General features: G+C 42.6%; 3 protein-coding genes across 4 annotated transcripts; 1 reads left to right on the forward strand and 2 right to left on the reverse strand.

The window, feature by feature from the left end:
- Positions 1-44,159: 44,159 nt before the first annotated feature.
- hectd2 (HECT domain containing 2) lies at positions 44,160-152,881 on the forward strand. 2 transcript variants are annotated; one of them, XM_075481278.1, is made up of 22 exons: positions 44,160-44,758; positions 57,263-57,404; positions 77,704-77,842; positions 77,916-78,018; positions 78,197-78,286; positions 80,246-80,310; positions 80,556-80,601; positions 85,108-85,217; positions 87,887-88,035; positions 88,137-88,260; positions 90,775-90,871; positions 90,965-91,072; positions 93,601-93,733; positions 103,682-103,770; positions 116,925-116,989; positions 119,874-119,967; positions 122,278-122,352; positions 126,836-126,923; positions 129,564-129,670; positions 135,488-135,603; positions 139,201-139,344; positions 146,237-152,881. In XM_075481278.1, exons 1-22 carry the CDS (start codon positions 44,639-44,641, stop codon positions 146,355-146,357), a joined length of 2,325 nt encoding a protein of 774 aa, XP_075337393.1. In that variant the 5' UTR covers positions 44,160-44,638; the 3' UTR covers positions 146,358-152,881. The 2 variants fall into 2 exon arrangements, with proteins under 2 accessions (XP_075337393.1, XP_075337402.1); XM_075481287.1 differs by having other exon boundaries at positions 44,160-44,722.
- A 3,191-nt stretch (positions 152,882-156,072) lies between these two features.
- LOC142387498 (uncharacterized) lies at positions 156,073-173,620 on the reverse strand. The gene is made up of 3 exons (XM_075472643.1): positions 173,566-173,620; positions 172,031-173,128; positions 156,073-156,593 (listed from the first exon to the last, which is right to left on the reverse strand). Exons 1-3 carry the CDS (start codon positions 173,618-173,620, stop codon positions 156,073-156,075), a joined length of 1,674 nt encoding a protein of 557 aa, XP_075328758.1.
- Positions 173,621-218,857: 45,237 nt separating this feature from the next.
- On the reverse strand, positions 218,858-222,169 carry ppp1r3cb (protein phosphatase 1, regulatory subunit 3Cb). Its single transcript, XM_075481299.1, has 2 exons — positions 221,990-222,169; positions 218,858-221,557 (listed from the first exon to the last, which is right to left on the reverse strand). The coding sequence occupies exons 1-2, from the start codon at positions 222,001-222,003 to the stop codon at positions 220,546-220,548; spliced, it is 1,026 nt and encodes a 341-aa protein (XP_075337414.1). The 5' UTR covers positions 222,004-222,169; the 3' UTR covers positions 218,858-220,545.
- Positions 222,170-260,118: the final 37,949 nt, after the last annotated feature.

Consider the following 260,118-nt stretch of genomic DNA (forward strand, 5'->3'; position numbering starts at 1 on the left):
AAACATTCTAAAAAACTGTTCTAAACAGCCCAAAGAACTGTCCTAAATATTCTAAAAAACTGTTCTAAACAGCCCAAAGAACTGTCCTAAACAGCCCAAAGAACTGTCCTAAACATTCTAAAAACTGTTCGAAACAGCCCAAAGAACTGTCCTAAATATTCTAAAAAACTGTTCTAAACAGCCCAAAGAACTGTCCTAAACAGGCTAAAAAACTGTTCTAAACAGCCCAAAGAACTGTCCTAAACAGCCCAAAGAACTGTCCTAAACAGGCTAAAAAACTGTTCTAAACAGCCCAAAGAACTGTCCTAAACAGCCCAAAGAACTGTCCTAAACATTCTAAAAAACTGTTCTAAACAGCCAAAGAACTGTCCTAAACAGGCTAAAAAACTGTTCTAAACAGCCCAAAGAACTGTCCTAAACAGCCCAAAGAACTGTCCTAAATATTCTAAAAAACTGTTCTAAACAGCCCAAAGAACTGTCCTAAACAGCCTAAAAAACTGTCCTAAACAGCCCAAAGAACTGTCCTAAACAGCCCAAAGAACTGTCCTAAACAGGCTAAAAAACTGTTCTAAACAGCCCAAAGAACTGCCCTAAACAGCCCAAAGAACTGTCCTAAACATTCTAAAAAACTGTTCTAAACAGCCCAAAGAACTGTCCTAAACATTCTAAAAAACTGTTCTAAACAGCCCAAAGAACTGTCCTAAACAGGCTAAAAAACTGTTCTAAACAGCCCAAAGAACTGTTCTAAACAGCCCAAAGAACTGTCCTAAACAGCCCAAAGAACTGTCCTAAATATTCTAAAAAACTGTTCTAAACAGCCCAAAGAACTGTCCTAAACATTCTAAAAAACTGTTCTAAACAGCCCAAAGAACTGTCCTAAACAGGCTAAAAAACTGTTCTAAACAGCCTAAAAAACTGTTCTAAACAGCCCAAAGAACTGTCCTAAACAGCCCAAAGAACTGTCCTAAACAGGCTAAAAAACTGTTCTAAACAGCCTAAAAAACTGTTCTAAACAGCCCAAAGAACTGTCCTAAACAGCCCAAAGAACTGTCCTAAATATTCTAAAAAACTGTTCTAAACAGCCCAAAGAACTGTCCTAAACAGGCTAAAAAACTGTTCTAAACAGCCCAAAGAACTGTCCTAAACATTCTAAAAAACTGTTCTAAACAGCCCAAAGAACTGTCCTAAACATTCTAAAAAACTGTTCTAAACAGCCCAAAGAACTGTCCTAAACATTCTAAAAAACTGTTCTAAACAGCCCAAAGAACTGTCCTAAACAGCCTAAAAAACTGTTCTCAACAGCCCAAAGAACTGTCCTAAACAGGCTAAAAAACTGTTCTAAACAGCCCAAAGAACTGTCCTAAACATTCTAAAAAAAACTGTTCTAAACAGCCCAAAGAACTGTCCTAAACAGGCTAAAAAACTGTTCTAAACAGCCCAAAGAACTGTCCTAAACATTCTAAAAAACTGTTCTAAACAGCCCAAAGAACTGTCCTAAACAGGCTAAAAAACTGTTCTAAACAGCCTAAAAAACTGTTCTAAACAGCCCAAAGAACTGTCCTAAACAGCCCAAAGAACTGTCCTAAATATTCTAAAAAACTGTTCTAAACAGCCCAAAGAACTGTCCTAAACAGGCTAAAAAACTGTTCTAAACAGCCCAAAGAACTGTCCTAAACATTCTAAAAAACTGTTCTAAACAGCCCAAAGAACTGTCCCAAACAGCCCAAAGAACTGTCCTAAATATTCTAAAAAACTGTTCTAAACAGCCCAAAGAACTGTCCTAAACATTCTAAAAAACTGTTCTAAACAGCCCAAAGAACTGTCCTAAACATTCTAAAAAACTGTTCTAAACAGCCCAAAGAACTGTCCTAAATATTCTAAAAAACTGTTCTAAACAGCCCAAAGAACTGTCCTAAATATTCTAAAAAACTGTTCTAAACAGCCCAAAGAACTGTCCTAAACAGCCCAAAGAACTGTCCTAAACAGGCTAAAAAACTGTTCTAAACAGCCCAAAGAACTGTCCTAAACATTCTAAAAAACTGTTCGAAACAGCCCAAAGAACTGTCCTATACATTCTAAAAAACTGTTCTAAACAGCCCAAAGAACTGTCCTAAACATTCTAAAAAACTGTTCTAAACAGCCCAAAGAACTGTCCTAAACAGCCTAAAAAACTGTTCTCAACAGCCCAAAGAACTGTCCTAAACAGGCTAAAAAACTGTTCTAAACAGCCCAAAGAACTGTCCTAAACAGGCTAAAAAACTGTTCTAAACAGCCCAAAGAACTGTCCTAAACAGGCTAAAAAACTGTTCTAAACAGCCCAAAGAACTGTCCTAAACAGGCTAAAAAACTGTTCTAAACAGCCCAAAGAACTGTCCTAAACATTCTAAAAAAACTGTTCTAAACAGCCCAAAGAACTGTCCTAAACAGGCTAAAAAACTGTTCTAAACAGCCCAAAGAACTGTCCTAAACATTCTAAAAACTGTTCTAAACAGCCCAAAGAACTGTTCTAAACAGCCCAAAGAACTGTCCTAAATATTCTAAAAAACTGTTCTAAACAGCCCAAAGAACTGTTCTAAACAGCCCAAAGAACTGTCCTAAACATTCTAAAAAACTGTTCTAAACAGCCCAAAGAACTGTCCTAAACAGCCCAAAGAACTGTCCTGAACAGGCTAAAAAACTGTTCTAAACAGCCCAAAGAACTGTCCTAAACATTCTAAAAAACTGTTCGAAAACAGCCCAAAGAACTGTCCTAAACATTCTAAAAAACTGTTCTAAACAGCCCAAAGAACTGTCCTAAACATTCTAAAAAACTGTTCTAAACAGCCCAAAGAACTGTCCTAAACAGCCTAAAAAACTGTTCTCAACAGCCCAAAGAACTGTCCTAAACAGGCTAAAAAACTGTTCTAAACAGCCCAAAGAACTGTCCTAAACAGGCTAAAAAACTGTTCTAAACAGCCCAAAGAACTGTCCTAAACAGGCTAAAAAACTGTTCTAAACAGCCCAAAGAACTGTCCTAAACAGGCTAAAAACTGTTCTAAACAGCCCAAAGAACTGTCCTAAACATTCTAAAAAAACTGTTCTAAACAGCCCAAAGAACTGTCCTAAACATTCTAAAAAACTGTTCTAAACAGCCCAAAGAACTGTTCTAAACAGCCCAAAGAACTGTCCTAAATATTCTAAAAAACTGTTCTAAACAGCCCAAAGAACTGTCCTAAACAGCCTAAAAAACTGTCCTAAACAGCCCAAAGAACTGTCCTAAACATTCTAAAAAACTGTTCTAAACAGCCCAAAGAACTGTCCTAAACAGCCCAAAGAACTGTCCTAAATATTCTAAAAAACTGTTCTAAACAGCCCAAAGAACTGTCCTAAACAGGCTAAAAAACTGTTCTAAACAGCCCAAAAAACTGTTCTAAACAGCCCAAAGAACTGTCCTAAACAGCCCAAAGAACTGTCCTAAACATTCTAAAAAACTGTTCTAAACAGCCCAAAGAACTGTCCTAAACAGGCTAAAAAACTGTTCTAAACAGGCCAAAGAACTGTCCTAAACATTCTAAAAAACTGTTCTAAACAGCCCAAAGAACTGTCCTAAACATTCTAAAAAACTGTTCTAAACAGCCCAAAGAACTGTCCTAAACATTCTAAAAAACTGTTCTAAACAGCCCAAAGAACTGTCCTAAATATTCTAAAAAAACTGTTCTAAACAGCCCAAAGAACTGTTCTAAACAGCCCAAAGAACTGTCCTAAACAGGCCAAAAAACTGTTCTAAACAGCCCAAAGAACTGTCCTAAACAGGCTAAAAAACTGTTCTAAACAGCCCAAAAAACTGTCCTAAACAGACCAAAAAATGTCGTAAACAGCCTATAAAACTGTCCTAGTACTGATTCCAGTAAAGATGAGAGTCTGTGGTGCAGCAGCTCAACATGGCCATGACCATCACACATCACATTCATAAAACTCCTCCTTCTTCTCCTTCTTTAGCTTGAATCCAGTCAGTTGTTCCCACTGTACGGATGCCTCTGAAATGCTGCTGTTTACATCAGACCTTAAAATAATCCCCTGAAATGTGACACATCCTGATATCTGCGGCGGTGCGTGTCACGGAGGCTTGATATGACCCCCCCCCCCCCCCCCCATGAGCTCATCCCAACACTGGTATCAATGCTCAGCGCAGAAATCAGTGCCTCAAAGGTTGTGCCAAGTGAAACAACAGATGGCGTGACGCGTCCTGCAGCCAGAAGAAGTAGAGCCGTCTTCTATCACCCGTTTTAATTCGCCTCTTTTTACCAACTGCTTGTACAAAACCCTCAAGTTCTTCTGGAAAATGCAAATGAAGTATTTAACTTGAGGTGTTAATACATGAATTCATGTCTTTGCAATCAATAAATATGTCTATAAAAATAGATAAAGCGTGCATTATTTGATTATTTGCAGTTTTTCAGTTTCATTATTTATAGATTAAACATATTTTAATGCCACATCATTTATTTCATGTCAATCTCTTGTATTAATATGAAGAACCCTGCTTATATAGATGCATAAATGTACTTACTGCACTGTGTCAGCATCTAAAACTGTGTTCCATATGTGAGAAACAAGGTGTTTTTACAGAGTAAAATGTGTTATTTTTCCTCCTCCAGATGAATCTGAAATCCAGGTGAGGAAAGGGTGTGAATGCATGTGGGTTTCATCAGACATGAAGCACACAGGACATGCATCCCTTTTCCTGTAAGGTGACATCAGATGTAAAAGCATCAACCAATCGGGTCTCGTTTGGTCTGAACGTGTCGGCCCAGATCTGTTAGAGACGACTAACTCACAGCAGAGCTGAATATCAATCCACAAATAAAGTGCCTCAGTGATGCTGCAGGGGTGATGTATGGGGTATTTATAGAAGCAGCATGTGAGTTATTTTTACACACGAGACGACATGTTCGGTATTCTTTTGCTCTACTACTTTTCTGAGGACCGATTCTATCTTCAGGGCATTTAATGGTGTCATGGTCAGTGGGTTCCCGGGAACCTTTTCACGTCTTTTTGGCTTTTTACTGGTTTTTAATCAGTTTTTTTTTTCAGTCAGGTTTCATTCTGATCTCCCAGTTTGTCTTTATTCTCCTGCAGAATGACTTGATTTATATTTATGCACTGGAAAAAAATCTAAATCTTACCAAGTATATTTGTCTCATTTCTAGTCAAGATATCTCATTACACTTAATATAAGACACAACTGCCTAACAAGCACCATTTCAGCCAGATATAGGGACTGGTTTTAATACAATACATCTGGAATATCTTGTTAAATGAAAAAGTTTTGAAAACAAATTGTTTTGAGTAATATTTCACATGAAACAAGCTTTTTTGACATTTGAAGAGGTTTTTAAGCTGATTTCAAGATCACTTTTATCTCAAAAGTCCTAAATATCACCTTTTATTTTTTAAAAATCTTGACAAGCCGATTTTCACTAGTTCCATTGGCAGATGTTTTTGCTTATTTCAAGCAAAAACGTCTTTTATTTGTTGTTTTTTTTTACTTATTTTGGAGAGGCATATTTATCCAGTGTGGCTTCTCTTATCGCCATGTCCTGTTTTATTTGACACACTTTTCTGAGTGTGTTCCTCTGGGGTTCAGTCCAGGTTTTCCTTCCTGTTCTTGCTGTTCACCTGGTCTGGAGTCCCAGGGCTGCAGCACACCTGCTTTGCAGCTGTTATTAGCCGTCCTCTGAATAAATCCTGCAGGTATTCCTTTGTACAGTTCCGGGTCCTCATCATCATTCTTGCTGTCGCTCCTCACTGTCAGCAGATCTTATTTTGATACTGAGGTCAGATATCTGTCTGCCTCCTGTCTGTTTAATCTTGTATGTGGATCCTCCGTCTCACTGTGACAAATGATGTGCACGTCTATAGCACCTTTTTCACTCATAGCTGCTATAAAGGGCTATGCAGCTTTCCTCTCCCTCTAATACTGACACAAAGACTTGTATAGCACTTTCTTCTAGGGCTGGGCGAGTTAACTCGTTATTATCGCGTTAACTCGTTGATTATTTAACGCCGATAAATATTTTATTGCACATTAACGCAGGTTTTATTTATTTAAAAAAAAATTTTAAAGGCTTTTGTGCCTTTAATGGATAGGAAAGTTCAGAGAGACAGGAAGCAGGGGGCAGAGAGAGGGGGAACAACACGCAGCACAGGGCCATCCAATGCGGGACTCGAACAGGGGCCAGCTGCAGCGAGGACTATAGCCTCTGTACATGGGGCGCCTGCTCAACCCACTACGCCACCGACCGCCCCTGTTTTATTATCTAATTTATTGTAGTAAAAGTCTGTTGCTCACAGGCTTTTATTCTGTAAAAGTCTGCTGCTGTCTGCTGCGGAACCGGAAAAGAAAGTAATCGGCGGATCCACCAAACATGGAGAAGCGTACGGAACTTTTACTCGGCCATTTTCATTTTAAAGTTCTTCCAGACGGCGGAGTCAACAGAACCAAAGTCATCTGTAAACACTGCCAAGTTGAATTGTCTTCTCACCATAGTAGTTCCAGTCTAAAATATCACTTAAAGGCAAAACACACAACTGATAGCAGCAAGTCATTCAAGGAAACAGACAGTGGAGCGAGGCTTCTACATAAAAACTACAGAAAGATGCTGATGTTAAAAGTGTGTTTGCACAACAAATGTTATGGCACTTTCATTCATATGGCAGCACATTTAAAATAAAACTAAATGCTAACAGCTATACACTACTTTTGGATTCATTTTGGGATTTTGCGTACAAATGCGATTAATCTTGATTAATCAGGGAAATCATGCGATTAATTAGATTAAAGATTTTAATCGTTGCCCAGCCCTGATTTATTTATCAAAACTAGTTAGAATTGCTCTCTATTGCAGGAGGCTGCTGTAACTTAGGTGCTGTTAGCATTGCCTTGTTTAGCAGGTGTCAACATATCTGCTTCTCATATGAAAATATTTGAATTATTTCGTCTTATTGACATGTGTTGAGTTAAAAACGTATTTTTCCTGCCTCTGACGGTAAGTGAGTCTGTGAGTGACGTAAATCAGCACATGGCTCGTCGTTGGCGGCCCATTTGCAGGAATGCGATGTTCCTGCGCTGAGCATCACTGCACTTGTATCTTGTGACCCATGAGAATGCCACAGCAGCGATAGCCTGAGTGCAGACAGGCTGCAGGTCGGAGGTCGTTCTGATTTAACAGGGCCTTTCCGTGCAGGGGTTGCGTTCCAATCGTTTTTTCATTGCGTCATGTGTGGCAGGAGTGAAACTTTGATTAAAATCAAAGCTTTGATACAGAGAATAATGTGTTACGTAAACAAATCCAACTGCAGCTTTCTTCATGACTCAATTTAACTCCCATAAATGTTAAAGTCTTTGGACAGCATGCACAGCGGGCGGTCCGTTATCCCCCCTACGCACATGCACATGCACATGCACACATACCTGACTGTCATCCTGGAAGGTAAATGGCGTCTGACTAGTGACGACTTGTTCCAGACGTTGCTGTAAGACGATCCAACCCTTTCCCTGCTGCTCCTACTGGGAGACCATAACCTGAAGGCTTCCTTGTACTCGGGTTCTAAAGTTACTTCCTGCTTTACATTTCTGCAATGCTTACATGCGGCCTTAGCTCCACCTCTGTCATGTAATTCCAATGCCGGGCTTCGTGTGAGGTCAGTTTTTACTGAGTTTGAACCGAATTCAGATGGTCGCTAAGTTTGCTGTCGTTCTTTATGATCCCCAGAAGTCACAGTGACGATATTATTATCTGTTCCTTTTACCAGTTAACAGGAGTTCCTCTCAAGAAGTCGTCGTAGACGCAAAAACTGAGCAAAGCGGAGCAGCTTCGGTCATAAATCAGAATGCTTTTCAGGTCAGCCTTTGATTAATGGTTCAAATCTCTTAGTCACGTTGCTTATCTTCGCTGCTGGTGCTCCTGTCTTTACTACACACTGACTGTGGATAAGTGCCTCATACGGGTAGATCTGGTTCTTCCTGGTCCTGGCTAGATTTATGCCCTGGGCGAACCATCCCTTGGTTAAAAAAAAAGGCTTACCCACCAACACAACAACATATTATATTATTTGTATTATTTTATTATAATTTAAAATACAAAAAGATACCACATGTAGCTTACAAAATGCCATGTCAATGTATATTAGAAGTTATTTAATTTAGCATATAGTTTATAACAATAAAACATAACAAATAAATAAAATAAATATAAAATAAATAATAAAATATAACAAACTGGACCAGGTTGCCTTTGGGTGAAATTAGCTGCATGACATGATGCCTCAATTCTAATTCTAGTTCAGCAAAACTAAAAATCAAATACAGTCGTGGCTAATAGCAACATGTTAGCAAGAGGCTAACAGATAGCCTATAGCCTACGTCACTCATAGAAATCTGCATCCCTTTATCTTTTGCCTGTTTCTCTTCTTCTTCTCTTCTTCTCTTTCTAAACTGGGCACCTGATGGCTTCTTTGGTCTTTCACCATGATGATGATCCATGGTGACTCGAAACTATTACCTTTGCTTTTCCCATTAACGCCATCCATTCACCCGTCAATCAACCGGAGTCACGTGACGTAAACAAATTCACTTTGATGACTGCACAGATTATTTTTTTTTACTCTTTTCACATAACCCAGTTAATTACATAAAGATATATGGGTCTATGTTAATTTTAGGAATGAAATACAGTTTATTTGGATTGGCAGCAGTTTGTGTTGTGTGGCCTGGGATCAGTCTACCCCCCCCCAGCCTGTATGACTCGCAGCAGCAAGTTGACGTGACAATGAGGCGCCCCAGCGCCCACTCCACTCACTTGACATGGAAATGAGCAGTAGTCTAGAAAACTGGCGATATTTTTTTTTTCCGTGTAAGGGTGCTCGTGTGTCCTCACATAGAGTGCGCCCTGGGCGGTCGCCCACATTGCCCATAGCAAAAACCGGCCCTGACAGTGATGGAAGCCAACAACAAGTCTCGACCCAAGGCGGTGGCATTACTGCAGTTCCTGTTTAAAGTTTTCAGTTTCACTCAGAAAAGCGCAGAAATTGAGTCAAACTGAGCAAATATACTGAGAAATAGGGCAACCGAACTACATTTGCATTCAAAACCACGATCTGTTGGGGAAAAGTTTTCCCCAAAAGTGGGTTTTCTAGGTCTTTGCACTGCTGCTTTGAATGGGATTTTTTTCTTAATCTTCTACTGAGTTTCCGACCATTACCACCCTCTCCTGCATATTCGTGGTTTATCCTTTGACCGTCTGCTCTTGCCCATAGAGTCTTCTACATTGTACCTTGTGTCCACCATGAAAAATCACTCGTTTATTTTCTATTGGTTTAATTTTCTTGCCAGAAATCGAAATGAATCATCTAACAAAGACTCATTCTCTGCACCTTGTTGGTGTAGATTCTCAGTCATCCAGGTCGTGGTAATCATAACAGTGAGTAAAGGTAACCAAACTTCTTCTCGGTTCTTAAAGATAGTTTCACTCTATTTCGAAAGGCCTCTTAAGTTCTAAACTTATCTGAGAGGCGTCGTTTTGGACTGCTTTGTGCACATTGAGAAGGACAGAAATGAGAACTCTGAGGTTTACAGGAAACCTACGTACACAGACCAGTAGCTGCTTTTTGACTCACTGAGTCGGTGTCATCAGAACACCGCACCATCGGGCTGAGAATGTCCCCACGAAGGCTGAGGGGAAAACAAAAGGGGGGAAACGGATCTCAGATGAACAGGGGAAAGAGTAATTAAGATAACCTGAGGAAAAGACTGAGAAAAAATAACAGGACATGAGACAAAACAGAGAAGATGGACATAGCAAAAACTAACTGACCATAACAGCAATTTTCACAAGAAAAGTTAGAGGACAACAAAAGGTTTTAGCTAGAGATCTGCTTTTTTCACCTCCGATTCCGATACTGATATTTGAGGTTTAGTATCGGCCGATAACGATCCGATACCGATATCTGAGGTTTAGTATCGGCGGATATGATCCGATACCGATATCTGAGGTTTAGTATCGGCGGATACGATCCGATATCTGGGGTTTAGTATCGGCCGACAACGATCCGATTCCGATATCTGAGGTTTAGTGTCGGCGGATACCGATCTGATATCTGGGGTTTAGTATCAGCCGATACCGATCCGATATCTGGGGTTTAGTATCGGCCGATACTGATCCGATATCTGGGGTTTAGTATTGGCCGATACCGATCCGATATCTGGGATTTAGTATCAGCCTATACCGATCCGATACCGATATCTGGAGTTTAGTGTCGGCCGATACCGATCCGATATCTGGAGTTTAGTGTCAGCCGATACCGATCCGATATCTGGGGTTTAGTATCGGCCGATACCGATCCGATCCGATACCAACCCGCTATCTGAGGTTTAGTATCGACCGATACCAATCTGATACCGATATTTGGAGTTTAGTGTCGGGCAATACCGATATCTGGAGATTAGTGTCGGCCGATACCGATCCGATACCGATCCCGATCCGATACCGATATCTGGAGTTTAGTGTCGGCCGATACCGGTCCGATATCTGGAGTTTAGTGTCGGCCGATACCAATCCGATCCGATACCAACCCGCTATCTGAGGTTTAGTATCGACCGATACTAATCTGATACCGATATTTGGAGTTTAGTGTCAGCCAATACCGATATCTGGAGTTTAGTGTCGGCCGATACCGATCCGATACCGATCCGATACCAATCCGATACCGATCAGCTATATGAGGTTTAGTATCGGCAAATACTGATCCGATATCTGAGGTTTAGTATCGGCCAATACCGATCCGTTACCGATATCTGGGGTTTAGTATCGGCCAATACTGATCCGATATCTGAGGTTTTGTATCGGCCAATACTGATCCGATATCTGGGGTTTAGTATCGGCCGATACCGATACAGAAAAACAGCGCGTAATTATGGTAACTGTGATGTATGTGGGTTGCATTATGTATGCCACCCCACGGGTGGGCGCTGTGCCATGGGGTAGTACCAATCACATAAGAGTGTATGCTATGAACTCGTCAAGCAGTAAACTAATGACCTGCACCTGCAACAGTTGTGGGTTCGTGTTTGTTCCTCCGTCTCAGATAAAATAACAAGAGTATACATCTAAAGTAGAAACCCATGGACATAACATTATTGGTGACGAGAATGACTTTGGATTTATCAGTGCCACCGCGGTATTGACTGCGAGTGGAGGAGGAAGGGAAACGCTTTGTTGTGGCGAGAAAGTTTGGCCAAGCTCAGCTCGCCAAGCGAAAGGGTGCTAAACGCTGGCTAATCGCACGCTATGGCTGGATTTATTGGACACATCAACCCATTTGACGAGTCAGTGGAGTAGTGGACAACCTACGTGGAAAGGTTTGAATACTTTATTGCGGCAAATGGAATTGAGGAGGCTAAGAAGTTAGCTGTTTTTCTGAGTGTAATTGGCGCGTCAACATATGGACTTTTACGTAGCCTGGTAGCCCCAGATAAGCCAGGGTCTGAGACATATGCTCAGCTTGTTGCCGTTTTGAAGGAACATTTCTCTCCCACGCCAACCGTGATCGCGGAAAGATTTCGCTTCCATAAACGGAACCAGCAAGAGGGAGAATCTGTGACGCAGTATATAGCAGTCATTAAAAGGCTTTCCGAACACTGCGAGTTTGGCACGCACTTGCAGGATGCATTGAGGGACAGGCTCGTTTGTGGGTTGAATACAGAGTCCATTCAGAAAAGATTGCTGACAGAGGCGAAGCTTACCTTTGTTAAAGCGGTGGAAGTGGCCGTCTCGATGGAGACAGTAGCACGAGAAACAAATCAGCTCAGTAACGCGCTGAAAGTGAATGTACTGTCACTAGAGAACAAACAACGCACGAAGTGCTCGCGGTGTGGGAAAACGAACCACCAAGAGAGCGAGTGTTTTTACAGGGAGCAAAAGTGCCACAATTGTGGAAAAAGAGGACACATCTCGAAAATGTGCAGAAACAAAGAGCCAGTAAGTACTGACAGGCCAACGAAATACAAATTTAAAAAGAAAAACAGAGTGCACCACATGGATGTAAATGAAATGTCTAGCAGTGATGATAGCACCACAGACTCTGAGTTAAGTTTGCATATGGTGTCGCAACAAGGAAATTTGGCACACATGAGTGTGAGACCAAAAATTGAAGGCAAAATGATTGAAATGGAGTTAGACACTGGTGCTGCTGTTTCTCTGATTTCAAAACAGCTGTATGATGCACACTTCAGTAACTTGCCCTTGCGCCAGACCCACATTATGCTGAAGACATACACTGGCGAGGTGATTCCAGCAGAGGGGGTCATCACTGTTTCAGTGAGAATGAACAAACAGAGGGCCAAGCTGCCACTGTATGTAGTCAGGGAAAGTGCACCCCCACTTTTTGGTCGAGAATGGCTGCGGAAGATTCAAATTGACTGGCGGGAGATAAAGACAGTCCGTGAGGAGACGCTTGAGGGTGTGCTACAGAGGCATGCAGAGGTCTTCAAGAAAGAGTTAGGCACTCTGAAAGGCATGGAAGTAGCCATAGCGCTGAAAACGGATCATGTGCCACGGTTTTGTCAAGCGAGAGTCGTTCCCTATGCCCTTAGACCAAAAGTGGAGGCTGAAATTGACCGGCTGTGTGTTAAATTCAGTGAGTGGGCAACGCCCATTGTGCCCGTTGTGAAAAAGAGCGGAGATGTACGCATATGTGGGGATTTTAAAGTCACAGTTAACCCTGCCCTGTGTGTGGAGAAATACCCAATTCCACGCATTGAAGATTTATTCGCATCACTGTCAGGAGGGCAACATTTTAGTAAACTGGACTTGCCTATTTGCAAATGGTGGTTGAGGAAAAATCCAGAAAATACCTCACAATAACCACAGCCAAGGGTCTGTTCTGTTACAACAGGTTGGCGTTTGGAATCACGTCAGCACCAGATATATTCCAACGTGCTATGGACCAAGTCCTCCAGGGTCTGCCGAACGTCCACTGCTATTTGGACGACATATTGGTCAGTGGACAGGACCGCGCCAAGCATCTAAAAAATCTGTATGCAGTCCTGGGGCGATTGGAAGAATTCGGCCTACGAGTGCAGAAAGAAAAATGTGAATTTTTCAAAGAGTCACTGGAATACTTGGGTCACGCCATCGATGCCCAGGGTCTACACAAGTCACCAGAAAAAGTCAGAGCAATCGTGGAGGCTCCGGCACCAACAGACGTGAGTCAGTTACGTTCTTTCTTGGGGCTAATCAATTATTACAGCAGATTTATCCCCAACTTGTCATCAATCCTAAGCCCACTGAATGCTCTGCTGTACAAAGCCAAACAATGGCAATGGACGTCTGAATGTGCAGCATCTTTCAAAGAGGCAAAAGAGCAGCTACTCTCCCAAAGCGTGTTAACCCATTATGACCCACAACTTCCCATTCGGCTTGCGTGTGACGCATCACCTTATGGTGTAGGCAGCGTCATCTCACACATCCTCCTGAATGGACAAGAGAGGCCCATAGCTTTTGCATCGAGGACTTTGAATAAGGCAGAACGCAATTATGCCCAAATTGAGCGCGAAGCTCTAGGTATCATCTTTGGAGTTCGTAAATTTCATCACTACCTGTACGGCAGGCAGTTTACACTCCTTACAGACCATCGCCCATTGACCACCATCCTGAGTCCGTGCAAAGCTACACCATCAATGGCTGCCGCCAGAATGCAGCGATGGGCTCTTTTGTTAGCTGCCCATAACTACACCATCCAGAACAGGGAGGCAGCTCGTCATGGCAATGCCGATGGGCTTTCACGTCTGCCACTACCAACATCACCGAGAGAGAAAAGTAGTGCTGTGGACAATTTGCATGTTAAACACCTGGAAGCCTTACCTGTGAACTGAACAATTGAACAAGTCTCAAAAACCTGCCAGTCCTGCCAACTCACACAGAAAGCACCGGGACCAGCACCACTCCATCCATGGACCTGGCCTGGATCTCCATGGCAGAGAATCCATGTTGACTTTGCCGGGCCGTTCCAGGGACAAATATTTATGGTAGTCGTGGATGCCCATTCAAAATGGCCGGAAGTGCACCTCATGAGTTCCACCACGACAGCCAAAACAATCCAGGTGCTCCGAGGGTTATTCAGTCGCCATGGGCTCCCTGAAGTGTTGGTGAGTGATAATGGTCCCCAGTTTACATCACACGAGTTTGACACCTTCATGAAAAGCAATGGAGTAAAGCACATCTGCTCTGCACCATTCCATCCATCCACAAATGGCCTTGCAGAACGTTTTGTACAGACATTCAAGCAGTCACTGAAGCGCTCCACTGGAACTGCTTCAATACAACACAGACTGGATGCCTTTTTACTCATGTATCGCAACACTCCACACTCCACAACAAAGGAGTCTCCAGCCATGCTTTTCGTGCATCGCAAGCTGCGATCTCGACTCGACCTGCTGAAGCCCAGTGTGACAGCGGAGGTAGAGAACGCACAAGAGGCACGGTGTGCTTATCGAGGAATGCATGCGAAAGCCAGGACATTCCAGGTCGGGGACCCAGTCCTCGTTCGGGATTACGGGAGAGGAGAGAGGAAGTGGACACCGGGAGTCGTTTCAGCCGGGACCGGTCCTGTATCCTACACCATCGACGTCGGCGCAGCACAACACTGGAGGCAGCACGCGGACCAGATGTTGGCGAGGTATGCTGAATTGGACACTCCTATAGACAACGGTGGAGCTGCATCGTCCTACATCCCAGCAGACCTGCCGGTGCTGGAAAACACCGTTCCTGAACCAGCTACTCCTCTAGTTCCTGTGAGGGACCCTACACCACCACCCCAGGTAACCTCAGAGGGAAACACCACACCACCTGCGGCAACTGGTTAGAGATATCCAACTCGTACTATTAAACCACCAGACCGGTATATCCCATGAACTTTGTTTAAGGAACACTAAGAAACACTATTGTGGACACTTTTGATTAAGAGACTCTTATGTGTTAGGTTAGAGAGTCATGTCTCACCAAAAGGGCAGAATACACCCTTGACTGACTCAGGGGTTTGGGACTACTCCCAGCCTCAAGGCTAGTGTGTGATGGGAAAACCTTGGGGGTGGGCACAATATTTAGTGGGGAGGAGATGTGATGTATGTGGGTTGCATTATGTATGCCACCCCACGGGTGGGCGCTGTGCCATGGGGTAGTACCAATCACATAAGAGTGTATGCTGTGAACTCGTCAAGCAGTAAACTAATGACCTGCACCTGCAACAGTTGTGGGTTCGTGTTTGTTCCTCCGTCTCAGATAAAATAACAAGAGTATACATCTAAAGTAGAAACCCATGGACATAACAGTAACAAACTGTTATTTTCATTGTGTGGAAAAGACTGGCATCATTATTTTGTGCACATCAACATCAGACTTGACTTGAAAACACATCTTACTTTCACTGATAAATCCCACTTTGAAGCCTAATCTTCTGTCCTCACTTTTATTTGCATTCCAGCTTTGCTTCATACAGTTTTCCAAGGTTAAAAATGAAGTATTTATCAGTGAATATCAAGAAACATGATTTCTATCCACATGATTTTTGTGTTAGGTCACAAGGATCCCTGTCAAGGTTCATGCTTTGCCATGATGAATACTTTGATACTCAGGAATGTCTGTTGACCTTCTTTAAAAGTATTAGATTTTTGTACTAAAATTCAAAGTCAGTAAAGTTTTCGTGAGCTCGATACACTTTCTCTCTTCGTCAGTTTAACGGCGGTCCCTCTAAAAATGTATCATGTAAATAAATATCAGGCTTCAGAGAGATGGAATCACACCGTGTACTTCACATGTGATCACTGCTCCTTCAGGCAGGGATAAAAAACCTATGACATCACTGTTGCCCCGCCAACCTCTACAACGCAGTCTGTGGTCGTGTTAGAAGCCATTTATCAAGCCTCGAACTATTTCAACCTGCTTATGAGTGGAATAATTTAGAAAATGTGCTTATTTTAAACTACTGATGTATGCAGAGAAAATGTACAGTCGGTACCGAAGCTTTTATCTGTGGATTTTCCATCTTTCATTTTTATTCTAAACACTCTGAAGGGAACATTTCACCGTTTGAATTTGGATGGTTTGCAACTATGAAGTGAAACAATGCCTCGTATTCTGGCATCAAACCTTGCTGACTTTTCGGCTGCAGGAATTTAAACTCGAACGGTTGTTGGTGTTTACTGTCTGACTGCAGTTCCTCTCTGGGAGTCCATACTAAATTATGCAGAGGTGCTTCTCCACATTAAGCCCAAACTTAATGGAAGCAGCTGCAGAATGATTTAAAGATGAATGAGATGAGTATAAAGGGTGGGATAAAGGCAGATTCTGTCAAAGAAGCTGTCGTTGCACAATGTAAAAGCGTCGGATCTCTGAACCTACTGTATAAATGACTTTGGAAACCCCTTCATCTGTGTATTAATGGAGCATATTTGTTATTCTGTATGAATGTACTTTATTTTCACACATTTACTTTGCTCCAGTCCAAAAGCACAGAAACTCTTCTTAAAGTCTTAAAGACCCACGGTGCATGATGTAATTCAGTAACTGTACATTTTTATATGGAACGATTCAGTTCGATTTGATGCAGTCAATGCTGCAAAATTAGCAGAAATATCTAGTAAAAGTTCACAGAATCACACCGCTTTTTGGTGTTCGATAACACAGAAAAAATGTAGAACTGGGCAACGTTTAAAATTTTTAATCTAATTAATCACATGATTTTCATGATTAATCGCATTTGTACGCAGAATCCAAAAATGAATCCAAAAGTAGTGTATAGCTTTTAGCATTCAACTTTATTTTAAATGTGCTGCCATATGAATGAAAGTGCCATAACATTTGTTGTGCAAACACACTTTTAACATCAGCATCTTTCTGTAGTTTTTATGTAGAAGCCTCGCTCCACTGTCTGTTTCCTTGAATGACTTGCTGCTATCAGTTGTGTGTTTTGCCTTTAAGTGATATTTTAGACTGGAACTACTACGCTGAGAAGACAATTCAACTTGGCAGTGTTTACAGATGACTTTGGTTCTGTCGACTCCGCCGTCTGGAAGAACTTTAACATGAAAACGGTCGAGTAAAAGTTCCGTACCCTTCTCCATGTTTGGTGGATCCGCCGATTACTTTCTTTTCTGGTTCCACAGCAGACAGCAGCAGACTTTTACAAAATAAAAGCCTGTGAGCAACAGACTTTACAATAATAAAATAAATAATAAGACAGGGGCGGTCGGTGGCGTAGTGGGTTAAGCAGCCGCCCCATGTACAGAGGCTATAGACCTTGCTGCAGCTGGCCCCGGTTTGAGTCCTGCATCGAATGGCCCTGTGCTGCGTGTCGTTCCCCCTCTCTCCGCCCCATGCTTCCTGTCTCTCTGAACTTTCCATTAAAGGCACAAAACACCCCCCAAAAATTTCTTTTTTAAAAATTATAATTTTTTTAAAAATAAAATAAATAAAACCTGCGTTAATGCGCGATAAAATATTTATTGGCGTTAAATAATTAACGAGTTAACGCGATAATACCGAGTTAACTTGCCCAGCCCTAAAAAAAAATGCATTTACCCTTTTTCATTACTTTGGAAAAAAACGGCCCTCATGTCTGTATAATGTCGCCACAGTCAGTTGACTTTTGACTGTGGAACTGGGTCAGTGTGCATGTCGATGTTATTACATCATTAACATTTAGATCATGTTGCGATTCGCATCGGCTAATCTTTACAGCCCTAATATAGATGCATTTAATTTAGAAGCTCCTGACAGGTTCGGAGCTGAAATGCATTCACATCCCTCAGTCTGCAGAATGTGGAGCTGCACCAATGTGTGTGAATGTGTGTGAGCCACAGGTGTTTTGCTGGAATAGAAAGATGACATCATGCTCTTACAGGCTGCCTGATGACACAGGCATCTGTGTGTGTGTGAATTGTGTGAAACGGCAGCGTTTGTGAGAAATGGTTTGGATACAAAGCGTGTGTGTGTGTGTTCTGAATGAGAGGTCTGTGCACGGTTAGCGTGTGGATGTGTTAGCGTGTGGATGTGTTGGCGTGTTTTATGGCAGCAGGTGTGTGACAGCATGTTGTGCATATGTGAAATATGCAGATGCTTCAAAACCCCATGTAACTTTGTCTGAGCGGGCTCCTGGATGTGTGTGTTCACCCCTTCCAGGATGACAGGCTGAAGATGTGATGCTGTTAATTGCAACATGATTTAATTTGTTTGCAATTTCAGTATCAAATGACGATGAGACGCAGCTTCGATGAGGGTTTAGTTGGATTCAGGCACAAACTAGGCTGAAACATTGCTTAGAGGAGGGGCCACTTTCGAATCTTGCTAGCTCTCTTGCTAGGTCTCTAGGATTACCTACCATAAGAACTAGGGCTGGGCGAGTTAACTCGTTAATTATTTAACGCCGATAAATATTTTATTTTATTTTTGGTACCTTTAATGGATAGGAAAGTTCAGAGAGACAGGAAGCAGGGGGCAGAGAGTGGGGGAACAACACGCAGCACAGGGCCATCCGGAATTCGATCCGGGGCCGGCTACAGCGAGGACTATAGCCTCTGTACATGGGGCGCCTGCTCAACCCACTACGCCACCGACCACCCCTGTTTTATTTTGTAAAAGTCTGTTGCTTACAGGCTTTTATTTTGTAAAAGTCTGTTGCTGTCTGCTGTGGAACAGGAAAAGAAAGTAATCGGTGGATCCACCAAACATGGAGAAGGGTACGGAACTTTTACTCGGCCATTTTCATTTTAAAGTTCTTCCAGGCGGCAGAGTCGACAGAACCAAAGTCATCTGTAAACACTGCCAAGTTGAATTGTCTTCTCACCGTAGTAGTTCCAGTCTAAAATATCACTTAAAGGCAAAACACACAACTGATAGCAGCAAGTCATTCAAGGAAACAGACAGTGGAGCGAGGCTTCTACATAAAAACTACAGAAAGACGCTGATGTTAAAAGTGTGTTTGCACAACAAATGTAATGGCACTTTCATTCATATGGGAGCACATTTAAAATAAAACTAAATGCTAAAAGCTATACACTACTTTTGGATTCATTTGGATTTTGCGTACAAATGCGATTAATCGTGATTAATCAGGGAAATCATGTGATTAATTAGATTCAAGATTTTAATCGTGGCCAAGCCCTAATAAGAAATTAATTTTCAAGTAAGAAATAAGAAAAAATGCGAATAATACACTTTGAAATGAATTAAGCATCCATCTAATGTGAGTTAAAGATAAATCTTTTACCAGGTTTTGTTTTAAATTAGAAAGTTTATTAAGGTTTACAGAAAATGGATTGGCATATATTAACCCAGAGGCTGATTTATCAAGTGAATATTAATGCACATGGATGCACACACTGTTCTCTTTTAATAGTTATTACCTCCAAACTGGCCGAGATAATCATAAAGGATGTGTTAATCTTCACGCGTATGCTGCTTTGAGTGTATACATTACGGTCCTGGTCAGATATTGAGCAGTTTGCCTTCCCAAGCGAGCGATGTGTTATCAGGTTTCAGCAGCAGAACTCCGTCTTTGATATCATCGAGTGTTACTGGGTCACTTTACAGCATCTGAACCTCTCGGCTGAACATGACTGTGCATGCCGCTCCGCTTGTGTCACCACGGAATTATCATCACTGTGAAACAAACCTGTGACCACAGCCCCACCGCTGCCTTCAGCCCTCAGGCTCTCAGACAATACAGCCTCTAAATAAGGCGTTATCTGTCTTTATTTCACCAACACTTTAAGACCAATGAATGAATGAACGCATACTATTGCACTGTTAGCTCAGAGCTGCCGTGTTGTTGTTATCAGGGGGCTTATAGGAAGCTTTATACACATGCATCTACTGGGATGATGTCATCATCGTGCGGCGCTGCAGCACAGCTCATTCACTCCGGTAAGGATGTCCATCATACTCAAAGTCGTCGTCCACGTCGTCCAAATCTGATAAATATCCTGCCATGTAGCACAAAACTGTCATGTCCATGGGGTTTTCCCCATGTTTTCAGTTCTTTTGTGTTTTATCACGTTTTAGTTTATGTCATGTCTCGGTTTTTAAGTTCATGTTTAGTTAAGTTTTGCCGTGTTTTAGTCTTACCATTGTTTTTCCCACAGTCCCCATGTTCAGATCATTAGTTCATTCACTTCACCTGTCCATCATTTCTCAGCTGCACTCATTCACCAATCACCCTGTTCAGTATTTAGTTTCCAGGTCTCCCCATTCAGTTTGTGAATTCCTTACTCCGTTTTCACCATTCACGCCAAGCTAAGCTAAGCTAAGCTAAGCTAAGATAAGCTAAGCTAAGCTAAGCTAAGTTCTTTTATGTATCACCAAGTCATGTTCTTTGTTTTGTTTTGTCTTAGCCATGTTTTCTTTTCCACAGTCTAGTTTTGTCTTCCGGCTCAGCCGTGCTTTATGTTAACCTTGTTTTTGGAAATAAACCAAGTTTGCTTTTACTTCTGAAGTCCGCATTCGTGTCCTGCCACCCCCTTACTGACAAAAACCAGCAGCAGCAAACTCTGTGTGAAGTTAACTGTCAAAGAGCACGGAGTGAATAAGCTGTGCTGCAGCGGCGCGCGTTGATGGCGTCATCAGTAGACGCATGAGTAGAAAGCTTCCTATAAGTCCCGGATAACAACAACACGGCAGCTCTGAGAGAACAGTGCAATAGTATGCGTTCATTCATTCATTGGTCTTAAAGTATTGGTGAAATAAAGACAGATAGCGCCTTATTTAGAGGCTGTATTGTCTCTGCCCTGTTCTCTCCCGTTATATGGATATACGCCGATCTCCAGTGATCTAAACTTTCACCAAACTGTTATCAGTGAGTAGATGAACGTATTTTATGCCAGAAATAAGGTCCAGGTTTATTAAAAAAAATAAATAACTTCCCCTTTAAGAGCTATTTATCTATTTACTTTTGTTCATATTATATATCAATGGCAAACGTGACAGGGGGAAGAAAGAAAGGGGCAAAGCAAAGAAAACAAAACAACCAGCTGCTACATCTGTAGAGGGACTAACCAGAAAACATACAACAGCCTCTGGGGAAAACCAGGCGGAAAACTCTCAGGCACACCTGCAAGAAGACACAGTGATAAAAACAGCAACAACAACACCAGCAGCAAGAACATGAAAACATAACTGATGATTAAAACCACAAGACAACACAGTGACTGTATAATAAGTGTGTGCATGCAAAATATATAGCAAAGGTGAATCGTTGTGCTCAATAATTGTTGCTGGGCAAATGTTGAGGGGCTTAATGGAGTTCACCTGCTGTGGAGACGCCATGGAATGACTTAACCTTATGTGTGTGAAGAGAAGCTTAAATGAGCAGTTTTATCATGATTTCAGTTTTAGGTTGGATGTTAAAAAACATCTAAACATCTGTAATTCTGCACACCTTGACATGTTGTTAGTCAGAAGCCCCCTTTTATGTACGACATGTGATTTATGTCAAGAAACGTCTCTGAAATGTCTCCGAAACGTCTCCGAAACGTCTCCAAAATGTCTCTGAAATGTCTCTGAAATGTCTCTGAAATGTCTCCGAAACGTCTCCAAATGTCTCCGAAATGTTCCGAAATGTTTCCGAAATGTTTCCGAAATGTCTACAAATGTCCCTGAAGTGTCACCAAAATGTCTCAGAAATGTCTCTGAAATTTCTCCAAAATTTCTCCAAAATGTCTCAGAAATGTCTCCAAAATGTTTCCGAAACGTCTCCAAATGGCTCCAAAGTGTCACCAAAATGTCTCCGAAATGTCTCAGAAATGTCTCAGAAATGTTTCCAAAACGTCTACAAATGTCTCTGAAGTGTCACCAAAATGTCTCAGAAATGTCTCCAAATGTCTCCAAAATGTTTCCGAAACGTCTCCAAATGTCACCAAAATGTCTCAGAAATGTCTCCAAAATGTTTCAGAAGTGTCTCTGAAATTTCTCCAAAATGTCTCAGAAATGTCTCCAAAATGTTTCCGAAACGTCTCCAAATGGCTCCAAAGTGTCACCAAAATGTCTCCGAAATGTCTCAGAAATGTCTCAGAAATGTTTCCAAAACGTCTACAAATGTCTCTGAAGTGTCACCAAAATGTTTCAGAAATGTCTCTGAAATTTCTCCAAAATGTCTCAGAAATGTCTCCAAATGTCTCCAAAATGTTTCCGAAACGTCTCCAAATGTCACCAAAATGTCTCAGAAATGTCTCAAATGTTTCAGAAGTGTCTGAAATGTCTCCAAAATGTTTCCGAAACGTCTCCAAATGTCACAAAAATGTCTCAGAAATGTCTCCGAAACGTCTCCAAATGTCTCCGAAATGTTTCCGAAACGTCTACAAATGTCTCTGAAGTGTCACCAAAATGTCTCAGAAATGTCTCCAAATGTCTCCAAAATGTTTCCGAAACGTCTCCAAATGTCTCAGAAATGTCTCAGAAATGTCTCAAAAATGTTTCCGAAACGTCTACAAATGTTTCTGAAGTGTCACCAAAATGTCTCAGAAATGTCTCTGAAATGTCTCCAAAATGTCTCCAAAATGTCTCCAAAATGTCTCAGAAATGTCTCCAAATGTCTCCAAATGTCTCCAAAATGTTTCCGAAACGTCTCCAAATGTCACCAAAAATGTCTCAGAAATGTCTCCGAAACGTCTCCAAAATGTCTCAGAAATGTCTCTGAAATGTGTCCAAAATGTCTCCGAAATGTCTCTGAAATGTCTCTAAAATGTCTCTAAAATGTTTCCGAAATGTCTACAAATGTCTCTGAAGTGTCACCAAAATGTCTCAGAACTGTCTCAGAAATGTCTCTGAAATGTCTCCAAAATGTTTCCAAAACGTCTCCAAATGTCTACGAAGTGTCACCAAAATGTCTCAGAAATGTCTCCAAAACGTTTCCGAAACGTCTCCAAATGTCCCTGAAGTGTCACCAAAATGTCTCAGAAATGTCTCTGAAATGTCTCCGAAGTGACATTTGAAACAGTTCGTCAGAGCGTGAGACGTGTTGCAGAGACATACAGACGACACGCAGTCACATGCTGACAGGATACGACATCAGAATGTGGGGCGAGACGTCTATAAACAGCACATATTACACAATGAATATACCTGGGAATAGCTTTACAGTTGGCAGCATGCGTTGTGTACATGTGAGGAACTTTAGAGGTCCAGGATCATGACATTTGAATTTTAACAGCAACAAAGAATTTGACACATAACTCACATACAAGGCAAATTATTTATGGCAGTAACTGACAAAGTGATTTATGTCAAGTTCCGCAGCGTTCGTTGAGCCTGCTTCAGATCTTCTCTTAGGCATTTTCCATTGTTTGGCCTTCTTACATAGACCTTCAGACGATAACATCTAATCTAGACGTGTGCTTTATCTGCTTTAGTGCACCATGTGTGGTTAGAGGATGTGGAGGAGGCAGATAGACGAGAAACAAAAGACTTCAATAAAGGAAAAGACACTAAAGCAGTGACAAGTGAAACAAGAAGACTTTTTTCTAAAGGGAAGGGAAGAACAACAAAGGACCAGGTAAACATCATGATTTAGAAGCTGGATGTACAGATTCAGAGGAGGGTGATAAGGTGAGTGGATGCAGGTGTGTTGATGAGGTGGTGACTGAGAAGCTGAAGACAAGATAAGGTAACTGGGGACCTCTGGTGGGTGGAACAGGTAAACTCCAGAAGAACCCGAGGAGGAACTTAAAGGGACAGCGAGCAACTAAAGTTGGATTTGGTGACATCTAGAGCTGAAGTTGCAGATTGCAACCCATCGCTTCACCTTCCCTTTATAAGCGTGTCGAACTGAAATAATAGAGATGCGCTGGAAATCATTTATTTTTATTTACCACTTGCTTAGAGAATTTCATGCCATCGGCAACTGTTCCGATGCTGCTTTGGAGCCAGAGTCTAAATCAAAACCAGTTCTTTCTGGTTGGACTGCCAAAGCTTTGAGTCCAACTCTGAATATCCAGAGCTACTCTACCACCAACTCTTTCATATCCAGGGCTGGGGGAGGCCTTATGGAGACAAATCAGGCAAACCATTTGAATGTTAGTGTTTGCAGCGACTTTTATGAACACTGTTGGTGTTCTGAGTAGATGAACTCCATCCCTGCCCTGTGGTCATCCACAGAAATGTAGAATACACTCGAGGGACGTTCAAACATTTCTTGGGGGAGACATTTAAGGACTCAGTATGCTTCTCCGTCGCTATCCGTCAATCCGTCTCTGTTACATTCCCCAGTGTGAATGTTGTTTGCATGATGTGAAGTAATGTCCTGCTTTGTTGTAGGCTCGACCTCCTCCAAGCCTGGCTGCTGCTTCCCCCCCAGAAGGCATCCAATTAGCAATCATCTGGCTGTTATTTAAGGCAAGGCAAGGCAAGGCAATTTTATTTATAGAGCACAATTCATACACAGGGCAATTCAAAGTGCTTTACAGCTACATAAAATCACAAGAAGGCCATAAAACCATTAAAAAGGAATAAAAAAATAAATTAATAAAAGAAAGAAATTAAAAAAGAAAAAATTAAAACCCATTAAAATAATCATTAAGTAATTAAAAAGTGAAGAGTGCAGATAAAATACTTTCAGGTGTCATATGCACAGCTAAATAGAACTGTTTTCAGCCTGGATTTAAACATTGTCAGAGTTGAGGCCTGTCTCACATCTTCTGGAAGACTGTTCCAGATTTTAGGGGCATAAAACTGAAACGCAGCCTCACCTTGTTTAGTCCTGACTCTGGGCACCAGCAGGAGACCCCTCCCTGAGGTTCTCAGAGCCCGAGTTGGTTCATATGGCTCTAACATGTCAGAGATGTACTTTGGCGCTTGACCATGAAGAGACTTGTACACAAGCAGAGCTGTTTTAAAGTCTATTCTCTGAGCGACAGGAAGCCAGTGCAGAGACCTGAGCACTGGACTAATGTGGTCGTATTTCCTGGTTCTAGTCAGGACTCGAGCAGCAGCGTTCTGGATGTACTGCAGCTGTCTTATAGCCCGTTTAGAGAGCCCAGTGAGCAGGCCGTTACAGTAGTCTAACCTGCTGGAGACAAACGCATGGATCAGTCTCTCTAAGTCTGGTTTAGACACTATTCCTTTGATTCTGGCAGTGTTTTTTTAGATGGTAAAAAGCTGCTGATGTTACAGATTTAATGTGGCTGTTAAAGTTCAGGTCTGAGTCCAATATTACCCCGAGATTTCTAACTTGATAGTTAGGTTTTAGAGAGAGAGTCTCAAGATGACTGATAACACTTTCTCTTTGTTTCTGTGGGCCACAGACAATGATTTCAGTTTTGTCTGAGTTTAGCTGGAGGAAATTGTTTTGCATCCACACACTGATCTGTTCGATGCAGCGACACAGTGTATCTACAGGCCCGTGTTCTCCTGCCGTCAGTGACACGTAGATCTGAGTGTCATCTGCATAATTGTGGTAGGACACATTATAGCTGCGTATTAGCTGGCCTAGTGGAAGCATGTACAGATTGAACAATACGGGTCCCAGGATTGACCCCTGGGGAACCCCACAGGTCATAGCCATTTGGTCTGAGACACAGTTACCAATTTCAACAAAATATTTCCTGTCCTCCAGATAGGACTTGAACCAGTTTAAAGCACGACCAGAGATTCCCACCCAGTCTTCTAACCTTTGTAATAAGATCGCATGGTCAACTGTGTCAAAGGCAGCACTCAGGTCCAGCAGAACCAAGACTGTGACTCTACTTTCATCTGTGTTCAGGCGGATGTCATTTGTCACCTTGATCAGAGCTGTCTCAGTGCTGTGGTGGGGCCTAAAGCCTGATTGGAAAGTATCAAAAGCATTGTTAGACAGGAGAAAGTCACTAAACTGTTGGTATACAATTTTTAATAGGACTTTGCCTAAGAATGGCAGGTTTGATATGGGCCGGTAGTTGTTCAGTACTGTGGCATCAAGATTGCTCTTCTTTGGAAAAGGCTTAATGACAGAGGTTTTTAAGGCCTTTGGAAATGTTCCAGTCTGGAGTGAGATGTTGACTAGATGAGCAAGTTGTGGTAACAAACTGCTCAGCACAGACTTTAGGAATCTAGTGGGTAACTCATCAAGGCAGCACGTTGATGAACTCAGACTGCAGATGGTCTCTTCGACTGTTTTGTCAGTAACAGGTGTGAAATGTGTCAGCTCTAGGTGTCTAGCTGGCTGCAGAGTAGTTATTTGTGTTGTGGAAATTATTGCATTTTTAATGCCTTGAACTTTGTCATTAAAGAATATTGCAAACTCATTACACTTGGATGTAGAAATGAGTTCTAAAGGCAGTGTGAGTTCTAAAGGCAGTGGCTGTGGAGCAGCATTCCAGTGCCTTTGGCCACTTGATTGTCATACACCTTGACTTGTTGTATATGTGAAACTTAGTCAGACTGTTTGGTAGGGGAGAGCTGCCTGTTTGTTTGATTCCAGTTTTCTCCTGTTTTGGTGTTTGTTAGGAAGGTTATTTTGTAGGATTGTGTATCTGTTCCTTTTGTCAGAGTTAGGTAAGTTTCTGTTATGTTTTATTGAGGGTGGCTTTGTTTGTTGTTTTGGCCTGAGCTCTCCCTGAAGTTTCAACAGTCTGAATTGTTGTGATTTTCAGAAATGTAAGCAATAAACGACTTGATTATTGCTTTGATCCGTCTTTTCCCTGTGACTCTTTATGTTAGTCCCTTATCCCCTGGACTACGCCAGTGGGACGTAACAGTCTCCATAGTCCGTCCTTTCGAAGTTCTCCGTCGCGATGTCGGATACCCAAGGCAGTTCACCTCCCGATCAGTAGCCGTCGCTACGTTCAACGACCCAATCTGGCGACGTCTATGGTGAAAGTGGTTGATTGATAATTCACCTTCCGGCTCCGTTCCACTCCTCACAGTGAACGATGGCGACCGAGAGAGAAAGACTGTTGTTGGAGCTAGTTGAAATTGAAATGCAAATAATTGACCAAATGTTGACCGGCAGACAGTAAACTCTTTCAAAAATGGCGGTGTTGTTGTTCTGAGAGTGTTTGGGTCTAAAAGTTAACCCAGCTGGAACACAGTTCACTCAAGACAACCCCAGTGATCAACAAAACACACAGTGCACAAGATTGTATTTTTACTTGCAAGGGGAGCCGAACGGAGTGACAGAACTTACTCCTTCACCCGTGCTCAAACGACTCCACCCGACTTTCCCCGTGTAGTTCTTTTTATTACACAGCTTATTTACAATCAGCATACGTAAAACAATCTTGTGAGCAAGATGCAACAAATGTTTCATTGGGACATCTAGTTCCTCACATGTTGAGTGGTTGCACATTCTCCTGCATGGGAAGACCAGAGCACCCTGTTTCTCACAGTTCCCTTTAATTACTTTGTATCACATTAAAGGCCCTGTCACACTGTTGCGTATGAGAGAAGCATATGAGTTGCGTATGAAAATGATCACTCATACGCTGGTATACGCTGACATACGCTAGGGGAACGTTAGGCATAGGTTGTATACGTTTCAAGTACGCTGGCATATGTTGAGGCAGAAATAAATTTTTGAACATGCTCAAAACTTTTGTGCGTATGGTTAATACCCTAAGCATACGCTAAGCATACGCTGAATACGCAAGAGGTACGATATAGGTACGTTACTGATAGGCCGAGAACGCTGGACATAAATTGCCATATGTTGGCATGAAGGTGTACCGTACAGCTAGCGTATTTATAGCCTCCGCCCGTCTGCTGCCTTCATCTCCGCCAGACGGGCGGAGATGAAGGCGGCAGGCAACCAACGATTCACGGGAGCGGTCATGAGGAGGAGTTGGGGATCTTTATCGCTCAGAAGCATGTAACTCATCAGCCGCAGGTGCATCAGGCATTTCAGCAGGTTTGGGTGAGAATGATTCTTGTGTTTTTTTGCCTTTTCCTCGACCTCGGCCTCGGCCCAGGGCCCGGGCAAACGAAGATTGCTTCTTGGGAGGCATGATCGAGATGAATGTCTCGAGAGATGTTGATAGCGCGTCGTCTCCTGCAATAATGGAGCAATGTGAAAAGGCTGCTGATATAGGCGCGTTGAAACGTACGCTGGGCATGCGCAGTTCATATGCTACTCATACGCTAGTCATTCTTTATTTTCAAGGACTTTTCGTGCATATGAAAATTATATTATTAATTTTCATACACAACTCATACGCTTCTCTCATACGCAACAGTGTGACAGGGCCTTAAGCAAAGTTCACACACTACATGTCTGTCTATAAAATGTTGTTTACTCAAAATGAAAATCTATATACATTTTTCCAACAGAGGAAGGAGCTAAACCGGAAAAGTGATTCCGGAAATGACGTTGTTAGCCGACCAATCACAACCCTTGTAGTCTCCGCGAATCTCCGTCTCCTCGACGGATAGATAGGAATGTTGGCCGACCCACGCAAGCGACGGAGACCGTTTCCGGGAGGGTCTCTGTAGCTCTCCGTAGGCGACCATAAATCAGCCTTTAACGTCTCTGGCTGTGGAAAACAAGGGTTCCATGAGTTCCCTGTACTCCAATGGCCTCAACAGTCACCAGATCTCAACCCAACAGAGCACCTTCGGGATGTGGTGCAACGGCAGATCGGCATCATAGATGTGCAGCCGACACATCTGCAGCAACTGCCTGATGCTGTCATGTCAATAAGGAGCTAAATCTCTGAGGAATGTTTCCAACACCTTGTTGAAAGGATGAAGAATGACGGCAGTTCGGAAGGCAAAAGGGGGTCCAACCTTTTACGATGAAGGTGTAGTTGATAAAGAGTCTGTGTTTGATGTGTCATTTATGGGCTGTCGTAGAAACATGGTGGAGTGCTTACACCATCTGTTTTCTTTAGGTTCTCACTCTAAAGCCAAAAACACAGAGGTTCCTATGTTCACAGGATTCTAAACTAATGAAAACATAAACAGGAATATATTTCATTCTAAATCCTACAGACTGGAAGCCCCCCCAAAAAAGAGAAAAAATGACCACCGTGAGCAGCCAAAGATAACGGTCTGTTCCATCTGTTTTAGCAGTGTCTTTGGATTGGTTTGTTTAAAAAAAAGTGTGTTTATTCCTTCTTCCTCCTGCAGGAAAACCTGCCTGTGGGGCCTCCGTCCCCTACAAACCATAACCCATGTAGACCTAACCTTTCAGGAGTGAGATTTAAAAGAAACGGACGTAAAGACAATTTGTCTTGTTGTTTTACTGATTTATGACAATGGAAACCAGTCATTGCTTTATTGAACCATACATCTAACCCACAGATGGCCCACCAGGTGTATTATGCACACTCGTACACACACCCCTGACTCCAATATTAGCGCAGTTTGATGTATGTGATTAATTAGATCATATTTCTTCAGCAGCAGGGGCTCAAGGCTGTAAATAGGTGGCAATGCGAAGCAGTAAATGTCTGAGTGGCACACGGGGACGCTTACAACAAACACACACTCATGAATGTTATATTTGTGAGGACACCACCAGCACTTATATGAGCCTGCTTCTAACCTCCACCAGAACAATGCATCGGCCTCTGTAAGAAGTGAGGACTCCAGGTCTTCTCTTAACAGATTCAACAAAGATAAAAGACCACACACAGATTATTCTTCAGATGGAAACATCTCCACATCGTCACCTGTCTGCATGCTTCTTGTTTGTTGCTTTCCCTGGGGACGGTCGCCATGACACAGTTTCACACCTAAAACTGCTGCGCTTGTGTAAAAGCAGCGCTGATAACACCTGATATTGTGATTTATGCAACACAGACCACCTGATTTACAAGCAGAAAACCACTGGAGGCTATGTCTCACTCCGAAATATCTCCAAAATGTCTCCAAAATGTCTCCAAAATGTCACCAAAATGTCTCCAGAATGTCATCAAAATGTCTCTAAAATGTTGTTGCTTGTTGCTTTCCCTGGGGACGGTCGCCATGACACAGTTTCACACCTAAAATGAGATTCTGTCTCATTGGTTTAGGATCCCTGACTGAAGATCCTAATTTTCCAAGCAGTGGTTGAGGCATTTAAACTTGATGACACATGTTGGCTTCCCCCCTGGATGTTGGAGTTGTGTTTTCTCTTGAAAATGACATTGAAGTGACCTCATTCTCGTGACACTTTTCACGTCTTCTCAGTTTTACTGCTGCGCTTGTGTAAAAGCAGCGCTGATAACACCTGATATTGTGATTTATACAACACAGACCAATTGATTTACAAGCAGAAGAGCCTATGTCTCACTCAAAAATGTACAACAGTAATGTTCCACATGTCCAAAACGTCTTTGAAAAGTCTCCGAGAACTCTCTGAAATCTCTCCAAAATGTCTCCGAAATATCTTCGAAATGTCTCCGAAACGTCTCAGAAATGTCTCCAAAATGTCTCCAAAATGTCTCCAAAAAGTCTCCAAAAAGTCTGCGAAATGTCTCAGAAAAGTCTCTGATATGTCTCTAAAATGTCTCCGAAATCTTTCTGAAATCTCTCCAAAACGTCTCCAAAATGTCGACAAAATCTCTCTAAAACATAAATGTCTCCAAAACATCTCCGAAATGTCTCCAAAATCTTTCCAAAATGTCATAAATGGTCAGAAACAGAGAGCAGCGTACATCAGGGTGTTCGTTCACATGATTTGACAGCACAACCAACCCATGATTAACTAAAATGATCAACCTAACGATGTTTTCCAACGATAATCACGTGTTTTTAACTCATTACCTCAAACATTCACCAGTATAAGCAGAGAGGAAAACATTGCATGAGATGGAAGTGAAACTGACTGAATGTCAAATGTCTTCTTGTAGCCAGACACCAAATGTGGTTATTGATCGTAATGAGAAGCTAATTGTCAACGACATCACGTATCAAACTGTAATGTCTGCAGGAAACAGGAGAACTGTAGGATTTATTAGCTGTGAAACTGGGCTGAACTTTGAACCAAAGTAGTTCTGTCATGAGATCCAGTTGACATAGTCCCATTGATGACTTTCACCCACAATATGTTCCTCTATGTAACTGTGTCAAAATTATGCAGGAAAATCCAAATAAAGTTGTTTTTCTGCACATTGTTCATGTTTGCAGGAAAAAATTCTAAATATCTTTAAGATTTTTACTATCGGAAGAAGAGGAAGAGTTAACGAACTGATTGAAGGTAATTATGAGTTAGTGCAAAGAACACAGGTGCAGCTGACGCTTATTGAATGGATAATGAAACAGGGCTGGAAGCTCTCCTCTTCCACAGCTCATGGCTGAAACACCAGCTGTGGAAGTAAAACCAGATTTTGGACAACTCGCTCGTGTTACTTAACATCTTGGAGGACTCAATACAAAATACTGTAAAGAAGAATCAGAATCGCCCCTAAGTTGTGAGAGAAAAGCGACTCAAAGTGCTGCAGTGGCTGAGCTGAATGCGGGGCACAGATTGGTAAACAGCACCCTCTGGTGTTGGAAGAAGACATGACAGGTGAGCGGCGTTAAATTGCACCATGGCATCATGTCTCAGTCTGACAAAAGCAGCAGAAAATTACACTTTTTTTCTCTTTAAACATGATATGATACAACTTTAGGCACTGAAAAACAAGAAATAAAAAAACAAAATATCTGAGGTGTTATCATTTATCTTCTTTTTTTCCCCCAGTTTTCAGTGCAGTGTTCAGGCCGGGTCCAGACGCACCATCATGTGCAGGAAATGTGCGCACCGATCACCCTCCTCCTCTTCCTCCTGTCTCTGGATCTCAGCTGAACGATAGTAACCTCTCTCCTGCTTGGTTTTTGAGGGAAGGCCTGTGTTTGTGTGTGTTGCTGCCAAACGGCCTGAAAAGGAGAATTCTGCCTCTCTCCCAGATGTTGGTTCTGCTCTCTCCCACAGTTTGAGGCGTTGCTATGCATCAAAACCAAATATTCCGCCTCTCCTCCCTTCCAGCTCCTCTGAGTCTTCCCATCAGCACAAACTGACAGAGGATGAGCAGCTCGGTGCATCGCACACCACGAGAAAGCCAACGTCTTTATTGGTGCGTCTGTTTTATTAAAACACAGCAAATGTGTCGTAAATCTCCTTTATTTGCTTGTGTTAACTGAATCGAACCGAGCTAAAGATGACCTCCCTATATTTATCTCCACATTTACAGAATCTTAAATCTCTCATGGGGCAGAAACATTTCCAGTTATATTACGCAACTAGAGGTGTGGTATGAAAGCAGAGAATTGCATCCATCCATCCATTTTCTGTAACCGCTTAATCCATTTCAGAGTTGCAGGAGGGCTGGAGCCTGTTACAGCTGTCACCCTGCACACTCTGGGACGATTTAGAGGCACTCAGTGGGGTCACATGGGACTGAAAGGATCAGATAATTGGCTAAATTACAATAAGAATGAGTTGAGCAAGGGTAATTATTAGGGCTGGGCAACGATTAAAATCTTTAATCTAATTAATCACAGACCTATTCACAGCATTTAAGAAGGGCCTACCTGTTCCAGGGTTCGAGAGTCTCTTTGTTTTCACAGCTTCCATGTACAGGAGAAGTGATGGCCAGACTGCCAGGGCTCTCTCCACAACCGGAAGGTTCTCTACCCAACGATGGGTACAGAAAGACAGGGGGAACACACTGGACTTGGTTACGGTGATGTAATCCTCTCTCCTGGCAGGCACATTGTGAAACAATGTGTGCATTGCTCTCAGCATCTTGTCCAGCTGCCATGCAGTGAACCCACACTTGAAAGCGTTGTGTAGTGTGTGTAGGCCACAGCTCCCCACACAAACGAGCTGAACACCTGAAAGTTTCATTGCAAACTTGATATTAGAAACCAAATTCTCTGTAGCACTTTGAAATTGTTTATTTAATGTAAAGTGTAGTACAAATAAAATACATTTCTATAATTACTAATGGATCACATACACACTCACTCACACACAGCACTAGCATTATAAACTACTCACCTCCGTACTGCGCAGCTTGATCTTTCTGGAAAAGGTCAAAGAGGTTCCAGTTCACATTGGGCCCATCCATTGAAATGGACACCAAGTCCCTCAGGTTCAGTTTGTCCATGCATTCCTGAAAAAAAGGGCTGCATTTGATTACTCAAGATAAGAGGACTAGATGAGCAGTACATATTGTTAGACACGCTCACACTATAATGCACGGTTGTGTACGTGGGTCAGTGATGTTTTAGAATTTCAAAAGAGTAACAAAAAAAGAAAATAAATCAATTCCAACATTTTTTGAGTAGCCTACATGACACATCTGTTCACCTATGCATCTGCGACATGAAAAATACCTTTCAGACGATCATTTAAGCAATGCATTCTACTTGTATTAACAACATTCTTTCCTTAAGTGATTAGAATTTTTATAGTGATTGTTTTTCATGTATGTTCTATGTTTATCGCTTTGGATAAAAGCATCTGACAAGTACAGTATATACATAAACATAAACACATAAACATAAAATATAAACATTGATAAGGTAGGTACCTAATTCATCATGTGTCATTGGTTTTACAGGGCGGTGTATGTCCAAAAAATGATATCAATTAATTGAGTAAAAAAGGTTATGCTTACTTTGAGATGTGACAGCAGGTCTTGGGCAGTGGAATGTCCCATAAACTGGGAGCCCAGATATCTGGACTGAACCCGTCCCTCGTCCCAGAAGCGGACATGCACATCCAGCTGTTTGTTTTTTGTGGTTTCGTTGAGGCTCTCATCGAACATAATAACGAACGGTGATTTGTTGACCTTGGACACAAGTTCATCTTTAATAAACACAGCTAAACCAAACTTGGCTATGTACGCCATTTTGTCGGGACCACAAGTAATTGTGGCAGCGATGTCGGAATCGGGGAACATGCATTTAAACAACTCTGAAATACCCTCGTTTCCATTATATGAATGGTGTTTGGCGATTGTGTTCAGAGTCCACAACACCTCTGCTTTCATGGTTGGTGTGGACCCAAAAGCTGTGCGCAGATCTACTCTGCTTGCGGTGACGGTCGGAACTGGAGGGGCTGTACTAGCAGTTGGCTGGTTAACGTCATCTGCTAGCTCAGATACATTTATAGCTAACTGGCTAGCGTTGGCCGGTTGAAACACCCCGGCGATGGAAGGAGTTTGATTCTTCGCTTTCATATTTTCAATGTGCTTGGAGGACTTGGCGTGAGACTCTAAAGCCTTCAAGCCCATGGTACCAAGCTGAATCCTCTTTTTGCACACTGTGCAAAAAGCCTCGAATACATTATTGTCCACTGGTTTTAACCAGTGACAAAATGATTCTTTGTGGCGCCACGCTTCATTAAATTCCCCATAATCCCAGCAAGAAATGGGAAGTAAGGAAACGCAAACAAATGTTAAAAAACAACATGACGGCGTAAGTTAAACTTTCTGGTTTTCTGCTGAGATTTGCCTTGATTTTTCACGCTTCTGCTTGGCTTGTTGCTGTGGTCTGTGTCAGTGCTGTAGCAATGTGATGTGCTTGGACCCAGGGCGGAGCGGTAGCGGCAGCGTTGCGTTCTCACACGTTCTCACACGCGTTTGATTCGCGAATTTAGTGTGTCCGGTTCCGTTTGATTGGTTCCACCACTCTTCATTTTAGGCTACGTTATTTAGGCTTTTCAAAATAATAGTAGCCTAGTTGACAAATGAAACGTTTGAGGAGAAGGCGATACGGAGAAGTTACTGCACAAATTTTAAGACCCAGATATCAAAATTCAAGACTTTTTCAAGTCTTTTTAAGGTATTATTTCCAAATTCATAAATTCAATGCTTTTAAGACTTTTTAAGACCCCGCGGGAACCCTGTGGAAACATGAGGAGCTACGCTACATGTAGCACCTGCTATTGGCTGAGACAGAAACAGGTCTGTTTCCTGACTTTGTTTTCACAGCAAGAACAAACTTTGCTGCTTGAATTGGTGTCTCATAAAGCAGAGCTTTCATGCTGTAAGTCACACAGGTGATGACTGAATGTGTTGCCTTTTCCATTCAGAGTTTTCTACAGGATCAGAGTACAAACCTGCTTCTTTTTTAGGCTTCGAGAAGCTGCCTGGATCAGCAGCTTTGACGCTTCTGTGGGTTAAAAATATTGCTCTGCTTCCTTTTTACCCACTTTTTACCGTGTATCCAGTCTGACTGATGCCAGAAAAAAAAATTCATTATTGCGTCAGTCAGTGGACGTTACCCCTCTAAACATCTACCAGTCCGATAAAAATCAGATGAACCACCTGATTTTTGTTCATTTGTTTGATCAACAGACACAAATCCAAAGAAAAGATTCTCCAATCAGCTGATGAACTGGTGTCAGGAATGGGTAGAACAGAAGCATCCACCGAAGCCTTTAACCACCCCACCAAGAACTTTGGTCCTCCGGCATCTACAGAGCAGAGTCTTGTGAAAAAGTGTGGGGAAATCTCAGCTTTTAAAGGGATAGTTCGCCTATTTTGACATGAAGCTATATGACATCCCATATTAGCAGTGATACGAAGGGAGAGAAAATAGGGCCAAGTGATTGTGAGGTCTGACCTTTTCCTGTAGAACGATTTTATGATGCAAATTTAATACTCTTTTGAACGCATATTGTTTTAAGAAGCAAAACGCTTTATTTTCTAAACCCCAGCCAACTAGCCGGACTACCTTCATCAACACCAAAACGAGGCTGGAACTCGCCTCACAGGACGCAGCAGGGGGTAAGAAAATGTTCATAAATGATAATATGGGATGTCATACAGCTTCATGTCAAAAGAGGCGAACTATCCCTTTAAATCAGCCATGTTACCCATCTTTACATTGAGTCCGGTGTGTTTTTATCCATCTATGGCTTCATCCGGTCGGTCTTTCAGAGCGAGGAGAGTTTCAGCCGCCGATAAAAGAGCTCCAGAATGATCCCGACTGACAAAAGAAGAGGTAATCAAACCTGTTCTGGAAACTTTAATACTGGGTGTGTATGAATATGTTTGTGCAACAGTATCAGACGGATACTCGTCGTGTAAAGTCCTTAAGGAAATTATTTTTTATTTTTACTAAAATACTAGAACACTCCCCTGGGATCTACAGACGGGATCTCAGTAGGTCTCTGTTACGCTCCCAGCTCAGAGCGGCAGCATTCAGCCTGCTCATCTTCATCTCCACCCCGCTTTAACCTTTAACTCATAATGTTGGTTACTGGGATGGAAGTAGGACATTCTGATTTCCCACTTGTCAGTGAATGCAACAGCGGAGAAGGCCAGTGGGTTTCAGAGCCGACATGTGACGCAGGAATCGATACCTGAGTTTTGACTGGAAGCATTAACCTGCTGGTCCTCACATTCTGTGGTCAGACCAGTTTGACACATGACTACAGGAGGAAATGTTCAGTATTTGATACTAAAACTGATAATTCAGGTCCTGCGTTGGACTGCTAACCTGTCCAGGTTAGGACTGTAGCGATACACTAATCTCACGATATGATACGATTCGATACGATACGATTCAATACCATGCCATGCGATGCGATACGATGCGATACGATACGATTCGATACGATTCGATATGATGCACGGTATTCAGCCAACGATACAATTCAATACGATACACGATATTCAGCCAACGATACGATACGATACGATACGATTTGATACAATTCGATACGATGTGATACGGTTCGATACGATTCAATATGATACAGTTCGATTCGATACGATACACAATATTCGGTCTACGATACGATTCTATGTGATACGGTTCGATACGATTCAATATGATACAGTTCGATACGATTCGATACGATTCGATACGATTCGATACGATTTTATGTGATACGGTTCGATACGATTCAATACGATTTTATGTGATACGGTTCGATACGATTCAATATGATACAGTTCGATACGATTTGATACAATTCGATACGATTCGATACGATATGGTATGGTATGATACGATTCGATACTATTCGATACGATACGGTATGGTATGATACGATACGGTTTGATTCAATACGATTCGATTCGATACTCGTTTAAGCAGGAACTGGAACTGGATTAAGCAGGAACTGGAACTGGATTAAGCAGGAACTGGAACCGGATTAAGCGGGAACTGGAACCGGATTAAGCGGGAACTGGAACTGGTTTAAGCAGGAACTGGAACTGGTTTAAGCAGGAACTGAAACTGGTTTAAGCAGGAACTGGAACTGGATTAAGCAGAAACTGGAACTGGTTTAAGAAGGAACTGGAGTAAGCAGGAACTGGAACTGGTTTAAGCAGGAACTGGAACTGGTTTAAGAAGGAACTGGATTAAGCTGGAACTGGAACCGGATTAAGCGGGAACTGGAACCGGATTAAGCGGGAACTGGAACCGGATTAAGCGGGAACTGGAACTGGTTTAAGCAGGAACTGGAACTGGATTAAGCAGAAACTGGAACTGGTTTAAGAAGGAACTGGATTAAGCAGGAACTGGAACTGGTTTAAGAAGGAACTGGATTAAGCTGGAACTGGAAATGGTTTAAGCGGGAACTGGAACCGGATTAAGCGGGAACTGGAACTGGAGTGATTTGTTAACGGACACAGATAAGAGTTACAGAAACTGCAGTTAATCTTGTCTGGGTTGGGTTTTATTGTGCTGAATATCTGCCTTTCCGAGGCCAAAACTGAACACACTGACACCTTTTATGTTCAGTCAGAGAGGTCAGAAGTCAACCACTTTGTTCCGGAGCATCTGGACAAGATAAGTTAGTAATCTTTGGGTTGGAAAATACGCCCACATGGTTGGAATGACCATAAGCTTTTGTCCCTCCCTTATTTATCCACATATTTATCTACCCGCCGCCTCCCTGATGGGCTCATTTTGCAGCTCTCGTGGCGTTTCCACGATGCTATTTGCAGCCCATAAATCCACCGCCACAGATCGTCTGCTCTTATATAACGCTGCTATGATGCAGAAGTACCTTAATTCTGCAGATGGAAACGATGAACTTGCAGGTTTGAGTCAAATCAAATCAACGGCTGCTGCACAGAGTTCTGTTATTTCCAGAACTTTCCAGCGTGGTTTTGAACGCTACGCTAAATCACAAACGAAGGCGCCTGGCAGGTTTCGTGTTGCTGTATCAGGTGGATGAAACTGCACTGAGGATGGAGCGAATGTTTTGAAGCCCAGAAGCCATAAAAGCTCGAGACAGATGTCAAACACATCTGGAGTTCCAGCAGCAGTGGGTGTCTGCTGCTGAATGGAGGGCCGAGCTCCAAAAACAAACACGGCTCAATCTGACCGCCCTGAGATTCTCAAAGCCCAACAAATGTAGGAAAGTTTTTTTGTTTCCACAGAAACCTTTTTCACGTGTTGCTTAGTTCCATCCTTCCATTTTCTATCCCCGCTTAAAGTGATAGTTCGGAGTAGATTCACCCTAGGGTCATTTGAACGGTGACATCCAGCCAAGTAGCCCACCCGAAGTTTTTTCGATCTTGGCTGAACATCAGCTGAGTTACAGAGTTATCCCGAATAGCTTAGTACAAGCGCTAACGGACCCTGGCAGTATCTCCAAAATTACCACACTAAAATCACATGCCATGACACCAAACTTCTACAGTAGTACAAATATGGTCTGTACTCACCAAACGATGCATTTGGAAGTTTGAAAATAGTCCAGGAGTTTATTATGATCAACACAAGCCTAATAGTTTCTCTGCTGCTAAAGCTGCGTCGACATCACTTCCTTGATCTGGGAGCTTCAAAGTAAGATGAGGGTTGATCTACTACTGTAGACAACAAAGCAAGGCTGCTCAATTTCTCCATTGATAAAATAAATTCACAACTCTACAACATAAAAATTCATAAAAAATCATGTAGAATATACTTTGTTGTCTACAGTAGTAGATCAACCCTCATCTTACATTGAAGCTCCCAGATCAAGGAAGTGACGTCGACGCAGTATTCAGCAACATTAACGCAGGTTTTATTTTTTTAATTGTTTTGGGGCTCTTGTGCCTTTAATGGATAGGAAAGTTTAGAGACACAGGAAGCAGGGGGCAGAGAGAGGGGGAACAACACGCAGCACAGGGCCGTCCGATGCGGGACTCGAACCGGGGACAGCTGCAGCGAGGACTATAGCCTCTGTACATGGGGCGGCTGCTCAACCCACTACGCCACCGACCACCCCTGTTTTATTATTTATTTTATTATTGTAAAAGTCTGTTGCTCACAGGCTTTTATTATTGTAAAAGTCTGTTGCTCACAGGCTTTTATTTTGTAAAAGTCTGTTGCTGTCTGCTGCGGAACCGGAAAAGAAAGTAATCGGCAGATCCACCAAACATGGAAAAGGGTACGGAACTTTTACTCGGAATTAATTTTTGGGTTTTGCGTACAAATGCGATTAATCGTGATTAATCAGGGAAATCATGTGATTAATTAGATTAAAAATTTTAATCGTTGCCCAGCCCTAAGAAAATTACTTTATTCATCCCCCAATGGGGGAAATTCAAATTAGTCAATTAGCTCAAAAAAATTATAAATATTTACAATGATTAGCAACAAAAATAATAGTACCAATTCTAATAAAAATACTACTACTAAAAATAATAATAAATGACTAAATAAATAATAATTAAAAGGAATGAAAATTGAAAATAAATAAAAAGAAAAGAAAAGAAATAAAATAAAAAATAAAAATAAATGAATAAAAAACGTCTCTTCTGAGTCAGCTTTGATTTCAGATTATTTTTATTTCTCAAACCAGCACCCCTCAGGAGCAGAACATTAAAGCCTGATTCTTACTCGGCGCAACCGCGCAACTCTTCTGGCTCGAGAACCATTAATGACGTCATCGAAAGCGCCAGCCCCTTCACAGTTCCTTCAGCTCATAAGCGCAGTTTGCGCCGAGTATGCGTCACATTTGCAGTTCTCTCCAGACCAGCGGGCGTCACTGTTGAGGAAACAAGCTGAAGAACCGGACGAAGAAAAGCATACGAAGAAAGCATACACAATGCCACCTGTGGTGTCACGTCAGCAGAGGCTGGCACATCTGATGCAGATGCGGAATGAATTTACTCTGGGTGTAGAACTGTATATGTATCTCAGAACTGACAACTGCCGTGTTGTCCCAGTGTAACTTCATAGACGTGTCGTACAGATGTTTGTAGAGGCGCATCCTCTCGGTCACCACGGTCTCTGCAGTGTTCATTTTTTCTTTTTCTTGGTCAGCTGTTTCCGGTTGAGCGCACACGAAGTCAGAAAAAAAGTTGTGTGCGCGACCTTGCGACGCGCAAGGATTTTCTAGCTTGCGACGGGGGGCGTGGCGGAATTTTGGGTCACATGACCGTTTGCGCCATTTGCGACCAGCTAGTAAGAGCGAGGTTGCGCCGAGTAAGAATCAGGCTTAACATGTACCCAGCGGTCATGGTGTTAGAGAGGGAGTGTGTGCCAGCGACTACTGTTTTACGCTGATAAATTACAGTTATCTACTGTTATTTCTCAACAGACTGTATATCTGTTAATCTGCATGCGAGGGCTGTCATTTTTACATCAGAATGTCAGAGAGCCCTTCCACTATAATTCAAAGGCACTGCGTTCATTAAGGCTGGACTAATGGCAAAGTTGTGATGCTATACTGGTTCGAGCTGCAACCTTTGAAACCGAAGGCCTCATATAAACAGAAATCAAACACACACCCTGTAATCAGCCATAGACTGAAGCCGTGGTCAGACTCAGGTCTTACATACACAGAGGAGTTGTTTCACTTCATATTGGTCTTTAAATTAAAGTGAATAAATGATCTTAAAAGGTGAAACACTGGAGCTGTTTCAGGAAGCCAGACGGAGAGTCCAGATGAGAAACCACACACACTCACAGCTGTAACATCAGGAGCGATTCAGTTTCTTTATGTTCAGGGAGAGTTGGCCCGCAGCCCGGATCCTGTTTCTCACTAATTATGGTTAGAAGTTCAATTGTAGCTGTGACGCAGAGTCTGCAGCTCCACAGCAAAGACGGGAGGAGTCCCGGCTCCTCACTTCCTGCCACAACTGTCAAAAGAAAGCTTCTTTTCAGAGAGAAACCCTTTACCTCGGCAGAAAGTGTCATTTCAGCGGGTTTTAAATGAAACCAAGGGATCAGAAAGAACAGTTCTGGTCTCATTCCTTCGTTCTTTATACGTTACATCACAAATGGTGAGCATGATCTGAAAAATAGTTGTTTAAAAATGTTCACTCTGAGAAATGAAAACTGTTTATTTATCCACATTCAGAGAAACTCACCAGACAGAAGCAAGCTGAAGTACCAGAGATACTAGGTTTGAGATACTTTATCTTAAAGTTTTTACATTAAACTATCTTTATAAATCATTTGTGAGTAACTTTATATTTACTGTTCTGTGCAAAATGCTTCATCCAGCTAGCCTGGGAATTCCCTTGCTGCTTTGCGCTCGATTTCATTCTCACTGCAAAGTCAGCCTGGAAACCACCGCCCTTATTTTTGCCAGAGTTTGGGAACCAATCACAGAACGGAGGGGGGGGGGCAGCAAGACGATGACGACGTCTATGCGCTACACCGAAGCTTGTAGAGCGTTAATCCAACATGACAGCGGACACAACGTTACCGTTCGACGCAGCCTTAGAAAGTGTTTCGGAGTAGATTCACCCTAGGGTCATTTGAACCGTGACATCCAGCCAAGTAGCCCACCCGCAGTTTTTTCGATATTGGCTGAACATCAGCTGAGTTACTGAGTTATCCCGAATAGCTTGTACAAGGGTTAATGGATCCTGGTCCGTATCTCCAAAATTACCACACTAAAATCACATGCCATGACACCAAACTTCTACAGTAGTACAAATATGGTCTGTACTCACCAAACGATGCATTTGGAAGTTTGAAAATAGTCCAGGAGTTTATTATTATCATCAACACAAGCCTGATAGCTTCTCTGCAGCTAAAGCTGCGTCGACGTCACTTCTGGGAGCTGGGAGCTTCAAAATAAGATGAGGGTTGATCTACTACTGTAGACAACAAAGCAAGGCTGCTCAATTTCTCCATTATGAAAATAAATTCACAACTCTACAACATAAAAATTCATGTAGAATATAGCATATAGGCCTACTTTGTTGTTAATTTAAGTAGCTTAGAGCGCAAGTTTACTTTTATTTTCCATTTTTTTCTTCTCCCTCGTCGAATTTCTGTCGTCATCTGGTATAAGTGATACAATTGGCTATGAATCGCGCGCAAAGCAGCATGGGAAGAACCTGACGTCATTTGATAGACATTCGTAGCGCCCAAATAAACGGCTCCAGGCATTCGTAAACCACGCCTCAAATACGAGAAAATGCACACCTAGTTCCCAGACCACCATCTAAACGAGATTGTGGACGTGTCACCCAGGCTATCATCCAGCCCTCATTTCTTCATATTTTCTTTCCAAGCAGCCAGACTTTTAAAGTGTCCTGATCAACAGTTCTCCAGCTTTCTGAAGCTCTTTTAGAGTTTTTCTTTGGACATTTTCTGCTTTTTTACTTATTTTCAGTCCAGTTTTTCTTTGTTAAGCCACTTAACTCTGAGCTATGACCCATTCAGGCAGGAAAAAGGCTCCTAACTCAAGGGATGAACCAGTGTTGTGTCCACACAGAACAGACAACTTAGCAAAGAAGCCATTTTAAACTGGATCTTTAGGCACTTTGTTCCCAGCAGCCTGTCACAGAGACACATCATTTGTTCCCATTTCTTTAGCTGCATGTGTGAAAAACAGCTTCATAGTTTCAACTTTTTTGTACATTTACGTTTAAAACTGCTTTCAGTTACCAAAAGAGACAAATTAATATATGAAATTCAGTTAAAAAAAAATCCTAATCCAAAAAATGAATGTTATCACGTCTAAAAGTAGAAAAGCAGGAAAACAAACAGACAATAAGAATTATATGTTATTCAACATCAAGAAAAACTAAAAAAGATTCAATTTAAAGCTTGAAAAAGGAATATAAGATATAATCTAATGACTAATTATGGAACAATTAATAAAAATGAAATGTTTAAACTGTTTTATGCCACCAGAAATGAATAATCTAGAAGCTCTTTGTGGGTTTTAGACTGGAATTAAGATTTGTTCCCATTTCTTTAGCTGCATCTGTGAAAAACAGCAAAGATAACACAGTCTGACAGACAGAAAACAGGATTTCTGCAGCAACAAGGTGATTCCCAAAGAGCTGTTAGCTGAAAACTTGGCATATCTCAGCATGGTGTGCAATGTGTCCTTAAAACATTTGAGAAAACTGGACAAGTGGAGGACAAAAGAAGAAGTGTCAGGCCTAAAGAACTACCTACAGCAGATGAACAGGATATGAAAGTGATGTCCTTAAGAAAGAGGAAAAAATCCAGCAAAGACCTGACACAGGAGCTGAGAGATGCATCTGGACCTTCAGCTGATCCATCTGCTGTTGGCCCAAGCCTCATCAGAAATGGGCTCCATGGAAGGGTGGCTGTCAGGAAGCCGTTCTTAAGGAAGGGAAACAGGGAGAAAAGGCTGAGCTGTGCCAAAGGACACAAGAAGTGGGCTGAAAATCAGTGGCAGCAGGTCTGATGGAGGGATGAATCCTCCCCAGAGCCCGGAGCTCAACATTACTGAAGCAGTGTGGGATCATGTTGGCAGAGAACGCAACAAAAGGCAGCCCACATCCAAAGAAGAGCTTTTAGGTTTCAGTTAATCTCTGCAGCTGCTTCCTGTTTTCCTTGAAATTTACAAAGAAATGAGGAGTGGCTCCAAACTTTTGCACAGTTCATTACATAATAGAAAGTAAATATTAAAAAAAGATTTTTAAATTAAAAACATGAGATAACCAATAAAAACATCAATATCTCTAACAAGAATATCATTCTTAATCATGCATTTATGACAATCATTATTTATATAATACCTGTCATGACTGAATTTGAGTCATTATTATTTTGTTGCTTATGAACAGGACATTTATTAGCCTCCATGTTGTGTTTAAGCTGCTCTTATTTGAATCCATGTTTACAGTTTTGTTGGTTTGGTTCCGCCACTTTAGATGCTTCAACATTTAAAATGAGATTTTTGTCTTTTTCCTCCAACTGATCCGTTTCACTCTTTTATTTTGAATCTGAAGCTCTCGTTTCCCGTTAACCCTCCCCCCCCCCTCTCTCTCTCTCTGTGCGCGTGCACGTGTGCGTGACGCTCCTGTCTCCCAACTCCGCTCTCCAGGCGCCTCCTTCTCCTCCTCCTCCTCCTCCTCCAAACATGGCGCCGGCCCGCAGCTGTGCTGCCTCCCCGACAGACGACGCAGAGAAGCAGAGAAACAGGCAGAGGAGAAGCGGGTAGAAAGCCGCCCTGAACGCGTTAAATCCGACACAACTCCGCGTTCTTCAGCGGGTTCCAGCGGAGACTTTACGCGCAGCCTTTTGGAGACGTTTTGCGCGTCAGGCTGCGTGCGTAACGGAGAACCCACCTGTCAGACGAAGGTAGATTTCACTCAATTTCGAGGATGTGAATCTCCCTGATTTATGCCAAACAACGGAGCAGAGCGAGCAGAAAGTCGGGTAACTGAGGGTCAGGATCTGGCGCGGGTGGAAACATGTGCAGCCCTCTGAGACGCAGACACGCACAGGCTGCAGAGGAGTGAGTCTTTCCGGGGAGAAAACAACTTTTCCACGCCGAGAGGATGGATGGAGAACATTCTGCACTGTCAGGAGTTGAGAGGGAAAGAGAGAGGCTTCCACCGATTTACAACAGCTCCCCTCCAGCTGTAAGCGAACCCGCTTTTCTCCTCATCCAGACCTGGGTGATCTTTCTCTCACCGACTCTGTTTATCTGTTTGATATCTCATGCAGTTTGTGAAAAATAACCTTGAATTAGCTGCGTTTTAAACCCTGTTGTAAAGGAGGCGGCTTACACTTTTACAACCTGGTTTCTAATTGGACCTTATTACTGTGTAATAACAAGCAGAAGCCGCAGCTCATTTAAAAACGATTGATTTGTGGAGAATAAATCCATCCATTCAGTGAATGTTAGTGTTGATTTAGTGTGTGAATGAGCCACATTATAAGCTATGTCCTGTTTGTTTCTGCAGCCAAAGTCTTTCAGCAACACGGTCTTATTAATTTATTCTTTCGTTTTCAGCCGTGCATCCATGCAGGATGATCAATAATGTTAAAAAAAAAAAGCATTGTGCAACACATACATCACACCGATAATCAACCACATGATTATCTGCTTGTGCATCTAATTTTGACACATGTTCCGTTTCCATTTAACCGGTTTGCCAGCTTTCAGACAGAAAACTCAAAGCTTCAGGAATACATTCTCTCCTGCAGCCAACTGGATTCTTACTCATTTGAGCCGGTTTTAACTCTTAGAAAGTCAAAGAGTTGAGTGTTGTTTGGAAAAAGCGATGCCCCTGCTTAATTACGTAACGTCTCCTGACATCACCTCTGCAGCAGTGTCCGATGATGTAATGCCGGAGCTGTAATGTTTCTGGTTCGGTTCTCGGTGTCACTTTGGTGGAGTGTGGTTGCAGGCTGGTGGGTTGATGTCATCTCCATTGTGTCAGGAGGCAGGAATGTGCACATCGGACGCTTTTCTGACCAATAAATAGTCTGTCGCTGCTCAGACTCACTCTGCTCGTGTCTGGAAATGCCATAAAGTGGCCGCATGCCTTCCCTTTCCGACCCTTCTGCAGAAGTCCTCCGGCTGCTGAAGAAGAGGGAGATCTGTGGAGGTTCAGGCTGGAAAGCTGGATGGAAATGTCTCTGAGACAGTAGGCTATCACTGTGTTACTGACTCAATAAAACTGGAGGAATTGAAGACAGCTGGGGCTCTCTGCAGAGGAACGTTAATGTTTTTTTACTTGAGCAAACCACTATCAGAGTCTCCTGGGAGGTTATAAATGACCTCACTCCCCCCTGAATTCACTCTTTGGACCTCCGAGGCTTTGATGGTCTGGTAGCAGATAAATTTTACTCTATGCTTCCAGCCTTAAAATGGAAGTTAACACGGCTTTTCTCTCTTTTATTCACTCTCATATTGAACATATTTCAGTTGGAAACTGCAACCATCTGCCCCAGTTTCCACCAGTTCTAATAGTTTGTAAGAGATCCCGTCAGCTCTATTATGTGAGTTCAGTTTATTTAAAAAGGACCAAAGGTGACCTCAGAGTCGCCTCGCTTCATAGAGAAAGTAAACAAGTTCCATCAAGTTGAACATCTTCCCTGTTGGCGCTTTTCTTCATTGGCTCACCGTACGTTTTAGGACTGATTTCAATGTTTTATGGCTGGCTTATAAGGCACTTTGACAGGCTGAGGTCTTTTTTAAGGTCACATGTGCCTTCTTGATCACTCAGATCTACTGACCGGGCCTTTGCTGCCCGAGCTCCAAAATGATGGAACTAATTGCCCCTGCATGTTCGGCAGGCTTCAACACTCCCTGTTTTTATGTCTTTTGGCTTTAATTCCTGAAGATTCTTTAGTTTTTATTACAGCTTATTTTTTCTGGGGGGGGGCTTTTTATGCCTTTATTAGATAGGACAGTGTAGAGAGACAGGAAGCAGGGGGCAGAGAGAGGGGGAACAACATGCAGCAAAGGGCCGTCCGATGCGGGACTCAAACCGGGGCCAGCTGCAGCGAGGACTGTAGCCTCTGTACATGGGGCGCCTGCTCAAAGCACTACGCCAAGGACCACCCCGATTACAGCTTTGTAAGCTGTACAGCTTTTAAAAAAAATTTATAACTGATTTTTTTATTTGACATATATGTTATTTCATCAGTTACTTTTTTTTTCTTCCACTGACTAGATCTTTGTAAATTTCAGTCAGTGTTTTGCACCTGTACGTCATATTTCTGCTAATCCAATCCTCTTCTTCGCTCTATATGCCCTAACAAGCATTCTGCGTTAATATGAGTACTTTATAGGTGAGAAAAACAACCATACAAAAAGAAAAAGAAAGAACCTACTCTCCTGTAATTAATGAAAAATAAGAAAAACAAGAATAAAGAGGTAACTAGAGTCCCGGCATTGCCTGTACTAATAATGACCATCTTTTATCAAACATGTCTGTTTTCAGCTGGAGTCTTGCTGTGATTTTTTTTCCATGATAAACACATTTTTTACCCCGTCTCTCCATTGCATTATGCTTGGAGGCTGTGGTTTCAACCAGGAAGCTGTTATAGTCTTCTTTGCTATCAGCAGCAGGATTCTCAGTACATATTTAGAGCTCTTATCTGTCACACTGTCAGGAATTATACCCAAAATGTAAAGTGCTGCTTCCAGATGGAGGTTAATGCCCATAATCTGTTTCATTTCCTTTTGAATATTCTTCCAAAAATCCTGTATTTTGAGTGGAGTCACCCACTGCTCCACACGCCCTCCAACATAAATCAGTTGTGTTGCTGTATTTCCATGTAATGAACGGAGTGTAAAAGTAACGCATTTTCACTTTCCAGTCGAATTCCCTCCATGTTGGACTATTAGTTAATTTATATCCCTCTTTAAATGTTTCCTCCCGCTCTTCTTCTGATATTATGATATTCACTTCCAGTTCCCATTTTTCTTTGATATCCAAGTTGTTATCATTGCATTCGTGTTGTAGTGCTTTATAGATTTTTGATATAATCCCTTTTTTTTTACTTGTCCTCTGAGAACAACCATAACACCTCCTCTAATTTGGATCTCCCATTCCTGATGTTTCTGTAGGCAATCTCTTAACTGTAAGGATTACAGCTTATTTTATAGAAAAAAATTAAATAAGATAAGTAAAATCTTCAGTTTTGACGTTGTCCCTCATGCTGGGGCATTTAAGGAGTGAAAGGCAACAGTGGAGAGGAAGAATTGGCCTTGACAGGACGGGGACACCAACAAACCCAAAAGACTAAGCTGAGGACGCCTGCTTCAGAAATGGGAGAAAACAAAGTTGATGACAGCAGCAGCATGTAGGTTCTCGGTCTTATATATTCACCAGTGTGTGATCTCTCCCGGTCGTTCCCCATCAGAACTCAGCTGCATCTGAATAGTAAGCAATAAGCATCCAGCCCAGAAGGTTCACATGCTCAGACCGTTTTTTTCTGCATTAGTCAAAGTCGGGATGTTCCAAACTTCAGGTGAAACTGTGGTCGGAGAAACTTGTTTTATGTGTGAGTTGATGGACGTATCCTGGTCACAAATAACTCAAAGGTTCCCCACAGCAGTGCTGGAGGCCAAGCGGGTGCCATCCAGAGTAACCGCATGCTTAGACTTGTGAGGTTTCTGAGGTGTTTCGTGTCCAAAGGCAACATCTCCAGTTTCGTCTGATTTTAGAAGCAGAATCGTTCAGCCTCTAATGTCCAAGTCCGAGAGACTCCTCTCTCTGGTTCTGCTCCTCTTTCCCTTGGTTCCAGTTTTCCCTGTGTCAGTCTTTTCTTACATTTTTCACATCCAGCCAGATGAAAGAACCAACCTTGGCCTGAATCTGTCACAACCGGCACCAGACTCATTTCAGACTTGTGGTGAATGAGTCAGGAGAATGAGCTCAGACCCACTTACACTTATTCGATGAGCCATTTCTGACCAAAACCTGTCCAATTTTCCTCAAACTGGAACTGATTTGACAGCCTAACACAACCCAAATCTGTAGAGCCAAACCCTGTTCTCCTAAGGCGTGAGCCAGAGTCGGCTCACATCTGCTCCTCCGGTGCCAGAACTCAACAAGACGTGGCAACGCTCAGCTGTACCGACTTAAACCTGATGAGCAACAGTGGCTGCAGATTTTACGCAAATCTCAACTATTTTTCTCTGTTCATGCAAAGCTCCACATCGGCTGCAGGTGTGTCCGCTGGACGATTCAACGGCAGCATTCAGGATTCCATCATCGGGCAACGTTTAGAAGCCTTTTTCCCCATCGCAGACATAACATGCAGAAAACTGGCCAAAGAAGATTGAATTTGCTTATCTGGAAAAGTCTTTCAGTGAAATCAGATGTCAGTGAAATGCGTGCATAAGAGAGAATGAAACAATCAGATGTCTGGCTTTTCTCTCCGTGGGATTTTTGTCTGGATGACAGAATTTCTCTCCGGACTGAATGACCGCTCAGAGCCGAACAGTTGTGACAATACGAAACCTAATGTGAGAAAAACACCCCCGAAACAGCTAATCGTTGTCAGATGTGAAGCAGGACACATAAAGCACAGAGAGAGATGAGTGTCGATGACCCGCCCGTCTGATTCTGATAAGACTGTCGCTGTTTTTTGTTGCATTTTAAGCTCCACATTTCTCACGGATCACCTGGTGTTCAGAGAAAGGATGTTATACAGTTTACACAAATCACCTCAGCAAGAAGTGTGCTCAGGGCTGTAGTGGTCAAATTAGAGGTGGGTAAACTATGAATTTTTTGATCAGACAGACCGTGACGCGACGCGACGCGACGCGACGCGACACAGCACAAAGCAACGCAAGGTGTCGCGAATCTGTATGGCTGTCCTGGCCATATTCCATGACGTTATCAGTTAAAGTCATATTAAATCAATGACAGTCAACAAATGTGTTTGTAGTTTGTAGTTTATTAAATTTCAAATTTCAACAGTAAAGAAAAGTATGTGTAGAGTAAGAACTATCTACAGTAGATATGGTGTGTGTGTGTGTGTGTGTGTGTGTGTGTGTGTGACTTTAGTTGCGGCCCATTCATTTGAGAGACACATTCCTGTTTCTTTAAACACTCCAAGGCCTTTCACCTTTTTGCAGATTTTGCATCCAAGATATTCACCATTGACAATAAGCCAAGGGTTATCTTTTTTGAACCGTATGTGTTGTTTTTCTGTCCAGATACTGGGATGGCATCTGCTCTCTCTTTCTCCTCTCACTGTGTCTTCATTCTCAGATTCTGCATCTCCCTCTACTTCAGACTCTCCACTCTCCATCTCTCCTGTCCCTGTTTCTTCTCTTACTCCTCTCGCACGACCTGTTTCTTCATCTCCTATTTCATCTTTCTCTGTTTCCTCATTCTCTGTTGGTCCTCTTTCATTTCCTCCTCTTTCCTCTTCTATCTCTATCTGATCTCCTGGTGTTTCTCCTCTCCCTGTGATCTCTGCCTCATTGCCTGTACCATCACTGCCTGAAAAAAGTAGAATTTAAGAGTTGTGGGGCTGAGAACACCAGTTAAGCAGCCTGCCAATTACACTGACAACATAAGTTAAAGGATCACTCATGTAGGCTATAACTACCTATGTCAGCATAAATAGTCTATACAGCATGTTTTTTTTGTTATATTGTTTTATATTTAGAAAATATAAGATTGCTATTTTTGTTTTATACGTGCCAATTCAATGGCTGTTTAAAAAAAAAAAAAATCATCAAAAAAAAAATCATATATAAGCCATCATATAAATCGTATTTTTGCGGTACTTAGAATGACAATGATCTTTTATTTGAATTGCTATTCTCATTTCACCTTGAAGCACGAGAACGTCTCATGCTGTAAAATTATTGTTGTAAAATTACACTGGTGGCATTGCTAGCTTTCGTGATGTAGAATGACTAGCGGTGACGAGTGCAATACAAGGATAGCATGACTACGCATTAGCTAATCTGAAAGCTCGTTCTGTCATTGCCATAATTCGTCAAGTCAAACTTATTTATAAAGCACATTTAACGACTCATGTAAATTGATCTCTGTCAGTCTTACTTTGTACTTGAGGCCTTTTGCTGGCATCTGCGGAAGTGGAAGCACTGGATGGTCTCTTCAAATATCTCCTAATATCCATGATGATTAACTTTGAACAGGTAGGCAGGCAGGCAACTACACAACGTGTATGTGTTTACATATTCCCTGGATCCTGATTGGTGTCGCCGCCGCAGCCGAAAGGCACTGATTGGAAGGTCACATACCCGAATACAGAGCAGATGAAAATGATTCCTACTAAAGCGTTAAGTATGTTCAACAATATTTTTTAAATGACACCAAATTTATTTTGGATTATTCCAACGGCAGATCACAAGGCGCAGGGAACTTTGACGTGCGTAATTGCCATTAAGAGCTGCGTAAACGCTATTTAGAGGTGGGTTTTCCTAAATTCCAGAGGTGCGTAAACGACGTTTACGTGCGTTTACCCTCCACTACAGCCCTGGGTGTGCTGGTTTGTGAGGGTACAGCACCTAACTATGTAGCGCTAAATGCTAAATGTAAGAATGGCAGCTAGTTGACATTTAGCATCCCAATTTAGCATGTTAGCATGCTAGATTGTCTCCAGCCATTATAATTCCCCTAAGAACTATATCTGTGTTCTTCAAAATTGTATATTTCAGTTATTGTCTTGTGAAAAAAAAACACACTTAAAGGGATAGTTCGCCTCTTTTGACATGAAGCTGTATGACATCCCATATTAGCAATATCATTTATGAACATTTTCGTACCCCCTGCTGCGTCCTGTGAGCCGAGTTCCAGCCTCGTTTTGGCGTTGACGAAGGTAGTCCGGCTAGTTGGCTAGGGTCCCGAAAATAAAGCGTTTTGCTTCTCAAAACAATATGCGTTAAAAAGAGTAATACATTTGCATCACAAAATCGTTCTCCAGGAAAAAGTCAGACCTCACAATCGCTTGGCGCTATTTTTGCCTCTCTTCATATCAGTGCGTTCAGCCACCTAGCGATAGCCGCACCTGTTACGGTGTTTACTGCTCGGTCTGCACGGTTTACATTGCCCGTAGTGATACGAAGGGAGAGAAAATAGGGCCAAGCGATTGCGAGGTCTGACCTTTTCCTGGAGAACCATTTTGTGATGCAAATGTATTACTCTTTTGAACGCATATTGTTTTGAGAAGCAAGACGCTTTATTTTTTAAACCACAGCCAACTAGCCGGACTACCTTCATCAACACCGAAACGAGGCTGGAACTCGGCTCACAGGATGCAACAGGCGCTAAGTCAATGTTCATAAATGATATTGCTAATATGGGATGTCATACAGGTTCATGTCAAAAGAGGCGAACTATCCCTTTAACAGGATCTTAAAGGGATATGCCACCCCCAGGCCAAATTAAGTGTATCCCCGCATTCCCGAGACATAAATAAGTGTGTGGGAGCGTTTTCCTGGCGATCCAGGCATTGTCCGAATCTCACAGCACTGACCACTGCTTGGATGCACGTAATACATACATGCTAGCGTTGCCAGCGTCGCCACTCAAAATATTTCGCCCAAGGTGAATTAATTTACTTGATTTACCTTCTAATTACTGTGTGAGTGGTGTACTTTCACATCGAGTGCAAATGACTGTGTAAATCAACACAGAAGGCTTGTTTTGCTCATGTCGGTTTGGGAACTAGTTTCTAGTGCGGAAAAACACAGCCGAAGCACACTCCCCGCTACGTCTTTGAGAATCCCCACCCCCGCTTTCCTCAAACAAACCAGCGTGAAGCAGCCAGGGGCAGTCACACACAAACTGAAATGAACTAAACCGCCTTGGGAGTTCACGAGTTTGAATTTTAAACTAAATTAACAGTCAAATAAAGTTCATGTTCATTTTTCTTGTTTTTTCAAATGAGCTGTGAACGGTTTCTTTTTCAGGAAAACCTCATCCTGCTATGAGGGCTGCCATCTTATAATGAATGACTCTCATGGGTATAATTTCAGTACAGGGAACAAGACTTGGAAAGATAAATCACTGAAAATTGATTTGAAATAATTAGTTAAACAAACGTCCATCATTATTACATCACCAAACTTTTTAGATTAAGTCAAGAAGCAGCTTCTTAGACGACATTAGTAGAGTTACCATTAAAACCTGAAATCCTTGAAGAACAGTGAATATTTGATCCATGAGTGAAGAAAATTACAAGTACTGTGGAAGAAAGACTATTTCATATGACAACAATCGTGATCAAGAAATATGTGTGAAAGATTCGACTGTCCATGCAGCCCGCAGTCATCTCTACTTCAAACAGGGAATAAATTACTGTAACTACAGGCAAAGATTACATTTTAAAGCCAAGAGAAATAATGTATATTTTCCAACTTCAACAATGTGTCATAAAACAGAAGAATACAAAATGGATCGGTTTAAAAATGTCATTCAGCCTGATTGGGACGTTGCTGCTGTTGGCCCTTGAGTTCTTGGTGGGATTTCCCAATCTTGAGGGAAACATTGATAATCAAATATCATGGCAGCCCATCTAATAGCTGTTTAAATTTAAATTAAAAAGATGTCAAAAACAATTATCAGCCAAAATAACTAGGGATGTCATTCGATTGCGTGGAATTGTTGATCCGCCTGCCTAACGATCCCGTTCATAGGTTCTGCTAACGTCTGACGTATTTGCGCGATGACGTCATGTGTTTTGTAGTTTTATGATGTTGCGTGACTATCAGCCGGCACGCCGATTTTTCCCAGTGGCCACTCGTGGTATTGTAACAAAAAAAAATCCCCTGTGGCCCAAAAAGCATTTTTCCCATAGACCGCAATAGTAAAAGAGATGCCTGTCAATCTGTTCACAGGACGCCTCCAGCTGTAACCGCTGTTATTTACTTATTTACTTTATGTTATTTACTTTACTAATCTTTGTATTCTATGTTTTTAAGTTATGGACTACGCCGAAAAAGTTTCTGACTTTCGGGTTTACTTTCACGTTATGCGGCCCATAGAGCATGCGCAGTAGAGTCGCCCCCCATGATGCTTTGGGGCCTCCCATCATGTAAATGTAAATGTATTTTATTTATATAGCCATTTACAAACAATCATTACGATGTACCAAAGTGCTTTACAGTAGGTAATGAATAAAGAGAAGAATAAGTAAAAACAAATAAAAACAATAAAAGAACAGTGAAAAGCAATAAACTACAAAAAAATCGAATAAGATAAAAGTGTCATCATCATGCCCCGTGGCTATGAGGACATGCACATACGTACACATCACAGTGCACGTACACAGCTGTGAGGTAACACTGGGAAAAGAGACTTTTCTGGGGGTTTTCTGGCCGTTAGAAAACATTTTGATGGATAAAAAGTCCATGACTTAAAAATATAGAATACAAAGATTAGTAAATAACAGCGCTTACAGCTGGAGGCGTCCTGTGAACAGTTTTACAGACATCTCTTTTAATATTGTGGTCTATGGGAAAATGCTTTTTTGGACACAGGGGATTTTTTGTTGCAATACCACGAGTGGCCACTGGGAAAAAGATCGGCGTTCCGGCTGAGAGGCGGCGCCGTAGCTGTGGAAGTTTTTCTGTGCCATCAGAGTTTGAATACGAATTTCTAATATTGAATTTTTACAGCAGATCAGCCATGTCCACCAATGCAGGTGATGAGTTTACTTTATTTGCCATTTGTGTTAGTAAAATTGAGTAATAGATATTACTAATATCTATTGAGCTGATCTGTCCAATGGAGCGTAACTTGATTGGCTGCCGTTGGATGAATTGAGACAGGGATCGATTGCTTCTCCCTGTTTACCCGGATGTTGAGTCTGGTTCTTTTTCCATTTAATTTTTTAGATGTTGAATTTTTTTAATAATGATTTTTGTTTTTAGAAATTGATTTTTTTTTTACACTGTTGGTTTTTCAAATTCAAAGTCTGATTTTGATGCTGTAAAAATTCAATATTAGAAATTCGTATTCAAACTCTGATGGCACAGAAAAACTTCCGAACATATCCACTGTAATACATCCATGGAGCAACTCCATTGAAATCAACGGCTGCCATTTTGCAGTCCGTTATCCAGTTAATATAATACATCTATGATTGTGGGTCTCCGTGGTAAATAACACGCACGGAGGCGAAGCTGTAACTTCTTTAGCTGTTTTAGCAGCCGCCTACATGAGTAATCAATCACCGAACACCTGGAGAGTCTCAGTCATAAACAGGTTGGCTCAGAATGTTTCCAAAATTGCGTCGCGGCAGAAGCGCTCCAAAGTTTGGTTATATTTCACCAAAAAGGACAACACTATGGCCAGCTGCAACGCGTACAGAGCTGTGATCATATCAAAGGGAGAAATACCTCAAAAAATGCTGTGGCGCAGCGTCTTCCGTCTCTAAAGTCCCAGGTAACGCAAAACTTCCAGGTTCTGTTGACTGTAATAATGTTAGCGATATGAATAATTTCCATCTGATATTAACATTTAGTTGACGAGGACTGCAGGAGTGAGGCAGGAGAAAATAGATAAAATGTTGCCATTTATACTAAATATAACCGGATGAGAACCGATAAGAGAACCGGAAATGTTAAATTCCCTAAACCTGACCACGTTGTCTCATGTGTTTCTGATGAGAACTTCTCACTAATTCCAAGTCTTTTTCAGCTGTGCAACACACACAATGCTCATCTTAAATAACTGCTAATAGGACTTGTTTTTTGTATTTATTTAAACTTTGAAACTTCAAACAAATGAATCCCTCTTTGGGATGAATAAACCTGCCTGAATGTGAGTCTGATGGTAATAATCTTCTTTCTAAAAGTCTGTCATTCCTTTATTTTAAGCTGTGCAACACACATGATGCTCATCTTAAATAACTGCTAATAGGACTTGTTTTTTTGTATTTATTTAAACTTGAAGCTACGAATGTTTCTGCGCAATCTGTTGGTTTCCTTAGCTTGGAAATAGTTTTTGAATTGGTTCTATATGAATGAATTGGATTATTTTGAAAATAATTATGATTACAATGATTAAATTCCAATTGGCTTGAATTGGAATTCATTCATTTATCATTTTAGTGCCTTGATCAAATCACACTAATTATTTAAGTGCCTTGAGATGACATTTGTTGTATTTGGAGCTAAATAAATAAAACTGAATTGAATTGAATCCCTCTTTGGGATGAATAAACCTGAGTCTGGTGGTAATAATCATATTTCTAATAATCCAGGTTAAAAACATTTCTTTTCTCATCTGTCTATGCATGAAATCTGCACGATATCTTTGAACTTATCTGGACTGTTGCTTGTTTTTAAATTCATTTAAATGATTTTATTTGTTTCTCTTTATGTTCTTTTATGTATTTTAATGCTTCTTCCACTCCCTGCTGCAATGCTTTTATTTTATGTGAAGCACTTTGAACTGTTTTGTACATGAAATGTGCTACAGATAAATTTGATTTGATTTGATTTCTTTAGGTCATTATAACCAAAGAGATTCACCGTGATTTCTATTCAAATGAACGGCTCTTTAGGTTTAGGCTCTTGTGGAATGACGGCCTCCAGATGAATTGTGGGTAAACTGATTTTATGGAAATGAGTCTGGCGGCTGCTTTTATATTCACGTGTTTACTCTGCATGCGGATCTCTTTCCCTGCTCCCACCGTCGGTTTGATGTGATCTGAATGAAGTCACGTCTCATTATCACTTTGGTCCAGACGCGACCAGGTGAGAGTGCACGTGTGCAGAAGCGGCGCCTCTTTGTTTTACTCGCCGTGTCTCTGAGCTGCAGAGCGAAGAAGAGGAAATGATTTAATGACACGGAGGGTGTGTGTGTGGTTTGAAAATGAGATGCAATTAAACTTCCTTTGAGTCTGATCCGGTTTGAACAGCAGATTATTCGTGGTGTCGCTCCTGTTTTGCTGCGGGTTTGTGTTTCCGTGCACACGGGAGTGTTTGTGGCTGTTAGGAACAGCCGCTGTGCATCCTTTGGCCTCTTTGCCTCCTTTTCCTGCCACTTCTCGGCCCTATTTTTCTTTTTCTTCTCACGACTCGTACTTTAGTTTTTCCCACATCTTATCTGTTTTACTCTCCTTTGTCTCATATCCCTCTCTTCCTGGACTCCTCCCTTCTTTTATCCTTATTTCCTTCATCTCATCCTCCTGCCATTTTTCTTTCTTTGCCCTTCATTCCTTTTTTCCTCCTTTTTTCCTCCTTTCGGTTGGATCTGTGACTCCTCTGTTGCTCAGTGAGACCTGAAACTCCTCTGAAATAAAGAAGCAGTGGGTGATTTATTGCAGCAGATTTACTAAATGTTGTGCTCGACTGTTTAGATTCGGTTATGCTGTCACTGTCTGTTCATGCAGCAGAGTCTGGATTTGTTTAAGAAGTTCCCGATCTGGTGAAAAACCTCAATATCTGAGAATGCGGACGGTCGGTTCAGTTTGAGGATTAGTTCATCCTGGAACTGGGAGATGGTGGCTTTTCATTTATCTGCTTAAACGTTTTAAGTTTACTTTGTCTGGATTTGAATCAGATGTGAAACATGAATAATCCTGATCAGATATAGGAGTGAAAGAATGGTTTTTAAAAGGTTTAAAAGTTGCATTTTCAGATTTTCTCATTTCATTTTTCTTTTATCAAAGTTGTTTTCTGTAATAAAAGACTGATAGGTCTAAGCAGAAACTGATATTTCTGGCAGGTTTTGGGGCGAGGGGCCAAGCAGCCATTTCCATCTCTGGGCACCTTCATCTCCACGCTGAGCCAGAGGAGGGAAGCAGGGGGGCGGGGCTTCGCTGGCGGCATCACGGGCACCTTAACCGGCACCGTGGGGCTCCGGCACGGTGAGTTTACAGCCTCTGTGGCCACGCACGGGACGTTACTGTGTGACAAATGTTTGCATCATTCAGCAGAGATTTCCTTATTGTGTAATTAAGCAACAAGAGGCTTGAATTTTAAACCCATTTTACATAATTTCTACACATTTTTTTCGGCTTTAACTTTAATCAATGAGGCATTTGTTTTTTATTTTATTTCCAAAAGCTACAATACAATACTTTCAGTTTCAGACATACAATTTGCCTTTGATTTTCTTTTTAACGCACACATATGTAATCGATTACATATGTAAAACAAAACAAAACAAAACAAAAACACTCTGATTAAAAATGTAGAGGAAAATAATTAAATTAATTCACAGAGTGCCACGTAATAAACAGTGAACAACCCCCCCCCCCACCCCCCCCACATACTGCTGGTTATTTATGCACTATGAAAGGTAGAACAGTAACAGGCACACATTCAATCAGGTAGTACCTCTAAATTAGTCAAACAGGAAGTAAAGGGTTGCCATTTGTGAAAAAAATTTGACTGTACATCCTCTCAGCGTATATTTAATTTATTTATTTTAATTTATTTATTTATTTAGTTTTATTTAATCTAAAGTTTAAAAAAAAAAACAAACATGACATCTTTAAGCCACCGGGAAACAGAAGGATATTTAGCAAACTTCCAATGCAACAATAATAAACGTCTCGCTAGTACGGAAGTGAATGCTATAATATCCTTTTGTGTAGAGTTAAATGTAAGTGAGGGCTCAGGAATCCCAAAATATGGCAATCAGAGGGCACGGTTGAATATTTACCCCAAGAACAGTGGACATGATAGAAAAATAACCCGAAAAAAGGAACCTTGTTTCTTAACCAAAGAACCAAAGAGTGGTTCAGTGTTGGTCTGAGGTGAATCTTGAGTTTTTTGCCTCCTTCATCTTTGCAGTGAATCTGACACTTCTGCTGTCATGGAAACAGAAATAATCAATAATCAGCAAACAGCTAAATGGATGATGAAGCAAACAGATTATGGACAGATTCTGTGTGGTTGTGACATCTTTTATTCCTCAATCTTACTGGGGGGAAAAAGCACAAATGGTCAGCAGAACTCGTCCTATCCCTGTTATTGACTTCAGGACACTGACCAATCAGCACTCAGTGTGGTCACATGGCACTGAAAGGATCAGATTATTGGCTAAATTACAATAAGATTGAGCTGAGCGAGGATAATTCTCCTTGGATATATGGCGTTGAATGAATGGGATCATTGGCACAAAGCGTGTCATACCCCGGTATGATAGGTGGCGCTGTACCCATTCCAACTATTGCTAATAGAGCCACTTCCTGTTGACCTCTTCACCACCAACAACAACAACAACAAACTCAGGCATTGGAGAAACATGGAGAACGCAGAGCAAGATGAAGCTACATTCCTCTACATTTGGTCTGTGATGAGCTGCTTGTTGCACAAACTTGATGCCCAACGGAGCATTCTCCATCGTGTTGTTTGTTTCTTTCTGATGGCGGCAAAAACAGGAATATCGTCTCCTTTGACTTCCGGGTCACGACCCCGGGAAAACATCTGGAGGATGCGCAGAACGCAAAGTCTAATTCACCACGGGCTTCAGCGTCTACAAGCAGGTTTAGAGTGACTTTCAGCCCAGTTATCTCGGGGTCTTAATCCGATCCGATCCAATTCTTAGTCAGATTAAGGCGTCTACATGCACTTAATAACTCAGTCTAGGGGGGTAGACTGACCCCAGGCCACACAACACAAACTGCTGCCAATCCAAATAAACTGTATTTCATTCCTAAAATGAACATAGACCCATATATCTTCATGTAACTAACTGGGTTATGTGAAAAATGTTAAATAAATAAACAAATCTTTGCAGCCATCAACGTGAATGTGTTTACGTCACGTGACTCCGTTTGATTGACGGGTGAACGGACGGCGTTAATGGGAAAAGCAAAGGTAATAGTTTCGAGTCACCATGGATCATCATCATGGTGAAAGACCAAAGAAGCCATCAGGTGCCCAGTTTAGAAAGAGAAGAAGAAGAAGAGAAGAAACGGGCAAAAGATAAAGGGATGCAGATTTCTATAAGTGACCTGAGTGACGTAGGATATAGGCTTTCTGTTAGCCTCTTGCTAACATGTTGCTATTAGCCACGACTGTATTTGATTTTTAGTTTTGCTGAACTAGAATTAGAATTGAGGCATCATGTCATGCAGCTAATCTCACCTAAAGGCAACCTGGTCCAGTTTGTTATATTTTATTATTTATTCTATATTTATTTTATTTATTTGTTATGTTTTATTGTTATGAGATTTATGCTAAATTAAATAACTTCTAATATACATTGACATGGCATTTTGTAAGCTACATGTGGTATCTTTTTGTACTTTTTTCATTTTTAATATATATATACTGTATATATTATATAATATAATATGTTGTTGTGTTGGTGGCGGGGTAAGTCTTAAGCTGTGAGTGACAGCGATGCAACGCGCCGCTCCGGTGGGACGTTTTACAGTGAAGGAAGTAGAGGAAAAGAAGCTTTTTAAGGAAGAAAACACTTGTAATTAAATAGTTAAATGCATTTTTATTTAGGCCTCGGCTGACTTGCAGCTTTAAGCCATCTGTTACTTTGATTCCAGAGCAAACATTGTTTCACAAATGTTGTTTTTTTTTGCTCCCTTCATCTGTCTGCAGCACAAAGATCTTGTTGATGCTGCTTATTCTCTTCCAGTGTTTTTGACCTGAAGGGAAATGCTGTTTCTGGTAAGAGGCGAGGTTATTTCTGCCATGAGAACAGAAACCTAGTGGAGCGCTCACCAGCCCGCTTTGTCACCACGGCTACTGATGCCAGAATAATTATGCAAACCTCCAGCCCAAATGAGAACCATATGAAAGTGGAAACACTCACACACACATACGGGACGCTCCAGCCTTCCCCCAGCCTTCCCCCAGCCTTCCTCCAGCCTTCCCCCAGCCTTCCTGCATCCTTCCTCCAGCCTTCCTCCAGCCTTCCCCCAGCCTTCCTCCAGCCTTCCTCCAGCCTTCCTCCAGCCTTCCCCCAGCCTTCCTGCAGCCTTCCTCCAGCCTTCCTCCAGCCTTCCCCCAGCCTTCCTGCAGCCTTCCTCCAGCCTTCCCCCAGCCTTCCTCCAGCCTTCCTCCAGCCTTCCTGCAGCCTTCCTGCAGCCTTCCTCCAGCCTTCCCCCAGCCTTCCCCCAGCCTTCCTCCAGCCTTCCTGCATCCTTCCCCCAGCCTTCCTCCAGCCTTCCCCCAGCCTTCCTCCAGCCTTCCCCCAGCCTTCCCCCAGCCTTCCTGCAGCCTTCCTCCAGCCTTCCTGCATCCTTCCCCCAGCCTTCCTCCAGCCTTCCCCCAGCCTTCCTCCAGCCTTCCTCCAGCCTTCCTCCGGCCTTCCTCCAGCCTTCCTCCAGCCTTCCCCCAGCCTTCCTGCATCCTTCCCCCAGCCTTCCCCCAGCCTTCCTCCAGCCTTCCCCCAGCCTTCCTGCATCCTTCCCCCAGCCTTCCTGCAGCCTTCCTCCAGCCTTCCTGCATCCTTCCCCCAGCCTTCCTGCATCCTTCCCCCAGCCTTCCTGCATCCTTCCCCCAGCCTTCCTGCATCCTTCCCCCAGCCTTCCCCCAGCCTTCCTCCAGCCTTCCCCCAGCCTTCCTGCATCCTTCCCCCAGCCTTCCTGCATCCTTCCCCCAGCCTTCCTGCATCCTTCCCCCAGCCTTCCCGCAGCCTTCCTGCAGCCTTCCTCCAGCCTTCCTGCATCCTTCCCCCAGCCTTCCCCCAGCCTTCCTCCAGCCTTCCCCCAGCCTTCCTGCATCCTTCCCCCAGCCTTCCTGCATCCTTCCCCCAGCCTTCCCGCAGCCTTCCTGCAGCCTTCCTCCAGCCTTCCCCCAGCCTTCCTCCAGCCTTCCTCCAGCCTTCCTCCAGCCTTCCTGCAGCCTTCCCGCAGCCTTCCTCCAGCCTTCCTCCAGCCTTCCTCCAGCCTTCCTCCAGCCTTCCTCCAGCCTTCCCGCAGCCTTCCTCCAGCCTTCCTCCAGCCTTCCTCCAGCCTTCCTCCAGCCTTCCTCCAGCCTTCCTCCAGCCTTCCCGCAGCCTTCCTCCAGCCTTCCTCCAGCCTTCCTCCAGCCTTCCTCCAGCCTTCCTCCAGCCTTCCCGCAGCCTTCCTCCAGCCTTCCTCCAGCCTTCCTCCAGCCTTCCTCCAGCCTTCCCGCAGCCTTCCTCCAGCCTTCCTCCAGCCTTCCTCCAGCCTTCCTCCAGCCTTCCTCCAGCCTTCCCGCAGCCTTCCTCCAGCCTTCCTCCAGCCTTCCCGCAGCCTTCCTCCAGCCTTCCTCCAGCCTTCCTCCAGCCTTCCTCCAGCCTTCCTCCAGCCTTCCTCCAGCCTTCCCGCAGCCTTCCTCCAGCCTTCCTCCAGCCTTCCTCCAGCCTTCCTCCAGCCTTCCCGCAGCCTTCCTCCAGCCTTCCCCCAGCCTTCCTGCAGCCTTCCCCCAGCCTTCCTCCAGCCTTCCTCCAGCCTTCCTCCAGCCTTCCTCCAGCCTTCCCGCAGCCTTCCCCCAGCCTTCCCGCAGCCTTCCCCAGCCTTCCTCCAGCCTTCCTGCAGCCTTCCCCCAGCCTTCCTCCAGCCTTCCTCCAGCCTTCCTGCAGCCTTCCTGCAGCCTTCCTCCAGCCTTCCCCCAGCCTTCCCCCAGCCTTCCCCCAGCCTTCCCCCAGCCTTCCCCCAGCCTTCCTCCAGCCTTCCTGCATCCTTCCCCCAGCCTTCCTCCAGCCTTCCCCCAGCCTTCCTCCAGCCTTCCCCCAGCCTTCCCCCAGCCTTTCTGCAGCCTTCCTCCAGCCTTCCTGCATCCTTCCCCCAGCCTTCCCGCAGCCTTCCCCCAGCCTTCCTCCAGCCTTCCTCCAGCCTTCCTCCGGCCTTCCTCCAGCCTTCCTCCAGCCTTCCCCCAGCCTTCCTGCATCCTTCCTGCATCCTTCCCCCAGCCTTCCTCCAGCCTTCCCCCAGCCTTCCTGCATCCTTCCCCCAGCCTTCCTCCAGCCTTCCCCCAGCCTTCCTCCAGCCTTCCTCCAGCCTTCCTCCAGCCTTCCTCCAGCCTTCCCCCAGCCTTCCTCCAGCCTTCCCCCAGCCTTCCTCCAGCCTTCCCCCAGCCTTCCTCCAGCCTTCCCGCAGCCTTCCTCCAGCCTTCCTCCAGCCTTCCCCCAGCCTTCCCCCAGCCTTCCTCCAGCCTTCCCCCAGCCTTCCTCCAGCCTTCCCGCAGCCTTCCCCCAGCCTTCCTCCAGCCTCCCCCCAGCCTTCCTCCAGCCTTCCCCCAGCCTTCCTCCAGCCTTCCCGCAGCCTTCCCCCAGCCTTCCCGCAGCCTTCCCCCAGCCTTCCTCCAGCCTTCCTCCAGCCTTCCCCCACCCTTCCTCCAGCCTTCCCGCAGCCTTCCCCCAGCCTTCCTCCAGCCTTCCTCCAGCCTTCCCCCAGCCTTCCTCCAGCCTTCCTCCAGCCTTCCCGCAGCCTTCCCCCAGCCTTCCCCCAGCCTTCCTCCAGCCTTCCTCCAGCCTTCCTCCAGCCTTCCTCCAGCCTTCCCGCAGCCTTCCCCCAGCCTTCCTCCAGCCTTCCTCCAGCCTTCCCGCAGCCTTCCTCCAGCCTTCCTCCAGCCTTCCCCCAGCCTTCCTCCAGCCTTCCTCCAGCCTTCCCGCAGCCTTCCCCCAGCCTTCCCCCAGCCTTCCTCCAGCCTTCCTCCAGCCTTCCCGCAGCCTTCCTCCAGCCTTCCCCCAGCCTTCCTCCAGCCTTCCCCCAGCCTTCCTCCAGCCTTCCCCCAGCCTTCCTCCAGCCTTCCCCCAGCCTTCCCCCAGCCTTCCCGCAGCCTTCCTCCAGCCTTCCTCCAGCCTTCCCCCAGCCTTCCTCCTGCCTTCCCCCAGCCTTCCTCCAGCCTTCCTGCAGCCTTCCCCCAGCCTTCCTCCAGCCTTCCCGCAGCCTTCCCCCAGCCTTCCTCCAGCCTTCCCGCAGCCTTCCTCCAGCCTTCCCGCAGCCTTCCCCCAGCCTTCCTCCAGCCTTCCCCCAGCCTTCCTCCAGCCTTCCTCCAGCCTTCCCGCAGCCTTCCCCCAGCCTTCCTCCAGCCTTCCTCCAGCCTTCCCCCAGCCTTCCTCCAGCCTTCCCCCAGCCTTCCTCCAGCCTTCCCGCAGCCTTCCCCCAGCCTTCCTCCAGCCTTCCTCCAGCCTTCCCGCAGCCTTCCCCCAGCCTTCCTCCAGCCTTCCCCTAGCCTTCCTCCAGCCTTCCCCCAGCCTTCCTCCAGCCTTCCCCCAGCCTTCCCCCAGCCTTCCCGCAGCCTTCCCCCAGCCTTCCTCCAGCCTTCCCGCAGCCTTCCTCCAGCCTTCCTGCATCCTTCCCCCAGCCTTCCCCCAGCCTTCCCGCAGCCTTCCCCCAGCCTTCCTCCAGCCTTCCCGCAGCCTTCCCCCAGCCTTCCTCCAGCCTTCCCCCAGCCTTCCCGCAGCCTTCCCGCAGCCTTCCCCCAGCCTTCCCCCAGCCTTCCTCCAGCCTTCCCCCAGCCTTCCTCCAGCCTTCCTGCAGCCTTCCTGCAGCCTTCCTCCAGCCTTCCCCCAGCCTTCCCCCAGCCTTCCCCCAGCCTTCCCGCAGCCTTCCCCCAGCCTTCCCCCAGCCTTCCTCCAGCCTTCCCGCAGCCTTCCTCCAGCCTTCCTGCATCCTTCCCCCAGCCTTCCTCCAGCCTTCCTCCAGCCTTCCTGCATCCTTCCTCCAGCCTTCCTCCAGCCTTCCTCCAGCCTTCCCGCAGCCTTCCTCCAGCCTTCCTGCATCCTTCCCCCAGCCTTCCCCCAGCCTTCCTCCAGCCTTCCCCCAGCCTTCCTCCAGCCTTCCTCCAGCCTTCCTCCAGCCTTCCCGCAGCCTTCCCCCAGCCTTCCTCCAGCCTTCCCCCAGCCTTCCCGCAGCCTTCCCCCAGCCTTCCTCCAGCCTTCCCCCAGCCTTCCCCCAGCCTTCCTCCAGCCTTCCCCCAGCCTTCCTCCAGCCTTCCTGCAGCCTTCCCCCAGCCTTCCCCCAGCCTTCCCCCAGCCTTCCCCCAGCCTTCCTCCAGCCTTCCTCCAGCCTTCCTCCAGCCTTCCCGCAGCCTTCCCCCAGACTTCCCCCAGCCTTCCCCCGGCCTTCCTCCAGCCTTCCTCCAGCCTTCCCCCAGCCTTCCCCCAGCCTTCCCGCAGCCTTCCCCCAGCCTTCCTCCAGCCTCCCCCCAGCCTTCCTCCAGCCTTCCCCCAGCCTTCCTCCAGCCTTCCCCCACCCTTCCTCCAGCCTTCCCGCAGCCTTCCCCCAGCCTTCCTCCAGCCTTCCTCTAGCCTTCCCCCAGCCTTCCTCCAGCCTTCCTCCAGCCTTCCCGCAGCCTTCCCCCAGCCTTCCCCCAGCCTTCCTCCAGCCTTCCTCCAGCCTTCCCGCAGCCTTCCCCCAGCCTTCCTCCAGCCTTCCTCCAGCCTTCCCCCAGCCTTCCTCCAGCCTTCCCGCAGCCTTCCCCCAGCCTTCCTCCAGCCTTCCCGCAGCCTTCCCCCAGCCTTCCTCCAGCCTTCCCCCAGCCTTCCTCCAGCCTTCCCCCAGCCTTCCTCCAGCCTTCCCCCAGCCTTCCCCCAGCCTTCCTCCAGCCTTCCTGCAGCCTTCCCCCAGCCTTCCTCCAGCCTTCCTCCAGCCTTCCCCCAGCCTTCCTCCAGCCTTCCCGCAGCCTTCCTCCAGCCTTCCTCCAGCCTTCCCGCAGCCTTCCCCCAGCCTTCCTCTAGCCTTCCCGCAGCCTTCCCGCAGCCTTCCTCCAGCCTTCCCCCAGCCTTCCTCCAGCCTTCCCCCAGCCTTCCTCCAGCCTTCCCCCAGCCTTCCCCCAGCCTTCCTCCAGCCTTCCTGCAGCCTTCCCCCAGCCTTCCTCCAGCCTTCCCCCAGCCTTCCTCCAGCCTTCCCGCAGCCTTCCTCCAGCCTTCCCGCAACCTTCCCCCAGCCTTCCCCCAGCCTTCCTCCAGCCTTCCCCCAGCCTTCCCCCAGCCTTCCCCCAGCCTTCCTCCAGCCTTCCTCCAGCCTTCCCGCAGCCTTCCCCCAGCCTTCCTCCAGCCTTCCTCCAGCCTTCCCCCAGCCTTCCTCCAGCCTTCCCCCAGCCTTCCTCCAGCCTTCCCGCAGCCTTCCCCCAGCCTTCCTCCAGCCTTCCCGCAGCCTTCCCCCAGCCTTCCTCCAGCCTTCCCCCAGCCTTCCTCCAGCCTTCCCCCAGCCTTCCTCCAGCCTTCCCCCAGCCTTCCCCCAGCCTTCCTCCAGCCTTCCCGCAGCCTTCCCCCAGCCTTCCTCCAGCCTTCCTCCAGCCTTCCCCCAGCCTTCCTCCAGCCTTCCCCCAGCCTTCCTCCAGCCTTCCCCCAGCCTTCCCCCAGCCTTCCTCCAGCCTTCCCGCAGCCTTCCCCCAGCCTTCCTCCAGCCTTCCCCCAGCCTTCCTCCAGCCTTCCTCCAGCCTTCCCCCAGCCTTCCTCCAGCCTTCCCCCAGCCTTCCTCCAGCCTTCCTCCAGCCTTCCTGCATCCTTCCCCCAGCCTTCCTCCAGCCTTCCCGCAGCCTTCCCCCAGCCTTCCTCCAGCCTTCCCGCAGCCTTCCTCCAGCCTTCCCCCAGCCTTCCCCCAGCCTTCCCGCAGCCTTCTCCCAGCCTTCCTCCAGCCTTCCCGCAGCCTTCCCCCAGCCTTCCTCCAGCCTTCCCCCAGCCTTCCCGCAGCCTTCCCGCAGCCTTCCCCCAGCCTTCCCCCAGCCTTCCTCCAGCCTTCCCCCAGCCTTCCTCCAGCCTTCCTGCAGCCTTCCCCCAGCCTTCCCCCAGCCTTCCTCCAGCCTTCCCCCAGCCTTCCTCCAGCCTTCCCGCAGCCTTCCTCCAGCCTTCCCGCAACCTTCCCCCAGCCTTCCCCCAGCCTTCCTCCAGCCTTCCCCCAGCCTTCCCCCAGCCTTCCCCCAGCCTTCCTCCAGCCTTCCTCCAGCCTTCCCGCAGCCTTCCCCCAGCCTTCCTCCAGCCTTCCTCCAGCCTTCCCCCAGCCTTCCTCCAGCCTTCCCGCAGCCTTCCCCCAGCCTTCCTCCAGCCTTCCCCCAGCCTTCCTCCAGCCTTCCCCCAGCCTTCCTCCAGCCTTCCCCCAGCCTTCCCCCAGCCTTCCTCCAGCCTTCCCGCAGCCTTCCCCCAGCCTTCCTCCAGCCTTCCTCCAGCCTTCCCCCAGCCTTCCTCCAGCCTTCCCCCAGCCTTCCTCCAGCCTTCCCCCAGCCTTCCCCCAGCCTTCCTCCAGCCTTCCCGCAGCCTTCCCCCAGCCTTCCTCCAGCCTTCCCCCAGCCTTCCTCCAGCCTTCCTCCAGCCTTCCCCCAGCCTTCCTCCAGCCTTCCCCCAGCCTTCCTCCAGCCTTCCTCCAGCCTTCCTGCATCCTTCCCCCAGCCTTCCTCCAGCCTTCCCGCAGCCTTCCCCCAGCCTTCCTCCAGCCTTCCCGCAGCCTTCCTCCAGCCTTCCCCCAGCCTTCCCCCAGCCTTCCCGCAGCCTTCCCCCAGCCTTCCTCCAGCCTTCCCGCAGCCTTCCCCCAGCCTTCCTCCAGCCTTCCCCCAGCCTTCCCGCAGCCTTCCCGCAGCCTTCCCCCAGCCTTCCCCCAGCCTTCCTCCAGCCTTCCCCCAGCCTTCCTCCAGCCTTCCTGCAGCCTTCCCCCAGCCTTCCCCCAGCCTTCCCGCAGCCTTCCCGCAGCCTTCCCCCAGCCTTCCCCCAGCCTTCCTCCAGCCTTCCCCCAGCCTTCCTCCAGCCTTCCTGCAGCCTTCCCCCAGCCTTCCCCCAGCCTTCCTCCAGCCTTCCCGCAGCCTTCCCCCAGCCTTCCTCCAGCCTTCCCGCAGCCTTCCTCCAGCCTTCCCCCAGCCTTCCCCCAGCCTTCCCGCAGCCTTCCCCCAGCCTTCCTCCAGCCTTCCCGCAGCCTTCCCCCAGCCTTCCTCCAGCCTTCCCCCAGCCTTCCCGCAGCCTTCCCGCAGCCTTCCCCCAGCCTTCCCCCAGCCTTCCTCCAGCCTTCCCCCAGCCTTCCTCCAGCCTTCCTGCAGCCTTCCCCCAGCCTTCCCCCAGCCTTCCCGCAGCCTTCCCGCAGCCTTCCCCCAGCCTTCCCCCAGCCTTCCTCCAGCCTTCCCCCAGCCTTCCTCCAGCCTTCCTGCAGCCTTCCCCCAGCCTTCCCCCAGCCTTCCTCCAGCCTTCCCCCAGCCTTCCTCCAGCCTTCCTCCAGCCTTCCCGCAGCCTTCCCCCAGCCTTCCCCCAGCCTTCCCGCAGCCTTCCCCCAGCCTTCCCCCAGCCTTCCTCCAGCCTTCCCGCAGCCTTCCTCCATCCTTCCTCCAGCCTTCCCGCAGCCTTCCTCCAGCCTTCCTGCATCCTTCCCCCAGCCTTCCTCCAGCCTTCCTCCAGCCTTCCTCCAGCCTTCCTGCAGCCTTCCCCCAGCCTTCCTCCAGCCTTCCCCCAGCCTTCCTCCAGCCTTCCTGCAGCCTTCCTGCAGCCTTCCCCCAGCCTTCCTCCAGCCTTCCCCCAGCCTTCCTCCAGCCTTCCTGCAGCCTTCCTGCAGCCTTCCTCCAGCCTTCCTCCAGCCTTCCTCCAGCCTTCCCGCAGCCTTCCTCCAGCCTTCCTCCAGCCTTCCTCCAGCCTTCCTGCAGCCTTCCCCCAGCCTTCCTCCAGCCTTCCTCCAGCCTTCCCCCAGCCTTCCTCCAGCCTTCCCGCAGCCTTCCCGCAGCCTTCCTCCAGCCTTCCCCCAGCCTTCCTCCAGCCTTCCCGCAGCCGTCCTGCAGCCTTCCTCCAGCCTTCCTCCAGCCTTCCTCCAGCCTTCCTGCAGCCTTCCCCCAGCCTTCCTCCAGCCTTCCCGCAGCCTTCCCCCAGCCTTCCTCCAGCCTTCCCGCAGCCTTCCCGCAGCCTTCCCCCAGCCTTCCCCCAGCCTTCCCGCAGCCTTCCCGCAGCCTTCCTCCAGCCTTCCCGCAGCCTTCCCCCAGCCTTCCTCCAGCCTTCCCCCAGCCTTCCCGCAGCCTTCCCGCAGCCTTCCCCCAGCCTTCCCCCAGCCTTCCTCCAGCCTTCCTCCAGCCTTCCTGCAGCCTTCCCGCAGCCTTCCCCCAGCCTTCCCCCAGCCTTCCTCCAGCCTTCCCCCAGCCTTCCTCCAGCCTTCCTCCAGCCTTCCCCCAGCCTTCCTCCAGCCTTCCCGCAGCCTTCCCCCAGCCTTCCTCCAGCCTTCCCGCAGCCTTCCCGCAGCCTTCCTCCAGCCTTCCCCCAGCCTTCCTCCAGCCTTCCCGCAGCCTTCCTCCAGCCTTCCCCCAGCCTTCCTCCAGCCTTCCCGCAGCCTTCCTGCAGCCTTCCCCCAGCCTTCCTCCAGCCTTCCCGCAGCCTTCCTGCAGCCTTCCTCCAGCCTTCCTCCAGCCTTCCTCCAGCCTTCCTGCAGCCTTCCCCCAGCCTTCCTCCAGCCTTCCCGCAGCCTTCCCCCAGCCTTCCTCCAGCCTTCCCGCAGCCTTCCCGCAGCCTTCCCGCAGCCTTCCCCCAGCCTTCCCCCAGCCTGCTGGATAATCACCACAATTTGCTTTTTCATCTGTAAAGTATTACAGGAGGTTTGTGTTTCCTTTTTAATTTAGTCAAATATGGTTTGGAGTTCTGAGGCTGAGCCGTGCACAGATTTGTCTTCAATTTCAATTCTGGATCATAAAGTTTTTATTTTATTTTTTATTTAGAGGAAGTGCCATGAAAGAGCAGCTTGTTGTGGAAAAAGATTGAAAAATTTATCGATCTCAGCAGAGACGCTGCAGTGCAGACATCATTTGTTTGTCCTTCGCTTTGTTGGAAGTTTCATTCCTCATCATATCGGTTTGCTTTCCCAAAAACATCCTTATATTTTAAAGGGATAGTTCGCCTCTTTTCTAAAATCAAATCAAATCAAATTTATTTGTAGCGCATTTCATGTACAGAACAATTCAAAGTGCTTTACATAAAATAAAAGCATTGCAGCATGGAGTGGAAGAAGCATTAAAAATACATAAAATAATATAAAGAGAAACAACTAAAATAATTCAAATAAATTTAAAAACAAGCAACAGTCCAGATGAGTTCAAAGATACCGTGCAGATTTCATGCATAGACACATGAGAACAGAAATGTCTTTAACCTGGATTTAAAAATGTCTCCATTTGGTGAAAGTTTAATCTCCACTGGCAGTTTGTTCCACTTGTTTGCAGCATAACAGCTAAATGCTGCTTCTCCATGTTTAGTCTGGACTCTGGACTGGACCAGCCGACCTGAGTCCTTGGATCTAAGAGCTCTGCTGGCTTTATATTCTCTGAACAGATCACAGATGTAAACCATCAGCAGGCTTTTAAAATCTATTCTGTGACTGACTGGAAGCCAGAGTAAAGATTTTAAAGCTGCTGTGATGTGTTCAGATCTCTTAGTCCGGGTTAAAACTCCAGCAGCGGCGTTCTGGATGAGCTGCAGATGTTTAATGCTCTTTTTGGGAAGTCCAGTTAAAAGAGCGTTACAGTTATGGAGTCTACTGGAGATGAATGCATGGATGAGTTTCTCCTTGTCTTTTTGGGAGAGGAAACCTTTGCTGCTCGGAAGCAGGGGACTGCTCGGTCTGCTCTTCGGTCTGCACGGTCTACACAGCACGCAGTCATACGAAGGGAGAGAAAATAGGGCCAAGCGATTGTGAGGTCTGACTTTTTCCTGGAGAACGATTTTGTGATGCAAATGTATTACTCTTTTGAACGCTTTATTTTTTAAACCCCAGCCAACTAGCCGGACTACTTTCGTCAACGCCAAAACGAGGCTGGAACTCTGCTCACAGGACGCAGCAGGGGGTAAGAAAATGTTCATAAATGATGTTGCTGATATGGGATGTCATACAGCTTCATGTCAAAAGTGGCGAACTATCCCTTTAAAATATAAGGATGTTTTTGGGAAAGCAAACCAATACGATAAGTTTAGAGAGTGAGGTTGACTCGCCATCCTGAAGCCGGGTTGTTGTTAAAAACATCAAATCCAGTTCATGTGAGATGAAGGAATCATGTGGCTAAATAGTTGTGTTTGCTAATGATCTGCAGCCAAGAGAAGAATTATCTCCTTGTGGCTTGGTGTGGAGGCTTCCTGTGGTGTCTTCATTTCGGGCTGCTTGTGTCTGGGAGGACGAGTCTCTCTCCGTCATCTGTAGCGCTTTCCTCTGAACAAAACTGACCGAATCATACTTAGTGCTCCTTTTTTTGCTGTTGTGGGATCATCAGAGAGCTGTGCAGAAACCAATGCTCAGCGGCTTATTAGCAGACTTTAGCTGCCTGTCATGTTCCATTGTGTTCATGCTTTTCCACCACTGAGAGAATAGTTTACCACGAGGGCTTTTAATCTAATTAATCACATGATTTCCCTGATTAATCACGATTAATCGCATTTGTACGCAAAATCCAAAAATGAATCCAAAAGTAGTGTATAGCTTTTAGCATTTAGTTTTATTTTAAATGTGCTGCCATATGAATGAAAGTGCCATAACATTTGTTGTGCAAACACACTTTTAACATCAGCATCTTTCTGTAGTTTTTATGTAGAAGCCTCGCTCCACTGTCTGTTTCCTTGAATGACTTGCTGCTATCAGTTGTGTGTTTTGCCTTTAAGTGATATTTTAGACTGGAACTACTACGCTGAGAAGACAATTCAGCTTGGCAGTGTTTACAGATGACTTTGGTTCTGTCGACTCCGCCGTCTGGAAGAACTTTAAAATGAAAATAGGATGAGTTTAAGAGGAGATGTCAAGGATGCAGAGCAGGAAGAAAATGGAGAGAAAGAAGGAGGAGGTTTAAACAATATCTGCTCTTGATCCTCGTGGGAAATGTGAGATCGCCGGTGCATAAAATGTCCAGATGAGAACGAAACAGGAAATATTATTTGTTTTCACGGACACGTGGCTGCAGGAACAACTCTAAACATCTCTTTACTCGGTTTGAAGACTGTTTGGGTGGACAAACAGGTAAAAGTGAAGGATTACAGAGCTTATACAGACGGTTTAATCCTGGACATACTCAGAGGTTTCACACGTGTTACCTGCTGATTCTGTGTGAGAACTCATCAATAAGCTGTTGCCAAGCTACAAAAACAACACGTCCGTCCATTCAGAGCGCTCTCTGAGGATTTCTGCTCATCTTCTCAATGCTTGTCAGCTGATTTTCATTTTACACACCGAGTTATCCATCTGTAACAGTAGCATATCTTCATTAATAACTTTTCTTTCAGGCTCATTTAAGTAGTATTGAACTGAATTAAAACAATTTAAATGAATCCCGGGTCCTTTTTGGCCCTGGAAGACATTTTCAGCAGTAACCGTCAGCACGTGCACGTGTTGTTTCCATGCAGCATGTTCTGTGACGATGGTTTTCTCATTTTCTGATCAGTCCTCACCACCTTGCATGCAAATACTTGAGCTGCGCACACAGGTGACATCAGTCGAGTGCGAGCGTTCAGTGATCATGCAGCAGGGTGGAGTTCGGGCCACCGCTGCTTTGTCAGCTCATGCATCATCCACTTAAGCCCCGACAGCAACAGTCCTTGGTTGTCATGACACCTTTTAATCAAAAAGTTGTCCTCGAGGACACTTCTTGCTGCTTCTCTTTTTTCCACCACAATTCATTTCAGCGATGGCTTTGATGCTTTCTGATGAAGATGAAGAGGACAACTCTGTTATTCTCCTCATTAATTCCTGCTTTAGTTCCGGCTGAGCTTTAATGAACGCAGCTGAAGAACTAACTGTTGAGTAGCATTAATTATTAATGTAAACAGGGCAAACACTTATCTTTTACCAGCCTTATTCACATTAGTGACTGAATAACTGCTTTTATTTTGTGCACTTATGATTTAAAAAAAACACGTGTGTGGTAAATAGGGCTGGGCGAGTTAACTCATTATTATCGCGTTGACTCGTTAATTATTTAACGGCGACAAATATTTTATCGCGCATTAGCGCAGGTTTTATTATTTATTTTATTATTGTAAAAGTCTACTGCTCACAGGCTTTTATTATTGTAAAAGTCTACTGCTCACAGGCTTTTATTATTGTAAAAGTTTGTCGCTCGCATGCTTTTATTTTGTAAAAGTCTGTCACTCGCAGGCTTTTATTTTGTAAAAGTCTGTTGCTCGCATGTTTTTATTATTGTAAAAGTCTGTCGCTCACAGGCTTTTATTATTTTAAAAGTCTGTTGCTCACAGGCTTTTATTTTGTAAAAGTCTGTTGCTGTCTGCTGCGGAACCGGAAAAGAAAGTAATCGGCCGATCCACCAAACATGGAGAAGGGTACGGAGTTCCAATGCCATGAAAGTTTCACCATCAAAGTCCTTTGATTAAACGAGGCAAACAGAAAAGTCTTGTTCCACATCAATGGAAAACATCTCCGTGTTCAGCTCTAACTCCGGGGATAGAAGGCAAACCCGTTGCTGAAGATCTGAGGAGTCACGAAGGTTTATATAACGTACCAGAAGATCTGAGGCTCCAGATCATTGAAAGCTTTATAAAGCAGCAGCTGCATTTAAAATCATCTCTGGAGCAGCAGCGTTCTGAATCAGCTGCAGCTGTCTGATCCATCTTTACAGCAGACCAGGAAACTGTTACAGCGATCAAGTCTGCTGAAGATGAATGCATGGAGCAGCTTTTCTGAGACACTTTAATCCTTTAAAACCTCTTCAGGCGACAACTGACTGCCTACAAGGAAGCAGATGTGATCCAATCACATCCAATCATTCCCACTTCCCTCTGCATTACCTGTTTTTTCCCTTTTTATTAATGTTTTTATGGCAGGTTAAAGAAAAATCATAGAATTTAACGTGATTTAGTAGAAAACATAGAAGATGCAAACATACAGGCTGTGTTCGAAACCGCATACTACATACTATATACTACATACATACCGGCTATTTACAATTTTGTTCCCAGGAATTCGGCGCTACTAAAGCTAGCCGCAGTGAGCAACGCACTTCTGGTTATTTTCACAAAATAAAACATTTCGGAGAATCTAGTATGCATCCGGAAACTTCTCGCTTACTCAAACTCACATACTAACTCAAAAAGTTAGTAGGAGCAGTGGGAGAAGTATGCGGTTTCAAACACAGCCACAGACTCAGTCAGGAAATCCAGCTTCTTCTGACCCATTTAAATTTGGGCTGTGCTCGAAACCGCATACTACTCCTACTACTCATTCTGACTTTTTTTCCCGGATACATACTAGATTCTCCGAAATGTTGGGTATGCATCATGAGGTTACTACTCATACTCAAGCTACAAAACGGCAGTTTCAAGTTAGCTACAACGAGGGTAGGTTCACTTCCTGTTTTCAAAACAAAAGCACCAATTGTATGGTAATGGCTTTCCCTATGATAAAAGGCAACGGGTATTTCATTTTGTGAAAATAACCGGAAGTGCGTTGCTCACTACGGCTAGCTTTAGTAGCGCCGAATTCGTGGGAACAAAATTGTAAATAGCCGGTATTTTGTCAGGTTTTCAACACGTTGGGGATCTAAACGACTACTTTCTCGCCTGAAAATGTTTCAAATGTTGCTAAAGTTTACAGAGTTTAGAGCTTAAGTGAAATCAGCTTCAGGCCGGCTGATTTCGGCTCGGGCAGGAGCGAAATGCATTGTGGGTAAACACTCTGCATACTGTCTGATCGATCAGTATGTAGTATGTGGTATGCGGTTTTGAACACAACCTTGGTCTTTAAAGGAGGTTTTCTCACAGAATCATGTTGTTATTTTTTGGTTTTGTTTCGTGAACACCACATGATGAACGATCGGCAAAAAGCGCGCCCCGATATTCATGTTTTGGGGTTTTTCTTAAAGCTGCAGGACGAGTTATACTAAAAGATCTGAGCATTACCCACAGTGAGACCACTATTTTCCCCTTTAAACAAAGAGGAATGGATTCTGATAACATTCTCTGAAATATGATGATCCCACCTGCTCAGACAATCTGTCCAAGCCTGCAGAATCTGTACCCACAATGCACCTGGACAGACCCTGCTCGTGACTATTGTTGCTGTGGCGACAGTGGGAGGCCAATTATAAAGACAAAGGATGAAAGGCCAGAAGTGTGGGAGGACGGATGAATGGCTCTGCATTGTGAGGTGTGCTGTTGTGCAGCCTGGTGGCTGAGATTACACCCTGATCGCAGCTAACAGCCGTCGCCTGATGCTTCAGCAGCTATTCCACGGATATTTCTTCATCTGGCTGATTTCATGTCTGCAGAACAGAAGCAGTAAAACGCAGCGGCTGCATGTTTTTGTCATTTTTCTCTCCACGTGGTTTTTAAAGCTCTTTTGAGATGCAGATCTACAACTTTATTTGATCGTTTGATTTATTAGTGAATCCATCTGCGGCCAAGAGAGCTGAAAGCGCCACCACTTAGAAAACATGGAAGTAGACGTCTGCTGCAAATAAGAAAACATTATCAAATTGACAACACATGTGCTGCAGATGAACGGCGACTGTACAAATCACAGCAAACACAAAGACTGTACGATGCAAGAGGCCCGATCCGGCCCTTTTTTCTTACATTTTCCTTCCAAGCAGCCAGATTGTCTTCAGCAACAGTTCTCCAGCTTCCTGAAGCTCTTTCAGAGTTTTTCTTTGAACATTTTTCTGCTTCTTCACTCATTTTCAGTCCAGATTTTCTTTGTTAAGCCACTCTGAACTATGAACCTGAACTATGAGGCAGGAAAAAGGCTCCTAACTCAAGGGATGAACCAGTGTTGTGTCCACACAGAACAGACAACTTAGCAAAGAAGTCGTTTTAAACTGGATCTTTAGGAACTTTGTTCCCAGCAGCCTGTCACACATTCACCTCCAGTGAAATTGAAAAACAGGACTTTATATCACCAAACAGGAAAAAAATTCCCTCAGATTTGTAGTCAGACGAGCAACAAAAAAAATTTGATTTTTTTCTTCTTTTTTTTTACATTAATTCATTCAAATAGTGGCTTAAAATGAACAGAAACAGTCATTTAATTATAATTTCTTGTATAACAATTAATTTTCAACTACATTTGAATGATTTTGACAGCCATATTAAGTATTTTATGTGGTTTTTTTAAAGCATTTTGGTCATGAGACACTTATTTCTTTATATTTTGCATCCAAGCAGCTTAAGTGATCTTCAGCAATAGTTTCAACACTTTAAGGTCTTTCAATGTTTTTCTTTGGACATTTTCTGCTTTTTCACTCATTTTCAGTCCAGTTTTTCTTTGTTAAGCCACTTAACTCTGAGCTATGAACCATTCAGGCAGGAAAAAGGCTCCTAACTCAAGGGATGAACCAGTGTTGTGTCCACACAGAACAGACAACTTAGCAGAGAAGCCATTTTAAACTGGATCTTTAGGCACTTTGTTCCCAGCAGCCTGTCACAGAGACACATCATTTGTTCCCATTTCTTTAGCTGTATCTGTGAAAAACAGCAAAGATAACACAGTCTGGCAGACAGAAAACAGGATTTCTGCAGCAACAAGGTGATTCCCAAAGAGATGTTAGCTGAAAACTTGGCATATCTCAGCATGGTGTGCAGTGTGTCCTTAAAACATTTGAGGAAACTGGACAAGTGGAGGACAAAAGAAGAAGTGTCAGGCCTAAAGAACTATCTCCAGCAGAGGAACAGGATCTGAAAGTGATGTCCTTAAGAAAGAGGAAAAAATCCAGCAAAGACCTGACACAGGAGCTGAGAGATGCATCTGGACCTTCAGCTGATCCATCTGCTGTTGGCCCAAGCCTCATCAGAAATGGGCTCCATGGAAGGGTGGCTGTCAAGAAGCCGTTCTTAAGGAAGGGAAACAGGGAGAAAAGGCTGAGCTGTGCCAAAGGACACAAGAAGTGGACACACCAATCATATTTACTTTCAGGCTTGTTAGAATTGTACAGGCTTATATATTTAATACATTGTTGTACCCATCTCCTGTTTCCCTGACAATGAATTTAATGTTTAAATATTTGTTTGTTTGTTCAACCCTGGGGTGAGCGAGCCTTTTCCCAAAGCTGCCCCCAGGCTCTGGAATAAGCTCCCCGTCCAGCTGCGTCTTATTTCTGACCTGGGCCTCTTCAGATCTAGGCTAAAAACCTACTTATTTAGGATGGCTTTAATACCCAGTAGTATGATGACACTTTTATCCAGAGATGGGACCAAGTCACACATGTGCAAGTCTCAAGTAAGTCTCAAGTCTTAGCTTTCAAGTTCCAAGTAATTTTTTCTTGGTCAAGTCAAGTCACCTTATTATTGCAATTTTACCTGCAGAATCTGATCTTAATAAAGTAAAAAGACAAGATATAAGTAACTGTCAGTAAACATCATTGGCCAATGTGTCCAACCTGTCCACCCCGTATCATATCAAGCTAACGTTAGCTAACTACCGACTAGGCTAACAGGATAATATTAGCTAATTTGACAAGCACTTACTGGTTAGAATGAATCTTCAAATGATGAACAAAGTTGGAAGTTGTCGTCTGGCTGTCTGAGATGTTGATGCCGCATGTCTTGCACTGTGCTGTTCGTCTTTTGCCGTCAAAATGGTAATTACGAAACCCTCCCACTGACATGTTGATGCATATCTGATATGAGTTTATTCTCTCTAATAAACACTAAGGTATGTAGAGAGGGCATGACTGATTGACAGGGTAGGGATCCAATCATGACGCCATTCTCAGTCTGCGCTCCTACCGGGTAATCCATATTATTTTTTTAATTAATTTATTAATTTGATATTCAAACTGAAAACATGAACTGAATAACACTCAAGTCATTCAAGTCATCGTGTCTCAAGTCAAGTCAAGTGCCGAGTCTTTATCTTCCAAGTCCGAGTCGAGTCTCAAGTCTTTTATTTTTTGTCAAGTCACAAGTCATCAAAACAGCGACTCGAGTCCCCATCTCTGCTTTTATCTTATTTTATCTTAATCGATTTTGTTGTGTTTTATTGCTTTCACTGTTCTTTTATTGGTTTTACTTCTTCTTCTCTTTATCTATTACCTGCTGTAAAGCACTTTGGTACACCGTAAGGATTGTCTGTAAAGGGCTGTAGAAATAAAGTACATTTACATAAAGAAAGAAATTAGGCTGTTTCAGATGACACAGACGACAGCAGAAGTGTACATGAGGAGCAAACATCTCAGATCTGGTTCTTCTCTGGAACCTGAAACTTCCTCCTCTCCACCTGGTGGAAGCTGGTTTTATTGGGAGGATGTGGAAGTCCTTTTTTCCCGTGCAGATGGCTTCAGTCGGTCTGTAAATCTGTCCCGTCGGCAGCTGATGGAGACTTGATTTCCTTTGTGTGCCACCAGGGAGAGGGCTGCCTCCCATCTGCAGCAACGTCCGTCAGAAGCAGCGGCTTTCCATCGACACGCTGCCGCCAGAAGTCAAAGCCCCGTTCCCCCGCGACCCCGTCATCCCCCTCCGGTCCAAGACCAGCAAGGAGTTTCAGTGAGTGTCCCGTCACAGAGTTAAAGCTTTTAACAGTCTGCACCTGAAAACCAGGCTTTTTACTGTGTGTCAGGGAGGACATGGAGCACGCTATCCAATCGGGCGACTGGAGGGAGGTCAGAGAGTTTTACCTGACTACCTTCGACTCTTTCATAGAAATCAACGCAGCCTTCAAGGTAAAATAAAACAGTCAGAATCTGGCTGCCTCTTTTCAGAGTGGTAGGATCTCCCCGACTGTTTTACGATGGGAAAACGCTTCTCCCTCGTTGTCTCTCATGCTCTCTTCTTGTGTTTCTTTCATTTTTTTTTCCCACAACATATTTCCAACAACACTTTTCCGTCCGTCCGTCCCAGCGAGAGGCGAATGGATTGTTTAACACGATAGAGGACTCGGGAGTCAACGCCAAGTTTGTCAACGCTGTTTACGACGCTCTGCTCAGCACGGTAAGAGAGGCCGCGAGCACGCGCTCCAATCCCATCCTTAAACTGTTGGTACAAACCGTTGTTGGTCATCAGCTGAGCTGCCGCGGTCCTTAAGAAACGAATCATGGAAAGGAAAAAGGAAAATCACCTTTTTTGTGCTTGAGAGTAAATGTTTGGGTAACTTTGGTTGGACTGAACTAATTATTTAGGTCTCATTCAGTCAGCTGTTCAGATCTGCAGACCCCCGCCCCCCCCCCCCGGCCATCTTTAGCTCTACCATAACTTCACATCATGCTGCATTCACTGTACCTCAGAATTGGGAAGTTGGAATTTTTACTCATCAGCAGTTGAATAGTTCATTTTAAAAAAGAAGCAAGCTTACAGTGTTTGATTTGATATTAAAGGGATAGTTCGCCTCTTTTGACATGAAGCTGTATGACATCCCATATCAGCAACATTATTTATGAACATTTTCTTACCCCCAGCTGCGTCCTGTGAGCCGAGTTCCAGCCTCGTTGTGGTGTTGATGAAGGTAGTCCGGCTAGTTGACTGGGGTTTAAAAAATAAAGCGTTCAAAAGAGTAATACATTTGCATCACAAAATCGTTCTCCAGGAAAAAGTCAGACCTCACAATCGCTTGGCCCTATTTTCTCTCCCTTCATATCACTGCCTGCTGCCGCCTGCCAACAGTTTGCTGTCTGCCGACAGTTTCTGACAGTTTCTGACAGTTTGCTGCCTGCCGACAGTTTCTGACAGTTTGCTGCCTGCAGACAGTTTCTGACAGTTTGCTGCCTGCCGACAGTTTCTGACAGTTTCTGACAGTTTCCGACAGTTTCTGACAGTTTCCGACAGTTTCTGACAGTTTCTGACAGTTTCTGACAGTTTACGACAGTTTACGACAGTTTCTGACAGTTTCCGACAGTTTGCTGCCTGCCGACAGTTTCTGACAGTTTCTGACAGTTTCTGACAGTTTGCTGCCTGCCGACAGTTTCTGACAGTTTCTGACAGTTTCTGACAGTTTACGACAGTTTCTGACAGTTTCCGACAGTTTGCTGCCTGCCGACAGTTTCTGACAGTTTCTGACAGTTTCTGACAGTTTCTGACAGTTTCTGACAGTTTGCTGCTTGCCGACAGTTTCTGACAGTTTCTGACAGTTTGCTGCCTGCAGACAGTTTCTGACAGTTTCTGACAGTTTGCTGCCTGCCGACAGTTTCTGACAGTTTCTGACAGTTTGCTGCCTGCCGACAGTTTCTGACAGTTTCTTACAGTTTCTGACAGTTTACGACAGTTTCTGACAGTTTCCGACAGTTTGCTGCCTGCCGACAGTTTCTGACAGTTTCTGACAGTTTCCAACAGTTTCCGACAGTTTGCTGTCTGCAGACAGTTTCTGACAGTTTCTGACAGTTTGCTGCCTGCCGACAGTTTACTGCCTGCCGACAGTTTCTGACAGTTTCCGACAGTTTGCCGCCTGCCAACAGTTTCTGACAGTTTCTAACAGTTTCCAACAGTTTGCCGCCTGCCAGTTTGCTGCCTGCCGACAGTTTGCGACAGTTTCCGACAGTTTGCCGCCTGTGTTAACTTTCCGAGCAGCAAACACCGTAACAGGTGCGGCTGTCGGCAGGCGGCAGCGCACAGTGATACGAAGGGAGAGAAAATAGCACCAAGCGATTGTGAGGTCTGACTTTTTCCTGGAGAACGATTTTGTGATGCAAATGTATTACTCTTTTGAAAGCTTTATTTTTTAAACCACAGCCCACTAGCCGGACCACCTTCATCAACACCAAATCGTGGCTGGAACTCGGCTCACAGGACGCAGCAGGGGGTAAGAAAATGTTCATAAATTATATTGCTAATATGGGATGTCATACAGCTTAATGTCAAAAGAGGCGAACTATCCCTTTAAGTTGGATAAATATGGTGTTTTTTTTTTATTTCTTCTCCTGTTTTGGGCACTGATGATGTTTTTGGTCGTGTGTTTAGCCTCAGGACATCCAAAAGTCGGTCCTGAAAGGGATCATCAACAGCCTGCTGAGGGAGTGGAAAGGGTGAGACGACCTCTGTGACCTCTTTATCAAAAGCTATTTGAATTGTGTTATTTTCTTAACCATCGATATATTTTAATGGTGCATGCCTGTTCATACTGTGCAGCTGCTGGATCTATTTGCTTTAGCTTTGCACAGAGACGGATCTCCTTGCTCAGTTACATCGTGTTTGTTGGCAGTATTTCACCAAGTTGCTGTGACTTAAATTTATGTGTTTAATGACTTGTTTGTGTGTGTTTTGTTATCAGGCCTCGGACAAAAGACGACCTGCGGGCATATTTCATCCTGATTCAGGTGAGACGGTTTGAAGCCACAGTGAAGCTCACAGCCTTTCATCAGGATGGGACCCTTACAGCCTCTGAGCTTCTTCTCAGTGATCAGGGCTGCAGCTGGTGGTTTCTTTTTGCCAACATTAAAAAGGGTTGGTTTGATGGCTCTCACGGGACAGAGAACATCAGATTTCTGAAAGTGGGGAATGTTTTTTAGAGCCATTTCTAAACTGCTCTATATTTCAAGATGACCATTTCAAAACATTTGCATGTGAGCACGAGTTACTGGGAGGAGCAGCTGGAAGAAAACTCAGCAAAACTGATGTAATAATGAGAAGCCTTTTGTATAATTCGTGCCCATGATGATTGTCTGTAAACCTTTGAACAACAACATGCAAACAGGCTGGACTGTCTTTATTCCCTTGATCCTCTGCAGTGAGACTAGTAACACAGGCAGTCGTGCTGTTTTCTGTGTGTTGCGTAGCTTTACCTTTGCCTGGACTTCAGTGTTGCCACGGAGTGTAAGTGTAGCTCTTTCTGTGTTTGGAATGGAAGCATAGGCTGTAGCTCCAAGGTCTTCAATTTGGGGTTCTCTATGACCAACAGATTTGGTGATTCTTTCGTCTAAAGCCTCGTTTCCACTATGCAGTCCGGTTCGGGTCAGTTTGGAACGGTACAGGTCGGGTCGGTTCAGATCGGTACGGGTCGGGTCTCTTTGGGGTCAGCTTGCGTTCCCACTGTACAAAGGGGACCCTCAGGGGTGGGTGGAGTGCGTGCCGAAGCGTAAATGGCAAATAACAGCAAATAACAACTAACATCCATAATCTGGAACCACCTCCAAGCTTCTTCAGCTTAATGCCACACTGGCTCGCGGCCCGGTTGAAACCACTCTGAAACCAAATTTTTGCAGCAATCAGCTGGAAAACTTTTTGGTTTGGCACAGCGCTATCGAGCTCCCGCTGCACAGCCTCCTCACCAACAACGGAGAGCAGAGCCTGGAACCGGTCCTGTGTGCTCGGTACCCCAAGCAGAAGGGGTACAGACATGGGAACGGGTTCCATGGGACCGGTAGGCTTTGGTGGTAGTGGAAACACTGAAATAAGAGAACCGTTCCGACCCGACCCGTACCGGACTGCATAGAGGAAACGCGCCATATGAGTTAGAGGGAATGTTGACAGCACCCTGTAGGTTGATTAATCTGTCTGTCTGTGTTCCTAGATGTTAGTTCAGGATAGAAACTGCAGACACGGGTCATTATCTTGCCAAAGTGCTCTGTTTTTACAAAGTTTACTCACGGTGTGCGTCTCATTGAGTTTGTTCTTTCTAGTAAGATCATAAAATCCAGAATGTGCTCACATGTCTGCTCTCAAAACAGTTGCTGTTTTTATTAATCACTGGCTGCTGATTTAACCTTCCTCCATCATGTCACATCAGCGCCACGGTAACCTTGCTCAGCGGAACAAACCCCGTTCACCCATTCACATGTTGATGAGCTCATCGGCATCATATTGGCATCATGACTGCATCTTAAAGGGATAGTTTGCCTCTTTTGACATGACGCTGTATGACATCCCATATCAGCAACATCATTTATGAACATTTTCTTACCCCCTGCTGCGTCCTGTGAGCCGAGTTCCAGCCTCGTTTTGGTGTTGATGAAGGTAGTCCGGCTAGTTGACTGGGGTTTAAAAAAATAAATCGTTTTGCTTCTCAAAACAATATGCGTTCAAAAGAGTAATACATTTACAAAATAGTTCTCCAGGAAAAAGTCAGACCTCACAATCGCTTGGCCCTATTTTCTCTCCGTTCGTATCGGTCTGAACGGTCTACACAGCACGCAGTGATACGAAGGGAGAGAAAATAGCACCAAGCGAACGCCAAAACGAGGCTGGAACACAGCTGAGCTCAGAACTTATCCAGGAGGAAGAACGTATCCTGGGTTAGCAGAGCACTTGAAAGCTTGTTGATACATGCCGTCAGTAAATCATTTAATGAATCGAAACCTCTGTTACTTTCCAGCTGTGCGTCACCAGTCGTTAGTTGGTCTGTCCTTATTCTACAGATCTGCTTCTTCTTTGTTTTTCCTCTTTTTTTCATCTAATCAGTACTTTCTCCTCTACCCCTGTCTCTTTTTCATTCTACCCTTCATTTAAGCCTTTTCTGTTTTGTTTTTGTTACTCGGATCCAATGTGATCCTTTATTATTTCTCCCTCCATCACTACAGTCTGACTGCCATATATGGTTTAGGGAATAGAATCGGATAAAGACAGGAATCTACAGTCTGTGGTTCTGTGCTCCATCAATGCAAGCCAAATTTCTCATTTTTGTCCCATTTAACCCTGAGGACTTGCTTCATCTTCCAACTCCCTTGAGAACACAACTGCGCACACACACACACACATGCACAGATTGGGCCGGGATGAAGTCATGTCAGTTGAAGACTGCTGGTTTCCTGTCTGATGACGGCTCTCCCTCTTTTATAGGCTCTGTTAGCTACAGATTCTTCCCCCTTTCTCCCTCTCTGTCTTACATCCATGCACAGACTTTGTGGAGCTTTTCAGGATTATCTCATTCATGTCATTTTTAAAAATGGCTTTCACTGCAGCCAAGCATGTGTTTGTCAGGTGTAAATTGGTTTTGCCTGATAATAAATAAATCAATAACAAACATTTGAAACCAGCTTTAACCTTTAGCCAGACTTAAGTGTGTCTCACTTTCTAATGATACGTACCTCTGGTTTATTAGAATGTTTTTGTCTTGTTCTCATTAGCCGAGCAGGTGGTTGGCAGACATGGCACAAACGTTCCTGGTTCGACTCTCGATTCGGGCCTTTTTGTGGGGAGTTGTGTGCATAGTATGGGTATTCTTCCAGACCAAAAACATACATGTTAGGGTAATTGGTGATTCGAAATCAATGGTTGGGGCAGATGTAAGCATGCATACTCGTTTGTCTCTGTGTTGGCCTTGTAATGGACCGGCAGTTTGCCTCTCGGCCAATGACAGCTGGGTCGCCCCCAGTTGGATTAAGTGGGTATAGAAAATGGATGGGTACCCTGCCTCTCCCCCAGTGGTGGAATGGGTTTCAGGTGTAGAAAATGGATGGATGGATGGATGGATGGATGGATGGATGGATGGATGGATGGATGGATGGGTACCCTGTCTCTCGCCCAGTGGTGGAATAAGTTTCAGGTGTAGAAAATGGGTGGATGGATGGGTACCCTGCCTCTCGTCCAGTGTTGGAAGGGGTTTCGGGTGTAGAAATAGGATGGATGGATGGGTACCCTGTCTCTCGCCCAGTGGTGGAATAAGTTTCAGGTGTAGAAAATGGATGGATGGATGGGTACCCTGCCTCTCATCCAGTGTTGGAATGGGTTTCAGGTGTAGAAAATAGATGGATGGATGGGTACCCTGCCTCTCGTCCAGTGTTGGAATGGGTTTTGGGTGTAGAAATAGGATGGATGGATGGGTACCCTGCCTCTCCCCCAGTGTTGGAATGGGTTTCGAGTGTAGAAATAGGATGGATGGATGGGTACCCTGCCTCTCGTCCAGTGTTGGAATGGGTTTCGAGTGTAGAAATAGGATGGATGGATGGGTACCCTGCCTCTCCCCCAGTGTTGGAATGGATTTTGAGTGTAGAAATAGGATGGGTGGATGGGTACCCTGCCTCTCGTCCAGTGTTGGAATGGGTTTCGGGTATAGAAATAGGATGGATGGATGGGTACCCTGCCTCTCCCCCAGTGTTGGAATGGGTTTCGAGTGTAGAAATAGGATGGATGGATGGGTACCCTGCCTCTTGTCCGGTGTTGGAATGGGTTTCGGGGGTAGAAATAGGATGGATGGAAGGGTACCCTGCCTCTCGCCCAGTGGTGGAATGGGTTTCGGGTGTAGAAATAGGATGGATGGATGGGTACCCTGCCTCTCGCCCAGTGGTGAAATGGGTTTCAGGTGTAGAAAATGGATGGATGGATGGATGGATGGATGGATGGGTAACCCGTCTCTTCCCCAGTGTTGGAATGGGTTTCAGGTGTAGAAAATGGATGGTTGGATGGGTACCCTGCCTCTACGACAGTGGTGGAATGGGTTTCGGGTGTAGAAAATGGATGGATGGATGGATGGATGGATGGATGGATGGATGGATGGATGGATGGATGGATGGATGGATGGATGGATGGATGGGTACCCTGCGTCTCACCCAGTGTTGGAATGGGTTTCAGGTGTAGAAAATGAATGGATGGGTACCCTGTCTCTCGCCCAGTGTTGGAATGGGTTTCAGGTGTAGAAAATGGATGGATGGGTACCCTGTCTCTCGCCCAGTGTTGGAATGGGTTTCAGGTGTAGAAAATAGATGGATGGATGGGTAGCCTGCCTCTTCCCCAGTGGTGTAATGGGTTTCAGGTGTAGAAAATGGATGGGATGTCACGATAAGCGTATATCTGTCATAGATGAATGTTGTGGAGGAACCGAATGCATTTGCCCCAGATGTACAAGATGTTGTAAATGTGACAGTATGATTCTGTTTGTGTGTGCGTAGAACCCGCAGTATTCAAGTACCAGCACCTATGTGATCTACGCTCACCTGCTGAGGCAGATTGCAGCTTTGTCTGAGGCTGACCACCACTTCCTGGTTCACTGGCTCAAGAGGTGAGTTTAAAAATGGTGTTCGTGTGTGTGTGTGTGTGTGTCATCTTTATGTTTGTTTGCACCCACGTGGCCATTACAACCGAGAGCAAGGTTTTGATTAACTGAAAAGCAACAAGCAAACTTTCCTTTTCTTTGCATTAGTGATCTTGTTTGCTTGTTTTCTGAATCTGGATGTTTCTAAGGAGATCATTTATTGTGCTTTCCAGATTGAAAAGCCTTCAGTGGACAAAATGTGATATGCAGCTCTTTAGGAAACTAGAATATGTGGGTGGATTAGGTCTTGTCTTCTTGTCCTTGCAACAGGACGAGCAGGTGATTGATTGTGAGATAGGAGAATGAATTTAAAGTGTTTCCATGGTTTCCTGGTTGACTTTTTCCAAGCAAACTTTACAGAGTCATTTTGATTCATCTCTCTTGTCATTAGATAAAACCCTAATGACTGATAAAAATGAAGCAACTGCATTCTTATTTTATATCCTTTTCCCTCTTGACATTTAACTTTTATTGATCTTTTTTGTTCTATTTCCCTGCAAATTTTCCAGTAAGACCATTTTTTTAGCATCTAAAATAAAACAGGCATCGGGATTAGCGTAACAGAATCCAGCTGTTATGCAGCTCTGCAGTTCAAAGGCTGACCTGCTGAGGATTCAGCCCAGATATTGGTGCAGAATGAGCACATCAACTAGGGAGGAAGAGACTCAGTCTGGCTGTTGCAGTGGTCTTGAGTAAAAGTTTGTAAAACAACCAGGTGGCAGATGTGAACGGTGATCATTGGCTCTCTTTCACTGTCACGCTGCACATAACCAGTCCGCTGAGCATCTTCTGACCATCGCTGCTCTTCTGACTTTGGTTTTCAGAGTAGGTAAACGGCACCTTGACCTCCACGGTGCACCGTTGCCTTCTCACAAAATGAATCCACTCCAGTTCATACACAGAGTACTGTAACAACTGCAGTACCCGGTGGTTAACTTGGCCCTTCAATCCACCTAGCATACGTCTGATTATCTGAGCTGGTGTGTTGCCAGATCTGTTGTTATGCCACATTTAAGCTTCACTCTTTACAAAAACTAACTCAGGCTGTGTTGGAAACCGCATACTTCTCCTACTTCTCCTACTAACTTTTTGAGTTAGTATGCGAGTTTGAGTAAGCGAGAAGTTCCCGGATGCATACTAGATTCTCCGAAATGTTGGGTATGCATCATGAGGTTACTACTCATACTCAAACTACCCAAGATGCAACGTAACGTGACGTCGCCGATTGTCATTTCCTGTCAAAACGGCAGTTTCAAGCTAGCTACAACGAGGGTGGGTTCACTTCCTGTTTTCAAAACAAAAGCACCAATTGTGTCATAATGGCTTTCCCTATGATAAAAGGCAACGGGTATTTTATTTTGTGAAAATAACCGGAAGTGCGTTGCTCACTGCGGCTAGCTTTAGTAGCGCCGAATTCGCGGGAACAAAATTGTAAATAGCCGGTATTTTGTCAGGTTTTCAACACGTTGGGAATCTAAACGACTACTTTCTCACCTGAAAATGTTTCAAATGTTGCTAAAGTTTACAGAGTTTAGAGCTTAAGCAAAATCAGCTTCAGGCCAGCCGATTTCGGCTCGGGCAGGAGCGAGATGCATTGTGGGTAAACGCTCTGCATACTGTCTGATCGATGAGTATGCAGTATGGAAGTATGTAGTATGTAGTATGCGGTTTCGAACACAGCCTCAGTTTTTACTTGTTCTTGCCATTTAAGTAGACAGCCTAAGTTTTGCAAAGTGTCACATTCCTGTGATGAAGGTGAAACTCAACCAAACTGTCAGGTGGTACTCGACCAGATTGCATGATTGGCTAATTTGGGGCTAATTCATTCCTGTAGGCCCATTTATAGCGTTAAAGTGTAGCATCGGGGCTCTCATTTTAGACCTAAACAGTCCAAATCCACAGTTCAGTACAGCATAGTTCTCAGTCTTTTAACACGTTTTAAATAACTGTTATTCAACACATGTAACATGTTTCCATACAAATCTCTAAAAAGTGCTTCACTCGCTTTGATTAATGAACAAATGCTTCCCAGATCAACAGTCAGTAGCATCCAGGGAGACACTTATGAGTCATTTCTGACCCTCGACAGTCTGCAGCATCCATGGCTATGACGGATGCTCCTTTTTCACCCAGTCCTGGGTAACTTGGCTCTGTTAAAAAATGACTCAAACAAATTAACAAATTACAGAATTAAGTTTTTTTATATTTTCATTTTACAAAACTTTTTTTATATAAATTTGGGTTTGTATAAGAGAAAAAAGGCTTCTCTTCAAACATCTCTCTGTTGATTTCTGACATTATGTCTTATGTTCCTTAAACAAGCAGTTTAAACAAAGCTTTTAAGCTGGAAGCACAGCCTGCGAGTCCAAATGTCAGCCAGCTTCTGTATGCCTCTCTCTCTGCATGAGTAAGGAGAATTTGAAAACATGTTCTTTGTGGTGGTGATTTACTAGCAAGCTGCTTTAAATTAGAGGTTCTGTTGAGTCCTTCTCAGATCCAGAAAGCCAATTTTCCAGCCGATGCTCCCTTTTTTTCCCCTCTCATTCACTTAAGTTTGTCTATTTCTGTCCATATATATATGTTTTGGGGCATGTTCACTTTGTTCAGGTCCAGTTTTAACTTTGTGCTTCGGTCAGGCTGTCGGCGAGGCGCTTCCGGCAGCTTGTAGAGCGCCTCCTGCAGTTCATATCGACGCGCCTGTTTCCTGCAGAACCAGACGAACTTCCTCCTTTAGCCAAGTGCTCGTGGTGGATTCCCTCTGCTACCAAAGTGCTCAGCTTGTTCAGTGAGCCTCACACACACAAACACACCCGTATCCATTAAATAACCTGCATTTTTGCAGAGAATTCGGTCACAATCGGCTCTTTCTCTCTGTTTTCCTTTCAGATGCGGCCAACAGCGTCTCCTCTCCTCCCATCATGTCCTTCACAGACTTCTACAACATCACTCTGGAACACATAGACTTCATGGAGGAGTATAGGACCTGGCAGAACTACGGCAACTCAAATAGGTCAGATATCTGTCGTGGGATTGTTTGACTTTTAGCAGATTAGCATTCCTGCGTGATGCAAACTCCACAGGCAGGAGAAATGTTTTCATACCGCTCATGTTATTCGAGCATCGGCCCCTAATCCAAATGATATCCAGTCTTACCAACTGCTGCCCATAACCGATGGTTGTGTTAGCTCCTCGTGAACATTCCAGGAAGTCAGATTGAGTATCTCCTCCTGAGCAGAGATGAAGAAACATTCCCACAGCTGTAGTTTATCCAGAACCGTGAAAACGCTTGCGGAAGCCATGTAGGCTGTTTCTCACTGTGTCACGGCTCGTTAACGTCTGATGAAGGAAACGGATCCAGATCCAGAGGCTGCAGATTGTGCAGTTTAAACTCTGAAAGTCCCCTGGCTGCTGTGATGAGGGATTCAGTTCGTTTGGGCCTTAGAAATGGTCAGGAACTGAGTACTTCTGCCCATGTTGGCTTTGAAAAATCAGAACTGTAATCCTGAAAAGAGTGGGAAGATGTGTAACGTGTAAATAAAAACAACATTTTTTCAGTTAACTCAAAATCTCAAAAGACATTTCATTCAGATGAGAAACAGGAAAACTTTTTCATGAAAAAATGTTGGCTTATCTTCAGTATGACGGCAAAAAGAGGTGGGACAGTTCCATGTTTCCCACTGTGTAGCACATCTGTAAACATCTGGAACTGAGGAGACCAGCTGCTGAAGGATGAATTTTGTCCCATTCCAATCTGATGGAGGATTCCTGGCTCTTCTTTGGTGTATTTTAGATGTTTACAGGCGGTGAAACGTCTGGACTGCAGGCGGGTCGGTCAAGATGTTTTCAGGCGGTGAAACGTCTGGACTGCAGGCGGGTCGGTCCAGATGTTTTCAGGCGGTGAAACGTCTGGACTGCAGGCGGGTCGGTCCAGATGTTTTCAGGTGGTGAAACGTCTGGACTGCAGGCGGGTCGATCCAGATGTTTTCAGGCGGTGAAACATCTGGACTGCAGACGGGTCGGTCCAGATGTTTTCAGGCGGTGAAACGTCTGGACTGCAGGCAGGTCGGTCCAGATGTTTTCAGGCGGTGCAACATCTGGACTGCAGGCAGGTTGGTCCAGATGTTTTCAGGCGGTGAAACATCTGGACTGCAGGCGGGTTGGTCCAGATGCTTTCAGATGGTGAAACATCTGGACTGCAGGCTGGTCGGTCCAGATGTTTTCAGGCGTTGGGTTGGTCCAGATGTTTTCAGGCGGTGAAACATCTGGACTGTAGGCAGGTCCGTCCAGATGTTTTCAGGCGGTGCAACATCTGGACTGCAGGCAGGTCTGTCCAGATGTTTTCAGGCGGCGAAACATCTGGACTGCAGGCGGGTTGGTCCAGATGCTTTCAGGTGGTGAAACATCTGGAGTGCAGGCAGGTAACTCCAGATGTTTTTAGGTGGTGAAACATCTGGAACTGAGGAGACCAGCTGCTGGACCTCCGGGAGAGGAATGTTGTCCCAATCCTTTCTGATGGAGGATTCCTGGCTCTTCTTTGGTGTATTTTAGATGTTTTCAGGCGGTGAAACATCTGGACTGCAGGCGGGTTGGTCCAGATGTTTTCAGGTGGTGAAACATCTGGGCTGCAGGCGGGTCGGTCCAGATGTTTTCAGGCGTTGGGTTGGTCCAGATGTTTTCAGGCGGTGAAACATCTGGACTGTAGACGGGTCGGTCCAGATGTTTTCAGGCGGTGCAACATCTGGACTGCAGGCAGGTCAGTCCAGATGTTTTTAGGTGGTGAAACATCTGGAACTGAGGAGACCAGCTGCTGGACCTCCGGGAGAGGAATGTTGTCCCAATCCTTTCTGATGGAAGATTCCTGGCTCTTCTTTGGTGTATTTTAGATGTTTTCAGGCGGTGAAACATCTGGACTGCAGGCGGGTCGGTCCAGATGTTTTCAGGCGGCGAAACATCTGGACTGCAGGCGGGTTGGTCCAGATGCTTTCAGGCAGTGAAACATCTGAACTGCAGGCGGGTCGGTCCAGATGTTTTCAGGTGGTGAAACATCTGGATTGCAGGCAGGTCGGTCCAGATGCTTTCAGGCGGTGAAACGTGGACTGCAGGCAGGTCGGTCCAGATGTTTAACTTTGTCTTGCTGAAACATGCAAGGCCTTCCCTGAAGAAGGGAACAGATGTTGCTCTAAAACCTGTTTATACCTCTCAGCACTTATGGAGCCTCTCCAGATGTGCAGGTTTCCAGTTCCATAGGCGCTCAGGCCTTCCTTCAGCCCTGTTAGATTTGTTGATGCCATCAAATTCAAGCTGAACTTTTAACATTTGATGTTTTCTAAGTTCTTTTATTAGGTTCTTAAAATGTTGTTTTATGGGATTCTCAAATCGCTGCATTTTATTTATTTTTTTACATTTTATGCAACATTCCAACTTTCTTGGAATTGAGGTTGTGTGTGTTTGTCTCCAGTGGTGCCAAAACAAATGATAAAATACCCTTTTGGGACTGTAACTCGTATTTTTTCTCCCCTCTCAGGTTCTCTTTCTGTCAGTTTCCCTTCATCCTGTCGACGATGGTGAAGAAAGCCATCATTCAGAAAGACTCTGAGCAGCAGATGATCAGTCAGGCCAGGGTGAGACCCACATAACCTTAAAAAACATCTCATTTTAGCTTTGGATAGAGTGCTTTAAGGACGTGCTTTTCTAACAAATGTGTGTGTTCACAGCAAAGCCTGGTCAGTAAAGTTTCTCGCAGGCAGAGAGTGGACATGAACCTTCTGTTTCTCAACATTAAAGTACGACGAGCACAACTCCTCAGCGACTCACTGGATGAGGTCAGCACTCAAACACAGAGCAGATGCTCTCTGCTGCAAATGCATGACAATATCTACTGCTGGGCAGTAAATATAAAGTGATACAATGCCCTTTTTACAGATGTAGTCCAAGGTTTTTCTTCTATGAAGCCAGTGTTTATATGTCCCTCTAATAATCCCCAAAATGAAACGCAGACGCTGTTTGTGTTGGTCTGCTCTCACACTAAGTCACAGTTCAGAAATCACTGACACTAATGGGCCGTATTTCAGTTGCCGTGTGTTTCGTTTTTACATTTGGAAGTTGAGCTTTTGAAACGGTTGATGGAAAAAGGAAAATTTAGGAAAAGAAAATCCATTTCTAGGCTCGCTCGGTTGGACGTAGGTTTTCCTTTTTCCACAATGAAAAAGAGTGGATGCACATAAATGATAAAGGAAACGGCTTTAAAAATGTCTGATCACATGACTGATTATAAGCTTGGCTACTTTTCTATCATCTTTGGCCAATGCCTCTGTTTTTGTGTCTGGTTAGCGACGACAGCTCAGCTGTGTAGAAGGATACAATGATTAGTTTATTCACTGCAAAACAGGTGAAGTGCATTTTTACACTGGCACACTCATTAGGTTGGGAGAATGCCCCCAATCATGCAATTTTACTGTGATTATGTTTTGCTGTAACTGAAGGCATCTATGTGCACACCATTTTAATCCTAGGTAAATTTCCCTATGAGGACAATAAAAAATATGTATCATAATGTATCGTATTGTTTCGTATCGTATTTTTTCGTATCGTATTGTTTCGTATTATTTCGTATTATTTATTTTCGTTTCGTATCGTATTGTTTCGTATTGTTTAGTTTCGTATGGTATCGTTTCTTATGGTATCGTTTCATTTCGTATTGTTTTGTATCGTATTGTTTTGTATCATACTGTTTCGTATCGTATTGTTTCCTATCGTATTGTTTCGTATCGTATTGTATTGTTTCGTATGGTATCGTTTCGTATCGTATTGTTTCGTATCGTATTGTATAGTATCGTTTCGAATGGTATCGTTTCTTATGGTATCGTTTCCTATCGTATTGTTTCGTATTGTATCGTATTGTTTCATATTGTATCGTATTGTTTCATATTGTTTCGTATTGTATTGTTTCGTTCCGTATGGTATTGTTTCGTATTGTATTGTTTTGTATCGTTTCGTATGGTATTGTTTCGTATCGTTTCGTATTGTATTGTTTCGTATTGTTTTGTATCGTATCGTTTCGTATCGTATTGTTTTGTATCGTACTGCTTCGTATCGTATTGTTTCCTATGGTATTGTTTCCTATGGTATTGTTTCGTATTGTATTGTTTCATATTGTATTGTTTCATATCGTATTGTAATATTTCGTATCGTATTGTTTTGTATCGTATTGTTTTGTATCGTATTATTTCCTATCTTATTGTTTCATATCGTATTGTTTCGGATTGTATTATTTCGTATCATATCGTTTCGTATGGTATTGTTTCGGATCGTATTGGTTCATATTGTATTGTTTCATATCGTATTGTTACGTTTCATATTGTTTCGTTTCATATCGTATTGTTTCGTATCATATTGTTTCGTTTCGCATTGTTTAGTTTCGTATTGCTTCGTATTGTTTTGTATCGCATTGTTTCGTATCGTATTGTTTCATATCGTATTGTTTCCTATCGTATCGTTTCCTATCGTATCTTTTCGTGTGATATCGTTTCCTATCGTATTGTTTCGTATCGTATTGTTTCGTTTTGTATTGTTTCATATCGTATTGTTTCGCATTGTATTGTTTCGTATCGTATTGTTTTGTTTCGTATTGTTTAGTATCGTATCGTTTCCTATCGTAGTGTTTCCTATCCTATTGTTTCATATCGTATCGTTTCGCCGACAGGCTCAAATTTAATTCGCAGCATGCAGTTTTGGATATATTTGCCTGTCGAAACTATGTTTTCATTCATTTTCCACCGAAGTAAAGAGCATAGATGGAGACAAAGGAAGAAGTTGATCTCACACATGCACATGATTGTTCTGGGTGTAAACTGGAATTCAAGGCTGCTCGAGGGTGTGATGACAAGCAAAAAAAATGGGCTTTTAATGGCATTTAAGTGAGGGAAAAAAGGCTAATTTGTGGTTCAGGAATACTGGGAGGGAGAGGCCGGTGTCTATACAGACTCTCTCATGAGGGTTAGCAAGAATGTCTTTAATCTTGTGCATTCATGTGTCAACCTCCAGCACTGTCCACCCTTAACCTAATCATAAATCTGAAGTAAGCCCGAAAATCTAAGGCCGAATTAAGTGTTTAGTCCCTCACGCTGTGAGGCTCAGAAGAACCCACTAAGTGTATTCAAGTTCTTGAAGTTTTCCACAACTATTCTTGTGGCGATATTTGTTTTGAAAGCATCTCAGTAAATTATATGACAACGTTTCTTTCTAAGATCCCACGAGACAAAAATGTTGTTTCTGTCCCGTTCGTAGTAAAAACAAAAAAACTGCTCGATTCGGTTGACTTTTTGCTGTCGTTCCCCCACTTCTTCCTTAGCTGACGAGGAAGCGGTGTGACCTGAAGAAGAAGCTGCGGGTGACATTTGTCGGGGAGGCGGGTCTCGACATGGGCGGGCTGACGAAGGAGTGGTTCCTGCTGCTGGTCCGACAGATCTTCCACACGGACTACGGTGAGGCTTTGATTCCCTAGAGGTCAGCGACCGGCACGTCACTGAGTGCCATCAGCATGCCAGCGGTGTAGCGCAGAAGGAACCTTTGCCAGGAATTGGTTTTATCGGGATTGCCTATGAGCTTTTTCCATGAAAGAGCCGTTATCAGGAAATGGGAAAAGTTGTTCTTCCAATTGGTCTTCAGAGAGCAACGGAGAATAACACAGTGTTGAGAGTCTGGATGGTAAATCCCGCTTGATGCAAAGTCAACGGAAAGTGAAGCCTTTCTTTATTGAAAACAAGCGAAAAGAAAGTCATATTTTTATTGGATAAAAATGGAAAGTACATTTTTATGAGGTGGAGGCCTCAGTGGAAGTGCACTGAGAGTTTTCAGGTCAGTGGAACTGCAGCAGGAGTAAGATGGCAGAGAAAAGTGGAGTCATTTAAGGCCCATTCAGCTCTTATTATGACTTTCTTCTTCCTTTTTCACCAACTGCCTGACTCTGAATTATTGTTCCTGTCACTTTTTCTGCACTTAAATCTTTTTATCTTTGTTTGTTTCTCACTCATCCACTTAAAGAAGACATATTACCAAAAAAGAATAACTTTCTCTGTGCCTGAGAGCATATACACAGGTGTCTAAAGTGTTGAATGACTGAAAAACATCGAACCCTGTCACTGTGTCTGAGAATATATCATTCAGTGAGCTATTAAATAATGTTAACTGCTCAAAGTCGAATGAATCGGCCTCATTTTTATCTCCACCCACAGCTTCTCATCGTGTTGCATTCACTGTACTGCAGACGTGGGAAATCAAGCCATCAGCAGTTATATTGTTTAGTTATTAGGTAAAAAGTGAGCTAATATCGCTCTACCAATACCTCCTCCAGTCTTTTGTTGGATAAAGTATAAAAAATGAAAGATTTAGTTTACTTTCTGTTTGGTGAATTATTAAATCTGGAAGCTGGGGTTAATAAAACTTACTTTATCACATCGGCACTTCTTAACATTTGCCTCAAAAACTTAGACAAAGAGGAATAAAGTGATATATATATATATATATATGTTAGGGCTGGGCGAGTTAACTCGTTATTATCGCGTTAACTTGTTAATTATTTAGCGCCGATAAATATTTTATCGCGCATTAACGCAGGTTTTATTATTGCAAAAGTCTGTTGCTTTCTGCTGCGGAACCACCAAACATGGAGAAGGGTACGGAACTTTTACTTGGCCATTTTCATTTTAAAGTTGGACATCACCAACTTACAGGTGCTTCTCGGTCTCGGTGTGAAGCTCACGGAGCTAACCGGTGCTACTTCCTGTTTTACTTGTTTCAACATAAAAGCACGTATTTCAAAATAAATTTAAATTAAACTCCTGCATTTACAGCCAAGTTGAATTGTCTTCTCACCGTAGTAGTTCCAGTCTAAAATATCACTTAAAGGCAAAACACACAACTGATAGCAGCAAGTCATTCAAGGAAACAGACAGTGGAGCGAGGCTTCTACATAAAAACTACTGAAAGATGCTGATGTTAAAAGTGTGTTTGCACAACAAATGTTATGGCACTTTCATTCATATGGCAGCACATTTAAAATAAAACTAAATGCTAAAAGCTATACACTACTTTTGGATTCATTTTTGGATTTTTGCGATTAATCGTGATTAATCAGGGAAATCATGTGATTAATTAGATTAAACATGTTAATCGTTGCCCAGCCCTAATATATAATAAAGTTTTTTGCTGTATTTCTGTATCGGTTTGGTGTGTGGCAGTGTGAGCTCAGTTTACCGTTATATCTTTTCGACTCGGCGCTGTTTCGAGTCTTTAAATCCTGATGATTTGTAGAAATGTGGCTGCAAAGATGATTTATAAATTCAGTTAGAAACAGGCGGCGTTCACGAATGCAATTTTATAATGTAAACAGCATAAAAATGAGGAGCACTGACCTCATGTTCTTACTCTGCTGCTTTGCAGTAAAGAGTTTTACTTGGATGGGGAAAAGTTTCCGGGTCGGGAATGAGATCCTTCCCCAAGTGGCGGGGTTCAAGTATCTCGGGGTCTTGTTCACGAGTGAGGGACGAATGGAGCGGGAGATTGACAGGCGGATCGGTGCGGCGTCTGCAGTGATGCGGGCTCTGCACCGGCCCGTCGTGGTGAAGAAGGAGCTGAGCCAGAAGGCGAAGCTCTCGATTTACCGCTCAATCTATGTTCCTATCCTCACCTATGGTCACGAGCTGTGGGTAGGGACCGAAAGAACGAGATCGTGAATACAAGTGGCCGAAATGAGTTTCCTCCGCAGGGCATCTGGTTAGGATGCCTCCTGGACGCCTCCCTGGTGAGGTGTTCCGGGCCCGTCCCACTGGGAGGAGGCCCCGGGGAAGACCCAGGACACGTTGGAGAGACTGTGTTTCTCGGCTGGCCTGGGAACGCCTTGGGATCCCTCCGGAAGAGCTGGAGGAAGTGGCCGGGGACAGGAACGTCTGGGTTTCGCTGCTCAGGCTGCTGCCCCCGCGACCCGATCCCCGGAGAAGAGGAAGATAATGGATGGATGGATGGATGGATGGATAGATGGATGGATGGATGGGGAAAAGTTTGTCTCTTTATTGAGCTTTATTGGTGATAGAGGCTCCTGTGTGTGCTATTGTGAGCTCTCAGGCTTGGTATTCCATGCTCTCATACAATAATAATGTGCTCAAGTCATTAAATGTAATCTGTGTCTAAATATCCGTTGTTTGCATGATACCTCATTGCAGTGGTTCTTAAAGGGATATGCCACCCCCAGGCCAAATTAAGTGTATCCCCGCATTCCCGAGACATAAATAAGTGTGTGGGAGCGTTTTCCTGGCGACCCAGGCATTGTCCGAATCTCACAGCACTGACCACTGCTTGGTTGCGCGTAATACATACATGCTAGCGTCGCCAATCGAAATATTTCGTGAATTAATTTACTTGATTTACCTTCTAATTACTGTGTGAGTGGTGTACTTTCACATCGAGTGCAAATGACTGTGTAAATCTACACGGAAGGTTTGGTTTGCTCACGTCGGTTTGGGAACTAGTTTCCGGTGCGGAAAACACAGCCGAAGCACACTCCCCGCTACGTCATTGGGAATCCCCACCCCCTGGCTGCTTCACGCTGGTTTGTTTGAGGAAGTTGGCCTGGGGGTGGCATATCCCTTTAACCTTTTTTCCCTAATGCACCCCTTAGCTGTGCATAAGACAAGCCGCGCACCCCCCAGCACCCCGCCCAATGAAAATCCTACCCCCATAGGCCAACGCCCTAAAATAATTAAAACAATAATGACAAACACTTATTGGCAAAAAAAAAAAAACCCTTCCTTTAATAAAGTGTATAACACACATACACATGTAATATGTATTTTCTTCTGGCTCACCAGGTCTATAAAATATCCAGAAATGATAACAGTAAGGACATGTAACAGTGTCCCCTTTTCATTAAGGCTAAACATTAAATGCAGAAAACCAAGGTCTCCTTCAGACAGTTAACAAGAGTCTGATGATATAATGCTAATATAATTAAAATAATAGGTCTATCAACAAATAGAATGCTGATGAAATTGAAAAAAGAATTAACATTGATAATTATTGACCATAAAAAATAGTATTATTATCTTTTTAACACTTTCTTCAGTCATAAACTAATGACCACCTTGTGCTTGCATATCTCTGGACAGGGATGTGATGTCAGGTGTAATAGTTGTGACAGCCAATCTAAAGTCCTGGTGGACATCGATTCTGTTTCTGGCTTTTGTTTTTATTGTCACAAGGGCACTGAATGCTGTCTCAGACAAGTATGTGGTGCTAAATGGGAGAATAACCCTTCTTAGTGCATGTTTAGCTAATCTGGGAGCAACAGACTGTCCTTCGACAATCCAAAACTTTTTGTACCCCATCTCACGTAGATATTTTTGGGACACAGAATCAGCTTGAAGGTCACAAAGCTCATCCTCACAGCCGAGGTATTCCACATCTCCGAGGCATTCCACATCTCCGAGGCTTGAATTGTAAGGGTCCAGCACCCACGATTCCTTTGTTAAGTATTCACTGACGTCTGTGAAGCGGCTATTAATCATCTCTCGGAGCATGGCCATGTGCCTGGTGAACTCGGTGCATAAAGACGCACGCACAGTCCCAGCAGACTGCTTCTGCAACAGTGGGAAGTGCTGTAATTCCCCATTTGACATTTTTTCCACTCTGTAATTCAGTTTGCGCACATAAGCATCCAGGGCGTCTTTGCAATGCACAATGTTTGATTCAGGCCTTTGCATCCGCTTGTTCGTCTCGTTGTAAAGCGAGAACATGTCCGCCAGGTATGCCGTTTTGATCCAAAACTCCTCAGTCAACTGTTCACACAGTCGGCGATTGTGATCTTTCAGGAATTCCTTTATTTTTTCTTGCAGCTCCATAAAACGCACAAGCACCTTTCCACGCGATAGCCGCCGCACCTCTGTATGTAGCAGCAGTGTTTGATGCGCTTCATCCTCGCACAGCTGAGAGAAGAGTCGCTTGTTGCCAGGACGAGCTTTGATAAAGTTAACAACGCTAACAACAGTTGACAGGGTGTCGCTGAGATCTTCGGGGAGTTTTTTACTCGCCAGTGCTTGGCGATTTAGCATGCAATGGAAAATTAAGCAATATGGCGCTTTTTCTTTCAGGCGGCTGTTAAATCCCTTGTTTTTACCCATCATAGCCGCAGCCCCGTCAGAGCAGCATGCCACCAGCTTTTCATAGGGCAGATTGTTGGATGTGAGGTATGAGTCCACAGCCATAAATATATCCTTGCCAGTTGTTGTTGTCTCAAGATTTTTAGACATAAGAATGTCTTGTTTCAAGTCCTCGCCATCAACATATTCCACATATACTATGAGGACAGACTCGCCTGCCACTGTTGTGGTCTCATCCAGCTGTATCGCAAAATCAACATCTCTCAACTTATCATGCAGCTGGTTTTGACAGTCCACAGCCATTTTGTCAATCCTGTCTTTGACTCTGCTGTCCGAGAGGGGGAGAGTTTTCACTTTATCAACAGCGTGAGCCCCAAATAACCTCTGCACAATTTTCAGACATGACGGTTTGATTAGCTGCTCTCAGATATTGTGCGGCTTTTTAGTCTGTGCGATTAGCAGCGAACAGTCAAATGACGCCTCAGTGACTCTGAGTAAATCACTACCTGCTCTTTTGAAACTTTTTCTGATGTCCTGGGACCTTTTTGAGAGTGCCACCTGTTTCTTCCTCTCGAAATATTCTCGACTTTCCCCAATGCTATGGCTGTGCCTGGTCTCCTGGTGTCTCTTTAGTCTACTCGGCTTCATGCTATCGTTGGCAAGTTTCTCTCCACAAAATACACATTCTGGCCGAGAACCGTCCTGGCCTTCGATAAAGCCATATTCAAGGTAACCGTCGTGGTATTGTCGTGTTTTCTTCTTAACAGATGAATCATCATCTGCAGAACTTTTACGCTTCTCAGACATTTTAGCCACAAAACAACAGGCGAAACACTGCCAACTGCCTACTTAATAATCGTCATGGCAACAATTCACTTCACGCATGTCTACAACTGTCTCTTCATCGAAACACAGGCCTACTTTAATGAAATTACATGATGGGGACATAACTTGTTTTCAATATATTTTTAAATGTTTTAATTTTACTGATACCGTTTGGATGTGTTGTTAGGATTTTGTAGTTATTGAATGTAACTTAACAAATACAACTTTGGTAACGTGACGTCACAACCTCACCGCAGACAAAATTCTGTGCACCCCTTGCGATCTCCAGCGCACCCCCAGGGGGTGCGCGCACCCCAGGTTAAGAACCAGTCTCATTGGACCAATGTCAAATAGTAGGAATGCATGTGATGTCATCAGCAGGGCTGCAGCGATACACTAATGTCACGATGCGATACACGATATTCAGCCAACGATTCGATACACTTACATCATTTTCTGAAAAAAAAAAGGAACAGTGTGATTTGACATGAATTGTATTATATTAATGTTCTGTGTTTTCACTGATTGTAACGTCTGACTTTTCAATAAAGTTTGCTTTAAAAAATAAAATATGAAAAAAATCAATGCTTTATCGGGAAACAAAAAAAAAATCGACATATATCGCTGTATCGATCAAATTGCTCAGCCCTCGTCAGACATGCAACCGTTGGCACCACTGACTGTAATCTTAATGTCCTGGTTCACAAGTCAAATGTTTTCCAGATGTTATAAATCAATCGTGCAAAAAGAAAGACTTAGAAATGTTCCTGGAACCAGAGTTGAAGCTCAAAGAGGAGTCGATTATTATGCCGAGAGTCCCAATGTTGGACCGTGCAGCTGAACAAGTGAGCGACTGATTTTAGGATCTAATTCAGGAGGAGCTTTAATGGTGTCCACTGCCAGAATATCCAAACGCGGAGGCCTAAAAGATGGACACAGCCAAGTATCATCTGCATAGAAGTGATGAATGTCAGAGAAGAAGAGAGGGATTAATGTTGGAAGAAAATAATAATGGCCTCAGGACTGAACCACAGGTTTAAGAGATGGTTATCTCTGGGTTTCAGGTGGTTATCTCTGGGGGTCAGGTGGTTATCTCTGGGTTTCAGGTGGTTATCTCTGGGTTTCAGATGGTTATCTCTGGGTTTCAGGTGATTATCTCTGGGTTTCAGGTGGTTATATCTGGGTTTCAGGTGGTTATCTCTGGGTTTCAGGTGGTTATCTCTGGGTTTCAGGTGGTTATCTCTGGGTTTCAGATGGTTATCTCTGGGTTTCAGGTGGTTATCTCTGGGTTTCAGGTGGTTATCTCTGGGTTTCAGGTGGTTATCTCTGGGTTTCAGGTGGTTATCTCTGGGTTTCAGGCGGTTATCTCTTGGTTTCAGGCGGTTATCTCTGGGTTTCAGGCGGTTATCTCTGGGTTTCGGGTGGTTATCTCTGGGTTTCAGGTGGTTATCTCTGGGTTTCAGGCGGTTATCTCTGGGTTTCGGGTGGTTATCTCTGGGTTTCAGGTGGTTATCTCTGGGTTTCAGGTGGTTATCTCTGGAATTCAGGCGGTTATCTCTGGGTTTCAGGCGGTTATCTCTGGGTTTCAGGCGGTTATCTCTGGGTTTCAGGCGGTTATCTCTGGGCACACAAAGACACACAAAGCCTGTCCGTATACAACCAGAACATTGATTAAGTTCTTTGCCGCCTTAATTTAGCTGAGAAGTCCCTCTTTGGAGTCCGACCAGAGAGCCAGACCTTTATACGCTTTCAGCCTTTGTGTCGTGAACTTTCAAAATGATGTGCGAACATCAGGGAAACAGATTTCTGGACAGATGTTAATCTTTGGAAGGCCATAAAGATCCCAGCTGAGACCAACAGACTTTAATTTAAGAGGATATTTATCTGTTGTTCCCACAGTTGTACAAGTAGTGGCGGCAGCCAAGTTGGATGTTTTGCCACTCGGGGGCCATCAGTTTAAGAGGGTTTGGCCGTCTTTAAGGGACGGGCTTCCGACGATGGGGCTGGAGCTGCTGAAACTGGCTGCAGAGACGTGTGTGAGGAGGGGGGATTTTGACCAAAGCGTGTCTCAGACGTTTCATTAAAACCTCAGGAAAAACATCTTTCACCCTGGTTGACATGATTCACCACAAACATAACACTCCTTGTTGGAGGGACTCACACTCATTACTGAGGACTCATTCTTAGAGGTGAAGACTTCATCTGCGTTTAACGGTCTTCCACTTGGCTAAAAGTCGAAGAATATACACGAATAAACTCTGTGTTTTTGTTTTATATCTGGCAGCAGGACGTGATGTGGGCGTCTGTTTAGGTTGCGGTGTATGTAAAACAGATTGTCTCCATGAATGATTTGTCTGGGTGAAAATCTTTGGATGTAGCTTCTGTTCAGTCTTCTCTGGATCTCTCTGGAATTGGAAGCGAGCGAACGTCTGTCTGTGCATCTGTGTCCCGGACTCCCTTCATTTATGTCTCTTTCTCTTCCCTCTGGTCAAGTTGTTCTTTCCATCGTCGTTCCATCTTTCCGCGGTCGTCTGTGTTTTTGGGGCCAAAGGGACGCCGGCCCGAAGCAACACACTCAATGAGGACTGTGTTCCCCTCATTAGCAGTGCAGGGAAAGCCCCGACGCTGCCTCCCACACACACTGAGCTGCACATGGGCAGGTGTACACAACACACACACAAACGCACACAAACACACACAAACACAGACTCTTTTATGCGTGGAGGGGTGTCGGGTTCTGCTGTTCGGAGATGTGAGCCGTCCAGATGTGCGTCTCCGCTCGGAACAGACTGCTGCTGTTTCTCTCAGTCGGAGCTGGAAAAGCTTCCACAATCTGATTATTCTACTTTTTTTTTTTCCTCGCTCTGGCAAATGTCAACAAGTTAACACAGTTTTGATGGAAATCCGGCCGATACAGGATGGTTCTACCTGCAAGGTGCTGCTTTTTTTTTTAGATTTTTATCCCATAATTCCATCGTTCCACTTTTATTTAGTCACTTTATCTACTTATTCTCTTTCCTTTACCCATTTTCTTTTTCAGGAACAGTTCTCCAGGCTTCTTGAAGGACATCCCAAAGCTCTTCTTTGGATGTGGGCTGCCTTTTGTTCCGTTCTCTGCCAACATGATCCCACACTGCTTCAGTAATGTTGAGCTCCGGGCTCTGGTGGGGATTCATCCCTCCATCAAACCTGCTGCCACTGATTTTCAGTCCACTTCTTGTGTCCTTTGGCACAGCTCAGCCTTTTCTCCCTGTTTCCCTTCCTTAAGAACGGCTTCTTGACAGCCACCCTTCCATGGAGCCCATTTCTGATGAGGCTTGGGCCAACAGCAGATGGATCAGCTGAAGGACCAGATGCATCTCTCAGCTACTGTGTCAGGTCTTTGCTGGATTTTTTCGTCTTTCTTAAGGACATCACTTTCAGATCCTGTTCATCTGCTGGAGATAGTTCTTTAGGCCTGACACTTCTTCTTTTGTCCTCCACTTGTCCAGTTTCCTCAAATGTTTTAAGGACACACTGCACACCATGCTGAGATATGCCAAGTTTTCAGCTAACAGCTCTTTGGGAATCACCTTGTTGCTGCAGAAATCCTGTTTTCTGTCTGTCAGACTGTGTTATCTTTGCTGTTTTTCACACATGCAGCTAAAGAAATGGGAACAAATCTTAGTTCCAGTCTAAAACCCACAAAGAGCTTCTAGATTATTCATTCCTGGTGGCATACAACAGTTTAATCTTTTAATTTATATGAATTGTTCCATTATTAGTCATTAGATTATATCTTATATTCCTTTTTCAAGCTTTAAATTGAATCTTATTTACTTTTTCTTGATGTTGAATAACATATAATTCTTATTGTCTGTTTTTTTTCCTGCTTTTCTACTTTTAGACGTGATAACATTCAATTTTTTGGGATTAGGATTTTTTTTAAACTGAATTTCTTATATTAATTTGACTCTTTTGGTAACTGAAAGCAGTTTTAAATGTAAATGTACAAAAAAGTTGAAACTATGAAGCTGTTTTTCACAGATGCAGCTAAAGAAATGGGAACAAATGATGTGTCTCTGTGACAGGCTGCTGGGAACAAAGTGCCTAAAGATCCAGTTTAAAATGGCTTCTTTGCTAAATTGTCTGTTCTGTGTGGACACAACACTGGTTCATCCCTTGAGTTAGGAGCCTTTTTCCTGCCTGAGTGGTTCATAGCTCAGAGTTAAGTGGCTTAACAAAGAAAAAACTGGACTAAAAATGAGGGAAAAAGCAGAAAAATGTCCAAAGAAAAAACTCTAAAAGAGCTTCAGGAAGCTGGAGAACTGCTGCCCAACACCACTTAAAAAAATTACAAGAAAGTCTGACTGCTTGGAAGGAAAACCTAAAGAAATGAGGGCTAAATCATGAATTCTGCACAGTACTTTACTTGTGTGCTCAAATAATCTAATAATCTAACACTTTATTTTACAGGAATGTTCACCTACATGAAGGACTCTCGCTGCCATTGGTTCAGCAGTTGGAAGTGCGACAACTATTCTGAGTTCCAGTTGGTCGGGACTGTATCCTTCATTTAAAAGAACAAGGTTTGAACACACATAGTTTTTTTGTCAGCTGCACAGACCAACTTAACTGAAGCATCGACTTGTTGCTGTTGTTCTTCTGCACAAAAAGCTTGAAATGCATGTTGTATAACTGGTATGATGCTGTAAGACCTTCGTGTTTTAAACTTCAGAGGAGAAAGGGTCCCCATACTGTGTGTTTTTAGGTTTATTTTAAACTTTTTTAGTTCAGGTGGACACTTCTTTGACCTCCAAGTGTCTGTGTGAGTCCCGTCCTGACATCCTGAGGCTGCATGAATGTGTACGTGCGCTCAGTTTGGCATCTGTCGTTGGTTCAGCGTTCACTAACGAAGCTCGTCTGAAGCTATATTTTAAAAAAGCCACCAAATCAAATGCGAATCAGACATGTTTCCATGGATGATTTGAAGTGAATAAACGAGGCTGTGTACAGCCATCAGAGGGCAGTGATGCAGGCTACATGCTGTTATATGCTGGCCACACATACTCGTTACACTCTTAATTTATATTTCTATTAATATCCCTTATATATACTATAGTGCCCTTATGGCTTCTCTCTCAGTTCCTACTTGCTTTACTGTATTTTGCTGCTGTATCAGTGTGAATTTCCCCGCCGTGGAACTAATAAAGATTCAGCTTATCTTATTCTCGTGGTTGTAATTCAGTAGAAGAAGTAGTTGTTTAAACAGGAAACAAACCTTGAGGAGGAAAAAAAACAACTGGTGGTGGACATTAGGGCTGCCAAAAACGTTTTTTTTTGATAGTCAACTAATCTGATCATACGTAAAATGAATGTAAAACTTACAGCTCTTATATAACCAGCATTCGCTTTCAGCTTTGAGTGTTGAAGCTATATGCTAACAAAAAATAAAGTTAAAAATTTAGATGATAGTTCATTAAACCTTTCATGAAATACACGTGCTAAGGCTAATGAATCAAATCGCCATTGCTAATGTTAACGTTTACAGCTATCGATATGAGTAAGTAGAAAGTTAGCTCTCTGTTTACGCTAATGTTAGCAGCTAACTAGCAAGCTAACTTACCGAGACGACGGCCCCTCTTCATCATTGTAACAATCGGTTACAACGTGCTTCCTTTTCAGGTGCTCGTGCATCGCAGTTGTGCTGCCCTGCAGACATTGCATTGCACACTTTTCTCTTTTGTTTTCTTAATATGATCCCACACTTTTGAGCTCCGTTGCCAGGTAGCCGTGATACCAGAGCCCGTCTGGTTTGACTTCCAGTGACATCACGGCTGACCCCGATTACAACTACTGCTCAGAAAGAAGGACGCGGCAGTTTTGAGAGAAAACAAAGTCGACTATTAAATTAGTCGACATAAGCCGCATTCCCACTGTATCAGACATATCCCAAGTCTCCCGGAAGTTCCGGGAGTCTCCCTGATATTGATAGTTAATCACGGATGCCCGCGAGTCGGATAAAATATCCCGGATTTTAGATTATGCAAGGGAGTGTTTTTTTTTTTCAATGCAAGTGAGAGCGTGCAGGCAACACAATAACTCGTGCACCATGCGCGTTTCGACTGCGCAGGCACGAGAGAGGGGGGGGGTGTGTGTGTGTGTGTGTGTGTGTGAAACCTGTGCGTGTCTGTCCAAAGCGATGCTCTGTTCAACGAGCGTTCAGGGCGACTGCTGGTCAGAAGGCGCGCCGATTGGTTTAGTCAGCAAAATAAGCCAATAACGTTCGGTGTGGGAGGGCTTCGATTAACTCTCCGACAGTCACCTAAGTTACGACTCAAAACTGTGCATCCTGCCAAATGGCAGAGGGTGAATCCTCGAGTAAAAAACGAAAATATTAGACTCATTTTACAGCAGAACATACTAAAGTGTATCCATGTCTAGTGAAGGTGAAGAATGATGACACCGTGGCGAGGTGCACTGTATGCAATAGTGACTTCAGTATTGCCCACGGCGGACTGAAATTAGTTTTTGGAACTTGGGATGTCTGCTGTAGGAACCTTCTGCAGTTCCTTTAACCTTTTCAGGAATGGGGCCGTTTTTTCCCTCATTCGCACATACAGGAACTCGGGACCACGGTCCTCAGTTCCTTGAACCATTTCAGCTCCTCCTCCTCAGCTGGGTCTGTTCTGGGTTCTATAGGAACACATCTGACGGAGGTGTTTGGTGGCTGGTAGCTCCGCCCCTTGGTAGTTGGTAGCTCCGCCCCTTGTCATGTTGTCACAGCTGAAATGTTTCCTCATACGACACGGATACAACCGGCGTGTGTTTAACCCTAATCCCTGATAGGGGACATTTTTGTCCACTTGGGGTGTACTTTCTCCTCTAATTTCACACTGTAGATAGTGATACTCATCATATTTGGTCCAGTTGTGCATATTTGACTAATTTTTCAAATTTCAAACACACATCATATACAATGCAATTTTTCATTGTGTAAAAAAAAAAAACTCCTTCATTTCTGAAAAGGGACATTTTGTCCCCTTTTAAAACGACCTAAAAACATCATATATTAATATTTTTTTCCACTTTTGTTTTCATAAATCTTTAATTCCACTTCAGTTCTGATCGTAACTACCAAGTTTTCAATTATTTTCAAAAGAATTAACCCTTTAGATGCCAATTTGAACTTTTTAGCCCAAATTTTAAGCCTTTAGGTGCCAGTATTTTCAAAATATGGAATGCAAAATGGAATTATTGAGTAGGGATAATTATGGTCTGGGATATGTCAATGATTAGCAACAACAATGATTTTTAGGGATTTTTTATTTTTTTGTTATGCCTGATTTAAAAAAAAAAAAATAAAATTAAATCTTAATTTCTTAAAAAGGGACATTTTTGTCCCCTTCTAAAATGATCCCCAAAATACCATATGTAAATATTTTTTTCCACTTTTTTCCCCATTAATCTTTTCTTCCACTTCAGTTCTGATCATAACCACCAAGTTTTCAATTATTTTCAAAAAATTAACCCTTTAAATACTAGTAGGTAAACACCAATTTCTGTTTTAAAAAAAACACACAAAAACTGCTGTATTTTCAATGGGGGATTATTAGGTCTGGGATATGTCATTGATGAGCTACAACGTCAGTTTTTACAGCTTTTTAGTTTTTCTGCAATGGCAGATTACAGAAACGGCTCCCATAGACATCCATTATAATGAATACAGCATTAGACTATGGCACACACACATGATTAATATCACCATCATGCAGACCATGAACACGGTGGCCTCCCCGCTCTCCATGTTAGCTTCTTGGTGGTGTTTTTTTCTTCTTTCCTTACTTTTACCGGGTTTTGTTCTGTTGTTGAATGTGGCGCTAAAGTAACACGTCGCTGTCGCAGACGGCTGCGTCGCATCAGTCCCTATCAGGTCCCGACTCATGTGGGAATGCAAACTGAAACAGTTCCCCAGGAGAAAGGCGGCTACTAGAACAGAATGCGAGGAGGACCATTCTTAGAACTGTGTTCTAAGTCATTCTTGAGTTTGTTCTCCGGCTCGGACCGAAAACAGCTGGTGAGAAGCGTCGTTTCCGTTCCCTCTAATGCACGTTCAGCCCTCTTCAAAACTAAAAGTTTAATCAAAGTTTTACACCAACGGCTCTTTGGGAATTACCTCCAGCAAGCGTACAAACGATTTAACACATTAGTGAAAGTCTTTCTAAATCAGGAATTAAAAATGCTGATGGAAAGCTGACTTGTATCTTGCAAGAAGGGTTGATTTAAGTGCTTCTTAGGGATCGGCCACCCTACGATTTTATGCTTTATAATGTCCTACAAATGTCCCAAGATTTAAAAAGTAAATATTCTAAAGTGAATTATTTATGATCAAGTAAAGTGTGCATATATCTTTGGATATATCTTTGATCAAATTAATTATTTAACAACTTCAAACGAGCTCACCTTGTTACAGTATCTCATGCTTTTCTATGTGATGAGATGTGTGAAGAAGAGTAAAAAATGACCGACTTATCGTCCTCTTTTGTTCCTGCAGTCACTTAAAACGTTTTATTTTTTACTTTAAGATTTGGAGAAGACTTTAACTTGTTTTTGGAGACGATATAAAAGTTTTTTTTATGAACACACGGCTCGATATTTAACTTATGTTAGAAGAAAAAGAAAAAGTTTCTGTCAGAAAAATCCCAAATCTGTGAACCTTTCATATATGAGTTTCAGTTTTCAGCAGCTCTGCTGTTGTTTCTGCTGTCCATACATGTGCGTGCGTGTGCACACGCATGTGTGTATGTAAATAGAGAATGATCCAGAACTTCAGGCTTATTTACTAGCCAGCTGGGAACTGTCAGAAGGTTATATAACCTAATAGCTGCCTGTTCCTGGCCAGGTTGGTGTGTGTGTGTGTGTGTGTGTGTGTGTGTGTGTGTGTGTGTGTGTGTGTGTGTGTGTTTGTTCTTGCACTTGCTGTTGAGTGAGGACCAGGTCAAGATTTTAACCAACAGAGTGAGGTAATTTGTACATAGTGAGGTCATTTTGGCCGGTCCTCACTTTGTTTCCCTCTAGATGACCTCCTTAAGTTATATAGATGTTATCCTCTAATTTTCTCAGTAGGAATCTCAGAATGTCCTGAGTGTCAATTTTTCACCCCTAAACTTTAACACAGATTAAAATCTTTTTTTGAATCTTTTGTGGTTCTCAAAATCTGAAGCAGTGCATTGGATCACTATGCCACCTAGTGTCTGGAATGACACTTTGTTTGTTTCTAAGTGAACTAGAAATACTGGTCCTCACTTTGTGATTGGTTTTACTCGGTACTTACTCAGCACTAAGTGCGAGAATGTGTGTGTGTGTGTGAATTACCAATGGTTGCAGACATAGACATAGGCTTAAACCTCCTTTAAAGCTTTGTTACATGAACCTTTCAGCTTTAAGATGAAGACTTGGACTCAGGTTCAGGTTTGGGTTTGGTTTGTGGTGAAGAACAAATAAGTAAAAGTCAGCGTAATGTCCCCTGAAGTGATGGAAACAGTAATATATGTGTGTGTGTGTGTGTGTGTGTGTGTGTTTTGGTTTAGGGCAGAACCAGCGAGTGTGCATGGAAAAAAAAAGAGAAGGAGAAGAGCGGGAAGTGTGCGTTTGCTCCTGGGTGTTCCGTATATGTTCCACATGTGTGCTTGTTCTGAGAGCTAATTTATCAGTCTGTGTTCCTATGCTGTCGTCATGGCAGCGCTGCATTACCGCTGAGCTTGGGCGGTGGAGAGGGGAGAGAGAAAATATAGGGAAGAAGAAAGTGCGCCCTCTTTCAGCTCTAAGGTTTTGTAGATCGGGTTGTAAAAAGAGAAATAATCTGGTCTGTACCCGCTGTTAAAGTGAGGCGAATACTACCTGACGGACAACAACACGTTAAACTGAGTCATCATTTCCTGAAGAAACACTGAGACAAAACACAGGAGCAGTGTGTGAGAAACTATGGCTGTGTTCAAAACCACATACTTCTCCTACTCCTCCTACTTCTCCTACTTCTCCTACTAACTTTCTGAGTTAGTATGTGAGTTTGAGTAAGCGAGAAGTTCCCGGATGCATACTAGATTCTCCGAAATGTTGGGTATGCATCATGAGGTTACTACTTATACTCAAACTACCCAAGATGCAACATAACGTCGCCGATCGTTCCTGTCAAAACGGCAGTTTCAAGCTAGCTACAACGAGGGTAGGTTCACTTCCTGTTTTCAAAACAAAAGCACTAATTGTATCGTAATGGCTTTCCCTATGATAAAAGGCAACGGGTATTTTATTTTGTGAAAATAACCGGAAGTGCGTTGCTCACTACGGCTAGCTGTAGTAGCGCCGAATTCGTCGGGAACAAAATTGTAAATAGCCGGTATTTTGTCAGGTTTTCAACACATTGGGGATCTAAACGACTACTTTCTCGCCTGAAAATGTTTCAAATGTTGCTAAAGTTTACAGAGTTTAGAGCTTAAGAGAAATCAGCTTCAGGCCGGCTGATTTAGGCTCAGGTAGGAGCAACGCTCTGCATACTGTCTGATCGATGAGTATGCAGTATGTAACGCTTAGTTGGCTAGACACGTTACTGCGGTAAATGCTAGAATAAAGCAATCAGAAGTAGGTTCGACTACGGAGCCAGTGTGTGTCAATAAATCACTCAGAGACTGAAAATACCTTTTAGTATTTGTATTAAAATAATCAGGATCCAAATATCATTTGTATATGTGCTAGAAAGATATGTAATAATAACAGTTGGATAAACATATGAGAAATAAATAATTATAACAGAAAAAAAACCTCAGACGACACCCAAGAGTTTCACTTGGTCCAATTGTAGACGAAATGAATTAATAGTTCATCAATCAGTCAATAATCCAAGGCAATAAATCCAATAGTTCAAAGGCAATAGGTCCATAGAAGGAACTTGGTGTCTGATAGTTCCTACCACACTGTTGCGGTGATCTAATAGCTCGCCATCCTGGGTGGGTCGGAACTCGACATACAAGTACAAAAACCTGACCTAAGCCAGGTCCAAACAAAAGGACAATTAGCATTAAATAGTTTGACTGCTCAAACAATTAATCATAAATAAAGTAATCATGGTTATGTTTCAATTCTTTTCAACAAAAAGCTTATCACCATGATAATCGTTTCAGTTTATTCCAATAAGGCTATCAAAATTAGTAAAATTAATCCAGTTAAGTGCACTTCCAAGTCTTTATGATATACATTTAAAGGATAAGACCGGTTTTTTGACATTGGGCCCTTGATTTCACATTATAACATGATGTTCTACTCATCCCTGCTTGTTGTTGGTCATTTGGAGCTGTTCCGAAGATATTCGAGAGGCGTCTGGCTGCTCTCTTGCGATATTCGGCCATGAAACGGTTTCCTATGGGCAAGCTTATACAGGCACAAACTATGCTGTTTATAATTTATTAATTACTGTTCACTAGCACTGATAACGTGGAGGTGCGTCGCTTACTTAAAAAAATCTGGGTTACTAATTTTGAATTTTAGCCGAATGAATAAATAGGCAGCAGGTCTGTGGGCTGTCTGTGGCAGTAGCACGACCAGGACGTCAGTAACACCCACTTTACGACAAAAAAATCAAAATTACAGTAACCCGGATTTTTTTAAGTAAGCGACGCACCTCCACGTTATCAGTGCTAATGTACAGTAATTAATAAATTATAAACAGCATAGTTTGTGCCTGTATAAGCTTGCCCATAGGAAACCGTTTCATGGCCGAATATCTCAGGAGAGCAGCCAGACGCCTCTCGAATATCTTCGGAACAGCTCCAAATGTTCAACAACAAGCAGGGGTGAGTAGAACATCATGTTATAATGTGAAATCAAGGGCCCAATGTCAAAAAAACGGTCTTATCCTTTAATGACTACGGTCAGTAAATGCATATCAACAAAATGTTCCATAAACAATCAATTTCATTTCCTTATGATACAACATTAAATGAATTTCAAACAAGTCCCCACAAACATAACATCACGCTAGCAATGCTAATTAGCATCCAGTCACCGGAATGTTGCATGGGCGTTCAATACGATAACTATTTAAAGCAAACAATTGTAACAGATGACTCACCGTCAAGTGGTTATCAGGCAAAATAAAATAAAACACCGTCGGCTGAGTTGTTTTCAGCTGATTTGTGAATATAACAGCAGTGATTTAAGGAAACGCCAACACTTGTCACAGAGACAGCAGTGACAGCAACAGCTGTGGAACAAGCAATCAGCTCACCTCCGACCCGGCATTTAAAGGCGCGCACCCTCAGTCCGACCCGCCACAATAAAACATGACAAGTTAGTTACTATGGGTTACAAGTAGGTAGTATGCGGTTTCGAACACAGCCCATGTCTTTTGAAACTTCAAAGGAGTTTAAAATGAATGTTGTAGTAAAAGGTACAGAATTCAGATGACTAAAGCCTGGTTTATAGTCGGTAACGCAACACGCAACGCAAGACGCAAGCCGCAACGCAAGCCCTTGCGCGGTTGCAAGCCCCCCCTTGCGTGCTTGCGTGTGTCACCTCAATTTTGTAAACTTCACGCAAGACGCAAGCGCAACCCACTGGCTGTGGTCGAAAACACAGTGCACATCACTCCTGCCCGAGCCGAAATCAGCCGGCCTGAAAAGTTGATTTCCCTTAAGCTATAGGTTAAACTCTGTAAATATATAACTTTAGCAACATTTGAAACATTTTCAGGCGAGAAAGTAGTTGTTTAGACCCCCAAAGTGTTGAAAATCTGACAAAATACCGGCTATTTACAAGAAAAAGAAGAAGAAGCATGAATTTATGGAAGAGAGACTTGCCAAAGAGCTCCTGGCGGTGAATTTGCTTTCATTGTAGTAGGCTTGTCATTGAAAAAACCCGCTACTCCACCTACTGTCCTGGCGGTGGATCGCCACGCAGCACACGTAACCGCCAACAAAGCAAAATGAAGTATAAACGTCTCGAGCCATTAACATACGCGCAAGACGCAAGCGCAAGGGCAGTTAAAAGAAGTATGACTCAGCCTTAAGAAGTGAATGGAAGGTATATCCCTGCTAAAACCAGCTGCTGATTCAGCCAATGATGAGCAGGCTTCACTGCTTTTGCATCCAAGTCGTGCAAACGTCAGCTTTTCGTCGACTTTTCGTCAACTTTTCAGGCCCTGCAGCCTCTTTGTTTTGGCAACCGTCTGATTCAGTTTCAGAAATCTTTATTGATCCTGGGAAAGAGGATTCATCTGCCACAATTTGGTCCACACACTCATAGTTAGCCACAGGTTAGAGACCTGTGACCAACTCAGCTAAAAGAGCAACAAGGTCTAAAAGCTGTCAGCAGAAGGACGAAAGATTTCGAATTCTTACAAAGAGACGACAAGCTCCAAGGTTTGGCTCCAATAACCTCGGTGCAGACTTTTACGATGCTGTTAAGACAAAGGAAAAAGCTAAACGGCTTTTGATAAAAGTAGCTTGAAAAGAAAGACATTGACATAAAATTAGTTGAGTCATTAGTGTTAACCGTGCAGTCCACCTTAACAAGTAAAAAAAACTAAACACATTGTTTTTCAATCATGAAGCAGAGTCTGTGCAACCATTTTAACTGATTCACACGGAGGTAATTATTAATGTTTTGGTCTTATTATGGCTCAGATGAGTAGCTGGCTATAGATATAGCTTCTCAGTCGTCTGAATTTTGTCCCTTTTACTGCACCGTATAGCCTGGGCGAAAGCTGACTGTTGACTCTGTCAAACAGTCTGGGAAAACCCAAGAGGAATCCGTTTCCATGGAGGGCGGGACCTTACCCAGCAACTTAAATTCATTGGAGTAACGGAGTTCCCTTAACCAATCATAATGTTTAGAAATGACGTTGGTTATGCGCCGAGGTTCATGCTTACTCTCGCGAGGCTCTAGCTAGCGAATCACGCTTCCCACATCCGCTTTCATTATACCGGTACCATTTGATAAATAAAACTTTTCCCAAAGCCAGTTGGAAGGAGAGCTACGACATCCTTGCCACTAACAAAATTGAAGAGGCATTCCTCTTGCTCTTGTTTTAATTGTGTAATGCTCTCCAGAGTTGAGACAACTTCATGGATAGCTTCTAGCGTTCTTCCGTCGCCATGTTTATTTCCGCTGCGGTTGAACTACAATTATATGGACTACAATGGACTCCGCGCGCAGCCCCGGCGCCACGGGGGGGCACTCGCGGGCATTGCCCCCCCATCCACACCGGTGTGCCCCCCCTGGGTTCACTTTGACGTTTGACCGGTCACCGGAGATTGCCTCAAACACTGAGGGGACACGATCTAAAAGTTTTAAATAAAAAATACGTTTTTTTAAGGTCTTAAAATGTCTTAAATTTCTCTGATTTTCGAAGAGTGGCATTAAATTTCATCTGGGCGGAATGAAAGAAAGATATGTCTGGAGAGAGCTTTTGTGTGTGCGCCAGTACTTCCGGTGAAAACTTCCGGTGATTTGACAGCCAAGCTAACGCGTCAGGTTAAGGCCAGTGGCCGTAAACAAAGGCTATAGCCGAGAAGAAAGATAATAATATAACGTAGCCAAAAAGACTAGCTTTCTTCAGTAGCCTAATGCTTACCAATTTAGCAAGCCTAGCAGCCTCGTTGCTAATGCTAGCCGCAGTAACGTTACCAACCATACCCGACGTCAAGGAGTTGGCTGAGCAGGGGCAACAGTATGGGGCTGGCAGAGTTAACTTTATAATGGGTGAGTGCAGGTTTCATTCACTTGTTTTCATTCTTTCACAGGATTGATTCACTTCATTGGTTTATCCGATTGCTGGCCGCCGAGCCATTATGTCTGGGTTTGTGTAGGTTACTGATCATGGTTGTTAGCAGTCGATAGTCAGGTTGTGTGACGTGTGTGTATTTTTTCTATGGGTACATGCCATTGACTGAGCGGTTTGTGCTCGTTTTTTATTTTTATTTAATTAGATTGGAGATACTAATTAATACTGAGGGGAGGGGGGGGCTGGTCCCGGGGAAAATTGCCAGGGCCGATTTTTTTTTTTTCCCAGTCCGACCCTGAACTACATGTTCAAATGCGTTTTGATCAACGCCACTCTGAATTCACTGTGGCCGTGCGTGGGCGTTGCTGTTGTTGTTGCGCTCCTGTTTGCTCGTTGTGTGTTATTAGTATTAATGGCGACTAGATAGGGGCAAACGTGATCTGGGCTTTGCGTTCAATTTATGCACCGATGATTATACAGAGTGGATTAAACTGTGCAGGCTATTCGAGATGTCTCCGAATGCCTACTTTAAAGGAAGCGTGATGTGTTTGCCAGGGCTGCCTAAACGAGTTGCCAACCGTCCCTTGAAATAATGGAATCGTCACGTATTTAGTAACAAAAGGACAGTTCCTTATTGGGCTGAAACGGGGCCCACAATTCGGTTAAAATGCAGGAAATTGCATCTAAGAAATACAAAATTTTCTGGGGGAGGACCCCCAGACCCCCCGCTAGGGGGCCCCCCCTACTCATTTAAATGCCCGTCCAATAGCTTGTCTCTGCCGCCGGGTCTGTCCGCGCGTGAGTTCTGCGTCACCACTCGCAACTGTTTGCTGATTGGCAAAACACTGAGCGAACCGAGGTAGGGGGATTTGGCCAGACTATGTGCGGAGCCAAAATCTTTGGGCGGAAGTACGTAGGATGGCGTCGCCAGGCTATGCACCGTAGCCCATTTTGGGCCTTTTCTGTGTGACTTGTGTTGATTTAGTTGATCATTCAGTCAAAGGGCTGACTTGTCTCCAAAGTTAATGTTATCACATGTCTTTAAATTAAGTTTGTTTAATCTTGTCATCCCATTATTGATCCATTGAGGAGCCAGATGCCGTAATGAGACCAAAATCCCCTCCTTTGTGCGCTCAATCTATACTTTCTATCAAATTATGACGGAGACTTAGAAATTAGTCATAAGTTAAGGTTTTCTGACACTGGCGCACAGTTTCTGGTATTTTTAAATGATCGTGCAGGACACTACATTTTTGTACAATCTCTTAGGGCGCTACGTGTTTCAAATGTTGCTAACTATTTGAATGACATACCCCAGGGATGTCCAAAGTCGGTCCTCGAGGGCCGCTGTCCTGCAGGTTTTAGATGTTTCCCTGCTTCAGCACAGCTGCTTCAGATCAATGCATCATCAGCAGGCTCGTGCAGAACTCTGGATCAGGTGTGTACATGAGATTGGGTCACACAAACTGATCTACTGGCATTCCTTGACGTTGAAAATATTTTATTTTATCTCACATAGCCTGTAGGATACAGTCTAAAACCTAAATTCCCTGTTGTATTTGTAACTCGTAGTTACTGGATATGACTCGGCTCCTGTGAGTGAATGCAAACCCTCCGTGCATTCGATATTTCCCTCAGTGGGAAAGGCTTTCTTCATCTTGCATTAGCATGTTACACATTTGGTAATAAAGTACATGTGATGCAGATGGAATGAGAGTCGGATGCATTTGATGTGAAATCAAAGTATTTGGCAGTTTGGAACATTAAAATATTTTTCAGTCTGGATGAAAATGTTGGAATAACTGCCTAACATACACATGTTTTTAAATCGCATGAGCTGTGTTAGCTGTAGTATAACTGAAAACTGTGGAAAAAATGAGTGGAAAATATGGATATATATGGAATGATATAAATGCCATGAAAAAAAATCTGTGAATGAATAAAACAACTACAGAAAATTAAAAGATGTTGTAAAAAACAAAAGAAAATGTAGATTTTAGCTAAAAGAAGTATGGAAAATGAACGCACCGCGTTACTCGCGCGAGTGTTGCCGCGGGTGTAATTGAATTTACTCGCGCTATTCGCGCGAGTAAAAAACGAGCAAATAGCTCAAGGGGCTATCTATTTCATTCTCTCATCAACCATGGCTGATATAAGTACCAGCGCCTGTAGTTGAGCGCCTGCCGAGAGATCACGGCACCGATCCTCCCGAGCAGGTCATCAAACTGGGTCCTGGTGAGCCTGAAATACCGCTGGAAGCGGCCGTCATCTAGTATTTAACATTAAGCATTTATTCTGCTTTTTTGTGTTGTTGGGGCTCAGAAACTTTAAGAACCTGGAAGTAGGTGGAAAACGCAGGGAAATAATGTGAAACAGAGCGGGTGCTGGTAGAGAGAGGTAGATTAAGAGATAAAAAGAAGGAGAGAGAGGGACAGCTTTATTTATGCCTGTCCCATAAAGTGAAGATATATGAACGAGGTCCTCTAAGGGCTTTCAGCCACACACTCTTTGATCTATACGTAAAGCGTTTGGGACTTCTGAATTACCTTAAAGGTTGAGGTAATGTTCTTAATGTTGGTGCCTGTAGGCGTGTGTGTTCATAAGGGGATTTATTTATTTATTTTGTGTGTGTTTGCCACCTATCTGGAATCAGTGGCGTTCAAACATACAACGATGCCACACATGGTCACCACATGTGGCAGCTGTGAAGCTCAGTGTGTGTCTTTTGGGGCCAACTCCCCATAAATGTAAAAGAAGAAAAAAACTGCAGGTGGATGTGCTCCACCCTCCTCAAACCCAGTTACTGACATCATTTAGTCAACTTGCGGCTACCTGCTCTACAACCGTGTGCATTAGTCACATTTTCACTATGGAATTATATTGTTTATTTGATGTGTGCACATGTGGTTTCTGTGTTTTGTCCTTAACCTGTTGTGTCATCAGCTGATGGGCTTAGCAGTTTACAACAGCATCGCTCTGGACATCCACTTCCCTCTCTACTGTTACAGGTAGGAGTGTTTTCACCTGCTGGACCATCACAGTGTTTCTGCACCCACTTTGAAATCCTTTATTTGATGAAAATGGCCCAATGTTCCATTCCAGCTTCATAAAAAGGCCCAGCTCCAGCAGCCTAAAGTTAAATTATTTTATTTCATCTTCAGGCTTTTTCTAATCGGTGTATGTTTGTTTTGAAAGTTTCATTGGGTTCAGGCTGGGGCTGCAGCGATGCACTAATCTGACGATACAATACACAATATTCAGCCAACGATTCGATTTGATACGATACGATACGATACGATTCGATATGATACGATTCGATTTGATTCGATACGATACGATTCACAGTGTTTCTGCACCCACTTTGAAATCCTTTATTTGATGAAAATGGCCCAATGTTGCAGTCCAGCTTCGTAAAAAGGCCCAGCTCCAGCAGCCTAAAGTTAAATTATTTTATTCCATCTTCAGGCCTTTTCTAATCGGTGTATGTTTGTTTTGAAAGTTTCATTGGGTTCAGGCTGGGGCTGCAGCGATGCATTAATCTGACGATACAATACACGATATTCAGCCAACGATTCGATACGATGCGATTCGATACGATGCGATTCGATACGATTCGATACGATTCGATACGATTCGATTTCATACGATACAATTCGATTTGATTTGATACGATTCGATTCGATACGATTTTATTAGATAAAATTTGATTGGATACGATACGATTCGATTTGATTCAATACACTGACATAATTTTCTGAATAAAGGGACGGTGTTATTTGACATGAAACGTCGCTGATTGGACTGGTGGTCCAACCTTTGATCCGTAAGGACAACACAGCCAGACAAACAGACACAAACGAACATTTTATGCACTTTATACAACATTTTTATTCACTAATTTATCACTCAGTGGGGTCACATGGCACTGAAAGGATCGGATTATTGGCTAAATTATAATAAGAATGAGTTGAGCAAGGGTAATTCTCCTTGGATATATGGCGGTGAATGAATGGGATCAGAGGCACAAAGCGTGTCATACCCCGGTATGATAGGTGGCGCTGTACCCATTCCAACTATTGCTAATAGAGCCACTTCCTGTTGACCTCTTCACCACCAACAACAACAACAAACTCAGGCATTGGAGAAAGATGGAGAACGCAGAGCAAGATGAAGCTACGTCCCTCTACATTTGGTCTGTGATGAGCTGCTTGTTGCACAAACTCGATGCCCAACGGAGCATTCTCCATCGCGTTGTTTGTTTCTTTCTGACGGCGACAACAACAGTAATATCGTCTCCTTTGACTTCTGGGTCACGACCCCGGGAAAACATCTGGAGCATGCGCAGAACGCAAAGTCTAATTCACCACGTGCTTCAGCGTCTACAATGAGGTTTAGTGTGACTTTCAACCCAGTTATCTCGGGGTCTTAATCCGATCCGATCCCATTCTTAGTCAGATTAAGGTGTCTACATGCACTTAATAACTCAGTCTGATTGGAATTTAGCCAATAATCCGATCCTTTCAGTGCCATGTGACCCTACTGAGTGTTTTCTATAATGTGACCCCCTGGCATTGTATTGTATGATATTAATGTTTTTGTGCTTTCACTAATTGTAACGTCTGACTTTTCAATAAAGTTTGCTTTAAAAAAAATAAAAAATAAAAATTGATACTTTTTCTGGGAAAAAAATATCAATATATATCGCAGTATCGATAAAATTGCTCAGCCCTAGTACAGACAGAAGGTATCATTCCTAGTTACCTCTGTTTAACCAAAGGTGATCCCCTGGGATCGTTTACCTGTCAGTAATCTTCATAAAGATGTGACAGTATCGTCTTGTGCATGCTGCATTTAATCAGAAGATACCAAATCTTAATTCTGTGCAGCATGACCGATGCAACTCATAAATTAACTCCTGATGTAAAAGCTGCTGGTTGGGCTTTAAAGCTCAGAAATTAATTTTCCAGCTTAAATGAACTAAAACTGGCCAAAGAAAGGGTCCGCTCCATCCCGCTGGCTGCATCACAGCAGTCCTGTTGGGTCATCACTGATCCTGGCATGAAGACGTTGGCTGTGTTCGAAACTACATACTACATACTGCATACTACATACTGCATACTGCATACTTCCATAGTACATACTCATCGATCAGACAGTATGCAGAGCGTTTACCCACAATGCATTTCGCTCCTGCCCGAGCCGAAATCAGCCGGCCTGAAGCTGATTTCCCTTAAGCTCTAAACTCTGTAAACTTTAGCAACATTTGAAACATTTTCAGGCGAGAGAGTAGTCGTTTAGATCCCCAACGTGTTGAAAACCTGACAAAATACCGGCTAGTAACAATTTTGTTCCCACGAATTCGGCGCTACTAAAGCTAGCCGCAGTGAGCAACGCACTTTCGGTTATTTTCACAAAATGAAATACCCGTTGCCTTTTACCATAGGGGAAGCCATTACGATACAATTGGTGCTTTTGTTTTGAAAACAGGAAGTGAACCTACCCTCGTTGTAGCTAGCTTGAAACTGCTGTTTTGACAGGAAATGACGATCGCCGACGTCACATTACGTTGCATCTTGGGTAGTTTGAGTATGAGTAGTAACCTCATGATGCATACCCAACATTTCGGAGAATCTAGTATGCATCCGGGAACTTCTTGCTTACTCAAACTCGCTTACTAACTCCAAAGGTTAGTATGAGTAGTAGGATTAGTAGGAGTATGCGGTTTCGAACACAGCCTGTGTCAGATCTCCCGTTTGTTTCTCCGCATGAGGAACAGCAGGATATCACATCAGCACCAACCTCTCCCTGCTGCCTCAGATGTGCTGAGCCAAACACAGGTTTTCAAGAAAATGAATGCAACCTGTCATGTTATTGTCTGCTCTGTGCTTACAGGAAGCTCCTCACTCCGCCTACTGTTCCATGTGACCAAAACGCCCTGGTTGGCATGACAACTGCCACCTTGGACGACCTGCAGCAGGTCATGCCAGTAAGTGTCTCTGACTCCAAGATTAGATATCATGGATAACATATTCCAACATGAACATAAACCCAGAATCTGAGGCAGAACCAGAGTTAGTTCAGTTCTGAGCAGCTTTAAAGTGAATATCTGCTCTGAGCTCCTTTCTCCTCCAACACAGCCTGAACCCTCTCAGACGAGCTTTCTGTCCTTTCTTTAAGGAGTCTTCAGGAACAGTTCTCCAGGCTTCTTGAAGGACATCCCAAAGCTCTTTTTGGATGTGGGCTGCCTTTTGTTGCGTTCTCTGCCAACATGATCCCACACTGCTTCAGTAATGTTGAGCTCCGGGCTCTGGGGAGGATTCATCCCTCCATCAGACCTGCTGCCACTGATTTTCAGTCCACTTCTTGTGTCCTTTGGCACAGCTCAGCCTTTTCTCCCTGTTTCCCTTCCTTAAGAACGGCTTCTTGACAGCCACCCTTCCATGGAGCCCATTTCTGATGAGGCTTGGGCCAACAGCAGATGGATCAGCTGAAGGTCCAGATGCATCTCTCAGCTCCTGTGTCAGGTCTTTGCTGGATTTTTTCCTCTTTCTTAAGGACATCACTTTCAGATCCTGTTCATCTGCTGTAGATAGTTCTTTAGGCCTGACACTTCTTCTTTCTTATATTAATTTGACTCTTTTGGTAGTTTTAAACATAAATGTACAAAAAAGTTGAAAACGTGAAGCTGTTTTTCAGAGATGCAGCTAAAGAAATGGGAACAAATGATGTGTCTCTGTGACAGGCTGCTGGGAACAAAGTGCCTAAAGATATAGTTTAAAATGGCTTCTTTGCTAAGTTGTCTGTTCTGTGTGGACACAACACTGGTTCATCCCTTGAGTTAGGAGCCTTTTTCCTGCCTGAATGGTTCATAGCTCAGAGTTAAGTGGCTTAACAAAGAAAAACTGGACTGAAGATGAGTGAAAAAGCAGAAAATGTCCAAAGAGCTGGAGAACAGTTGATCAGGACACTTTAAAAGATCAGAATAAAGTCTGACTGCTTTGGAAGGAAACAGGAAGAAATTAGGACTTTTGCATCATATTGTACAACTCAAAACCAACATATATATTTAACGTCCGTCATTCTGACAGCTTGCTTCTTTCTTTTTTCTGCCACTTGAGGGCGCCAGAGTTAAACTTTTGGTGTTGTTCTTCTGAAGTGTTGCAACTTAAAACTGCAGCCAAGAGAAATGGAGCCACAGCTTCAGCAACTTATTACTACGGTTCTGATAGTTTGACGTGCCGCAGCCGGTATGCTGATAAACAGAGTTTTGAGTTACATTTTATGACAGAAATATACTCGATGCTCTTGCTGAGTGTAAAACAAAGCTCTCAGTCCAGCTCTACACACTCGATCCACTTCGCTGTTTCAGCTGTGAAACATCTTGGGTTTGATTTCTTTGCTGTCTCTAACAGAGCTGAGCATCTATAAATAGATTTAAAAACTACTGTATAGGAGCATACCAGACCCAAAACCAAGGAGAACCAATTAGATTTAGCTCACCGGTGTTTGCCAGTAGCTGTAACTGTCGACATAGTCATAAAATTCTGGTTTTCACAGGTTATTTTACAGGTTTTACACCTGATCTGTGTCCCATCACGATTCATAATGTGAAGGTTTGTACTTTAAATGAAATAACTAAAAACTAAATTAAGGAAACGATATGCCATGAGACCAGTAAATCATTAGACAGATATCTGCTGCATGCAAAACACGTCCAAGCTCGTCCTTTTCGTGATGCAGCTCGTTGCAGAAGACTCGGGTGACTTTGAGCAGGACGCAGAGTGTGTCTGATGTAACAAATCTCCAGTCACTCAGTTACCTGATCCAAGAACTGTGTCCCATCCAAAATGTTTCTGACTGTGAAGGTTAGACACTCTTACTGCACACCCACACAGGGGTGCTAAAACCGGCCTTGCAGTTGTGTAACCGGAGGAACTCTGACATGAGGCCTGCAACCGGTGTGCAGTGAGTCTGCAAACATTTAGGATTTAGCCGTTTTTATTCAGGAAACTTTTAAATCTGTCAAATAAATTGCAAGAATTGCATCGGTTGCTACACGTTCACATCAGATCTGCAGCATAAAACTTCGAGGCCTCGAGGGTGCACTTTTAAAAACGGTTACATAACATGTGAAAGTCATCAGAGCGCAGGCCAGAAGCGACGCTGTCGCTTGTTCTGCAAAAGGTTAAAAAAAGAACCTTGCTTGTGCCTGAAGCATTAAGTCGGGAGGGTAAGAGGGTTTCCCAGAGACGAAGCAAAGATGAAAGGTTTCCAAATGAGCTGTGTCTGTGTGCAGGATCTGGCTCACGGCTTAGGAGAGCTGCTGAGCTATGAGGGAAACGTGGAGGAGGACTTCTACCTCACCTTCCAGGTAAGAAGCTTCGTTAGAAAAGAATTAGCTTCATCTTTGTTTCGACTAGATAAAGCTAAAGGGTCGCTTCCAGCTGTTAACGGCTTCAGAAAGAGATGAATACATCTAAAAACATCCAGAGACTTCAGGGTGGAAGCTTGCAGTGACGCTCACAAACATACGAGACTGTTTTCATTGCTGTGTGATTTCAATCAAGTTAATATTAGATCTCAGGGCCATCTGGATCGTCTCCACTGATGTCATCCAACAGATTAGTCAAATGTCATCAGATTCGAATGAGCATTTATTCAATCAGCCGTCTGATGGGCATGCAGTTAAATAAGTCCCACTAACCATATCTGGGCACTGGTGTCCTGTTAGATACGGCATCAGCTGCAGAAAGTGGTCTGAAAGCTGACTCTGAATGTTTAGTCTGATAGGGTAAGGTTAGGGTTAGGGTTAGGGTTAGGGTTAGGTCTAGGTTTAGGTTAAGGGTAGGATTAGGGTTAGGTTTAGGGTAAGGGTAGGATTAGGGTTAGGTTAGGGTAAGGTTAGGATTAGGGTAGGTTAGGGTAAGATCAGGGTAGGTAAGGGTTAGGGTAAGGGTAGGATTAGGGTTAGGTTAGGGTAGGGTTAGGGTAAGATTATGTTAGGGTAAGGGTAGGATTAGGGTAAGGTTAGGATTAGGTTAGGTCAGGATAAGTTCAGGCTAGGTTAGAGTAAGGGTTAGGGTAAGATTATGTTAGGGTAAGGGTAGGATTAGGGTTAGGTTAGGGTAAGATTAGGGTAAGATTATGTTAGGGTAAGGGTAGGATTAGGGTAAGGTTAGGGTAAGGTTAGGATTAGGTTAGGTTAGGGTAAGATCAGGGTAGGTAAGGGTTAGGGTAAGGGTAGGATTAGGGTAGGGTTAGGGTAAGATTATGTTAGGGTAAGGGTAAGGTTAGGATTAAGTTAGGTTAAGGTAAAATCAGGGTAGGTTAGGGTAAGGGTTAGGGTAAGATTATGTTAGGGTAAGGGTAGGATTAGGGTTAGGGTAGGATTAGGGTTAGGTTAGGGTTAGGGTAAGATTATGTTAGGGTAACGGTAGGATTAGGGTAAGGTTAGGGTAAGGTTAGGATTAGGTTTGGTTAGGGTAAGATCAGGGTAGGTAAGGGTTAGGGTAAGATTATGTTAGGGTAAGGGTAGGATTAGGGTAAGGTTAGGATTAGGTTAGGTCAGGATAAGTTCAGGCTAGGTTAGAGTAAGGGTTAGGGTAAGATTATGTTAGGGTAAGGGTAGGATTAGGGTTAGGTTAGGGTAAGATTAGGGTAAGATTATGTTAGGGTAAGGGTAGGATTAGGGTAAGGTTAGGGTAAGGTTAGGATTAGGTTAGGTTAGGGTAAGATCAGGGTAGGTAAGGGTTAGGGTAAGGGTAGGATTAGGGTAGGGTTAGGGTAAGATTATGTTAGGGTAAGGGTAAGGTTAGGATTAAGTTAGGTTAAGGTAAAATCAGGGTAGGTTAGGGTAAGGGTTAGGGTAAGATTATGTTAGGGTAAGGGTAGGATTAGGGTTAGGGTAGGATTAGGGTTAGGTTAGGGTTAGGGTAAGATTATGTTAGGGTAACGGTAGGATTAGGGTAAGGTTAGGGTAAGGTTAGGATTAGGTTTGGTTAGGGTAAGATCAGGGTAGGTAAGGGTTAGGGTAAGATTATGTTAGGGTAAGGGTAGGATTAGGGTTAGGGTAAGATCAGGGTAGGTTAGGGTAAGATTAGGTTAGGGTAAGGGTAGGATTAGGGTATGGGTAGGGTTAGGTTAGGGTAAGGGTAGGATTAGGGTAAGGTTAGGATTAGGTTAGGGTAAGGGTAGGATTAGGGTAAGGTTATGGTAGGATTAGGGTAAGATTAGGTTAGGGTTAGGGTAAGAGTAGGGTTAGGGTAGGATTAGGGTATTGGTAGGGTTTTGGTAGAGTTAGGGTAAAATTAGGGTGGGATTAGGGTAAGGTTGGGATTAGGTTAGGGTAAGGGTAGGATTAGGGTAAGGTTAGGGTAAGATTAAGTTAGGATTAGGGTAAGAGTAGGGTTAGGGTAAAATTAGGGTAGGATTGGGGTATGGGTAGAATTAAATTAGGGTAAGATTAGGGTAGGGTTAGGGTTAGGGTTAGCTGAGATTGATGAAAACTTCCTCTGTGTTGCACAAAGAAACAGTTCAAAGCTCTTTGAAGAGGGTTTGCGCTTCGTGGGAAAAGAGTAGATCAGAGCAGACACGAACACCTGATGCTTCAGAATCACAGTAAACATGTTACTCCCATGCTTTGGCTTCAGGTTAGCGACTGCTTTGCTGCTTGTTCCAGCCGGCTGATGAGACCCTGAAGCCGACTTTATTCGCTCCAAACCAGATTAATAAATCAAGCCTGATGAGGCGACATTTAAAAAGTTTATCTTTAATTTGATGGAAACAAAGTTAATGACGGATATGAAATATTAGCTGATTTCTCACAGGATCTGCTGCAGTTGTTTTAGTTCAGTTTGCAACGTAGCTGAATTCCTTTCTGCACAGAAACACCACAGCTCTCCTGACCTCCTGCAGGAAGGCTGTAAGAACACATTTACTCAGGAGTTGGGCCAAAAGTTTGGATCGTTTGTTTGCATGCATGTGATGTCTGCCTGAAGTCCTCGGAAAGTAACGCTAAAGGTGCCCGTTTGGGGGTTTGAGTTCTCTGGCGTGTAGTAAAACTCGTGCCTTTTGAGGGTTGTATTATTCATTTTCTGACCTTTTGGATGTCATCCTCATGTGATTTTCTTGTATTTAGAAGAGGGAGAAGAAAGCGTATCTTTAAAAGTGTTGCTCGACTTAGTTTTCCCATAAAAGCAGCCACTGTTGGGAGCTCACTCACTCCAGTAAACTGTATTTTTATACTCCAGCGCTTACGTGGCTGGCAGTGGATGCCGACCATAAAGTCAGCTGCAGGCAAGTCGCCCTCAAATTATGTAACTAGTGATTATTCAGGCCCACAGACTGAACATTACTGCTTAGAAAATACTAACCTGACCTATTGCAGATGTTTAGTTTGTAGAGTTAGAAGTGTCAACTTCTTTTATCTTCCTCAAATTTAGAATAAGTCATTTAATTTTGGCTCAAGGAAGAGAGTGCATTTCCTGCAAAGATGCACTGAATGCGTGACAGAAAACACCAACTTCCTGGTCAGATGTCTGCACTTATTATCAGCTTCTAACGCAGGAATGTGCACCAGCTCCCTGCCGAATGTAAAAGTTTTCTTCCTGAGAAAATAAATGCATTAAAGGTGATCTGTGTGCCCTATTATCATTACATATTCACCATTTTAACAACGGTATCTGCTGCTCTGCCTCAGTTACTTTAAACCTTTAGAACATCCCCACATTCTTCAAACTGAACTCGGATTACATAACCAGGCTGGCAAACCTGCCACATAACCAGATATAGTGGAGTCATTCATGTTGCAGGGGGGGTTATATATGGAGCACATGTGGGAAGAGACTTTATGAAAAAGTCTGAGGGCAGGTGTTATTTTTAACCCACAGTGTGAGCTCCAGGCCGGTTACAGTCACATCTCTGTGGCGCAGATTCCACCGACCCGCACCTACACGACACCGGCTCCGTCTGTGGAACTTTTAGTTCTGACTCGCAGTTTTACATTTATTATGTGTGGCTACAGTGAAGAAAAAGGAAAAAAAAGGGAATTAAGTGCAGCCTTTTATTGAAGGCTACGGCCATCTTAACCAAAGAGAAAATATAAAAGTAAATCGAGAAACTCTTTTACTGCATGCAGTAGAATTCATGCATCAAAGCGTCAGGTTGTGTAACAGTTTCATTAACTTCTATGAGAGGGGAGAGATTGTATCCATCCATCAAAATAACAGATATTTATTTACTTTTTCTGTTGCTCTATGTGTGATTGACACTCCGGTTTGACAGACACGCTGAAACAATTAACGGCTGTTTTTATCGTCTGTTATCGTCTTATTCTTCATATTAGCTTTCCCACAAGTAGCTCTGAAGGTTCTCTCCCCAGCTATAACCTTAGCAATGCGCTAGCTAATGCTGCTTATACGACTCGGTGCAGAATAATCCATCAAAGACCAGACAAAACAGTTGGGAAAGGGGTTGCATTGGTGTAAATTACAAATACATAAAGCTAAATATGTGCAATGTTGTCATTTATTAAGCCAATTGAGGGCTTTCAGATTTTTCCTCAACCTAAAAGTTCTAAAAACCTAAAAATCAAATAATCCTTCAATATGATTTTATATAATCTTTTCCTGGTGTCAGGGCAAATCTTTCAATCAATAACTCACCAAGTGACTTAGAAAAGCAGGTATCTCTGACATAAATAGCTCACAGAACTGGACCGGTGACTTCTGTCATGCTTGATGAAATTAGATTGCTCATTTCATAGTGTAATATGCACTTATTTGGGACCTGGGAACCATGTATTCAGACTTCTGCATAGTTTAGTCTTGACGCCCTGACCATGTTTTGTGTTGCAGGTGTTCCAGGAGGAGTTGGGTGTTGTCAGGTCCTACAACCTGAAGCCTGGAGGAGACAAAATTCCCATCACCAAACAGAACAGGAAGGGTGAGTCCACACTTAAAGGCACAGCAGGAAGACTCATAGTTATCAGCTCCGAGCTATCTACCACTTTACAGTCAAACAATGTGCATGGACCACCTTTTTACTGCAAGAACATGTAATGGGTGATCACACTGCAATGATCCCCTTGGTTTTAAGGTCAAATTAACTACAAAGCTGTGTATTTCTTATATTTTAATCCTAATAGAGATGTAAATGTAAATGTAATTGTAAATGTACTTTATTTATACAGCCCTTTTCAGACAATCCTTACGATGTACCAAAGTGCTTTACAGCAGGTAATAAATAAAGAGAAGAAGAAGTAAAAACAATAAAAGAACAGTGAAAGCAATGAAATACAACACAATCGATTAAGATAAAATAAGATATGATATAAGAGATGTACTCACAAACAGGTGCTGTTGTTTGCTGCTGTTTGCTGTTGTTAGCTGCTGTTAGCTGTTGTTAGCTGCTGTTAGCTGCTGTTAGCTGTTGTGAGCTGCTGTGAGCTGTTGTTAGCAGTTGTGAGCTGCTGTTTGCTGCTGTTTGCAGCTGTTAGCTGCTGTTAGCTGCTGTTTGCTGCTGTTTGCAGCTGTTAGCTGCTGTTTGCTGCTGTTTGCAGCTGTTAGCTGCTGTTTGCTGCTGTTAGCTGCTGTTTGCTGCTGTTTGCAGCTGTTAGCTGCTGTTTGCTGCGGTCCACGTGCGCTGCTGGGTCAGTTTACCACCATCATAAATGCTGTTTAATGCTCTGCACCAAGTTTCTCCAGGATCACTTTTGTTAATTGTTTCAGCGTGTCTGTTGACGGGAACTAATAATCTCTGCCATCATTTTCCTTGTGGTTGCCGTGGAAAATCACCTGCAACCTATTAGCGTTGGTGGAAACACCTTTACGCTTTTACAGCCAGCAATGTGAAGAATTCAAGGACAAAACCAGACTTCTTTTTGCCAAGTTTAAGGAAAAATGCAACAGTTTACTGCTCAGGCTCTCTTTAAAGAGTCGACTCATTTCTCATGTAGCCCACTGTGTAGGGAGTCAGTTATTTTGTCAAGTTTAATTTCTTCTTGTCAGATAATGATAATGATAAAGATAAAGATATAGCTGCAGCTGCAGTAAGAGCTTCTGTAGGGAAGCTCAACTGAAACGTTATGGGTGCTCACAGATTATCACCTGTTTTATACCAGAGTTGTGGAGGAAGATGTTAACTCCAACATGTTCTCAACTGGAAACATCATGTCAGGTTTGGAGTGTAGCCATCCTGCCGGTAACTGTTTATACAACAGGTTATACAGCTCCTATGATTATTAATGCATCAGCACCGCTGTCCTCTGCTGAGTCATTCATAGAGCAAACACTAATAAATGAGTAAGTGTGATCTGAACACAGCCTTAAGCTCGTAGTTTCAGAGTGACAGCCAGTACATGCAAATATTTTTTTTAACTCCGTAAAGGTAAAATAATTAAGGTAGGACGGATCAGATCTTTTTTTCTTTCCCAGCCTGCATGAGGCAGTAAATACTGTAAGCCAAAATAAAGTCTGCTGAGGCTCCATACTCATAGCAGGAGGTTCTGCCCCTCCTCCCATGACCAGCTCCAGTATTTGAGCACCTGGTGTGACAGCTGGATGCTAACTCATGCATCTAATGCAGCTACTGATTTCATCACCTATTTTCTTGGCTGCACGTTAGCATAAAGGCTAATAACTAGCAGGTCTAAACTGATGACCCTCCAGATTAGATCCTCCTGAGTCTGGCATCAGGTGCGGCTGACGGATTACTGAACTGTTTGCTAACAAGGTCGAGCTAACTGCATTAGCTGCTGATATATCTCATCCTCTTTTCTGCGTGGTGTGATATGTGATCTGCCTCCTGCCCTTAACGACAGTCTGTGGCTTCTACCATGAATCAGAAATCATGTGCAAAAGATATATTAGATCTCATGGAACTTTCTAGAGTAAGAATAAAACTAAATGAATAGTTGCTCGTTCTCATTGTTTGGATCAGATCGATAGCCTCCTGCTACAGGTGTATCTAACTTCTATCAGTTTTGGTCCTTTTATTGCATAAGATGATGTGCAGCTTGCTGTTAGCTGCTGTTAGCCGCTGTTAGCCGCTGTTTGCCGCTGTTAGCCGCTGTTTGCCGCTGTTTGCCGCTGTTAGCCGCTGTTTGCCGCTGTTAGCCGCTGTTAGCTGCTGTTTGCCGCTGTTAGCCGCTGTTAGCTGCTGTTTTCTGCTGTTAACATGAATAAAACAAAATGAATAGTGCTGGCTTCTCATTGGTTGGATCAGGATGATAGCCTCCTGCTTCAGGTGTATCTAACCTCCTTCAGTTTTGGTCCTTTTTTTGCAGAAGATGATGTGCAGCTTGCACATTCAGCCATCAGCATCTCAAACCTCGGCTGTAAACAGTGAAATGGCTGTCAGACAATGATAAAAAACAGCTTGTTCCTCATGTTTCACCATCGAACGCTGCTCCTGCACAGCTTCGACAGTTTAAAGTTTCCTACCTGGTGTTTTTGTTTACAGCTGGACTGAATTTGACTTGTTACTGCTGGTTTTCACGTGCTAGCATCCCTGTTTCCTTCTGCCAATGGGTGAAAGTTTGTAATGGAACAAGGAGAGTCACTCTGCTTTTTTCTCTTTCCACAGAGTACGTCCAGCTCTACGTGGACTTCCTGCTGAATAAATCCATTTATAAGCAGTTTGCTGCCTTCTACCACGGCTTCCACAGTGTGTGCGCCTCCGACGCCCTCATGGTGAGTCTACAGTGTTTAAGTGGAACAGTTGTTCCATGAAGCAGTTGTTCCATGATGTCATTTGTCCTGTTAAAAATGGAACAAACTAAATAAACGTGGAAATAAGAACTTAAACGAAGCTCAAACTATTGTTTGGCCCTCGCAGCATTTTAACAGCAATTTTACAAGTTCTTTCTCAATCTTTTCTTGGCTATCAGCCCTCGGGGGGCCACGCTTCTGCTTATGATCCAGGCCATACTTTCCTTATGAACTTCCCTGTGCAGTGCAGGTCCTTGGGGCTCTGTTCTCAGCCCACTGATATTTAATAGACATTAATCTAATAAACATCTTTCAAAGCCTTTCCAATTACTTTTAGGTGAGCTAAAGCGGAAAAGATACCAAGTCCAATAAAGCTGTTTGACTGTTTCAAGGACGTGAAATTGTGCTGCTTTGAATTCTTCTCATGTGGTTAAAGAGTTCTGAGGAGGAGTTGCTTAGGGGGAGGGGTGTTCCCTCGACAACCGTCACCTCAAATAGTTTAGCCTGCAAACACGCAGCCTGCCAAAGTGAGTAAAAACATGCACGGTCCCACTAATCCTGAAAAATCGCATGATCAAATATATTAACAGCTCTAAGTCTTTACTTTTCAGTGATCATTTACAAAATGAGACTTAATGTTCTGAGCAGTCTTAAGGACATATATCCAAACCAGGTCTGGGCAACGATTAAAATGTTTAATCTAATTAATCACATGATTTCCCTGATTAATCACGATTAATCGCATTTGTACGCAGAATCCAAAAATGAATCCAAAAGTAGTGTATAGCTTTTAGCATTTAGCTTTATTTTAAATGTGCTGCCATATGAATGAAAGTGCCATAACATTTGTTGTGCAAACACACTTTTAACATCAGCATCTTTATGTAGTTTTTATGTAGAAGCCTCGCTCCACTGTCTGTTTCCTTGAATGACTTGCTGCTATCAGTTGTGTGTTTTGCCTTTAAGTGATATTTTAGACTGGAACTACTACGGTGAGAAGACAATTCAACTTGGCAGTGTTTACAGATGACTTTGGTTCTGTCGACTCCGCCGTCTGGAAGAACTTTAAAATGAAAATGGCCGAGTAAAAGTTCTGTACCCTTCTCCATGTTTGGTGGATCCGCTGATTACTTTCTTTTCCGGTTCCACAGCAGATGGCCTGTGAGCAACAGACTTTTACAGAATAAAAGCCTGTGAGCAACAGACTTTTACAAAATAAAATAAATAATAAAATCTGCCTTAATGCGCGATAAAATATTTATCGTCGTTCAATAAATAACGAGTTAACTCGCCCAGCACTAATCCAAACTTTTGAATTTAGCTACATGTATTATTCCAGGAACTATTACTTTAATCTTGAACTATATTCCTGAAACCTGACATAAAGCTGTCAGTTAAGGGTTGGTTTATTTACAAAAACAACAAAAGTCAAAACAAAGGAAACAACTGTGGAAACAAAACACGAGTATCACTGTGACAAAAAAACAAATGACTTGAAATGACATGAATGCACTTAGCTTGGATAGATGTGGCATGAAAGGTAAAAGGTGAAAACAGCGTTATGAATTCACAACTGAATGGGGAAACCTGGAAACTAAATACTAAACTGGGTGATTAGTAAATGAGCTGAGGAGAAAACTACAGGTGAAGTGAATGAAGGTGGATGAGCAAACAGAAACTGTGGGGAAGACGATGGCAAAACTAAATTCAAGACCTGGGCTGTGTTCCAAACCGCATACTTCTCCTACTACTCCTACTAACTTTAACTTTTTTTAAGTTCCCGGATGCATACTAGATTCTCCGAAATGTTCGGTATGCATCATGAGGTTACTACTCATACTCAAACTACCCAAGATGCAACTTAACGTGACGCCGCCGAGCGTCATTTCCTGTCAAAACAGCAGTTTCAAGCTAGCTACAACGAGGGTAGGTTCACTTCCTGTTTTCAAAACAAAAGCACCAATTGTATCGTAATGGCTTTCCCTATGATAAAAGGCAACGGGTATTTTATTTTGTGAAAATAACCGGAAGTGCGTTGCTCACTGCGGCTAGCTTTAGTAGCGCCGAATTCGTGGGAACAAAATTGTAAACAGCCGGTATTTTGTCAGGTTTTCAACACGTTGGGGATCTAAACGACTACTTTCTCGCCTGAAAATGTTTCAAATGTTGCTAAAGTTTACAGAGTTTAGAGCTTAAGTGAAATCAGCTTCAGGCCGGCTGATTTCGGCTCGGGCAGGAGCGAAATGCATTGTGGGTAAACACTCTGCATACTGTCTGATCGATTAGTATGCAGAATGGAAGTATGTAGTAGGCGGTTTCGAACACAGCCCTGGACTGGAAAACTAAGGCATGAAGGAAAACTAAAACTAAACATGAGCTTAAAAACTGAGACTTGACATAAAGTAACACATGATAAAACACAAAAGAACTAAAAACATGGACGTGACATAAAGCTTTACGCCATTGAGCAGAGGGTGATAATATTAAAAACATACCATAATATAGAGTCAGAAATAATATCATCAACATCAAGAGGATGTGCACAAATGGTGAAAGATTTAATTCCCTTTTCTGTGGATAGATGCTGACCTCCTGACCTCTTTCAGCTTCTGTTATAGATGCATAAGAACATGTCCCGGAGGTCTCCTCCACATTACAGCACTGCTTTTACAATAGAATCTAAATGGTTTGTGTTTTAAAGTCTCGAACCAAACGTTTCGCTTTGTGCTGAGCTAAAAACTGCCAGAGGAGCTCCAGTTCTTATGGGATGAATCTGATGCGACACACTTGTTCTAGCAGCCTCTCTTGGGTTGTTTCCTGATAAAACTGTGTGAACATTTCCTGTTCCACCATATCAGTCCTGTCAGAGGAGCACAAGTTATCGTTTCCTGTGCAGCAACTGTTACAGACAGGGGGAAAACTGATATGTTGAGCCACTGTTTGTCTCAGAAGGAGGACAAAACGTCTGTTTTTTTAATTCAGCCTTGATCTTCAGCTGGAAAAAGATTAAATTCTCTTCCTCCTCAGTCAAAGCTGTTTTTTCTTAAACTTTGGGGTCCACGAAGCCCCAAAAGCTCCCGAAGAACGCGTATTCATCAAATCTTTCTTTTTGTTACATAAAATCACGTCTTATTAGTGTACTGTAAGTCAAATGAAATCTGTGAAAGGTTCCGCTGACAGTGTGAGGAGATGCTGATCATTGATGTTCGACCACAGAGCTCTTTGATATCCGACCCCGTCGTGTTTACGCGAGGCTACGTGCCTCTGTGGAAGAATATATTTAGGAGTCGCACCTCAGCTCTGCTCAGCAGCACAATGAACCCACTGAGTCTGCCCGGTGATAAGATGCACAGTTTGACTATCAGCTGAGAGGCCGAATGTGGGTCAGAGGAGGGACGGGTCGATCCGACTGGAAACACCGAAACCAGGACGACGAGTCTCTGCTCTGCTGATAAAAACCAACTCGTTTGGAAAAACAACTCACTTTGTGTCTTTCTGGGCAGATTTTCATTTCATATATTAAAAACTCTTGGTGATCTGACCCTCAGCAACTTAATAAAGTGGGAAACAGACAGACTCCAGTTGTTATAACTGACTCACGACATTATGTAAGGACGGCTGCAAAGACCTGTATTATTATTATATTTAATACTTCAATAATATATTTAATATAATATATTTAATTATTCAATAATATATTTAATAATATATGTAATACACATTTAATAAAATTTAATAATAATAAGATTATTAATTAATTTATATGATTATTAATTAATATTATTATATAATATTTAATTATATTATTGTATAATTATTCATGAATAATAAGACCTTTAATAATATTATTATTATTTATTATTATTGTTTACCTCTTCTAGTCTCAGGTCATCTTATTTAGTCATTTGTGAAGATGAGGCATTTTATGAGAGGTTTTCTAAAGAATAATCGATTCTAATCAAATGTTTTTCTTTCTATAAATAGGAACTGCCGGCTTTGGATTTATTTCCATTCGATCAAGCGTCTCTGTTTGGTATCCAGAACACATTCCCAGAATCCCTCAATAAAAATCAACCATTGATCTGTGCCTATTGATTGGTCCTGTGTGTCTCTTTTCTGAAAGTAGGCCAAAAGTCTGTCAGCGGTATTAAAAGAGAACGGAAGCATAAAAAGAATGAAACGACTGAAAGGAAACGGATCGGGTACCAAACTGTTTGGCATCCCGACTGAAACCAGATGAGGGTGGAGCCACACTAACAGACTAACTGAAATGCACAAAGGAATAACTGTTGGACAATAAAACAGGAGTAAAAGAGACCCAGAATAAAGTAAACCCACAGAACATGACCCCGCTAATGTGCCATCAACAATACTTGGAAGTGTGGAAGAAGTGGAAGTTTTATCCTTCCGGTCGCACCGGATCAGGGTCGAGGAGATGCCGGCTGCTTGTATTCTCTTTCTTTGCAAAATTATAATGATAAAAACATCTTGCGTTGGACCAAAGCACTGAAAATCACCAAGTATCCCATCATATTTACAAGAATATGAAAGAATTCAATTACATTTTGTGTTAAAAATCCCAGCAGATGTTTCTGAAGACTCTTTATTAACACATCCATGAGATAACATGGACGTTAGCTGTGCTTACTCCACCTCTCTCAGACTTATTGAGTGGGTTAGGGTCAGTGTGTCTGACTCCCCTCTGGAGTCAGACTTTGTTCTGTCGCTCCGCCTGCAGTCGGTCCTTCAGTCACGTCCTCTTCGCCTGTCGTCACAGGATACGATGAGACTGGTGATGAAGCTGGCTTGCGGTTAGTTTGTGGGCGTTTGATCTACAGGAACAACCAAAACATTTTAGTCATTTTCAGGTTTGCATGGTAAAAAGAAACTCCCTAAGTTCATGTGAAGGTGACTTTCTGGTTAACAAATCTTCTCTTGTCAGCTGGTGAGCTGAGACGTAGCATCACTTCCTGTTTCTCCTCGCTTGCATCATTCGATCGGCAGGATTTCCGAACCAGCTGTTGGATAAACTGCTTCCTCATCACCGCTTTTGTTCAGTGGCTTGAGTAAAGTCTGGGTTGTAAAACCAGCAGGCTTAAGGGGGTATTTCTTTATTTTTAAGAGGAGTTGTGTGTAGTTCTTATGAGTAGTCAGTATAGTAGTGGTACCAGCATTCAGAGCGCTCTCACTTTGGAGAAGTAGAGGGTTTCCTGAGGGGTGAGCTGAAGCTAAAGGCTGCTCAGAGGAGCACATTTCACCATCTAAAACAACTCAAACATTTCAAAGCTGTTTGATTGAGAGCCATGTTGTGGGTTTTACCTCTTTTGTTGGCCTTGTTCTGAGTAGCTTTTAGCTTTAGCCTGCTGTCTCCTGGAGGTAAGACACTCGCTGCTCATTCGTAACTCACACAAAACCCACTTCAAAGACACCAAAAATGTCCCTTCAAGCGATATTCCTTTAAAATTCCACCATAAACTGAATTTTTAGCAACGCAAAACCATTGAGCACCGCTTCAAAGCTCCCCATACTTCCGTATAAAGGCGGGAATCTCCATAGCAACCAGTGTTTTTTTATGGCTGCCCTTGGGCCCCGTTTAATGTCATGTCTAATCATTAAGAGATTCAGCAGAATTCAGCATTCAGTGTCCCAAATCACTCGAAGGACGAACAGGATTCATTCAGGAATCAGCTGCAATGATTATCTGTTTCTTTGAAATGCATAAATGCTTAAAAATGGAAAAGATTGAGTTTCTGTTCACCACCTGTATGCCACACATATGTCTTTGGCTCGTCTTTGTAGTTGCTGCGGCCGGAGGAGGTGGAGATGTTGGTGTGCGGGAGTCCAGAGCTGGACATGAGCGCGCTGCAGAAAGCGGCGCAGTACGAAGGATACGGCAAGATGGACGCCACCGTGCGGTGAGACACCTCCACCTCAGACACTCTGACTTTAACGGGCCGACCCCACCTTCCCTGAGCGGGCTCATATTTAAGAAGTGTTTGCTCTGTTGAATGGGGGGACCACAGAGAAGCTAACACCTTAGTTATTGATTAGTTCTGTTCTGTTCACTCATTAAAATGTCAGCGATGCTCGGCTGCTTTCACTGGAGTTGTTGCTTTAGACTGGAAGTTGACCTAAACAAAGAGAGTTTGCCCACTAAGTAAGAGACAAAATATTTAAGCTGCTAATTTTCACATGGAATTAGTTTAATAGCAGGTCGTAGCACTCCTCTCTGCCTCCCACATGCAGTTATATCAGGGGTCTCAAACTGATCCGTGAGCCGGTGAGGCTGCAGGTTTTTGTTCCAACCCTGCAGCAGCACAGACTTGTTTCATTCAGATGGAATGTTTCGTGCAGACGGTTCAATTCAACTGAACCGTCTGCACTGAAGGGATGTGTTTTTTGAGTTAGTATGCGAGTTTGAGTAAGTGAGAAGTTCCCGGATGCATACTAGATTCTCCGAAATGTTGGGTATGCATCATGAGGTTACTACTCATACTCAAACTACCCAAGATGCAACGTAAAGTGACGTCGCCGATCGTCATTTCCTGTCAAAACGGCAGTTTCAAGCTAGCTACAACGAGGGTAGGTTCACTTCCTGTTTTCAAAACAAAAGCAACAATTGTATCGTAATGGCTTTCCCTGTGATAAAAGGCAACGGGTATTTCATTTTGTGAAAATAACCGGAAGTGCGTTGCTCACTGCGGCTAGCTTTAGTAGCGCCGAATTCGTGGGAAAAGAATTGTAAATAGCCGGTATTTTGTCAGGTTTTCAACACGTTGGGGATCTAAACGACTACTTTCTCGCCTGAAAATGTTTCAAATGTTGCTAAAGTTTACAGAGTTTAGACCTTAAGCGAAATCTGCTTCAGGCCGGCTGATTTCGGCTCGGGCAGGAGCGAAATGCATTGTGGGTAAACGCTCTGCATACTGTCTGATCGATGAGTATGCAGTATGGAAGTATGGAAGTATGTAGTATGCGGTTTCGAACACAGCCAAGGTCTTAACCAGTTCAGTTGATTGAATGAAACCAGTCGGCTGTGCTGCTGCAGGGTTGGAACAAAAACCTGCAGCCACACCGGCCCTTTAACGGATTGGTTTGAGATCCCTGAGTTATATGGTTTCAGCCATCGGAGGGGAAAACGAGCCACAGATAATGTTACTCAGCAGGGCGCTGACTGCTGACAACAAACAGCTGCTGGCCTGTTGCACAACTTAAATGCTGTCTGTCTGAACGGCTGCCGGCTTTATGTGTGTCAGTGCAGCATCGATCTGTTCAGATTCATACTTTCTCCACGATATTCTCCCATCTTTTAAAGCTCTAAGATTCTAAGATTAAGAATGCTGATTAAACTGAGGAAAAGAGAGTTTAAAGGTCCTTTCTTTCTGTTCCACACGTGCAAAATCTGTGCAAACAAAGAAAAGTGAGAGGGAGATTTATAGTATTTGAGCCCTTAAAGCCTGTTGGCTCACCGGCTGTGAGCTGTTTTCCACACAGCTTTGTTGAATTAAAGTGTTGGAAAGCTAAGATTCTTTAGATTCAGTACGTACGGTCAACACAAGCAACGATCACAGCAAAACCCGGCAGGCAGCTCGCATGGAATGCCGCCTGTTAATCCACCAACAAAATGGTCTTTTTCTCATGGACAAAAGTCCTGACGAGCCGGTCGAGTGAAGCTCTGAAACCAGAAATATTGATTATTCAGCATATTCCACCACACAGACTGCCGTTGCATCATTTCCACTGAAGCAAGGCTGAAACTGATCTGTCAGATGTTCTCACTTAGGAATCCAGTTTGCTTGTAAGCGGTCTTTGATATGCATCCATGGTTTTTGATTGACACTGGAACCGGGACGATAGGAGCTTCCGTGTTGTGTCCACAGGCTGCAGAAGTCCATCGTTTTTTTAGGGCCTGGACTTCCTTTAGGGAAGTCTGTGCAAAGCATTCATGTTCTGAGCTGTGGAGAAGGTGAAAGAACAAAAGAACAGGCTCTTCTCTGCTTGTGTTGCAGCTAATCAGTCCCAGCTGCAGGAAGTCAGATCTTTCTTATCGTGTGTTGACATATTTAGAGCACTCTGAATTGTGAAGGATGAAACTTCTCTTTAACCTCCATACATCGACTTGAGCCTCGTTTCCACTACGCAGTCCGGTATGGGTCGGTTCAGAACGGTTAGCTTTTTTCAGTGTTTCCACTACCACCAAAGCGTACCGGTCCCATGGAACAGGTTACCATGTCTGTAACCCTTCTCCTTGGGGTACCGAGCACCAGAGATGGGGACTCCAGTCACTGTGACTTGGACTCGAGTCGACTCGAGTCGCTGTTTTGATGACTTATGACTTGACTTGACAAAAAATAAAAGACCTGAGACTCGACTCGGACTTGGAAGTTAAAGACTCAGGACTTTACTTGACTTGAGACACAATGACTTGAATGACTTGAGTGTTATTCAGTTCATGTTTTCTGTTTGAATATAAAATTAATAAATTAATTAAAAAAATAATATCGATTACCCGGTAGGAGCGCAGGCTGAGAATGGCGTCATGATTGGATCCCTACCCTGTCAATCAGTCATGCCCTCTCTACATACCTTAAGTGTTTATTGGAGAGAATAAAGTCATATCAGATATGCATCAACATGTCAGCGGAAGGGTTTCGTAATTACTATTTTGACGGCAAAAGACGAACAGCACAGTGCAAGACATGCGGCATCAACATCTCAGACAGCCAGACGACAACTTCCAACTTTGTTCATCATTTGAAGATCCATTCTGACCAGTAAGTGCTTGTGAAATTAGCTAATATTATCCTGTTAGCCCAGTCGGTAGTTAGCTACCGATCTGAACCGACCCGTACCGGACCATTCTGAACCGACCCGACCTGTACCGTTCTGAACCGACCCGTACCGTACCGATATGAACCGACCCGTACCAGACCGTTCTGAACCGACCCGTACCGTACCGATCTGAACCGACCCGTACCGTACCGATATGAAACGACCCGTACCAGACCGTTCTGAACCGACCCGTACCGTACCGATATGAACCGACCCGTACCAGACCGTTCTGAACCGACCCGTACCGTACCGATCTGAACCGACCCGTACCGTACCATTCTGAACCGAACCGACCTGTACCGTACCGATATGAACCGACCTGTACCGTACCGATATGAACCGACCCGTACCAGACCGTTCTGAACCGACCCGTACCGTACCGTACCGATCTGAACCGACCCGTACCGTACCATTCTGAACCGAACCGACCTGTACCGTACCGATATGAACCGACCCGTACCGTACCGTACCGTTCTGAACCGACCCGTACCGTACCGTTCTGAACCAACCCGTACCGTACCGATATGAACCGACCCGTACCGTACCGTTCTGAACCGACCTGTAGTCCATAGTGGAAACGAGGCTTTTGAGCGCTGATTTTAGAGGCTTGAGTTCCTGTCCTGGGCCTCAGGATCTGCGTGCGACCGGGGTTCTAAGGCAGCGTCTCTGTGCCGTTCCAGGTGTTTCTGGGACGTGGTGCTGGCCTTCCCTCTGGAGCTGCAGAAGAAGCTGCTCCACTTTGCCACAGGAAGTGACCGCGTTCCAGTCGGAGGAATGGCCGACCTCAACTTCAAGATATCCAAGATCGATGTTCCCACTGACTGGTAGGTTCTGCACAGTGAGCAAAGTACTGCCCAACCTTTAAATGTGCATTAGAAATAACCTGTGGGTGACATCCTGTCTTTGCCTCTGACAGCCTTCCTGCTCTGTGCTTGATAACTTCTGACATCTTAAACATGCAGAAATGCGACAGAAGCCTTTCACTGCTGCTTTCTGAGCTCTGAAGGGTTTGAGTTGGACACAAAAAGCGCTCCCTCTGACTTCTCTGTGGGTTTCACTGCTGTGGAATCAGAGTTTGGTGGGAACAGAGCTGCAGGAGGACGACACACATAGTTGAACTTTAACAAACCCTGAAACTGGGTCGGGGGGGATAAACAAACTGCCCCAGTGCTGCTCTGTTACACCCAGGAAAGCTTCTGTTTTAGGTCATTTTTCTTTTATTCATTCCCTTTTCTTCTGTTTTAGGCCATTTTGCTTTTATTCATTCCTTTTTCTGTTTTAGCTCAAATCGTAAAATAATGAAAAGGAATACAGAGCACAAAATCTGAGGGAAACCCTTCCGAACCAAAAGAGATCTGATTTTAAAAACTGCTGCAATACTTTAACAGTAATTATCTTTCTCTATTCATTTATATTTCTATTATTTCCCGCAGCCAATCCAGCATGTTGAATCGGCGTTGGGTCTGTCAGTGAAAGAAATCATTCTCTTTTGCCTCCTAACATGCTCCTGCCACAAAGTTCTGGCCCTCGAACTGCACACTGTCAGGCCTAGACTTTAAAGAGGACTCAGATGCAGAGGGTCCAATAAGGCAGACTTTATTTATATTTCCAACACTGAGTGATAAAATAACAAGCTATGAAAATGATTTTCTATATATTCTATAAAACTTGATAAAGAAAAAATAATCTCATAAACAAAAACCTCTGAATAAAGGAGGAAATAACCCTCAAATAAAAGAGGAAAAAAACAACAGACACTCACTCTGCTAAGAAGAGGGCTTATAACTATGAACTATAAACTCAAAATCACTCCCTGAGGAGGAAAACCAACTCAGTACTAGAAACAAAACAAACTAAATGCACTCCTGAAAACTGGAGGCGCTACAAACTCTGTGAAACGTTATCTATAACAAAAAATCACTCCAAAAGGAGGCTATCAAAAAGGCTATGAAACCTGAGACTAATTTATGAACATTACAAACAGAAAATCGATCAGACAGTATGCAGAGCGTTTACCCACAATGCATTTCGCTCCTGCTCGAGCCGAAATCAGCCGGCCTGAAGCTGATTTCGCTTAAGCTCTAAACTCTGTAAACTTTAGCAATATTTGAAACATTTTCAGGCGAGAAAATAGTCGTTTAGATCCCCAACGTGTTGAAAACCTGACAAAATACCGGCTATTTACAATTTTGTTCCCGACGAATTCGGCGCTACTAAAGCTAGCCGCAGTGAGCAACGCACTTCCGGTTATTTTCACAAAATAAAATACCCGTTGCATTTTATCATAGGGAAAGCCATTACGATACAATTGGTGCTTTTGTTTTGAAAACAGGAAGTGAACCTACCCTCGTTGTGGCTAGCTTGAAAATGACGATCGGCCACGTTACGTTGCATCTTGGGTAGTTTGAGTATGAGTAGTAACCTCATGATGCATACCCAACATTTCGGAGAATCTAGTATGCATCCAGGAACTTCTCGCTTACTCAAACTCGCATACTAAAGGCCTCAGTATGCTTCTCCGTCGCTATCCGTCAAACCGTAACCGAGAGGCTCTCATCCTTTCGAAGTTGTCCGTCGGGATGTCGGATACTCAAGGCAGTTCACCTCCCAATCAGTACGTTAAACGACCCAATCTCGCAACGTCTATCGTGAAAGTCGTTGATTGATTGTTCACCTTCCGGCTCCGGGAGGGTCTCCGTAGGGGACCATAAATCAGTCTTAACTCAAAAAATTAGTATTAGTAGTATGAGTATTAGGGGAAGTATGCGGTTTCGAACACAGCCTAACTCTTCAAAATAAAACAGGAAATGATGAGACATGGAGACGGGACAAAAACCCAACTTGACACACAAACACACACCATGTCGAACGAACGACAGCGAGCAAACCCTGCTTTGCGTTTATTCTCCAACTTCTAAATGAAGGATGAAAACAGACGCCTGGCCTCCTGAGCAGCTGCTTCAGTTAATATGGAGCCTCATGGGGTATTTTGAGCCTCCTTTTTTTCCCGGATTGATTTTGGGTCTTGCCCTCAGGCTCGACTCGAGTTTCTTTATTGGTTTGATGGTGTCCTGCGTTGTAAAGGCTGCTTTAGCCCCATTTGTTTCACAAACTGAGCTGAATAAATGTGAATATTCAGGGCCTGTGTGCTGGTTTGTGAAGTAAGTAGAGTCCATAAAAGCTTGAAACCTCAGCGCTCATTAGTTGACATGGTCCAACCTGTTCTCTCAGAGACACTCAGCAGCTCCTCTTTTTGTTTTTAACACACAACAGACGGTGCTGTTAATGGTTCATGAACAATCCTCCATAGTCCCGGGTGGAGTTTATTAGCTTAAAGTGTGTTTTTCTTATGGATGAAGAAAGCTTCCCAGGGAAAGGTGAAAGCGATCCTCTTATTGTCACGACACCCACACATGAAGGAGCTCAGCTCTCATTGGCTGATACATGCCATGAACCCAGGCTTTGGGTTCATGGCATGTAGGGGCAGTGGAGTATGTTGGAGTAGGGGTGGGGTGGGGTGATTGTGGGAAATCTATAGGCGCACAATGGCCAGTATATGCAGCCTCGAACTCATCGACCCTAGTGCTACCCCCCCCACCCATGTTGTTGTAGAGTTTCGGCTCTGGTTCCTTCCTGCTCTTCACTTTCAGATCCTCTGGTTTGTCCTCAGATTAGGAGTTGTTGTTGATTACAGGCCCTGTTGGGTTAAAGTGAAGGTCTCTGAAGTAAGCAATAAATAAATAAAAGCAAACTGCTCATCAGGCTCCTGGGGACCCTCAGCAGCCTTTCTCTAAGATTAAATCCCTGTTTCTGGTTAATTGTCCTGGAGGAATGATTGTATGAACACATCTGAAGCAGCATCATGTATATCAGCCAACATTTGCTCTGTTTGTTCATCATGTTTGTTCATCTGTAGATGGATAAATAAAGCTTTAAACGGAGCAAAGCAATCCTCTTACCATCACAACCCCCACTCATGTGTGAGCTCAACTCTCATTGGCTCCCACATGACTTAAGCCAAGGCGCTGAAGGGCAGTGGGGTATGTTGTGATAGGGGGCCGGTGGGGGATGGGCAGGGGCCATTGTGTTGAATGTAAAGGGAAATGGATTCAACCCATTGGCCGCTATAAGCAGCCTTGAACTCGTTCACCTCGTTGCTGCCACATACGCCACCTCTTCAGCTGGAGTTTCAGCTCCGGTTCCTTCGTGCTCTTTTTCACACATTTGTCTTCATTAATTCAGATTTCAGAGTCAATCATATTTATTGAGATGCTGAAACGTTTTCATGCCAAAGTTTTACAGTTTAAAAAACGTATTTCCTCATACTGATTAAATGTAAATGTATATTATGTTCACAAACTCTTCCTTTGGCGCCCTTTATTTGAGATTCTCGTCCTCTGTCTTTTTGATGTTGCCGTCCCTTAAGCTGGATTTACAGTTCAATTCAGTTTTATTTATAAAGCGCCAAATACAACAAATGTCATCTCAAGGCACTTAAATAATAAAGTCCAATTCAAGCCAATTGGATTCAATTCATTGTAATCATAATTATTTTCAAAATAATCCAATTAATTCATATAGAGCCAATTCAAAAACAATTTCCTAGCTAAGGAAACCAACAGATTGCACCGAAACTTGTCTTCAGTCCAATCTCCCGGCCTGAGCGTGCCTGAGGCGACTGTGGAGAGAAACGACTCCCTTTGAACAGGAAGAAAGCTCTGGCAGAACCAGACTCAGGAAGGGTGGCCATCAGAACCAGAACCAGGAAGGGTGGCCATCCGCCTCGACCAGCTGGGGTTTGAGAGGACAGAAAAGAGGGGAAAAAAACACTGTAACACCATTCAAAGGATACCTGTTGGAACAGGGAAACACGAGTTAATGACCACAATAATGTCACATGTACATAATATAATTTGAGAAATTAAACGGGGGAAAAAGAGAGTAAAGTGAGAAAATGTGTGACAGATGAGGCCCCCCAGCAGGCTGGGCCTATAGCAGCTTAACTATGGGATGTTTCAGGATCACCTGAGCCATCCCTAACTAAAAGCTTTATCAGAAAGGAAAGTTTTAAGCCTGGTCTTAAAAGTGGAAAGGGTGTCTGCTTCCCGGAGATTTACTTGCAGCTTATTTCACAAGAGAGGGGCCTAATAACTGAAGGCTCTGCCTCCCAAACTGGCAGCTTATTCCACAAGAGAGGGGCCTGATAACTGAAGGGTCTGCCTCCCAAACTGGCAGCTGGTTCCACAGAGAGGGGCCTGTAAACTGAAGGCTCTGCCTCCCAAACTGGCAGCTGGTTCCACAGAGAGGGGCCTGATAACTGAAGGCTCTGCCTCCCAAACTGGCAGCTGGTTCCACAGAGAGGGGCCTGTAAACTGAAGGCTCTGCCTCCCAAACTGGCAGCTGGTTCCCCAGAGAGGGGCCTGATAACTGAAGGCTCTGCCTCCCAAACTGGCAGCTAGTTCCCCAGAAAGGGGCCTGATAACTGAAGGCTCTGCCTCCCAAACTGGCAGCTGGTTCCACAGAGAGGGGCCTGTAAACTGAAGGCTCTTCCTCCCAAACTGGCAGCTGGTTCCACAGAGAGGGGCCTGATAACTGAAGGCTCTGCCTCCCAAACTGGCAGCTGGTTCCACAAGAGAGGGGCCTGATAACTGAAGGCTCTGCCTCCCAAACTGGCAGCTGGTTCCACAGAGAGGGGCCTGATAACTGAAGGCTCTGCCTCCCAAACTGGCTGCTGGTTCCACAGAGAGGGGCCTGATAACTGACGGCTCTGCCTCCCAAACTGGCTGCTGGTTCCACAGAGAGGGGCCTGATAACTGAAGGCTCTGCCTCCCAAACTGGCAGCTGGTTCCACAGAGAGGGGCCTGATAACTGACGGCTCTGCCTCCCAAACTGGCTGCTGGTTCCACAGAGAGGGGCCTGATAACTGAAGGCTCTGCCTCCCAAACTGGCAGCTGGTTCCACAGAGAGGGGCCTGATAACTGACGGCTCTGCCTCCCAAACTGGCAGCTGGTTCCACAGAGAGGGGCCTGATAACCGAAGGCTCTGCCTCCCATTCTACTTTTTGAAACTCTGGGAACATCAAGTAAACCTGCAGTTTGGGAACAAAGTGCTCTGTTAGGAAAATATCTTATAATTAGATCTTTAAGATATGATGGAGCTCGGTCTTTAAGAGCTTTATATGTAAGGAGAAGAATCTTGAATTCTATTCTGAATTTAACAGGGAGCCAATGAAGAGAAGGACAAATATTGGATCAATATGAGACCAGGCTCTGTCAGGAGGTGCGTTTGTACAGGCACCTGTACGACACTGCAGTGAAACAGCACAGGGACCAACGTAAACTCCCAAAACTGGTGGACAGAGATTGGCGAACTTTGGGGAAAGAGGGAGAGTTCTGTAAGAATGTGAGGAAGAAGCTACGGGACAGATACATGAAGACAAAGAAGAGGGCAGAGACTCTGTTGATGCCGGGGGCTTCAAACCTTCACCTCTATTAACTGAATCGTGGGGCTCCCGTTCACGAAGCATTTCATCTCCCAGATACTGCAGCAGTATCATTGATGTCAGTGTTCCTGCTCTTCATTGTTTTCTTCTCCACTTCCCTGGTTGTAGAGTAGCGGTAACCTTCACGTAGCAGCGCCACCTCTGTGATGGAGAAAATTGCAACTACTGGCGCATCGACTCGCGCCACCGTATATAGCCGGTATATAGATTGTATATAGGGAGGCCTCAGGTCGGCCTCAGGTCGGCCTCAGGTAGGCCTCACCTGCCTGGGTCTTGTCTGGTGTGGCAGTCTCCAGTCTTTATTGCTCTGTTTTCGAGCTGCCAGGATTAATACCTCTCAGACACTGACAGGACTTTGATATCAGCCCCTTCTTCCTCCTCTTGGTGGTGAATGTCGTGCAGACGCTTATCCTTCCGTGATGAATCTTCCTCTTCCTCTTGCCCTTTCACTGAGTTTCAGCTGACTGAGACGCTCTCTCAGCTGTTTATCACTGGGGGCCATCTTCCTGATGGCTCTGACACCCCACCAGCCCCCAGCTCCCTCCTTCAGCTCACTGCTCAGTCTCAGGGTGCTGGGCTTGGGGTGAAACCTTGATATCCAAGTGTTTTCTCTTCTTCTTAACAAACGTCTTGACGCTCTTCGGGTACTTGGTGCTTACCATTTGCCTGCTTTCTGGTGCTTTCTGTTAGTTCAACCCCTTCAGTTGTTGACCATCCTGCCTCTCTTTTCTGGAATTCAGTCACAGTTATCTCGACCGATGTCCTTGCTGTATATCCTAGTGAGGTGGACCTATCTTGCTCAGTCCTGGGACACAGCTTGATGTCATCCATGTGGCCTCTGCAGAGCAACAGAGCGTCTCCTCGGTAGATGACACACTTCATGGTAACTTGACTTGGAACTTCCCCTTAAAGCCTGATTTATGGTCGTCCAGGAAAGGCCACGGAGACGTTCCCGGAGACGGAAAATTCATTTTCCATTTAGACAAACGAGGCACCATTTAATTCCCCCCGTTATTTTAAACTAATAATAATCTGTTAGCTCCATGTCCCAACCAGATGCCCATTTCCATCCATCTTTTTGTCTTTGCCTTTATTTTCCTGTTGCAGTTTCATCTTGTTTTCATGCATTTAAAGTGAATAAATTCTGCCCTGCCTGATTTATCTCTGTGTAACTCTGAGTTTTCCTTTCTTTGTGTCTTCTCTCGTCTCCGCAGGCTGCCGATCTCTCACACTTGCTTTAATCAGATCTGTCTGCCTCCGTATCGAACCAGGAAGGAGCTCAAACACAAACTCACCATCGCCATCTCCAACGCTGAAGGCTTCGGCCTCGAGTAAACTGGTCTGCGCACGCTAAAGACGAGCCCAGACTCAACCAGAACGCACCACGTGGATCTCTGTGGTTCTGAATCTGACTGTTGCTCAACAAGCTTCTCTCGGTGTCTAACAATGATCTGAGGCAGGGCTCCTCAGTTTTAACTTCTTAAATCTGGAGCAGATGGATGGGAGCGTTGTCCTGACGACGGCTGCAGAGGAACTCCAGAAATTGTCTCATTTGCACACGGACTTATGATTCTGCTTTAGCACGACTATGACTGAAGGACACTAAATGAATACATCTCCATTTGTACAGCACTGTGCAAAGGCTTTAAGCAGTTCAGATGACCAACAGCAGTTAAGAATAGAAACAGAAACAGCTGAAGGTGTTTGCTGCTGTTTCAAAGGTAAATAGTGCTTAAAAGTCCCCTCATTTCTTAATGCATTGCCAGGAAAATAAAGAATGCTGCAGCAACTAACTTAAAAATGTCCAAAAACAGACAGAAACCCAGAATCTGAGGCAGAACCAGAGTTTGTTCAGTTCTGAGCAGCTTTAAAGTGAATATCTGCTTTATCTCTTAGCTTTCCCAAGTATTCACAGTTTTATATGTTGAATTTAAAATATATCTGGTCACATTTATTGAAAACAAATCATCCAAGAAACCTCAAGTTCTTACATTCAAGGGAAAAGTTCCATTGTTTTTCTCAGGTAATTACTCCAATCAGCACGAAACAGGTGATCTTTGCCTTCTTTTCAGCCACGATAAGCTGCCTCAGGCCGTATTCAGCCAGCAGCTCTACGTCCTTTCAGTGGAAAAGAAACCTAAAGGAGTCCTTTAAGCTAATGCTGTGGGGTGTGTGGCTTTAAAACTCCCCACAAACTGTCGATCCAAACTTCAGTCACTTTGGGAGAATGTGTTTTATTTCTTTTTGCTTCGTTTGCAGCACACTGTCGTTATATTCCGCTTTGCTGGGAGAAGAATGCTTTCTGTCCCCAAAGGTGTCCAATGTTTGCTGACATTGCAGCCTTCTGTTAGCCTTCTGTTAGCCTTCTGTTAGCAAGGCCTTCTGTTAGCTTTCTGTTAGCCTTCTGTTAGAATTCTGTTAGCCTTCTGTTAGCCTTCTATTAGCCTTCTGGTAGCATTCTGGTAGCAAGGCCTTCTGTTAGCCTTCTGTTAGCATTCTATTAGCCTTCTATTAGCAAGGCCTTCTGTTAGCATTCTGTTAGCCTTCTGTTAGCATTCTGTTATCCTTCTGTTAGGCTTCTGTTAGCATTATGTTAGCCTTCTGTAATCCTTCTGTTAGCCTTCTGTTAGCATTCTGTTAGCCATTTGGTAGCAAGGCCTTCTGTTAGCCTTCTGTTAGCCATTTGGTAGCAAGGCCTTCTGTTAGCCATCTGTTAACAAGGCCTTCAGCATGAGATCTTCTGTTTTGGTGAAACGTTGAAGCGGAGCGTTGATGCAGTTGGTTGAGGAAGACACGGGATGGCAGAGGAAGCCGTCTCCGGGTTGTTCTTCTGGAGATGTTTTAACGGTTGTGTGTGAAGTCCTTTTAAATTATTACCGCCTTTTGGCAGCTTCACATGCTGGTGTTTCTGTCGGGGTCCTGAGACGACATAAATCCCTGCAGAGAGAGACGCATAAGTTCACGGTTCGATGCAGAGTTTAACTGTATTTCTGCAACATTATTCAACAGTTCCGGTGTTGTGCATCAGGACATTTCGAGCAAACCTTTTCCTAAATGTAACCAAGTGACCGGCTGCTCATGGAGAAGCTTGCTGCTCGTTCATCTGTGATCATTTCAGATCGATGTGGACCTGTTTGCTGCAGGTTACCTAACCTGTTAGCTTTTAAAAAGCTGCAGCCCAGATGCTGTAAGAAGGACCTGAGTCTGGATTATTCTGCTCAGAAACGTTTTGGACCAGTCTTCAGACCTCCAAAATATCACATTTCCTCTTCTTCTTTGAAGCCCCTCTTTCATTTCTGCAAAAGTGGTTAGAAATTATGTTGCAACAATATTTCTCAATGAATTATTTGAAATTCCAGCAAGCCGTAAAATGTTAAAAAAAAAAATTGGAAAAGAATATTCGCACATTTCCAAAGTAGAACATCTGACTCTTAGACCTAGTTTCCATTAAGGTTAGGTTTAGGTTTAAAATGTTAGGTTTAGGCGTTATGTCGTGCAGACGCTTATCCTTCCGTGATGAATCTTCCTCTTCCTCTTGCCCTTTCACTGAGACGCCTTTTCTCCACTGACGCCTAAACCTAAACACAGATGTTTAGGTTTAGGCGTCAGTGGCATCGGCAACGAGCTCACACAACATTTGATTTTCTTTTATTCTTTTTAATAGCAGCTGTTTTCAGTAAAAAAAAAAAAAAAAAAGACTCTTTTCTGCAGGAAGATTTCTTAAAGTTCATCCTCCTTCCTGTTGGCTCACCTTCAGAAACCAGAAGCAGGAGCAGAAATCTCCTCTCCAGGAAGTTGTTTTGTTTCAGTCGGAGCAGTAAGAATTTGGCTTTTATCTGATCAGACCTAAAAGTAATCCAATTAAGCCATCATGCCACATCAATTTTTATCACGAGTGCCATGCCTTTCGGACCGGGCGTTCTTTCTTTTCTCAAACTCAAATTTCCCTCACGTTGCACTTTGACCTCCCGGCTTTGTCTCATCGCAGGTGTTATCGTATGAAATAAAGTTGCCTTTTCGCCCAACCTTGAAACTCTGGGGCAGAACAAAGCGTAACCTGTCAGCTCTGATCTGCTACAGAAACCTTCCATTGCAGCATTGTGAAACTTTTCTGGCTTTGGAGGCAGAAAACCAAACCAAGTAACCAAGCAACGGCCCAGCAGCTTCTTTGGCAGCGGCGTCTAAATTTACTCGGGTCTAATCTGGGGCACTCTTTCAGTCGGCCTCAGTGACCGTCTATATGGTCTGGAGCAGCTCTTCGCCCAACAATGGAGCCTTTCTGGCGTTTTTACGAGCAGCCCAGCAGGGCAGCGGCAGGAACCAGAACCAGCTCTTTTCTGCACGTCTTTCCACCGCAGTCATTGCATCATGGAAGCTGCTTTTTTCATGCTGCGTCAGAGAAACAGCCCGACCAGTCAGCTGATTTAACTGCTCCCAAAAAAAGAAACAACTGGCCTCCAAACTGTCTGCTTCTGGCGCAGCTTTATGTAACTTTTGTACCTTCCTATCTCTGCCATCTCTTCCCATCTGAGCCATGTGGGTTCCTCAACACCGTCCAATAAGGGGTTGCCATGGCAAAATGCCTCAAGCCCTAAAGCGCAAATTCAAGTAACCAAGCAACAGTCTTTGGCAGCGCTGTCCAAATTTACATCGGTCTAATCTGGGGCTCCCGTTCACTCAGCCTCAGTGAGCGTACATGTGGTCTGGAGCTGCTCCTTGCTCGATAATGGAGCCTTTATGCCGTGTGGTGAGCGGTCAGCAGGAAGCAGAGGCAGCTTCTGTCCATCGTCCACATGCATTTCAGACCGGAGTTAGAGTGAAACTGAGCTGCCGACGCCGGGGAATAAAAGCAGCATCTTCAGATTAACACATTTCACACTGAAACGGTGAGACAGGAACTCCGGGATCAAATCAAATCAGATTTATTTGTTGCACATTTCATGTACAAGACAGAAGATCCAGTTTAAAATGGCTTCTTTGCTAAGTTGTCTGTTCTGTGTGGACACAACACTGGTTCATCCCTTGAGTTAGGAGCCTTTTTCCTGCTTGAATGTTTTACAGCTCAGAGTTAAGTGGCTTAACAGAGAAAAAACACATTAATCTGAACTGAAAATGGATGAAAAAGGCAGAAAATGTCCAAATAAAAGCTATTGATCGAGACCACTGTAAAATATTTGATCTGGATCAGGACTTCTGCTCCATCTTTTGTTTCCATGACTTTAAATTTATTTACTTTATCTGTCCCATCTAACAGATTTGACTCACTTCCTTCATGTTGTTGCAAAACAACGACTTTTAGTCATAATTGACCCTTTTTTTCAGTATAAAAGCATTAACTTTCCTCACTTTTGTCCTGTGGGAGTATTTGAATCTTAACTAACTGAACATCAGTGTTTTAATCTTGAACTCTGGTTCATCCCTTGAGTTAGGAACCTTTTTCCTGCCTGAATGGCTCATAGGTCAGAGTTAAGTGGCTTAACAAAGAAAAACTGGACTGAAGATGAGGGAAAAAGCAGAAAATGTCCAAAGAAAAACTCTGAAAGAGCTTCAAATCAAATTTATTTATCTGTAGCACATTTCATGTACAAAACAGTTCGAAGTGCTTTACATAAAATAATTGCAGCAGGGAGTGGAAGAAGCATTAAAAATACATAAAAGAATGTAAAGAGAAACAAATAAAATAATTTAAATGAATTTAAAAACAAGCAACAGTCCAGATAAGTTCAAAGATATGGTGCAGATTTCATGCATAGACACATGAGAACAGAAATGTTTTTAACCTGGATTTAAAAATGTCTCCATTTGGTGAAAGTTTAATCTCCACTGGCAGTTTGTTCCACTTGTTTGCAGCATAACAGCTAAATGCTGCTTCTCCATGTTTAGTCTGGACTCTGGACTGGACCAGCTGACCTGAGTCCTTGGACCTAAGAGCTCTGCTGGCTTTATATTCTCTGAACAGATCACAGATGTAAACCATCAGCAGGCTTTTAAAATGTATTCTGTGACTGACTGGAAGCCAGAGTAAAGATTTTAAAGCTGCTGTGATGTGTTCAGATCTCTTAGTCCGGGTTAAAACTCCAGCAGCAGCGTTCTGGATTATTGCAGATGTTTAATGCTCTTTTTGGGAAGTCCAGTTAAAAGAGCGTTACAGTGATGGAGTCTACTGGAGATGAATGCATGGATGAGTTTCTCCTGGTCTTTTTGCGAGAGGAAACCTTTAATTCTGTAAAGTCGGCTGTGTTGTGTGTGAAGAAGACCAAACTGTGTCAGGTTATACAGTGGAAGAGCAAAGACCTTGTTGAAAATCCATTTGAAAATAGTTCGGATGGATTCAAAGGAATTGTAAGATGTAATTATTTGTCCCACTTTGTGTTTGTACTAACCGAAGAGTCCAAACCATCAGGTTCATCCGCGTCGGTCACACCTGGTGCACATTTAACATGTTTAAATGTAAGCTGGCCGTGCCTGAGCCAGTCTCTAAACCCCCCCGCCCGTGCTTTTCTTCTTTCCACATCCTTCCTAATGTACTGGTGTGACTCCACGAGTGTTTGCAGTAAAAGCTGGTGAGGGGTTATGCCTTACCAGGAAAAAAAAGCCGATTTCTTGTATTTATTTGTTGACTTATTAACAGAAAACATCACCTTGATGCACAGATGATGAACTGGGACCAAGTTGTTCATGACTGACGCAGAGGACCAGGAAACATGTCAAATCAGCTGTAACCAGAGATGGGGACTCAAGTCACTGTGACTTGGACTCGAGTCGACTCGAGTCACTGTTTTGATGACTTGTGACTTGACTTGACAAAAAATAAAAGACTTGAGACTCGACTTGGACTTGGAAGTTAAAGACTCGGGACTTGACTTGAGACACGATGACTTGAATGACTTGAGTGTTAAGCATCTAGCATAACTTTGAACTTTGTTCGTCATTTGAAGATCCATTCTGACCAGTAAGTGCTTGTCAAATTAGCTAATATTATCCTGTTAGCCTAGTCAGTAGTTAGCTAACGTTAGCTTGATATGATACTGGGTGGACAGGTTGGACACATTGGCCAATGATGTTTACTGACAGTTACTTATATCTTGTCTTTTCACTTTATTAAGATCAGATTCTGCAGGTAAAATTGCAATAATAAGGTGACTTGACTTTGACTTGACTTGACCTATCACAGGACTTGACTTGACTTGACTTATTACAGGACTTGACTTGACTTGACTTGACCTATTACATGACTTGACTTGACTTTGACTTGACTTGACCTATCACAGGACTTGACTTGACTTGACTTATTACAGGACTTGACTTGACTTTGACTTGACTTGACCTATTACATGACTTGACTTGACTTTGACTTGACTTGACCTATCACAGGACTTGACTTGACTTGACCTATTACAGAACTTGACTTGACTTGACTTGCCCAAGAAAAAATTACTTGAGACTTGAAAGCTAAGACTTGAGACTTGCACATGTGTGACTTGGTCCCATCTCTGGCTGTAACTGTCACACGTTTTGTGCTTGTTCGACACCATCTCAGAGATATTTCTGTGAAAATCTCCATATTTTCGTGCATGAAACACGAAACGCTCTCGAGGCCTTTGATGAAATGAGCAGAAAAGGAGGGATTTTTATGCTCACCAGGCTGAAACGTTGGGTTGGTGGTGGAGCGTCTCCTCTTTATGGAAATGGTGAAACTTTAAATGCCAGTTGTGGGGTATAAAATGGTGCCTCTCATCACTAATAAAGTTGTGTGAATTTAAGCTTGATGCTCACCTTTGCTCCCTTAAAACAAAGTTCAGTCCTGTCTGTTTTTTTCTGTTATCTGTGGACACTAATTAAAGCTCAACAAGGCCTTTCAACAGTGTTTTTTCTGTCTGTCTCTCTCTGTGGTGGCGGTGTGCCCTACATTCATGCCTGTGGATCTTATCGTTCAACAAACAGAAAAATGTTGGCCAAGGCCAGCTCGGCTTTGTCAATCAATAACCACCAAACAGTCCTGCATTATCTTTCTAATAGGAGTCCAGACTGGCTGACTCAGCCTATTCATCTTCAAAAATAATCACACAACACTTGCCAAATGTTTGTCGGTGACCTTATGCTGGCCCGGTTTTAATTGTTAGCTCTGTTTTTTTTCACTGTTTAACACAAAGTGCTCTCATGAAATCAAAAGTTCTGCGCCTTATTGATCCGGTGTTATCACTTCAGACAATTCAGGGGGCGCCTGATGGTGATGGGGTGGTGGGTTTTTGTGTTGGGGTTTTCCAAAAGGATTTCCCCATCTTGTTTCTTCCTGTCCGCTCCCGTTTATGTCCTGTTACAACTGAGGAGGCTGCAGCTCACACCTTCCTGTTTATTAAGAAGTTACTGAATTAGAAAAAAATCCCCAAACTGTGTCTGAGCCACACAGACGCAGACTCTAAATAACTTGATTACACATATACTGGCGCTGGGATGGCCCGGCCCGACAGCTGGATAGAAAATGGATGGATGACACTTCTTGTCTCTATTATCATCAATGTGGTTATATGACACAAGTACAACTTAAAGGGATAGTTCGCCTCTTTTGACATGAAGCTGTATGACATCCCATATTAGCAACATCATTTATGAACATTTTCTTACCCCCTGCTGCGTCCTGTGAGCCGAGTTCCAGCCTCGTTTTGGTGTTGATGAAGGTAGTCCGGCTAGTTGGCTGGGGTTTAAAAAATAAAGCGTTTTGCTTCTCAAAACAATATGCGTTCAAAAGAGTAATACATTTGCATCACAAAATCGTTCTCCAGGAAAAATCAGACCTCACAATCGCTTGGCCCTATTCTCTCTCCCTTCATATCACTGCCTGCTGTGAAGACCGAAGTGCAGACCGAAGTGCAGACCGAGCAGCAAACACCGTAACAGGCGCGGCTGTCGGCAGGCGGCAGCATGACTACCTTCATCAACACCAAAACTCAGCTGGAACTCGGCCCACAGGACGCAGCAGGGGGTAAGAAAATGTTCATAAATGATGTTGCTAAAATGGGATGTTGTACAGCTTCATGTCAAAAGAGGCGAACTATCCCTTTAAGATAAGTCAGTCAGCAGGATGCTGGAGGATGTTCAGCTATGAATTTACTTTCATTTTCAGTGGCTGATTGGTTAGGTTTAGGAATTGAAAAGTACTTAGTGCTTCGGGTTAGTAAAACATTGTGGCTTGTTTTAAAATCCCCTCAAGTTTTTAACAGTAGTAACGTCTCTGTTAACATGTCTGAATGGGTTTGTGTGTTGTTTTGTGCTTTACAAAGTGTGTCTTAAACAAAATCAGCCATCAATTGGTTGATGATTTCTATTTATCTCCAGAGCAGCACCTGCATCCTCAGAAAGGTGAGGACAGACGGCCGGTATGATCACAGATTATTTTCAGGGAGCAATCCTGACTGCTTGTGTCTGTAAAGTTTGTTGTTCAGGCTCCACTTCCACCAGTTTGTCACCTTCTTTGTTTTCCCATCTGTCGAAGTGCAGCTTGTAATAAAAAGAAACAATAATAAATACTTCAAGGGCGGAAAAATCTAGTGAGAAGTTTCCCTTCGTGCCAAGTCAAGATCTACGGGCCTGCAGGACCGGACATAAGGAAATCTGCATGAGCAACCATCAGCGGGGTCATAGACTCCCCTCTTTCATGGCAGTAATGAAGATTAATGCCCCTCCAAAAATATGTTAAAAAACAACAAATACGAGACGTTTTTGCTTGAAATAAGCAAACAAATCTGCCAATGGAACTAGTGAAAATGGGCTTGTCAAGATTTCTTGAAATAAAATGTGATATTTAGGACTTTTGAGATAAAAGTGATCTTGAAATTAGCTTAAAAACCTCTTCAAATGAAAAAAAAAGCTTGTTTCATGTGAAATATGACTGAAAACAAGATGTTTTCAAGACTTTTTCACTTAACAAGATATTCCAGATGTAGTGTATTAAAACAAGCCCCTATATCTGGCTGAAATAGTACTTGTTAGGCAGATGTGTCTGATATCAAGTGTAATGAGATATTTTGACTAGAAATTAGACAAATATACTTGGTAAGACTTAGATTTTTTCCAGTGTAAAAGTTGAGTTAAATCCCAGAAACCTGTGCGTTGATGGTACAGCTTGCGCGATGTTTAATGAGTTTTAATTGAAGGTGTAATCAGAGGATAACCAGTTATGTAACAACAAGCATTTTCTGCATCATGCTGCAGCATCTGAGTCCGAAGGGACGGAAGTTACATAAAGTTTTGTTTGCAGTGAGAAATCCCACCACCGTGGAACCTACCACTCATATAACAAGTCGATGAAGGTCAGTCCCATTATGTAACATAAACATTATACATTTATACGTCCATATATCCTTTGTTTTAAGGACCCCCACCCAGATAAGTAAAGAGAAGATCTTTAGCTGAAATGTTCTGGCGGGTCGGATAAAACGATGAAATGTTCCACAGACGTAAGTGATCCCAACCGGAGAAAAAACAGCTTCCATGAACTTTAATACACTTTGTCCCCTCATGAATTTAGGTCAACGTTTGTGGAAACTCACAGAGAACTGGAACAAATTTATTAGCCTTTAACGAGGAGACGGGCCGCACACAGCGAGAGGGTTGCTGGTTCGAATCCCGACTGAGGCCTTTCTGTGTGGAGTTTGCATGGTTGTTTGTCTCTATGATGGACCTCACAGGGCCACACAAACCCTGTGTTTGTACCTCTTGCCTTATGGCACCTGGAATGGGCTCTAGCTTCCCCTTCTTCCTGGAAATTGATTTAAGTGGGTGTAGAAAATGCTCAGACAGTTTTCCCATTATTTATTTGGACATATTTCAGAAAATAGAATGTAATTAAGTTTTGTCATGCTTAAACTGAAGAAATATGGAGCCAATAAAAAAAGTTTGTGGCTAACTGCTTGTCTCTCATTAGCTTCAGCAGGGGAAGGGGTTTTCCAGAAGCATTTTACAGTCCCGGCTGACTCAGATTCTAACATAACGGCACAAAATGAGGCAGAAAAGATGTTTTATTTGCATTGTTTGAGCTCTCAGGTGCTGATCACCACATTACTGACACCAGGTGAGACACCAGGGGAAGCGCCAGGTGAGCCACCAGGTGAGGCACCAGGTGAGACACCAGGGGAAGCGCCAGGTGAGCCGCCAGGTGAGCCACCAGGTGAGACACCAGGTGAGATGCCAGGTGAGACACCAGGTGAGATGCCAGGTGAGCCACCAGGTGAGACACCAGGTGAGATGCCAGGTGAGACACCAGGTGAGATGCCAGGTGAGCCGCCAGGTGAGACACCAGGTGAGACACCAGGTGAGATGCCAGGTGAGACACCAGGTGAGATGCCAGGTGAGCCACCAGGTGAGACGCCAGGTGAGATGCCAGGTGAGACACCAGGTGAGATGCCAGGTGAGCCACCAGGTGAGACGCCAGGTGAGATGCCAGGTGAGACACCAGGTGAGATGCCAGGTGTGACGCCAGGTGAGCCACCAGGTGAGCCACTAGGTGAGGCGCCAGGTGAGACGCCAGGTGAGACGCCAGGTGAGACGCCAGGTGAGCCACCAGGTGAGCCACTAGGTGAGGCGCCAGGTGAGACGCCAGGTGAGGTGCCAGGTGAGACGGCAGGTGAGACACCAGGTGAGATGCCAGGTGAGATGCCAGGTGAGACGCCAGGTGAGGCGCCAGGTGAGACGCCAGGTGAGACGCCAGGTGAGACGCCAGGTGAGGTGCCAGGTGAGACGCCAGGTGAGGCGCCAGTTGAGATGCCAGGTGAGACGCCAGGTGAGACGCCAGGTGAGACGCCAGGTGAGACGCCAGGTGAGACGCCAGGTGAGCCACCAGGTGAAGCTAACTTTGAGTCATTTCTCGGTCCAGTTAGATTCAGGCAGAGCAGGCTGACATCACGTCGGCCTTCCCTACAGTGGGAAACCGAAATAGGGAGTTCTGATAAAGGAAAACAAGCCAAGGCAATAACAGATTAAAATTTAATGAGCAGTAGGCAGAAAATATGCGGTGAGTTCATCTCGATTGTATCGGAGGAATGCTCACTGCAGCGCCTGAGAAACGCCTCAGTGACAAAGCAACTTTATTTAATGAAAGGCTTTACATGCAAACCAGCTGCGGGACATTTTTCATTCTCAGAACCTCAGATTCGTCAGTTTTAGGAATAAAAGGGATTACCTTAACATTTCACCTGTTTCACAGCAACTTTACACGTAATAATCTCAGTGAACTTCTCTCTTCAGATCTTCTCTGTTGTACAAATACAAGTTCAACTCAGGATAAACAGACAGAAACACTTCTCCTCCGTTTTTCTGTCTGCACGTTGGCAGCAGTAAGACGTAGATCTAAAGTGAATGTTCACAGTTTAGCAACGCATGACTCTACGTTAACATCTCAAGTTTTCCTCAAAAGTAGGTCACCGATGTTGTGAGGTGATCGAGCCTTTTCTGTGGCAGCAAACTGTGGAACGATCTGCCTCTCCACGTCAGACAGGCTTCCTCTCTGTCTGTTTTTAAATCCTATCTTAAAACACATCTCTTCTCCTTGGCTTTCGACACAATGTGAGATGTTGAATGTATAATTTTTAAAAAAATCTTTTTTCATTATTTTTATTATTATTTTCATTTATTTATCTTTATTTATTTTAGCATTATTATTGTTTAAATAATGTAGCTGTTTTATGTATTTTAATTCATTCTTGTATTTTATTCTTTTAATTGTGAGATGTGAGATGTTGAATAATAATTATTTTTGTAATTGTTATTTATTATCATAATTTTTTATTATTATTATTTATTTATTTTTACTTAATTTAGTATTAGTATTGTTTTAAATTATATAGCTGTTTTATGTATTTTAATTTATTCTTGTATTTTATTATTTTAATAGTGAGATGTTGAATGTATAATTATTTCCATCCATTATCTATAATGTATAATTATTTAAAAAAATAATAATAATTTAAATTATTATTTTTATTTTATTTTTTAAATTTATTTTTAGTATATTATTGTTTTAAATTATATAGCTATTTTTGTATTTTATTCTTTTATTTATTTATTTATTTTATTTTTTCATCTTTTCTGTAAAGCACTTTGGTCAAACTGAGGTTGTTGTAAAGTGCTTTATAAATAAAATTGGATCGGAAATTAGATGTTGATTCAAAATGGAATAAAAACTAAATAAAGGTTTGTCAAAGTGAGACAGATATGAGCCCAAAGCTGCATCAGCTGTTCTGGTGTGATGTGATGAGATTATGCGTTTCGACATCTTTCCTGTGCAGAAATGCATCTTAACTTCTACCAGCTGAGGACCGCAGCCTGTTTTACGATGATTAATCATCATAAATGATTGTGTTCAACCACTGAAAGCGGTTAAAGCGCAGCAGGCGGATTCCCTCTCAGGAATCAGACGTGGTCGAGTTACAGTTGATGCCAGTCACGTTCCCGTATGTGTGACGGGTGCAAACAGGCGGCGGCGTGCTCCAGAGTCAGAGTTTCTCACAGGTCTTTGAGTTCACGCTTTGATTATTCCTGCAAAGATCTTAAACTCAACTGATTTAGCTGTAAATAGATCACATCTTCATGCTGAATTTATCGATGGGCTCCTTTCCTGCAGAATTAAATGAGCACTTTATCTGTTTAAAGTTGCACAACGAGTCAGTGGCTATCGCCTAAAAATGAAGCACTTTTCCAACCAAATGCCATAAAAAACTCTGCAAACACTTATGTGATCTGCTGTAAGTGCGCAGTAAATTTCCTCCTGCGGTTAAATCCTTCTGCAGGCTGCCGTCCTCAGCTGAACCCCGAGGCTGCTCTCCTCTGTCTTCATGACAAGTATGAACAGCTGGGATGTGTTGCAGCAACTTTCATAATGCACAAACACACAGGGATGAGCTACACAAATGTACAGAAACCAGAAACCAGAAGGAAAAGAGGAAAGCTTGGGACATTTGCATCAAATTGTTTCAGGACTGTAATTTGTGAGAAAACTCCTCATCGTGATCACACTGGAAAAAATGCCCCTCCAAAAATAAGTAAGAAAAACAACCAATACGAGACGTTTTTGCTTGAAATAAGCAAATAAATCTGCCAATGGAACTAGTGAAAATCATTTTATTTCTTGAAATAAAATGTGATATTTAGGACTTTTGAGTTAAAAGTGATCTTGAAATTAGCTTAAAAACCTCTTCAAATGTCAAAAAAAGCTTGTTTCATGTGAAATATAACTCAAAACAAGATGTTTTGGAGACTTTTTCATTTAACAAGATATTCAAGATGTATTGTCTTCAAACAAGTCCCTATATCTGGCTGAAATGGTACTTGTTAGGCAGTTGTGTCTTATATCAAGTGTAATGAAATACTCAATAAGACAAATATACTTGGTAAGATTTAGATTTTTCCAGTGCAAGACTGTTTGATCTTCTTAAACAGCCAAATGTGCCATTTGAACAATATTTATTCTAAAAAAGTAGGGTCCCGATCATCCTGAAAGCAGGAGTTCCTTCATGTGTTGTCCCGCCGTCCTTCTCTGAGTCACACTAAAACCTTTCCAGCACACGGCTCCCAGAGACCCACAAACTCTCATTTCTGCTCCAGATGTGAATAAGCAGCCTTTGTGTGGAGCAGAGGCACTGCCCCTCTGCAGCTTGGAGCAGTTTCAGGAGTTTGACTCGACAGATTTGCACACTTTAACAATCTGGTTTGGTGGGGAGAAAAGAAGAAGAAAAAAAGACTTGGCGGCCAGAGAGGACTGTTACACAAGCTGCCATTTAGCTTCGCCACTTCCTCGTTGCACTGACGGGAGAACAATGCAAATTCAACAGCAACAGCATGAATAAAATGGTTAAAATGCCACAGTCATCACTATTCAATTCAATTCAATTCATTTTTATTTATATAGCACCAAATACAACAAATGTCTTCTCAAGGCACTTAAATAATAAAGTCGAATTCAAGCAGATTGGAATTCAATTCATTGTAATCATAATTGTTTATAAAATAATCCAATTCATTCATAACGAGATGTGCGCACGTTGGGCATGCGATGGACGTCGTAGTCGCGCAGCTCTGCCCACACGCACGATACCCTCTGCGTACGTACGAGCACATAATAACCCCGATGTGGAGGGGTTTTTGAATGTTTCTAGGGGGCGCCACTGAGCCATTTTGCTCCGATCACACACACGATACCCTTTACATACGTACGAGGTCGTCAAGGTGGACGTGTGTACCAAGTTTCATGACTTTGCGATGATGATAAGGCTTTCAAATCACAAACGCCATCACACGATTTTCACCGCCTGGCCACGCCCTTTGAGGTTTGAAAAGGTTTCTCCATGATTTTTTCCCCCCATGTCTTAAGAGTAACCTGGCCAAGTTTGAAGTCTGTAGCATTAAATCTGTAGGAGGAGATCGATCATATGCAAGGTGTGGAATCGGTCAAAAATGGCACGAAAACTCACTTTCCATCCAAAATGGCCGCCTTCCTGTGGACGTGGGACCATGGCGGCAGAAACTTTTTTGTGCGTCTGGGCATGATGAATGAGTGTACTGAATTTCGTTGTCCCACGCGAAACTAACCTCAGTGCGGGGACCATTTTTAAGCATCGTAGGGGGCGCTAGAGAGTCAATGAGCGACTGCCAAAAATATAAAATTTAGATTCTTTCATGGCGTCGACTGAGCACGTTTTGCAAAGAATAAGAAAGAAAGAAAGAAAGAAGAAGAAGAATCCTTACAGATACAATAGGGTCCTTGCAGTTTCACTGCTCGGCCCCTGATAATCCAATTCATCCATTCACTATGGGCACCAGCTCCTCTTACACAGAGCACCTGTGCAGGGATGGCTTCTATCAGCTCTTACGATCAACATTTTAACACTTGTTCAGACGTGTAAGCCACAAAGTCCTCGCCGTTCATTATCGGGCCCCACCTCAGTTTCTGCTCCTCCAGCTATCATCATTTCATTTCTCCTTCTTCTTCCAGTGGTTTGCATCCTGTGACATGTCAGACGTTGTTGTTATAAAGGGGAACAGAACCGTGTAATCGCTTTAATCGTTGAAGATGAAAGTTTGTTTCGAAGCTTTCAGAAACCGAAACTAAACGAGTTTGGCATGAATTTAGTCGGCGTTACTGTATCATCCCACGTTTCAGGAATCAGGAATCTGTTGGTCTCCTTTTTAATTGGCTTTGTATGAGTTCTAATGAAACTGATTTGATTGGATCATGATTGTGTTACAACATTGTTCGAATTGGACGATCTTTGAAGTGCCTTAAAGGGGAAGTTCGTCTTTTTTTTAAACCTGGCATGAAATACGTTCATCTGCTCACCGATAACAGTTTGGTGAAAGTCGGCGTCCTTCGGAAGATATTTAGATCACTGGAGATCGGCGTATATCCATATAACGGGAGAGAACAGGGCAGAGACAATACAGCCTCTAAATAAGCATTATCTGTCTTTATTTCACCAATACTTTAAGACCAATGAATGAATGAACGCGTACTATTGCACTGTTAGCTCAGAGCTGCCGTGTTGTTGTTATCGGGGGCTATCGCACTGGAAAAAATGCCCCTCCAAAAATAAGTAAAAAAACCACAAATACAAGACGTTTTTGCTTGAAATAAGCAAACAGAATCTGCCAATGGAACTAGTGAAAATCGGATTGTCAAGATTTCTTGAAATAAAATGTGATATTTAGGGCATTTGAGATAAAAGTGATCTTGAAATTAGCTTAAAAACCTCTTCAACGTAAAAAAGAAAAGCTTGTTTCATGTGATATGTGACTCAAAACAATTTGTTTTCAAGACTTTTTCATTTAACAAGATATTCCAGATGTATTGTCTTCAAACAAGTCCCTATATCTGGCTGAAATGGTACTTGTTAGGCAGTTGTGTCTTATATTAACTCATTGGCTGCCAGCCATTTTCAGTTCAGAGCCACCCATACTGCCAAGTGTTTTACAGTATTTTGACTGATTTTCCAAGACCCACAGAAAATTGTGTCTTATGACTATGTACACACCGAAATTACCAAAAGAAAGAGTAGACGCTCTTCTTTCATGAGGAAAACAAGTTTGTTTCTACCATTTTCAGTCTTTTAGTAATAGACAGTAGAACATAGGTTGGTTTCACCAAAAACAGCTGTTTGACCAAAAAATGGAGAAAACGAGCTCTTTTTTTTGTTGTGCATAGTGGCACTGCTGCCACCTAGCGGGTAATTTTGCCAGTATATTCTCTGTTTACTGTTTACAAGCCTAAGATTTATTGACGAACTCCGCTAGATTGTCCCCCAGCCCGCTCCGTTAAAAAACGCAATTGACGTCTATAGGCGTCTTTGGCACGGAAAGAGTTAAGTGTAATGAGATATTTTGACTAGAAATGCGACAAATATACTTGGTAAGACATAGATTTTTTCCAGTGCGGGGGGCTTATAGGAAGCTTTCTACACGTGCGTCTACTGGGATGACGTCATTGACGCGCCGCACAGCTCATTCACTCCGGTAAGGTCGTCCATCGTAATCAAGTCGTCGTCCACGTCATCAAAATCTGATAAACATCCTGCCATGTTGCACAGAACTAGCAGCAGCAAACTCTGTGTGAAGTTAGACGACCGTCACAGACCACGGGGTGAATGACCTGTGCTGCAGTGGCGCATGTTGATGACATCATCCCAGTAGATGCATGCGTAGAAAGCCCCTAATAAGCCCCCCGATAAGCCCCCCAATAGCCCCCGATGACAACAGCACGGCAGCTCTGAGCTAACAGTGCAACAGTACGCGTTCATTCATTCATTGGTCTTAAAGTATTGGTGAAATAAAGACAGATAATGCCTTATTTAGAGGCTGTATTGTCTCTGCCCTGTTCTCTCCTGTTATATGGATATACGCCGATCTCCAGTGATCTAAATATCTTCCGAAGGACGCCGACTTTCACCAAACTGTTATCGGTGAGCAGATGAACGTATTTTATGCCAGAAAGAAGGTCCAGGTTTAAAAACGTGTTGAACGGCTGCTACAGCTTCAGTTTTTTATTGTTCAGGACATCAACATCCTACGTTTGGATACTTTTTGACATCCAGTTTCAACATGCTGCTGATGTTTTCGTGCCCACAAACACTGCATCCTTTGACCTTTGTTAACCAGTTAACCAGTGACCTCATCGTGCTACAGATAGTTATTTCTCCACTTGTCTTGCACAGAGTTTTCAGCAGTCATTGTATTGCTTCCCTCCTTTTCCAATGCACTCTCACCCGGGAATTGTTAGGGTTAAGTGTTAAAACGAGCCGGTTAGTGTTGAAACGAATGTGCATGTTGGGGCTACATGATACAAAATACATGTACGACACTCACAGAAATCTTTATGGTTGCTGTTTACACAGTTTCATGGTCATGCTTCATGATTCCTGTCATATCACGTGATGATAAACCATCCTACAACTTGCAAGCATGGATTGAGATGCTATGTTTAGGACAAGTGGACTTACTTAAAGGGCATTGTTAAAGTAAATCTGCTGAGCCGTTGCAACGCTACAAATTCTAACTGATGCATAAGGCGAGCATGCCAGCCTCTTTTTAAACCCTCTACTAATCAGGCAGTTAATATTATGTGGCATCGTCAGCTCTTCAGCTCAGTCTGTTCAACATCTCCTCATCCAGTTAGTTCAGCTCATTTTCTGCTATAATCCAGAACGCTGCTGCTAGAGTTTTAACCCGGACTAAGAGATCTGAACACATCACACCAGTTTTAAAGTCTTTACTCTGGCTTCCAGTCAGTTACAGAATAGATTTTAAAAGCCTGTTGATGGTTTACAATCTGTGATATGTTCAGAGAATATAAACCCAGCAGAGCTCTTAGATCCAAGTACTCAGGTCAGCTGGTCCAGTCAAGAGTCCAGACTAAACATGGAGAAGCAGCATTTAGCTGTTATGCTGCAAACAAGTGGAACAAACTGCCAGTGGAGATTAAACTTTCACCAAATGGAGACATTTTTAAATCCAGGTTAAAAACATTTCTTTTCTCATGTGTCTATGCATGAAATCTGCACGGTATCTTTGAACTTATCTGGACTGTTGCTTGTTTTTAAATTCATTTAAATTATTTTAATTGTTTCTCTTTATATTCTTTTATGTATTTTTAATGCTTCTTCCACTCCCTGCTGCAATGCTTTTATTTTATGTAAAGCACTTTGAATTGTTCTGTACATAAAATGTGCTACAGATAAATTTGACTTTGACTTTGATAATAGACAAGAATACACCGAATGTCTATGTTGTAGGCAGCCGACCCAGTTAAAACATGAAAAAATAACATAACTTCATATTCATGCTGATGAAAAAATTAATTTGTTGTACAAACTTATTTCAGTTGTACGTATGGTTCATGTGTTCTGCAGAGTGGGCGGGGCTTAGCAGCCAGCGATCTTACCTTTTAAAAGAAAAAAGAAAAGCGCTCTGTGAACATCTGCTTAGAGAGAAAGACGACACTGCATGTGACACTCAGCGCTCAAAGTTCCCACCCCGTCTGAGGCTTTGAAGTTTGACCCCATCTGTTTTTTTTATCTTAAACTGATTAAACAGTGACGAGACGAATACAAATCAAGTAGTCCAATCAGAGGGCAGAGGGTTTGGGATCTGCAGCAGATCATGTGAATACTACTGCGCCTCACTAACAAGATGTCCGACTTCACTGGCATCAGGGACAGAAGGCCGGACGTTCATACTGGCTAAACCAAGTGCACCGATGGGAGATAAATATAAAATAAACCAGGAAATAAATAATCCAGATAGCTGAGGTGGTGTCGGATGTCCATCTCTTCAACAAGGTCCCAAGTCTGTGGCTGTGTTTGAAACCGCATACTACATACTACATACTACATACTACATACTACACACTACACACTACATACTACATACTACATACTGCATACTCATCGATCAGACAATATGCAGAGCGTTTACCCACAATGCATTTCGCTCCTGCCCGAGCCGAAATCAGCCGGCCTGAAGCTGACTTTGCTTAAAGGGATAGTTTGCCTCTTTTGACATGAAGCTGTATGACATCCCATATCAGCAACATCATTTATGAACATTTTCTTACCCTCTGCTGCGTCCTGTGAGCCGAGTTCCAGCCTCGTTTTGGCGTTGATGAAGGTAGTCCGGCTAGTTGGCTGGGGTTTAAAAAATAAAGCGTTTTGCTTCTCAAAACAATATGCGTTCAAAAGAGTAATACATTTGCATCACAAAATCGTCGATCTAGAAAAAGTCAGACCTCACATCGCTTGGCGCTATTCTTGCCTCCCTTCGTATCACTGCGTGTTGTGTAGACCGTGCAGACCGAAGTGCAGACCGAGCAGCAAACACCGTAACAGGTGCGGCTATCGCTAGGTGGCTGAACGCATTGATATGAAGGGAGGCACAAATAGCGCGAAGCGATTGTGAGGTCTGACTTTTTCCTGGAGAACTCATGATGCTCATGATGCATACCCAACATTTCGGAGAATCTAGTATGCATCCGGGAACTTCTCGCACACTTCTAACACAGCCAATCTCTGGAAAGCTTCAAACTTCCCAAGAGAACCTTTCATTTCTCAGCATAGAAACATGAATAAAATCAGAATTTAAGGAGAAGTTTGTCTAAAATTCTGATGCAATACTCATGTCTCTACAGAGTTAGGGTTGAGCATGTTACATCAGGTCTGAATGGGTCGATCTTAGTACTCTGATTTATTGTTGTGATGCAGACGGCGGCTTTAAAAAAGTTGCATTCTACAGTAATCTGAGATCAGCTGTCAGGGAAGCATCAAAGTCTGGGGTAGATCATAAGTCCTTCCAAAATTAGCAGCAGTGCTCGGTCCTCTGCCCAGACTCCTCCTGAGGCCCCAAGATTCCTTTCCTGGTCGTTAGACCTCCTCCACACTGTCCAAGTGTGTGAAACTAATGCCAGGTCAAAGTAAGCCTATCAGCCATGTGAACATCATCATTAGCATCAAACAGAAGCCAAATGTTCAGCAGTAAACATTACTGTGACCACTGAGTCGATGCAGGAAAGCACCTTTCTGGGTTCTGCTTCTGAGACAGACACAAACCTTATGCTTCTCCTGTCCTTCTTTTCATAAATCAACCACAAAATGCCACCAATTTAAACTATTCGTGAGCATAAAGATGCAGAATGGCAGAGTGGGAACTTGAATCATCATAGCTCGGTTTCTTCCACATCCTAAAACAGAAATGGTTTGACTTCTTTTCGAACAACTGTACCGTCAGTCCGTGTAATAATTGAGTTTAATAAAGGGCTGGGCAACGATTAACATTTTTAATTAAATTAATCACATTATTTCCCTGATTAATCACGATTAATCGCATTTGTACGCAAAATCCAAAAATGAATCCAAAAGTAGTGTATAGCTTTTAGCATTTAGTTTTGTTTTAAATGTGCTGCCATATGAATGAAAGTGCCATAACATTTGTTGTGCAAACACACTTCTAACATCAGCATCTTTCTGTAGTTTTTATGTAGAAGCCTCGCTCCACTGTCTGTTTCCTTGAATGACTTGCTGCTATCAGTTGTGTGTTTTGCCTTTAAGTGATATTTTAGACTGGAACTACTACGCTGAGAAGACAATTCAACTTGGTATCAGTTGTGTGTTTTGCCTAGTTTTGCCACTTGATTTATTTATTAAGAGATTATTATTGTTACTTTTGGAAAACTGTTTTCTTGTAGTGTCTTTATGTTACTCCCCCTTTTCCCCAAGTGAGCTGGGGTTACACCACCTCCCACTAAACCTTTCTCAGACTGAGCTTCTGGCCAACCGGGCCAAGCACTGAATGGAACAAAATATCATCAACATAAAGTTGCTTATTCTACAATCTCTCTAAAAGACTAAAAGAACCCAAAGGGCCGTGATTGGTGACCACTTCACCTTCTCTGGCCATGTTGCATCCATCTCCTGCTCATTTCCCTTTGCACTTTACAACATCAGAAAATTCAGGCTGTAGCTGACTCAGTACACCTCCCAATGCCCCCTGCCAACATGTAACTGCAGATTTTAAACTCTCTCAGTGGGGTTACATGGCACTGAAAGGATCGGATTATTGGCTAAATTACAATCAGACTGAGTTATTAAGTGCATGTAGACGCCTTAATCTGACTAAGAATGGGATCGGATCGGATTAAGACCCCGAGATAACTGGGTTGAAAGTCACTCTAAACCTGCTTGTAGACGCTGAAGCACGTGGTGAATCAGACTTTGCGTTCTGCGCATGCTCCAGATGTTTTCCCGGGGTCGTGACCCGGAAGTCAAAGGGGACGATATTACTGTTGTTGTCGCCGTCAGAAAGAAACAAACAACGCGATGGAGAATGCTCCGTTGGGCATCGAGTTTGTGCAACAAGCAGCTCATCACAGACCAAATGTAGAGGGACGTAGCTTCATCTTGCTCTGCGTTCTCCATCTTTCTCCAATGCCTGAGTTTGTTGTTGTTGTTGGTGGTGAAGAGGTCAACAGGAAGTGGCTCTATTAGCAATAGTTGGAATGGGTACAGCGCCACCTATCATACCGGGGTATGACACGCTTTGTGCCTATGATGCAGAGATGGGACTAAGTCACACATGTGCAAGTCTCAAGTAATTTTTTCTTGGGCAAGTCAAGTCAAAGTCAGGTCCCCTTATTATTGCAATTTTACCTGCAGAATCTGATCTTAATAAAGTGAAAAGACAAGATATAAGTAACTGTCAGTAAACATCATTGGCCAATGTGTCCAATCTGTCCACCTGTCCATATCAAGCTAACGTTAGCTAACTACCAACTAGGCTAACAGGATCATATTAGCTAATTTGACAAGCACTTACTGGTCAGAATGAATCTTCAAATGACAAACAAAGTTGGAAGTTGTCGTCTGGCTGTCTGAGATGTTGATGCCGCATGTCTTGCACTGTGCTGTTCGTCTTTTGCCGTCAAAATGGTAATTATGAAAGCCGAAGACAACGACTCTCGGTCCCCCTCCTGCCGACATGTTGATGCATATCTGATATGAGTTTATTCTCTCCAATAAACACTAAGGTATGTATAGAGGGCATGACTGATTGGCAGGGTAGGGATTCAATCATGACGCCATTCTCAGCCTGCGCTCCTACCGGGTAAACGATAATTATTTTGTTTAATTAATTTATTAATTTTATTTTCAAACTGAAAACCTGTATTTATTTTGCTTGAGAAAACAACAGAACAAAACTTTACCAAACTTTACCAGTGTTATATTTTGCATGTCCTACTAATGATCGCAAGAAAAATGATTACAATGCGTTGGATGCAGCCTGAGCCTCCTACGGTGGCTCCATGGAGACAGAGGTGTAATCAAGTCCAAGTGATGGAAAATATGACTGCCATCCTATAGTTAAAATTACCCCTATTCTTTAGGAGATGGACACCTGTCATTCTTCATATGGGTTAAGCATATAATTGTACAAGACGAATGTAACATAAGCTCGCAATCAAGGTGAACCTTTTTATTTTTTTCTGTATTTTTATTTTATTTTTCATTTTATTTGTATATGTGTGTTTTATGTATAATATTGTTATTATTATTATTATTTGTTTGTTTCTGTGTGGTGTGCTTCTTTGTATTGCCTATACGTTATTGGCAATAAAGTTAAAAAAAAAAAACTGAAAACATGAACTGAATAACTCTCAAGTCATTCAAGTCATCGTGTCTCAAGTCAAGTCAAGTCCCGAGTCTTTAACTTCCAAGTCCGAGTCGAGTCTCAATTCTTTTATTTTTTATCAAGTCAAGTCACAAGTCATCAAAACAGCAACTCGAGTCAACTCGAGTCCAAGTCACAGTGACTTGAGTTCCCATCTCTGCTATGATCCGATTCATTCACCGCCATATATCCAAGGATGATTACCCTTGCTCAAATAAGGAGCATAACCCAACTATAGCTGTAGACCCACTGAGTCATTCAGGCTGGCGCTCTTCCTGGACCACTGTGTTCTACTCAGGATGGCTTCCCCCGTTCACAATGCAGGCTCAGTCCAGGCTGTTCTCATTGGGGCTTCCACGATGGTGGAGCTAGCTAACAAAATGCTATCAGAGCAGATGTGGATCTCTACCTTTGCAAGACTACACTTTGTCTTCTAACATCTCTAACATGCTTAAAGCTATGGTAGGTAATCCTAGAGAGCTAGCAAGAGAGCTAGCAAGATTCGAAGGTGTCCACTCCTCTAAGCTCCACCCCCCCCTCCCCATTCCGTCAGTGCTTCATCCAAAGCTGGTGGAACCGCATGCGCACATGGAGCAGGGAGCCGGCAGAGGGGGGCGTAGGCAGAAAGCAGAGGCATCTGATTGGTTTTTTGTAGGCGACCAATCCGAGATCAGCGGGACGCTGATCTCGGATTGGTCAGCTTTTTCTCAGTCCTGCAGCTGCCACAGAGGTCTGATTATTTTCGTCCCTTTTTCTAAATACATCTTGTATAGATTTCTCTCAGGATAGACGGACCATTTCACCCAGTATTACAAAATGTGTTTCTGAACAGGATTACCAACCATGTCTTTAACCTTAGTACTTAAAGTATAGAGCAGGGTGTCTTACTGCCCAGGGACTGCAGATGAAGATAAGCTATTTGGGACGTATATCAGTTTCAAAACAGTTCCTAAAACCGTCACAAACCATAGCCTGTTGATTCATTTACGGCCTTAAATGTGTTAGAATAACAACCAAAAACACTTTGAATTTGTGCGATGACGTGTTTTCAAAACAATTGAAAAATGTAGGCTTGCTGTACCAGAAATGTACTAGACCGTGACCCCATTACCGAGCAAACACAGAACTGTGATAATCGTGGATCTTTATACCCCTAATATCAGCCAATGTCACCAAATGTTCCGATGAGGTGAAAGCAAAGCAGACATCAGAGTTCAATCTGCAGGAAATAGCGATTAAATGACCCAATCAGATGGCAGCTCACACACTGTGACTGGTGTACATTTACAGGGTCAGACACTCGGATCAAACTGAGACTTTGTTCCTGCACAGGGACTCAGTGTTCACCGTTGATATGCAGCTTGTGTTTATGTATTTTTTTCTTCAGCAGAAAGACGACCGGTAATAGCACAATAAAATATTAAATGTTGAAAAGTATAATCTCCCCACACATGACTTTTTCAAAGACTTCATAAACAAGGGAACTACTCTCAAAATTGATGCCACTACATCTGCAGTTGAACAATTACTCCTCCTTGGCCCTGCTAAAAAATCCATTACTCGCTTTTACAATATCTGAAGCCAGACTGATGTGATAAATGTACTGGATGTTATGCAGACGTGGCAAAGTGAACTTGGTATAGATATAGACGGGGATAAATGGACTAAGATATGGACTCAAACAAAGAAAATATCTGTGTGTAACCGTGCCAGATTGCTGCAATTCATAAACTGCAGCCTTTGCTTGACTGATAAACTTTCCCAGTAAATAAGTGTAATTCTGACCCTGATTATACTTTGTGCGTCTTACAGTTGTTCATTTATGAAAAAATTTGAAATAAAATCTTATGTCTTTCTTATGCGTGTATATCTTTAATCTCTTTTTGTTGCATAACATTAGCCTCCCTTCAGCAGCTTCCTGTCTGTTTCAGCCATAATATTTTAAAGATTTTCTTGCATGTTTTAAAGGCTCTAAATGTGGCAGCATGTCAGAGATCAGAGATCATAATCAGTGATTGAGTCAGATCTGCTAATCTTTTCATAGTTTCTGATTGCGTCTTAGCTGCTTCTTCAGTATGTTGTAAATTGTTTATCGTGTTTTGTGGTAAAGAACTTTGGTTCAACACCCTTTTTCTAAATGAGCTCTGTAAAGAAAGCTAGTTTAGCAATAATGATTGATTGATTTCCACGCCTTTGTTTTGTTCTCGGGGAAGAAATGCGACTGTGAAGACTCCATGTTTGCATCACAACATTTTAAAGTTGCACCACTTCCCTTAAGATCTTTGTCTCACTTAAGAGAAATAAAAAAATTGCACATCCTCTCAACTTCCTGAGATATTTTGTAATTAAGATGCTGTGAACTCATAAGACAGTTTGAAGTATTAGATTAAATTACATTGTCTTTTATTTGTTACTTACAATCACTGTCTAACTGGAGTTCACAATGAAATTACATGTATTATAGAGTATATTTAAATATTGACCAAAGTGCTTTACGATCAAAACAATAAGGTAACAGTGTATATTATAAGTAAAAAAATAAAAAAACGAATGAACAAGCCATAAAATAACTTCAACTCGACACAAATTATCTGAATAATCTACTCAAATCTACAGGAATAAGTGAGTTTTACGTAAGAACTTTGGTCAAAGTCTTCCTGTGAATTCAAAAAGCATTTCTGCTTTCGTCCTCTGACTCAACCAGATGAGACGTCTGGGTTCAGTGTGCATAAGGCTAAAGAATGCGGTGCATATAGACTCATCGATTAGTCAGATGACATCTGTCAACATCTGTCAACATCTTGACCTCTACCTTTCATAGACAACTGCGTAAACCTGCTGGGAGCTGAAATAGCCCACCATCCCCACACTTACCCAGTGCAACCAAATGTATATAGTGTGTCATCAGACAATAATGAGCCACGATCTTCATAGTTTAGCTCCTCAAGAGAACTGTAAGGACTTATTATACATGGTTATGGGGACTAAAAAGGAGATTTGTGCCAGATTTTGACTGCAAATACAAACAAATACTCTGGAACAATCAGGATTTTAAAAGGTGAATATAATGCTGTTTTATAGTTATGTTTTATATGTTTCCTGGTTGACTTAATTAAAGTTACTATTTCATTCAGAGATGTATTTGGACAAAAAAAAAGACCCGTGTACTGCCACTTTGGGCTATTACCTGGTTTCTATCATAGACAAATTAAGTAATACCTGGTTTCTATCATAGACAAATTAAGTAATGGACAAACTCTCCATGATGTTGGCTGCTGTAGAAGCACCTGAAGAAGAACCTGTAGAAGCACCTGAAGAAACACCTGAAGAAGCACCTGTAGAAGCACCCGAAGAAGAACCTATAGAAGCACCTGAAGAAGCACCTGTAGAAGCACCCGAAGAAGAACCTATAGAAACACCTGAAGAAGAACCTGTAGAAGCACCTGAAGAAACACCTGAAGAAGCACCTGTAGAAGCACTCGAAGAAGAACCTATTGAAGCACCTGAAGAAACACCTGAAGAAGCACCTGTAGAAGCACCTATAGAAGCACCTGTAGAAGCACTTGTAGAAGCACCTGTAGAAGCACCTGTAGAAGCACCTGAAGAAGTACCTGAAGAAGCACCTGAAGAAGCAGCTGTAGAAGCACCTGAAGAAGCACCTGAAGAAGCAGCTGTAGAAGCACCTGAAGAAGAACCTGTAGATACACCTGAAGAAACACCTGAAGAAGCACCTGTAGAAGCACCCGAAGAAGAACCTATAGAAGCACCTGTAGAAGCACCCGAAGAAGAACCTGTAGAAGTACCTGTAGAAGTACCTGTAGAAGCACCTGAAGAAGCACCTGAAGAAGAATCTATAAAAGCACCCGAAGCACCTGTAGAAGCACCTGAAGAAGCAGCTGTAGAAGCACCCGTAGAAGCACCTGTAGAAGCACCTGTAGAAGTACCTGAAGAAGCACCTGTAGAAGCACCTGAAGCAGCACCTGTAGAAGCACCTGTAGAAGCACCCGAAGAAGAACCTGTAGAAGTACCTGTAGAAGTACCTGTAGAAGCACCTGAAGAAGCACCTGAAGAAGAATCTATAAAAGCACCCGAAGCACCTGTAGAAGCACCTGAAGAAGCAGCTGTAGAAGCACCCGAAGAAGAACCTGTAGAAGCACCTGTAGAAGTACCTGAAGAAGCACCTGTAGAAGCACCTGAAGCAGCACCTGTAGAAGCACCTGTAGAAGCACCTGAAGCAGCACCTGTAGAAGCACCTGTAGAAGCACCTGTAGAAGCACCTGTAGAAGCACCTGTAGAAGCCCCTGAAGAATCACCTGTAGAAGCACCTGTAGAAGCACCTGAAGAAGCACCTGTAGAAGCACCTGAAGAAGCACCTGAAGAAGCACCCGTAGAAGCACCAGAAGAAGAATCTATAAAAGCACCCGAAGCACACGTAGAAGCACCTGAAAAAGCCCGGGTACTTCACATTAATAGTATTAAAAGGTAATTTATCTAATGTTTCAACTGATTACGTGTAATTATTCTTTTTCAGTCAACAGATGTATCCTAATTCTAAGCTACGGAAGTCATAAATATGATGATTCACAGTTTTTTTCATTCAACTTCAGTGTTAGCTCGCTGGAAAATAGTGAAATGGAGGCAGTTATGCAACAATCAAAAGTCACGGTGCATTTAAGGTCACCCTGCAGCACAGCTGTTTGGTTTTGGCGTGTCATAACAGAGTGAGGCTCTGGAGACGCCTACTGCAGCAGCAACGACCTGTAAAAACGCTGCTGCGGTATGTTGCTGGATTCAGAGTTACGACCGTGTTGGACACAGTCAGGAAACTGTGAAGGTGTGGTCTGACCCATATTTAAGTCTTTCACCTCGCAGGCTGGCCTCCGGTTCCTCTTATCTGTCATTTAAACATTAGCAAGCACAAGAGTTGTTGCTTCGTCCATTTTGGAGTCTCAATAGAAAGAATCCTTTGTCACTTTAAAGTCACTCTGATCTTTTGAGCAAACACCTGCTGTCACCACCTATTCTCAACGCATGTTCGACATTTCAACATTCAGACTTGTGCAATTCTTGCTTTATTTCCACAGAGTGGATAAAGGTTGTGTGAGAACCGTGATACAGATGGAGTTACCACACACAGAAGCAGCTTCAGGTGGTGCCCACGTTTAAATATCCAACCTATTTTCTTAAAAAAATTCATCAATTCCACATTTAAGGTCCACAAAATGTGAACGAGTGAACATTTTTTACGCTGCTGCTCTAAATCCAGAGCTGCAGACTTGTAGCATCTGTGTTGTTTGACCTGAATACTTGTTGCATATTAGAGGAGCAGCTGCTGCTCTTTGGTTATCACCCAAATATTCTTTATCATCATCATCGGTTCAATCACAGTACAAAGAGGTTTGATGGTGTCTCTTGTGTTGCTTTGCTTAAAGTTTTAAAAGTCCTCTTTTCCCACACAAGTCTTCTGGTGTTACTGACACTTTGTGGTCTTTGGGAGATGTACTTGTGTAGTCCCAGGATGAAGATTTAACTTCTACAGAAGCTGGGAAGAAGAGGTACGTACCCTTAATGCTAGGGCCGAGCAATTTTATCGATACTGCGATATATATTAATATACAAATAAATAATAAAACCTGCGCTAGTGCACGATAAAATATTTATCGGCGTTAAATAATTAAAGAGTTAACGCGATAATAACGAGTTAACTCGCCCAGCCCTAATATATAGATATTTTTGTTTCCCAATAAAGTATCGATTTTATTTCATTTTTTATTTTTTATTATTATTATTATTATTGTTTTTATTTATTGATAAATTATTTTTATTTATTTATTTATTTATTTTTTCTAAAGCAAACTTTATTAAAAAGTGAGACGTTACAATTAATGAAAACACAGAACATTAATATAATACAATATAAAGCCAGGGGGTCACATTATAGAAAACAGTGATAAATTAGTTTATATAAATGTTGTATAAAGTGCACAGCTCTCACATTTGTGACATGTTCGTCTGTTTCTGTTTGTCTGGCTGTGTCCAATCAGCGACGATTCATGTCAAATCACACTGTCCCTTTTTTTCAGAAAATGATGTAAGTGTATCGAATCGTTGGCTGAATATCGTGCATCGTATCGTGAGACTAGAGTATTGCTACAGCCCTACTAAACGCCTCCCCTCAACATCACACAGAAAAGACATACAGCTTTATAAAATACCACTTTGTGCACCATTATACTTTAACTTAAAGAGGCTCGTTACTGTAGTTTTAACGTATTTGGACATAATTTTCTCTCTCCTTTGTGTTTTTCCAACATCCATTTAATTTTACATGAATAAGTAATGCCTAAACCTAAACTAAAGTGGATTCTGTTAAAGATTCTGGAATAAAACAAGTTGATTTAAGTTCAGGATCTGGGTCTTATAACCACCGCACCAAGCCTCTCCTTTTCAAGTCACAGTTCTACAGCCTCATTACGAGTGATTTTTGGTTTGTAAATTTCATAGTTTAGTTTCTTAATTCAAGAAAAAATCAAAGTCTTACCAAGTATAATTGTCTCATTTCTAGTCAAAATATCTCATTACACTTAATATAAGACACAACTGCCTAACAAGTACTATTTCAGTCAGATATAGGGACTTGTTTGAAGACAATTCATCTTAAATATCTTGTTAAGTGAAAAAGTCTTGAAAACAAAATTGTTTTAAGTCACATATCATATGAAACAAGCTTTTTTTGACATTTGGTTTTTAAGCTAATTTCAAGATCATTATCTCAAAAGTCCTAAATATCACATCTTATTTCAAGAAATCTTGACAAGCCAATTTTCACTAGTTCCATTGGCAGATGTTTTTGCTTATTTCAAGCAAAGAAGTCTTGTATTTGTTGTTTTTTTAATCTTTTTTGGAGGGGCATTTTTTCCAGTGTGCCCTCCCGCCAACTCTGCATCTGATTCCCCTCTTATGTCCAAGCCTGGCACAGCCTGCAAAAACAGACTCATCTGGCCTGTTAAAGCTAATTCATTACAGTTTAAATACTGGGAGATAATGCTGGATGAACGCATACCCAACAACAAGGATTGACTGAAAGCGTCCTTCCACAGGCAGCTAGATAAAAAAATGTTGAGTTTGACTGATTGTTTACACAGTGAAACACTGACATGTTGGAGTGAATATCACTTCGGTGGCGTGTTATCAGTGATGACTGTGGCGTGACTTTGGGGATCTGGGAAGTGAGTAAACTGGAGTCACTCCCCATTCCCATCAGTCAGGTGATCAGTGTGGCCACCTGGGAAGGTGTGTGCACGTCTGTGTTGTGCAACTTTGGACAAACTGGCTGCCTTACAAAAGTCTAACGATGTTGCGTCAGCCAGAATTCTGCGTTCAGTCACAGCACATTCAGAGATTTTGTAAATGTTGGAGGGTTCGATCACAGGCGAGCGACGGGAAAATTTTATTCCCATACGTTCTGTTAGTGATCGTCTAAATCGGGCCGATAAAGGTCGGCAGCAGCAGACCTTGACCCACATGCTGCAGCAGCTGTGCTGCAGCCTGTGCAAAGCTAACTGGCAGCTCTGAGCACCTTTAATGAGAACACATCCATCACCGGGTGTGCGGCATCATTACTGACTGAGAGGCTTGGCACGTCACACAGGAATATCTGTTTGCATAACAAACACTGTGGGAACCCTGCCCTGCAGATAACTCTGCATTTTTATTGTGTCACATAAGCTCATTTGAACTGCAGGACATGTCGTCCATTGTTGCCCATCTGCACCCCGAACGCTTTTTAAAAAGGCCCAAATCAAAGAATACGGAGTGTCGGAGGCTCCTCTTTTTATTCAGGCTTGGATCATTTCATACTTTTCTTTTTGTTAAACTAGGGCTGGACAACGATTAAAATTTTTAATCTACTCAATCACATGATTTCCCTGATTAATCACGATTAATCGCATTTGTACGCAAACTCCAAAAATTCTGTCTCTCTGAACTTTCCTATCCATTAAAGGCACAAAAGCCCCCCCCCCCCCAAAAAATTTTTTTAAAACATTTTTTTTCAAATTTAAAAAAAATGTTTAAAAAAAATAAAACATGCATTAATGCACGATAAAATATTTATCAGCGTTAAATAATTAACTAGTTAACGCGATAATAATGAGTTAACTCGCCCAGACCTAGTTTTGAGAAGCAAAACGCTTTATATTTTAAACCTCAGTCAACTAGCCGGACTACCTTCATCAACACCAAAACGAGGCTGGAACTCGGCTCACAGGACGCAGCAGGGGGTAAGAAAATGTTCATAAATGATGTTGCTGATATGGGATGTCATACAGCTTCATGTCAAAAGAGACGAACTATCCCTTTAAGATCCAAGATTACGGGGTTATGGTTGTAGAAATATGTATGTCTAGGACAGCCTGACTGGTTTGGCTTTACGGTGCCTGGGTGGTGCATGATCACTGGAGGTTTTATTCTCCACGTTCAGCAGGTGCAGCGTCAGACTGGATTTACTAAATCGTGCTGGAAGTCACACAAACAAATTGCAGACCTACGTTTTCAGGACAAACTGTAACAGCAGCTACATATAGCAGCAACGGCAGCTCAGAGACACTTCACCAATCCCTTCAGTTTGTAGAAATGAGGCATGAACAATGCTTTCTACCTCCTCCCCAACATTCACGATGAATTCCACCCTGATGGGCTCGGTTTGCTATTTCAAGACCCTGAAATAGAGTTATCACGTTTCAAAAGTTCTTTTTGACATTTTTATGGGCCAACGTGATGGGTAAGAGTGAAGCGGTACATGAACTTCGCCTCACAAGACTTGTTCCACGTCTTCAAGTAAGACGAGAGAAATGCACGTGGCAGCATGCTGATATTAAATATCCATGAACACGTGGCCCTGAACTCCGTTACCGATGAGAGGTGATAAATTAGCCAAAGTTTCAGAGCTCAGACACGTGGACAGAACACGGACGGACATTCTGAACACGTGAGAAGGACTGAAGAGGGTGAGGTGAAGGTCAGGTCTGTATTTAACGCTGCAGAGAGGGAAAGGATGCGTTCGGTGAAAGAGGACGGGGGTCAAAGGGCGGATGGGAGGATGAGAACCTCACAGAGATGTAACAGATGAAACAAGTGTTAGATAATCAGCAGACAGATGTGTCAGAGGATGAAACTGTGGGAAAAGGAGCCATCAGGATCACCCTTCCTGGTTCTGGTTCTGTTTCTGCCAGAGCTTTCTTCCTGTTCAAAGGGAGTCGTTCCTCTCCACAGTCGCCTCAGGCACGCTGCTCAGGCCGGGAGATTGGACTGAAGACAAGTTTCACTGCAATCTGTTGGTTTCCTTAGCGAGGAAACTGTTTTTGAATTGGCTCTATATGAATGAATTGGATTATTTTATAAATAATTATGATTACAATGAATTGAATTCCAATTGGCTTGAATTGGACTTTATTATTTACACTGGAAAAAATCAAAGTCTTATCAAGTATATTTGTCTCATTTCTAGTCAAAATACCTCATTACACTTGATATAAGACACAACTGCCTAACAAGTACCATTTCAGCCAGATATAGGGACTTGTTTGAAGACAATACATCTGGAATATCTTGTTAAATGAAAAAGTCTTGAAAACAAATCGTTTTGAGTCACATATCATATTTTTTTACATTTGAAGATGTTTTAAGCTAATATCAAGATCACTTTTATCTCAAAAGTCCTAAATATCACATCTTATTTCAAGAAATCTTGACAAGCCGATTTTCATTAGTTCCATTGGCAGATTTTTTTGCTTATTTCAGGCAAAAACGTCTTGTATTTGCTGTTTTTTACTTATTTTTGGAGGGGCAAAATAAATAAAAATGAATGGAATTGAATTGAATCAGGAGGGGCCAGATGCATGAGCGATGCATTCAAACACAAACCGTGTGTGAGTTCTTCAGACCACGTGCATGTTCATGAAGCAATTTGAGTCTGACTGTAATTACGTGGAAGCTCAACAGACCATTTCACCGATTTTGCACAATGGGATGATCATTTTTATTTTTTATTTGAGAAACTAAAAGCCCGACTGAGACTCAACGTAAGAAGACATCAATGAACTGGCAAAGGAAGACCAGCAGAATATATGTAGGGAGCAGGATGAGGGGCAACAGGTGGAGCAATTAGCAACAGAGGTGCAGGTGTAAAGGCCTCGGTATGCTTCTCCGTTGCTATCTGCCAATCCGACTCCGTGGTCACGCAGAGGCTTTAAATCTTTCGAAGTTCTCCGTCGGGATGTCGGATACCCAAAGCAGTTCACCTCCCGATCAGTAGGCGTCGCTACGTTAGACGACCCAATCTGGCGACGTCTATGGTGAAAGTGTTTGATTGATTGTTTACCTTCCGGCTCCGTTCCACTCCTCACAGTGAACAATGGCGACCGAGAGAGAAAGACTGTTGTTGGAGTTGGAGCTTGTTGATGTTGAAATGCAAATAATTTTGACCAAATGTTGACCGGCACACAGTAAACTCTTTCAGAAATGGCGGTGCTGTTGTTCTGAGAGGAAGGAGCTAAAAAAGTGATTCTGGAAATGATGTTGTTAGCCGACCAATCACAACCCTTGGTGTCTCTGAGTCTCCGTCTCCTCGATGGATAGATAGGAATGTTGGCCGACGCACGACCATAAATCAGGCTTAACAAAGGGAGCAAACTCTACAAAGTCAAACAGGAAGGAGAGAAAATAAAGTGCAAAAAGTTAAACCAAGAAACCCAACATGTCTGCCAAAGTACAAAGAATTACAGCAAGTGGGAAGCGATCTATAATTTCCTTGAGAAAAATTGTATTGAAGTAGATGGCTGGAACTCGGCTCACAGGACGCAGCAGGGGGTAAGAGAATGTTCATAAATGATGTTGCTAATATGGGATGTGATACAGCTTCATGTCATAAGAGGCGAACTATCCCTTTAATGTAAGCAAAAAGCATTTTAAAAGCGTTCTTTGAATGTAAGCATTATCTCTTTAATTCCAGGATATTTTATGAGGCCGTCGCCGATTCTTTTCGTGAAGTAGGGCTGATAATCTATTGTGCCGTGGATGGATGAACAGTTCCTCCGATAACTCAAAGAGACATTAAAGTATCGTGGAGCTGCTGAAGAAAGAAAGCAGCACTGCAGTCCAAACATTTAAAAAGGCCTCGCAGCAGCAGCCTCATTAAACCTCCAGCTTCCTGCCCTTATTTTGCCTGGTGAGACTTGATACTTGAGCTCTGTAATTTGTTTATGTTACGCTTGGAGATAACTGAGCTTCAGAGATAAGGGTCATATATGTTACTTTTGTCAAGTGGAGGTGGCATGAATTTGCTCAAAGCATATCAGCTAAACAGGAACTCAGTCAGGACACCATAAAGTCTGGTCAATGTTCAAGCTACAACAGATCACATCTCACCAGACTACATAAAGGGCCCGGTGCATAAAGTCTGTGCTCCCACACCACACTGACTGCTGGAAGTACTCAATAATAAGACTTAATTTCTGGCTCCAGACCGGCTCATGCACCGCTTTAGACTTTCAAAAGATGGTTAAAAAAAATAGTAATTCCACATTCCCTCTGTTAGGCTATAGCGGTATCTCCCATCTCATAGCTCCACACATAACTGATCACTGCACTGACTCTGCTTCCATCCTTTGGGGATAAGGCAGAAGTTACCCGTGTTTCCGCCTGGAGCTCTGATGCTGTTGGTGTTTGAGCTGATTGACGTTTCAGCCTCGTGTTTGTAATCCAACCATGTTTTAAACCTGTTTTTAATCTTTTTTTAACTATGTTTTTAAAGCTGCAGTCTGCAACTCTTTTTCAAGCATAATGCCTGGAACTGTCCAGGGATTCTGAAAGTAGTACATTAAATACCCCAATACAAAAAAAAAGAGTTCTCTCGGTCCCCTATATGTCCCGCTAGGTCCCTCCAAAGCCAGCAGGTTTGTTTACAAAATTGCAGACCGGACCGGTAAAAGGTAACCAATCAGGTTACGAGCTGGGCTCTGTTGCCTGTCAATCACCGATTGTGCACGCGCGATACAAGGTAGGCTCGTCCCCACGCTTATTTATCTGGACTATTGAACTTCATTACGGGCTAGTCTACTTACTGTGTCTTCCATGATCGCAAATGACAGGTGAGTTGATGAATGAGGAGTCGTGTAGGCGCATCTGGCGTGCACGTAGACGTGCACGAGTTCTCATGTGTTTTGAAGGGGCGGGACAGGAAGTTGAATAACTTTTTATTTTTCGGTTAAAAAATAAGCATTTCTTGCATTTTGCGACTACGGAGGTCACCGTTTTCAACTTCAAGCGTTCTGATAGATCATGTAAACTCTTAAAATGCCAAAAAGTAGGACTTTACATATGACAACAACAAATCCTACAGACTGCAGCTTTAACCATGTTTTTACCATTTTTTAACCAAGTTTTTAACCTTTTTTTTAACGATGTTTTTAACCATGTTTTTAACCATGTTTTTAACATTTTTTTAACCATGTTTTTAACCTTTTTCAACGTTTTTAACCTTTTTTCAACAATGTTTTAACCACGTTTTTAACCTTTTTTTAAACCATGTTTTTTAACCTTTGCACAGGTCCCAGAGAGCTGTTAGTCTCATGACTCTATTCTATTGTGATGGTAGGAGGATTCATCCCTCCATCAGACTTGTTGCCACTGATTTTCAGATGATTTTCCAGCGTTATTATTCTGAACAGGTAGATCTCGTCACAAAGACGAATCACTTTCAACTCAAAACACATGTCGGAATTTGGTTCATTTGACATTTGATAGGCCATTCAGAGAGAGAGTCTCTTTATTAAATAAACAGATAAGTAGCAGCAGTGTTAAACCTTTCCTCCTCCTTGGTTTCACCTGTGATAACTAGCTGCAGCACGAACAAATATCTGAGCTGAATAAACACAAGAAAAGTCTATATGTCAATATGTTCAACTCCACCACATTTCAGTTTAAGGGTGAGACGCGTGATGAGAAAACGGTAACGCCAGCAGGATTTTGTGTTGTGATACAACTTCTCTTCCCACCAGCAGCAGCTGTGGTGTGGAAAAGGTGTCCTTAGGTGGAGCAAAAGTCATGCTTTTCACAAGAAGACATACACATTGTTGCTGTGGTGCAGTTCAACCCTCTCAGTGCAACACGGACCATAAACACCGACTGTGAAGTGATATTTTATCCTCCACAGCCACTGCATCCTCGAGCTCTTTTTATTCACTAACAGCTGTGGTGATGGGACACATTGTCAGAAGACTTTATAAAGACTATTAGATTTAATCACACGTACATTTGAAATAATGTGCGCATGCATTAACTAAGCGTGTGGAAACTGAACAGAACAGTGGCCGGAGGGTGAACGACTGAACGCCGTTACTCTGAGTGACAGAGTGGAGACGTCAGTGTCATCCGTCTTGTGTGAAAAGGCCTCGGAGGACTGAAACCTTGTTGATACAAGCACACAGAACAGTGTTGGCAAGCAGGAAAGCCTCCATGCCAGGGAGCCGGCCTCCTCTGAACGCACAAATCATCACCTGCTCACCTGTCATTTCGACTTTGAGACTTTGAGGCATTAATAATGTCGAATGTCAGCGGGATCTCATGAGAATGTGGCACACCAGTAGGTTTTTATGTCCTTGGATACTCTTCTGCACACTTGTAGAACACAAATGCTTGCTGTGCACGTTCATATCACATGCACACGTCTGGTTTTCCTGTAATAAATGAATCAATCTAATCGGATAACTGATCACCCGGCATGTGGCTGAATGGCTGCCTGATAAGTTTAGCAGCGTGTGCGTGTGCAGAGGTATTTCTGAGCGGTGTGTTTTGTGTGTCGGTGGTCTGATGAGGCTTCTGGAGCATGCTGGCTCTCATTGTCTCCTCTCTGTCCGCTCAGAAAGACTCTCTGTGCTGTTCAGCCTCACGTGGATTCACAACAAGGCCTCATTAACTTCTCTCTTTCTGAAAAACTCTTTCATGTGGAGCGTTTTCCCTTCTCTGAGGTTTTTAGATTGGTAGAAATGTCAAAGAATAGTGAGAAGCTGTTCATTTAGGTTCAAATTAATATAATTTTTATTATATTATCTATTATAATTATCATAATTATTATATAATAATTATTATATAGAATAATTATATAATAATTATCATATAATTATTATTTATCTGAGCTTTTAACAGTCCTGGTAGAGCTCTGATGTCAACAGATCAGTTTCTGCTGGAAGTGCCCAGGTGCCATCTTCAAATCTAGGCTAAAAACCTACTTATTTAGGATTGCTTTTAATATCCAGTATGATGATGACACTTTTATCTTATTTTATCTTAATCAATTTTGTTGTATTCTATTGCTTTCACTGTTCTTTTATTGTTTTTACTAGGGCTGGGCGAGTTATTATCTCGTTAACTCGTTAATTATTTAACGCTGCTAAATATTTTATCGCACATTAACGCAGGTTTTATTTTTTTATTTGTTTTGGGCTTTTGGGCCTTTAATGGATAGGAAAGTTCAGAGAGACAGGAAGCAGGGGACAGAGAGAGGGGGAACAACACGCAGCACAGGCCCGTCCCATGTGGGACTCAAACCGTGGCCAGCTGCAGCGAGGACTATAGCCTCTGTACATGGGGCGCCTGCTCAACCCACTACGCCACCGACCACCCCTGTTTTATTACTTATTTTATTTTTGTAAAACTCAGTTGCTCACAGACTTTTATTATTGTAAAAGTCTGTTGCTCACAGGCTTTTATTCTGTAAAAGTCTGCTGCTGTCTGCTGTGGAACCGGAAAAGAAAGCAATCGGCGGATCCACCAAACATGGAGAAGGGTACGGAACTTTTACTCGGCCATTTTCATTTTAAAGTTCTTCCAGACGGCGGAGTCGACAAAACCAAAGTCATCTGTAAACACTGCCAAGTTGAATTGTCTTCTCACTGTAGTAGTTCCAGTCTAAAATATCACTTAAAGGCAAAACACACAACTGATAGCAGCAAGTCATTCAAGGAAACAGACAGTGGAGCGAGGCTTCTACATAAAAACTACAGAAAGATGCTGATGTTAAAAGTGTGTTTGCACAACAAATGTTATGGCACTTTCATTCATATGGCAGCACATTTAAAATAAAACTAAATGCTAAAGGCTATACACTACTTTTGAATTAATTTTTGGATTTTGCGTACAAATGCGATTAATCGTGATTAATCAGGGAAATCGTGAGATTAATTAGATTAAACATTTTAATCGTTGCCCAGCCCTAGTTTTTACTTCTTCTTCTCTTTATTTATTACCTGCTGTAAAGCACTTTGGTACACCATAAGGATTGTCTGTAAAGGGCTGTATAAATAAAGTGCATTTACACTATATACTCACACAAGGTTTTCCTTTTCCTTTCCAAAGCAGCTTGTATTCGGTGGCTTGTCCAGCCGGTTGCTGCTCAAATGAATCCTTCTCTGGCAGGATTTTTCACTTCAGGCTGAAGGAATTTAGGCCGAACCTTCTCGGGGTCCTGCTGACCCTCAGGCATCCAGTCGGTCAGCACTTTTGCTCGAGAAACGTAGAAATAGACCTCACTCCGTGACCACATGACCCGATAATTGCTGGCACAGACATTGAGGAAGCAAAACTTTTCCCTTTCCCCAAAAAACTGCATCAACCCTCAAGCAGGTGTGTGCAGGACCGGTTTGTACCGGGTTGGCTTTCATGGAGAGCCTGAAGAAAGAAAGCTGTTCACCTCAAGAGTTTGGAGATGTTCAGTCATCAGAAACATAAAAACTGATGGTAGATCATCTAGATTGTCTTTAAATGATAGTTTAAAATGTGTCACTGTGTGTTATGTAAATTATAGTTGCAACTATTGAGGATTATAAAGTGATTTACGTCCAAAAATAAATTGTTTCACTCGATATTCAAAGGCAAAGTGCTGTTCTTTATTCAGCTAGAAATGGTAAATAAAAGAAAAACTGTTCTTTAATTTATTTCGATCAGTTTTATCATTCATTTGCATCTGATTTTGACTCTTTGACAGATTTACTTGACAAATGTTGTGAAAATAAATACATTTTACATAAAAATAAGATGTAGAAGATAAAAGATATAAAGATGCAAAAACTACATATCTAATAAATAAAAGATAAATTAACAATCAGCAAATCCTTCATTGATATTTTACATGTTTCCTTTATGTTTCCACGTGTAAATATTAACTGTTAATTTCTCTTTATAATCAATAGTATTTCTTTTATCTTCTTTGATTTAAATTTTTATTCACTTCACTGTTGACACGTGCGTTCCCAAAAGGAATTGATGAGTTTCTCTGTGAAGTGATTTGGTTGTAATTCTGTGCAATAAAGTGTTTTTTCTTTGTTAAGCCACTTAACTCTGAGCTATGAACCATTCAGGCAGGAAAAAGGCTCCTAACTCAAGGGATGAACCAGTGTTGTGTCCACACAGAACAGACAACTTAGCAGAGAAGCCATTTTAAACTGGATCTTTAGGCACTTTGTTCCCAGCAGCCTGTCACAGAGACACATCATTTGTTCCCATTTCTTTAGTTGCATCTGTGAAAAACAGCAAAGATAACACAGTCTGACAGACAGAAAACAGGATTTCTGCAGCAACAAGGTGATTCCCAAAGAGCTGTTAGCTGAAAACTTGGCATATCTCAGCATGGTGTGCAGTGTGTCCTTAAAACATTTGAGGAAACTGGACGAGTGGAGGACAAAAGAAGAAGTGTCAGGCCTAAAGAACTATCTACAGCAGATGAACAGGATCTGAAAGTGATGTCCTTAAGAAAGAGGAAAAAATCCAGCAAAGACCTGACACAGGAGCTGAGAGATGCATCTGGACCTTCAGCTGATCCATCTGCTGTTGGCCCAAGCCTCATCAGAAATGGGCTCCATGGAAGGGTGGCTGTCAAGAAGCCGTTCTTAAGGAAGGGAAACAGGGAGAAAAGGCTGAGCTGTGCCAAAGGACCAACCAAGTCTCACAGAAAAAACGTGTGATACCTACGTTGGTCCACAAGGGAAAACGTGGTGTTGTCACAATTTGGCCCCTAAAATTGTGACAATACCACGTTTTATTTGGCCTATTCATTTACATTGCTTCGCAACCAGGTCACTTAAAAGTTCTTGTTTTTACTTTGGTGCTGATGTAAATGTCCATTTTGCGTGGCAGGAATATTTCACAAAAAGGGATTCATGAGATTCAAAAAGTTTCCCTCAGCTAAAAAAAGAAAATGGCCGTCTGTTGACTTTTTTTTCTGTGAAAAACAACATCTTAAGAAAGCATCTGCATTTGTATGCATTTTGATGGCATTTCTAGATCTATGCATAATATTTTCATAAGAATGTAGACGATCTTTTGTTTATTAGTTTCGCCAAAGATTTTAGTATCTCCTTGAAAAAACAATAAAACGTTTTGTACCGTTGTTAAGGTGGTTGCTATGGAGCAATGTAAATGAATAGGCCAAATAAAACGTTGTATTGTCACAATTTTGGGGGCCAAATTGTGACAATACCACGTTTTCCCTTGCAGACCAACGTAGCTATCACACGTTTTGCTGTGAGACTGAGTTGAAATGACACAAGAAGTGGACTGAAAATCAGTGGCAGCAGGTCTGATGGAGGGATGAATCCTCCCCAGAATCCCTCTCAGGTCCCTTGAACCAAATCAGACAGCTTAACATTGCTTCATTTTTTCATGATGTCTTGAGGTCAGTGGCATGAAAATAACTGAGAGCCTGTTGGACGTGCTGACATGCACGCCTGGATTAAAACAAGGTTTAGCTGAGGTCGGAGCTGTAAATGGCTCTTTAGTACTGCCCCCCCTCCTCCTCTCTCTGTCACTCTTCACCACCCGTCCATCACCACTCCTCCCCCCTTCTGAGCTGATCACGCTCTCCCAGCGTGGACCAGGCGTGGAGCAACGAGTGGCTTCGCGTTACAGCTGCACACTTCTGCAGCAGGATCCTCCTGCAGCCCAGGCTCAACAGGAATAGCTGCTCTGCATGCAGCGCCACCAGACATGCTGAGAATGGCTTTATGGTGTCTACATGTGAGCAAGAGCTCAGATGCAGATCACATCCCCGGTGTACGTTACCTTTTAGTACCCCGGAGAATGTTGGCATAATGTCCATGTCTATTTCTAAGGATCGATGTCGGGACAATATATTAACGGGGAAAGGCAGCGAAGGCTTTATAAGCAGGATTCACAGTTCAGAGACTAAACTGAACCGACTGTGTACACTGGGAAAAATGCCCCTCCAAAAATAAGTAAGAAAAACAACAAATACAAGACGTTTTTGCTTGAAATAAGCAAAAAAATCTGCCAATGGAAATAGTGAAAATCGGCTTGTCAAGATTTCTTGAAATAAGATGTGATATTTAGGACTTTTGAGATAAAAGTGATCTTGAAATTAGCTTAAAAACCTCTTCAAATGTCAAAAAAAGCTTGTTTCATGTGATATGTGACTCAAAACAATTTGTTTTCAAGACTTTTTCACTTAACAAGATATTCCAGATGTATTGTCTTCAAACAAGTCCCTATATCTGGCTGAAATGGTGCTTGTTAGGCAATTGTGTCTGATATTAAGTGTAATGAGATATTTTGACTAGAAATGAGACAAATATACTTGGTAAGACTTTGTTTTTTTCCAGTGTAATACACACATCTACACTGGAAAAAATAAAAGTCTTACCAAGTATATTTGTCTCATTTCTATCTCAAAAGTCCCAAATATCACATCTTATTTCAAGAAATCTTGACAAGCCGATTTTCACTAGTTCCATTGGCAGATTTTTTTGCTTATTTCAAGCAAAAGCGTCTTGTATTTGTTGTTTTTCTTACTCATTTTTGGAGGGGCATTTTTTCCAGTGTATAATCTGTTCACATTCTTATTCAGCTAGTTCTGACTCCCAACTGGCCTCAGACTAATGCTCGGTCAGGCCTGCTGCTTCGGTTCTGACTGCAGAGTTTCCTCAGCTGGTAAAATGTTGTGTTCTGTAGGACTTTTTGATGTGTGATGAAGAGCAAAATAAGTGAAACTGAAGGAAGGGAGAAATTCAGCAATGCCACGGTTGGATCTGCCATGTGCCATGGTCTCCTAACTCCCAAGAAAAGAAGAAAAAAAAAATCATGCCTGATAGTATAACATCAAGTTCATAACATGACAGGTTCTAATCCTATATTGGTATCATTTGACACACATTTCATATTTTCTCTTTAGGATAAAAGAGAAGATGCAACGAAATTAGCGCTGGACAACGATTAAAATGTTTAATCTAATTAATCACATGATTTCCCTGATTAATCACAATTAATCGCATTTGTACGCAGAATCCAAAGATTGATTCCGAGTAAAAGTTCCGTACCCTTCTCCATGTTTGGTGGATCCGCCGATTACTTTCTTTTCCGGTTCCGGAGCAGACAGCAACAGACTTTTACAAAATAAAAGCCTGTGAGCAACAGGCTTTTACAATAATTAAATAAATAAAAAACTATTAAATATGTTTTCACTGGTGTAACGAAGCATCAGATCCTCTGATCTGCCGCTGCTCCGTGGAACCAAACCTTTGTGCGGAGGCCACAGAAATCCCTTTTCCCACAGACCTGTGGCATGTACGGTGCGAGTCGTTTAAAATACGTCACTGACCTTCTCCACTGGGGGGTTTGACCCTGGCAGCTATGAATAGGTTCACTCACAGATAAGACTAAAAAGCCCTCTGGAAATGTGCTAAACTCTTGTTAGTTAAGACTTCGATAAGCCGCCGTTCTCTCAGTCTTCATATCGGCACCCATTTTGCTGCGTTATCATCGCTTGCTTCTCAGTCCCAGTCCTTTCAGCTCTTATCATCTCCCAGGACTGTATTTTCTGACATGCTGTAACCCAAAAACCCCAGAAGACCAAGAGTCAAAGAGTGCACAAATGTCAATTCTCTTACCATCAATGCTCAAATCGCCTTATTGTTGTGTTGACTTTGAAACAAACTTCAGTCACCAACGATGTTAACAGTGATGTTTTAGGCACTTGGACCAGAAACATTCAAATTCAAAACAAGACAATGTGGCATGGAGAGAGGATAATATCTGCAAATCATGACAGTTTTTTAGCTCCGTATGTTCAGTGTACTCAGTAAGAAAAAGACTAAGTTACATGTTAAGAGACTAATAAAGAAATCTGACTTCCAGTGGATCATCATTTGATCAGAGATTCAGGTTCCCAGGTGCCACCGAGTTCCCCTGTAGTGCAGAGGGATTACAAACTGGATCATTTCACACAGTTTCAGCAGAAAAAAACAGGCAGGAAAACTGAATAAACACCAAAAGTAAACCTCATCAATAAGCCCAGACTCAAAACACTTCAACACAAAACACGCAGTGACCAACTGAAACCATGACACACTGTAAAGTTTATAAAGCATGAAAGAGTCCAGATAAATGACTCATTGCTTGGGTAAAGTGCCTGTGAAGGAGGCTTTATTTACATTTCTGTCGCAGAGGAATGTGATCTTCTGCTGTCTGAGTCTGTCTGTGACCTTTACTGTCGAGCCAGAGTCGCCTCTCATAGATAAATACACACATAAAAACCAGGGCTGGGCAACGATTGAAATGTTTAATCTAATTAATCACATGATTTCCCTGATTAATCGCATTTGTACGCAAAATCCAAAAATGAATCCAAAAGTAGTGTATAGCTTTTAGCGTTTAATTTTGTTTTAAATGTGCTGCCATATGAATGAAAGTGCCATAACATTTGTTGTGCAAACACACTTTTAACATCAGCATCTTTCTGTAGTTTTTATGTAGAAGCCTCGCTCCACTGTCTGTTTCCTTGAATGACTTGCTGCTATCAGTTGTGTGTTTTGCCTTTAAGTGATATTTTAGACTGGAACTACTACAGTGAGAAGACAATTCAACTTGGCAGTGTTTACAGATGACTTTGGTTCTGTCGACTCCGCCGTCTGGAAGAACTTTCAAATGAAAATGGCCGAGTAAAAGTTCCGTACCCTTCTCCATGTTTGGTGGATCCGCTGATTACTTTCTTTTCCGGTTCAGCAGCAGACTTTTACAAAATAAAAGCCTGTGAGCGACAGACTTTTATAGAATAAAAGCCTTTGAGCAACAGACTTTAACAATAATAAAAGCCTGTGACTAACTGACTTTTACAATAATAAAATAAAGAATGAAACAGGGGTAGTTAGTGGCGTAGTGGGTTGAGCAGGCGCCCCATATTCAAGAGGTTATAGTCCTCGCTGCAGCTGGCCCCGGTTCGAGTCCCGTATCGGATGGCCCTGTGCTGCATGTCGTTCCCCCTCTCTCTGCCCCCTGCTTCCTGTCTCTCTGAACTTTCCTATCCATTAAAGCAGAGATACGCATTGCGCGGCTCGCTGGCCACATCAAGCTTTAATTGGCGGCTCGCACTCGCATAGTAGCTTATAACAATATGGTAACAATAACAATAATTTTTTTCAAATAACACAGCGAATGCTGCACAGTATTAAGTATTTTTATTATGTAGTAATTAAGGCTTAATGGTGTTTCCTAAAGGGGGCTCTGTTAAACCTGGCAACGCAGTCCGCTTAAACCACCGTCACACTTAACCGCAGAGCACGCTAGCTCCTTTAGCCAGCGCGAGATGCAGGCACAATGGATCGGTTTGGCTGTGTTGTTTCTTTTTTTGTGGGATGTTTTATATGTACAAATGCATATTTGCAAAAGTGGACTTTAGTATGTTGTCGTAAAAGTGGCTCTTCCCTTGATTTTGCTCTGCCAATGTGGCTCTTGTGAAAAAAATAGTGAGTATCACTCCATTAAAGGCATAAAAGCCCCCCCCCCTCCAAAAAAAATTATTTATTTATTCTTTAAATAAAACCTGTGTAAATTCGCGATAAAATATTTGTCGGCGTTAGATAATTAACGAGTTAACGCGATAATAACGAGTTAACTCGCCCAGCCCTAATAAAAACACTTCTGCCTATGTTAAAGCACTCCTGTTGGTAACTGAGCAGCAGCAAACAGTTCTGCAGCTGAGCATCGACCTGACAGAGATGACGTGATCAAGGCGAGTCATACTCACCCCTCTATTGATGCTAACGGGGCCAGACAGTGAGGAAAATTGATTAGAGCAGATGTCTATACTCTCCTATCACTCAAAGGGAAGCACATAAAACAGTAGCAGTACATGTGAAGCGACAGGTTTAATCCTGATGTGGACTGCTGACCCCAGTCAGCAGACTGACAGCAGAGCTGCACATGTTGAATGGAGCATGTTGCCTCCTGCATGTTGCACAGCACGACGACGTGACCTGAACCGAGTCGAGAGAGCAGGACAACTGCACGAACACTGGAAAAATTGCCTCTCCAAAAATAAGTTGTTAAACAACAAATACAAGACGTTTTTGCTTGAAATAAGCAAAAAAATCTGCCAATGGAACTAGTGAAAATTGGCTGGTCAAGATTTCTTGAAATAAGATGTGATATTTAGGACTTTTGAGTTAAAAGTGATCTTGAAATTAGCTTAAAAACCTCTTCAAATGTCAAAAAAAGCTTGTTTCATATGAAATCCGACTCAAAACAATTTGTTTTCAAGACTTTTTCATTTAACAAGATATTCCAGATGTATTGTCTTCAAACATGTCCCTATATCTGGCTGAAATGGTACTTGTTAGGTAGTTGTGTCTTATATTAAGTGTAATGAGATATTTTGACTAGAAATGAGACAAATATACTTGGTAAGATTTAGATGTTTTCCACTGGAAAAAATGCCCCTCCAAAAATAAGTAAAAAAAACAACAAATACAAGACGTTTTTGCTTGAAATAAGCAAAAACTAGTGAAAATCGGCTTGTCAAGATTTCTTGAAATAAGATGTGATATTTAGGACTTTTGAGATAAAAGTGATCTTGAAATTAGCTTAAAAACCTCTTCAAATGTAAAAAAAAAAAGCTTGTTTCATATGAAATCCGACTCAAAACAATTTGTTTTCAAGACATTTTCACTCAACAAGATATTCCAGATGTATTGTCTTCAAATAAGTCCCTATATCTGGCTGAAATAGTACTTGTTAGGCAGTTGTGTCTTATATTCGATTGAATTCAATTAAAAAATACTTTATTTATTCCAGAGGGAAATTAAATGTTGATGTAACTCAATTAAATCAAGGAGTTATTATAGATGCTGATGGCAAGAAAGATTTCCTGTAGCGGTCCGTTTTGCTTCTAAACTGAAGAAGCCTTTGACTGAAGAGGACTCTGTTTTCTGATAACGGTCTCATGGAGAGGATGTTCAGGGTTGTCCATAATTCTCTTGATTTTATGCAAAATCCTTCTTTGCATTATTCTCCAGAGGTTCCACAGTCGTCCCCAGAACAGAACCAGCCTTCCTTATCAGGTTGTTGAGTCTTTTTAGGTCCCTGGTTCTGATGCTGCTGCCCCAACAGATGACGCAAGAGGAAATGACGCTCTCAACAACAGACTTGTAGAAGATCTGCAACATCTTGTTGCAAACCTTGAAGGACCTTAGCTTCCTCAAGAAGTACAGTCTGCTCTGTCCTTTCTTGTAGATGGCTTCACTGTTGTGTCTCCAGTCCAGTCTGTTATCCAGATGAACACCAAGGTATTTATATTCCTCAACCACCTCCACTTCTTGTCCCATGATGGAAACAGGGTTTGATCTGACCCTGTTTCTCCTGAAATCTACAATCATCTCCTTTGTTTTGTTAGCATTCAAGTTGAGATGATTGTTCCCACACTATGCCACAAAGCGGTCCACCAGCTCTCTGTACTCAGCTTCTTGTCCATCTCTGATACACCCGACAACTGCAGAGTCATCTGAATATTTCTGTAGATGACAGGAGTCTGACTTGTACTGGAAGTCTGAAGTGTACAGAGTGAAAAGGAATGGTGAGAGTACAGTCCCCTGTGGTGCTCCTGTGCTGCTGATCACCTGGTTACACACACAATTCTTCAGTCTGACAAACTGTGGTCTGTTTGTCAGGTAGTCATTAATCCAGGTGATTGTTGAGGCCTCCACCTGAGTCTTCTGGAGTTTCAGACGAAGCAGATCAGGCTGGATTGTGTTAAATGCACTGGAGAAATCAAAGAACATGATCCTCACAGTGCTGCCTGCTTTGTCCAGATGACAGTGGGTTTGTTGAAGCAGGTGTATGATAGCGTCTTCAATTCCAACTCCATGGCGATAAGCAAACTGCAGGGGGTCCTGATATGTGCTGGTTTGCTTACACAGGTGGGTCAACAGGAGTCTCTCCAGGACCTTCATGATGTGGGATGTCAGGGCAACAGGTCTGTAGTCATTGATGACTGAAGTTTGAGTTTTCTTTGGTACCGGAACCAGACAGAATGTCTTCCACAACAGTGGTACCTTCTCTTGGGTCAAGTTAAGGTTGAAAAGGTGTTGCAGAATCCCACAGAGCTGCTCTGCACAGGCCTTCAGGACTCGGGGGCTGACACCATCTGGACCTGCAGCCTTTTTCCGGTTCAGTCTCTCCAACTACCTCTTCACTCGACTTCTAGAAACAGAAAAGTGGGAGGGGGAGGCAAATATTAAGTGTAATGAAGCCAAGTGTTTTCACTGCACCTCCGCTTAATTCTGAGTGGTGACATTTAAAAACACATTTCTGTTAAAAGCTAAGTCAAGTCAAGTGAGATATACGCACATAGACCCCAAAGAATTACATTTGGACTGAATGAGACGGCATGTAACCTAAAATAAATCAGTTTTGTGGGGGGGGGGGGGGTTGTGTCACTGAGGTTTTTTTGCGGTTTGTGATTTCCTGGATGTTGCTGACTCATTCTTCTGTCAGAGGAGGATGGTAATTTTGCTTTTGGTTCGCTTATTTTAGTGTTTCCACTACCACGAAAGCGTACCGGTCCCATGGAACCCCTTAACCTTTTTGTAACGGTTAACCCTTCTGCTTGGGGTACCAAGCACACAGGACCGGTTCCAGGCTCTGCTCTCCGTTGTTGGTGAGGAGGCTGTGCAGCGGGAGCTCGATGGCGCTGTGCCAAAGCAAAAAGTTTTCCAGCTGATTGTCCCTATGCCCAGGTGAGATAACCAGTCGTCTCCCATCTGTTCCCTGTCCCTATGCCCAGGTGAGATAACCAGTCGTCTCCCATCTGTTCCCTGTCCCTATGCCCAGGTGAGATAACCAGTCGTCTCCCATCTGTTCCCTGTCCCTATGCCCAGGTGAGATAACCAGTCGTCTCCCATCTGTTCTCTGTCCCTATGCCCAGGTGAGGTAGCCAGTCATCTCCCATCTGTTCTCTGTCCCTATGCCCAGGTGAGATAACCAGTCGTCTCCCATCTGTTCTCTGTCCCTATGCCCAGGTGAGGCAGTCAGTCATCTCCCATCTGTTCTATGTCCCTATGCCCAGGTGAGATAACCAGTCATCTCCCATCTGTTCTATGTCCCTATGCCGAGGTGAGGTAACCAGTTGTCTCCCATCTGTTCTCTGTTCCTATGCCCAGGTGAGATAACCAGTCGTCTCCCATCTGTTCCCTGTCCCTATGCCCAGGTGAGATAACAAGTCGTCTCCCATCTGTTCTTTGTCCCTATGCCCAGGTGAGGTAACCAGTTGTCTCCCATCTGTTCTCTGTCCCTATGCCCAGGTGAGATAACCAGTCGTCTCCCATCTGTTCTCTGTCCCTATGCCCAGGTGAGATAACCAGTCATCTCCCATCTGTTCTCTGTCCCTATGCCCAGGTGAGATAACCAGTCATCTCCCATCTGTTCTCTGTCCCTATGCCCAGGTGAGGTAGCCAGTCATCTCCCATCTGTTCTCTGTCCCTATGCCCAGGTGAGGCAGTCAGTCATCTCCCATCTGTTCTATGTCCCTATGCCGAGGTGAGGTAACCAGTCGTCTCCCATCTGTTCTCTGTTCCTATGCCGAGGTGAGGTAACCAGTCGTCTCCCATCTGTTCTCTGTTCCTATGCCCAGGTGAGATAACCAGTCGTCTCCCATCTGTTCCCTGTCCCTATGCCCAGGTGAGATAACAAGTCGTCTCCCATCTGTTCTTTGTCCCTATGCCCAGGTGAGGTAACCAGTTGTCTCCCATCTGTTCTCTGTCCCTATGCCCAGGTGAGATAACCAGTCGTCTTCCATCTGTTCTCTGTCCCTATGCCCAGGTGAGATAACCAGTCATCTTCCATCTGTTCTCTGTCCCTATGCCCAGGTGAGATAACCAGTCGTCTTCCATCTGTTCTCTGTCTCTATGCCCAAGTGAGATAACCAGTTGTCTCCCATCTGTTCTCTGTCCCTATGCCCAGGTGAGATAACCAGTCATCTCCCATCTGTTCTATGTCCCTATGCCCAGGTGAGATAACCAGTCGTCTCCCATCTTTTCTCTGTCCCTATGCCCAGGTGAGGTAACCAGTCGTCTCCCATCTGTTCTCTGTCCCTATGCCCAGGTGAGATAACCAGTCGTGTTCCATCTGTTCTCTGTCCCTATGCCCAGGTGAGATAACCAGTCGTGTTCCATCTGTTCGCTGTCCCTATGATGTGTTAGTAGTTCCGTACACATTCACCCAGCCTCTCTTCCAAAAGTCCCGCCATGTGTTTATCTTCTTCTTGTTGGTTCCTTTCGCTGGTCACATGTGAGCCATACTGCGAAACATCTGCCCGGTAGTCCGGTATACTGTTCCTTTTGCCATGCTCACGTACGCATCTGCAAGATCTCTGAAAATTTGCACAAAATGAATGCAGAGGGCAGACAGAAGGCTCTGTTAACGTTGAGCATAAATAAGCTTTTCAGTTAACCCTTAACTTTCGAGGGTTAGGGTTAGGGTTTGATGGGGTCAGAGTGTGGATGGTTGGTTGTCTCGTCTGTCTCTTCGTTTGCCCTGTGATGAACCGGCGACCCATCCAGGGAATACACTGCTTCAGCCCCTCTGCGACCCTGAATTGGATTCTGCAGGTATAGATAATAGATGGATAGAGGGAAATGGTAAAGTAACAAAGCAACAAAGATGGAGACATTTGTCGACTATTCAGTAAAGTATTTTAGGAGTTTATCGCCAAAGTGAGACAGTAAACATCAGGTGTTCAGCATCATACGGCTGTCTGTCTGCTGTCAGACCTTTTTTTTTATCTGCTCTTTAAACTAGATGCTGCTTAATGTCTGTAGATGTTAAGTGTTTTAGTTTTTGCACAAGAAGTAGCAGCCTGACGTCTCCCAGGCTGCCTCTGTGTGTTTACTTTCTTTGATAAAGTGTTGCTGACGTCAACACTTATTAAACCCAGGATGCCATTACACATTCTCTTTACGGTATTATGCTGCCAAACCTTAATAAAGAACCTCTTTGAGACGCAGTTAACTGCTGGCTACAATCAGCAGATGTAATTCAATTTTGTTTGCTGACTGAAATAAAAGGTCTGTATCACATGCGAGAGTTGATAAGGGAGAATGACCCAGTTTTCAATTACCTCTGTTGGACATGAATGCATCATTGTGCATTCTGATATGCAGAAGCAATGAAAAATAACTTCTGTAAAACATGAAGTTAGTCTTTCTCTGATCCTCATAAAAGCCAGAACCATTGACGTCTGCACACAAGCCAAATGCAGAAGTCTTTCATCATGTGTGACACTCAACGGTGAGCCAGGAAACTCCCCCAGAGTCAGAGCCCCGACGCCGTATTCTGACGACAACCTTAAAACCTGTTTATATCTGGAGCATGGAGGAGCATTTATGCTGCAGAGCTAAAATAACTTCATACTGGGCCATGCCACAAACCACATATCAACCTGCAATATGGGCCTGTTTCAAAACGTGTCTTCTTGTTCAGTCAGCTTCTCTTCTGTCTTAAAAAAAAAAAAGATTTCAAAACAGAAGCCTTTGGTGCCGGTTCCAGCAGTCATTACAGAAGCCTGTACTGCACCGAGAACACCAGAAGCACTCATGCAGGTTCTTTGCCGACTATAGCACGGGTAGGGTGAAAACAAGAAGATCTTTGTTGCTTTTTTTCCTTGCTTTTTTTAGCTAAATAGACTCACCTTAGCACCGCACTACAGAGGCACTTCAGTATTTGCTCATGGTTGGTTGTGCAAAGCGGTCTTTTTGCTTTATGTCTCAGTGGTTGAATGCTATAAAAATCTGACCAAATTCTTTTTTTAGCAGCAAAACGTCTCGGTGGTAATGTTTGTTTAGGCATGTTTCTCTTCAGATAACGCAGAGCAAACATCTTAACAGTAAAAAAAAAAAAAAAACACTTGACACTGACACATGACTATGTGACTTCCTTCCATAAAATGAATTGATACTCGATCACTGAAAGGGGAAATCAAACAACATCCACATTTTTTTATTTAAAGGGATTTTTGAGGGTCAACACTCAATTAGGTTATGGTTAAGTATGGGCCAAAATGTGCATGTTGTGCTGACTTATATACTTCCTTACATTGCAGGCTTATACACTTCCTTACATTGCAGACTTATATACTTCCTTACATTGCAGACTTATACACTTCCTTACATTGCAGACTTATATACTTCCTTACATGGCAGACTTATATACTTCCTTACATTGCAGACTTATACACTTCCTTACATTGCAGACTTATATACTTCCTTACATGGCATACTTATACACTTCCTTACATTGCAGGCTTATATACTTCCTTACATGGCAGACTTATACACTTCCTTACATTGCAGGCTTATATACTTCCTTACATGGCAGACTTATACACTTCCTTACATTGCAGGCTTATATACTTCCTTACATGGCAGACTTATACACTTCCTTACATTGCAGGCTTATATACTTCCTTACATGGCAGACTTATATACTTCCTTACATGGCAGGCTTATATACTTCCTTACATTGCAGACTTATATACTTCCTTACATTGCAGACTTATATACTTCCTTACATTGCAGACTTATATACTTCCTTACATTGCAGACTTATATACTTCCTTACATTGCAGACTTATACACTTCCTTACATTGCAGACTTATATACTTCCTTACATGGCAGACTTATATACTTCCTTACATTGCAGACTTATACACTTCCTTACATTGCAGACTTATATACTTCCTTACATTGCAGACTTATACACTTCCTTACATTGCAGACTTATATACTTCCTTACATGGCAGACTTATATACTTCCTTACATTGCAGGCTTATACACTTCCTTACATTGCAGGCTTATATACTTCCTTACATTGCAGACTTATACACTTCCTTACATTGCAGACTTATATACTTCCTTACATTGCAGACTTATATACTTCCTTACATGGCAGACTTATATACTTCCTTACATTGCAGGCTTATATACTTCCTTACATTGTAGACTTATATACTTCCTTATATGGCAGGCTTATACACTTCCTTACATTGCAGACTTATATACTTCCTTACATTGCAGACTTATACACTTCCTTACATTGCAGACTTATATACTTCCTTATATGGCAGGCTTATACACTTCCTTACATTGCAGACTTATATACTTCCTTATATGGCAGACTTATATACTTCCTTACATTGCAGACTTATATACTTCCTTACATTGTAGACTTATATACTTCCTTATATGGCAGGCTTATACACTTCCTTACATTGCAGACTTATATACTTCCTTATATGGCAGGCTTATACACTTCCTTACATTGCAGACTTATATACTTCCTTACATTGCAGACTTATACACTTCCTTACATTGCAGACTTATATACTTCCTTATATGGCAGGCTTATACACTTCCTTACATTGCAGACTTATACACTTCCTTATATGGCAGACTTATATACTTCCTTACATTGCAGACTTATATACTTCCTTACATTGCAGACTTATACACTTCCTTACATTGCAGACTTATATACTTCCTTACATTGTAGACTTATATACTTCCTTATATGGCAGACTTATACACTTCCTTACATTGCAGACTTATATACTTCCTTACATTGTAGACTTATACACTTCCTTACATTGCAGACTTATATACTTCCTTACATTGTAGACTTATATACTTCCTTATATGGCAGACTTATACACTTCCTTACATTGAAGACTTATATACTTCCTTACATTGTAGACTTATACACTTCCTTACATTGCAGACTTATATACTTCCTTATATGGCAGACTTATACACTTCCTTACATGGCAGGCTTATACACTTCCTTACATTGTAGACTTATATACTTCCTTATATGGCAGACTTATACACTTCCTTACATTGCAGACTTATACACTTTCTTACATTGCAGGCTTATATACTTCCTTACATTGTAGACTTATATACTTCCTTACATTGCAGGCTTATACACTTCCTTACATTGCAGACTTATATACTTCCTTAAATTGCAGACTTATATACTTCCTTATATGGCAGACTTATACACTTCCTTAAATTGCAGACTTATATACTTCCTTATATGGCAGACTTATACACTTCCTTACATTGTAGACTTATATACTTCCTTAAATTGCAGACTTATATACTTCCTTACATTGCAGGCTTATACACTTCCTTACATTGCAGACTTATATACTTCCTTATATGGCAGACTTATATACTTCCTTACATTGCAGGCTTATATACTTCCTTACATTGCAGACTTATATACTTCCTTACATTGCAGACTTATATACTTCCTTACATTGCAGGCTTATATACTTCCTTACATTGCAGGCTTATACACTTCCTTACATGGCAGACTTATATACTTCCTTACATTGCAGGCTTATATACTTCCTTACATTGCAGGCTTATACACTTCCTTACATTGCAGACTTATATACTTCCTTAAATTGCAGACTTATATACTTCCTTATATGGCAGACTTATACACTTCCTTAAATTGCAGACTTATATACTTCCTTATATGGCAGACTTATACACTTCCTTACATTGTAGACTTATATACTTCCTTAAATTGCAGACTTATATACTTCCTTACATTGCAGGCTTATACACTTCCTTACATTGCAGACTTATATACTTCCTTATATGGCAGACTTATATACTTCCTTACATTGCAGGCTTATATACTTCCTTACATTGCAGACTTATATACTTCCTTACATTGCAGACTTATATACTTCCTTACATTGCAGGCTTATATACTTCCTTACATTGCAGGCTTATACACTTCCTTACATGGCAGACTTATATACTTCCTTACATTGCAGGCTTATATACTTCCTTACATTGCAGACTTATATACTTCCTTATATGGCAGGCTTATACACTTCCTTACATTGCAGACTTATATACTTCCTTACATTGCAGGCTTATATACTTCCTTACATTGCAGACTTATATACTTCCTTACATTCCAGGCTTATATACTTCCTTACATTGCAGGCTTATATACTTCCTTACATTGCAGACTTATATACTTCCTTATATGGCAGGCTTATACACTTCCTTACATTGCAGGCTTATATACTTCCTTACATTGCTGACTTATATACTTCCTTACATTGCAGGCTTATATACTTCCTTACATTGCAGGCTTATACACTTCCTTACATTGCAGACTTATATACTTCCTTACATTGCAGACTTATATACTTCCTTATATGGCAGGCTTATACACTTCCTTACATTGCAGGCTTATATACTTCCTTACATTGCTGACTTATATACTTCCTTACATTGCAGGCTTATATACTTCCTTACATTGCAGGCTTATACACTTCCTTACATTGCAGACTTATATACTTCCTTACATTGCAGGCTTATATACTTCCTTACATTGCAGACTTATATACTTCCTTACATTCCAGGCTTATACACTTCCTTACATTGCAGACTTATACACTTTCTTACATTGCAGACTTATATACTTCCTTACATGGCAGACTTATATACTTCCTTACATGGCAAACTTATATACTTCCTTACATGGCAGACTTATATACTTCCTTACATGGCAGACTTATATACTTTCTTACATTGCAGACTTATACACTTCCTTACATTGCTGACTTATACACTTCCTTATATAGCAGTACAGATGGCCTTCATGGCCATCATCCAGATATGAGATAAATTTTTGTGCGACACTAAGCAGCTCTGTAGGCTTAAGCAAACCAAAGTTGACCCAAAAAAAGCTGTTTCCGTGTAGCTAACCACAGATAGGCTCCACCTACTCGCAACATAACAGGATACTGTCCTTCCTGCAAACCTTTAAAATCACCTGTGAAACTCTAAGTACATCTCTATCTCCTGGACTTTAATTTTCAGTTGAATTATTCTAACTGCACACTCAGACAAAGGGTTTAAAGGCTTTAAAGGCAAACACTGGGAAGTATTTGGTGTGCTGAGGAAAAATAAAGCCACACAAGTCGTTATTTTTCAGAGAATCTTTACTTTTCTTCAGCTTACACACGGACTGAGGATTTACAGTTTGATAACAGCCTTCATTTGCATGTTGACCGCAAGAACTTTTTCCAGCTCAACCTCTCTATTGCTACAAAGGCACAAGGGAACATTTCAGTCTGGTCAAGATTCCCGGCTTTAATTTCCAGTCATCTCAGATTTAAAATTGCACTGCACGAAAAGTGTTCACTGTTGAACTGTTAAACACAACATTCAAGCCCAGAGAATAAGACACAGGCTCACTGAGAGCTTCAGACTGAACGAGAGGAGGTGCAGCTCGGGTTTTATTTTTACATTTCTCCCTGCTCTGCGTAAATAAAAGCAACCATAACTTATACAAATTAGCAGTTCCGGAGTTAATGTATCACTGAATTGCACCACCCCCAACTACAGCGGGGGGGTTGTTTCATACTTCATCAAGTGTGAAACCATCCTCGGTGGAAATGCGTAAGATTCAGGGCTGAAGTAACCTTCTATGTCCTTGTCCTTGGAAAAAAAAATCCTTAGATTGTTTAAATTCTGGATGCTTTTGGTTAATATGTGAAACATCCCATTTCAAAGAAAAAAAACAACTATCTGTGCTAATTTTCTATGGATAAAAAAGAAGAATAAGGTTTATACACACTTTTTTCTAGAAGCCTAAAAGTGTTTCAGCGCTTTGCTTATCTTCTACACGTTTTGGCATGACAGCTGGATTAAATCCTGAATGTGGACGTTGAATTTCTACCTTTAACTCACATCTTTGTGCTTCTGTGTGGACGATCTGTTTGTAAATGTAAATATAAATGTACTTTACAGACAATCCTTACGGTGTACCAAAGTGCTTTACAGCAGGTGATAAATAAAGAGAAGAAGAAGTAAAAACAAATAAAAACAATAAAAGAACAGTGAAAGCAATAAAATACAACAAAATCAAATAAGATAAAAGTGTCATCATACTACTGGGTATTATAAGCCATCCTAAATAAGCAGTTTTTTTAGCCTAGATTTGCAGAGGCTTTGATTTGATTTGACTTTGGCCAGGAGAAAGGCCAAACTTTGGCCTGTTTGTGTTCAGAGTAAAACATGTGGACGACTCAGACTTAATCTCGGTCAAACTGCAGTGACACAGTTTACTTTCACGTCTGTTACATTTCAGAGTAAAAAAGAAGTTAAATAATTAACCAAAATCATTAGACGTGGTTCTATTTGAATCTCAGTGAACCAGGCTTTATTTGGTACATGTTACAGACTCAAGCGGGTTTCTTAGGAATGAACTTCAAACACCAAAACACTGCTGTTTTTTTTAATAACAGCAGAAACCTTTTCCTAAGAGATCCAATGAACTCGCTCTCTCCCTGCCCCTCAGACCCCTCCCCTCTGATCAATACTCGACGATCAGTGCAACCAAACATGCTGCACTGGAAAAAATCAGTCTTACCAAGTATATTTGTCTCATTGAGTATCTCATTACACTTAGGCCCCATCCACACGTAGCCGGGTATCTGCTAAAACAAATATATTTTTCTACGTTTGGACCTGTCATCCACATGAAAACGCATAAAAACGCACCGTAAACGAATGTTTTTAAAAACTCCGGGCAAAGTGAAGATTTTTGAAAACTCCGTTTATGCAGCTGCGTGTAGACAGAGATAACCGGAGTTTTGCGTTTTCGAACGTCACAATATGCGCCAAAACAACAACAAATCTGCTTAAAAGTCTAAAGTGTGACCTTTGTTTACTGAAGAAGCATGGATGCCTTGAGAACTGTGGTGGTTATTATTGTGCAGGCGCTGTTTACAGCCTTGATTTTACACGCCCAAGTCGTACTCCCCACTCCTGTCGCTGTCGGAATTATTACGTCCTCATATCGAGGGGCAGTCATGCGATCACCTGTCAGTGTGCTCAAAAAAGTTGCGTGCACACTTTATTATTTAGCTGACGAGGGCAGATTGCGCAAAACAGCAAATGCATTTGGGTTGTCAAGACAGGTGAAAACGCAGATGTTTGGTTATGTGTGGAAGGTGTTTTTTTTGAAAACGAGGTAATGTGGATACAAATTATTTTATAAACGGAGGGGGGGAAACATTCGGTTTTAAAAATACCCGGCTACGTGTGTACATAGCCTGAATATAAGACACAACTGCCTAACAATTACTATTTCAGCCAGATATAGGGACTTGTTTGAAAACAATACATCTGGAATATCTTGTTAAATGAAAAAGTCTTGAAAACAAATTGTTTTGAGTCACATATCATATGAAACAAGCTTTTTTTGACATTTGAAGAGGTTTTCAAGCTAATTTCACTTTTATCTCAAAAGTCCTAAATATCACATCTTATTTCAAGAAATCTTGACAAGCAGATTTTCACTAGTTCCATTGGCAGATTTTTTGCTTATTTCAAGCAAAAATGTCTTGTATTTGTTGTTTTTTTACTTATTTTTGGAGGGGCATTTTTTCCAGTGTGGCACACACAAAAACAATCCCGCCTGTCACTACTGGCTGTTTATTTGCCTGTTAGCTGTTCCCACTGGTGATCTTTGACTCTGCAGCATGCAAACACAGGCCTCCGACGGTCAGAAAGAACAAAAACAGTCGGTCCAGCCAGATGTTCCAGCAGAAACATTCTGGTCAAACGCAGAACAACGTCTCAGTGGCACGTTTGCTTCGTTTCTGTTCAAAATGCACAAACTGGAAGCAGGAAACAACATGAACGTTAGAACAATAAGTCAAATTAAAAAGGATGTGATGACTGACTGATGACTTTCACTCAGGAGACTTGGGATCATGTAGTTTTCTAACTTTCAGGCCCACTTTGTAGCTGTTGTTTGGTAGCTTTTTGTGCATTTGTTTTACATTTTCACACTTCCATTTGTTTCCTTTTACTATAAAGCAGGGGTGGCCAACCCGCGGCTCTTTGTCTGGTTTCATTTGGCTCTTACGTTCATATCAAAATTTGCATTTGTGTTTTTTTTAATGTGCATTTTAGCAAGCATATTCGCTTCATTTGAGTTCAACACTGGAAAAAATCTTACCAAGTATATTTGTCTCATTTCTAGTACAAATATCTCATTACACTTAATATAAGACACAACTGCCTAACAAGTACCATTTCAGCCAGATATAGGGACTTGTTTGAAGACAATACATCTGGAATATCTTGTTAAATGAAAAAGTCTTGAAAACAAATTGTTTTGAGTCGGATTTAATATGAAACAAGCTTTTTTTGACATTTGAAGAGGTTTTTAAGCTGATTTCAAGATCACTTTTAACTCAAAAGTCCTAAATATCACATCTTATTTCAAGAAATCTTGACAAGCTGATTTTCAATAGTTCCATTGGCAGATTTTTTTGCTTATTTCAAGCAAAAACTTTTTTTTATTTGTTGTTTTTTTACTTATTTTTGGAGGGGCATTTTTCCAGTGAATACGGCAGCGGAAAATAAAATAAAATGATATGACCAACACAGACACTGTGGTATTTAGTAAATATGATAATAAACTTGAATCTGGGGCGGTCGGTGCCGTAGTGGGTACAGCAGACGCCCCATGAACAGAGGCTATATTCCTCGTGCAGCTGGCCCCGGTTTGAATCCCACATTGGACGGCCCTTTGCTGTGTGTTGTTCCCCCTCTCTCTGCCCCTGCTTCCTGTCTCTCTTCACTGTCCTATATAATAAAGGCATAAAAAGCCCCAAAAAATAAAAAAAATAAAAACTTTAATCCACTGTGTACTTGTATGTAACTTTATTAGCAGCGTCCTCCTGACATACCAACTCTCTAAAGATCCAGTTTAAAATTGCTTATTTGCTAAGTTGTCTGTTCTGTGTGGACACAACACTGGTTCATCCCTTGAGTTAGGAGCCTTTTTCCTGCCTGAATGGGTCATAGCTCAGAGTTAAGTGGCTTAACAAAGAAAAACTGGACTGAAAATGAATGAAAAAGCAGAAAATGTCCAAAGAAAAACTCAGACAGACCTTCAGAAAGAATTATTGATCAGGACACTTTAAAGCAGGGGTGTCAAACTGAGCCGTGAAAGGGCCGGTGCTGCAGCAGGTTTTTTTTCCAACCCTGTTTCATTCAATCAATTGAACCGTCTGCACTTAAGGTCTTAACCAGTTCTAAAGATCCAGTTTAAAATGGCTTCTTTGCTAAGTTGTCTGTTCTGTGTGGACACAACACTGGTTCATCCCTTGAGTTAGGAGCCTTTTTCCTGCCTGAATGGCTCATAACTCAGAGTTAAGTGGCTTAACAAAGAAAAACTGGACTGAAAATGAGGGAAAAAGCAGAAAAATGTCCAAAGAAAAACTCTGGACCGTCTGCACTGAAGGCCTTAACCAGTTCAGTTGATTGAATGAAACAAGTCAGCTGTGCTGCTGCAGGGTTGGAACAGAAACCTGCAGCCACACCGGCCCTTTAACGGATCAGTTTGAGACCCCTGCTTTAAAGGTTGCAGGAAAGTCTGGCTGCCTGGAAGCAAAATCGAAAGAAATGAGTGAAAAAGCAGAAAATGTCTAAAGAAAAACTCCTTCAGAGCTTCAGGAAGCCGGAGAACTGTTGATCAGGACACTTTAAAGGTTGCAGGTAAGTCGAATATCTACAGAAATGAGTGTAAATGCTGCCTTGTTGTTGAGGACAGCTGCACAGATCTGCAGTCTCAGGTGTGCTCGTTCTCCTCTGCTGTGTTTATATGTTTGAACTGTTGTTTCATTCGGTTCCGTCTCACAGAACAAAGCCTTTACCTGCGTGTCCTGTCCGTGCTGAGGCTTGCCTCGTCTCCACACATCTCAGCACCACAGTAATTAGAGACATGGAGACGTTTTTATGGTCTCAGGTATGGACTTGTTCCTGTGGGCTGCACTCAGGACAGATGTTACTCCTGAACAGCATCAACACTAACAGAAGGTTCTTTGGTGCAGCTCTGGGTACGTTTCCTCTCCCTTACATCTGGTCTGGGAATAAGATGCTCGGTACCCCACAGCTTACATCTCTGCTGTTGGTGAATAAGTGAAAACATTAAAACAAGTGTAAGTGAGGCCATACTCACTGGAGGCCTTATCTGCTGTTTGTCTACCGGCAGGTGGACGGGCTGCTCATCTTCTCTGAGGAAGATGATTCATTTACCAGCATTCTGAACCTGAGCCAGGCCGGTCACCAGACACTTTTTACCGGGGCCCCTGTAAACATTGGTTGTGCCCCTTTAAAATTCCCACATACATCCTTCAGACTACGCTAAGACCGATGTGCCAAGGAAGAATAACATAGGCAAGATTTTCATTATTTCAACCACGTAACCTACCTTAGCCTGCATAGGTCTACCAAAGAGTGAAGAGGTTGTATTTGCAGGCTTTCGGTGTGTCTGTGCATGTTCAGCGAATGGACCGTGTGGAAGGAAAGATACTTCGGCCCCCACGTCACATTTATCAGCGGATAGCAGCCCACACATTTAACCAATCGAAGCGTAGTAGGCTGTATGAACCACTACACACTGATGGATTGCCATCACCGTAGTCATGGACATAAGGAAATTCTCATAGTCAGAAGCAACAAGGAGAACTGAGAATGAAGTGCAGGGAGGTGAGAGATTTGTTTTCTGTTGTGTCGATGCCCACGCCTACCTATAGGCCACTGTCATTTCTTTTTTTTTTGAGATTAACATTTTTTTATTTTCATTATTTCAACAATACAATAACAACAGTAAACCCCCCCCCCCCCCCCCCCCCCCCAGCAAACAAACCCCTCCCAAGCCACCACCATCCATGCTGATCCCTTTTTTGGTTACCAACATCTTCTACTGTGCTCCTTCATGTAGCTACACTATTCGCATCAATGTAGACAAGACATAAATTAACTATAACAAAATTAGACACAGAAAATAGCTCCAAACAAGGTCGATACATCAAATTAGTAAAATAAGCATTACGTCAGAGAAACAATTGGTTAACAAAAAATAAAGAAATGAAAATAAGAAGAAGCACTGTTATGTATTTATCACTACTTAAAACTTGCATCTCTCCACGATATATGACCCCTTTCAGGAGCCCTTTAAAAAGTTCAAGTATATGCCCCACTTTGCTTCATGTAGATCCAGTCTGCCCAGTCGTTTATATGACATTTTTTCGAATGCTGCAAGTCGTGCCATCTCCACAGCCCACTCTTGAAGAGAGGGCACCCCCTCCGTCTTCCATCCCCTGATAAGTACTTGTCTGCCAGTCATGATACTGGTTTGGATATAACTTTTGATATGTTTATCCTGTCCTGTCAGAACTGAATGATCACCCAAAACAAATAATCTAGGGCTAAATGGCATTTGTATCTCTGCAATCTCACACAAGTTATCGTAAATATTAGTCCAAAATTGTTGGACTTTATCACATGACCATAAAACATGTACTAAAGTACCTTCCTTAGACTTGATGTGGGTAATAATCCTAATCTAAATAATCTGGAAGGAGTCCAATAAAAGCGATGTATAATTTTGAGTTGAATGAGGCGCACTCTTGCTTCCCTTAAAACTACTTTAATATTTTTACAAATTCTTTTCCAATCTTCATCCCTAAACGTCAGGTTCAGATCTCTTTCCCATGTCTTCTGCAGGGCTGAAATGGGCCCGTTGCCAAGAGACTGAATCATCATAGAATAATAGACAGCTGCCTTGTGTCCCTTTCCAAAACTCTTTATGATTTTATCTTGGAATTCTGCATCTTGGGGAGCCGATGCACCAGACCCAAAAATCCCCACTAACATATGTCGAAGTTGCAGGTACCTGAAAAGGTGTGACGTAAGAATATTGAACTGTCGCACCAAATCCCCAAAGGACTTTAAGGAGCCATCGCAATACAAATCCCCCAATGTAACCACACACTGTCATTTCTTACACCAAATAAACAGCGTCTGGTTCCATGGCAGATGAAAAACCAGAGACAATATCCTATTCTGCCTATTTAAGCCTATTTACTAAACTACCGTAGGCATTATAAATGGGTAAAATGTGGGTAGGCTAGTTTAAAAGGCTACTCAATCAGGGGAATAACTTATCAGACCATATCAAGTACTCCTAATTTAAGATTCTGACTTTTCATTTTGCAATATTCCCTGTAGTAGAGGTATTTATTGACTGTGCTGCAGTAAGATTAAAACATGTTCAGTATCTGGACTGAAATGTTGTTCATTATTTTGTATCTGTTGAAAGTTGTAACACTGTGCATACTGCGTTTTTAAGTAACATTGCTTCTTGTTAAAGGCTGACTTGATTATGTGTGATGAGCTACAGAAGGAGGAATTGAAAAATTTTTAATAAATGTTCTTCTACATCCAGTATAGGCTCATTTTCTGAATACAGTATTGTTGGTGGGTGAGGTTCTGGGGGGCCTGGGCCTCTGTACAGCTGAATGCCCAGCTACGTCCCTGACCTGAGCCTGGACGTCTGGTCTGCAGGATACATCTCAGGTCCTGAGGTCCTGTGACCACCATAAATAAAGATCAAATCATATTTTTGGTTCCATGACTGATGAATCTTTCAGTGTCCTTAGATGACAGGGAATCTATTCCTGCCTGTTTTATCAGTGTTTCATCTCCAGACGTGCGTGTGTTAACCAGCTGGTTATATTGTGGAAATGTTCCCTTACTGGCTGTTCTTATCTGGTAGATTAGCTATAATTAGCGTTGTGCTGCAGCTTTCTCCAGTTCGTGCTCAGGCACACGTCATCATGCTCTCCTCTGAGGACTCGACATGAATCCATCATCCTGAGTGGTTTGAAATCCCTTTTAGTTTCCTGAACCCCCGAAAAAATCCTCAATTCCTTTTTTCTCCACATTCTCTTCAATAAACGCACACTGGAAAAAATCTAAATCTTACCAAGTATATTTTTCTCATTGAGTATCTCATTGCACTTAATATAAGACACAACTGCCTAACAAATACCATTTCAGCCAGATATAGGGACTTGTTTGAAGACAATACATCTTGAATATCTTGTTAAATGAAAAAGTCTTGAAAACAAATTGTTTTGAGTCATTTCACATGAAAGAAGCTTTTTTTTTTTTTTTCATTTTAAGACGTTTTTAAGCTAATTTCAAGATCACTTTTAACTCAAAAGTCCTAAATATCACATTTTATTTCAAGAAATCTTGACAAGCCGATTTTCACAAGTTCCATTGGCAGATTTTTTTGCTTATTTCAAGCAAAAACGTTTCGTAGTTGTTGTTTTTTTACTTATTTTTGGAGTGGCATTTTTTCCAGTGCAGGTGTTTGCAGTCAATGTTGTCCTTTATAATTTATTATAACCTCGTAAAAGACCAACTTATGGTAGTAAATGAAGTCAAAGGCATTTACCAAGCTGTTTAGATCAGTCTTTGGTTTGTTTTTGTGGCCTTACTATCACTGTTTGGGAGGTTTCTGTGCCTCCATCCTCATTGCATCATCTCAGTCCACTCACCATCTGGTTATGGCCCCTCCTTCATTAATGTTTCACCAGCTGCACGTTGTTTTTGGCTTGCACTGAAACAATAGGCTTCTTTAATGTTCAGCACGCACGTCGTATCCTGGTTTTAGAACTTCGATGCGCCGGATAAGAAATTCTGATGAGACAAGAAGTCACAGAATGAATGTAAAGTTGCTTTAAACGGTAAATTTGGGGCTGGGATGGACAGGAATGGATCAGAGCTGCTGCTCCACAGTGGTTCAGGTATCTGATTAGGATGCTTCATAGTCGCCTCCTTTTGGAGGTTTTTAAGGGAAGACCCAGAACTCTCTGGAGGGATTATATTAAATGTAAATGTACTTTATTTATACAGCCCTTTACAGACAATCCTTACGGTGTACCAAAGTGCTTTACAGTAGGTAATAAATAAAGAGAAGAATACATAAAAAATAAATTAAAACGTTTAATCTAATTATGATTTCCCTGATTAATCACAATTAATCGCATTTGTACGCAAAATCCAAAAATGAATCCAAAAGTAGTGTATAGCTTTCAGCATTTAGTTTTATTTTAAATGTGCTGCCATATGAATGAAAGTGCCATAACATTTGTTGTGCAAACACACTTTTAACATCAGCATCTTTCTGTAGTTTTTATGTAGAAGCCTCGCTCCACTGTCTGTTTCCTTGAATGACTTGCTGCTATCAGTTGTGTGTTTTGCCTTTAAGTGATATTTTAGACTGGAACTACTACGCTGAGAAGACAATTCAACTTGGCAGTGTTTACAGATGAATTTGGTTCTGTCGACTCCGCCGTCTGGAAGAACTTTAAAATGAAAATGGCCGAGTAAAAGTTCCGTACCCTTCTCCATGTTTGGTGGATCCGCTGATTACTTTCTTTTCTGGTTCCACAGCAGACAGCAACAGACTTTTACAAAATAAAAGCCTGTAAGCAACAGACTTTTACAATAATAAAAGCCTGTGAGCAGCAGACTTTTACAATAATAATATAAATAATAAAACAGGGGTGGTCCGTGGCGTAGTGGGTTGAGCAGGCCCCATGTAAAGAGGCTATAGTCCTCGCTGCAGCGAGTCCCACATTGGACGGCCCTGTGCTGCATGTCGTTCCCCCTCTCTCTGCCCCATGCTTCCTGTCTCTCTGAACTTTCCTATCCATTAAAGACACAAAAGCCCCCAAAAATGTGTTTTTTAATTTTTTTTGTAATTAAAAAAAAATATTAATAAAAAACAACTGCATTAATGCACGATAAAATATTTATCGGCGTTAAATAATTAATGAGTTAACGCGATAATAACGAGTTAACTCGCCCAGCCTTTATTAAAAGTGCCTGCTTCATGTTGGTTTAGATCTGACCTTTCAGAGTTTAGAAAAGGCAGCCAAAGAAGGTAAAGATGACTGTGGTAAAACTCTTTGAGGACAACAAGGGTTGCTCACAGGCTTTTATTATGTAAAAGTCTGTTGCTCACAGGCTTTTATTTAGTAAAAGTCTGTTGCTCACAGGCTTTTATTCTGTAAAAGTCTGTTGCTGTCTGCTGTGGAACCGGAAAAGAAAGTAATCGGCGGATCCACCAAACATGGAGAAGGGTACGGAACTTTTACTCGGCCATTTTCATTTTAAAGTTCTTCCAGACGGCGGAGTCGACAGAACCAAAGTCATCTGTAAACACTGCCAAGTTGAATTGTCTTCTCACCGTAGTAGTTCCAGTCTAAAATATCACTTAAAGGCAAAACACACAACTGATAGCAGCAAGTTATTCAAGGAAACAGACAGTGGAGCGAGGCTTCTACAGAAAAACTACAGAAAGATGCTGATGTTAAAAGTGTGTTTGCACAACAAATGTTATGGCACTTTCATTCATATGGCAGCACATTTAAAATGAAACTAAATGCTAAAGGCTATACACTACTTTTGGATTCATTTTTGGATTTTGCGTACAAACGCGATTAATCGTGATTAATCAGGGAAATCATGTGATTAATTAGATGAAACATTTTAATCGTTGCCCAGCTCTACTTTTAATGCATCTTTCATGTTTGGAATTCAGTTAACGACTTCATATCGAAGACAATCGAAAACAACTTTGTAGTTTCTCAGGTTTTCTGACCTCGAATAAATGATGTGTTTAACTTTTAAACTGTAAATTTGTCGCTTCCATTTCTGTGCAGTTTGCTTGTTGTGTCACCCAGGAGGCCTGAGATTATTTCCTGCGTCCATTCTTTATTTAATTTTACTCTTTACATTTCTTTCACTAGCTTTTTGACAAGGTTTAGACATCTAGACCACATGCTCAGGGTCACAAAAACATGTAAAAGACAACCCAACAAGCACAACAGAACCTCCACATGAAATGGATTATTCTGAGATTCATGTCACTGTGAGACACCTGGTAAAACAACTTGGTATTTCTTCATGCTTTGCTGAAACATACCTTTTGAATTCATCGCTGATGTGCAGATGGAAAGAAGAAAGGAATGTAAACAGGAAAAGCAAACAGAGAGAAGGAAATGAGAGAAGGCTGAGCAATAAACAGAAAGATGGCGAATGCTGCTGCAGAGACGACACAAAGGGAATAAATAACAGCGAGAAAGAGGTAGTTCACGGTGATCTGTCAGGAAATTGCAGGTTTTAAAGGAATGCAGCACCATCATCCAACAGGTGGAGACGGACTGAAACGTGGAGCCAGATTGAGTTTATAGTGACGGCCTTTTTCAGCCCATGTGGGATCAGCATTTCAATTTCACACAATAAAGCTATGTGAGAGCCTCGGGATCAACCTTTGAGGATTCATCCAGGTCAGAGGCACCTCTGAAGATCATCCAGTAAACTGTTGGGAGGTGAAATGCAGAAGGTCTTACAGCAGCCTGTGCAGCACGCAGACATCTTCTTCTCTCTTTCTACAATCTTTACCTGCTTTTGCCACATCATTTACCTTTAGTGCTGATCTCAGAGAATCTCATTGGAATTATGTTCTTAAGAAATTCAAATAAGAGATTTCTTTGTATTTTTCTGAAACACTCAGTGGGGTTACATGGCACTGAAAAGATCGGATTATTGGTTAAATTACAATCTGAGTTATTAAGTTCATGTAGACACCTTAATCTGACTAAGAATTGGATCGGATCGGATTAAGACAACAGAACAACAGAAAGGATAGAGACGGATGCTGCCATGGAAAGAGCTAAAACAGCAGAGTTTACAGTGCAAATAACGCACTACCTTCATTCACATCCCGCTCTTTGTAAACTGCGTTCTTTTTTGGCCCGAGTGGACATGGATTTACTTCTAAATTTAAAGTGTGCAAAAATATCAAATATCTTTGAGATGAATATTATTTTAAACAAGATTTCAATTAGTATTCAGTCACTTTGCTGAATGAATTAGACATTTTTATTACCTTAGAATGAAGCTTTTAAAGTTGCTTGAGCCCATAGAGTTATATTCAGGGCAATGAAGGAAGTGGAGGAATCGGTGGTTCAATCAGTGGGGTTACATGGCACTGAAAGGATGGGATTATTGGCTAAATTACAATCAGACTGAGTTATTAAGTGCATGTAGACGCCTTAATCTGACTAAGAATTGGAGAATTGGATAGGATCGGATTAAGACCCCGAGATAACTGGGTTGAAAGTCACTCTAAACCTGCTTGTAGACGCTGAAGCACGTGGTGAATCAGACTTTGCGTTCTGCGCATGCTCCAGATTTTTTCCCGGGGCCGTGACCCGGAAGTCAAAGGAGACGATATTTCTGTTGTTGTCGCCGTCAGAAAGAAACAAACAACGCGATGGAGAATGCTCCGTTGGGCATCGAGTTTGTGCAACAAGCAGCTCATCACAGACCAAATGTAGAGGGACGTAGCTTCATCTTGCTCTGCGTTCTCCATCTTTCTCCAAGGCCAAACCAAGAGGTGCTGGATCCTGTTCCGGCGGGATCCGGCACAAATTAAGCCCTGGTAACCACCCTCTGCTTATCAGCTGATACTCCCCACCATCTAGTTCAGAACTGAAGAAGCCTTTTGGATGAGAGGTGAAACGTCCTCAAGATCCAAGAAGAAGTCCAGTTGCCCTTTTTCAAGCTCTTATGACAGCCTGATCCCCCCTTTTTAAATCTCATCCTCTCAACCGCTCCTCCTCTCCACCATCAGGATCTATCAGAGTCCAAACAAAAATGGTTTATGTTTTAAAATGTTTTCCATTATTTAACTCAATCATTCGCACTTATGCTCCTTCTGGACCGCTGTGTTCTCCTCAGAACTTCTCTTTTGTGGTTCCACGATGGTGGAACGAGCCACAGAATGCTATCAGAGCAGAGGTGTGTCTCACTTCTGACACTCTATCATGTCTAAATCTCACATCTGTACTCGGCCTTCTTGTGCTCTGTCCTTTAAATAGCTTTAGAACTTGGTGCATATGCCTGTTCGGAGAACCAAAGTTCCTGCTACAGCAGTCCAAACTCAACTCATGCTTGGACTTTACCCGGTTAAAATCTCGGTAACAGGGTCACATAACTTTGAGAAACTCTATCTATCACAGCAGCATAGGTCAGTTATTACTGACATGGTTGCAGGTTAATAAGATGCTTTGAGCAAACCAAATCTTATGCTCGAGCAAAGCGAGGCTGCGTTAAAGAGTTAAAACAATGATGAAGCAGGAATTTTCTGGCTTCAGAATGCTGCCCAGATCAGCCCGAGGACTTTCCTTTGTGCGTGCCAGAGAGAGGAGGTCGGCATTCTTCCTGCTGAATATAAATCCAGCACCAACAGCCGCACAGACAATTGAAGTGAGTCTGTAGAAAGCAAAGGCAAAACTCCTGCAGGCGACTGAGACTTTCATCGGCTTTCGTCCTGATTCCAAGTGTACATTAAAAAGAAATCTGGAGTCAGTTGGAGCTCGTGGTTCAATTATTCATATAAGAGTCCAGCAAATTCAGCAAGATCAGTCGTAAGGTCCTAATGCATGTGATGGAGACGGAGAAGCTGGTTCTTTAAAGCAGATTTTTACACATCTCAGAGTTGATTACATGCATGAGGGCATTATGTAAGCCGGCATAAACTGGCTGACTGCAACAAAGCAATACTGTCGTCAGGAGAAGTGTGTGTTTTACACAAATTACCACCAAAACTGCCAAAGTGTCATGGCAATCATTACATTTCCACAGTTTTACTAATTTTAGTTCAACAAAATGTAGCAAAAGTCAACTCCCCGACTGCTGGAAATGGGATTTAAAGCAAAGAAATACTAACTTTCATGGTGATATTCTACAAGAACAGTTTCTAAACAATCCTCATAATCTCTGCATGCTTCTTATGAGACTTACAAAGCCTCACAAAGTTAGAGAAGGTTACAAAAGCCAGCATCTGTGATGGTGTGGGGGGGTGCATCAGTGTGCATGGCATCATGGATTACTTCATATGTGTGAAGGAACCATTCTTCCAACAGTGAGGCTTCATACACAGAGTGGGGCCTGCCTGCAGTCTCCTATTGAACATCTGGAGAATCAGACAACAGCAACCACACACTCAGTGGAGTCACATGGCACTGAAAGGATCAGATTATTGGCTAAATTACAATAAGAATGAGTTGAGCAAGGGTAATTCTCCTTGGATATATGGCGGTGAATGAATCGGATCAGAGGCACATAGCGTGTCATACGCCGGTATGATAGGTGGCGCTGTACCCATTCCAACTATTGCTAATAGAGCCACTTCCTGTTGACCTCTTCAGCACCAACAACAACAACAAACTCAGGCATTGGAGAAAGATGGAGAACGCAGAGCAAGATGAAGCTACGTCCCTCTACATTTGGTCTGTGATGAGCTGCTTGTTGCACAAACTCGATGCCCAACGGAGCATTCTCCATCGCGTTGTTTGTTTCTTTCTGACGGTGACAACAACAGAAATATCGTCTCCTTTGACTTCCGGGTCACGACCCCGGGAAAAAATATCGAGCATGCACAGAAATGCAAAGTCTAATTCACCACGGGCTTCAGCGTCTGCAAACCCCAGCTTCTTACGCACTTATTTGCTCCCTAAATTGTCTTCCCATTTGTCTCGGCACCTAACTTACCGCACTTACTCTAGCACTAGTTATGCTCTTAGCTGTTTGGTTTTGGAAGGAAATGCACTTATGATTTCTTGTGACCTGAAGTTCTTTTGCCTACCGATGTGGAACACACTGATTGTAAGTCGCTTTGGATAAAACCGTCTGCAGAATGACCGTAATGTAATGTTTAATTTGACTTTCAACCCAGTTATCTCGGGGTCTTAATCCGATCCGACCCAATCTCTTGTCAGATTAAGGTGTCTACATGCACTTAATAACTCAGTCTTATTGTAATTTAGCCAATAATCCGATCCTTTCAGTGCCATGTAACCCCACTGACTGTTCCATCCATCCATCCATTTGTCAGGGTGCGGACTCCAGAGGTGAGAAGCAAACTTGGTTCATTCACAAAAAAGGTTTAACAAAAGGCACGGCTGAGCGGATGACAACACTAAACTGTGACAAGAAAAACAAAAGGCTTGGCATGAAAAAAAGAGTTGAGTTGAGTTGAGTTGGCAAGGGGAGCCTGGAAACTAAGGTGCTGTTTACACATACCCGGGTATTTTGATAAACGCATATTTTCTAACCTTCGTTTGCAAAAATAACTAGGTGCACACAGCCCCGTTTTAAAAAAAAACACGTCTACATTGATCCGCATAAATACGCTATCAAGGGCTGTTAAATTACGCCAAGCCTGACGGTGGCAGTGTTAGAACAATGAGAACTCCACACAAGCCAATCAGAAGCCTAAATAGAGAACCGCTGACAGGAAGATCCTTTTCAAGAAGAAAGTATGGCGCCAGGCTCATGTGTGTGGACTGACATCAAAAAAATGTATGACTGGGCTCTGTCTGCCAAAAGAAGCTCCGCAATTGCTGCCCTCCGAGCCCTAATGCGTCTTTGTTGGTCAATACACTGTATGACTTTAATTTTCAAAAGCACACAAGCGAGTATAGCTCTTAAAAACAGAAATGCTGCTAGTACCTCCATGCTTGCCAGATAAACAATGGACGTCGGTCTTTTACCGCAGATATTGCCCAAAACTCCATTTTTGTCTCTTTCAACCAGTTTATACACAAACGCTTAACGGAGTTTTTAAAAAATCTCCACTTTTGCCAGAGTTTTTTTTATGCCTCGTTTTCGGAGGAAAACACTCTGTTTGTGTATAAACGAAAGGCACAAATGAAGGGAAAGGTCTTCGTTTATCAAAATACCCGGGTATGTGTAAACAGCACCCAAATACTGAACTGGGAGTGATTGACAAATGAGTGCAGCTGGGGACAATTAATACAGGTGACGTGAGTGAAACTAATGAACTGAACATGGGAAGTGAGGGAAAAACAATGGCAAAACTAAACATGGATATAAAAACTAACACATGATAAAACATACTAAAACCATGGGGAAAACCCCATGAACGTGACACCATTTTCTACACCCGTTTAATCCAACTCTGGAGCCTTTCCCAGCCGTCATTGGGGGAGATGCGGGGTATATCACAGGGCCACACCGAGGCAAATAACCATCCACGCTCATACTCACCCCTAGGGTCAATTTTAGAGTCACTCATTAACCTGACATGCATGTGTTTTGGATGGTGGGAGGAAGCCGGAGAACCTGAAGAGAACCAACACATACACGGGGAGAAAGGCCTAGGGATTTGAACCAGAAACCCTGTTGCTGTGACGGGACGGTGCCAATGACCCCAACCACTGACTGTTCAGCAGCTGAAATCTGAAAAAAAGGAATGGACACAGATTCCTCTATTCTGCAACAATCAGGATCCTCAGTTCCTAAAGCGTTAAAAAGTGTCGTTAAAAGGAAGCTGATGGAACCCGATGGGAAACAGGACTCTGGAACAGCTTTTAGTGCCTTGTTGCATCAGAGTTTAAATCTTGTAAATACAGTGAAGCTAGCAGTGAACACACTGAAAAGAGTTGTTGAGCTTCTGTTCAATAAAGGTTCAAACCAGTTAACTAAAGACAGATTTAACTTTTGGTTGTGGCGTCAAGGGTTTGGAATTTTACCAGGACATGTCTATACGAGTCATTACCGTTTTTCTGCCACTGAAAGCCGACACAGTGCTGATACTCTTTACATAAGAATTCTTGTTTGTCTGAATAGAAGATTGATAGTTCACCCTGTTATGAAATGTGAATCGAATCCAACAGGAAATTAGTGTTTCTGTGACTTCCTGTACAAACTCTGCCTGTTGCTGCCTCCTGTTTATCCACTTTCCAGGCAAGGCAAAGGTCACCTTGCACGAGCCGCATGGCAGTCCAAACAGGATGTGACATCATCAAACACCATGGCTTCTGTCCAACCACGAAGGAGAAGCGATCCCGACATTTTGTTGTGTTAATTGTTGTGTTTTGAGCCTACATGGTGTATTAGGTAATGCACACACCTACTTTCCCTTCTTATTTGTAAATAAAGGCCCAGTCCAAACAGGATGTGACATCATCAATCACCATGGCTTCTGTCCAACCACGAAGGAGAAGCGCTTCCGACATTTTGTTGTGTTAATTGTTGTGTTTTGAGCCTACATGGTGTATTAGATAATACACACACCTACTTTCCCTTCTTATTTGTAAATAAAGGCCCAGTCCAAACAGGATGTGACATCATCAATTACCGTGGCTTCTGTCCAACCACGAAGGAGAAGCGCTCCCGACATTTTGTTGTGTTAAATGTTGTGTTTTGAGCCTACATAGTGTATTAGATAATACACACACCTACTTTCCCTTCTTATTTGTAAATAAAGGCCCAGCCCCCTGATTATGCATGGTCATACATAACTTATTCATCACAGAATTGTTTGTAAACAGACGTCTTATTTTTGCCCTCGTGTTTACAAACATAAATTACATAATCAAACTTAAAGAGTGTCATACGATCATGCTAGTTTTGAGGTTCTGGGATGAAGGACTGAGTCCAAAAGAAGGCTTCAGCTCATGTTATTTTCATATTGTGGTGGAAGAATTGGGCTGTACCAAAAGTGTAAGATGCTTTTATACATTTTTAAAGGACAAGAAGTTATAAAGTGGAAAATAAGGTGAAATAATATGTGCATTATGTCAATAGAGCTACTTCTGATGGGTTGGAGTTTTATCTTCATCATTATATGTGTTAGGCTATATATATATATATATATATATATATATATATATGTATACATATATATATATATATGTAAATATGTACGTATACTCTACTCTGAGTAGGGCTTTTTTATTAAAAGTGATGAAACACCAGAGTGATATTTAGTTCAAAGAAATAGTCTTGAGACCGGAGACACTTTTAGCACAAATATAGAAATTTATTTCGAAAAGGAAACTCATTTCCAACATGGCGCATGTCGGCAACACACGCCTTCAAGTGAGACATCAAATTCTGGGATGTAGAGCTTTCTTCACAGTGAGAAAAAGAAGTAGTTTTAAAAAAAAAAAAAAAAGAAAAGTCTGGATCCCAGCCACACATTCTGTACACTCACCATCGTCTTTACATCATTTCTTTCTTGACATACCAGAACCACACGTATTTCCAAACTTCTTCCCCGTTTGAAGCAACCGATCACATGCAGAGACATTCTTGAGACACTTCTGATAGCAGCTTAGTTCCTTTAAAAAAGTCTTACTTCAAAACAACATCACTCAAACAATGTTTACCAGACAAACATGTGCAATTTACATGGAGGGAAAGAAAGGGCTGCACGACTGCCTTTTAGAATGAATCAGGTGGGATTATTTTCACTGAAGAGGGTGCAGAACGTTTAGTGTGCATTTTTTTTCACCAGAAATTAATCCCCTGTTTTTCTTTTGTAGAGAAGCATTCTGTCGCCAAGCACTCCCCAAGCTTTCCCTTCAATATGAAGGACTATAAATTGACCGTTTCGTCCTCAGTTTGCGGATGTCCCAATGAGAGGGACATCTCAATCAGCAGAGATGGGACCAAGTCACACATGTGCAAGTCTCAAGTAATTTTTTCTTGGTCTAGTCAAGTCGAAGTCAAGTCACCTTATTATTGCAATTTTACCTGCAGAATCTGATCTTATTAAAGGGAAAAGACAAAATATAAGTAACTGTCCCCCACCCCCACCCTGTATCATATCAAGCTAACGTTAGCTAACTACCGACTATGCTAACAGGATAATATTAGCTAATTTCACAAGCACTTACTGGTCAGAATGGATCTTTAAATGACGAACAAAGTTGGAAGTTGTCGTCTGGCTGTCTAAGATGTTGAGGGCGCATGTCTTGCACTGTGCTGTTCGTCTTTTGCCGACAAAATTGTAATTACGGAAGCCGAAGACAACGACTCGGTACCCCTCCCGCTGACAGGTTGATCCTGCGCTCCTACCGGGTAATCGATATTATTTTTTTTAATTGTTAACTTTATATTCAAACTGAAAACATGAACTGAATAACTCTCAAGTCATTCAAGTCATCCTGTCGCAAGTCCAGTCAAGTCCCGAGTCTTCAACTTCCAAGTCCGAGTCGAGTCTCAAGTCTTTTCTTTTTCGTCAAGTCAAGTCACAAGTCATCAAAACAGCGACTCGAGTCGACTCGAGTCCAAGTCACAGTGACTCGAGTCCCCATCTCTGTCAATCAGTGCATATTAAACCAATGCATCGGGCCCACGAAATGGGCTCAACATTTCCTGTGGATCACTCAAACAGTTAGGATCCTAGTGGGCAGGCACAATGAGAAGGCACGTGGATATTTTACAGAAGAGAACTATATGAAGCGCAGCAGGCCCCCCCCCCCCCGACAGTCCTCCTTCAGCCAATGTACAATCATTGAGGCCAAATGACCGAGCCGCAGTGAAAAGCAGGCCAGTTGAGCAGATTACACTTGAGTTTCTGCCTGCTTTGTGTGTTTGCTGCAGTTTAGTTTCTGGCTAAGTCAGCCGAGCTCGAACCCAGAGACGGATTTGCACTGGATGCTTTGTCAGTGTCTGTTTTAGCTTCCTGATGTTTTTTTTTTACCAGTAAGGCACGGCGGTTTCAATCTGACCCCAGCTCTGCCACCCGGGGAAGAATCCGCTGGACATGCGTGGGCTGCCGAACTGATCGACCTCCAGCCCCACGATCTTCCCAAACCCGTTTCTGTGCTCCGAAGGCTTCTTCTGCTCAGCAGAAGTGGCGTTTATGTCCTGCCCGTTCCAGCCGGCGTGTTTGAAGGTGTAATTCTTGCCGTCGTTATTGTCCCAGAAGGTCTGGTCCTGGACCCTGAAGCAGATGCAGAACTCGACCCGGTTTTGTGGCGGGATGTCGGCCGGCAGCTCCAGCACGAACGCAAAGGTGTCCGTGTCCTGGCAGCCGTACACGTTGTTCAGGAAGGTGCAATCTACGTCGGAGAAGCTGGCCCACGAGTCAAAGGTGGCGCGCACCTGCACTGACTTCTCAAAGCCGATGTTCCTGACCTTGATGGTGCCGGTCAGCGAGCGCTGCTGCAGCGAGCAGTTCTCCAGGCAGACCGAGTTCTGAATCAGGCGGCTCCGGAAGTCCAGGTAGTCGGCCGAAGGCTGCTGGAAGTCGAGCGCCAGGCTGGGCACCGCGCCGATCTTTATGTCCATTGTAGCCGCCTCCAGGTCACTCATGTCGAACTGCAGGTCCTCTGGGATTTCACCGCCCCTCTTGTTCTGAAACAGCTCGTCATCGGACTTGGAGAAGACGTGGATGGCGGTGAGGGACATGCCCTTGGTGTCGGCGAACACCACCCTCTTCTTGCCGGCTTTGCCTTTGTTCCAGGCCAAGCGGCCGCCGTCCTCCTCGGTCTTCTGCTGGTGGCTGAGGCACGGCCGCAGGGGCTTGTAGAGCCGCTGGCTCCGGCCGGCGGACTGGTTGACCCTGTTCTTCGCCCGGTGCAGGTCCTCGTAGGAGCTGAGGAAGCCTCGGAGAGGCGGTGGAGAGTGGCTGATGTAGAATCTCATAGCCATATCTATCGGCATAACTGGGCCAGGCATTGCCGATGGACTGAAAGACGTGAGCACGCTGAGGGAGGAAGAAGGGGGGAGGTGGGGGAAGATGAGAAAATTCCAGAGAGAAAATGGTTAGAACTAGGACTTCTGCGCGGTTTCTCAAAAGAAATCAACTTTTCATTGCTTCCTAACTCATAGTTTTTAACTTTTCCTTTAAAACTGTGGACATAAAAACCAACAAATTGGCAAAGAAATCGTTTTAACTTTATACAGATTAAACAATTCAGATCAGTTTTAAGCTCTTATCTTCTGTCACAATCACACACAAGAAAAAACAAAACAAATTGTCAAATAAACCATTTAACTTTATACAGATTAAAAATTCAGATTCAGTTTTAAGCTCAACAATCACCCACAAGAGAAAAAGCAACGCATTCATTCACTTTTCTCTGGTCTCAAACACGACATAAAGCAACTCAGATCCAACTCTTTCTGGGATCCTTACCTCGTAGCACTCATGGAACAGAGAGTGAAACACGGAGGAGAAAGAGGGAAGGTCTTCAGTCCCCTGGACGTCTGAAATCTTCAGGGCAGCTTGGTCTAAATGTGCATGCTGCACTCACTCCCCCTCTCTTCACCTCCTTCCTGCGCTCTGCTGCCTTACAGTGCTCGGATTGCTCAGCACTCTGGGATTTCAACGCTCACATACAGATAATTAGCATATCCTATCATATGGTTCCTCAAACAGCCAATGAGAAGTGGGTGGAAATCCTCCCCGACCAATCAGCTGTGGTGTGAGCTGGCAGGGGGCCAGCAGATAGGGGAGCGTCGCCCTCATGGCTCAGATTCCTCAGCCTGTTGCCTCAGCTGCTATTTGAGATGCATGATGGACCCCTGCTGGCGCTGCAGATGATCTTCAGATTACCGTCTGCAGAGAGGCTCAAACCTCCGCCGCATGGCTGAGATTCCTGCAGCAGAGTTATTCACGTCGCTCCGTCTCCGGCGGAAGGCTTGAAACTGAAATGTTTTAAACTTTTAAAAGTAGTTTTTACACTGGAAAAAAATCAAAGTCTTACCAAGTATATTTGTCTCATTTCTAGTCAAAATATCCCATTACACTTAATATAAGCCTAACAAGTACTATTTCAGCCAGATATAGGGACTTTTTGTAATACAATACATCTGGAATATCTTGTTAAATGAAAAAGTCTTGAAAACAAATTGTTTTGAGTCACATATCATATGAAACAAGCTTTTTTTTTTTGACATTTGAAGAGGTTTTTAAGCTAATTTCAAGATCACTTTTATCTCAAAAGTCCCAAATATCACATCTTATTTCAAAAAATCTTGACAAGCCGATTTTCACTCATTCACTCATTCGTAAAGTTTACATTCAGACTTGTTGCTTGCTGCTGGCCAGTTTTAGTGATATACTCATTTAAATCATTCCAGAACACAAACATGATGTGACTGATGTCCCTGTTACACTCCAGGGATTTCTGATGTAATTAAGCTCCCTATTCATCCGTAAAGTGTTTACTTCCCCAAACAAAAGACCCGGAAGTACCCAGAAGAGTGAATCATGGGAGCAAAGCACCCATCACATGTTTAGGCTGCGGCTACACGAAAACATTTTTCACTGTAAACGATACTTTTTCTTATCGTTTCGCTGTCGCGGCCACACGGAGCCGGCGTTCCCACTACCCCAAAACGATAGTTTTTGAGAACGGGTTCCAGAGTGGGAAAGTTTGAAAACGGCCTCGTTTCGTTTCCATTGTTACAGCTAAAACGTTTTTGCGTCAGTCAAACGTTGACGTTGTGAGCCAATTTTAACACTTCTCTATTGTCTCACAGCGTGAGACACAGTGGCGTGTGTACTGCATCGTTTCATCGTTTTCATCCGTTTTCGTCTGGACCTGTTTCTTTACAGCAGTGCGTTGCCGTGTGGTCGCAAGAATTTTCGTACCCGTTTTAAAAAAAAACCTCGTTTCGTTTTCGTGTAGCCGTAGCCTTAGGGTTTTCTGATGCAATTAAGCTCCATACTCATCCGTAAAGTGTTTACTTCCCCAAACAAAAGACCCGGAAGTACCCAGAAGAGTGAATCATGGCAGCAAAGCACCCATCACATGTTTAGACACACCTCCTCAGCACTGGAAAAAACTCTAAATCTTACCAAGTATATTTGTCTCATTGAGTATCTCATTACACTTGATATAAGACACAACTGCCTAACAAGTACCATTTCAGCCAGATATAGGCACTTGTTTTAATAATGTACAATACATCTGGAATATCTTGTTAAGTGAAAAAGTCTTGAAAACAAATAGTTTTGAGTCACATATCACATGAAACAAGCTTTTTTTTTTCATTTGAAGAGGTTTTTAAGCTAATTTCAAGATCACTTTTATCTCAAAAGTCCTAAATATCACATCTTATTTCAAGAAATCTTGACAAGCCAATTTACACTAGTTCCATTGGCAGATTTTTTTGCTTATTTCAAGCAAAAACATCTTGTATTTGTTGTTTTTTTACTTATTTTTGGAGGGGCATTTTTTCCAGTGTATCCCCAGCAGAGTAGCTGTTTCAGCTTTATATCTTCAGTATGATTAAATCTAAAGACAGATTAATCTATTCAAGAGAAGAGCTGTTCTGTAAACGGTGGGAGGAGGTATTGAAGGGCCCTTTCACACCTTAGCATGAGTGGGATGATTTAAAGGCCCCTGAGAGTTGCGGTCTTTGTGTTTGAAATATGTTAATGACACACAATTGCATTAGAAAACACATTCCCTTCACCGTCTCCACTGGAAAAAATGCCCCTCCAAAAATAAGTAAAAAAACAACAAATACAAGATGTTTTTGCTTGAAATAAGCAAAAAAAATCTGCCAATGGAACTAGTGAAAATCGTCTTGTCAAGATTTCTTGAAATAAAATGTGATATTTAGGACTTTTGAGTTAAAAGTGATCTTGAAATGAGCTTAAAAACCTCTTCAAATGTAAAAAAAAAAAGCTTGTTTCATATGAAATCCGACTCAAAACAATTTGTTTTCAAGACTTTTTCATTTAAAGTAATACTATGTAACATTTCTACCTTAAAATAACAGTTTGAAAAAAATTGTGCAGCTAGAATGAATTTTAATATTACGATTGGCCTGTCTCCTATGCCCTTTGGGGGTCTGAGTTGGAAAAACTGCGCTATGTAACTTTGCTGTAGCGGCCCGGGAGGTGAGTGGAAGTACTTCGACTTGCTTTCTGGCACACCTACCGCAAAAACAAATAGACCCCTCTCACGCTCCCAGGTATAAGGCTAAAGGCTGATTTATGGTCGGAAACCAGGTCGTCTGCGTGTGTGTCGCAGTTAACGCAGACATGCCCCCCCCCCTTACGCAGACACTCTGGTGCACCTCCCCAAAATTGTAACTCACCGCAGACAGTGCCGCAAATATCGCGGCAGGGAGGAGAGAAAGGAGGCCTCTGATTGGTCAACTCTACATCCGCTCTACACTATGCGTATTTCCGGTTTGCTAACCGGCTAATGGTGACGCTAACCGTGCTAACCGTGACGATTCTTTCGCCTCTCTGCCAGCTCCAGTAGTAGCAATATTTCTTCTATTTCTAGATTGATCAGCTGCATCTCAATCAAAGTGCGCATTCGTCCAGTCGCCACCCACCACACCCACAATCCTAGCTTGTTCGTGATTGTCCCTCTTGCGTTGTGGCGTGGGATTAACATAGCGCAGACAGCGCTTCAAAAGTAGGCATAAATCAAAAATAACTGTGTCGTGTCTGCGACAAGCTCACTGCGACACACTGCTGCGAGAGTATACACGGCCCTTAAGCTAGCGCAACATTGTCAGTATGACCATCATGGCAGAGGCACCGAAGAAACAGAAGAAGACGTTGACTGATGAAGCAAGGAAGAGAAAGAGATTTACGACAGTGTCTTAACCGTACATTACCTCCAAGCCTGTAGGGGGAGGTCCATAATGGGCTTTTTGAAAAGTTACATAGTATTGCTTTAACAAGATATTCCAGATGTATTGTATTAAAACAAGTCCCTATATCTGGCTGAAATAATACTTGTTAGGCAGTTGTCTTATATTAAGTGTAATGAGATATTTTGACTAGAAATGAGACAAATATACTTGGTAAGACTTTGATTTTTTCCAGTGAAAAAGTTTTCCACCAAAGCATATTCCTGCCCGATGGTAGAAGCTGCTGATTTCAGACTCCTCTGGTGTGTTTTCAGCCCGTTTAGACCTCCGCTCATGTTGACAGAGCAGCTATTTTTAAAGCCTTCATTGATTTTCTGCTGTGGGTTAAATATTACCCTCAAACAACAACAACTTGGCTCATAAAAATCAGACATTTAAGTGCCAACAGAAATGGGTCCACTTCACTTTCCTGCTCACTAACATTTAAACCGGAAAATCAGATTTTCTCATTTAATATTCAATATTCTGATCAACACAGCACCGGTGGGAAGGGTTTGGACTCACTGGAAAACTCCAGTGAACTCCAAAAATAAGTAAAAAAACAACAAATACAAGACGTTTTTGCTTGAAATAAGCAAAAAATCTGCCAATGGAACTAGTGAAAATCAGCTTGTCAAGATTTCTTGAAATAAGATGTGATATTTAGGACTTTTGAGATAAAAGTGATCTTGAAATTAGCTTAAAAACCTCTTCAAATGAAAAAAAAAGCTTGTTTCATGTGATATGTGACTCAAAACTATTTGTTTTCAAGACTTTTTCACTTAACAAAATATTCCAGATGTATTGTACATTATTAAAACAAGTCCCTATATCTGGCTGAAATGGTACTTGTTAGGCAGTTGTGTCTTATATCAAGTGTAATGAAATACTCAATGAGACAAATATACTTGGTAAGATTTAGAGTTTTTTCCAGTGCTGAGGAGGTGTGTCTAAACATGTGATGGGTGCTTTGCTGCCATGATTCACTCTTCTGGGTACTTCCGGGTCTTTTGTTTGGGGAAGTAAACACTTTACGGATGAATATGGAGCTTAATTACATCAGAAATCCCTGGAGTGTAACAGGGACATCAGTCACATCATGTTTGTGTTCTGGAATGATTTAAATGAGTATATCACTAAAACTGGCCAGCAGCAAGCAACAAGTCTGAATGTAAACTTTACAAATGTTTAGATATGCAGTTTAAAATTCTCCACCGTCTTCACTATACTAAAGCAAAATCGGCCAGATTTTATCCAAATGTGAGCCCCTTGTGCGCTAGCTGTAAAAATCAGGTATCAAATCAAATCGAATCAAATTTATCTGTAGCACATTTCATGTACAAAACAGTTCAAAGTGCTTGACATAAAATAAAAGCATTGCAGCAGGGAGTGGAAGAAGCATTAAAAATACATAAAAGAACATAAAGAGAAACAAATAAAATCATTCAAATAAATTTAAAAACAAGCAACGGTCCAGATGTTGTGTCTTGTTATGGTAGCTGCTGTATGGTGTCCTGTCCTGAGAATTTCAGTTTCCAGGCCGACTCTGTTGTTCTGTGCATCTGACAATAAAAGACTTGAAACTTGAAACTGCAACTCTGGATCACTTGCAGAGTTTTGGGAGTGTTGCTATGACTCAGACAGCAGTGGGGATGGTGTCCTTATACGAAGTAAGAAAAAAAAAATCTCAATATTCTGAAGATAATAGCTACGCTGTTGCTGTTCAGCAAGCTTAAACACCTGGAAGTCGTGTTCTCAGCATGGACTGCAAGCTGGTATGAATCACTATGGCAACATCACAATATTAGATTAAAACTGGGACTTTATAGGAACTTTAATATAACAAATGGATGAGGCCATTAATGCTCTGTGTTTTCTGTCTGAAGAGAGCTTACAGGTCGTTCAAGCTTCTGCTTCTTTCAGTGGGGCTAATCTGAGTGTTGTGATTACTGACGGGGTGTGTACTCCTCAAACACAGCTGTGCCCAGAGGCCACGAACAAGCCCGGTGGCTCCTCCGGCTAATCTAAAAACAGACCTGGCAGGTCAGTCCTGCATCAGCTGGAACTGCTCCATCTGCAGCTCCACCTGCAGCTCCAGCCAGAATGGGAACAATTTTTATTATGATTTTTCATTGATTTAAACATCGACATTTAAACATGAACATTATATCCCCATCTGGCAATAATAATAATACAAATAGAATAAATCAAATAGAATAAAAATAAATAAACAGATAAACATGGAATAAAACAAACAAAATGATACTAATGTAGATAAATAATAATTAATAAAACAAAATTACATTCCAATAGGGTCACAGCAGTGCACAAATTGCAGAACTTGTGCAGTTAATCACAATTAAAGGTTGTGAGTTTCCAGAAAGTCCATATAAGTTCTCCATAAGTGAGCAAAATTATTTTTCTTTTTTACAATATATGTTAGTCTCAGAATGGGAACCTTTACATTTAATCTAAACTCCTGTTTTCTTGTGTCTGCAGCCCTGCAGGTCAGAGGCCAGGACCTCTGTTTGCTGATGGGCCACTCCACCCCACCCCACCCCCACACCGTCGCTGTTTACACGTGAGTTATGTGGCGTGCATGGAGACTTTGGACTCCATGCACGCCATTTTCACATGCTCACTGAGACAACAGACAGAATTTATCACAGATTTGTCCGGTAATCTCAGGGTTACCGAATCAATAACATGTCCTGTGTGGTGATTTCTTTCTTGTTGTTTGGGGTTTTTTTCCGTCTCGTCTCGCTTCTGTTCGCTTCCTCATCAGCTCCACACTGGAAAAAATCCAAGTCTTACCTAGTATATTTGTCTTATTTCTTGTCAAAATATCTCATTACACTTAATATCAGACACAACTGCCTAACAAGTACCATTTCAGCCAGATATAGGGACTTGTTTTAATACAATACGTCTGGAATATCTTGTTAACTGAAAAAGTCTTGAAAACATCTTGTTTTGAGTTATATTTCACATGAAACAAGCTTTTTTTTCATTTGAAGAGGTTTTTAAGCTAATTGCAAGATCACTTTTAACTGAAAAGTCCTTAAAATCACATCTTATTTCAAGAAATCTAGACAAGCTGATTTTCACTAGTTCCATTGGCAGATTTTTTTGCTTATTTCAAGCAAAAACGTCTTTTATTTGTTGTTTTTTTGGAGGGGCATTTTTTTTCCAGTGTATCTGTTGCTTTAATGTACCACAAGCTATGAAAGTGTTTCTGATCCTTATTTTTGTTTAGAAGAAATTAGAAACTATTTGCTTTTGGCTGACCTCTGGTGACTTAGTTGTTACTGTTGGTGGTGACACTCCAGCTTTATCTCTTGACTCTGAGCTTTAATGATCGTGCAGCGAACATGTGAGCATGCCAAAGTTACAAGTCTGGGATTTTAAATTGAGCCAAGGAAAGCGAAGGTTAAGCAAAGACGATGTTTAAGTCAGCCTGCCCCAGCATGAGCTGCTCTGAGGGGAATAAAAAAAGGTTAAATAATGTGGATAATGTTGGGTTGTGTTAGCTCACAGTGTGTTTGCTCTTCAACTTTTCATTTTACTACTTCAAATATTTAACTTGTTAATAAACATCCGTTTTTTACAATTTAACCCTGCTACACATTCCGAAAAAAGGTTTGGATGGTGAAATGAATCAACATGTGATTATAAGCATGACTCCATACGAGCAGTATCCATGCATGGCTTAGGGTCCGAGGAGCAAAGATGGGCAGAAGATCCCCAGTTTGTCCACATATGTGTTGAAAAACAATGTTCCTCATGCAACAATCGTTCCTACGCACAGATTTGCTCTTAAGTCGTCCGTAAGAGTGATTTAAGACAATTGGCGCCTTCACTGCATTTTCATATTTTACGTTTTCTATCAGGTACGAACAGAATCTACAAGTGATCCAGAGCTGTCGTAGGAGTTTCGTAAAATAGTCCGCTGTTATTCAAATCAAGTATGCTTGACTAATGGATTGTATATTTAATTACTTTGAAGCAAACATAAATAAATAAATACATGATACCCCATAATGATGCTGACATTATTCTGTTTGATTTAAATGATGTACTAATTGAAGGTTAATTTGACCCTGTATATAACAAGGTCAATGGGAAGCGTAACCAGCGGCTGACTTTCTACTTTTGGATGCCTTAGCGCAGGGATGTCCAAAGTCGGTCCTCGAGGGCCGCTGTCCTGCAGATTTTAGATGCTTCCCTGCATCAACACACCTGATTCAGATTAAATGGATCTCTTCAACAGATTGTTAAGTTCTGCACAAGCCTGTTAATGAGGTCTTGATCTGAATCAGGTGTGTTGAAGCAGGGAAACATCTAAAACCTGCACGACAGCGGCCCTGGAGGACCGACATCCGACATCCCTGCCTTAACGCGTCAGGCTCTTGGAAGAGAGCGTGTGTTCCAAGACCGAGTAGATGTCCTCGCGGAGACAGACGAATGGCTGACATCGCGATTTAGATTGCCAAGGACTGTACTGCTGCAAATATGCAGCTTGCTAGAGCCACAACTCCAGAGAGAAACACGCCGATCAAGCCCAATTCCACCACACGTCCAGGTGGATTTTTGGCCACTGGAACCTTTCAGAGGGAGATTGGAGACAGATCGGTGGTAACCCACCTTGTTTCCTAAATTTTCTTTGTTTCCTAACTTATCTTCCCATTTGTCTCGGTACCTAACTTACCGCACTTACTCAAGCACCATTTATGCTCTTAGCTGTTTGGTTTTGGAAGGAAATGCACTTATGATTTCTTGCGTCTGCAAAATTACCATAATGGAATGGAATGTCCCAGTCCTCTGTGAGTTGTGCGCTCCCCTTGGTCATCAAAGCTCTCATTAGTTTATCACCCATGGTGCATCAAATTCACATACACCGCTGTCCAACAAGTACAAATTAAGAGGGACTTTCATGCCTTGGCTGGACTGCCAATCATAATCGGAGCAATAGAATGCACACATATACGCATCAAAGCACCCGTAATGTTGCCATTGATGCCATTCTCATGACTCAACACTCAACTTTTCCTGGCACAGGAGAGAGGAAGCACAGCTCCTAATATGGTATAATTTTGGGGTGGAGTATGCAAATCTACTATCCTCGTCCACGGGTGGTCATTTACGCAGGTCGTTTACACACTTTTTCCGAAGTTAAGAGTGTTTGTTAATCTGACGTGGCGTGTTCGTACGAAAAAAGTTAGAGAAATTTAGAATAAAAATCCGAAAGTGTTCTTGCATGAGGCCCAATGTTCCTCAGAGAAAGATTGGAGGCGATGTGCATATTTCTCCCTCTATGGTGCAGAAAATCATTATGTCAGAAAAAAAAAAGAAGTTAATCAGTATTTCCACAGGCCATTTGTGTCCAGCTACCCCTCCCATTTAGCAATGGGTTTGTGAGTCCTTGCACCCGCTGGGCAAAAGGCAAGTAAACACAAGCTGCCCTGATATAACAGATAAGCTTGCATTAGTCAATAGTTATGATAATAAAAATTTGCTAAACAGTCGATAAGTTACATAAAAACTGTTGAGCGTACAGTAAGATCAGTTTTCTTGTAAAACCACCTGCGGGGTCAACTTGAGAGTCCTTGAGTTCATGTTTGTGTTGCTAACCGACCTGGTCATCAGGGGGTTGTTGGGGTCATTGAGGTGACATGTGGGTCGTTTACCCTATCAACCATCATGTGGGTTGTCATGGTAACATGGGCTGTTTACACTGTCCAGAACACGCACATTACTGTCCCCTCAGGAGCGTCCTTAAGCTTTAGGTGCAGGTGGACTGTTGAATCTGGCTCTTCTGGTTGAGCCATACTGAGAGTCCCTTATTTAAACTGTCGGCTGGTGCACTTTTCACTTCACTGGACTAAACAGAAAGCAACTCCACAACAAGCTGAATACCTGGGGGGAAAACCTTGTAGCCAGGCAAGATTAGTCTCCAGGCTTTCAGAGTCTTAAAAGCTAGAGCCCACCTCTTTACAACAGAACCGTTAGGGTCTCACCTTGGTTCCACTTACACGTGTGTTCGGTCCATTATTCTGTCGACTACATGAACAATTCCTGACAAATCTAAAGAAGACAGGACGGCACTTTAGGCTGACTGATAGAAACACGGCTGGTGACTCAGTCAGTGGGGTTACATGGCACTGAAAGGATCGGATTATTGGCAAAATTACAATCAAACTGAGTTATTAAGTGCATGTAGACACCTTAATCTGACAAGAAATTGGATCGGATCGGATTAAGACCCCGAGATAACTGGGTTGAAAGTCAAATTAAACATGTTTGTAGACGGTGAAGCAGGTGGTGAATTAGACTTTGCATTTCTGCGCATGCTCGATATTTTTTCCCGGGGTCGTGACCCAGAAGTCAAAGGAGACGATATTCCTGTTTTTGCCGCCGTCAGAAAGAAACAAACAACGCGATGGAGAATGCTCCGTTGGGCATCGAGTTTGTGCAACAAGCAGCTCATCACAGACCAAATGTAGAGGGACGTAGCTTCATCTTGCTCTACGTTCTCCATCTTTCTCCAATGCCTGAGTTTGTTGTTGTTGGTGGTGAAGAGGTCAACAGGAAGTGGCTCTATTAGCAATAGTTGGAATGGGTACAGCGCCACCTATCATACCGGGGTATGACACGCTTTGTGCCTCTGATCCCATTCATTCACCGCCTTAAATCCAAGGAGAATTACCCTTGCTCAACTCATTCTGATTGTAATTTAGCCAATTATCTGATCCTTTCAGTGCCATTTGACCCCACTGACTGGTTTATGCTCACAGCAGTACAACCAACATAAATAGATTATGTCTTTTTTTTGGTGTTTTGACTGAGGATCAGCTCTTCTCTGACCATGTTGCATCTGCCTCTTGGTCAGAAAGATTAGGTTGTATCTGACTCAGTATGACACTAACTCCTGGTAGAGACCATGGTTATCTCTTACCTCCACTCGCCATTTACGTGACAATGTCCTGCAGACAAAAAGGAACAAAAAGAATTGCATCGAGCGCTGTAATTGGTTGAGGGCAGTCACATGACAGGGATTTCCTTTAAGACATCTACAGCTCAGAGGTTCCGCATGACTCGCTTTACTAAATCAGCTTAGATCAGTGGAGCAGTGCATTAAACTCTTATCTGACATCGCTGTATGAGATCCACAGCTGGAGCAGTCAGGATTCTTTGCATTTGTTCGTTCATTTTGAGAATGAGAGTCTCTTCGCTTCAGGGTCAGCTTTAAGTGATTTATTTATATTTTTTTTTAAAGCAGGAAAGACCTTAAACTGGATGAGTGGAGCTTTTATAGTTGTGGAGAGACCAGAACTTCTGCAGAAAACTTCCAATCCTCCCAACAGCTATAGTTCACAATGTAGAGCAAAGCACTTTTTTTCTTACATAAATCAATCTACAACTATTGATGATTAAGTATTTTTGAATACAATTCTGCTGAGCATGACATATATGGTCAAAGATTTGCACAATCTTGTGTGATATGCAGACAGATTGACGGTTGGTTATCTGTGTGACCCCTAAAAAGAACAGGACCTAAATTAATCTTTGAAGAACCTTCAGGAGGATCTGGATCAGAGATCTTTTCTGCCATCAAAGGTGACGTTCCGTTGCCTTAACCGTGTCTCACACTGGAAAAAATGCCCCTCCAAAAATAAGTAAAAAAAACAACAAATAAAAGACGTTTTTGCCTGAAATAAGCAATCTGAATCGGATCAGAGGCACAAAGCGTGTCATGATAGGTGGCGCTGTACCCATTCCAACTGTTGCTAATAGAGCCACCTCCTGTTGACCTCTTCACCAACAACACCAACAACAACAAACTCAGGCATTGGAGAAAGATGGAGAACGCAGAGCAAGATGAAGATACGTCTGAAGCTAAGTACTGAGTTGTACATTTAAAACCTAGCTGAATTATTACCTGGTTTCAGTTTCTCTTGGCAGTCTCATTTTATTCTATTGCACACACATTCCCAGTGAGGACACTCAGTCCGGCTGCGGCTGCCATCAGGCGCCAAGTTGACGCCAAGCGCCAAACGGTCTGGTATCTGTTGGGGAGGGTCGAGTCATCAGCTGCAGAATTCAGTAAGAAAATTCATGTGCAGGTTGGAGACTGCTGCTCCAAGGAGAGGTTACTACCTCTGTTATCAGAGGTGGGTAGTAACGAGTTACATTTACTTGAGTAAGTTTTTGAAAACATTATACTTCTAGGAGTAGTTTTAAATCACTATACTTTTTACTTTTACTTGAGTAGATTTGTGCAGCAGAAACTGTCCTCTTACTCCGCTACATTAGGCTACAATGAGCTGGTTACTTTTCTTCTTACCTCTTTGGTATTCTGCGCCTCATTATTTTTATCCCCCCGCGTACGCCTCATTTTAATGTTTTATTCTGACAGAGAGAGAGACTTCCGCCAAAGGCTCTACCACCTGACTATGTTTCACCAATCAAACGTAGCCGTGCAGTCTGGTCACGTGACCATACTCAATCTCAGCGGCAGATGGAGAATGCAGAGCAAGATGAAGCTACGTCCCTCTACATTTGGTCTGTGATGAGCTGCTTGTTGCACAAACGCGATGCACAACGGAGCATTCTCCATCGCGTCGTTTGTTTCTTTCTGACGGCGACAACAACAGTTCTGTCAGAACCACTCTCGTCAAAATGAGACGAGAAACAGATATAAATTTCAGAAGCTTATTCTGAATGCATACAATTATGTTTGGCGGTATGGCTCTGTTCGGAGGAAGTTCCCGACTTTTCCATGAGCTCCATGGAAGCCAAGACAGGGAACAGCAGCATCCTCAGGTGGAGTGCCTTCCATTTGCTGTAAAGGCAACAAACCCCCTAGAACAGAGCAAGCAACAATGACAACAGTATGACATTGTTTGGCAATGAGAAGTCGGTGGAGCAGGGGAGGTGGTGGGTGCAAGCAGAAAGCAAAAAGAGCAGTGACATCAAACCAAGTTTAAATGAGCGCCCCAAATGCCAGCATCCAATTGTGAGCAGCAGCTGATTACCCATAAGCGCAGTTGGTTTGTGGACAGCCATAAGGGTTGGGTCGGCGTCAGCCAATAGGCAAAGGGCGCGTTGACTACGTGGCCTGCCAGAACTATCGCGGTGCTCCATTAATATCGTCTCCTTTGACTTCCGGGTCATGACCCTGGGAAAAAATCTGGAGCATGCGCAGAACGCAAAGTCTAATTCACCACGTGCTTCAGCGTCTACAAGCAGGTTTAGAGTGACTTTCAACCCAGTTATCTCGGGGTCTTAATCCGATCCGATCCAATTCTTAGTCAGATTAAGGTGTCTACATGCACTTAATAACTCAATCTGATTGTAATTTAGCCAATAATCCGATCCTTTCAATGCCATGTGACCCCACTGACTGACTCACCTGTCCATTATCTGAGGCTTTTAAGTCATTGTCATGTGTGAGTTGTTTACCTGCCTGACCAAACAAGTTTTAGCCACAAGATCCAACATGTGAATGGTTGTGAAACCGTCTATTGAGGAGAGGTAAGGCTGCTAGTTCAGTGGGTGATATCTGAGACCACCTCCTCTGTTTAAGTGGTTTTTCCAGTTCAACATCGATGGCTTTGTTTTATGGCTGTGCATTGCTGTCCTTTATTTTTACGATGTTGAGCCTTGACCTGAGGAGCTGGTTTATCCTGCCATGCACTTGTGAAGTGTTACCTGAGTTTCTCTCATTTAAAGGCTGCACAATACATAAATGATGCCGTTCAGTATGTGTTTGGGTGTTCAGACATAAACTCCAAAGCTTCCAGGATAACCATGAGCTGAATACTGAGAATCTATACCAGTATATTCTGATCAATGGTAGTTTTTATTTTACAAACAGCACGATTTGGCAGGATTTAACCTGAACTGAGGATACACACTATATAAACTCGGTTTGTCATTAGATAATAGATCTGAGCAATGCATTGTCTGAATGCACTTTAAGAAAAAGTGTTTTTAAATGACATTTTCTAAAATAACTATTTGTTTTCCCCCATGATAGTTGAAACAAGGACAGTGTCAAAGATGCCCCAGTGGCTGGTTTGAGGTTTATCACAGAAAATTATGGAGGTAATGGTGCATACTGTCGTATTGTATCATTTATATTACCCAAACCTCCTGTGGAAACAGAATAACAGCAAAAAAGTCAGATTTTTTTATCAATCGATTCTCACAGCTAAGTGCAAAATTAGTCTCGAATCAAGAAATATTGTATTTGAGCTGATGAGCACATCGTGACACCCGGAACAACTTTAAAGGTAAACAATTTCTTACACTGTGTCTCCTGCTGAAAGAGGGTGGAGGTCATTAGAAGATTAGAATGTGGTAAATGTCATATGTGTTTGCTTCTGGCTAATCCACAATGTTTTCCTAAACTTAACCCTTTGGCTTTTAAATCCTAAACCTAAACAGCAACTGAGAACAACTTTCAGCCAAAGTTGCTGTAGGAAGTTCCCAGGGAGACAGACTCAGCTGGGGAACTCCCTGAATTTCGACCAACTCTGAACTATGGTCTGAGGTGGGTAGAGTAGCCAAAAATTGTACTCAAGTAAAAGTACTGTTACTTCAGAATAATATGACTCAAGTAAAAGTAAAAAGTTGTCATCCAAATAATTACTTGAGTAAGAGTAAAAAGTACTTGGTGAAAAAACTACTCAAGTACTGAGTAACTGTTGAGTAACGTCTGATTTATTTGTTAACACAAGCATTCAGTCAGACAGACAAAAATACTAAATAATCGTCTTTAAGCAAATTAGAGTTTATCCCCAACTTTTAAGCATACAAGCTGTTTCTGATTACTGATTATTATCTTATTATCACAGCAGACTCTTTAGGTTTACAGTTGTTTTCCGTTCTTCATAAAGGTTCTTAAAGGTCCCCTTCACTGCTCAAACATTGCCCTGGTTGGGGGGGGCTCCCAGCTTCCCGTAAACATACTCTTTATTTTGTTTTATAACGACACTGCATACCATAAAGATTTTCCATGACACTGAAAGACTCGCTGTAACAAAATACCTGGTATGGCAGCCTAAATCCTAGCCATCGTTGGACAGCCATTCAAAGATACCTCAAAGCTCCTGGACTGCAGAGTGTGTCATCACTTCACGCATAACAACTGCAGAAATAGCAGCACAACCAGTGTTAATCTTACATCAGCAGCTGCCAGGAGGAAACACGATAACTACCAAACACCTGGCAGTGCTACTGCGAGCCGTTAGGAAGCAGAGAGATGGCAAAATCCCATAAAATCATGGTCATATCGGCCAAAATGATGGCACACTATGTCTTATAGCATTATCTGTGTTGACTGTGATGGGGAAGAAGTTGGTGAAATGGGTGAAATCAGTTCCAAATGTATTCCTTATGGCTTGAAAACAGCTGTTTTATCAAGCATGGAGCTACAGTGTTCTGAGGCTTAGTACAGACCAACATGGGTGTTTGTAAAAATGTATTTTTTTCTCTCTTCCAGTCCCATCTCCATAGCACGTTTTACAAAAGGATCCTCAGTCCACCTGCGAACACAGAGTGTACGTAGCCTTTTTGACAGCACTGACAGCCGATCTCGTAACCGTTTACTGCCCTTCAGTAAAGCATCTCAGTCAAATTCCACAGCAACATCCTGGTCAGAGGAAAACGAAAACCCCCCGTGTCCTCGAAGTTTTCCCACCAGCACCTCGTCCCAAACTGTCAATGTTAGGGACAGCTTCTGCATCCTTGGAGTGTTGTTTTATAGAGCCGTGTCCTCCATTATGCATTGTGGTGTCTTTATGACACCGTATAATCAGTAGGGATGGGAATTGATAAGATTTTTACAATTCCAATTCCATTTTCGATTCTGTTTTGGGAACAAACCGGTCAATTAGCATCAACTTTGTTTAGTTTAGAAGTAACACGAGTCGTGATCTTACCACATGGGCGTCGCACCCGTGGGGGATGGGGGTGTTTCGACACCCCCACTTTTACAGCAAGATGATTTCACCTTTTTGAATTTTCAATGACCAAATAAAGTTTTAACAAATCATAAAATGTGTTTTAAAGACTCTGTACCCTCTTTAGAAAAATTCCATCCAGATTTGAGCAGTGTAACTATTGTAGTTTCCATACAGGACCTAGGCTACGTGCCCACGACAACGCTCTGAAGCATAAACGCAGATGTCCGTTTTTTTCCTCCACAATTTATCTGCGTTCTCACATGCGCTTGGGGGTGGATATCTGTCTATCCATGGGAACAGGGAAAACGTATAAAACTCATAAAACTCGCAGTTTGCCGATGTAGTATGCACGCCCTGGACGTAGGTGGCAGTAGCAACAATACCTTTGGTATTGTTATATGAGTTATATTGTTATATATTAATAAATATGAGAAATGCCTGTTTTGTGGCTACTTCCTCTGCGTCAGTTGGAAGAAAATGGCGAAGCGCGGCGGCAACAACAGTACGCCTTCAAACTTTGTTTGGACAGATGATGAGGTCCAGTTGCTCCTGAACACGACACTGAACTACAAAGCCAGGAAGGCAGTGGATAATGTGGATTGGGAGAGTGTCCAAAATAAATATAGTGAGATATGTGGGTCGTTAATGGAGAACTACCCACTTAACGTGTGCAAAAAACGCACTTCTGCGTTTTGAACTGTTCCTACGGCGACGAGAGGTTGGATCGTTTTCAAGATCTCCACTCTGGAGGGCGTTTGCGTTTTCTCCGTTTTGAACTCCTAAAAATGCCGTCGCCGTGTGCAAGATAGGCACATCTGTCGAAATGTTCTGCGTTTATCTGTCGTTACCGTTGTCGTGGGCACGTAGCCCTAGTTTAGGGTGATCAAAATGCCAAAAAAATGCAGTGAAATGGCCCTGTTCTGCATTTTCACAAATCAGAAAAAGGTTTCACAAATCCCAAACAAGGTTTTAATGAATCTACAGCCTCTTTAGAATAATTCCATCCAGATTTGAGCAGTGTAACCATTGTAGTTTCCATACAGGATCTAGTTTAGGGCGATCAAAATGCAAAAAAATGCAGTGAAATGGCCCTTTATGCCCATCCATTAAATTCGTGAATCGGAGGCTGGCGAATCGGATGCCAACTTCAGTGTAGTGGCTATGGGCTTGATGTGGCACTCATGTGCCACCCCTGTAACACCCCCACATTTAAAATCACTGCTCCACCCCTGCCTTACAAACCCAACAACAGTGAGGTCCACATTGGTCTATCATGGCCTGGGTAATTTAACTCTTCCCTGCTCTGGTGAAAGGAGAAGCTGGAGGTAGATGTGAACTGGGGGTAGTACCACCAGCCTCTGGCTCTGAGCCAGTCAGGCTCTGCCTCTCATGATTTCATCTAAATGTAATACCTGAGAAGTCATTCATTTAACCTTAACCGTTACTAACAGCAGCTTTTACAATGAGGCAAATGGCGAACATGATAGGCAGTGTTTGTTAGTTAGTTAGTTACCTGCAGTGTTAGCCGAGGACATGCTAACGTTGCTAACGTTGCTGCTGCTGGGTTGAGATTCACCAACGTTAGTCCGGAGCAGATCGAAAACGCGACATTCATTCATGGTTATTGCATGCTGTGTGTGCAAATGCTTCTGCATGTTGGTAGTATTTCCTCCCTTTGATGAAATATTCACTTTGCAAGTTGCCCTGTTGGAAAACTTTCGAGTGTTTGTACCGCTTGGGCGCCATGTTTACTGTTGACTGCTGGCTGCACTGGACTCGCCACGCGACGCACTTGAATCGATAAGGGAATCGTTTGCAAAACTGGCAAATGATTCCAAGGAATTGAAACACTGGGATTTTCTATTCCCATCCCTCATAATCAGAGAGTGACTTTACATTTAAGTCAAAACATGTAAACAGTCCTGTTAGCGAGGTTAGCAGCAGTGCTACCGTGGCTATGTCTGCAACAGCTATGCAAACAAAGGAGATATCGGTGCATATTCTATCATTAAAACAAGGATATAGTGGTGCTTAATCCGACGTTGCAAAAAAAACCAAAAATTTTTCAGTCCACACAAACATTTTAGTTGGAGTCAGTGAAAATCTTCATTTGCTTGTGAGTATAGGTGTAATCACAACATCTGTATTAGTAGAAATCTTACGAGACAAACAGCAAACACCTGAATAACGCTCTTGTACCTGAAGACCACCTTCCAGGTAGATATAGATAGATAGATGGATAGATTTTTTTATTTTTGAACATGTATAAAAAAGAAAATGTATGTAACTATTTCTACATACAAAAGAAAGAAAAAGAGAAATTAAAAAAAAATGTAATCACATAAAGTGCTAATACATTACAAAACACCACACATTGTTGGAAAAATGAATGGGAAGAAGTACTTGTTTCCCATCCCGTTTAACTACTCTTCAGTTTGTAAATATCCTAACAATCCTACAATACACCTAATACATGCCATATATACACTTCCTAATTATCTAAATAAATATGTATAAATATATAATCACAAAATAAATATATACTACACACATATCCTTGTAATTATAAATGTAAATATGAATATATATATATATATATATATATATATATATATATATATATATATATATATACATATATATATATATATATATAACTATCCCCATAAATAAATATATCCAATATATACCATATACTAATTAAATTACAATATAACAATTAACCCTGTTCTATTCATATATTTATCTCTTATGGGCCTCTGTTAACATACTTCCTCTTCCATGTACTTGTTTAAAAATATGTTTTTGTACCTTTCTTTAAACAGAATTATATTTGCACTTTGTTTTATTTCTGTCTCCAGACTGTTCCACAAATTCACCCCACAGCTCGATACGCACATGCTTTTCATATTTGTTCGGCCCTTTGGTTTTTTAAAATTTAGATTATATCCCCTCCCTATCACTAAAGATTCCTTGTATGTTTTTTGGCAATAGATTATTTCTCGCTTTGTACATTAATTGTGCCGTTCTGAATTTGACCAGATCCACAAATTTCAACATATGTGACTTTATGAATAGTGGATTCGTGTGGTCTGTGTCCTGTTTGGTTTATGGTCCTTATTGCTCTTTTCTGTGTTGTGCATATCGGCTGCAGAGTGGTTTTGTAGGTGTTTCCCCAGACTTCGACACAGTAAGTCAGATATGGCAAAAATAATGAGTAATACACTGGAAAAAATCAAAGTCTTACCAAGTATATTTGTTTCATTTCTAGTCAAAATATCTCATGTATGTGTATATATATATATATATATATATATATATATATATATATATATATTTACCTATTTTATCTTTATTTTTTAATTTTTTTCTTACATATACATAGTTTTTTATTCTACCTTTTATTCTACTTTTGTTTCTACTTTAGCCTTGTTCTATGTCTATTTTTGTATTTGTTGCACTAAGAGAGCTAGGTGTAACCGGAGTCAAATTCCTCGTGTGTGTCCACATACCTGGCAATAAAAGCGATTCTGATTCTGATTCTGATGAAACACAACTGCCTAACAAGTACTATTTCAGCCAGATATAGGGACTTGTTTGAAGACAATACATCTGGAATATCTTGTTAAATGAAAAAGTCTTGAAAACAAATTGTTTTGAGTCATATTTCACATGAAACAAGCTTTTTTTTAAATTTGAAGAGGTTTTTAAGCTAATTTCAAGATCACTTTTATCTCAAAAGTCCTAAATATCACATTTTATTTCAAGAAATCTTGACAAGCCGATTTTCACTAGTTCCATTGGCAGATGTTTGTGCTTATTTCAAGCAAAAACGTCTTGTGTTTGTTGTTTTTCTTACTTATTTTTGGAGGGGCATTTTTTCCAGTGTATAGAGTGTGCAACGATTTATAATCAATGAGCATCACTGCTGATGCCTAGAGCTGATAATCTAAGACACTTCAAGGAAAGCTTTGGCATTTCCAGAGAACACAAGCAGAGAGCCAGCTGTGGTGGATTTATTCACACTGACACACGTGTAAATAAAAACATTTGGCAACCACATGTGTGTCAGTGGTCTGTCTTTTAGGGCAAATAGATACAGACTTGTCTGAGCTGATGACATCGACACGGCACATGCACACAACAGCAGCAACATGTGAGACAAATCAGTCGTTTGGTATTGATCTTCCTGCTGCTGTAACTCAGACAAAGAGCACAGATTAAATCTACGTCTAACATCTACATCTATTTCCCAAAAGTACTAAAGTTCAAGTAAACTTTAGGGGTTAAATTGAAACGTTAATATGGAAACATACGACACTGGCATATGAGCTGCAGGCAGAGGTGGGTAGTAAAGAGTTACATTTACTTGAGTAGGTTTTTGAAAACATTATACTTCTAGGAGTAGTTTTAAATCTCTATACTTTTTACTTTTACTTGAGTAGATTTGTGCAGAAGAAACTGTCCTCTTACTCCGCTACATTAGGCTACAATGAGCTGGTTACTTTCCTTCTTACCTCTTTGGTATTCTACGCCTCATTATTTTTAGCCCCCCGCGTACGCCTCATTTTAATGTTTTATTCTGACAGAGAGAGAGACTTCCGCCAAAGGCTCTACCACCTGACTGTGTTTCACCAATCAAACGCAGCCGTGCAGTCTGGTCACGTGACCATACTCAATCTCAGCGGCGGGACGGGTTAGCTTTACAGTTTACAGTCGTAGCAAACAAACAAAGAAACAGATGAAAAATGTCAGAATCAACGGTGGGAAATGAAGACACAGACGAGGCCTCATACTGAAAGCATGTTTACCTTACAAAGAGTGAGAAACAGCAGCTACATTATGTGTCTTCTGTGTCAACCAAAACAAACGCACATTTCAGCAGAAACTCAACATCTAACTTGAGGAAACATGTAGCGGTAAGTTTCCTAAACTCGTTTTTTCCCCCATGGATAGGTGAATGTTTGTTTTTTAGGTTACATATGGGTTACATATGATTTAAACATCTCCTAAGTCTCTTTTATTTTTTATTGAAGTACTTGAATTTACCTGGATTATTTTAATTTAAGCTATTTTATAATGAATTAATTCATTTTAATTCATTTGATCAATTGGATGAACTCTAATTTGCCTAAAGATGATTATTTAGTATTTTTGTCTGTCTGATTGAATGCTTGTGTTAACAAATAAATCAGACGTTACTCAACAGTTACTCAGTACTTGAGTAGTTTTTTCACCAAGTACTTTTTTACTCTTACTCAAGTAATTATTAAAACTACGACTACTTTTTACTTTTACTTGAGTCATATTATTCTGAAGTAACAGTACTTGAGTACAATGTTTGGCTACTCTACCCACCTCTGGTGCCGGGATGCTCAGGTGTGGATGTGTCACTGAGTTTAGGCAGCCTCGCTCACCCTGAGTCGATGCGTCACTCGAGGTCAAGTGTCAGATGTCGTGTTTGGGCCAAACATTCTCAGCTATGTGGGACGGTGACACAGATTTAAAGATCACTCCCACATCTGCTCAGTTTTACAAACACACTGCTGCTCCAGTGTGTCACCATCAGATTGGGTCTCAGTTTGACAACGATGGATAATTCAGACCTCACCTCTGCACTGAGCATCCGTCGTCCTCCTCTGCATAACACCTGAAATCTCAAAGCACAGAGCCTGATCTGCACAGTTGGCAGTTTGTTTTAGTCGTTCACGTTTGGCTGGGTGGCTAATAACTAGGGCTGGGTGAGTTAACTCAATATTGTCGCGTTAATTCGTTAATTATTTAACGCCGATGAATATTTTATCGCGCATTAACGCAGGTTTTATTTAGTTATTTTAGAATAATAATAATAATAATAATAATAATAATAATGCAAAAAATATATATAATAATTTAAATTTAATCAAATCTAATCTAATTTTTAATTTGAATCTAATTTTTAAAAATATATGAATTTTAATTAAATTTTTTTTTTTCAATTTAAAAAAAAAAAAATCTGCTCGACCCACTATGCCACGGACCACCCTTGTTTTATTATTGATTTTATTATTGTAAAAGTCTGTTGCTCACAGTCTTTTATTCTGTAAAAGTCTGTTGCTCACAGTCTTTTATTTTGTGAAAGTCTGTTGCTCACAGGCTTTTATTCTGTAAAAGTCTGTTGCTCACAGGCTTTTATTTTGTAAAAATATGTTGCTAACAGGCTTTCATTTTGTAAAAGTCTGTTGCTGTCTGCTGCGGAAAGAAAGTAATCGGCGGATCAACCAAACATGGAGAAGGGTACGGAACTTTTACTCGGCCATTTTCATTTTAAAGTTCTTCCAGACGGCGGAGTCGACAGAACCAAAGTCATCTGTAAACACAGCCAAGTTGAATTGTCTTCTCACCGTAGTAGTTCCAGTCTAAAATATCACTTAAAGACAAAACACAGGGCGGTCGGTGGCGTAGTGGGTTAAGCAGCCACCCCATGTACAGAGGCTATAGTCCTCACTGCTGCTGGCCCCGGTTCGAGTCCCGCAGCCTTTTGCTGCATGTTTTCCCCCTCTCTCTGCCCCCTGCTTCCTGTCTCTCTCCAACTGTCCTATCATTAAAGGCATAAAAAGCCCCCAAAAAATACTTTTAAAAAAAAAAGGCAAAACACACAACTGATAGCAGCAAGTCATTCAAGGAAACAGACAGTGGAGCGAGGCTTCTACATAAAAACTACAGAAAGATGCTGATGTTAAAAGTGTGTTTGCACAACAAATGTTATGGCACTTTCATTCATATGGCAGCACATTTAAAATAAAACTAAATGCTAAAAGCTATACACTACTTTTGGATTCATTTTTGGATTTTGTGTACAAATGCGATTAATCGTGATTAATCAGGGAAATCATGTGATTGATTAGATTAAACCTTTTAATTAGGGCTGTGACTCGATTAAAATTTTTTATCGCGTTAACTACAGGCTTTGAAATTAATTAATCGAAATTAATTGCATTTTAATCGCATATACTTTATCCTTTAGAAAATTAACATTTTCAAGAATATTTCAACAAACACAGAACATATCCCTATTTGAAATCTGAATGTAGCATGCATGAAAACACAGTATATAGAATCTTGGATGTTAAGCTGCGTTGGGCCCCCGTTAGCTTCCACGCTAGCTGCTACATGTTTAGCGTTGAGGTGATATTTGAGGCTTGGTCAGCGGCGGCGCCAGCGATTTTTCGTTGGGGTTGCTATGCAGTTGCTGCATGAATGTGAGTGGTTGCTAGTCAAAACAGCACACACACCCCCGCGCGCATCAACGCAACAACGTTACTGAGCCATTACTCCACCGTCTGCATGCAGCCTTGCATAGTGTAATGTAGCCTTGCATACTGTAAACTTTAAGTTATCAGCGGAGCTTACTGCTCACAAGCAGACAGATGTCGCACTGTGCGTTGTGGTGGAACAGCTGAAGGTCCAGGGGCAAGACAGCCCCAGCCCGTACGCAACCACACACGCACACACAGGCATACCTGTCCATCTCATTCATTCATAGCCCGTTCACTAAGGATCAAATAGCCAATCCACAAAGGCTACTTTGCCCACTGTGTTCCTCAAATAAGTTTTGATCAACTTCATCTTGGAAAAAAAGAGCTGGGAGTGAATGAGCTACAGTGCGGACTTTCTATTTCATCTCATCTGACGCACAACAGTTGTAGGCGACAACTTTCAAGAGATAGTTCTACCCGGCGGGCTTCCAACAGTAGCCTCGTACAGTGCTAAATCACACAGGCACAACATTACGTTCAAACTTGTTGCTCACACCAGTCTGTCCGCTGCCACAGCGGACACATAGCCTACTCAAGCCAATCTACTCGCATCACATTATGGCAGAGGAAGCACGCTGGCAACCTAACATAAAGTAAAAAGTGTCTCCGTTATTTTCAAAAGATGGTACTAACTGCACTGACACTAGGCTACTTAGCAAGTAGCTCTAGATAGACTGCACGCACCTAGAGTCGATTAACAAACCAAGTCACAAGAAGACTATTTGATAATAGTGTTTCGGCGAGCATATGAAAAACAACTGGGATTTCCTACCTTATTTGTGTTGCTTGAAGAAGGACATTGTTAGACCCGATTCTTTATATTGGAAGCCCAAGAACAAGCTGGAGGAATCTTAAGTTAAACAAAGTATTTATTCGTGGTCACATGTGAAGTTTAGCCGTGCTGAACTCGGAGAGACAGAGCCCTCGCAGGGCCTCCATCAGAGAGAGCCCCGATATCTGGACACATTTCATATTTATGTCCACCTTTATCTCACAGAGGTTGTACCTACATTTGACGACGCATCATTGAATACTTACTCAGGCTGTGAGCAGGCCATCCACCGTCTTCGTCATGTTCTTTGGATGTGATAAGCGATGTGTGTGTGTGAGTGTTGTTTCAGGCGTGCATCTACTGCACCAGACCTATCTGTCCTAAGAGCCGCTTTATCTGACCCAGTTATTTTATCCCGCTACGTCATCTTAAAGTGTTGGACATACATTTGCGTTGTATGAGCAGAGTGTAACGTACAAACTAGGGACATAGATTATCTAGAGAACTACAGAATATGAATACATAAAGTCTAAGAATAAAGCCAATTTATAACATTCCCCCTCTTGGCATGATTTCATCATGTCAACCTTAAAATGAGGTCGGAGTGTCATATTCTGTATTGTGTCACCTCTGTTAGCGGCAGCCAACCTAGCAGGGCCCCAAACTGCAAGTCTGCGGCCACTTTAAGGTGCAGCACAACCAGAGGAGATTTTTCGTCAACATTTTGTGAGCATCAATGTGTAAGCTGTTTCTTCATTGCGTTATCAGCAGCAAGCAAGTCTTCATTGCACAGGCATGTGGAAAATAATAAACAATTCTAACGCATTAGCAAACACTTTTCTATCAGGAGTATTCCATCATTTTGCTCGGAACAAAAACTCTTTCCGAGAGGGTTAAGACCTTCATAACTCACTGATTATAACTCTGCAAATGAGCACATTTCTTAAAAACTATAAGTGTCACGCCTCTACGTGTATGCACGGACTATTTATATTATTCTGTGTGTATGTGGCCCCGACCCCATCTTCCGTGTGGAAAACTATATGTGGTTTGAACAGTGTCAAGGCCCTGCTCACCCATAAGTACCATTAACATTACCAGCAGGCTCGTCCACCGTTTGCAGCGAATAGGAGCGAGAACCCGATGGCTGAACCGGGAAAAATTCTCCTATGGCCCCAGTTCCACTTGGCGACCGACCACCTCATTACCGTTCAAAGTCTAAGGTCCCGCTCCAAACAGCCGAGTCACCCCACTGGCAATGGTTATACTAATGATTGGTTGATTTATACCCACAAAATGATTAATCAGCTTAATGATTACATGAAATACAACAGATGAACAAATACAATTTTTTATGATGTCCACGTGACGAGTCGTGTAGTCTCTTCTGGTCCAATCCTGTCATTGCTTGGTGCTCGGTTCTCCTCATGGCTGAACATCAGTTCAGCATTCTGATCCGGACCTAATCTTGGAAGGAGAGGTCACCAGTACGTCACTTCCTGAGGGATCTTCAGCATCCCTTTTCCCTAACCAATCTTGTTTTTAGGACAATTTCAAGAGAGAATTTCCGTTATGTTGACAGTGCTTGAAGATTGTGTGCTTGTTCAACCATCATCTTGGCATGATGGGCACGGCCTTCCAGAATGTCAGATGGACTCCCTGTCCGTTGCTTGGCTGTGAGTCCTGTAGTGGTTCTGAATCTGTGGATTAATAATTAGTCGGAGAACAAATCATGCAGCACACCAGAGCAATTTTCATTTGCCCTGTATCTTATACTGAGGACATGTCTTTCTTGTCCTCACTAGTGGGCACAGGTTCAGTCCTAGTGCCCAATTCATCATTTTTCTTATGTCCCCCAAACCAAAACAAAAACAACCAAATACAATAAAATAAAATAAAATAAAATAAAATAAAATAACCCAAAACAAAACAACTGGCCAGTTGATATAACCCTTGTGTGCTCATATAACTCAATGCAGTGCAGCGTTCCTGCAGAATTCAGTACCATCAATTTCCTTTTGCTGTGGAAAAACTTCAAATCATTTAGAGAACACATCAACACAGAGACACAACGCAAAACAACACAAAACAAAGACAAAAGAAGACAAAAACACACACAGAATTTTGTTGGGAAAACTTGAGAAGCAATTAATTGCCGAACATCTCCACTGCAGTTTCTGCTCCTGTGTTGCTCTTTGTCAGTCGGTGAGGTTCCTCAGTCAGTGTTCTTTCGGTGGGATCTGGAGCATGAGTACAGCGAGTCTTGTGGCTCCAGTTACTCAGTCTGTCTCCTATCAACCATACCTTTACACAATCCGATGTATGCAGCTACCTTGTTTGGTCCCGTCCACAGAGGAGAGGACCAGTCACGTTTGTTGACTTTCTTTAGGACCCAGTTTCCTACTTCACCAGGTGAAGTATGGCGGTCCTGTTCCTTAGTGAGCATTTCTGTAACCTGTTGAGATATACTCATCACCGTGTTATTCAGTTGTTTCACATATTCACACAAGTTTTCATACTGTGGTAGAACAGGGGGCGAGCCTGTTGGTGCAGTAGTAAATGGACAGAGTCTTTTCTCCCTGCCCAGGCCTCATGTGGGACAACCTGACAACATTCATGGTGGCATCTGGAGTATACCTCAGGTTAAATAACATCATAGGGAGAGCTTCAGCCCAAGTTAACTGTGTGTCTGCACAGAGTTTGTTGGGCCTTTTTGATGGTTCTTATTTGCTCTTTCCACTCGTCCTTGTGAAGCTGGGTGATAGACTTCACCGAGCTTATGTCCAGTTCCAAACATCTGTTCCACTTCTCTTAGTTCTTCATAAGAGAAGTGAGCACCATTGTCTGATCTTATCACTTCTGGTACCCCAAATATTGGAATAATTTCTCTTGTAAGCCATTTAATGACTTCTTTCTCATTTTCATTGTCTTGCCTTCCAGTTTGAGCAGCTTATTTTCAGTTGATGTAGGTGTTTAACAGGGCGCCGGCTGAGCTTACAAAAACTTTTCTTATAAACGGATTAATCTTTGTTTTCCAATCAGAGCGGCTCAGACCTCTAATTATTTAAAATGTTCTAAAATTCTCAGTTTGTTACAATGGTTGAGTGGCATCTCTTTAACTGCAAACAGAATTTTATTTCTATTTCATCCATTCTATCCAATGCTATACTGTTTAATTCAATTATCATTTATCTGCAGGGTTAGAAACTGCTAATTGTGTTGATATATTGTTTCTCTTGTATGGCCCTCTGGTCACTGTGGCTGTTTTTGAATGCGTCATAAAAACAAACCTTATCTTGTCTTGTTATGAATCAGTCTCCCTGCAGCTGTCTTTAAATGTCTTTCAGAGTTTTCCTCTTTAAGAAAGCTATTGGTGATATCTGACTCCTGTAGCGCCTTTTGTTGTGTTTTTGTTAATATCCTAATAATCTAACCTATTTTAAACCTCTCTATAAAGCACTTTGCTGCTTTGTTAAGAGAGCATTTTAATTGTTTCATAGATCTGCTGCAGTTAAATAGTTAAATGGTATATGGATATTGATCACTATTAACTCAGAATTGGTGAAGAGAGGCAGAGGAGGCCTATTTAGATCAGCTAAATTTTTGGAGTTATGTTAATATGATCTCTAAAATAATAACGGCTAACCTTTACTGCTTTAAGATGATAACCGGCTGTTTGACATCTGACTGTCTGGCCTTGCTGTTAAATCCTGATTGTTCAACCTATGTCACATGGTCTGACTGTCTGATCTCAGTCCTGCTTCAGGTGGAAATCATAAAGTCTCACTTTGTAGAACGTTTTGTTTTTGTTCCAACAGCTTTTCAATCAAAGGAGGAAATATTCTGAACGCTCTGTTTGTGTAAACCTTATTTCAGCAACAACTTCTATGAATGTCTGGTTTTCCTGGATTTATTTTGGACATTTTATTGCTTCTTATCTCTTCACTGTGATTCTTGCATTGAAAAGCTGTTTTTAGTTTATCTAAGTACTTTGGTATCTCTCCTAATCCTATTCATGTTAAAATAACTAGATGTAGTTCTTGTACTTTTAAAGTACCGGCCAGTGATCACTCAGAGTCTGTAGATAAACGTATTGTTTGGACTGTCCTCGCTCTCAGGCTGAATGAGAGAAGAAGAAGCAGGATTGAGATGAGGCACTCTTAGGGTGATAGTATTTTATGACAAAGAGAACAACTAATTACATTATGGAGCAGCTTGGAGGTTATCAGTTATCTGAAAAAGTGTTTGGAGCTTTTAATCTGTGTGATTCATTATTTAGCCAATCTTTAGTTAGAAACTTTGCTCTCAGGCCAAGTTTCCAACTCTGTTGATCTTTTTTCCTTATAGGTCTCTTATTAGTGCGTTGATGCTGAAAGAAATTATTAACTTCTGTCAATGAACCTTTGGGAAAAAAAAATAAAAGATGTTACTTTGATCCTAGGTTAATTTGGCTTGTTGCTCTTGTGATTGTTAGTTTGGAGTTAGATTGATATTAGTTTTATTGCTAATGCCATAAATGCTATTTTATTGTAATTTAGAGCTAGGTTAATGCTCAACCTGTTTTGATGTGACTCAAGCTAAAGGTGTTGCCCCAACTTTTGCCCTAACCAGATGCTCCCAATCGGATCTATTCATAGACAACAATGCACATCACAGCTCTGTAAATTCTAACCAATGAAGTATTAACACACCTGTAAGCACAAGATTTTATTAAGTCCTGGGACGCCCTATTGTAGCATTCGATGGGAGCCAGAGGCCTGATGCCAAGAATTCTGGTTTGGGTAGGGGTGGGGAGGGGCTTGACGAGGATCCTGTTTTGGAGGAGGGTAAGTATTGTAATCATACTGAGGAATCCCCCGTACTTGGCGTGCGTACTGTTGGGCCCGACCTTGTTTGGCCCCATGGCCGTAGCCCCTGCATTGATAGCATCGATCATTACTTCTTCGGGTGAGTTTGACCCTGTTGTGGTGGTTTCCTCTTCCCCTATTTCTGAATGGAGGTGGGTATGGCTATGGCCCATAAGAAGCAGGTGGATGGTGTGATTGCATAGCAGGAGGAGGGGCCTGCTGAGATATTTGTTTAACATAAGCCTTGTTATGATTGACCTTTTCTCTTATTTCTTTCAATTGTGATTTTGCCACTTGTACCTGCAAGGAAATTAATTCCTTTTTCTCTTGTTCCCGTTCTTCGATTTCATTATCAATGTATTGAGTGACATGGGCTGCTCATAATGCATATGTCAAGTTTGTTAATCCAACCACTTGTTTCAGCGTAGATTGCACAGAGGGAGACAGTGATGCTTCCACAGCTCCTCTAAATAGCATCTCAATAGTTTCACTTACGGCTGGATCTTCACCAGTTCTATCCTGCCATAGCCCTCTTACCCGGAGTAAATAGGCTGCCCCTCTCTCATCTCCATTCGGTGGTAGTCGACACAGTTCAGCTGACCTCATGTGTACAGGGAACTTTTCTCGTATTAGTGGCCATAACAAGTACACAAGCTGATGTAGGGGCGTACTGTCTAGGGCCGTATCAGTTTGGCAGCGTTGCTCAATTTCTTTCAACATGCCCAATGACGTGCATGAGGCAAATACTCGTCTGAAATCACCTAGGGCTGGAACTATTCCAGCACATGCTTGTAGAAATGCCTTAATCCATGGTGTGCCCCCTTTATTTATGTCTGGTAACCGGGATTTAATCATTACAGTGTCCTGCAAGGAAAATGGATTATACGTGGTAGTAGTGCGACCATCACCTGTAGATGCCATTACCAATGGCATCTGATGATGACTGCGGCGGATGTCTGTGCGAGAGTGAACATTACCACTATCTGGTTTCTGAGCAGGGACATGTTCAGTACGATTTGTCCACTCACTCGGTCTGTTTTGCTCAAACACAGAAGTCAGGCTATTTACTGAGGGACCACCATTTGCAGCCCCTGATCTATTCATGTAGATAGGTTCAGATGGTGCTTCCCCTGATTGGGTTTCTTTTGACCGTGATTCAAATGTGTCAGTTATGCTGGACGGAGGCATCTTATCTTCTTGTGTAGTAGGATGTGTCTCTGGAGAAGATAACGTCTTGACTGGCATTGGATGTGGTAGTTGTGCAGAGGACTGTCTCTGAATAGAGAATTTAACTTTTGCCAGAAATATTTCTGCTTTTTTCTGCCATCTAGTCAAGGTGTCAAATAATGCCGATCCCAAAAAGCGGGATTTACATGTTTTCCACTCATTGATCATTTTTTGTGACATATTCCAATGTTTTCAAATGTGTTTATACTGTACATATCAGCATTCAATGTGACCATCAGACAGTAAAGTTGCTGCATGAATGTGAGGGGTTGCTAGTCAAAACAGCACCCTCCCTGTTACTTGAAGAAGGACATTCTCAAAATCGCCATATTCCAGTTAGAATCGCCAAATATCCATTTAGAATTGCAGTTTAGCTATGTTATGAGTGAATGGGTGCTAAAATGAGAGGAAAACTATAACATATGACTATTCAAAAACGAAAACGAAATAAACTGAGAATACAATTAAATAGGTGAGGTGTATGGACCCACAGGCAAAATGGGGCCTAAAGGCACATGAGGAAATCTGAACTGAGTTCATTGAGTCCACAGACAAAATGGACGAACCAGAGTTTAATGAGTCCACAGCTGGTTAATTTCAAGACGCCTCCGCGCGTCTCCGTGCAAGACACTGAGATACACTGAAAAACAAACTCTTAAATAGTTTTACCCAAATAAGGTAGATTTGATATGGGCCTTACAGTCAGACCATATCTTTTGGCTTTACGCCTGGACCAGTGGCCTTGAATCTTCTTTAAAAGTAAGGGACTTTCTCTCCCCAGGCAGAGAGTTTTCACATTTGACCACAGGCTCTCCCGGGAAATGCATTTTCTGTAACTGAGACGGATCTGATGACAGAAATAAAGATTTCTTTTGTTCGACTACGTCCGTTTCAGCAGCTTTCTTCATCACTCATTTTTTACACCGGTTTTTGAAGACGACCTCTCAGAATTTACTACATAGGATTTATCTCATAAATCTGCTTTATGGAAATATTATTTTAGACCTCCGATTTCCCGGGTAATTTAGAACAGACGTGATTGGCTGACTGTAGAATGACATCACCACAGCTACTGTAGATCTAGGAACAATGTGGATAGCCGTTTCACCAGTAAAGCTGGTGTTTTATACCTTTCCATATGTATATTTATCAGCTAAAGAACGAAAAACGGGGATAGGCTACCACGCAGCAACATACGCGATTCTTTACTTCTTAATATTGTTGTCGTTGTTGCACTGCACTTCTGTTCTTTGTGAGCAGTAAACCTGCCCCTGGCCCCAAAGTTGGGGTAGCTATGGGGTTGCTGAGCACATTCTTGGGGTTGCTATAGCAACAGCAAGCAACCCCTTAGCGCCGCCTGTGGGCTTGATACGCTGCGGTGATACGCAAATTCCTTGTTGCATAATCTGCACACAACCACGCTCTTGTCGACGCTTCCATCCGTCTGTATTTAAAAAAAAAAAAAAAAAAAAAAAAAAAAAAAAAATTATAATGTGCGATTAAAATGCGTTATTTTTTTTCTAATATGTGTGTAGTTAATTAATTGAAATTAACGCGCTAAAGTCCCAGCCCTACTTTTAATCGTTGCCCAGCCCTGCTAATAACACATTTTTCTAACATGTGACAGACTCAGAAAACACCTTTATCTCTGCTGTACGTTAGCACGAAGACATTGAATTCACACTGAGCATCTTCAGCATCGCTGTAGAATATTTCATGAATATCATCATCTATCTTTCACAATATTCTGGATACTTTTTTGGTCTTTTTGATGATGGATTAAACCTCCTGAAAGAATAATGTTGTTGACAGTGTGTGTTTGCTGGGTTGCAGGTTTCCAGATGATGTGAAATTCGAGACAGCTGGTCTCCAAATCCAAGTTATTTAATGTCCCTCTTTTCCTGGGAGTCTTCCCTTGTTTTTTCCCCATCCCTCTAACAACGAAGCCGCTCATATGTTCTGCTTTTCAGTTCATTTCAGCTTCTATTCGCTTCATTCGTCAGGCTGCATTCTTACTTTGGTTTGTTATATTTTTCGTGGAATAAAAGTGATTATTTCAGCCGGGCTACAACAGTGACTTAACAAACGGGAAAGACTGAAGCAAAATGGAAAGTATTGAGTTTATTTATTCATTCTGTTGAAAATCAAAGCAACACAAAAAGACCTACATATAACTCCTCTGAAACGTGACATTTTAAACCTTTTTTTAACTAAAAATTAAATACTGCACTGGAAAAAATCTAAATCTTACCAAGTATATTTGTCTCATTGTGTATCTCATTAGAAGCAGAAGAAGAACTTCTATTTATATAGCACCTTTCTCAGATAAAAATCACAAAGGGCTTTACAAAGTCAACCAAAAGTACAAAGAGAAAACAAGTTCATATATAGATACAAAAAGTGACATCGGGCCAATCAACTAAAAGCCTGTCATTACACTTAATGTCAGACACAATTTCCTAACAAGTACCATTTCAGCCAGATATAGGGACTTGTTTTAATACAATACATCTGGAATATCTTGTTAAGTGAAAAAGTCTTGAAAACAAATTGTTTTGAGTCACATGTCATATGAAACAAGCTTTTTTTTCATTTGAAGAGGTTTTTAAGATCATTTCAAGATCACTTTTATCTCAAAAGTCTTAAATATCACATCTTATTTCAAGAAATCTTGATGAGCCAATTTTCACTAGTTCCATTGGCAGATTTTTTTCTTTATGTCAAGCAAAAAAGTCTTGTATTTGTTGTTTTTTTACTTATTTTTGGAGGGGCATTTTTTCCAGTGTGCAGTCATCTGAAATAAAACTACTAATAAAGGATCCTAATTCTTCCTCAGAGGGGACCTAAAGTGTTTTTGCATGTTTAGGAATCACTGAAACCAGGACAGGTGCAACAGTTTCACCTTTGGACTCTCAGCAACAGACACTGTTTATTACTGTCATGTTCTTATAGATTAAATTAAATCAGGTCAGGCAGCTAAATGGCTCAAACCACCTCTCATTTGTCCTGAAACAAAAAGGATTCTGAATGCAGCCTCTCAGGTTTACTTCCTTCAGTGTTTTCTCACACATTAAACACTCGTTCATGCTCTTTTGGAGCCTTGGCTTCAGAGCAGAGACTCCAGGCTGTAGGGCAACCTAACATAACCCCAGGACACACCCCCATGACTCTGCACAAACTTATCTGAGGAAAGAGGCGGAGGGATGCACCTGCACCTGAACTAAACTCCCATCTGAGCCGAGAGCCTGAACAGCGGTGCTCATAAAGATCTTGAGTGTAACCTTGTTTAACCTTAAAGGGATAGTTCGCCTCTTTTGACATGAAGCTGTATCACATTCCATATCAGCAACATCATTTATGAACATCTTCTTACATCTAAAACATTGAGCTTAACTCTTTTGAACAAAAGAATATTTATTAGCAAGTATGTCCCTTCCCCCCTCAAAGCATCTCCCATCACTTCACACATTACACTTTCTCTTTTCATCCTTGTCATTTTCTTTCAACTTGTTAAAAAAATCTCAAGGCCAGTGGGCCACATACAAATTCCCCTTCTTAAACTATATGCATGCTTGTGTGTCTCTCTGTGAGTGTTTTTATTATATGTATGTTTGCGTGTTTGTATGCGTGTGGGTGTGTTTGTGCATGAATGAGTGTACGTTTTTATGTTTGTGTGCGTTTATAATAACGAGTAACGATGCAGCACATAAAAAATGTATCGGAGTAACTTAAAGTACTAAACTCATTGAAAATATGTACTGAAGTAAAAGTGGAAGTAGGAGAAAAAAATAATACTCCAGTAGAGTACAGATACAGCATTTTAGTACTTAAGTAGAGTAGTGAAGTAGTTCTACTTCGTTACTATACATCTCTGATCATTTATGAACATCTTCTTACCCCCTGCTGCGTCCTGTGAGCCGAGTTCCAGCCTCGTTTTGGTGTTGATGAAGGTAGTCCGGCTAGTTGGCTGGGGTTTAAAAACTAAAGCCTTTTGCTTTTTAAAACAATATGCGTTCAACAGAGTAATACATTTGCATCACAAAATGGTTCTCCAGGAAAAAGTCAGACCTCACAATCGCTTGGCCCGGGTCAAACCTGGCCAGTTATTATTAAACATTTTCTTTTTTACCGAATCCCAGCAACTTTTATTTTTGTTCTGTATGAAAGTATAAAACTTCAACATCAATAGCAAGCAGAAGCTTGTTGCACGTTGCGTCGCATGCAGGCGACTTTCATTGACAGAAAAGCGTGAAATCGTAATTTGTCACACGAATCATCGAGATGTACTGTGTCCCAACACATCAAGCAGCCACCAGAAAGATGCTCATCAGATGCGCTCTGACTTGAAAGGATCTAATCAGCCAGAAACTGAAAACACCTGCAGGTATTTAGTCCCATCGTCAGGTTGTTCACAGGAAAAGGCAAAAATCAGCCTGTCAGCTGTTGTTTTCACCAAGTTCAAGTTAAAATGATAACTCTGCTTTATCATAACAAGACAAAAAGAAGAAAAAGATGCTGAAATCAGAGCTCGTCTGATTTTCTGCTCGACAGTTAAAACTGATGTTTGGCAGGAAAAAGAAAGAAAAAAAGAAAATAAAGAATAGGAAAAAAAGGAAAGAAAGAAAAGAAAATAGGAAAAAAAGAAAGAAAAGGAAAAAAGGAAAAAAAAGAAAAAAAAGAAAAAAGAGAAAAAAGGAAAAGAAAGGAAAGAAAAGAGAAAAAAGAAAGAAAACAAAAGAAGAGAAAAAAAGAACTGCAGGCTTTACAAAATACAATACAAAACAAAATATGATGATACAGAGTAACTCTTTCTATGGTTTTATAGTTTAAGTTGAGGTGGAAACTTTATTGTATCGATTCAATAAAAAAGTCAATGTCACAGTTTCTGTTTGACCTGCACTTGAACGCCATGGCTTTGGTTATGAGGTCCAAAATAACCTCTTACTTCTCTACCTCGCTGAAAGAGGCCACAAGGCTGAAGGAGCGACGGCAGCAGGATATCTCAGGGACTTAAGAAAAGACAACGTGTGATAAGAATCAGAAAAAAAAGCATCAATGCAATCGAGTTGTGTTGTTTCACAAAGGCTTTATTACATAAATGACATTGGTTTGGTGATTTAAAAGAAAGATTAGCTGCCCGGCTCTCTCTTGTCTCTTCCTGAACTTCCCTTCACAGTAATTTTCCCTGAACTGCTGCTAACCTGTGATTTACAGCAGCGGACGCACTTGAAGGGTTATGCTATCTGCCCACTGTGTACCTGACTCATTGTAACCCCGCGGCCCGGCCAACTTTAGCAATCTGTCGAAACTTCACACAGGACAGGCTGATACACACATTCAGGTATTTTGCAACAGCAGGCTCGGCAGGTCCTGAAATAACCGGGCGTCCCGGCTAATAACTGACCGATGAGGCTGCTTGTGTAAATATCTTGGCAGCAGCACCGGTGACTCGCAGCGGGAGTTGGTCCAGGGGCCGTTCTTATCCAACAGAGGAGGGCGACAAAAGTTCATGATGTCAGGTTAAAGAAAAACTACTTTATATATAATAAGTACACTGGGAAAAATGCCCCTCCAAAAATAAGTAAAAAACAACAAACAAAAGACTTTTTTGCTAGAAATAAGCAAAAACATCTGCCAATGGAACTAGTGAAAATCGGCTTGTCAAGAAATAAGATGTGATATTTAGGACTTTTGAGATAAAAGTGATCTTGATATTAGCTTAAAAACCTCTTCAAATGTAAAAAAAGAAACTTGTTTCATATGAGATCTGACTCAAAACTATTTGTTTTCAAGACTTTTTCATTTAACAAGATATTCCAGATGTATTGTCTTCAAACAAGTCCCTATATCTGGCTGAACTAGTGCTTGTTAGGCAGTTGTGTCTTATATTAAGTGTAATGAGATATTTTGACTAGAAATAAGACAAATATACTTGGTAAGACTTTGATTTTTTTCCAGTGTATATAATAAATTTGACACCTTGTGGTTCCAAAGTTGGAAATGTTGATGCAAACTGTCCAAATTCCACGTTAACGGTTCGATAGAAGTCACAAACTGTTTCACAGCAGTGACCCAAGCCGTCAACCATCGACTAGGATTCTCATTGAATAGATTTTGTGTTTATTTCTGATTTTTATTCATTGTATTAAATTCAATTCAATTCATTTTTATTTATATAGCGCCAAATACAACAAATGTCATCTCAAGGCACTGAGATAGTAAGTCCAATTCAAGCTAATTGGAATTCAATTATTTAATAATAATCATAATTCATAAAATAATCCAATTTGTTCATATAGAGCCAATTCAAAAACAATTTCCTAGCTAAGGAAACCAACAGATTACACTGAAAACTTTTTGTTTTTCGGTCCAATCTCCCGTCCTGAGCGTGCCTGAGGCGACTGTGGAGAGAAACGACTCCCTTTTAACAGGAAGAAACCTCTGGCAGAACCAGACTCAGGAAGGGTGGCCATCCGCCTCGACCAGCTGGGGTTTGAGAAGACAGAAAGGGGGGGAGGGCCGCGGCGGCGGCACTGTAAAGGCTGATTCATACTCGGCGCAAACGCGCAACTGTTCTGGCTCGAGAACCATTAATGACGTCATCGAAAGCGCCAGCCCCTTCACAGTTCCTTCAGCTCATAAGCGCAGTTTGCGCCGAGAATGCGTCACATTTGCAGTTCTCTCCAGACCAGCGAGCGTCACTGTTGAGGAAACAAGCTGAAAAGCATACGAAGAAAGCATACACAATGCCACCTGTGGTGTCACGTCAGCAGAGGCTGGGATATCTGATGCGGAATGAATTTACTCTGGGTGTAGAACTGTATATGTATCTCAGAGCTAAGCGGCTGCGGCAAAAACAGAAGAGAAGGTGGATTGTTCGTCCTTTGCACCAGAACAGAGAAGAAACTGGTGAGTTCTTTGTCCTTGTTCTGCCAATGAGGACGATGGACGAGTAGAAGCACTTTGGGTACTTCCGAAAGTGTTAATTTTTTCTTTTTCTTGGTCAGCTGTTTCCGGTTGAGCGCGCGCGAAGTCAGAAAAAAAGTTGTGTGCGCGCCCTTGCGCCGCACGAGGATTTTCTAGCTTGCGACGGGGGGCGTGGCAGAATTTTGGGACACGTGACCGTTTGCGCCATTTGCGACCAGCTAGTATGAGCGAGGTTGCGCCGAGTATGAATCAGGCTTAACACCATTCAAAGGATATCTGTTGGAACAGGGAAACACGAGTTAATGACCACAATAATATCACATATACATAAAGAGAGTAAAGTGAGGAAAGGTGTGACAGATGAGTCCCCCCAGCAGGCTGGGCCTATAGCAGCTTAACTATGGGATGTTTCAGGATCACCTGAGCCATCCCTATTCAAGGTAAACACAAGAAACTTGTGCTAACGAAAAAATAAATAATAAAATAAAGGACCAGACTCAGTGAGTAATTCCCTATACTCCCTATATAGATCTGCTCCTCACACCACAACCACAAGCTACCTCAGCCTCTCACCAACTGCACACCAGTCACAGCGGGGTGGGGATGCAAACCCTGGTTCGGGTAGGGGGAGAAATAAAAGAGGTAAGATAAGCGGGAATGGGATTCAAACCCTGGTTCGGGTAGGGGGTAACGAAAGTATAGAGGGTGCCAGAGGTGGAGGCAGGACAAGACACACTAGCAGATACAGCAGACAAACTCACCTAAACAGTCCTATAATCACTAAAATACCAGCAAAAACAAAGCCATACAACTTACTCTCACCAACTGCACACCAGTCACAGCGGGGTGGGGATGCAAACCCTGGTTCGGGTAGGGGGAGAAATAAGAGAGGTAAGACAGGCGGGAATGGGATTCAAACCCTGGTTCGGGTATTACAATGAAGAGATGATATTTCTTGTGGTTTGGTGTAAATAAAACTGAATTGAATCTTGAGTAGGAATCTTTTCCGTTTGCTTTACCATCCAAACCCAACAACTTAACTGTGGAGCTAGCTTACGTAATTTTAGCCTTCAGGTCAGACCTATAAGGCTCACATCGGGCTGCCAGAAGCCTCGGTCAGTGATTCAATCACACAAAACAGGTTTCTCAGAGAAGGAGTGGAAAAATATCAAGCTCCGTGGTCACATGTTAGCACGTGGCTGTCTTATCCCACGTCACAAACAAAGAAGGTAAATAGCTAGATTTGTGTGAGAACTGTGGCTTCTCAGTGCATATAAACCTGTTCAATTATTCAGTATATCAATGTTTGGCTTTGCAGGTGTGGGCGGGGCAATCTGATGTTTTCCTAAACCTAACTGAACAGGAAGTGGACGCAAAAGTACAGAACGACCCAAAAGTCTTAATTTCACGCTCATTTTGTCCTTTTGTAGCCAGACATCATGTGCACACGGTGGATTCATCCGAGTCGGGATTTGTTTGTTAATCAGAGGCTACCCCACTCTGAAGCCCCGCCCCCTTCCTGCTGTATTTTACACTATTTGCTGTGTGGAAGAAGGCTTAAAACCATGGAAAGTTTCCCCCTCCTTGCTGTTAGAAAAGATGAGGGTTTAAGGAACTCACTT

The sequence above is a fragment of the Odontesthes bonariensis genome, chromosome 2, assembly GCF_027942865.1.
Source record: "Odontesthes bonariensis isolate fOdoBon6 chromosome 2, fOdoBon6.hap1, whole genome shotgun sequence".
Classification (NCBI taxonomy): domain Eukaryota; kingdom Metazoa; phylum Chordata; class Actinopteri; order Atheriniformes; family Atherinopsidae; genus Odontesthes; species Odontesthes bonariensis.

What these genes read in the sequence shown, in the direction of transcription:
- hectd2 (XM_075481278.1), top strand. Translation starts at nt 44,639, where the DNA reads ATGGATGGAGAACATTCTGCACTGTCAGGAGTTGAGAGGGAAAGAGAG. An exon ending in CAAAGTGCTCAGCTTGTTCA is followed by an intron (nt 88,036 to 88,136) that starts GTGAGCCTCACA and finishes TTTTCCTTTCAG; the next exon opens with ATGCGGCCAACAGCGTCTCC. An exon ending in AACTACGGCAACTCAAATAG is followed by an intron (nt 88,261 to 90,774) that starts GTCAGATATCTG and finishes CTCCCCTCTCAG; the next exon opens with GTTCTCTTTCTGTCAGTTTC.
- LOC142387498 (XM_075472643.1), bottom strand. Translation starts at nt 173,620, where the DNA reads ATGACAGATAAGAGGAACCGGAGGCCAGCCTGCGAGGTGAAAGACTTA. An exon ending in GGTGAAAGACTTAAATATGG is followed by an intron (nt 173,129 to 173,565) that starts GTCAGACCACAC and finishes GTGCTTTTATAG; the next exon opens with ATTCTTCTTCTGGTGCTTCT. An exon ending in TTCTTCAGGTGTTTCTTCAG is followed by an intron (nt 156,594 to 172,030) that starts GTGCTTCTACAG and finishes CGCCTCACCTAG; the next exon opens with TGGCTCACCTGGTGGCTCAC.